General features: G+C 39.9%; 1 protein-coding gene across 1 annotated transcript; it reads left to right on the forward strand.

Annotated features, from left to right (window-relative positions):
• Positions 1-349: 349 nt before the first annotated feature.
• On the forward strand, positions 350-231,423 carry MOCOS (molybdenum cofactor sulfurase). The gene is made up of 15 exons (XM_037379578.1): positions 350-584; positions 25,856-25,945; positions 28,634-28,700; positions 85,316-85,954; positions 126,109-126,185; positions 175,781-175,980; positions 191,655-191,771; positions 194,561-195,007; positions 202,219-202,381; positions 208,398-208,479; positions 212,679-212,803; positions 213,409-213,514; positions 217,448-217,574; positions 220,509-220,613; positions 227,882-231,423. Exons 1-15 carry the CDS (start codon positions 455-457, stop codon positions 228,026-228,028), a joined length of 2,622 nt encoding a protein of 873 aa, XP_037235475.1. The 5' UTR covers positions 350-454; the 3' UTR covers positions 228,029-231,423.
• Positions 231,424-288,358: the final 56,935 nt, after the last annotated feature.

Here is a 288,358-nt window from a genome sequence, read left to right on the forward strand (position 1 = left end):
GTCCTTCGGGAGGATTCACATGGGACCGGCCCTGCCCGGCTCGGCGGCCCGGGGGACCCGCCTGCGTTGCTGCCTGCGGCGGGAGCAGGCCGGGGCCGGCGCGGCGCCGCTTTCGGACGACCGGCCCGGTGGCGTCCAGCACCCGCCGCCCGGCCCGCTCCGTAGCGCGCCCCGCGCCGCCGCCTCCCTGTGCTCCGGCCCCAGCCACCGGCGGGCCCTGCCTGGCTCGAGCCCCGGCCCCGCCGCCGCTCCCGGGGCTGGGCGGGCAGGCGGGGCGCGGGCACCCCGGGCGGCTGGCGGGGGCGGGAGCGGGAGGAGCGAGGCGGGCCGGGCCGGGCCGTGCTGGCCGCAGTGCCCGCCTGCCGTGCTGCCGGCGGGGAGGTTCGGCGGCCTGCGGAGAGCCGCGCTGCCGTTTCTGTCACTTTCGCTCCCGCGTTCCCGCCTGCAGCCGGGCATGGCCGGCGCGCCGCGGGGGGAGCTGCTCTCCTTCCGCGCCTTCCAGGCCGCCTGCCCCGCCGGGTGCCAGTACGGGTACGGCGGCGACCTGCGCCGCCTCCGGGAGCGCGAGTTCCCCCGGCTCAGAGGTACCGCGGGCCCGGCGCAGCCCAGGGGCGCGGGCAGGGGCGGGCGGGGCCGCGGGGGGCGGCCCGTGGGCGGGGGCGGCTGCGCCGGGCCCGGCTCGCCCGGCCCGTGGGCGGGAAACTGCCGGTGCGGGGCGCGGCGGGGGAGCGGGCGGGGCGGGCGGAAGGCGGCGGCCGCGGCGCAGCCCCGCAGCGTCACGGCGGGGGTGCAGCCGCCCCCTCCTCCCCGCCTCCGGCGCAGCGCCGCGGGGGTGCCGGGGGCTCAGCAGCGGCGTTGACGAACCGCAACAAGTCGTGAAATGAGCTGTGAGGAAGGGGGAGGGAGGGAAGTTAAAATGGTACAACAGGCCTTGTCTAGTGAAGGTTTGTGGCGAGGCAAGTATGTGTAAACTACTTTTGCGGGTTTATATAGGTTTCCCCTCCCCCAGCATCAAACGTTGCGTGAATATATTGCTTCAAATCTAATGGTGATGGATACACTACAATAAGCCATTTTACCTGAAGAAGTTGTTAATGTCCATGATATTAGCACTTCAGAGTACTTGGGAAATGAACAAGACTGGAGAGCAGAGTAAATAGTGTGGATCTGGATGTCCTGAAACCGCTCTTTAAACCACACGGGTTCTGTTGAGTTTCGTGCTGCTGTTCTTCTTTGCCATTTGTTTGAATTCCGGTGATCAAATGCAAGAGCAGGCTTTCTCGCACACAGGTGTTTAGTAAAGAATGGAGTTACACTTATTCTCTTAGAAAGATGTGGAAAGCAACTTAATTTCAAGCAGCAGTTTGAGGAACTTCAACAAAGGTTCAGTGACTTAATTTCACAGTCTGGTGTTAGTCCTATTACTTGCATCAGTGGAAGTTTGATAACAAGAGATTGCTTGTTCAGAATTCAGGCCAGATGACGAAAAGTGGGTGTTTTGTAACTGGAACATTGTTTAGACATTTAGGCAGATGACTTTTCAACACTCCGAGAGCCAGGCTTATTTCTCATGAGGCTCCTCAGTTTTGAAATAAAGCGTATCTGCTAATAAACGATTTCTGGTCAGTCAGTCTGGGTTCCCAAATGGAGATCACTACAAAGGCAGAGCGTTAGGAGTTTGCCTCCATTTAAAAACGTTTTGGCTAATGTAGGCTACTGAGTTATACTTTGGTCACGCAACCTATTAAAATAAGTTGTGGTTGATAGATAATTCAGAATATTTCCAGAAAAAGATAAATAAAACCAAATACAGGCTATAAAATAGAATCTGTTATAATATTAGCTAGTTGAATTCACATAATAGTCTATGGTAAGGTGACCTCGGTTGCAAATTCCTTTTGCCCTTTGTTTTCCCCTTCAGAATTTTAATGTGCCCATTCATCTTGAAAGCCTGTGACCTCCATGAAGAAGATCAGTGTCCTTAACTGATCACTGTACATACACGTGGTGTCCTGTATGGGATTCTTATCTTAAGAACAGGGCCATATCTCCTCTAGTCAAGAGCTTGTGCGTGCAAGGGATGCCAGTAGTGCCAAATAAAGGGTGTTCAGGGACAGATTCCCAGACAAAATGTGTAAGGCTGTGTCCCCTGCCTTACACATCTGTGTCTCTTGTATCTGACTAGTTGGACTTGTCCAGGACAGAGGAACTGGCTGATGGTGGAGCAGTATGGATGATAAGCATGTTGCTTGTACTTATTCCTTGGCCTCCCTTTATTTAGCCATGTAGTTGTATCCCCAGTTGCTGAAGGTCTCAGCACACTGCTGTTGTTACATAAATGTCTTTTAAAGCTCTAGGTCTTTGTTGCCTTGCTGAAATAATGCAAAGAAAAGGTGGTTGTACCAGTTGGCAGCAGCAATAGTAAATAAAGGGGCCTTCTCTAAGTGACTTACAAAAAATTAGTGGGTCTTTCAGGCATTTAGCTACTTAAGCATTTTCAGTGAACTGCTAGAACATGCAGGTTAGGGGATGAGGGAGAAGTTTTACATCTCTGGAGGCCTTGGGTCAGCATTATGGGTAAGTCCTGGTTGTATGAATGCTGATTCCCTAAGGAACCTGGTAGCTGGTCATAGGGTTGACCTCTGCTGTGTGTCCCCCTACTGCACAAAGGTGCTGCAATTTAATCCCTTCTAGGAAAGAAGTCTTAACTAGTTCCGCTAGGCAGAAGAGCATGAGCTCTATTTTTAGGTAGGTAACAGTAATGTCTTGCTCTGTCTGTTTATTTGGGGCATGCCTCAAAGATCTTCCCGTCATTAAAATTGGATAAAAATCCAGATTTTGCTGCTCACTTTTTATGTGAACACAATTTTTTGGAGTCCTCTCTAGATATCCATGAATTAAGCCTAATGCTCAATTTTGGAAGTGTCATCTTTGTGTAAGCAGCATGTAATAATAATGGTAATTATTGCATATCAGTGTATTCGCTTCTTCCTGATTGCTGTTATTTGGTGGCATCCACTAAAGACATCTTGTGCAAATGGTGTTCTCTGGGGGAGGCAGAAACCTTTTCTGTGTTATAAACCTTTGCTGGCATGGTACTTGCGCTTCTCTTGCAGTTCTAGTATGAATAGTTGCACAAGTGCCTGTTCAGGAGAAGGTACAACAGATGTATATAGGGGAACACTGGCTACTGGCATACTATAAAAACAGGATTTTTCAAAGGTGGTCTACCTGTTGCCCTGTCAAAATCTGGGATTTCACCCTTGGCTCCATCTGAAGGAAAGTTAGGCTCATAGTGACTGTGTTGGGGAATTACCCTTCAGGTTTTTGGAGGGATAAAAGGAAGTACTTTACTTCCTTGAATCAGCAGGGGTCTGTCTGTTTTGGCACAGAAGCCTTAAATTTTACCTTTTAAGCCAAAGTTTATCTTCACTTTTGTAATTCAAGGGCTGTTAGCTGATGGCTAGAGCAGGCCCTTCTAAAAATATATGTGGAGCCTGTGAAACAGATCCCTGTTTCACAGGCAGCAGAGTATGTGCAATATGTGACCTTGACTTTAATCTTGTGAGCAGCGTACCCTTATCTGCAGTGTAGGATTGTAAATTGTGCTTTAGAAAATGATAAAGAAATCAGCGGGAGTTTATAGGTTCTGTTGTTAAGTAATGGGGATGAATATGCTTCTGTGATGTTTATCATAGCAAAGAAAATATCAGCTTCAGTTTGCATTGTGGTTTGAAAAAAGAAAAAGCTGACATGATTTGTGATGCAGCATTTAATCCCAAGATAACTTTCCAGTTTCAGTTGTGTGCCAGTATTCTCCTCTAAGATAGCTGTGTCCATTTCAGTGGGAGCTTTCCAAGAGCGATAAGCAGTGGATACTCATCCCCCAAATAAAAAACAGTGCGTGTTAGCAATCATGTATGTTTTAAGGGCAGCTGACTATTTTAAGGTAGTCTTTTAACTGAGGTAAGATGCGCTGTCATATTTAATGTCTAATCAATCACCGTTCTGTACTTCAACAGTCATGTGACAAATCATGTGTTAACATAGTAGTATGCATATTTGTGATGTCTGTGTTTACATACAACAGTAACAATGTAGCTTGCCTGTTAAACAGAGAGGAAAGGCAAACTAAGCTTTGAGTAGGAGAATTGGCCTTTGTTTCTTTGGAAGTCAAATGATGTCCCACGAACAGGTCACCTGTACGAGAGCTTATTCTGTTATTCAGTTAAGGAATGATGCTCGGTCTGACCTTAAACAAAATTAAAACTTTTTACTTATATTGCTGGTTTAATTGTTTGCACTGACTTTTCCAGTAAGTGGGAGAATGGGAAAAGCAGATCTCCTCCGTGCACTTTGAGTTAGTCCTTAGTGGCTTGGTTAGCAAAGGTCAACTCTGTCCTCTGAGCGCAGAAAAGCCTATCTGTTTTGTCATGTTTGGGGTAGTTTGGTGTTTTGGCTGAATTTCAGAAGTAGGAAATGCATTTTGGTGTGTCAGCTCAGAGTAATTTTGTTGATAGGTAGCTGATGCTCACATTTTGTGAAACTTGAGAAGAAGAGTGTACCGTGAGCCTGAAGAGTTGTATTCGCTTGTTAATTGCAAATGTAGGCGTAACCTCAGTTTCTCTACTGCTGTGCCAGTTTGCTTGCCTTGTCAATTGAGAAATTCTATCAGCCTTGTATCTGAGATTGGTTTCTTCCTTTAAAAAAATAAAGATTTGGAATAATTTCTGTGGGGTTTTTGTGGTTTTTTTTACATCCACAGAGGTTTTGTTTTGATTGTTTGTTCTGTTTGATCTGGTAGCTGTCTTCTGTTTGTGTTTGTTATGTTTTGCTCATTTCCTAATTATTAATAATTTTTATTTGTGGATGAATATTTTCTTTTAAATCTCTTATTCTTGAAGACTGAGTGTGTGTGTTCAGCAAAACCTTTTATAGTTAGGTTCTTTGAGCAATATTGTTCTTTGAGCAAGTTAGCAATATGCACGTCTCATCATGCTATTTAAAGAAGTTTGATAAAGAGGGATAAATTTAGTTTGATTGATTGTTCTCTAAGGTCTATGCTGAACCAGAAGCAAGATATGTGCCATTTTGTGGTGAGGTGCAATAATTAATTGTGAGCTGAGAGCTCCTCTTCTTACCACTGCAAGTCTTGGTCACTCTCCTCAGCGACTGTGAGATCTCTGGCTGGTAACCTGCTTCTGTCCTCTGTAGCCCCGCTGTCACAACGTGATTTGATTTTGTGAAACACTTTTATTATTTTTTTTTTCCAATTTGGGAGGGAAAAGAAAGCAAAATAAATTATATTTATTGAAGGAGGTTGCTGGTGGACAGTTTGAAATGCTAGAAGACATTTTGGAAGGTGCATTTAGTGGATGGAAAAGGTGTCGTAAAAAGAAGCTGTGGTATGGGAAGTGTAATTGCACAAGTACTGCCAATTGTTTTGTAAAAAACAATATGTATGCTTATGTAAAGCATTAATGTTCTCTGTTGATTTCAAGTCAGCAGTAGTTGTCTAAGCTATTACCTAACAATTGATATCAAAGAGGAAGCGTGTATGGAACACAAAGTGGATTTAATGCCTAATGCAGTAATAGCAACTGTGTGTTAGTTTCAGATGTTTTCCTCTGCCTACATGGAAGTAACAGGTACTGTTCAGGAATTTCTTCTCTTGCATTTCAGGGTTTAGAAGGCTGTTGGTGGTCTGCTCTGTGCAGGACTGATCGTTTAATTGATCACCCAGAGCTGGGTGTTCTTTTGCTCTTAGTGATGGACCTAGCTCTTAGTGAAGAGTAGTCAATGATGTTGGCATGGTAATATTTCAGCACTGAATAAAGTTTTAATTACTTAGTTACTAAAGTTTAGTTAGAGGAAAGAAAAAAATCCCTGAAAGACACAGGAAATGTCTTCTCTTTCTTGAATTGTCTTATTCAAAGTAGTATCTGTATAATCCATTTTTAACTTTGAATTTGGTGTTGAAATACCCACATAAAGATGTCCACTGCACCATTACACTGGCTCTGTAATCACTTATGTGACGTAGTACAAGATGTTTAAAACTGGCTGAAATACAGGAACATTGAACGAAAAAGCAAAATACCAAACCCCATAAACCTGATACAGTTGACACGAACTCGGAATTTTCAGGTGTATTTTAGAAATGAAGTCGATCAGCTGGGACTAGATTCTTCACAAGAGGAAATAATCATATGTAGACATTAGGATTTTTAAATCAACATGTGGAGATAAAAAAAAATAGATTTGGAAAGATACTTTATGAAACTCCATAGATGCTGCAGGGTATCAGCCACCCATTTAAAAAAATTGCACTTCTAATTAAAAGATACATTATCTCTAAAATTAATGTCTGCACAAGATGTATATTAGTGCATGAAAGTATTGAAACAGGCAGATGTTTTATTTAGAAAAGCACCAGATGCTTTCTTACCTCTTACTCAAAAATTGGAAATGCACCAAAAACTTGTTCCTACAAAATCCCACATCAGTGGTGCTTTCTTCCCTCTGTTGCCTTTGCTTCCTTTTAGATTCTCCTGTTTGTCCTCCGTTGTTATGATGCTGCTGTATGTGAGATGGGTATCGATTTCTTCCTCGCCTTTTTCTGCATATTTCCATATGATGTATATCTGATTTGGTTTGGGGTTTGTTTTAAATATGAAATGTAAGTTTATGAATTAAAGAGCATATGTAAGTTTTCAGACCAATGGGATCTGCTTATGGTGTCCCTGCACTTATACTGGAATTTCCGCTGCAAAATCAGAACCTGGCATGCTCTTGAAATTTTTGTAGCAATTCCCATATCTGAGCTGCTCACCAGAATTCAAGGGTACTTCCAGTCTGAGGACAAAAAGACAAACGCAGAGGTGAGAGGTCAGTTTTTGTTGATCAGTTTGATTCATTGCATACGTGGTATCAGAGAGATGCTGCAGAGGCATTGCCTGGATGTGAAACGACTGTCATTGAATTCAGGAAGACCATGCTGCAGAGTGCTGCATAATAAAAAGCACTGATATGAGAGGTTGATAAATGGGTAGACAGCACAGTATGTTTGCAGAGCAGGAGGCTAGTGGGATGCTTAACTTGGAGGTGATATTTAGGAAGTAGGATGCTGAGTTCTCAAATGTCTCAGACTTCTTATAAAGGTCTTGGCCCAAGCCACCAGTGGAGATGTTTTCCTTTATGTGATTCTAAAATACTAGTAAGGTGTTTTGTTTTCTGTTTTTTGTTTTTTGTTTTTGTTTTTTTTTTTTAAATATATTTCTGAACTTAAAAAATGAACTTAAAAAAAAAAGATTATTTTTAGGAATATGCCAGCTTGGCGTTGGTAAAGGTTTTTTTCTCTTCCTAAGTTAATAATGCTGATAGTGTTGCCTTGTCTGCTTATTATAACCACAGACTGCTTCCTGTCACATTAGTTAGGAGGAAGATGTGTTTTGTGGAGGTATTGTGAAAAAAGGTGGTGTCAAGAACTGAAGGTTTGGGAAAGGAATGTTACAATTATGGTGAAACAGGGGTATATTAGGGCAGGGAGGCATAAAGACAGGCCACAAAGCAGTAAAAAGTCAGACTTAATTAGTTTCATTGCTAATGAGGCAAGTTGTTATGCTCCTGCCAGTATTTGTGGCAGCCCAGTTACATTCTGTGCTGTTGTACTCTTTGCCCCTTCACTGTCTTCCTGCTGTAGAGAAGTGCTGGTCTGTGAGGTGTCTGCAATGGGGATGAGACCCCAGGCAGGCAGCTGTTGTGAGTATCATGCAGGAAAGTGAAAAAAGCAGAAGCTGCTGTTTTGTCCAGTATGTGAAATACACGTATAAGATTGGAAGGCAGTTCTTTGGGAGGTAAATCTTTCCCTCCCTGCTATTTTATTTCCACTTTCTTGCTTTCAGGATTGTACTCAGTCCTCCTTTCTTGTAGCAGCCAGGGGAATATGGCTTTTACAAGAGAAGTAAAGAAGGTGTGATTTCTGTGCTCATTCCGGTTAGTTCCTGGAGCAACAGGATCTAAAATGCTTTTAAAAGAAAGCTAAGAACATGACTGGACAAGATTTTTGTCACTTAGTGCCTTCTTGAAAGAGAGGTATCTAGGTATGTGAACTTCTGGTGACATGGTTGGCTGAGGAAGGATGATTACACCACTAAGCTTACATCTGCTGGCAGTATGCAAAATAATGTCCTAAATAAAAATTTGGAAAGATGGCAGGAAGTTCATTTGAACAAATATTCATTAATTAAATAATGTGTGAATTAATTTCATTAATGCACAATTAAACACCAAATATTGCTGTTTGTGTCCCTTTGCAAACTTATGAACAGGTCAGGTGAAGTTACACAGGTATCAGAAAGTTTGTCCTGTAATTTCTTCCTGAGGAAGAAACAGAAGCCCAGGATTTTCCACATTTTTATGTTCATGCCACACAGTGCATTAAAGTTGTCATAATTCAGTAATTTGGAACTGATAGTATCAGTCATGGGCACAAATGTATGTTGCCTTGCTTTCAAAAAAAAAAAGGCTTTGTACTGCTGTTGAGTAAAGTACACCGTTCATCTGCTGTGCTGCTCATTTCCTAAGTAACTTATTAAGGAGTGTAACCTGTTAAGTGACTTACTAAACACGTGACTAGGAGTCACATTTTTATTATTTGTTTATCTGCTTATAGTTTCTTTTAATATAAACAATTGGAATTCTCACAAAACAAAATGTTACTCAGCAGCTCTGGCAGTACGCAACTTTTAAAATTCTCTTTGATGCATCACATGCTAGGAAGATAATTTGTTAGAGATTTAATCAACTTAGGAGTGCATAAGCCCAGTGAGCAGAATGGGAGACACTTTTTAGTGCCCTGGCTGATCTCAGTTGTGATGGACAATTTGCTTTGATAATGCCTGTTGCCTCCTTATGAGACTGGATAAAAGCATATAAATAAAAGTGGTTAGCTTAGCAAGAACTCTGCCTGATGGACTGAATGGAGTAAAATTAAAGACTGCCCAAAAAAGGAGCCTTTGCCAGCCGCGGACGTGCTTCTTCCCCGCCCCCCCCCCACCCCCCCCCCCCCCCCCCGCGCACATAAACTAGCTGGTATTGCAGAGCTGAGAAGCTGACCAAATTGATGTTCAGACAAAACCGTACATAGATTACTGTACTCTGTGGTTATTTGACCATAGTTTGTGTTCAAAACCAAACAAAACATTTGATTAATGAATAACAGCTTTTAAATGTATTCCCTTAAGAATGTGAATGCCCGAGAAGTACCCTGTTGTGGAAGGCGGTCAGGAAGTATAGCAATAGGATAATAATCCTCTTCTTATCACCTTAGCATAGATGTTTAGTGACAGGTACTGTGCTGCTGCGACAGCCTAACAATACAAATACAGTTTTGTTGCCCTTCTAAAAAGGAGATAATTTAATACTAATATATATGAAGAAAAACATACACCATTTAAATTCATTAGAACTGGAAGACTTGTGGTACATAAGAAATAAACTAAAACCTGCTTGGGTAACATGAAATTACATGCCAGAGACATTAAAATGCAAAAATAACTTTTAAGGAATATCTGCAAAGGTGTATTTTGAAGATGGAATAAGGAAGTAAGGAGAGTGACACATCTGAATGGCACTGCAGCTGACTTTCCTTTTTCTTGGAACTGAGCACCCCTGTGAGTGGAACTCACAAACTCCTTTCTGTTCTGCTGCTTACAACTATTTTTGATTTGTTGGAGGTGCAGGCAGGTTTTTTTTTTCTGGTAATGAAATTAAGCTCTCTGTTTCAAGGATTATTAACTGTCTAGTTAATATTCTGTCACCGAACTTAGTATCTCTCCAAACTCACCAAAATCAGAAATTTAGAAGGAAGAGAGAAAAACTATGGTATTTTTAATGGGAAAATCACTTGCTGTGTACATTAAATGCCCCCCAAAAGCCATATTAATTTGCAAAGCTGGAATGTTTGTGAGAATCAATTTACCTTCCCATCTTACTTTCCATTTTCCTTTCTGTCTTTCTTTCTGTCTTCCATTTTTTTGGTGGAAGTTGTCTTTGATGTAGAACTTCCTGAAACCACAGCTATAAATCTGTCATTTATTGGGGAAATTAATGGTGGATTTCAGTGAATCTATTCCAAATTCATGCTAAGGTGAAACTCACTGAAGTGGAATTTGAGTAAAAAGTCATGGCACTAGCAGTTGTATCTGCTCTTTGTCTTTCAGGATCAGTTACAGAGTGACAGAGTAACTTCTCTAACCAACAGAAAATCATTATTTTTTCTTTCTTGCAAAGTAAACCTAGAGTAAAGGCTCTGGTTTTGGATTTAGGTGAGAATTTAACTTTTCATTAATTAGAATAGCAGCTTTTGATGTACTCACGCCTATCTAACATCTCTACAGCATTGAAGGGATTACCATGCATTGAAGAGGTTCTCCTATGAAAAAAACACTACAATTATAACTCCAACATAAGGGGTATCTATTCTTTGGGAAGCACTCATTTTTTTTGTAACATAACAACAATTTAGGATTTGATACTGTGAAATACATTCCTTGAGAAGAGTTGATCATGAGTGGTGATTCCTACTGCAGTTGCATTCTTTAAAGCCTCTAGTGTCTAAAACACTGAGCTGAAGGAGGAGGTGGGATGTGAGGACAGGGAAAGGAGGCAGATGTCTGGGACAGAAAGTAAGTTTCTTCAATATTCCTTTTTCATGTCACAAAAAGCTATTTCAATAGTAACTTTCATAGCTCATTGTCAAGTTTTAGTTTTAAACTTTCCGTCTTCTATTTCTGTAGCAGCCTAGGGGTTTTTGGTTGGAAAATAGAATTTAAAGTGATCTTTGGGTATAAACTACTACTTGGAAAAAACCCAGACTTCTGGGAGTGAAGAAGCAATGATGATTTTCTTAGGAGCTGCCTTATGTTCAGGCTTGGTGAATCTTATCTGCAGAGCACAGAAGGCATCACTGCACTGCAGGGCCATGGAACCAGGACTGTCTTCTGGCAAGCACTACCATGGCCCCAGCTTCACCTGACCCACTAGGAGAGGTGTGGGGACCGAAGTCAAAGCCTTCCTCTGGCACTATAGGAACCCTCCTTGAGATTTAGGCTCTATAAAAACAAATCCTCCCTCCACCCCCTGTTTTTCAATATCAACTTGCCCAAAGGGTGGGTCTAGTCCAGTGAAACGCTCTTTAAGGGGTGAAGCCATCTACTCCTCCCTCTTGTAATTCACCCTCTTGGTTATCCTTAGGAGCCTGTGATAGTATGAGGTTGAGTACTTCACGAATGATGAAAAGTAAAAATTCTAGTGAGTTACATCAATACTTTCTTTACTGAGTTTCCTTTCCATCCGGTATTTTTCAAGGTTTGGAAGAAATCTTCCCCTGCCTGCCCCCCAGATGTCAAATTTAAAAACAGCTGCTTTTGTTGAAATATTTATATTCTGATTAGCTCTAATGAAAGGCGAAGCCAGCTTTTTAGCTCATGGGAGCTGAAGCTACCCATAAAAAATAAATTATGAAAGCTTCTGTTCCTTTGAATGTGTGGACTGTTGCAGTGTTCATAGTGTGTAACACTTGTTTGGAGGCATTTGGTCAATTCTTTGAGCTTTGCATCACTAAGCATGACAGGTCCTAAGAGATTAAGTATCTGTTACTGTCAGAACTTTAATCAGTTTTTCTTCCATTTCTGCAAGTAAGAGAAGGATAGGTGTACTCGTAAAGTATCATGAGGATTACACTGCAGCACTTCCTGGATAAACTTCAGCGCTGCTGGAGTGGGGGAAACAGTACCAAGTAATCTCATGACAGCTGTCATGTTTCCAAAAGTGTGTGATCAGTTCTTGAAATGGGAATGTTACATACCTTGTGGGTACACCCAACCTATGGTATCAGCCACTTCTGCTTCTGTTTCCTTCCATTTGAGTGGCAGAAATATGATTACATACTAAACTAATCAAGTAGCAGTTAGTTTACAATGTTCTTCTTCAGTTTTTGTATTTCAGTATTACATGTAAAACTATTTATGAGTGGGTATTAGAAAGTAAAGAGGAAAACCTGCCTTTGGCTACTTCCCACTTCTTCAAGTGCCTCCTGAACTTTATGTTTGTAGAATTTACTGTGTCTAAAAATTACATGGGTTCTTACATGGGTTGTATTGAAACAGCGTAAGAATTTGTCAAATAAGTACAATTGATAGTTATAAAAGTCTTCCAGATATGAGGGGTGGGGTGTGGAAGGGAACTCGCTTGGTTTTTTTTTCTTCTTTAGATCAAGAGATTAGTTGTTATACTTTTTTTTTCTTTTAATAGTCCATCTTCATGACTTGTGGTCTCTGTAGTCACCATGCATCTCTTTTTTTTTTTTTTTTTTTTGGCTGTGGTTTGAATTCCCCATAGTTGGAGAATAGAAATAGCTGAATCCAGAGGAGAAAACTGAAAATTTACTGTTTAGTCTGCTAACGTCAATGAGTTATGGACAGTGTTGCATGCATTGAATCTACTTCACTGCACTATGTATTCCTTGTGGAATGACTCAGAAGAAAACAGCAGTCTAGTCTAATGTATGTAGTCTCTGGATATATGTTGGTTGGATTTCCCAGCTTGTAGACAGGAATATGATATGAGGAAAAATGAAACTCTAGAGAAAAAAGTCATATAAGGAAGAACCTATTCCTATCAAAACTGATTGTTATTGTCTTTCCACTGACAGTCATTACAATGGGTATATATAAAAATATAAACAAAGATATAATAAATATGTGTGTGTACATATATATATATATATATATATGAATCCAGGAATTTTAGTTTCACTGTGGTGAGAACACAAAGTGCTTAACAGTCATCTTTCTTAGCAGAAGGAAATAAAAGTGTTTTAAGTTGGAAGGGGACTAGGGCAAAGAAGAACGTGGAGTGGGCATGGGGAAAAATTCACACTTAATGCCTTTCTTGTATCCCTTTGTCAGCAGAAGTTGGAGAAGGGAAGCCCATGGTTTGCTCCTGTAGAAAAAAAAAAATATCTGTGTACTTTGCAATAATTGATCTCATGAGGTTCACTTTATTACTTTATCCTGACTTTCTGTGAAGGCAAAGTACCAGGTATCTCGTGTTTGTACAAAATATTGAGGAACACTTGCTGTCCATTCGGAAACAAACTTCTTCAAAGCAATTATCTCACATGAAACCCATGTGATGTTCTGTGCAGCTGATTGCCTGGGTTTGTTCTAGGCTGACTGTTGAGGGGCCATTAATCGCATTGTGATGGTGACTACATGACATAATAGGGATCATTCCCATGCTGGTATTTATGGCACAAATTTAGAGAGCATTTTTTAGAAGTAAATGAATCTGGAATGAAACATGTAGAGCCAATTGTTGTGTACACTGGGTTAGATGCATTCTTTGAGTTACCATTGTGTCAGAATATTTTGACCGAGATCTTTTCCCCCTTAATTGTTTGAATTTTGGATACTCTCCTTTGAAGCGTGGTGGGGCAAATTGAGACATCTGACTGAATCAGATTTACAATGTATGTGATCTTACAGTTCTTTGAAAATCAGGTCCTTCTTGAGGTAACTGTAACTAAGGACACAAATGAGGGCACCCTAACATACTAATTTGGGAATTTTAAGTTTTTATTTAATTTGATTTTGTGTTTCTTTTACTTAGAGTTATAATCTTTTCTCTTGTATTTCCATACCTTAGCCTTTCTGTGCTCCACTGCGAAACTTTACTATTTTAGAAGGTTGTTTTGATATGTTTAGATTTTTCATTTTTACATCTCCTGGGTGATCCTTTTGGTGAAAAATGTTCGTGCAATTTTGCTAAAAATTAACAGGAATTACAAATTAATTTAATCGTAATGACAAGTAAGTAGTTATAAAATGCAGGTGGTAAGGACCAAACATACTATTGTTGCCTTTAACATACTTGCTTTGGGGGAATCTGGTAATATTGTGCCTGCAAGCACAAATTTAACAAAAAGAAATTCTCAGGATATAGTAAGAGCTCATTACAGAAACTCAGTAGTATTCTGTCGTGTTACTTCTAGTTATGGTTTTAGACTAGCAAGTCTGAGGAAGTATTTGAAAATTAACAGCACAGGAATGAGCTCTGAAATATTAGCAAATTGCTATTACTTTTCCATTTATGATAATACTGTTTGTTATTAATTTGATCATTCATTGTCATAATGCTCACCTTGCTTAAAATTCCTCTCCATCCTTGCTTCATGTTACAGAATCAATGCCTGAATTTCGTAGCTTGCACAACTTTCTACTTGCCACCTGACATCCTTTGCCCTTGTCAGGCATAGGTGCATTCAGCAATCTGTTCCATACAGCATCAGTAGAAGTGGTCTATAACGAAGGGACAGGCTTTAGCGTGGGTCCAGCAACTCCAGCACTCCAGTGTGGTTATGGTAGTTATGGAAGCTCCAGATATGAAATTGCTAGTCAAACTCAGGATCCAGTCCTGGAGGCAGAGTATGCTATGTGTGGTTTTATCTAGGTACTATTTTTACTATCTTGTGTTGTAAACTGAGTAAGGTATGTTGTATGAATGTTGTCTGATCCTTTAATTTATTCAAATGTGTCAAGAATATCCATTTTGTGGGGGAAGAGCTTGATTTTTAAGTGCATAATATTTTCTCAGCTGCCTTAAGGCAAAATGCAATAGCTGGTATTGTGGCAGAGTTGTGATTTTAAGCTCAGAGTTCAGAGATTAGGGAAACTGGAATATTTGTTTTTCCATGTGTAATCTTTTATTCATTCTCAAAGCTAGTCTAGTGTTAATGAGGCCATTTGTATTTAGTGCTTTGAATAATTTATGGTGAAATTGTAATTCTCTTTCATTCCTAATGGTGTTAGTATTGAAAGAAGGCCTTTAATTGAGAGGAATTATACCATGATTTAGTGAAGCACAGCAAAATATTCTTTAGGTGTATGGTTATAAAACTTGGATAAAGTTGTAATTGCTTTATTGCTGGGTCCATTAAAAAAAAAAAAAAGGAGCAACTGCAAAACTCATTTTTGTAGGCAAAGGTATCTACTGGAAGGTTGTTACCAAACATGAAATTCTGTATATTTTTTGTCCGTGGCATCAGTCTATTACTGGGTTTATGATGCTCAGATATTTTTGTTCTCTTAGTACTAGCATAGCTTCACAGGTGCCCCAAATCCTACTTTTATTTAAACATAGAGCATCCTGATAAACAAAGCAAAGTTGCAAAGGAGAGGAGTAGTTGACTGAATGGACTTGCATTGAGCTGAACAGCATTAGAACTTAGTCCCCTGTACTGGAATTCTCTAGAAAATGCAAATTTATTCAAGTTAGAAGCATGCCTAAGTGTCTTCAAGCTATCTACCAACAACTATGGTTAACGTAGATATTTTAGATACTTTTGTTTTGATCTGTCTTATTTGAGGGGGAGGGAAGGGGCACTCTAAAGGTGAAGTATCTTTTCTTTTTTCAACAAAAGAATCTCTGACAAAAAAAATCAACCTTATTATTTTACCAAAGGTTGGTATTATTTTTGTTGAGTGTTGGTGCTCTTTTGTAGATGTTAATTTTAATTGAGACTGAAAGCAGTTGTGATGACTTCTGGGTTATCACTTTTCCAGAAATATCAAAATGTACAGTTAGAGAAGCGGTGGAGAAGAGAAGGTGGATAAGAGCTGTAAGGGAAGGGAGTCTTCAGATTCACATCTGCTTTTCCTTATGTTCTGCTACGGGAAGCAACATGAAAACACTAATTATCCTCTTGAGGGGATACTTATGTACATATATTCATATACCCATGTCAGTACTGCATACACAGGCATATTTGTGCATATTTGTAAATAAAGGTGTATAATATGTGCTTGGAGAAAACATTCAATCACCTGGATGCCTTGAACACACTTCTAGAGCAGTTCTTTATTTGATATGACTGACTCTAGTAAGCTAATTAATGTCATTTTGAGATTCTGTTGCTGTTGCCCCTGTTATTGTAGCCCTCCTACTCCTTTTTTTGATGGATTATTAAAAATGTTGTGCTTTCTGAATTGATACCTGAACTTATAGAGAGTACGTGCCTATCCCAGAGACTGAAGATGCCCTGTAGACGCTGTGAGACAGCAGTATTAGCAGCCCAGTGTATTATTCAAGAAAGGAAAAATTCACTTGTTTCAAAGGTCATTTAAGCTTCTGCGCAGATCATAACCTAGCTCTTTAACTTGGCCTGGAACCAAAAAGATAATCAGTGCGGTGTGTTTAGGAAGTGCTGATTATAGCATATTTGTTAATGGTTTAACTCATAGAGAGTTCAGCAGAGCCTCATAATTACTTCAAAGGCTCTGAATCAGACCTTGACGCATGTTCTCCTGTCTGAGTGAAGCTTGCTGCACTTCTACAGAGGTGAGGTCTCTGTGACCTGAAGGCAAAGTTCTGCTCTGGTTATACATTGTAGTACAGCAGGAAACTCAAATCAGATTGGGTTCCTTTTGACTCACTGGACTTTGGAAAAGATTTGATTTGTCCTGTTGGAGTCCTTCAGAGGCCAGAGAATGATAACGTCTGTACCCAATGGAAGCTGATGTCTCTGGAAGACCCACAAACTGCTCCTTCTGAACAGCTCTATGGCAGTATCCAGCAGTGGAGTTTTGCTGTCTGGAGTTCGTTTCAAAGTAATAGCCAAACCTCCAAAAGCTGTGTCACATATTAACAGTCCTTCAGAAAGAGGGCCATAAACTATGTGCTTGTGTCAACAGCTCGAGTGATTTTTAGTTTTCTTTTAGTAAGCTGTAACATACCAGACATCATTGAAGCTAAAAAAAGAGTGTCTGGAAGCTGCATGCTGTTATTCCTATTAAAGGCAGGCCTGTGTTAGGTAAGATTTCTCTCGCATACTGCTGTGTTCAGGCCTAGTCATTAGGAAGCTGGTATTTTGTTACTTTTGTCAGAAGTAGTTGACAAATCTCTGCAGTTATCATACTGTTTCAGAATTAAAAACTGTGGTTTACTATAACATTATTTTTTGATAAATGTACTTTTTCATTCCTAGCACATTCCTGGAAATGGTTGTTGAAGACTTTGAAGACTTGGGAAAACCCCTAATAAATGAAAAGTAGGCTGTAGAAACTAATTTATGCCAGATACAATTAGGTATTGAGGGAAAAATTATGTCAATGTATAATTACATTCCTATTAAATTAGTGATAGAAACTTGTTTGTCCCTGTTAGATGTTTATTTTTTGAGTGGGAAAAATCTTGTTTTCTAATTAGGCGATGCTTTTTGTACTGAAATATTACATTTTTTGTGACGTTATTAGGAAATTACGGACAGTCCTGACAAATTTACAAAATAATTCTCATATCAAATATATCTCCAAATAAGAACTAATTTTATTTAATGAGTTGTATTATTGACATCTGTATATCTAATGCAGTCTATGAACTTCAGTAAAGGTAAAGCAATTGAGCATAATCTTATCGTTTAGATTGGTCTGTTTATAGTTGAATAGTTTCACTTGAGGTAGCAGCTTGGATCAAATTGCTATAAAAGGTAAACTGGCTTGCTGTGTGGGGAATTGGTGCCAAAAGATTTTATGATGGAAAAATGTTTAGATTAACCCAATACATATACACTAGGAAAGCTTATACCTAGTTTTTCATACATACTTTCAATCTCCCTAATAAAATCTCAGTATTTCTGTTTCTTATTAAAATGACGTTCCCACCATACATTATATTAAATCTTAAATAGTTACTCAGAAGCGACACTGAAACTCCTGTACTTCACATTTTTTTGCACTAGAGGAAGCACACTGAAAAATCATTGCTGTCTCCTGTTTGTGATTTCAGTTATGTTGATGACTGCTTACTGGTGAAAAGGAGATGCAGGAGATCTTGCTCAAACATTACACATAGACTTTTCAAGCATTAAACCTCTTCCTGGTTTAATAATGCTGTTTTTTCTGACTGCTAGAACAATTAGGAGTGTAAACCAGGTAAGGCGTAACAGGAGTGTAAGCTAAGAGGTATGGATTTATTGGTCTAAGGAGGTATTTTTCCAGTAAAGTTAGGCAAAATTACTCTAGCTTTCCAAAATTCTGAGATCTTCTTCTAGAATGTGTGTTCTGCACCCCCACCTCATGCTCTCCACCCCCCCTGTCTCTCCCAGAGGCTTCCAGCTGGACGAGGTCCCACTGGAACTGGAATGGGTTGTCAGATTTTTTATGCATTAGAAATAAAGGAAGATGACATTTTTAGCCAGGGCAAGTGGATCGGTACTACTGGCTCATCAAGGGAGAAACACTTGTTGAAGTTGAGTGGGTGGAGATAGGTATTAAAGCAAAACGATGCTGACGTGGGAGATAGGAGAATACACTGATTGTGGAAAAATACAGAGGTTTAAGATACAGTTTCTTAATAGGAGGATGCAATTCTGTACCAGTATTGTGGTTTGAGCAAGGCAGACTAATAGCCTACCTATTTTTCATATGGAAGCAGCTTGGTTGATGAGTGTAGTTACCTTTTGTAGCAAAGGACTGACCACTATAGGCCAGGAGAATCTTCTTAGACCTCTCATCTTACGAGTGTGGGGTTCTGGTCGACAGTCCTCACACTTGTAATTTCTTCGAATTTACGTACAGTTCCTCTTGGTAACGTGGTTATTTGGTTTTACATGTTTGTCTCTGAAAGGTAGTCCAAAAGGATACTGAAGGGAAACTTGGTTTCTCTTATTCTTGTGTCCCTGAAATTGATCTCCACAATCTGTTCCTGGCAATGGACTGTTTGCTGGGTGGTATAAATAAATCAAGGGCTATAATTGTCTGTGGGGAACCTCTTGTGAAGAACTTCCAGTGGAGAATAACTTTACTACTGGTTTGCAGTAGCAACCACTTCTCCTTGCCAGAAAACGCCAGCAGAGGGAGGTACTGTTGCATTTGGCAAACGACGTTGCACGTGCCCTTGTCACTGGGCAGAAACGATGGCTGGGAAGTACCCCTGCAGGGCCCTCAACCGTTGGGATAACTGATTTCTGCTGTCTGTCATTCAGGGTTCATTGCATCTACCAGTTCTTATGAAAGTGTTTAATTGTTGCTGTGGTTGTATGTTTAAGCCAAGGCTCTAGCTCCCAGATGCTCATAGTGATTTGAGTGTTTCTATGTAATGAAAAGAGTTTTAAAGGAAAAGGGAGAAAAGGTTGCTCTTTGTTTTTCTGTTATTTTCAACTTAGTTTGTCTTCTTATAAGTGTTTTTGGAAATCCATAAAACAATTTCAAAGGCTTTATATATAGCACTGCACATTTCATTTTGATACATTTTGCAGGGAAAATTTAGAGTCACTAATTTGTCCTAGATTTTGTATGAATCTGATTAATTCAGGTCACAAAGCAAGAAATAGAACTAACTAGAAAAGTCAGTTTCAAATGCCTTGGCATTTTGTTGTAAGCCTGTGGCTTCCCCTGTTTTAGGGGAAGATTCAGAAGAAAAGTAAAGCAGGAAAATGCTACTAGAATGTTTAGCTAATGGCAGCTGTTATAAATAATTATTAGTAAGATTCCTTAAACATTGCTTTTTACCATTGTGTTTTCATCTCCAGTGGAAATTCTGTATGCCTTTCCTACACAAAAGTGAATGTTTCTGTGAAAATTTCAGCAAAACCAGCAAAAGCATTTTCCAGTAACAGAAGAACGGGGAATATGTTCTCTTTCAACTCTTCTTTTATTCAATCAATTGCATCAGAGAGAAAGGGAAAAAAAAGAAGAGTTAAAGATAGTAGTATCTTCATAGAGAGGTGTGAAAGCTAGTTTCAGTTTGGGTAAGTTACAGTTTGAAGACTTGCATTAGGTATGAATCACTTGTGATTTATATTTCATCCAAAGGTGACGAGATGGTAGGCTGCAGTATGTTATTCGCATGTAGCTGAGGTACCTCTGATTCACGCCCACAAGTAAGACTTCAGCTGGTCTCACACAACCCATTAAAGGTGTCTGTGGAAATAATATCACTGACTGCAGTCGATATTTAATCATGTCCCAGTGGGCAAAAAGTGAGCACTGAATAAAGCTGTGTCTTACAGACAGGCCAAAGGGACGAAGGTGAGTGCTGATTGATCCCTTTACCGTGGTCTCATTTAGCATGGGAGCTGCCAAATGATGAAATTTGATGGCATGTATTTTTTTCTTCTGTAGCTGTGAAAGATATATTTCATAGGGTTGGATGTGGCTTCTTAATAAATGTGAAAACTGCTTTCTTTTGCGCTCACACAGACCGCAATACCAGCAAGCTGTGAAGTATAAGCTGCAAGTAGGGGCTCATGTACAGAATAGTGCCAGTGCTTACTTGAATAACCCTAGCTGCCTAAACAGCTTTTGTGGAGTTGGTATGGTCCCTGCTGAGGAGTACAGTAAGAAAAGAAGGTGTATGGTATTGACTGTAAACTGTTTTAATGTTCTGTCTGCTTTGCTGTAGGTAATAATGCAGTGAGAGCAATAATACAAGCCAATAGCACATGGAAAAAATAATGGGAACTTATTACAGATAAATTTAATAGCACATTTCATGCTTTGCGTTCTGTAATCAGTCCAACACTAAAATACATTAATTAAACACCAGTTTCCCACAAAACTCAGGAACTTGTTAGCAGCCTTTAAAATATTGATACCATTATTCAGGTTGCTCGTAGTCCAGCGTGGATCAGCATTTGGCAGCCATGTCAAGCTGTGGTTACTCAAATTGATGAACTTGGTGGACTGGCAGTGGGAAGGGGAACATGCCCCATGGCTGTGGGCTGACTGCTACATTCCTTCACTGAGCTTGTAGCAATTAAAGCATGCTGAAGAACAGTGTCTCCTTCGACTGCATGGTAACTATTCAGTCTTTGGGCATCTGTGGCTTTGTCCATCAAATGCTATGCTTTTGTGGTCTTTTGAAGAGCTCCTTGGCCCCAAGCAAGGGAAACAAAACATTACCTGGTCTAGCAGAGCAGGAGTGTTTAGGTGAGAGGCATGCTGTTATTCAGAAAACATAATCTGGTTTTGATAGCCTTTGTCTAGATCGATACCAAACGGGAACTGAACGTACAGATAACAATATTCACTAAATGTTTAATCAAGAAAATATCCAGCAAAAACAAATCTCAAGCCATAATAGTAGGATGTTTTTCTTGGGTTTGTTTGCTTCAGTTTTTTCCTTCTTTTTTTTTTCTTTTAATGTAATTCATTAACGGTTTTGAAGAACCAGGATCATTACCTGTCTATACAGTGTGTGGGCATATCATGTCCTGTGTCATTGTGAGATTTCAGGCACTTTTTGTAAAGGTTATATGTATTACATAGTTAAAGGTACTTTTGACATTTAATGTAGGAGCATCCCAGAGGGATGACTAAGTTCTCATGCAGTCAGTGGAAAGGGGGAGCTGCCTCTAAAGGGCATCTGACTTAGATGACTAAAATAACCTGATGTAATGCTACCTGTTAAAATCTCACTGACTCTAAATGATATCATGCTTGTCTACAACTTCTGTAGGGTCCTCTCCTTCCTATTTTGTCATTAGCTTTTGTTCGGGTTTATGAAAATCTCTCATATTTATCTTTGGACAGAAAATGCTTTCTTTTGCCTTCAGCTTGTTTTCATATAATCTATTTCATACTGGTTTTGTTAATATTGCTGTACTTAAGATACACTCTTTCCTGGGGGCATTGGCTGTATCTACTTCGAAGTAGTATTTTGCATATAATCGTACTGAATTGCATTTGTATCTGCCAAACAAAATTCATGATTCTGTGTAGTTGTTGTCTTGTAACTACTCATTTCATTCTTCATTATGAAACTTTTGGTAATGTAACTGGCAGCCTGTAATCAGCTGGAGTGCTGGGATTTTGAAGTGCTGGGGGTGTGAGAAACAATCTGTGAAGCCATAGCGCAGGCTGGCATGTTTTGCTGATTGTGATAGGATCACAGGATGGCAAAAGGTTAAGGAGGTGGACATGGAGCAGCCATATGGAATGTAGGTAAACTGGTTATTTTTGGAAGTGATACTCAGTCAAAATTCATAAATGTGTAGCACCAGGAACAACCTCAGGAATTAAAACAGCAGATTACGTAATACCAAAGTAGCAATAATTTAGTCAGATAGGAGCTGGGTAACCAGGCATGAGTTTACAGATGAGATATGAAGAAGGAGAAAGCTTACCCTCCATGTGCCACCAGGCCATTGTAGGGAGTGCCTCCATGGTCTCTGTGCTGCCTCTCTTCTCTAGCCCATCCTGTGGGTGGCAGGCATTTATATAGCTTAATACATACCAAGAGATTGAGTAAAGACATAACCGCGTTGTTTTACTTTCAGTTCATCAAATGATGCCTTTAAATTTCTTCAAGGTCAGGTGGAGTCACCTTTTAGGAAGGTGTGCTTTTCTCAGAAGCTGGTGTTTTGACTCCAAAAGATTAATCTGGGTAGTTTCTTTTTGCCTTGTGTGTTTTGCAGGCCGTCAGATTATGTACAGCTGAGTGTTCTCACCTAGTCTTAAACTCTAATTTTAAAATGATCAAATTAAATTATCTTTATCATTTTTTTTTCATTTAAGAGATAGAAATGTTTGGTTAAATTGAATGGTCCCGTGGCATTTCTGAGGCTGTATGTGCTCATGCACTCATGAAGTTTTACAAAGAGCCAAGGCAGGCATACAGAGATGGCGGATGCTTTATTAAGAGGTGAATTGTAGCACAGAAGAACAGAGAGCTGGGCCAGGGCCTTCTTCAGCAGGACAGACTGGCCCCCATTGGTTCCCAAAGAGTACCCCATGTAAAATTAATCTGCAAGTATATTAGCATATGAATATTACAGCTTATGAACCAATACACTGGCTGAATAATTTTCCATAACTAATGCCGACACGTTGAATGGTTTTTGATACTCCTGTAAAAAAACCTACTTCTGAAATGTGATTTTATCAAATAGTTGGTATATTATTAGATCAATGAAGTCAGTTACACATTCCAAACATAATGGTATGTAAATTAAACTAAAAGTTAATTTTACATTTTCCCTGAGCAATGAAACCATGTCCTGATGGGTATTAAATTTTAATTTTCTTTTGGTTGATCATATTATATTTCCTTTCTTCTGTTACTTCCCGTAAACAGTATAATTTCGTAGTGCTGACAGCCTATATAGTAAATACCACAGCGAAACGAGGGGATCTGTATTATTCTGTATATACTGAGAAATCTCTTTGGTTAATGTGCGTTCAATAAAGTTAAAGAAGCAAATGTTATTAAACCAGAGGAAAAGCACAATGAAAGTTATTCATGTTCTTTCCTTTGCTAGTGTTATGCAAATACCACATTTTTTTCTTTCCTTTAAAAATACAGGTTTTTTTGCAGTAAGACAGGAGGGGAAAAACTACAGCATAAAAGTGCAATAGCAATAAAGATATTTGCTTCAGCGCAGACTCAAATGATGAGAGAACGGATTTCTTTTTTGGGGCAGTGGAGAGAGAGTATTCAATGCTGTTCTCTGTTTTCAATTAAACAACAGCATTAAAGATAAAATAAAAGTTTAAGAATTAATAATTTTTTCCTTCCTCAGCCAAATGTCCTCGCACATTTTCAAAGTGATGTATCTGGAGGAGGAATTTTAAAAATGACCGGCTGGTGGTTTTGCCTCTGTTTCACAGAACTGCAAGCTTGGCCTTCTTAATGAGCTACGTAATGAATCAAATTCGAAAAACCACTTATGGGGCCTTTACCTAGAGATCTTTCAGTCCACTTTGCCTCACAGGAGCGTTGGTCTGGATGGAAAGTTCCTGTGCCCTTGTCAGCGGGTGGTTGGTGTCTGGGGAGCCTTAGCTAGTTGCCTGGTTTGTGCCTGTGCTGTATGGCTACATTATCACCCCAGTGCTGTCAACCGCCTTCTGGCCGGAAGGTCCAAACCCAGCGGCTGTCTGCCTCCAGAGGAGCATCACTAGGTTGTGCTTGTGGTGCCCATAAGATCTAACGAGCCAAATAGTGTCTGTGTGTGAGCTTTGTTGAGAAAGATTATTGGCCTGGTTGGTTGCCTCCAGGACAGCAGTCCTTCCCCCCTGTTTCTTGCACAGGGCTGCCTCTTCCCTTCCTCCACTCTAGCTGTTTTCGCAGAGCTGTAGCCCGTGACAGTGCGTTGTTACAGCCCTGGCCGCTGCCATCGTGCTGGGCCCCGGTGGCGGTGGCTGTGGCTGTCCCTCCCTGCTTCAGCTCCACCTCAGGGCAGAGGTGTCTGGCGCCAAGCCGTGGGCCGCGCAGCAGGCCTTGGTCTCGGGGTGGCCATGGTGCACGTATGGCCTGCCAGAGGTGAAGCTGCTGTCCCCTTGCTGGTGGCATCCCCTTGCTGGTGTCCCCTTGCTGGCAGGGGTCGGCTGTCTCCCGCCCTGTTGCAGCATGCCTCGCTCCCTCCAAACCCCCTGCATTTCAGGCACCAGCCGAGGAGCTGTCACCTCCCCTGTCAGAAACTGGGCTGGGCACAACGCTCCCCCCCCCCCCCCGTGTGCATCATGTCCCCCGTGTACTTGTAGGTGCCACTACTTACTGTTTGGGAGAATCTTTCTAGGATTAAAAAAAAATAAAAAATCTAAGAACTCTGTACGTCTAATAAATCAATCCAGATTTTATCCATGCTCCACCCCACAGAGCACCTCAAAATACTTTATTAACTTCAAGCCATCATTACAAATTCTGTTTGTGTTAGCCACTGTAATTGGGGAAATCTTAAGGTACAGGAGGGCTTTTCTCTTTTGAAAATAAGAGAAGGGATGGGTGTCCAGACTGATTTTATCATTAGCACTGCCTCACATCTTTACCCGCTGAATCACTGCGACAGCAACCTAATAGATAGTAATATGTATTTCCAAGTGTCAAGGCTTCTCATTTAAAGCTTAACTTAGTTTTAAATCCCTCTGGAAAGGGAAGGCCTTTAAAATACTTAATAAATTCTAATCTTAATCATATTCATCATTATTAAAATTTGAAATAGGTTGAAATACTTAAGGTAAGTGAAATGAAAAAAACTAATAAAGGGCATGAAACACACTGGAGAAATAGAAGAATAATTACTAAAGATTAAGAAATCTAAAATAACCAAACATGAAAAAGCCTTCATCTCCAATAAGCATTTATTTAAAAGTTTTGCAATAGCTTAATAATATAAAAGGAGATTTTAAAAATGAATTGAATGTTAAGTGCAGCAGAGTGGCAAGAAATATTTAAATACATTAAAACTTAAACTAGTCCTGTCTTTGAGCTTCAAGCATGATTTAGGCCTTGTCAGTTCTTGAGAGCATTGCTTCATCTGTCAGCAAGGATGCAACACTACTATTGTTGTTGCTATTAATAATAATTATCATTGTGGTAGTAGTACTTTTCATAATAAGTAGTGCCTAGGAGTAACAGGGTATTGTGGCTGAAGAGATCAGCTTGCTCAGTCTTGTACGGGCAGAACAAAAAGATTTTTTTCTTCCAAAGAATGTGTAATCTAAACATGAAAGGAAGGACCTCTTAAAATACTTGGTTTTAATTAAAAATTATAAAGATGCAATCACAATGTTGGGCTTTTATTGTAACCTTTTTTTGCCCACTAGTGAGTGAGAGATGCCTTGCTGTGAGTATTGCCTGACTATTGGAACATATTTGAGAAATGTTTTTCAAGAGCTGTAGAGACCTCTAAGTCGGGCAGAGAAATATCATACCCCAGGAATTTAGGGAACTTGATTTTTTGTGTGGTGCAGTGCATTAGGGGTTTTTGAATGGTGTACTTCACAATGTAATCTGTGGGAGAAAATGGAATTAAATATTTTTAAAAATAAATCTAGTAATTTTATCTTTATTTTAGGGATTACTTACCTTGACCATGCCGGTTCAGCACTTTTCCCAGAGAGTCTACTTAAAGCTTTTACTGATGACCTCAGAAACAACATTTATGGTAAGCACAAAACAGAGTTCCTGTTAGTCATCTCAAGTTTCCATCTAAATAGATCAAAACTGTGTCTCTCAAGTTGCTGGAAGAGTACTTCTGTGAGTTTTTTAACACTGCTATTAAGTAGTTGGAAGACCAGTGATTTTGCAAAGGAGTCATAGCCCATTTGTGCCACCCCTGGCTTTGTTCTTTGGTGGCCATGGACGTGTCTGTGTTGGTGAAGAAGAAAAATCAAAGGGAGCATGACTGTTGTCCAGGGGTTACGGCATCATGCTGGGGATAAACAAATACAATGGAATGCTGAGCACTGTTTGTTCAGTGGTTTTTGGTGGTTTTTTTCCCCCTCCACACATATATAATTTCATATGCAAGGACCAGAATTCAGAACCGCTCTCCTCAGTGAGAGTCATTACAGGAAGCTTATACTGTGGCTTGGTATATTAATTTTATTTAGAAGAAAGCTTAGCTCCAAAATCTCAAGTTAATTTAGGCAGGGAATAGGTACTGTACCTCTCCCAGATGATTAGACATAGATGCCCACTCAGAAAAAAGGATGTGTATTACCAAAGCAATCTTGTGCATAAGAATGTGAGTAAAAGTAGCTACAGAATTATGCAATATTTGGGTGGAGATGTAGCTATTGCAGCTGTTGATGTGGGCACTTCAGCACCACCTCTAAGTATTTTGTCCCAAGATCCTCTACTTAAACCTTTCATCTCTTTCCAACATTATTATCTAGCTGAGAACCACACACTGAATGCAATTTTATACAAAGGCAGCAACATCCATTTTTTATGAAATATTGGTTTTGTGTGAGACAAGTTATATTACTGACTCATGCTCAACCAGAAAAAAAATATACTGTAGTGTGATCTATATATGCTGTGAGTAGTCCCACTGAAGTAATCAAAATTTCTTATTGTGTGTTACTATTTGTGGGCTTTGTGTCCTTTTTGCTAGTTTGTGCCTTTCTTGTGCTCCCTGATCATGGAGCAAAGTGATTCCTCGCTTGGGAACTTGGTACCACTGCTTTGAAAGAAAACTGTTCACTCAAGCCCTGGCACACTTGTGCTTATCACTTGGGTGAGCCACTTGAGAGTCCTGGGTAGTTTTCATTTTTAATGTGCCATTGTACATGTCATTTCCCCTTCTCTTTTTTCCTGAATGCTGGTGAAGCCAGGATCCAGAATGTGAATTTGAGTTCCTCTACAAAATAGATGTTATTTGTGATAGGTATAGGTTTCTTTGCTGTTATAACAAGATACATTGATTTGATTACATTCAAAATCTCCTATTCAAGTGCATGTCAGGGATATTAAAATTAATGTTCTGTCACTGTAGCCATTGTAGAGTGAAATATATGCACTCTGATCTTAGTTATTTCAAACAACATTGGGCTCAACCCTTATTATAAGTACCATCTGTGGCAGAAAAAAATTTAGTTTTTTAATCAGTTGAGCGCTTGCGAATAGAAATAGTAGTGCTGCCAGTCTGGAGCAGATTTGCATAGTGCCTATAATGGTGTGGGAGAACAAATTGTATCTTTTTTACTACTGCTTTTGTCTAAAATGATAACCCGAGCTCTAGTATGGTCAAATCTCCTTTTTTTCATTTACATCTCTGATACTCTGAGGGCAGTAACTGTTATATAAAAAGAGTTCATTTAACAGATACAGATGTGAGTGAAGAGGGAGTTTGACTTACAACTTTTTTTATTTTCTTGGTGATAATACACAGGCCGAAAGAACTGCAGTTTAGCTGTTGCATGTGTAAATGAGGGAAATCAGTGTAAGTAAGAGTAATTCTCACTTCTAAATTGAGAGTATTTGAATTGGAAATTACAGAAATGCAACATCAGGGATGAAAAATCCAAGTATTAGTCTTGGGTTTGAACTCTAAATTCAATATTCTTTTCAACACCTCACTCAGTAACTTTCAGCAGGGTGATTTTGAAATTTTAAGAAGAGAGTAGCTAATGTTGCAGCCTAGTGAAAAAAAGATGTATTAATTAGCAATTTTTTTCTTGTTCTCTTTCCAAACTCTGTAGGCATGTTCTTTAAGCATTTACTAATAGGAAAGTGTGTTGTGCCTGTGTGGATACTGCTGTAGTCATTTTTGCTCAAGAAGATAAATTCATGCCCTTCTTTATGTGCTGTCTTAATTGTTAATGCATGCTTGTGCTGAGCTGTGCTAAGGTGGCTACTTATTTTGTAATAAAATTTATATTTTCATGAGCTATTTGAATTTCAGACACTAAAAAACCAGAGTTAGTCCTGGTTTCCAATCATGAATGTCTATCATCTCCAGATTCTTTCTCTTCTAAATCGCTTCTCAGCTAGTGCGCGAATATTTTTGTGAATGTGCATTCTGTCTGTAGTTCTTCCTAATATGTTTGTGCATATGCAGTTGCTTTTTCTTTTTAAGGGAACTGCCTAAGTATTAGTAAGAGTAAATGATCCAGCTGACGTTTCAGGGTCTGCCATAATTGCTTTCTTCTGCTGCATGTCCCTTCTCTCGACTAACTTTTCTAAGGAACTTCAGAGCATAGCTCTGTGAAGCATATTCTGTGAAGTATACGTTAAATCTTTCTTTGTCATCTTTTCAAGCTGGCTTGGTGTAATACTTTCCTAAAAGAAAAAATTAATAGGAAAATTATGAATAATTATTAACTTCAGTATCTCTGTTGTCTCCTAGGCAACCCTCATAGTCAGAATATCAGCAGCAAGTTGACATATGACACAATCGAGCATGTCCGATACAGGTAGAATAATCTTTCTTTCAGATGTTGTATGATGCACTTAATAGTTTTCATTTTTATTAGGCCTGTGCTGTTTTGATGACTTTGATGTGATGTCATTTTCTGAAGTCATCTGTCATTAGATCTAAAGAAAATGACATCACTTTTAAAACACAAGGTACTTGGGACAGTCAAGTATTCGGCAAAGTCAGTTCTTTTTTCTCCAAGATGCACCAATTCTCAAAGTCCTGTAGTTAAATTAGTGTTGTAATATTAGTCCACAGTTTTAATTAAATTACAGAACTTGGAATCTCAAAAGCGATTATTAGTAAGATGGTGTGGTAAGATACTAAGGTGGAACTAAGTGTAAGGACATGGTTAAAATTCAAATGAAATTAAATGGGGCATAATGGCTTGTGAGAATGTATAAAAAGCTTATGGGAATATGTACCTTGTTTTACAGCAGGTACTTACTTCTGTTGGAGTAATAAAATACCTTTTAAAGTAGTTTTAGTGTAATTTTTAAGAGCAAAAAAGAAAAAGAAGAGGTAAAATAGAGTGTTGGGGCTTCTGGGTACAGGCAAGAAAGTGAACTGAATCTCTAAATAAGGAATCCCCCTGAAAGTTGAGGATACAGTGTGCTGAAAGCACACTTCTTGCCATTAGTTTACACCATGAAGAAATATACAACTTAGGTACTTCATTATTAGTTTTAGGGGGTTGTTTTAGGTAACTCTTAATATTTTATAAAATATGTCTTTATTGAAATATATGTATGCTATGAGTTTATTTACCTGCCTAAAGGCACTCTTTGTGCAAGAAAAGAATTGTCATGGATTCCTCTTTGTTTTATCATCTTCCTTAAAAGCAAAGATTTCTCCGAAACATGCCACAGAATTCAGGTCAATAGTAATGGAAGTATAGTATTGTAATGTTCATAGCTGTAATGAAGAAAATCTACCTTACATCTTTCTGCTGCTTTTATAAGGGTGTGAAAAACCAAGATTTCTAGCTGGAAGATGCTACTGGCTATAACCTGTTGCCACCCCACTCCACCTTGCCACCAGCTTTCTGGAGAAAGTATTTAATTTTGCTTCTTCCACAACTGTCTCTTATGCTGTGCAGGTTGACAACCTGTTAATGCAGGACCAAATGAAATGAAAGAGACAATCTATGAGGAATAGCTGTTTCCAAAAGCAGACACTTATAGCCAGGTACAGCAATACCACAGCCCTGCAGAGTCTCCTGAGCATACCTGTGTGCTCACATTCAGTGTTAGCATTCTGGTTTCCATTTACTCTTGGTGATATTTCAATGTTGCCATTTCGCCATTCTTCTTATGAAGGCACAGTAGAAAGTGTAGCTGTTTCTAGAATAACTACTATTGTACTCTGTGTTCTTCATTGTTAGGGAGTAAGGAAATAGACTTTCACTGTGTACCATATAGATTACTTTAAAAGAGCTGATATCTTCAGTCTGTTTTATTTTGGATCGTGCTTTAAAAAAGTGTGAGAGTTTTATAAGAGCAGGATACGAAATGCCAAGGATCATACCAGTTTTTGTATTGGGTTTTGGGTTGAGGATTAGGTGTTTTTTTTCTTTTTGGAAAAAAAACGCAAACCTCTGCATCCAAGTGAACATTTTCAGTATTTTACCTAAAAGAATTTGTCATCTATCCCTACAGAAATTCAGCCATTATTCTCCAATAAAATTTTAAAAAGCATAATCATTAAAGAGGCATAGTCATAAAAATTCAGGAAGAAAGTGCCCCAAAACCAGTCAGTAAGTCAGCTACCTGAAAGGCAATAAAAGTATGTTAAAATCTATACTACCATGCCATTGCAGCTAATCAGAATAAGCAATATGACAAGAAAGGGAGACAGGCAGCTCTGTCGTGCGTCACAGGTCATAGACTGGATTTCCTCAGTGAAAGGATATAATTCTGCTTGTGGCACATGGCTGCAGCTAGAAGTATGGCTTTTTTTCAGTGTTTGGCTCCAAGACAATATGATTAAAAAAACCCCAAACAAACAACATTTGATTTTCTGATGAGATGACACAAACAAGTAATTAAAAACAAACAAAAAGCTTAATTTATATTTGTCAATATTGGTGATAGCAGCACCAGAATAGACCTTTCTAAAATGGCAATGTACACTGTTCCACAGTACAAAGCTGTATGACTTGGTTTTGCCTTCATATTTGTTTGTCAGACAGAAACCATTCTTAGAACATAGATTTGCAAGAAAGTAACAAATGATTAAATATTTAAGTCAATGGAGGTTTTCTATGATTTACAAAATTACAATAATCAAAACGGCTTACCTTGACCGACTCAAACACAGTAAGAGTAAAAATAACTATTTGAATCTTAAAAACGTTGCTTCTCTTTACTTGAAATGAATTGCTGAGGTATTTTTAACATTGTGTGTATCCCCACATTAACCATGAGTAATGCTGAGAAGAGAAAGCAAGAACTGTAATAAACCTTACCAAAATGTATTAAATGTATGCATCAAGAAATCATAGATCTTTTTTTGTGATTTTGCTTACAGATGTATGGAAATGTCATTGCTCCACTTCCATACAGCTAAAGAACATGAGTGCAGTATCTCCTTTTGATGCTGCAGATAATGCAACTCAGAAATTCATTACATTGAGTATTAAATAACGCTTTTCCCATATACAAGCATTTTAAAATACTAGCTTTCTGAATATTTTAAAACATTGTCCTTGTAGCTCTTACACTTCCAATATCAAATAGAGCAGCAGTGTTTTCTAACCAGACCCAGACTGAAGTTTTGGTGTTGTTTCCGTTTTTGGTGTGTTTAAGATATACAGAAGGATACATTTTCATTTAAACACAGTGTTGTTGAATTTAATAGAGTTTTGATGTTCATCCTTGAACTTTCAGGTTCTATAAAATGTTAAACTTAAGCATATTTGGGAATTCAAATATACAGTAAAAAAGCAAGAAATTTCAGCTAAGATTTCAGCACCAGGCATCTCCTAGACTGGGGCAACATATATATTACAGAATTTTCTCACTGAAGCTAAAAGGATTTGGCGCTGAGCTAAATGGGATCATGTTTAAATATAGAACCAAAATGTGTATTTCCATAAAGGCCTCTCTCAAAATATGCCATCTAAGTGAACTATAAGAGGAGAATAATCTCTGTGGCCTGAGCAAACGAATGAAAAAAAGTGTAGCAGGCGTGCACAAAATGAATGTAAATAGCTTAGTATTTTTTTAAAAATGTTTGCTTCTGTGGTGAAACACATAGGTGGTACTGTATTTTGCTAAGGAAGCATTCTTATAAATGCTGTTTATAATTTAATTTACGTTGTATTTGTAGAGAACATTTCTTGATAGCAAGATAGAGCTTTGCGTTCCTTCTATAAGCATCGTACCTTGCTTATGAAATAAGTTTCCATTCCAAGTCTTCTTTTATAATTACCATGTTCTGAAATAGTGCTATGTACAAGATAAGAATTTTTTCTTTATTCTCAGGTTTTAAGCAGTTCTGTGTCTGAAAAAGTAATGTTAGAGCTGATACATACATGAAAATTGGTTGACCTTTCCTACACAGTAAGAAATAGTAGATACAGTATCTGCTTAGTATTGATTTGTCCTTTGCAAAGGTCATCGATGGGAGATTGTAGCGATGAGTGACATCTGAACACTGCATCCTCTTCTCCTTAATGGTACCTATCAACTTGAAAATCTTGTTTCGAAACTAGGATGGTTCAGCTCTTTTGCATGCTTGTTTTATAGCACCATTTGCAAATGCTGCTTTTCCTGATCCTGCTGCTCAGAAGGGCAAGTCTGAAATACCAGTCAGTGAAGTCTAGCAAAAGGAGACAGTGCTCACTGGGGTGACTCTGTATATGGCAAATGGGAGAAACATTAGAAGATAATTATGATAGATAATTATGTTGGGGTTTTTTTTTTTTAAGAGCTTGATAATAGGCAAGAGGGGTGATCTTTTTCCTCATGGTTCATGAAATTATTTTACGTAGACTTGCAATGAAACAATTCTAGTGTGCCCACAGTGAGCTGGCTGATATCCTGACCGTGCTCTATTATATGCTGAGTAACAACAGAGCAACGGCTTTGGTGCAGATGCTTCTTGTTTTCTCCTTGGCCATACCTAGCCTTTTATGCAGCTGTGGAAACCTATTTTTTTTTCTTCTTAGCACTAAAAAAAAAAGCTAGCGGGATGGACAGTAAACTTAAAATGCAGACAAAGGACTCAATTTTACAAACAGTTGTTTCTGTGAGTCACTCAATTAATTTTGGTGGCTTTACTCTTTGCAGTCCTCTGCAGGGTAGTGAAAAGCTTCTGGACAGCGTAACAGTACTGTTATTTTTGAATGAGTTAGGAGACTGTTTTAAGAACCAATGAAATTAGTCTGGTTTACTTTGGAACTTTGCTCCTGGACTTTCTTCTCAGTTTTAATACATTCATTAACCATTAACTTGATAAACTGAAGCTTTAGAAAGGATTTTGCTAATACTGTCTGTTACTTTTCTGATAGTCAGCTTTATATTTTATGGTTTGTATGAAGAGATTGCAGTAAATAAAACTTGTATGTTCATGGTCATGCTCTTTAAGTAATCTTTGTTGCAAAGACAGCCAAATCTGGAATGCTTCGTTTATTGAAATAAATAAATATTTCAGTAAAATAAATCAAAATCTGGAGGTGAAGATTGCTAGTTTATGAACACAAAGGATGAACTGCTCCTGGGCAATTCTGAGTTTAATTTGTATGAGTAGTTACAGGGTGTTTTGCAAAGAACTCTGAAAAAGGGTGGGTATGACTTTTGATTTTTTTCCTTCCCAATTCAGAAAAAAACCCCTCAGGAATCTGGTTTTATAATGTGGCTGTGACAAAGAAGCAAGGGAGAATAAGTTTAAAAGTGATCTTGCTGTGCCATTGCTCTCTAAATAATGTTCACAGTAGGGAGAGTGGTACAGGTTTATTTGGATTCAGGCCACCATGTTAGTTCATGATTTTGAATGCCCACAGCCTTGCTGCCTCCTCAGCTGCTTTTTTGGCAGGGGCCTGGTGGCCTCTATGTCCACAGGGATGCCTGTGAGAGGACACTTGATCTGATGAATGAGATATTCCCATTGGAACAAAATACATTGATAAAAATAGTGAAATTTCCCCAATGCAAATTCCATTTCTCCCTTCTTTTCGTCTTATAGTTTATATTTCTTTCCCTTACTAGGCTGTACAATACTTGTAGAAGCAATGCAGTGTTCCACCCTCTTCTGGATTTGCAGTTGCTTCCTAAGAAACAGAGTATTCTGTGACACCAGTCTGTGACTTTTCTGCTAACACTTGTTGCCCTAGCTGTTTAGTGAGTAGTAACAGACCTGTCTAGCTGTTGGGACACTAGCAGTTCCTTTGGTAGCTCCAGGGGAATTTGACAACTTCATTACTGGCCTAGATGATTATTTGTATTTTAAATAAGGCTTTTGGAAGGCTGGATGTTTAGCAAAAAAATAATTTCTTCCATCCCCTGTGTGCACCTGTTGTGCTTGACAACTTTATTTTGACTTTCTGTTTCTCAGCGTAAGTTATGTAGAGTTGAAAAGGTGCTCCATTTCCTTCAACTCAAGAAAATTTGAATGCCATCCTGAGTTATGTTGTCCAAAATTCAGCTGATAATTTTTTCTCATGTCTATTTCTTTTGAAGACTGCAGACATTTTAATCTGAAACTTACTCAGTGATCCTCTACAGGGAAGTACATGACTGATGAAATTTTAACCTATGCTGTTTATATCTTATGGTATATTTAATATCATAGCCCTGTTAAATATGAATTTGTCTATGTTTTAGAAGCACAGAGGTAATTTATTACTGCACCTTTTTAAGTAGTCTCTAATAATCTTTCTGTGAAGTTAGAAAACCCAGTATTGAGCTCCATTTTGAATCATATTCATTTCATTTGTAAAGCGATCTGAATACTTCATTTGTTGCTATAATTAAGCTGTTGAAGAGACACTACAGCATTCCCAAGGACTTCCCTGGTGCCATCTCTGTCTCAATGAATCTGAAATTCCTGGTTTGACTTCTGCTGAAAAGCAGAGCTTTTTGCAGTCATCCCTATATTTGCTAATCACCTTACTGCAGTTCTAACGAGCAGACTTGAGTCCTTAAACAATAATAATTTACATTATGAGTCTTTTTCCCCTGTCCACAAGCATGTTAATTCTGACTCTACTTACTGCTCTGTTTCCTCAGCTCTTTGGTACTGTTTTTGTTGCACACACTTCATGATCCTGTCTTGATTTTTAGCACTTCAAACATGGGTATCTGCTGAAATGGTTTTACAATAAAGTCCACCCATGTGAATAGCTATTAGTGTTTGTAATTTTTTGTCATTATGAACAGGGGCTAGCTAGTTCATGGCATATTATTTACATTCTGAATATATATATTTTTTTCTAAACTACTGGTAAACTTCTAATCTCCTGAATATAGTGATGTATTCAGGAACTTCCATCATTTATTCTCCAGAAACAGGTACGATCTGCAAGCAGTGGTACCTTTGGGGGGCAGGTGACTGAAGTGTTTGAGTGATTTCATTACTTTTTTTTTCTCTGAGTTGTGATGTAGCCTGAGAATTATCTTCTATCCCTGTTCCATCAAGTGTAACTGCGGCTGCCTTCTCATTTCTTGTAATGCCATTGGCTTTTATGCGTTGTTCCAGACTTATCTGTAGCTCATCCAGTCTTACAGACAGAGCAAACACATCTGCTTTGCCAAACAATGGCACATGCCTTCAGCTTTCTCTCTGTCTAATGAGCAGGGTAATTACAGCACCCACGCTAGATGCTGTAGTCCTAATGTTGGGGGTTTTTTTTCTGTTTTGCTGCCCTCTGTAACCAGCTGTCTTGCTGAAATTCTCAGTTAATATCCCATGTCTGTTAGTGGTTGTTGCCTTGTTTTCTGCCTTCAGCACTGAGAACCCACTTGGCTACAGGCAGAGGCCAGATCACTGTGTTCCTTAAATATATAATGGCTCGTTACTGGGGTCATTGCTGCTCTGCTGAAAATTTGAATTTCTCTGTGGCAGAAAGCAGGGCAGCTGCACAGCTTCCAGGCTGCCCGGATGACGTGTTAAACACTAGAGGAAGCAGAGCCCGAAGCAGTGTTGAGCAGAAGAAACTGAGAACAGGGAGTATGGAAGGATCAGTGGTGACTGGCAATGGGTAATGACGTGGTGCAAACTGGCCACCTTAGCCCAAGCAAGGGTGAAGTGAGACTGTGAGGTCCCAGTAAGTGTTTTAGGCTGCCAGGTTTCAGGAGAACCAGGTCATAAACATCCCTGGTATGGTTCAAGGGAATGCACGTGACCTTCAGGGTTTTTGTGTCTCATCTCCTGCTATTTACAGGGCACTTTTCATCTACTATTGATGATCGTTCCCCACTGGGAGGGCTAGAAAACACTCTTCTGCTGGCTTATGAGAAGCCAGTGTCCTTTTTGTTTCTGCACCAAATTTTTCAGTTGCCTATAGGCTTTTTTTGTCTTTTCTAGCAATAACCCCTTCTGATGCATTTATGTGGAGGTGACCTGTACCATTGTCCTGTTTACATAAGTTGAACAAGACCAGATTCTAATTCCAAGATCTACTTTTCATCCCCCACCCCAATCTCATTGCTTCTGCCTCTGGGTTTCTTCTGGATTGCCTTAATCTTTCTGAAATGTGTAGCCAAAACAGAATAAGTCCTGCAGTATGGCAATCAAGAGTATGGTAGTTGAGATAGAATAAACAATTCTTTAGATGGCATGTGACCTGGTCAAATATTCTGAGTGCTAGGAGAAGGCAAAAAGTATTGTAAAACTAATGAAATGTCATGGCTGTTTCAGATGAACAGAGGAAACCTACAGACAATGGATTTCCAGGATGAAAGAAAGCACATCTTTGTGGAGATTCTTCTAGAATGTAATAAATTTGTTAGAAGATGATTAGAAGATGAGTTTTCTTCTTTGTTTTTGTTCTGAAATTTCATGCTAGGCTAAAAATGATAATGTGGTCCATAAACTGGTTGGTACTGAAAACGAGTGGAGGAAAAATGAAAGAAGACTGAGATTTTGTACAGAAATGTATTGTGTAGGAAACCACATTAACTTGAAGGAGAGAAAATTAAAACTTGATCATTTTGAGCATCTATATTTTTGAAGGTAAATGCACTAGCTTTCATTGGTAGTTTGAAAATCTGCAGCAAATAAGTGCCTAAAACTAAGACAGACCTTTGTAGTACCTGCTGGCAATACTAGTGAGTTCCATTCTAACTTGCTCTATTTTCCTTTTGTTTCTCTGCTTATTTTTTTTATTCAAATTTCTCACCTGTTTTAAACTTTATTTCTAATACAAAGGTTTTAAGCAAAGATGGTGTCCTTGAAATTAAACATGAAATTAAACATGAAATTAAACAACCATGATACAGGTCAGGTAACCAAATTTGCCTAAGCCAAAATAGGTAGGAGCAGTGCGTCTCCTCCCTCCCACTTGGCTGACATAGCTGCTCAGAGGAAAGACGGAGGCCTCCAATTTTCCAGTGGCACTTCTCAGCTGTCATGAGTGGCTATCTCAGTAAATGGGATGCTGTTGCTTCTTTTCAAGTCTCCCTCTTTCTCCTTTGGGTGGGAGAAAGTTTGACCATGTGCCAGCCTTACAGAGCACAGTCTGGGGCATATGTATTGTCTGAAGGCAGAGCACAAGGGTAAATTTACGTCAGTCAGTGACAAATCCTTGCTGTGTGGGATATAGTCCAGTAATGAGTATAATATTCTACTTGGTTTGTGAGAGGAAAATAAAATAACATGTTTATGGGCATAGATACAGGCAAGAAAGTTCTGTAGTTTTCCAACATGTTCAGCCATACTTGTGGAAATATAAAATCAAGCATACATAATATATCTACAGTAGCAGGTCCAATACAAAAGGCTTCATCTGAAAAAGCGTAGAACATTCACAAGTCACTCCAAGTTTATCTGACCTTGTTTGCCTATTTAAACATACAAATGGGATAGGATCGCTATAGCAAATAGTACTGGCATTTAGCATTTGTAATGAACTTCAGAATGAGTTTGATGAAGTATGCTTTTAGTATAAATTGGAGTTAAGCTGCACTGCCAAAATGTGATATTATAGGTGGTATTCTTAACAATGAAGTGCAAATGAAAATCTGCCTGCTTTTAATTAAATAAGCACACACTCCACTGAGTTTTGGAAATTTAATTCTCTTAATCTGGTCTCAGGCCCTGAACAGCTATTGTAATTTGAAAGATAGTGCTGATGTGTTTCAAGACTGTTTGTTCTTAACAAAATACTTATGTTTTTTTCTTTTGTAAATTTGGGGCCCTTTTGATTTCTTCAGGTGTTTTTTCTATTGTGTGAAAAGGATCTAAGATAACCTTCTTCCTGGTTGTGGCCCATGAACGTCAGAGCTGTAAGCACGAGTATCAATGAAAGGGCTAAAGCATCTGGATTTTGGCGTTTCTGCTAAGGGATTGTTGGTTGTGGTTGTCCCCTGTGGACAGTGCAGTGAGGCATGCTGCTGTACCCGACACAGGCATGCCTGGCACATCAGAGCCATCACAGGCCTTTCAACTGGGAAGGGATTGACCACAAATTCTTGCTGGGAAGGTGCCCTGCCATTTTTAAACTGCACGGCCTTGATAAGACACGAGAAGGCCAGGTAGCTGAAGATGTTCCTATGGACAGGTCAAGGTTTGGAGGAGAGAGATTCTTCTGACAGAGAGTTACCTACTAGCCATAATAAATTTCCAAATACCAATGTTAATTACTTCATTCTCAGTGTTGTGACAAGATTTGCACAACTTATTGAATAGAGTGGAAATAAGGAAAAATAACTGTCAATATACATGTAATACTGTATTTTGAGTTATGTGCCTTTTAAGAGAAATTAATATATGCTTCATCCTTTTCCACTCTAATTTCATTATCATATAATTCAAGTTTCTACAAACTAAACCAAAGGTGGGTATGAAGTCATTTAAGAATGAGAAGTACAATTTTATTTGGAAAGGGTACATGATACGAAGTAAGGTCTAGTTAATTAGCTAGTATGTAAAAAACGATGTTTATTGAGTTTGGTATAGTCAAATGTTTTGATGACGGGTTTTGCATACAAACTGCATTCAAGTAATTTTAGAACCATATGTAAGAGGTGGCAATCTTTTTGAAAATGCTTGTATGTGGCTTATATGTTTTTGAGTCGTCTCAGTTTTATTTTCACATCCTAAAGTATTTTTGACCTCCATTATGAGTAATCTAAAAACAACGGCATATAACATTTTCGATGTCACTTGCTGAGCTTTCATTTTCAAGTCTAATTGAGGTTTACATGCAATGAATTTGAGCTCTCAAATCACTTAAGCCATTACCATAGCAGAAGCATTCTGCCTTTAGGGTGTACTTGTATTTCTACATTAGCAGAATTGTGTTTTGTACCTGTACAGTGAAATTCCCTGTATCAAACTCAGACAAGAGAAATGGAAACGAAATCTTCTCTTTTTGCTCCCTCTTTCTACATGGGAGAGTTTTGCTGGTGTGGCTGTATTGATTTGTTATCATATACCTGACCAGTGTAGCAGCTATGGCAGTAGAATTAAGTAAATATGGAATTAGGCATTTGGGGAAACTACATTCAACATAACTTTTCAAGAAAACAGAGTTATAGTGTGCAGTTAACAGCTTAATGGACCTTTGCCTCTTCTAGCAGCTCATTCTAAATGAGACAGATTGCTTGGCAATGTTTAATAAAAAGTTTGATTACATACAGTGTAAAATGAAGACTTTAAAATTAAGCATGTTCAGAAGTAATTTCTCTCAAGCGCATGGGTTGCTAGAAAAAGAGCGTGCGTGAACTTGATAACTTAGAATATAATTACCGAGGTGCAAAACATATTGTAAGTCATTTAAAAATTGTGAATGGCAGCTCTGTGGGAAGGTTCAATCACAGCAAAATATAAATGTTGCTAAACTTGTTTTTACAACCACAGTGAAAGAAATCACCCTAGTGATTTATTCCGTGTAGCATGCATATCAGTGCCACTTCCTAAAAGAAAAGAAAACCCAGGAAAATATTATTTGGTGAAAAGAGGCCAGCAGACATATCTTTCATTAAACCTGATGTGGCAAAGCTTTGAAGACAGCTTTTAAGGAAGCCATGAGAGGAGTTGTGACATAAATCATGTTCTACTGGCTTTGGTCATGTGCTGCTACTCTCTCTCATGGCCTCCTTCCACACCCCTTCTGCAGGTTCATGCTTGGTGCTGGAGCCAGCAGCCTGGAGCTGCTGACAGTCATTTCAAGTTCAGGCACTGGATGTGGTGCTGAAGCAGCTGGAAACACACAGATGCACTCATTGCCAGCTGTGGCAGAGATGGGTAGTTTTTGGCACGCAGAAGAGCAGGCAAACGGAGGTGGTCAAAACCACTGCTGCCAGACTCACAGCAGCTCATAATAATGGCTGTAGCATGTGGCGTGGCTAAGGTCCTTGCTAGGCTGGTGTTGTGTCTCTGAAAGTGGGTATGTAAAGTGCCACGTACTCTCCTGGAATGTGTCTTTCTGTCAGGGCTCTGAGCAGATGCTCAAATTGCTTGAGACTTGTGCTGACTTGTGGAGCTGGGGCTAAGAAGTCCAGTATCGCTCGCTAGAGAACAGCTTTCAGAAGGTTTTGTATCTGACACATAGTTCTTAACCTGTCTTGTGCATTATTCCTGCTGTTAATGGTGTGGAGGGAGTTGTGGTAGATGGCTGTCCGCTGTATGCAACTTTTATGCTTTTGGGTCTAGCACAAGCGTGTTGCCCAGGAAAAGCTACTGATACAGTGTAAAGAAGAAAATGAGAATCTTAAATTCTTCCTAGCAAATCATGAGAAGATTATTACTGTGTTATGCAACATTTTAGGTTCTGTTAGACCTATTAGAAAATGAATACACATTCCTCTGGTGCATTGGTAGGCACGCTGGTGCTGAACTTTCTGAACCTACAGTGTTTATAGTTTGATAAGCACAATCTGTTACATGCTAATGGTATTATATTTGCTTATTTATGTAGGTAATTTTAAATGGAGCCTCTCACCATTGTACTAGGTGCTTTGCAGAAAAATTAAAAACATAAATTACATAAACTACCTGTAGTGGGTACAGTAAACTAGTGCTGCTGATAAAAATGACCACCAAAGCACATAGCTGAGTTACGTGAAATAAAACTGAAAACAAAGAAAGGGATGCAAGTCAGGAGAGGAGAACTAGAGGTCTGTGGGTCTGTGTACTCTCTTCTAGGTCCCAGCAGCAGTTTGTGTCTGGCCAAAATGGTTAATGACCTGGAAATAGGTTTCTAGTAAATTTAATCATGTATTTTCTACACTTCTTGCATAGATGTTTCTTCTCTTTTCCTTAGCCACTCTGCTCTAGATGTTTGCTCACAGGTTTATCTGCTGATTTAATAACAATGCAAAGGGATTATTATGTTTTCCTTCTGCTACTGTGGGTAGGTGATATGGCTACAGTTTTGCAAGGCAGAGCAGCATTGCATACAGAACACTACTTTTGTGCTCTTTTGTACCTGTGTAGTGCCCATGATTTGGCTAGAAGGCTGGTAATGTGAAGGGAAAATAACCCTCCAAATTCAAATCTGTGGGTAATAGGCTACTGAGAAGGAAAACATTTAGTCTTTACATATGTAATTAGTATTTCTGTGGAGCAGACTCAGATGAAAGGCCCTAAAATCATCTGGAAAGCTCAGAGGGCTCTTACACTGTTATGTGGCTGCCATGATTTTGTTTTTACTGGTTATATTTTTCTCCACTCCCCTAACTGACCCTTTAAACCCAAATTTTGGAAGAAATTCTGGTTGAGAAGTTTCTTAGCATTTTTCACAGCTTTTTGCTGCTGAGCCTCAGATTTTAGGACTTCAGACATTCTTTTCTCTCCTCTAGCTTCATTACACAAGACAAGACTGATTTCATATTATTACTATCCAGGGAGGAATTATACTTTAAGGAGAAAAGACTGCCATTCATCACTGTTTTCTGTGATCTTAAATTTTTTCCTGCTTGTTTTCTATCTAAAGGGCTATGTTCTCACTTCATAGGCTGTATTGCTTTTACCGACGTGTTCTAACTCCTCAGCCCCTCTTTCATGATGTCAGTCAGCTGCTTTACATCGAGACATATTTCCCAATTAAAAATAACCATATAAACTTGGTTTTGTCCTGATATTGTCTGTGTAAAATAGATCTTCAAATCAGCCCTGCTGCTTCTGAAGAGCTGCTAGAAGAGCAATAGCCCCTAGCTTGTAGCCAGTTGCCTGCCTTGAAAAGATTTGAAAAGATGCTGTGGGCATCAGAATTGTATAATGGCAGCAGTCTTCTAAAAAATACTCTGTACTGAATAAACTGCTAACTAAGTAATAACAACACAAACCCAAACCCCAAAACAGAATTTAAGAGTTGTGCATTTCTGCCTCTGTGGGACTCTCGTCCTACACCTGGGCTTGTATCTTATGCCTGTGCAGGCTTGGTGCTCTCTTGTGTACCAGAGGAACCAGTTTGCACTGACTGTGAAATTCAGATTGTGAGATTGTGAGTGTTAAAGCCCACAGCTGTGACTTCTGCTCCCAAACGGAAACTTGGCATGGTAGCTGTAAATATTGGGAAATCTGCGGTATCTCCCTTCTCATTTTTGGAAGCTTCTGCATTGACGGCACTAGTGAAAAGTACAGTAGGCTTGTTAGTAGGCTCGAATGGGCATTTTGCTTGACTGCCTGGTCCTTATGTGTGGCTTGACACCTAACAGATGGCATGCTTCATAGCTGCAGCCTGCCTGCTTTCCTCCCCACTGGTGGTACTTACTTGAGTCTATTTCAACTTCAGCTGAGAAACCCAGCATCTGTTTTTCCCTGTACCAGGGGTCTCTGAGACCTCTTCCTGTCAGTCACACTGATTTGAAATTTGACCGCATCCTCAAGAGGAGCCTGAGGTAGAGATGCTACCAGAGGTTGTGTCATGGCATAAAGTTACTCGCCATCCCCTGCAAGAGGCTAAAATTTTTACTGGGGTTTGGCTTTCTCATCCTTTGTGAGTTTCTACTGTGACAGTTTGCTTGTAACAACAGGACAGAGAAGCTGCACCAGCAACAGAGAGTTGAAGATGGATCATCAGAGGGAAGAGAATGCATGAAGTAGAAAAACAAAATGTTGATCTTATATGTCTGTGTCTAGCAGAGGTCCCAAAAATATTTTCTTAAGCAGTCTTTTCTGCCTGATTTGGGCCAACAGTTTGAAACTTCATGTTTTCCCTGAGGATGCTGCTAACCATTGGTCTAGAGCAGGGGTCCTCAGACTTTTTAACCAGGGGGCCGACACGCGGATGCAGTGGCAGGCAGCCATCTGCGGCTGCTTGGTTTCCCCCCCCCCAACCCCCGGCGGGGGGGTTCTGTAAATACCGGGGGGGCGGATTGAGGACCCTGGGGGGCCGTATCTGGCCCACGGGCCGTAGTTTTAGGGCCCCTGGTGTAGAGATTTGGTCCCTAAAATACAGCTTATATCCAATTACTATTAGTTATATGGGAAACAAATACAAAGTGGAGGAAGAAGATAGACGTGCTTTCTCTCTCTTGCTCTCACTTAGGTGGTGTGATACTAAAATTTAAGCTTCCTGGTCTCGGTCTTGCAGACAAGAGAGTTAGAGCGCAGTCACTTGCATAAGAAACACTGGTTCATTTTGTAATGGGGTTTTAGCTATTCTGGGATTTTCTTTTACGTCTCCTAGCATGTTTGGGTTTCTCCTGTGTGAAACAAGGAGAACAAAATCACAAACACTTGTGGATTTGAGAAACCCTGTTCTCTCCAGACCCCTTCCTGTTCAGTATTTGGTTTTGTAGAAAACTTGGAACAATTACCAGTGAAGTTTCCTTACTTTGGTAACTGCAAAGACTCATAATACTGCCAGGAGGATGTACCCCTTGGCAGCTGTTGCAGTATCAGAGTTAGTCTGTTTCCACCTAAGCCACTGGAATTGGTTTGCTGCCAAGCACAGGAAGATGTGCACTGTTGTTCTGGTAAAATATTTTAGTCCCCAGATGTACATAGTATATAAAGCTGTTTTCAATAGCAGATACATAAATTGATACAGTGTCTGCGGTTTTATCCAATGAGAATTGATCCAAAATTGTCTTCCTTTTGTCACAGATTTTGAATTTAATGATCTATATGTAAGCATCTCAGATTAACTGCACAATATAAACGCCATGCAGCTTTGAGCAGAGATGATTGGATGGTAGCAATTGGACTGCTTACATTATTTGATGAAGCTGCAAGTCTGTGTATGTAAATTATGAAGGATCCACATTCTTGAAATGTTCACTTCAGTTTTTATAATCTATTCTATATGAACAAAACTAGAGAGACTGTACTGCTGTAAGTGGCCTCTTAATTTCTTTTAATAACCCATGTGAGACAGTACATTTTTTTTTATATATACCCACTGTAGTTTGGGCATGCTATAAGAATTGGGGTGGGCTATTTAATTTAACTTTTGCACTGAAATCTATGCAGATATTATGCAATAATGGATTGTCTCCCCAACTGCATGGGGATGTGTTGCCAGTACCAAATATATACTAATATCCTTTTCCTCTGGTCTCCTTACCTTTCATATGCTCCATCAACCAAGAAGGGGTTTCTTTATGCAGTAGAGCTGGACCATAAGAGATATTATAAATTATAATAATTAATAATCCTGTTGAAATGGAAATGGCAAAATGACATGACAAATGAATGTGCAACTGTATGCATTATCTGAAAATACTTTCAATTCCTTGTTCCTGTACAATATTTCACTTGATTTGAGCACAGAAGTAGACAGGGAGTATTTAGCTTTGTGGAGCAGTGCTAGAGTGTCTGGTTAATAATACCTGGAAACTTGCTACCATCTGAAGCATGCCAAAGTCAGTTCTTCTAAGAAGATTATCTGGAAGCCACAAAGAGTTGTGTAGATAGTGCTTGGAGAATCCCGAGTTTTCAAAGAGCATTTTGCAGGGTAACAGGAAGACAGTTCCACCAAAAGCAAGGATATGTTTCTTTCTTCTGCTTACAGAATTCAAAGATAGGGGACTGGAGGAATCCTGTAGGTTTTCAAAAAGCTATTGCTAATTCGTTACTTAATCTCATACAGCTTTGGCATTGTTAGGGTTTGTGTTTCAGTGACTGAAGATTATTTTAGAATCACTATTGCCAAAATTTCTGCTTTTCTTAAATTCACTTATGGTAGAGGATGGGAAGTCCTTGATTCAAATAGCTTAGCATTCCCTTAAAACTCAGTATTTTAAGGTAAGCAGTGACAGAAGAGGGGAGAACCTGGTTTTTCCCGTAGTTTGCTGACAGGCAACTGTGGTACAGGGAAACAGAAAGACTTGCTCAAGAAATTAATATATGAAGTAGATCTGCAGATCTACAAGTTTCACTCAGTAGCTGAGTCTCTAGATGGTGTTTTGTGTTGTATAGGATGTGCATATGCACAAAATTCTCTTTAAGCAAAGACACGTTTGATATACATACCTGCATTACTTCCTTCTCCTCACCTTTCTTGAATTTTTGTTATCCAATTATCACTGGAGAAGCCTTCCAGTGAACAAGGGAGAGACAGGGTCTTCTTCATCCTCTCTTCACTGTAGTTCCTGGACACGTACCATCCTTATTCCCATCCTGTAGCCTGTCAGTATGTCCTCAGAGTTTGTGATTATCCCATTCACACCATCACTTGGGTGGGAGCATCAGCAGAAATCCCATGGGTTTGATACTGCCTTCTGCCTTCCTAAAGACATCTGGGTTGTGTCTTCCTCTGCTGTTCCCTGTTTTTTATATATATATATATAAGGGGTGGGGTGTGAGTGGTGTATGTGTCTGTATATAGATATGTAGATAGGCATAGAAATTGCCAGAGAGCTTGTACAGTGTTGTGTGTTGTTACATATTCGATGCTTCTAATTAATAATAAATTCAGGTGATTTTATTACCAAATTGTTGTGCTAAGTAACTGAAATGCTTAATTCACACTGTATTCGCATAATTTTAAAATATAAAATGCTACAATGAAGACTTCTATCTTCAGACCGTGTCGTCCTGAGGGGGAAAGAATCACTAGGGAAGTAAAGTCTCGATTCCCCTTTCTTTGGGATTTGGAGAGACCAAACCTCCTGGCCAAGATTTCACTTCTCCCCCTAAATCTTGTAAGATTTAAAAACTGAAAGGAAACTCTGTTTGGATCATTTGAAATTATTTGACTTTGACCATTTTTTGTTGTCTTAAAAGTGAACCAGAAGGCTGCAATTTTTCATTCGTGAAAGTCAAAGCATTCCTTACCATCTGCCCAGACAGAAGTTGACCTTGCAGAGTGCTGTGTCTAGATGGAAATAAACGTTCTGTGAACTTCCATAATTCTTCTAGCAGGGAACCAGCCCATTATTTTTTGATTTTTGTATGTACCTTTGTGAGTTTCCAGTGTACAAGTGTGTGCTCATCTCCCATCACCTACCTGAAATGTGAAAGAAATGAATATAAAAGCTTTTGCTTTTTTCCCATTGGAACATTACAAAATCAGGTTAATTTGAAGCAATTAGATGCCGGGGATGTGTGTGGAAATGGAAAGCTTTTTTTGTCAATTGCTACTGTTGGGAAATTAATTTTTTTGCATGCAACAATCTGATACAATTTGACATAAACTGCTAAAAAAATTATTGATTAAACTGGTCCCATCATTTTGGCACTGTTCATGTACAAGCTGGTCAGTTTAGTTAGCTGATTTTAACTATCACAAGTCGAGATTGGTATCTAAGGTAAGTAGAATGAATCACTTTTTAGGGATGACTAGTGTAGGTTTAGAAGTTAAACTTACGTGAAATTAATCCAGTCCCAGAATCTAAAAAAGATGATATACTGTATTTCTGATGATGCAATTGTATTTATTGAAGAAAATACACATTTTATTAAGTGCCTGGTCCAGAATGTGGTAACTCTTTAATTATGCAGAGCTTCAGTGCAAAAGCAGGATGGTGGGAGAAAGATGATAAGAAAGGAAATTTTTTTTTTTTCAATGATAGACAGAAATGGTTGAATCAGGATCAATATTGGCAGCTGTTATTACTGCTGTTATTGTAAAAGTGGCAGAAATAGTCATATTACTATATTGCAGTAACTTGAGTGGAGCAGTGATTTGTGTAAAATAAACTACATCTGAGAAAAGCAGGAAAATGTAACGTCTTCAGTGTGAAGCCCACTTGTGTTTGTGGGAAGTACTCATCCCAAGCACCATTACTGGATCAAATACAGCCAATTCATTGCAGTCAATGAAAACTGTAAGAAGTTGATAAGGCTTACGGTATTTTTTCATGGGGTAGGAGAGGGATAAAACACTGCTGTGTTCTTTGTCACTGTATTTCTTTTTCTTCCAACTGTGGGTCAGTAAGTTTCCTGTGATAGGTATAAACAACTATGATATAGTCAATATCAACAACTATGGTAGGTGTAACTGGAGACAATATGTAGTGTGTATTCTGTTGTTAAAAAAATACAAGATTGGCACATTTTTTAATTTCGAGTCCAACCTTAAAATGGAATAGATTTTGCTCACAAAAAAGCAGGCATGTCAAGGAAGGTGTAAAACTAGAGTTTTGTTCCACTTCACAAACCTACTTAAAGCTTGCTTTTGCAGAGGCTGTGAAATAACAGATTAGTAAGAGACAATATAATTCTCAGTGCAGAGCTGATTTTTTATGTAGCTAGGAAGGAATATATGGCATTGCCATCCATGTCTCTGCTGAGTAAGTGAAAATGAAAAGAGCTGCTATTTGCAGAAGCCTGTGCATTGTTTTTGTCTGTGCTGTAGCCCCTGTAGAGAGAACAAGTGGTGATAGCAGTGTTTCTGTGTGTTTCACAGCCTGTTCTTTAGCTTCTTTTGAACTTACAAATTTTGGGAAAAACTAAAAGTCACTGGAGAAACAAAACTATTTATTGAGAGCGTATTATTAAAAACTTGTATGACTATCAGATACATAGTTATTTTTATACACAGTTCAATATATCTGTGACGCTTTCCCACATGCTAGTTTAGAGAGAGTTTATGACACATTAGAATATTCTTCTCTTGAGAGAATATGCTAGACATTTTTTTTAATAGTGGTGTAAGGTGACACTAAGGAATGTTGTTTTGCAGTCACCTGTGGCTGTACAAGCCATGAAATGGTAAAACTTTTGCCCTGCCTTTCAACAGTGTAAACTGGACTTTAGTGTTAAAATTAAACCAAGAAGTCTGTCTGCTCACTTCTTATTTTCACAAATGCCTTCCTCACTGCAAATCAAGCAAGTAGGTATGAGAAAGAGGAAAGAAAACTTGACCTGGACTGGGGCTCCCAACATGGTTGGTGTTGAGCTACAGCTCAGCCAGTGTTAATAAAAATTGGGAAGGCTTCAGCTGAGGCTTTTGTTTGCACAGGACAGTTCTTATCTGAAGCAAAGAAATGGATATATGTAACGAATATTTTTTCTCTCTGTGCTTGAGTCAATTTAAAAAGGAGAAAGTGAGTTTTATTTTCTGAGAAGTCTGGGAAAGAAATTTATAGAGGAAATATATTTTTCACCTAAGAAAACTTATTAAAGGAAAATACTGAGGTGAGTGTGTGTGAAGGAGCCCCAGCTGCAGTGATAAAATGGAGTATAGGGAATGTTGCAAGGAATTACACCCTCGTCCAGTATTCTGCCTAATTAGCATTAGGCATGTTTGTGCATGTAAATAAAAGCTTCCATTGTGTATATTTTGCTGTTCACACTCAGGGACAGCTACTAATGTGCCAGCTGCATCATTAGTACATTTAATAGCTCTTAAAACATTGTAAGGCAGGAATGTACATCAGTGAATAATAAGTATTGGAGAGGGACGGGAATATGTTGGTTGTAGTCGTATTAGCATAGTTCTGTCTGAGGTGTTCTCCTGATGGTAAAATGTGGTAGTAGCAGAGTGTAGTTCAGCAGTGTTTGCTGGTGATCCACAAGCTAGGCTATTTAAAATGCAGGTTTAGGATATGTCTGAGGTTAGGACACAAACCAGAATTGTGATACTTTAGACAATATACTCAACACAGCAGTGCGAATGAAATACAACATATTTTAATTCAGCCAGTTTACACTTCACTGAGTTGCTAAAATTTAATTCTGTTAGGTTAAATTCTCAAACCCTGAATAACTGTTTTCCTGCATTATTAAAATACTGTCCTGTTGTATTCTTAAGTGAGGTTTCCATATTGAAGCAGCTTTGCTTTTTCTAGCTTGCTAGGTCAAACTTATGTACTCTTTCTTCAGAGCTTTTTGAGATTTTTATGTTCCATTGTCCCCTAAATGTAGCACAAGATACTCAGTTGATTATTATTGTTATTGATAATGTATCTCAAAAGTTTGCAGTTTGTAGATCTCCATGTATGTAACCTTGTAATATTTCAGGTATTACAAATCTTCTGTGAGATGTTGATTAGCAAGGTTAAAACATTAGTTACATTAGAAATTAGAAAGCTAGTCATAGATTTGGAGTTTGCCAGAATTAGAATTCTTCCTAATACACCAAAGTACGTGATGCTAGGTGCCTGTTTCAGCTTCTTGGAACCTGTTTCTCTCCATGTAAAACGTGAAGATAATACCTTGCTGAGTTACAGAGTTTTTCTGAGGTTTGATAAGAGGATATGTTTTATCATTTTAAGATATTTGAATGGAAAATAACATGTTGGAACAAATTATTTTAGAACACCTCCACCCTCACACCCCCACCCCCCAAGATTTAATTTTGGAAGTATGTGCAGCCAGACTTTTATCATCATCAATGTTATAGAAATGTGTCATCTTTGGACAGTTCAAGACCAGGCTTACAGATAGACATTTTTTTACAACAAGTATCTCATGTTTATACAAGCAGCACATATTCCTTTTGATGGTTTGCTGTGAAATAAACAGTGGTAAAATTCTGTAAGGTCTGTACATGAGTGCAGTTAACAAGACCTAGGGCCTTGTCAGTACTCAAAATTGCACTCGTAAGTCATTTGACTGTGTGCTACATCATTGCAAAGCAACACACATACAATTGAAGTTTAAGCTCTGTTTTTATTGATATTTCTATTGTTTGTTCTTCTGAAATCTGGGGGAAAGAGGTGTTTATAACCAGTAATGCTTTTGCCTTCATGGTAGCTCTTCTGAAATATTTGCTTGAAGCGAGTAAAACAGAGTAGTGATGAATGAGTCATCCATGAGGCTCATGGAAATGAATCACCGTTTTCTCAGTTCCCAACCAGTGTTCTAACTCTTGGACCTTGCTCCCCAAACTTTGTTCTTTAATCTAGAAGCTAGCAAACACTAGCAAAGTGTGTACAGGTTTTACTTTATTTTAATTTGAACTTCTAAATAGCTGTATTTAAAGCTGTGTGCCTTTAAGTATGAACAAGTATGCAAAGTATGTTGGTGTTGGTTTTTCTTTCCACACCTGTGAAATTTTGTGCTCTTTCCACACCTCAACAACAACAAAAAAACCCAAAACCAAAAACACCCCCCCAAAAAAAAAAACAAAACAACCTGTCACCACACTCTCCAAACTAGCTGGCTGCAGCAAGGTCTTTTACCATCACATACCACCACACTCTTCATGCCAGTCCCTCTGCTGCCTCTCACTCTCTCTTGCTCTCACTCTCTCTCTCACCAACCCAAAACAAAAACCAACAATGTGGGCTTGTGCCTACTCCACTGTGTATGTGTAAGTTCTTTGGCTTTAAGGAGTTTGCTAGTTCATGGTGATGCTGACTGGGAGAATAAATCTTGTTACTGTGTGCTGAAATGCATTACATCTTCTGTTATAGCTGTTAAGAGAGAAAAACCAGTCTAGAATAGCCCTTTTTTTGTACTCTTTGTTTTTTTCCCCGTTATGTCAGAGGGAGGAGTACACAGTTGGGAACTATCTATGAAAACCTAGGGTTATGACTAGCAGTACAAGTCTAATTGACAGCCATGCTGAAAGTAACAATGGCTTCTTTGTGAGTTGCATTGTGTATGTGACCTGGGCATTTTGGTCTTGGCAATGAGGTGAGGTCAGAGTTTTGTCACCATGACCTGTTCTACCTTGATTTCAGTTACTTAGTCCACTGTCTGGATATACTTTCTTCTCCTTCCATGTTCTTTCCCTTCAAAGGGTTAAGTAAGGCAGCTTGCATTGATAATTTCTAAATAATTCAAGTCTGATTGCACACATTGTGAAAAATGTGGATTTTAAATTGCACACATTTGGAACTAATTTCTCCAACACACAGATGGCTTGGATAGACAATAAGTGAACCTAATAACTTATTGAAGAGAAAAATATGTACAGTACTATTCTGACATTTATGTAGCTTGTTGGGGGACTCCAAATGTGTCATTTACAATGCCCAGGCTTTGTATAGTTCAAAAGTATTCATTCTCCTGTGAAGCTCAAGTAACTTTATACCAGTTAGCTTGACATCTGTACTGAGATATGTAAGAAAGATTCAATCAGTAAAGTATTAAATGATAGCAACTTTATTAGTGCAAATCAACATGATTTCATGGAAAACAGATCTTGTTTGCTTGAGACCATTTTCTGAATTTAAATGGTAGAAAGAGCTCTTGACATAGTAGATTTTTCATAGGCATTTGACTTAGCACTGCACAGTGTTTTCATGTCTTTATGTTTTAAAGGTTCTGTACCCAGAGATGAAGAGCAGATTTTCCTTGTAGAGAATAAAGATCTGTAATTTGGAATGAGTGACTCAAAAAGGTTTGAGATGCATGAAAATAACTGACATATGCTTCATTTCTGCTGCTAGCATATATAAACAGGGGGGATTTTCATCAAAAGAGATTGTTCAGCCAGTTGAGGAAAACTGGCATGTGCATATGCCAGAAAGAAAGGATGCGCGTTAAAAAGTATAGTGTACATTTTTGTTTGTTTGTTTTCAATGTAGGCAGTTAAATAGCTGCAAAGAAAGTTGAGTTTACAGGATAGGAGATGGTATCTGAGATGCAAAGGAACTGGGACATGGACTGAAATATGCTAAAAATTTTATAAACAGTAGTGAAGATACTCCCATGGAGCACACACATTTATAAAAACATGTTTTCTAAGATGGGGAGGCACCTTAGAGACCCTGACACATGTTTTGTACCATTTTTTTCCACTAATAGTTCCCACTGAAATCAATAAAAACTCATATGGAGCAAGATAATACTCGGTTTAAGTTTAAGATAATACTCAGTTTCAGTTAGGTTGCCTTAACCCACACCAGTACAAATATGTGCCAGATGAAGCAGTGGAATGTGCAAAGCTTGTTTGTAAGTTTACTGAAAAGGTCAGAGTCTCAGATCAAATACTTAAGCCACGTATTTTTGGTTTTCTTCCCCTTGGCGAAAGAGGCTGTATTTTATAATTTTTTTTTCCTGAGTTTTTTCTTTGAATTACAGTAAGGACTGTACATAGAAATATACCACAATGCTGAAAGTCAATCATCTGAAATGGATTAATGTTGTTTTCATATGGCCATCCACAAAGAGGATAACAGGAAAGATGCTCTGTGTCTGTTGCTGAAGGATTAACATATTTTGAAAGCGGGGGAAAGCTTCTGTTTTTAGTAAGGCTATCTGCAAATAGCTGTTGACAGGAAAAAAAAAACCAAAAAAGAAAGAAAATTGATGACCACTGAAAGCCCTGTGGCAACTGACAAGTTGGGTTTTTTAACGCCTTGGAGATCATCACAACTTTCTCTTCATTAACAGAATGTGCCTCTGTGAGACTTGAGGCTTGACCTGACTTGCTTTGTAATATAGAAGTAGTAAATAACTAGGAAAATACCATCTTCAGCTGACACCCTGAAACCATTATTTAAGACCCCAAGAACACCATAGCTCTTTCCTTCGCATGGAAGATGACAGAGTGCATTCTTAGGAAATATTTTCTCTTTTCACCAGCTATAAGCAGTAAGATTTTTCTCTTGTTTTATTTCTAACTGCTGGAAGTCTCTCTCTGGGTAGTGTAATGGAATCATTCAAGACAGAAGGAAGATATCAGCTGGGAAAGGAGGATAAGTCACATTTGAATTTCAGTCCGATTTGAATTTTAGTGGCTTTGTGCAGAAAGGTAAGAATTCAAAAGCTGTCATCTTCACACATTAAAATGACCCATTTTTCATTAAAATATTTCTGTTTTCTGATCAAGTCTAATTGCATGAGGTAGGTTTTATAGTTTTCACCTTATGTTCTGTCCAAATTACATGTTGTGAAAATCACATTCACATTTTTTCCTGTTGCATCAGGAGCTGTAAGTAGTGTCCTTTGACACCTGAGGAGGTTTCTGGTTATTTTAACTGGAATTAAAAACATACTTCAAACACTGCGTGGACATGGCCACTCAGAATGACACAGGACTTCCATGACCTCTAGAGAATTTTTAGTTCTGCTGCGTTTGGGAATAGTGATTTTGAAGTTCATGTTCAGTCACAACCAGTATAACTGTAATTCATTGCCTAAGTAACAAAGAGAAGATAAAACTGAAATGTGTAGAGCTAACTTTAAGACTTACCCATGTCATGAGATTACATTTTATTTGTACATACAGTTATTTATTTATTTACAACAATGCAGTGATCTGTTACTCCAAGGAGCAGCTATATCTCCATGTTCATGGCACAGTGAAGTCTAAGTGCTGGTGATGGGAGTATGAGATGTTGAAAGGTTGTTTTTTTGTTTTGTTGTTGGTTTTTTTTTTTACTGAGCTGGAAATAAGAGTTTGGAGTTACAGGTGGTATTTTCAGGTAGAAGCATTTTTTTTTCCACACCTGCAGTGAATGTCAAGGCGCTTTGCTCTCTTTTCACGATGATCCAAATAGGGATTTAGAGCTTTTCTTAATTTGGGGGTTAATAAAAGCCACCTTTTGTCAGTGCCATGAACTTCAGTGTTTCTTGAATCTGGCACCTGAATCTATCAGTGCCACCATGCTTACTGATTTAGTAGTTAGATGTTGCCTTGGAACTATTTATAGGAGTACAGTCCTTTTCCAAAGATGGAAGGATTTCTGCACGTATGCGCCTTGACCTCATCTTAACGTTTACCTAATTTTCAAGCTGCAAGACATTGGTGGTGTTCTGAGAAGGTTTTACATATTGAACAATCACAGAGAACACGTCTGAGTTTTTATCCAATTGAAATCAACACATCTTGTCTAATTTTCAACACTCACTAGTATTTCATTATCTACAAGTGAGTCAAATTGATTATGCAATATAAGAACCTTACAACTTTGAAGCAAAATGACTGAGCCTTTAGATTTAGCTAGGATAGCTATCAATGCTGGTGGCAAAATGTAATTAATATAATTTATTAATATTTTTGATTGGGAAGAACAACTTTTAATAACTTTGAAGGACTTTATACAGCTGTAGCTTAGAATTAAAATCCATCATAAGAGTGAAAATCATTGTTGGGGTTTTCTTTTAGATCCTCTGTCCCAAATTCTTGGTTATCAAAGGTGCTTGTTCATACATGTATCTTCCTTATACTTCTGATTTAAAGAAAACAGTCTTACAGTTTGGTTCCTTATTTCAACTTCTGTGATTGTTGATGGAGGAGGTTTTAAGCTTGGGTCAAAACTAGAACAGGGTATCTGTAAATGTGTGCCTAGGTAAAGAGTTGAATGAGCTCTTCTTGCAAACAAGAAATTTACAACTTGCATACAGTGTATGAACATGCATACCTTGTATGAAATCTCTAGATGCTGATAGAAAACATTTAGCTGACTAGAAAAAAAAGTAGATCTTGTTCCTAAGAAGACATTTCACTGCTCTTTATTTCATATTTCTTTAGAATGAAAGTGAAAAAGAAGCCTGTGTAGGGTAAAACCTAAACATATTGAAAGGAGAGAGAGAATAAAGGGCATCTAAAATGCTAGCACAGCAAAATGAATGATACTCCAGAGGGAAAGAGGATCTAAGGAAGGAAGGAGAACTCTTGGTCAGGTAACAGATGTTTTCCCTCAAGGATAGTGATGGAACAGACACAGGAGGGGCAGAAGAAAATCTAATGAACAGCAAAATTTCTCATTTCTTTTCTTTTTCCTTCTACTCCCAATGTCAGAACAGTATGTGTGACAAGAACTGTCACCTACTTTGATATTGAAACGAGATCTAAGAAAATATATAGTTAATTTCAAATTTGCATGTACAAAGAGAGGAAGTGGTCCCATTAATCACATTGCTAGATATATCAAGGGTTGCTCCACCACAGCCTAGTATTATGCATTTAGTTGAACCACCTTCAAAGGGAGTGTTGCATGGGCCAATATTGATAGTTTCCTCCTTTCCATTGCTGCAAACAAGAAAAGCAGCAGCAAAGTGCTTTACTCCCTAGAATACTCACTAAAGTAGGATATTAGTAGAATATTCATTAGAGATTTAGCTATGTGTTTGTGTTCTGCAGGATAGTTATGAATTTAAAGTACCTTTGGTACTTGACTAGTTATGTGCTTGTTCTCAGGCTCCCTTGCACAGGCCTCCTTATTACAGTTCCTACCTAAGGTCAGGTTGTGCACTGACTTGCAAGAGAATTGAATAAATCCATTTAACATGAAATAACAGACTTTGACATTTGGCTGGCACAGAGGTTTTTTAAAAGGATGTTGCCAACACATCAGTCAGTTTCCATGTGATAAATACATTGTTTCCAACATTTGAAAAATCAGCAATTTATCAGAATAAAAGGTCATCACTGAGTCAGACATATCCATGACTGCATATGTAATCTTCCTCTTTTTTTTTTTTATTTTTCCTTTTTATAACAGAAACTAGGTAATGCAACAGTAAGCTGGGAGCCAAATTTGCCCTTTGACACACTGCTGCTGTTGGTTAGAAACCACTGGGAGCCATATGCTTCTGAAGTTAAAATGTGTTTCATTATGTTTATGCTGTTTTAATGTGGGCTATGATCCTGCAGTCATTTATGCAGTAAAAATTGCCATCAAATTCAACAGCAGCATGAGGATCAACAGTGGCAATTTTCTCTTAGTAGGGCTTCCAGAAGGAGGCTGCCTGCTGCTTCCAGCTATTGCAGAATGCAGCCTCATGCTGCTCATGGGACTGAACAGCTGTGATCACATTACATCCACCCAGCGGTCTTCTCACTCACTGCCTATAAAATGACAATGGATCAATTTTAAACTGACCCTGTTGACTTTTAAAGCTCTTAGTGTAGAAGGAACTGGTTTTCTGAAAGCCTCCCCCATTCATTCGGCTTTTGAGTCCTCTTAGTGGTCTTCTAGTCAGAGGTTGTTGGTTGGCAGGAATTCTGTTGTTGTAGCCCCAATGGTTTTGTAACTTGTTTCCTCTCAAACATCTCTTTGCTTTTTTTTCTTTCCATCTTTGTTAATGTTGTGGGAATATCACTTTCTGATACAGCCTTCTTATCCCTCTCCTCTGCCTTCTAGAAGTGTGTTCAGTTTCAGTTGCTTTTCTACAAAGCAGCAGAAATGTCCTGCCTCCATACAGCATTTCATAAGGATTTTGTATAGTTTCATTTTTAAAATACAGTCATACAATAAGTCACATTGGAAGGGACCTCTGGAGTCTGCCAGGTTTCAGAGCAGGGCTATCTTCAAATCTAGGTCAGGTTGCTCAGCGCTGTGTCCAGTTGAGTTTTCAGTTATCTCGAAACATGGAGATTACACAGCCTCTCCCGGAAACTTGTTGTGGTGATTGACTGTGCTCATGGGGAACACTTTCACCTTTATGTTTGGTCAGAATGTTCCTTGCTGCAGCTGTGGTTGTTGCCTCTTATCTTTTGACCATGTATGTCTGAGAAGAGTCACGCTCTGTCTGAGAAGAGTCTAGCTCTGTCTTATGTGTAACTTCCCTCTCTCTGATAACCGAAGACAGTAATGAGGTCCCCTGAAGCCTCCTCTTCTCCAGGCTGAGCAAACACCATCCTTCAGTTTCTCTTTATCGGGCATGTGCTTCAGTCTTCTGACCATTTTAGTGGGCCACTCACTGCTGAACTTGCCCCAGTTTGTGAAGACTGAAGATGCTAATCTTCCAGACATGCAGTTTTCCAGACACCTTTCAAGTGCTGGGCAACAGGAATAATCACTGGACCCACTATCCATGCTGTTAATAGTACTGCCCAGTATGTGGTTGGCATTCATTGCTGCACGAGTGCACTATTGCTCATATTGAACTTTTCTGTCAAGACCATGTCATTTTCTGCAGAGCTGCTGCCTGGTCTTGGCAGTTGCATCTCCGAAGTTCTTGGTAAATGGCAGTGGGTTTTGAAACGAGCTTCTTTCATTGGAACAGCTTACCTGGTAGATATGGCTACAAGGTCTCTGTAATAATGTTAGGTACCTGACAATTCCATCCCACTGAACTATCATGTCTCGTGTCAAATAAAAATTACTTTGGACAGATATTGACCTCTCTGTCTGTGCTGAATATCCTGGGTCTACTTAATCCAGCATGTGGTGATGTGTCATTTAATCACAATCACAGCAAGCAATGAACATTGTTGTTTGTCTCTCTTTTTCCCCATACAATCTCTTTTTTATTATTATTTTTGCTGTCTTTCTAGTGGTTTTTTATGAGTTCAGTTTACTGGTTTTTGTTTGCCCAGAAGAAAATTTCTTCCTGGAAGAAACATGAAAACCATGGGACAATGTTAAGGAGGATTACTTTCTAAAAGTCTGGAAATTCATGTTGGCCGGAGAGAAAGGTAGCAACACAGAAAGGGTGTTGATGACCATTCTATAGTGTTTCTAACTTTATTTTGCCTCTTTGTTCTTGCCCTTGATTCTTTCTTCACAGGTAGTAGAAATGCTGCCTGTCATGATTATGACACTGGGTGACTAGCTGAGTTCTCCAAAAGCAGAATGTTTTGGAATTGTATGTGCAGGAATGTTAATTAGGCACTTGAAAAACATGAAAACTTGTGCTTTTTGTTTGAGCATCTTGAAAGTGAATTTCAACTCGGGACACCCAGTTCTGAGGCTCTCACCTCACCATGGTTTCTAGGCCCTTAGATTGTCTGGCAGTAATCAAAGAAACCTTGAGATTTCTTTCAGGAGAGCTCCTGCCCATGCCCCATCAGAAATGAACCTACCTACTTTTATTTCTACCAAGTATTTAATGGCTAGGCATTTGCCAACAGGGGAAATGTTCTTGGTTCTTCTTTTTGTACAAATGGTGGTCACCCCATGTAAACAGAATAATATGTCCACAGACAAGATCATAGACCCTGATTATTTTTCGCTTAGCTAGCTGATTCTTTTATTTTTCAGAAGTTTAGAGCCACTGTGCTGTCTCAGGTGACTGAACCTAATACCATGAGTAAAGAACATTCAAAGGGTTTATAAAGTGGTAAAGATAATTTTTGCCATTGACAGAAATGTATTCACATAAATTATGCAGCAATTACTTGCAAAAGCTTCTGGTGAGCAAAATCAGGAATAGTTGGCAAACAGACTTTGAGGACAAAATGTGTCCTGGTCAAGTTCTTGATTGGTAATGACAGATTCACTCTAGTTTTCTTAAGACATTGTCTTAGGAAGGCCTTTTCTAATCTTTTTAACTCCTGATCACTGTATTGATGCTTCTAGGGCTAGAGTTCCAGATAGTACCAAAGAAATAGAAGTGGCACTGTGATGTGAAAGGTGCATTAGTGCTCAGTAGAAATATTTCCTCCCATGGCTGCATTGCCTTGGGAGCCTGGACAGGCTGAAAATGTGATTTGCATTTTCTTTCTTGCTTGGGAGTATGGGTGCTATTTTGTGTTATATTCTTCCACTGTGAATAGCAGAGGAATGGTGTATACCTCTGGATAGGGAATGGGTGATGGGTAGATGCCGACAGTTCTGAGCAACTTGGAGGAATGGAGATGTTTTGCCATAAGTTTAGGTAGTCCTAATGTTCTGGACAAGCAGGCAGTACAGTGGGTTTCAGTGCTGGTCAGTGCCATAGGGAGGCAAGTCTCTTGGAGCAGATTGCCGGTACATGATAAAGTGGTCATCTTTAGGACTCCTAATGGTTTAGCCTGTTTGGTTGCTGTGGAAGTTTTGCAGGACCCTTTTGGCTACATATACATGTGCTAAAATTGGTTCTACAGGCGTAACAGCAAAGCTCTGCATCTTTACGAACCTTTTTATTGCTTGAGGAAAATGAATGGCTGTCTGTATTATGCATGAGCATGCTGTGGTACTGCATTACTCTGTCTTCCATCAGTATGTCCTGTTTTACTTTATCAGCTAATGCTCATGATAATTCCAGGGATACATCTTAAAGCTCAACTAAATGAATATCATAACCCAAACAGATGGAAGAACATGATATTAGGCTGTTGAATACTCTAATACATGAAACAGCCAGCCATACAGTTATGTTTTAACAACATAATCAAAACAGAGATATATCTGTGTAATAAAATTGACTGTTGTTACAACCAATGCACTTAGAATGATTACATGATTATAATGAAAATGTGGTGGTTATTTGCTACATTAATTAGCTGTTGATTTAATGTTAAAAAAAATGTGCTTCCATTCAAGTAATCATATTTTTTGCTGACATTTCTGAATAGCACTACCAATTAGTTAAACATGGGTAGGTAGAGGTGTTGTTTATAGGTAAGCTACAACAGAAGGCAGTGGAATAGGGCTTCATAATGTCAAACTTTTAACATGTTACTATCCAAAGCATGTTATTGTTAACACAAATTTTTGGTTGCATTAACAATGCCTTTTTAAATAAGCAGTCATCTTTGATATCCACTACATAGCCAAAGTGCCTAAAGAAAGAGATGTTGCTTCTCTGTGCTGAACTTTTCTGTGAGATCCTATATTCCTGCATCTCCCAGCAAGTCCAGCTCCCAAAGCCCTTAAAGAAATATTTAGTGGTTTGCCCCACTCCATCTCAAGGTCAAATTGAGGGAGATTTTTAGTATTTTGGACTTTATTGCAATGTCAAGATATCTCTGTAAGCGTAGAAAACTGACTTAATAAAGAGATAAATAATATAATCAAAATGTAAAAAAGTGTACATCTAAACTGTCTTCTTAAGTCAAACTTGCAGCTCAGAAAACACAGCTTACCCTGTGCTAATGGGATCATTTAATAAATCATCCTTGTAACAAGGATGCTCGCAGAATCCCTCTTCCTCTGTCTTACCTGTGCAAACCAAAGCCACACCCTCAACTGATGTTAGCGCCTGCTTTCAGTGGGGATTATTTCCAACAACTTCTACTTGACTTGCTGTATCTGACGACTGGACCCACATGTTTATGGAGTGCACCCTCAACAAGTTTGCTGATGACACCAAGCCGTGTGGTGTGGTCGACACACTGGAGGGAAGGGTACCATCCAGAAAGACCCTGGCAGACTTAGGAGGTGGACCTGTGTGAACCTCCTGAAGTTCAACAATACCAAGGGCAAGGTCCTGCATGTGGGTCAGGGCAGTCCCAAGCACAAACACAGGCTGGGCAGAGAATGGATGGAGAGTAACCCTGAGGAGAAAGACTTGGAGGTGTTGGCTGATGAGAAGCTCAACATGATGCAGCAATGTGCACTTGCAGCCCAGAAAGCCAGCCATAAGCCAGAGGAGGGCCACGAAGATGATCAGAGAACTGGAGCATCTCTCCTATGAAAGCAGGCTGAGAGAGTTTGGGTCATTCAGCTTGTAGAAGAGAGGGCTCTGGGGAGATCTTATAGCCATCTTCCAGTACCTAAAGGCGGCCTACCAGACAGGTGGAGAGGGACTTCTTACAAGGGTGTGTAGCAATAAGACAGGGGGCAATGGTTTTAAACTGAAAAAAGACAGATTTAGATTAGATATTAGGAATAAATTATTTACTGTGAAGGTGGCGAGACACTGAAACATGTTGCCCAGAGAAGCTGTGGATGCCCCATCCCTGGCAGTGTTCAAGGCCAGGCTGGATGGGGCTTTGAGCAACCTGGTCTAGTGGAAGGTGTCCCTGCCCATGGCAGGGGGGTTGGAACTAGATGATTTTTTAAGGTTCCTTCCAACCCAAACCATTCTATGATTCTGTGATTTCCATCTATGGTGATCCCGCACTTAGATACAATTCATGAGTCTGAAAACTGACATGTTTGAACACAAGTAAGTACTTAATTGGTGGAATCCCTTAAATAAAAAGTAGATTCCTTGAGGAAAGTGCTTTTTCCTAGAGATTATACAACAGCCTGAGATATAAGCTGGAGATGATGTGGAGATTAATATGTGGTGTTGGTTCTAGAGATTTTTAAAACAAAATTTTTTCATGTGCCATCTTTTACGATTTTATTTTTAATATAGCTTGCTATTTTCTTGACTGCTTCTCTCTTAGTTATATTTAAAAACCATGCAGTATTTCTTTTAGGACTCTTTCCTACATGCAGATAGAGTTTTTTTGCTAGTTTTGTATGTGTAAAACATTTCCATAATAAGTAAGCCATCAGTGCAATAAGACTGCAACATAATGTCTTCACAGCTCTGCATGTAGATTTTCTACATCTGCAAAAGTATAATTAACCAGGAAATTTTTGAGTGGTATTAGGAGTTAAAATCAGCCAAGTGCATTCTCAGTTTGTTTGAGCAGCAACCAGCCAATTCAGTCAATCATCCCTACTGATAAGCTGTTTCACAAAAAAACTATGCAAAGTGCAGTAAAAACATCCATTTTTTCCCCTTGGAGAAAGGTTAAAACCCATAAAAGTTATATAACAGAGACTGATTGTGATGGGAACTTTTAATCTGTCCATAGACTACACAACGTGACAAGCCCTTCTGGCTTCTGCAAATCTTTAATTGTCTGTATTTAAAAAATCGTTTGCTACCAGAACTCCTCATCTTGCACATGCAAAATTACCATTATTTTTATATCTGGACTCAGATTTTTACGAGCATAAATCTAATGCTCATACACAAAGGCGATACAAGGAAATCATGGAAGCTGAGAAAAAAATACATTTAAAAGCCATTATACAAAATACAGATTGGTACCAGATTTTCTTCATTGCTTTATTAGTTCAAAGCAATGATTTTTGCTGAAGGACCGGCTTATATAGAAAGATATACTCACACATGAATGAACCTTAGGCCATAGAAAACTTCATTCCAAATGCTTTTCCTTGGATTTTGTACTGACAGACAGAGCAGAAGCCATCAGAAAGGAAAGAGGTGGACAGAAAGTGAATTATGATTTTAAATGCTTTGTTTTGGAAGGCACCAGTGGAAGATTAGATCCACTGGCCTTTTTGCTGCCTTCTCTTTTCTCTACAGGACTTGCAGGTAGCTCTAGTGATAGATGCCTGAAACCCCCACACAGATATGGACAGATTTTAATGAGGTGCTGCTAGCCTGCTTAAACTTCCCTTCTGGTAAATGGTGTCAGGCCTCCACTCCAGAAAATAATTCCTTTAATCTCCTGCTGTCTGGGATAACACATAAGCATCAGTTAAAATCTCAAGCCTCTGCTTCAGTGGGACAGAAGCTCACATTTAAAACCAGGCACGTTTAACTGCTCTTTAGATTAGGGGGTTTTGGTTTTGTTTTTTTTTAAGCAGGTGTTTTAATTACACAAGCAGAAAGAAGAACAGCATGAGAGTGTTTGGGTTTGGGTTTTTTCCTGACTTGTTTTATGTTCTAGTAGCATAAATATTTTTAGACAAGTGGTTTGGCCATACACATGGTGCCAGGGAATTCAAGTTCTTCTAAGTCACTCTAGCTCTTTGTCCACAAGTACTTCCCCCGGTACATGAACACAATTTTTTATTCCCTTTGCTAGTATGAATTGTAAGTAAAATTACTTTTCTACTCTGCATTATTCTGCTTTCTTCATATCATCTAACAGGCATAAGTGTGAACGGATGTCAAGAGTCTGACCAGGTTTTTTTTCTAAATATTGAAATTGTCTTGCATGCTTGCACTATCAGTCAATCTCCAAAAAAAACCTGTGGTGCAACCAGCTGGAGTTAGTAGCTAGACATCAGGTACTTGATTACCTAAGACTTAACCATTTTTATTTTTCTTGTTGTATGGTGGGTATCAAACCAGTTTTCACACTTGCAAAGAGGAAAGCAGTGTCTGCTTTGGGAGGCATTTTTGCTTCTTGCTTCTGTGAAGTTCAAAGCAAAAAACCCAAAGATATCAGTGATCTCTTGTGCTTTAAATGTAGAGAACCTTAACTGAAGAATGGAAGGAGAAGGTGTTTGATACATGATGCAAAAAATGGGATCTGTACTGAGGAGGAAGAGATACGGAGGAACTGAAGAAACCTTATGCTGACTTTTTACTAGAATCATAAGAAGACAGGTTAGTTCAGGTTGGAAGGGTTCTCAGGAGGCATCTAGTCCAACCTGCTACTTGAAGCAGGTTCAGCTATAAATCCATGTTGCTCAGGGCTTTATCCAGTTCTTGAAAGCCATACCCATGTGAAAACCTTCAAAAACTCCAGAGTGCACAATGCATCTCAACAGGCCATTTCATTGCTTTACTGTCCTTGTGATGAAAAAGCTTTTTATTCTATCCAGTTGGATCCTCTCTCATTTCATTTCATATCTTTTGCCTCATATCCTCCCGCTGGACCACTGTGAATAGCCTGGCTCTGTCTTGATGACCTCCTCACAGGTAGCGGAAGGCTGCTGTTATCCCCCAAAGCCTTCATCGCAGGCTAAAAACCTTCCCCTGCAGGGGCATGCGCTCCACCTTGATGTTCCTTCACCAAACTAGCTGCATTTGATCATTGTCTTTCCTGTGCTGGAGCCCAAACCTGCAGTACTCCTGATGGGGTCTAATAATTGCTTAGTAGAGGAGAATGATGGGCTGTGCTTCTGGTAATCCAGCCCAGGACGCTGCTTGCTGTTTTAGCTGCAGGGGCATCCTGCTAGCTCGTATTCCCTTTTGTAGATTTATATCTTAATCTGAAAGGGAATGTTACTTGGTTACTAAAACTTTATAGAGCTAACCAAGGCCTGATGGTAGGAGCTGATTAACTGCTTGCACTTGGCAGAATTACTATGGCCTCAATCAGCAGCAAAGTGCTCAGTTATTCTTCTATGAGACTTGCCTGACCCTGGAATGTGTAAAGGCTGTGGAGTTTGGTCTGTTGCATATTTGGGGAACTGTAAGTGTTCTGTGCTCACTTTTTCCCACATGTTATACCTGCTAATCCCTGGTGACAGTGATCTGCTATTTTGAGCACAGAGTTGATGCATTATTGATTAATCCAGCTTAGACTGCACTTAAAGTGGTTGTACTTTAATTACATTTGGTATCAAGAAATAATAGCTTAGTATTTCAGAGGTTTCTTGGAAAAGATGAGTTTTTGTGTACTGCAGAATGTTTCTTCTGATGGCATTTTTGCCTTATCAGAAAAAAAAAAGTCTATCTTTTAATGGGGTATGCTTTTAATCTGGTTGCTTTTATATTAAAATAATTTATCATTAGTAAGCTTCTTTTTCCCTGTAGATGTCTTATTTTAGCAGTACGATTTGTTGCTTCCAAAGAAAATAATACATTACTTGAAACACTGTGCTGTAATCTCAAAATGAAGCTTCTTTATGGAACCTTTTCTATTTGTGTGTGCATGTGTGTTTTTTGGTCAGTTCCTCCTGTTTTATTAATGTTGAATTCCTTTATAATCATTTATCTTAATAGTTTCTGGCTGTGCCCATTAGTATACTCTCTTGCTTTCTGTTTTTGAGAGAAAAGAGTACATGATGTAGCTATGTTTCATGGTTTAAAAAATATTCTAGGTCTCCGGATAGCTTCCACATAAAAAGATTTTATTTTCTTTTGTGGGTACTAATAAGTACCTCTTTAGCATCATGCTGGTTGTGAAACATTTCAGATTCTACTGCTGAGAGAAGCAGGCTTTATCTAGTAATTTAAAAAGAGGAGATCTACATTTTCACACATCCTTTATGTGATTTCTTGGATGAATCACTCAATTATCAGTAAAAGTAAAACCAGTTTAAAAGATAATCAGTTATTGATTAAAAAACAGTTAAATGTGTTAAGCTGCTATCAGCATTAGTAGGTGCTAGAGGCGTGTTGATGAAGCCTGAATTTCAGAGGTTCTACCAAATCAGGCATCCAAAATCTTCATGTTTTATATGCATTTTGGTTTGCATTCAAACATTTAGGGTACAAAAGTTTACTGTATATCTCTTCTAGTTATGCTCTGATAGTGCATGAAATACCTGAGGCATACTGTGGTACTTGGTATTAGGTAGTGTCTGGGGAAGGTAGTCTCTTTCCTGAAAAATTTATTGTCTAGGTTTAAGAGCAGAGACCACAGGTGGGCACAGATGCTTAAGGGAGCATAGTAGACCCAGCAGACAAGAGACATCAACATGAGAAGCAACAGTGCCAGTGTCCCAGTTGCTGAAAGAATGTTTATTCCGGGGAGTGGCAGGGGTAGAACACAATAAGGGGGACTTGTAATCAAGTATTCATAAGTGGATATTCTGCTAATGGATGTTTGCTACAAGCTTTTTCTAGAGCAGAAATGGGACTGTTTGAAAATGCGTAAGAAAGCAGTGAGGTTTGTGGCACAGAGTTAAAAGTCAAAACCTTGGCAGTGGATGAGACGTATTAACTAACAAGACCACAGTCAGCCTGGAAAACAATACTTTTTTTTTTTATTCAGTTGAGATGGGGGAGAGCTACTCAGTGGCAATGAGTTGGTCAAAGTGTCAAAGAAGGAAACTGTTTCTTGCAGTAGAATTTGGAATAGTGGGGAGTAGAGAAAGGAGTCATGACAGAGGCAGAGGAGAGCATGCTAGGGAAGATACGTTTTATTAGAAACTTTGCCCTTGTGGACAGGTAGAAACAGGCATGCCTTGGAACAGTGTAGTAAGTTGTGTAAATGTACTGTAGTTCAAGCTCACAGGGATTCAAGGCAGTGAGTATCTACCTATTTATTTATTTATTTTTCTTCAAAAGATACAGTGGAAAGAAATGTTTGAAATTAAATAATACTGGTAAATTGTTTGGGACAAATCTGAGAGAAATAAATGCTCGCACTTGCCAATTTTTTCTTATCTTAGCAGTCTTTACTTGGCACAAATTTAGTCGAATTGCTAGCAAGAGTGTCAATTTGGAGGATATAGCATATTACACTTAGTAGCATAAATACCTAAATTTTACCACCCGTGCAGAGAAAAGGCAAAGAGTTTAACCTCTATAAGGACTTTGTAGCTTTCTAAGAATAGCAAAGGATCAAAGTGCAGACTACCATGATAGCTGTAGATAACAGTGGATGTACAAGAGCAACAGAATGTATGTGAGTACATTGTAATGCTTGTTTTTTTCTGGCCTGGGTTTCTGAGCATCAGTTACCAAATATTCTGCAAAAGCAGAAAGGGAAAAGAGAGATCAAAGGGAGAAAAAAACCCCAAAGTTGTAAATTCCCTGCTTGTTCAGTCATTACTCAATATATTAGGTAAAACTGCTTTTTGAGTTATTGTACAAAATAAATAAACATTTTTGGTACCTACGTATCAGGACTTAAAAGCAAACCTCTGTTTGGTTTTTCATTTAGAGTGAAATAACAGTACCTCTGTTGATCATAAAGGAATGCAAGTTTGTGGCATGCATATTTTTTTTCTTCCTTTGTAATGTTGCTGAGCAATATCTAAGAATAACAGGAAGGTTAATTCTCATGAGAACAGTAAGGACAATAAAGCCACAAATGATCTGCATGTGTCCGTATGAAATCTTGTGCGCTGAATAAAGCAGATACCACAAGCGTGTAAGTTTTTTCTTTCTCTTAAACTGACAGTCAGTTAGCTTTGTCTGGGGGAGTGCATGGAAGCTCTGTTCCTTTGCATAGCTTTTCAGATCTCTTAAAGCTTTACAAATATTCTGGAGTAATTTTCTTTTTATTTACATGTGTTTCTCCCTAGCTTAAAGTATTATTTTTTCTCTGTGCATGCACACAGGCATGTATCTAAGCAAAACAAGATTTCTGTTTGATTTTGCTTCATGCAGTCTGCCTAGTTGTAAAGTGTTTTTCAAGGCTGTCCTGTAAACCTTGCCAATTCTTCAGCACACACAGGCTTTCCTGGGAATCAGGTGGTGATCAGAGCCATCCCAAAGTCCTTTGGGGAATTCAGTTTGTACTGTGTGCGTACAGGATCTCTCACAGTGGGATTCTGTGTGTGAGCAGAGTTTCTTGTGTATCAAAAGAATGCAAATAATTAAACCACAACAATGACCAAGCCTGTGTTTGTACTACTGGTTTGTGGTAAGAGGAAGTGAGAATTTGGGAGATTGTTTTGGTGATGTTCTTTTTAAGGTCAGTCCTTTTCTGTTAATCTTACAGTCACATGTTAGGTGAAGTAGGAAGGCAATGGAAGCAGTTACAGTTTTCAATAAACCTGCACTAAAAAGTGCAATAATATAGAAATTATATTAATGATAATATAATAGTATATTATATAGTATAATTTTATAATTATATTATAATATATAGTATAATATTATGTAGTATATAATATACTAATATTATATATACTAATTATACAGTATATTATATAAAAATATGGTTATTAGAAGTTGGTAAGTAGCATTATTTTGATAAAAATAAACCTTGAAAGTTACATTTAAAGAAATGTGTTGGCACAGAGAACTTACAAGACATCTATGCTGCAAACTGAAGGAAGTAACTTTTCTTATCTAGAATCTCTCTGCCTGTGTTTTTTAGAGACCTCCACAACAGGACATTCATGCTAAGAAAGAAAGAAACTAAAATGGCTATGCCAAAACCCATTACAAGTCTGCTCAACATCTCCCCCTTTACTGCCAGCCTGCTGGCGGTAAGAGGAGTGACAGTCTACTTTCATTTTGCTGCTTGGCCTGTGTTTAAAGAAAAATAATCAGTATGGCTCCATATTGAATAAAGAAATATTGGATCGCTTATAAATTTGTTGTGACATTTAAGGCCTTTGAATAGTTTGTGGGGGATGAGGAAGAATGAGGATGAATCTCAGAAGCTCATTGTGTAATGTCTCAGTTCAAGAAGTTTTTTACATATGTATGTAATTGTAAACAAATTGAAAACAACGGGTAAGCATCAAGAGTTAAAAGACACGCTTAAATACTCTCCTGAACCAAGGCTTAAGCATCCAATAAATCTGCAGTGATCTTGTGGTACAGATATGTCATGTCAACCTCCCTTACTAACTTTAGTGAAGTGTTTGTTATATGTACATCTGCTGCTTCCAGTGAAAAATAGACGGGATTTGAAGTGATAGCTGTTGCTGCAGTTTTCTGTAATAGCTGCCAAGTGGGAGGGAGGAGGGGAAGACAGCAGCAGAGGAAGCGGTAACCTTCCTGTTTCACGAAAAGAAACAAATCAATCAGAAGCTTTATGCAGAGAATTGGAGAACTGGCCCAACATCTGTCAGATGAAAACTGACATGGTGCAGTACAATCCGCTTTATAACCAACTATTGTGGGTGTTCTGCCTTCAGAGAGATATTCAGAGAGCTTTCTTTACATGGTACGAAGGTGGGATTTCAGTGGTAGTGCATCAAATTTGAAGCAGTACCTCAGCAATAAGTATAAACAGAGCTTTATATCTTTCATATTCTTTTGTTAAGCTCTTGTGTCTGAATTATTACAAGCAATGGGACACTTAGAGGTCCCCTAACCACAACGTACACTGAATACACTAAAAATGGTGGTGGTCATTTCAGTGGGAGTAAATGGTTTAGACGGAGGTCTCAGTAATGTACAGAAATTGCCCAGCCCGTGGTAATGTGCAGAAACACCTCTTTAACCTGAGGAGCTCCCTGGGGAGTGCAGCACTGTGGAACACAGTGAATCCCACTGCTTCTGGTATCTGCTGAAAGGGAGCTGTTTTGTTTTAAAAATAAGTCTTTTGATTTTAGCTAGTGGGAATGAAAACATGAACCAAAATACTTCTAGATTCTTTTAGCGCAGAATAATTTAGGGGCACAAGGTAGGGACTCTTAAGATTCCTGCCTCTAACTGTAGGAACCTAACCAGAATGTACTGAAGTCTCAGCAATCTTTTCATAGGGGTAGTGGTCTAAACAATATTGTAAAGGCAGGTGAGTGAATCAGAGTGCTGATTCCCAGTTTCAACTCTTTGCTGCTGAGCCTGATAGCGGCTCTCTAATGAGTAGCAAGAGTTGAGCACCCAGAAGTGGCCAAGACTGCTCTGAGCCACACAGACTTGTAGCAATACATGCAGTGTCAAACATACTGTGATGAACATTGCCTCAGTGGACAATATCTACACATCTTGAATGAAAGCCTGATTGATGGCCACCCAATCTCAACAGAGCAAGGTTTTGCCAAGTAATTTGGGCTAAGTAAAGCTATTTGCTTTCTTGAAGGTTTTGTGCAACAGGCTGTCACAATACCTTAATTTTTATGTTGCTGTGAAAATATTGTTATGCAAGGGAATGGCAGAGTTTCAACAGGCAGGGCAATATAAGAATTAAAAGTTAAATTTGACAATTTTTACACAATTCTTGTCTTTTTCAAAACTTGTTCGAAAATCATGCATAATGAAAAAGAGCCTAGTAGATCTATAATGCGAATAAGCAGCAACATTATAAAATATCTTGTACCCATCACATTTAATTGTCTTTGAATCACAAGCAAAGTACATTTGGAAAGAGCCCTTCTGCTTTTTATAGTGGACCACTTGCTGTTTCTGTTTCCTTCTTCTAATACCCATAGGTAACTTTGATAGCATCTCTTGACAATTCATGCATTTACCTTTGTTTTAGGGGCATGTTGAGTTGCAGCCAGATGGTCTAGACAGATGATAAAAAAGTATGAAATTATACACCAGAGCACTTATCTCCTGCTGCACTGTCATATTGTACAAACACTTAATGAAATCTGAAATTGTAATAGCTAAAAATATGTACTGCAGTACTGTGGACTTTCACACATCCCTCTGGGATGTAATTGTCTTTTAAATACGGCTTCTGCAAAAAAGTTGCCTTTTTGTGTCCATTTCTGGACAGATTCCTAGTGAGGTGGGCAAAGAACACTAATATTTATTCTGTGTCAGGAATTTAATCTCTCGTATTCTGGAAATTGCCCATAAAAATTCGACTGTTCTTCAGTGCGGTTTGTTATCCACCAAATAATTTCTGCTGACATCCCTGTTGGATGGAATGCTTGCCAGCAATTCATTTTGAGACCTTGCAATTCAAAATTTGAATCCTTTGATGAGACACAGGGTGTGCGTTAAGCTTCTGCGTTTGGCTTTTAGAACATGGCCCCTAGAATCAGATTTCTAGTGTACAATTAAAAGTTCAGTATTTACTTTCCTAGAACATTCTGTAATCCTTTGTACTTGCTGTACATTTGCTGGGATGTTTGCGGAAAGCAATGTACAAAGGGCACAGACATAGGTATCATGAGTGTCTTTAAAACTCTGAATAAATATTCATCAAATATACTCTGCACTTTTCGTTCTGCTCCTCGTGATATTAGATGTTACCAAAGCTAATATCAAAGCATCGGAGGTGTGACACATCTTGAGAAATAGTGTTGAAATCATGATAGGTAGAGTTAAAAAGTACACGGAACAGGAAAGGTAGTAGATTTTATCTGAAAAAACTTTGCAAAGTAAAGGTCTTGGAATACTGTTCTCCTGCTTCGTGGGTATGAAACCTGACTCAATCCTGCTGGAACGTGAGCTTGGTAGACCTCTAATCTCTGATGAGATCTTACTGCTCATATCCCATCTGGTTTGTATTTGAGGAGAGATCACTTTCACAACAGCTAGCCTACTGTAATGTGATACTGCAGAGTAAATCAGAGGCTGTAGCAATTTCTAGTTTTTTGTGGAATGTATTTTTTTCAGGCATTAATAAAGCTTTCCAATTTTGATGAAGTTGTAGAATGCTTAGATTCACTAATGCAAGAGGGTTATAGGTTAAATCCATGTCTAGTATAAGATTTATTCACCCAACTACATTTTTCCCAAAAGGGTTTCATCGCTGTACAAGGTAATACATGAATGTACCTAGTCTTTTGTTTTAGCTTGAATACACTTTCAGGACTTTTGTATCCCAGCAGCAATAAATTCTAGGCCGTATTTTTCCTTGAAAGTTAATCAAGGGTAGAGGGCTTCCTTTTAAGCAGCCGTGAGTATGTAACAACACTTGTGCTCCTATAAGAGCATACACTGATAGGAATTGCATCAGTGTTGTTACAACCATTAGTTCTGCTGCAATGACCGCAAATTTACCAGTAAAACAAAGAATAATAATTAACGCCTCCCCTCAGCAATAATAAAATTTAAGAAATCTTGTAATGAGGAACAAAATTTCTGTTGATGCATAAGCATGGACAGTATTGTGAAGTTAGCCAAGTCTGAATTTGGCAATTTCTGTACATCTATGTGTAATCAAGAATAATGTTTTCCTGCTTTCCTAGCTCAATACATGTAAGTGTCAGTGCTGAAAGGCTACAGTGCAGATTTCAGTTGTCAGCTGCAGCATGTTACTTTGGTTTTTTTAAGGTACTTGATACCTGGAATCAGAAGGAGGAATTTTGCAAATATTCTTAACTGTTTATCATCTCATTTAAAAAAACCCTTCAAAGAAATGAAACATGATGAGTTTTTTCCATCCTGGTTTTTTTCTGGGTTTGGTCTGTAAAAAAATGCTGAACTTAAAAAATCAACTTTATCACTGTTTTGAAGGTGTGATCTGTGGATTTCTTCCCACAAGATGATGAGTATTTTATTTCAGTTGAGCAGGATATGTCACCCTGTGCATAGCAGTATCCTACGCGTGTGAGTAGTCCTCTGCTCATTTTGAGAAACTTTCCCTGACCTGATTTGTTTTATCACTTTGCTATGCAGGGTGACGTACTTGGGAAGTCAGAAACAGGTTCATAATTATTGCTCCTTTCCTGTTGTAATTGGCTCTAGTGAGGTTGCAGTGGTTCACAGCAATGATGAATTTGCTATTCAGAATTTTTCCCAGAATACATGGAACATGGGTCTCTGTTCCTACATATGGACTGACCATCTCACTTCTGGATTTCCTACCTTCCTGGGTCAGGTTTCTATCTCCTAGGAGATAGATAGTGAGAAAGAAGAGGAATCCAGGACAGCCACTACATTTTCTGGCTCAGGTTTTCCGCCTAGAAGCTCCACAAGATAAGGGGATGCAGCGTAGAAAGATTATGGGGAAATTATGGTTGTTACTATGATTTCTAGTTACTTTTGATTTTGTAAGGTTTTCTGCTGCCACGCAGCACAAATTGCAAAAAGGAAAGGTTACTTAACATACGCCCTCTGGGGTGAACTTTTTAATTCAATAGCAATTTTAATTTATATCAGATTGAACTAATGGGACACTTCAAACAGCATTATTTACTTTCAGTTTATCATTTCCATGTCCATTTTGTTTTGAACAGAATGATCCTCTGACAGTATGGGAGGGATTGCGGCAAGTTTCAGAATACTTCCCTTAGCTCCTTCACAGATACACAGTGGCTGGTTCCTGAGTTTGATTAATATTTTCTGTTCAGTTAGTAAAGCAATGGCATTTATATGGAAGTTTTGTGATGCTATGGGCTTTAAGTTGTTTTAAGTTCCCTCTAAGCTGCTTTCATTTTATGATTCTAAAAATGCCACTTGTGAGCTCCTTGAAATGCTTTTATTGTTCCTTGTTCCCAAATGTGTTTGTTGTAGATTGCAGCCAGGTTCTAAGGCAAGTCAAGAGTATCCCTCAACAGTCATTTATGCCTTGTTGCATCCATCATGTATAGAACAGTTTCTCCATCAACTGCCAGGTGCACTGGAAGCACAGTTGTCAGGATTTAAAGTGAATGAGGAGTGACTTGACAAGCAGAAATGATGTTTCCCATAGGAGCAAACATCCATTCATAGTTTCTGGGAAATCTTGAGGCTGTTTGATCCAAAACATGAATGTAGCTCAGTGCAGCAAGTGCACACTGACACCAAGAATTCTTTGGTCAGCTCAACAAACAAGCAGAAAATCCTTTCACTCTTGAGTATTTCTGTAATTATGCTCACCAGGATCGTTTCACTAAAATTCATGGTATTGTGTTATTTCTAACTCACAAGTAATCGGACAGTCCACTGTTTTACCAAAGTATGAGGGTCCTGCAGGTTTCAGGAACTTGTGTGCCAAGGATTGCTGGCTCTGCTCTTCATATTACTGTCACTGCCCTTCATACCAACAGAAGTTTTTTATGCTTTTTTGTAAATTGCATCAGTGTTCTTCCTAGAAAGCAAAGTCAAAGCTGCTGAGGTGGGCCATCACACTGCATGAAAAACAAATGACAAATGAACAGTGGTCAGCACTCTTCCAGACTTCAGTCTTGTGGCTTTTCCCCAGAGCAAAGGGAAGTACAAACTGCTGTTGAGGGTTTAGCTAATTTGCCTGTGATACCTATACCATGTAAAGTAAAATGTTATTGAAATGCATTAATAGATTTACATAAACCCTCTGTATTTTGAAAGCAGACTGAGGTGATTTCAGATTAACATCGTCATCAAAAGCCATTTCCAGACAAAAGCACAGTACTTGAAAAGCAACCCTTGATGAAATAAGGCCTATTTATGTATAAGTGTTTGCCATAGTCCCTGTCACCATAGTAACTGAGGCCCAGATTATTTTGTGAATTTCTGTTTAAGCACTTGAGGACCTCTGAAGTTTTAGGTTTAAGTGTTTCCCAAGTAAATGTGAACTCACTGTACAGGCCTTTTTATGAATTGCAAGAAATTTTATCTTTGTCATCTTTTTTTTTTTTTCCCCTTGAGCAAGAAAGCTCTGGCTACGGGTGTAATGATTTTTTGTAGTCAGGCCATCAGTCATATGTGGAAATATGTTGAAGAGGTGGATCTAAAAGGTTATGCTGGAAACAGTCATTTTCTGAGCTTCTGGACATGTGGGATCAGAGTACTTCACTGCCATGAGTCAATTTTATGTAGCTGACTCCTTTTGCCATAAAACCATTTTGTCTTTATCCATCTCCTTTCCCTTGTATTTTGCAAGTTTTCCAGTGGAACAGGTTAATATTAAAGAGTTTGCAATACATATGTGATTGCTGGTGGAACAGCTCACCAAGCCACTCTACATCATTTATCAACAGCTCTGGCAAACTGGAGAGGTCCCAGAAGACTGGGGGTCAGCCAATGTGACATCTATCTACAAGAAAGGCAGGAAGGAGGATCCGGGGAACTACAGGCCTGTCAGACTGACCTCGGTGCCAGGGAAGGTTACGGAAATGGTCATCCTGAGCACCACCACACAGTACGTGCAGGACAGCCAGGGGATCAGGCCCAGCCAGCATGGGGTTATGAAAGGCAGGTCCTGCTTGACGAACCTGATCTCCTTCTATGACAAGGTGACCCACCTAGTAGATGAGGGAAAGGCTGTGGATGTTGCCTACCTGGACCTTAGTAAAGCCTTTGATACCATCTTCCACAGCATTCTCCTGGAGAAACTGGCTGCTCATGGCTTGGAGGGGTGTACCCTACACTGGGTTAAAAACTGGCTGGAAAGCCAAGCCCAAAGTGTGGTGGTGAATGGAGCTACATTCAGCTGGCAGGAGGCCACCAGTGGTGTTCCCCAGGGCTCAGTACTGGGGCCAGTCCTGATTAATATCTTTATCGATGATCTGGACGAGGGGATCGAGTGAACCCTCAGTAAGTTTGCAGACGACACCAAGTTCAGGGGGAGTGTTGATCTGCTGGAGGGCAGGAAGGCTCTGCAGAGGGATCTGGACAGGCTGGACTGATGGGCCAAGGCCAATTGTATGAGGTTCCACCAGGAGAAGTGCCGGGTCCTGCACCTGGGGCACAACCACCCCACGCAGCGCTACAGGCCTGGGGAAGAGCGGCTGCAAAGCTGCCTGGTGGGAAAGGACCTGGGGGTGCTGGTTGATGGCTGGCTGAACATGGGCCAGCAGTGTGCCCAGGGGGCCAAGGCAGCCAACAGCACCCTGGCTTGTATCTGAAACAGTGTGGCCAGCAGGACAGGGGAAGGGATTGTGCCCCTGTACCTGGCACTGGTGAGGCCACACCTGGAATACTGTGTTCAGTTTTGGGCCTCTCACTGCAAGAGGGACGTAGAAGTGCTGGAGTGCGTCCAGAGATGGACAGTGGAGCTGGTGAAGGGTCTGGAGCAGAAGTCTTACGAGGATCATCTGAGGGAAATGGGGTTGTTTAGTCTGGAGTAGAGGAGGCTTAGGGGAGGACTTTACTGTTCTCTACAACTACCTGAAAGGAGGTTGTTGAAGTGGGTGTCAGTCTCTTTTCCCACATAACAAGGGACAGGAAGAGAGGAAACAGCCTCAAGTTGCACCAGAGGAGGTTTAGATTGGATATTAGGAAAAAATTCTTCACCGACAGCGTGGTTAAGCATAGGAACAGGCTGCCCAGGGAAGTGGTTGAGTCACCATCCCTGGAGTATTTAAAATACTAGATGTGGCACTTAAGAACATGGTTTAGGGGTGGTCTTGGCAGTATCGGGTTGATGGTTGGACTCAGTGATCTTAAAGGTCTTTTCCAATGCAAATGGTTCTGTGATTCTATGAATCACTGATACAGCTATCTTCATTTGTTGTTTATGTCTTTCAAGATTAGGATCAAAGCTTTGTTTCAGAGCAGGAATTGGAATAGTAATCAACAGGTGGATCTCAGCATTGGGAGGATGTCTGCCCAGTGGCACAGGCAGGCATCTATACTCTTCACAGTCTATAAACTTTGGTGTATCCATTGTCTGGTAACCGTAAATAACAGCAACTGAGTCTAGATGTGTCAGACATGTGACTCATCCTTAAACTTCAGAAAGAAGATGGTGGAAGAAGTTTGCTAGCCATGTGGGAGTGTTTGGGACCAGCACACTTTGTCACAACTGCTGTGCTTTGCTCCCCAGCACAGCTCAGGAACTGACTTGCTTCGAGCTGGTGTAGAGAAGTCCTCAGACACAGGAGCTGCACAGGCTCATCTACACAACTGCTCTTCTACTGCCTCTCAGACCTACCTTAGACCCAGGCAATGCCACTCCAAAGTAAAATTGTAAAGACTAAATAAGTATTGGGAGACTCAGTAATGAGCATATGTCTGTGCTTGACTCCAGCACCACAGAATAAGCCCAGCTGTTGCTGGATAGTATGAGAAATGCTGGGTTATGCTTTTGAAGCTGTGCTTAGTTACTTGCACTTTACAACCCAAAATACCAGACAACATGCAAATTAGTCAATCTTACTTGGTTATGATGGCAAATCCATATTGTAAATGGGTCATAGACAGTTACTGGTTGTCACACACCCATTCTGTGGCACGAAAAAGGAAAAGAGATTGACAAGGGTCACAGTGTTTGGAGTAGGTGAAATACTGTTTCAGAAAAAAAATTGCTGTAGTTTTTTAACTGGCTGCAAAACCATTACAAAAAAACCCAAAACCAAACAAAAACTAAAACCACTGTAGCTGGAGAGATCACAGAATTAAACAGTTTAAAGGGCAAAGCTGATCTAGAAACAAATTCCATTAAAGAAAAGTTAAACAAAGAATAATGTTTAAAAAAGTCTGGAAGAAATAATGTTATTTTTACAAAAAGAAGAAAAAATCTAGCTTATGAAGTTTTTTTTTTTAACTTAAAGAATATTTAATTTCTTATCTGAGGTTACTTAAAAGGTTAAACACTGTAAAAACTTGAGAGTGTGGAACTGTCAGAACACCTACGTGTGCGCTTTTTATGTGGTTTTTTTTCTGAAACAGTCTTTACAAGTTTATACTTGTTATACTGCTGGAAAATAGCCAGCTGTCACACTCCACTTTCCAAGAATTAGAAACAAAGTGAAGTAACTTCTGACCTGTTACCAGCAAATATACCTAGGGTAGGTAGGCAGGCAGGCCTCATGCCAGTGATGCTTGCTGGCATTAGCAGAATGAATTAGAAACTGCAACACTGAGGAATGAATCTCTCCAGCAGGAGCTGAGAACATGTGGAAAGGTTAGAGATGAGGACTTACTGAGTAAGATTGGAAAGAAGGATGGTTGTTTTCCAGAGATACTGAAGCTGAGGTTAAGTTGCAGAAGAGTAGCTGTATACAATGCACCAGGCGTTTGGATGCCTTTGGCAGGCAATGGAAGGAATTGGACATGTCCAGGTGGAGACACATCAGCTTGAAGTAGACTTCTAGCTTAGGTTAGATGAGCTACTTGGCTTTTGGGTGACTCTAAAGGGTGATGTGCTCTAGTGTCCATGGTGTAGATGTCTTAAGATGATACAAATTGCCATATGCACATCCTTTATTTTGTTCATGTAGCCTGGGAATAGGATATGACACCTATTACTGGTAGAAGTCATACCTCTGGTTGGTGCTTCACTGTCTTGAGTGTTCACCATTGACGTGAATTTTGATGCATTCTCTGTTTCTGCTCAGGGGATGCCTACATAAAAAACTTGTGGTCTGTGCTAGGTAAGAGGAGTTTTGAAAGGGAAAATACAGTAATCTTAATTGTTTGGTGTATGTTACAAAGAAGATACTGTGATGAAGACATGTCATGCTGAAGTTGCCTACTGAGGCAATATGCTAGTCTTTGTACAAAACCTTCCTATGTTTGGTTTTAATTTTGCTTCCTCGTGGTGACTCCTAAGATTTGCTGCAAAAATACTTTGAATTCTAATATATGAATGATTTACAAACTGATCCAGATTAATTTTCAGTTTTCAATTTAGCAATTAGTTTGTGAAAATACAGTTTGAAATGGTTTGTTTACGAGCCGTTTGCTGTTCATGGCTAGTCCTCTTCAAATGGCTGCCTAAAATATGGGTTATTTTTTCAATTTCCTTCCTGGTTATCTTGAATAGCAGGTGGTGAATTTTCATTTGAAGAACCTGTGATATAAATTTGCAGAGTCATTTGAATCCTAATTAATGAAAATACCATGATTCACGAGTGTTTTTACAAATCTTTGGCAGTTGTTCAGGCACTGTAGTAAACGGATCTGGCTGATCTTACTCACAAAAAATACCTGCAGAGTGGTTTGAAAATCATGTAGCTATTGATCTTCTCTCTCTACACAGAAAAAGAACTATTTAATTTCAAAGGAAACAGTTACCCAGGGGTTTCTGCCACATCTAGAAAGTTACAGGAGTTATGAGCTTCTGTCAGAGGAGTTAACATTTGTGTGTTAGAACAAACTGTACCAAAAGGTGCCCTGCAGTATCGGATTTTGTGGTTTTCATGATCCTTCTCGATGTTTTGCTCTTTTGGTTATATGCGAAGCCATAACACCACCCTAAATTTTAGCTTGACCTGTCAGTATGCCTGATACGACACTGAGCACCTTCTGGATGTGCACTTTATAATGAGGGTCAACACCTTTCAACCAGGGTGTGTGCTTCTCATAGGCTTTGTCCATCAAAGCATCTTTTCTTTTAAGACATTTTGTAGCCATTAAAGAGCTCCTGCTGTTCTAAAGATGTGTGAGAGAAAGTCCAGGCATCCTGCTGTCTGCCAGCTTTGCAGAATTGGAGAGGGGATTTATTTGGTGAAGACCAACTATGACCCTTTGTAAGCAAACAGGTATTTCCACAGTGTCTCCAGTGAACTGTGCAGTGCCTAGGAGAATAAATGCATTGGATCATAATGCTTCAATTCAGATGGCTGAGTGTGAATGCCTAAACAAATGGATGTTTTCAAATAGGAAGTGAGTGATTTTTCCATCATCTGCCTATGCCAACTAGAGCTTATGAGGTGCGTTCCAGATAATCATTCATTTCTTAAGTTCAGGGAGCTAATTGCAGTGTTGCCATAAGCAGTAGTTGTGTAGATGGGTGAGATCCTAATTACTCTTGAACAAGCAGGAATGGGAAGAAGTCGGGTTCAGAATGAGTGTGTTTTGAGTAAAATGAACAGAAAAGAAGTTTATGTGGATGTAATCAGTGAGGATAAATAAAGTAGTGTGTGCCTATTTCACAGCATGTACTCTAAAAGGTGTAAATTTTTGCGTTGTCATTATGAGAAAGGAAAATGAAACAGAAAAGGGGACTGAGCAGAATCTGAGAAAGAACTATAAGGGATTATTTACCCCAGTGCGCTTCCTTATGCAGGTATTAATCCATGGGCAAATCCTTCAATTTGATGGACCTATGCTGGGTTAGCTGCACAGGTCACAGAGATGATATGGCTTAGATTTCTGTTAAAAACATTGCTTTAAGAGAAAAACCCAAAACATTTACAAGGGCTTTTTTTAATTAAATTAATGTTTTGCTGGAGAAAGACAGACTTGGCAGATTTTTTTTCCTGCTTAAATATATTTGATTCTTAAAAATATTCATAGATTTCAGTTTGCTTTTTTTTTGTATTGGGAATTGACAACAGGGACATAACTCCATGCGGTGACATACTGGATTGGACAGACCTTGTCTTTACAAAGTAAGATATAAGACATTTCCTACCCAGGCGGCTTCTCTTTTTAGTTTGTTAAACCAGAGCATTTCCCTTATGGATATAACAGTTAAGCTAAGCTGTCACTTCTGTCAGTGAAAGAAGTTAAGGAAAATTTGGGTTTTATGTTAAGCAGTGCATGCTTCTTTATGGTATCCTTCTGCATGGGCTGGAATGAGCATACCCACATCTTCGGTTGCTTTTCCTTCATACACATAAGGAGAAAACGAAGTACAGAAGAACTACTGCTGCATGTTAAGTTAAGCCTAAAAGCAGGGTGTTGGTCCCGGTGTCTGTAACAAACACAGCAGTTTACAAGACCTTAAGATTCCTCCCTAAAGGTGATGGGAGTTTTTCAATTGATTGCTTTGATAGCTGGAGCTGAGTCTTAATTAATAAATGAAGGTTAAAATGCTCTTACCCAGAAATGTAGATGCAGCCACTGTCTACACTCATTTGCACTTCTGTGCAGAAAGGATTAAAACATCAGTTATGAAAAGTGTTACCCTCTAACTTTAAAAAAAAACACCAACAAAACCACAAAAATCCCTAAATCAAAATAGTTTGTTTGACCCAGAAATCACTTTCTAATTTTTTTAATTGTCATTCATACAAAACCCATTCCTTAAACAACACCATGTTACATCTTTTCAGAGTTCCTGTAGAGCAGACAATGTGATGAAATTTCTAAGGCTCAAGCTAAGCATCTCTTAATTCATGTCCAAACTGGATTTGTGCTTCTGGGTAGCATGGCAATGGAAAAAATTTCTAATAAGAAATAATTGTTATATGTAAATGTGCAGCTGAAAAGTAGCCTTTATAAAGTGCTACCTGAACTTGTACTGGTGAACAGATAACTATGCTTCTGTCTTCAAATCTGAATCTCTTGTTACAACGGCAATACTTAAACTTTCAAAAGGGGTCTTTTTTTATCTAGATCAGCTACCGGCTAGAAAATCATCGTACTGACTATTTATTAATATACAATCTAATTGAAAATGTGACTGCAAATATGAAACATGAAAATCACAGACTCCTTGGCCATGTTTTGATCTTGCCAACTAGAAATTGAAATGTTTGCACCAATTGGAAGTGTGGAGGGACCCAAACCTAGCAATATAAGTTGCTTTTCAGCGTTTTACAATTGTTTGCAGAATGGTAAATTTTAAGAGAGTGGAGAAACTGATATGAAGCATATTTTATAACTATTTAAAGCCCAGAAGCATGGAAGAAAAGGCATGTAAATCAACTGAATTTTGGGAGTCTGTAATGGAAATAAATAGTATGGGCATCTGTACCTTTGTGGGAGCACTGCTATTGATCTGCTGCTGAAAGCCACAAACAAATTGCTGGTGGCAAGGAGGAACATGGGGTTTTTTGCATGAGGTAACAGCAGCCAGGCAACAGCTTTGGGGAGCATCCTTTTCGTCTAACTTTCAGTGACATTGTGTACTTAAGGTAGCTGAAAAGATCAGTAGCCTTTACCTTCCACAGAGCTGCCAGTGGCAATGTGGAGTGTCTAGTTCTAATTAAACTATTAATTGAGGCTGTTGGATTAGATAAGTTAGATAATATGACTACTCCCTCAAAATTTATGACTTGATGACAGATATCTTTAAATGTAAAGTCCATTATTAATTATGTGTGTATTAAAGGTATAAAGTAAGACTGCAAGCTTAGTTGAAAATGTGTTGTCTTTCCTTACTAGTGGTTTGGAGTGGTAAGGCATTTTGGCTCAACTGCAGTCATGAAGATACAGAACTCTCATGGCAACTTTTTAAAAGCTTTAAACACCAGTTAACAGAGAGATCTCAGAATACGTGTACACAGGGAAGTGTGGTCAAGTGAGGGCATTTTCAGTGGCTACTCCCTGGACAGGCTTCTTGGCCATGCATTATTGACCTCCTTGTGTTGTGATCTGTGTGCTCTTGTTGGAGAGGTGAGAGGAGGGGGGGAAGGGGTAGCCAGTCATGATGGGTCTTCAACGTGCTGCAAAGATGGAGTGTGCAGCTTCCTCCCCCACCCTGACAGCCTGAAAGCAAGGTACTGGGCCAAGTTTCTCAGCCTTTCTGCTATCTTCCTGGTGATGGCACAGCTGTACCAGTATGTTTAATGAAATAATTATCCTCTTAGTTGTTTCTTCCAAAGAGTCCTTTGAAAAGTAGAAATTTGTAATACTATAAAATACCACTGCTGTTTGCAGCTGTGATCTATAGTAGATAAAGCTATCAGTTTTAAACTGCAAGTCTTCAGTCCTGCTGCCAACAATGACCTTATATATGGCTATAAATCTTCCAGGAGTGTAATAAAGGGGACCTGCATTTCACTGTAATTGGTATGTCTTACATGCAGGCAGAGAACATTAGGAATTCTGTGTGTAATAGCCAGTGCTTCCCAATATTCATGTCAAAACAGAGGATGTAGTACTGTGAGCTGCAGGAGTCATTCAGACACATTGCAGTTTTCTATCCCTAAGTACTCTGATTTTATCATAGCAGTGCTGCCCTAGTTCAGGAGTTTGTGGCATTCATTTTATAAACTTTATTCTGAGGTACTCACAGCTCTTCTGCTCTGTGCATCAGAAGTCATTCTGGAAAAGGAAATTCCCTTAACTCATTGCTATGGCTTTATTTATATATTTTCCTATTTTAATGTTTGAAATACTTCAGTCAAAATGTAAGTCTGACTTTGAAAATGCTAGCTCTTTTTCAAGCACTGCGGTCAGAGCAATTTTATGAGGAATTCAGAGACCCAAAATGCAGATAGGTACCCAATGAGATTCACAAAATAACGTATTTCCCATTGAAGTCAATTAGAAATGTAACTTGGTTGTTTCTTAAGCTTTAGGAACTTAAATGCCTTTAAAAAAAATAGCTGTAATTCATTTGGGCACTTTTGAAAATTTTATGCTAAAGCTTGTTTTTTTTCATGTGAAAGTCAGTTTCTGGTACTGAACTAAATAGATTAATGTCTCAGTGTTACCGCTTGAATTTTATTTAGAACTGTTCAGCTGTTCTTGAATTTGAATGATTTAAAACTAAATATCGTTAAAATACTACTGATGTGCATGAGATTTAAAATAAAATAAGAAAGTACTCACTGGCTCTGATACTCATGGTTGAGCAACAGCATCCCATTATTAAATCCTGATCCACCATTCCTGCATCCCAGCTATTGTCATTCTACAGTGTCTTTTGGTAAAATTAAGTGCTGCAGTAAGCAAGTCCCGTTCCTATGGAGAACTGCAGGTTGTTATTTCTGAGAAAAATCTGTCATTTTGCCTAGCTGTGTCTGACCTCCCACTCAGCCTGTGTGGCACAAAGAGGCTGACTGGGGAGGAGAGCAGGAGAAGCATAGCGACTAGAAGAGAAGCAGGCTTGATAAGGCTTCAGCATGCTTTGTGTTGCTGCTCTCGTCAGCTTGCTCCTGCGAAAAGATGTTAGGCATTAAGAATTTGCTCCTGTCACCTAGCTTTTTAACTCGAAAGGTATTCTTTTTGTGCACATACATGTGGATACATAACTTGGCCTAGTGCTTACAGAGGTAACAACGCAAAATATTGGATACTTAACTGTTGTTGATTTTTCTTGGAATTGGACAACCTTTTTGTGATTTGTGTTTATGTCAGTGTAATGATTCCAAGACCTATCCAATGTGACTGTAGTGCATGCAAAAATAACCCACATCAGATAATACAGACAAAATTATGTCCATAACCACAAAGGCCCAGACTCCTTACTAAAGCATTTTCTACAATTCTCTTTCCCTAGAAACAAGAGTCTAATGCTCTCCTGCTCTCTCCCTGAAGAAGTTAGGACTCTTCTTGTTCTGCTTTCCACATTTTCTCTATCTAGGTGAATGCAGGGAAAGGAAAATAAAGGCAGAATGATACCAAGACTGAAACTGAGGACATGGCTCTGTGTCGTAGCCCTTACAGCTAGCTCAGCTTCAACAGAGGCTGCTGTCTGGGTTGAGAGGGTTTCAGATTCCTTCAGCCAGGTGTCCTGTGTGACACACACGTGCTTCAAGCTGTAGTGCAGGTGGTGGTGGCAAAGGCTGTACAGCTCACTCCAGGGGAAGGGGGCCGGTGGGTGAGTCAGTGACCAGAGAGAGCACGTCACAGTGATGAATCAGGCAGGCTGTTGAATTCAATACCCAATACAAAAACTTCTGTGATTGTCCCTATCTTCATCCCTACATGGCTTCTAAAGTCTAATGGAGAAGTTTGGTTTCTCTGAACACGGTCTTTAGAAACTATGTCCCAAGCTGTGAATACTTGCAGCAGCTATCCCCTGGAAGATCTATTTCAGAAACATCCTTATGAATTCTTTCAAATGGTTTCTCAGAATGTTTAAAGCTTAAATCCATGACCTGCTGGTGTCCTTCGTAAAAGCTGAAATTCTTTCTTCATTTCCAGAAAACATACCTACCAATTGCATCAGGTTTCAAAAATTTGTTCTGAAGAAACTCAAGTCTTATTTGGGCCTCTGAATCCAACTGTTGCATCCTGTACTTCCCAGTACAGTAAGACTTCCCTTCAACTGAGAAAAATATTAATAGTATCATTTTGGTGGGCCTTTGCAGGGTATTTTTTAGTCCTAATCACCAGTCACTGCAATTGTTTCTCTTCCAGCGTTTAACCTTTTGACTGCTGCATGCCACACCGCCAGCTATACCACCCTTTGACTGTAGTATTTGTGTTTCAGACTGGACACATAAAACTTTAGGGCATTTCTCTCTGCTGGCCTATGGTTCAGGAATTTTTAGCTTGAATGTGTCACGTAATCTTTTGCACAACTTACATTTAGATGAAACTGTGTCTTCAGTTTCTGCCTGTTCTGGTAAGGGAATTTTCTGTCATATAAAACATGCAAACTTTTAGCGATACACATTGGGAACCAGAGTTCATAGACTCTCCAAGTGCTGGTCTGTACCTTGAAATTACACAGATCAGAGTGCCAGCTGCTTGGAGAGCACTGATACATTATGTTGTTCACAGAAATGCTCTGCAGCAGAAGAGATGCACTGAGAAACCCTGTTGATCTTACCTTCCTTGAAAACCAGACAGCATTGCTAAGCAGCAATATTTATGCTTTGGTTCAATTTTGTTTGCTATGCTCCGTGCACTGAAGCTGATATCTCTCAGACGGTTGTTACGTTTCTTGTTAATATTAGTAGGAGTTTTATAAAAGTTAATTCAAAGAAAGTTCATCAGGTGATAAAGGTAAGAAAGGTGACTGAATTGAAGCTGTTCCTCAGCCTCTGAAAAGACCCATCTTGCACACTGCAAAACTATGAGACACACAAGCTAGCATGGGGGCCAAAAAGTGCATTAGATGGTGTTAACAAAAACGTAGTTTAGAGCCAGCAAGGTGCTTGCTGTCCAGGCATCAACGAGTGTGTAGCGGCATAGATCTATCTCAAGAGATTGGCTTGCTTAAATTTTCATAGTCTGGCTCATTGCAAGTCATAAATTGCTTTTGGTTTAGATTTTCTTTGTGGACTACAGAGATTACTGCCTTATGTGCCTAAGGAAACATAGTTTGTTTTTTGCAGTCTTCTGTTTCTATTGTTGATAATATAAGCAAGGAGCAGAGCTGTGAGCTAAGGTTTCACTGCTGAATCCTGTGACGCTTAACTAGGATGCCCAGTATGTAAACAGATTATTTTATTTTAACGGAAAGATATTCTGGCTTCTCCAAATACTTTGTCAACTAAAAACCCTAATAGCTTTCAAATAAAACTGGACTCTCTCAAGGACAGTGTAATTTTAATCATATGCAGGCTTGATTCTGATCCCAGTGAGGGGCCAGACTGGCCACTCTATTCAGAGCCAAGCAGAATTGGCTTCTATCCTTAAAACCACAGCCATGTTCACTGCCACATTGGAAGGGATCTCTTATGGGCAAAATTATTTGGGTTACACTTCTTGAAGTTTATTGTGCTATTTGGCAAAACCTTACCACTTCTATTCATATCAGGTGTCAGAGCAGAAGAATTTATGCTGAGGAAAACCAACATATATCACACAGCAATAAAATAAAAAAATCAGAAAATAACTGGATCTTTCCCCCCCTTTTTTCAGAATATTGCAACACTTTCACACTACTGCTGAAGATTACACCATCATTTTCACATCTGGATGCACAGCTGCACTTAAACTGGTAGCAGAAGCATTTCCTTGGATACCTGAAGGCACAAAGCAACCCAGCAGTCGATTTTGTTACCTAACTGACAGCCACACATCTGTGGTGGGTATGAGGGGGATAACTGCCTCAATGAATGTCTTGTCTGTTCCAGTAAAACCAAAGGAAATCTTAACAGAAGAAAGCAGGTTACTGGCTGAAGAACAAAACTGTACGACACCTCATCTTTTCTGTTATCCAGCTCAGAGCAATTTTTCTGGTACCAAATATCCCCTTTCATGGATACAGGATATCAAGTCTAGAAAACTGTACCCCATCAAAGTACCAGGGAAGTGGTTTGTTCTACTGGATGCAGCTTCATATGTGAGCAGTTCTCCATTAGACTTGGGAGCGCACCAAGCTGACTTTATCCCTATCTCATTCTATAAAATCTTTGGATTCCCGACTGGTTTAGGAGCATTATTGGTAAACAACCGGATTGCCCCCCTCTTAAGGAAAACCTATTTTGGAGGTGGAACTGCAGCTGCCTACCTCGCAGGAGAGGATTTTTATTTCCCAAGGAAATCTATAGCAGAAAGGTAAGGTTTTGTTTAACAAAACAGGGGGTTTGCTGATACGCAGGTGTCTTAGTGCCTGCACTGGGCTGTGACACCTGTGCTTTTTTATGCAGTTTGATAGTTATTTCATATCTAACTCTTTTCTTAGTATTCTTTTTTGTATCTGAAGAACATAATCTGAAATACCTACCTTCCTTCTCTGATCTAGTTTGTCACAACTGATAAAAATATAAGGCTTGATTCAGTAATATAAAGGTCAGTCCACGCATTTTTAAAATTTATATTTAAGGTACCTCAGTGGTACCCTGGTTTGTTCTTGAAGCTATGCATCTGGAGCAGTTAGGCCAAGGTTGATCACATGGTGTAATGACCCTCGGTGAAACTGGAAAGTAAAGTCCATGTATTTCACTGGAAAGGTGGCATGCTTTACTCTCAAGAGAAGATTTATCAGAATAACATGTGCAGTAAGATAAATTACCTAGGACAAATATTTGTAACACTCTTATTCCCTGACTGAGGTTCTAGAGAAACTGTGAAGCTCTCCTGCAGAAAATAAAGGACACCTGAAGGAGGTCAAACATATACACATAAGGAAATGCAGGGCAACAAGTAAGCTTCCCCGGTTCTTCAACACCTTGAAACACCACTCTTAGTGATGCGTGGTCTTTCTGCCTCTCTCCCTCATGCCAGCAACAGCTTACATAAATGCAGTAAAGGGTCTTCTTTCGTGTCTCACATCCAGTAGATCTGCACAAAGGAAATGCTTGAGATCAGCATTTAATATTAAATTACCATCCTTGGAGAGGATAGAAGTGAAAAGAGGAAGTGGTTAAAAAAGCCATTCATGCCTTGCATCTGTTCATGGATGTGTATTTAGCAGCACAATGTCCTGCATCTCCCATGATGTAAATGTCTGACCTTTCACTGTACATGTAGTAGTGCATAATGATGCTTCATGTGTGTGCCTCTCTTCTAGGTGTGTGCTCCGAGTGCTGCTGTGGGGTTTTGGTTCTGGTCTGGTAGATGCAGAGGCCAGCTGCATTAGCCTTTCTGTCTTGCCGTATGAGGTTATGCATTATTTCTGAAATAGAAATTGGTATGCTACATGTCCAGTTAATCCTTTAATTTAGAAATAAAAACAACAAGGAAACATTGGCATTCCTGCCTCTGTTTCTGGATTTTCAAACCAAAGAAGGCTTTGAAGTGCAGCACTCACTGAAAGTCAGGATGAAAGGGCATAAGAATCATAGGATCCTAGGATGCTCGTACGTCACCTGCAAGCCAAAGAGAAAACCTGCTTTAATTTGACCTAGGCAGGCTCTAATTTCTGATTGGCTTTTCTAGAGGTAATTGACACACAACTCCTGGGATTGCATAGTGGATAAATGTATCTGAAATACATTTTATATTTCAATTCTACTTTCATATGTTTTTTTTTAATTAAGAGGGGAAAGGTATGAGGGAACCTAGTATCTGGTATCTTTTTCAGCACTTTTCAGAGGTTGCCTTAACTATAAGCCTTTCATGTATCTGAGGCTGCCACTGCTTTCAAGGGGTTTTTTACTAGATCAGAAAAAGGGGCTACTTCAACCTTTTTCTACTACAGAGTTATAAACAAAGGAATTTGTCCAGTTTGATTCCTCAGTCAGGCTGGGTACAGTGTCTAATTGTGGTATGAGGAAACCTAACTAAAATAATCAAATCTGATAGCTGAATACCCAGGCATGTGATGCTAGTTCCTGTTAGACACCAAAGTGTCATACAGACAGTCTGAGTCATTGTACATAGGTAAATATTTACATTTGTCCTCATTTCATTTTTTAGTTATTATTTGAAAAACTAATATTTAAAAGTTCATGTTTAGAGCATCGTTGATGCTGCCTGTAATCCCTAGTGAACTGTGGAGACTTAAAGTCCTACCTGGAGAGGCCTGAAGTCTTCAAAGACAGGTCAGGAATGAGGATAACCACTTTCTTGAAAAAATAAAAACAGTATTGAAATTCTCAATTAGTTTCCTCCAAGCTGTATCATCCAAATGTGGTTGATTTTTTTTTTCTTTCAGATGTTATGGGGTTTTGTTTTCTTATGTTATTAAAGTGTTTTCCTGATAATAAAATGCAGAGTTAAAGCAGTTAGGAACAGAACTACTAGGCTTCAATTGAAATGCCAGGCCACTATGGCCAAAGCTAATATGATTACCTTATCTGCGGCCCATGTTTCCATTTCTTTGCTAGTGACTGAAACACCTGGGTAGTTATTTCTCATACACACAGCAACTGTAGCCAGGTTTCATCCCTGCCAAATTGCAGTTAAGAGCCTCCATCCTTGGAGGTATCCAAACCCAACTGGATAAGGCCTTGAGCAACCTGCTCCAGCTGGGTATAGTTTGGGCAGGAGATTGGACTTGAGATCCTCGGGGGTCCTTTCCAGCCTGTGTGTTTCTTTGATTGATTGTGCATACCTCTGCCAAGCCTCATCTGCATTCTGTCTTTAGGCATGTCTTTGTGATTTCAAAAGGTTGGTTTCTTAAAACATCTTTTTTTAAAAAAAAAATCTTATTTACAGTGCTGAGTTAACAATGGGATTGAATACACTGAAACATGTCATTTCATGTGATAATTTATAAGGAAACTTAACTCTAGCAAATACCACTGGAAAAGTGGATTAGAAATGTGTAACTGAATACTGTTAGCAGAAGGTATTCCCTGTCCATGCATAATCAAAGTGCAGTGTACTACGGAAATAGTTTTTTCTAAGTCAAGGTGAAACTTGAGTGGAGATGTGTAATGAGAGGGTGTTTATTCATCTATCCTTCCCAGGACTGTCGAAGTGGTTGTTCTTTTGTCTTAATGGATACTGTTTTTGCTGCTGTTTCTTGTACTTTATTTTGTTGTTCTTGCTATATAAATTATTGTATCACAGTCTCTCTTGCATTCCTTTAATACCCTTAAATCACTTCCACATTTTCCCATTTCATGGCAGTAGCCAGTCTTCCTATCTCAACTTTTAAAATCATGTTTATTGTATTTTCATCCTTATATCAAACAGCTTGACAAATTATTATTATAATTCAAAAATCTAGCCTCATTTCCCATGTTTTTTTCTGCACAGCATGAGATAATAAAATAATATGATTATGTATAGCAAGAAGTCAGCGATAAAATATTCATCATCTGCCCTATTTTTCTTTTGTGTCTGGGACTGCTATTCAGAATCTGATCATCCTGGAATTTATGACTAAGGGAAAAGAAGCTGTTGTGTTATCTGTAAATTGGATATCTGCATCTTAGTCTACCAGTGTGAAATATCTAGTGCATTAGCTGTTGTGTGTTTTTCGTTTCCAAATGCATTTTCAAAAGCTTTGTAATCCAGATGGCATGACTTTGTCCCTGACGAGTTTTAGTGGCTCTTGCCTCTGCTGCTTGAACGATTTGACAGCCCCAAAGTGGCACCCACACTTTTGTTGTCTGTGATGCATTGTACTTAACCAAAGCAGATTTCTTTATTCTTGATGCTGTAGACTTTTTGAGGTGATTCAGTGGTTGATATATATGACCTACAGATAAAAGGTTAGATCCCTTAAGTTCTGCAGGAAATGCCCTTAGGGAGGGCCCACCTGTATTTGCTGAACATAATTTACCACTTTGGTGAATTATACTAGAGATAACCTGGACAACTCTTGCACGTGCCTATGCAGGTGTGCATATGATGACAGGGTTTGGATTCTCACTTGCGTGCTCAGTTTGTACAGGCTGAGGGGAAGAAAAGGAAGGAGTGGGAAATGGAGGCAGAAAGGCAGGGATGGGAGCTATCACCAGGACCCAAGAGCTGGAGCTAGAGACAAAAACCTGAGGTTGGGTGGTGGATATGGAGCAGCTAGAGAATCCCTTGGCAAAACACTGGTCTTCTGCTTGAAGTCATGTCTTTAACATTATTGCATGTTTCTGTCAGCACAGGAAGAAGGAATATAGTGATAGGTGCCGATTTATTCCATAGAAATACATGGAATAAATTTTCATATTTATATAGTGCTCTATAGCACTCTTCATAGTGCTGAGAAATCACCTAAGGACTGGGTCGTGTTTGGAAGAGCACGATACTTAGGCACATGTTCACCTTGTAGTCTGGCGTATGCCCACTGACTTCATGCTCAAGGGCTCTGTCCATGGGCCCATGATTACTTTTGTGTGGTAAGTGGGCTTAAATATCACCCTGTTAACTATTACATTTTTTTCAAGTATTTTGTTATGCTGCTTCCACATTTTTGTGACGTTTAGATATCTCCAAACAGAACCACTTATGGGGGAATTTCCAAGTCCATAAAATTCCTGAACAAACATCCTTTCAAACAGCAGTGATGACTTTCAGATGAGCTACTTGGGAGATGGCGGGGTCTTCATCTAATTTCTGATGTGTGCGCACCATGAGGCTGCCTTCTGCACGGGACAGACCTATTGCAGCCACTGAACAGGCAACAAGGCGGTGAGCAAACCTCTTCCTTCCCCTCATCCCAGTGCAACTCCGTCCTACAGAGATGAGAGGCCAGAGGCCACTGAGCAGAACTCTGTAGGGCACTCACACAGCTGTTCTCCCTGCCTGAAAAGTAGACAAAGTCCTTTCATTTAGCTGATAGAACTTAATTCTGACAACTTTTACGTCTGTTTTTCAAAACAGCTGTGTAAAAATAAAAGTTCCTTTCTGAGTAACTAAAAGAAAGTTCAATTAACCTGTTACTCTTCCTTCTCTGCAGAAGTGTTAAATATCTGCTGGAAAGCTTCAGGCAGTTTGTCTTGTTACCTTTCAGGACATCCAAGGCGTCCACTGACGTTTGCTGTGTTTTTCTGCCAGCCATCACTGCAGCCAGCCAGCTTCTTCAGTATTTGATGCAAAGGAAAATTTTGCTTAATTCTTTTTCTAGCTCCCACCATTAAGGATGCATTTGAATGTCGCTTTGCACTCTAATCCTCCAGGTGATATTTTTTTTCCAATAGTGAAGTTGTTTCATTGCCTGAAAACTCAGCAAAATCAGAATAAACTGGAAGTTGTAGATCAGTGAGCCAAATGGAATCCTGTGGGGATCACTTTTGATTTTGATTCAGCATGGGATTCACCTTAAATTGCTGAATCTGGGATAAAATGAAAGCAGTGCCTCTGATAAATACTTGTAGAGTGCAACCAAACACTTACAACGTATTTGTGAACTTGGATTAGTGCGCAGTCCCCCAAAAAGAAGCAACAATGCAGATAAAACGTTGTGGAGGCAACACATCTGGCAGTGATGGCTTGCTTCAGTCAGTCAGCCCCACCCTTGATCATTTGTACAACTCTGAGATGTCTTGTCTTATATTCACAACCTCTTGCCTTGAAAACCCCTATTAGTTTTGAAGACAGCCTTTATTCTTGAACTTTTGTTTGAGCAGCTGGTGTTCCTTTTTAGCTACACAGCTGGAGAAGATTGGTGGTTAGGATATTCCAGGTTATACAAAACCCTAGTTCAGTGTTTCCAGCCAAGGTTCAGGCAGATACCTCCCAGTATACAAAGCCAGCTCTAACTACCAGGCTCTTCCAGCAGAGATTTGGGGTAAAAAAAGAATCACCTTCCTTTCTACTCCTGAAATGCCTGCTCCCATGTTTTACAGAGTCCAGAGCCACAGAAGGTGCTCTTCTGAGTAAGCTCTTCACAGAGTCCCAGAGATAAATACGATTTTAGTTGTGTTTTCGTCCTCAGGGTTTCCTATTGCACAATTGGGAAATCCCCATCTGAAGTGGGTCACATTTAGGGCTTAGAACTATAAATGCAAGGAATGAGCAAAAAAGATAGGCATCATGTTGGTTAATGTCTAAATATTTGGGTCTATTACAGCATGCAGTTACAGTATACAGATTCCCAAAGTACTTTTAATCAAACCAGTTCAGGTCCTCAAAGCAATGTAGCCACCATGTCATAGACAGCCATGCCAGGTAATTTACATTGCCTTGGAGGAAGATCCTACATTTCGGCACACTGGAGTGTCTTTTGCTGGGGGAGGTGTTTTTTTTAAGAAGGGGAGGTGGAGGATCTTGCTTGCTTTTCAGCAATGTTCAGCGAAATGAAATTAATAAAAAACAGAAATGCCAAGAATTTTGAACTGTTGTGGATTCTCTGTACTTGGAAGTAGGCTGAACTTAAACTAAGCATGTTTCTTCTCTCATTGCCAAAGCCCCATTGAAAGCCAGTAGCAATCATGCACCTAATGTAGTCACATGCCTAGTGCACAGAGGCTGATGTAAATCACATCAAGCATCAATCTGTATTCTTAACTACCTCCATCCCAGTATACAACTGGCACCAAATTATTGACTTGAAATAAACCTTATAAATTGCTAGGAAGCTACAATGCATGCATTTTTAAATAAGAGAGATTTGGAGCTCACTATAAAATGCATTTTTCTTAAAATATGAAGTGTTTTGAGTGATAGAAAAAAGGAATTCTGTTACATACCAGGACTTGCTTTTGCCTTTGATCAAATACAGGAAAAATTCTGCCTGAACCAGGATGTATCTTTGTAGTCATTGTGGCTAGCAAGTTGTCATGACATAGTTTTACCCTAGGGAGTTCTTATACTCAAATTTAGAAACAAACCTTGTCCCTGAGTCTTCTTCAAAAGGCTTTGTGAATTTCTAGCACCAGCTATTGGGATTTCATAGTATTTGTTTTCTGATGATAAATTTATTGTACACTTTTTGTTGTGCTTTGTAGATTTTACATTTGTAACTGATTAACTTGTTTGATATATGAGGAAAAACAATGGTAGCTTGTTTGGCATCAACATTACTTTTTTTTTTTTCTCTTCACCATTTGTATGGTGTACTTAGAATATCTTGATATTAGCATGTAAAAGGGGTGAGACTGGCTTTTTGACCCAGACAGTATTTACAACATACAAGTCCTGTTCAGATAATGTTAAGGGATTGATTTACTTCAAAGTGCAGGAATTAAAGCTTTTGCTCTCTCTTTTTACCTCAGGCAGTTCTTAGGAACAGGACTTGCTATAAATACTCCATGGTATAGTATATAATTAGTATAATGCTCTTCGTTTGACTGCTGAAGTCAGAGACAAAAGTGTGAGCTCAGGCAGACATACGGAAGAGCTGTAACTAGTATCAGGGGGTCAATTTAGATATTTAACATTATTTTAACCTAGTTTTTATGTGCTACAAATCCTCCGGCATGTGTGCGTGTGTGTTTTAAATACTTCCACAGTGATGCTGAAATTTTTCTGAGCTGGCTACTGAAACTTTATTGTCTCCTTTGGACTGAGTTTAATCCTTGTTTACAGAGTGTAGCCTGAGATGTGCAGAGAGCACAGAGTCCAGGCAGTAGCACGTGCTGCCCGTGGGCTTGGCCCTGCATGGGGCACATCCCTACACCTCTCCAGAACCACCCAAGAAGGGATGAATCCTTCTCACATCTTCCCTCCTTCCTCAGGAAAGCAATTGCTGCTTTTTTCTAACCTTCAGTGGGGGACTTCCCTGCTCCTTCCTTGTACTATAGTACCTCTGCTGCCCAAGCAGGGGAAGGGTGGTAAGGACATCATCAGGGCAGGCAGTGACCATGACAAGGGGTTTATTTTTTGCGTTTTGAAATTTTTTTAAAGCATGAGTTTATGTGAGCGGGAGAAAAGCATGAGCTAATAGAAATGAGGAAAAAGTAGAATGGAAGTGACAAAAACAGAGGAAAAGCTGAAACAACATGTCTTTAAGGGTGGCAGCCCCAGATGTGGTGATGCAAGGTTGCTGCTGTGCAGGTGGCAGCTCTGAGCCCCAGATGCGGTGATGTGAGGTTGCTGCTGTGCGGGTGGCAGCTCTGCGTGGGGACAGACGGTTCTGCTCCATGAGGAGGGCTTCTTCAGGTGGGGGTGGGGTGGGGAAGAGGCTGCCTTGGGAAGGGATTTTCTCCATGAACCATTAGCAGCAGGCAAGGAAATTCTAGAAATATGGTTCAACATCTACATCTCTTCACCTCTCTCCGCTCTGCAAATGGGTAGCAATAGCTTGTTGGAAGCCGTCACGAGTTTTGGGTCAGGGCCAATCCCATCAGCATGTACCAAAGCTTCTGGCATGTCTTCTGAATGGATGCTGCTGCAGCAGGCTCCAAAGCAGCTGTAGCATGTCTGTCGTTTCTTCAGGTCTTTCTGTTTTGGGGAGTAAATGAGTCCAAACTGCAGGATACTACAGTGCATGGCTGCTGTACCGCCCAGGCTCTCTGCCAGCTGGATGGACGTCGCATCACAGACTGAGACACTCAAGTCCTCATGTGGAGCTGGGGCTCACTGGTTTGCCTGCTTACAGCTCTGAAGATTAAGTTTAATTTCCCGTGTTCATGAGAGCTGAATCCCTTATGGCCTGCTCTGTTGCCAGGTAGAGCAAAGCAGCTGGGACCATGAAGCCCACGACAGTCCATTTGCTGGGGCTAATGGTGAGCTGCTGCCTTGGCAAGTGCAGCTCCGTGGCAGGCCGTGGGCACCTCTCCAGAGACACGCACCCTGGGAGCAAGGTTGTCTGGTTGCACAAACTCAGCATTTTGAACCATTTTGGTTTCAACAGTTTTGTCATTTTCCCATTGAAACCTGTTGCAGTGTAAAATCCCATTCACCTCTGCTGGGTGGTTCCCTGCCCGGGGCTGATTTTTGCACAGAACTGAGGTAGTTGTGCTGGGTAAATCAAGGACCATTTTGGATGCATAGTGGAGAAGGTGTGGGGGGAGGAGAGCAGGCATCACCCACCCAGGCATCTCTGCAGAAGTGGTGATGGGGAACAACTTTAGACTTAGGAAAGAGTATTGAGTTGGGTTTTAAAAGAGAGTAATGGCAGAGCAATGAAAGCAGTGGGGAGGGGAATACTGGTATCTGTTCTCCAATTCAGAAAAGGACTGAAGCATATGTATTTAAGTCAATCTTTAGCTCAGAAACTTCTCTCAGCATTAATGGAGATTTCAGCTTGTATTTTAAGTAGAATAACTTTATGCTAATTGAATTATTGTATTTCTACGTGGATCTTTTTGGAAGCAAAACTCTCAGGAAATAATTATTTTCTCCCTTTATAGCAGATCCTGTCCCCTTACTACTTGTGTGGGCTTGGGTTATCCTTTTCAGTGGGCATGGTGCAGAGGGAGGCATGGTGGAGTGTGCCTGGCAATTAAAATTACTGGCTGAATGCAATCCACATTTAGTTCTTCTGAAATGGGATGGGGCTAGGTTGTTTCCTTTAATGTTTTGTCCTTGGTGCAAATAGTCATTATACAATGAAAAAGTACACTCCTGTAATAGAAACTGATACTAAGGTTATGTCAGGAAATGCCCGACCACAAATGATAAAGCATCTCCTCTACTATAACATACTAATGCACCATAGTGTCATAAGTTGATGTTACTTTTATTTGCCTTTTTCAGGGAGAACATGGTAAAAATCGATAGGCTTCATTCTGTTGTGCATGGATCCCTTGACATCCATGAACTTACCATAAAAGCTCCACAAAAAGAGAATGAGACACCTTCATATATGACGTGGCAACCATATATGTGATGTTTCGAAAGAGATCTTCACCTTCACTGGATTTTTTCCTAGTCCAGTGACTTCCTTCCACTCAGAATCATGCTTCTAAAATCTTTTTTGAAAGGTATTCTTGATCAGACTTATGCTTATCAGTATCATCAGAGATAAGTCTGGTCATTTAAGAGAAGGATATATTTTTGCAGTCTAAATAAAGTCAGAATACAAGAGGGCAAGATGAAATGCCCATAAAGGTTTGTCTGTTAATAGCAGAAGATTCACAAAACTGTCTTAAATTTAATGACTCAGATTATGTGACTTTTTATGTGATACCCATATTATTTTATACTTTATATATAGATAAGCTACAAAGAACTACTTTCTCAAAAAGTTTAGTGGTCACTGGCTTCCAAGTGGGGCAAAAGAGATACATACAAACAGAGTAGTTTAAATGTTTAGATGATACCGCTCAGCCTACTGTTTGAAGATTACTAGTACAAGCACAGGTTGGGTTTGTTTTTTTTTAATCTTCTTACTAGACAAATATATGCAAGAGTGCATCTGGCAGTTGTGCTCTTGGGAACCCATGAAAGAAACATCTACAGGCTTCTCAAACAGATTTAATTCAGAAGAAAAAGAAAAATATTGATGCTCTTGAGAAAAAAAGGTTTTACAATCTTTCTTGACTTTCACATATAAGCAATGGTTTCCAGAACAGGAAATACTCAGATATGATTAAACATTTGGCTGTCACATTTCAGTCTGTTCATGTTCAATTAAAAAATTCAGACGGATTCTCTAGCATTATTATAATCTACTTTTTCCATATCTAGGCATTTATATTATCAGATAACATCTGCTATGGCTTAATAACTGTGTCAAATGATTGTAATAGCTTTATTTTCAGTGAATTTTATGATAAAAAGTTTTAGAGTTACAGCAGGGAAATTACTTATTCTAAAAGGATTGCATCTCCTATTTCATACTTTATGGCAGACATTTTGCAGTTATGTTTTTGGGTAGTACTCTGAAGTGGCCCTTTTTTTTGTTTGGTTTTTTTGATTGCTGCTGATGCCAACAGTTTGTAAGTTCTGCTATATAGATTGCATGGATATTCTTCATAACATCCACTGGTAAAAAGTGGTTAGTATGAATCTAACTCTTACCACTCCATTTGGCCTAAATTTGAGGTGGTTTTAGTGGATCTTGTTAGCTACACTAACATATGACCAGTTTAAGTGACAAAAATGTCATGCTGCTTTTATCAGTAACAGATTTAGCATGGTCTGTCCTCTTGGGCAAAACAATAGATTAATGCTAAGTAACAGTAACCTGGTTAACCCTTCCTACAAAAGCAAATTATATTTTTAAAAGAAGTTTTTCTTCTGTCAGTATACAAATGAAGGCAGCTGCTTTGAAGTCCTTATCAGTATTGGACAAGGATGTTGGTCATGTCAGATTATGTTTAGGTCTTTTTTGTGTGCGTATACATTTTTCCTGTATTTTGTCATGAGGGGTTAGTTTAGAAGGACAATATCAATGTAAACAGCCAGAGTCATTGTTAGCCTTAGATTTCCTGACTTTGTCTTGAGAAAGATGAAAGATAAGATAAACCTTGCGTGAGCTTTTATCAAATCAAACAAAGTATATGTATGCATATAAGAAATATAATCTTTCACCGTGGAATATGAATATGTGGACACCAAGGTATCTCTTATAATCTTTTACTGATTTTTTAATTTGTAACATTTTTCTAGTGCCATCTTGACTACTCCGTTGTAGTATCATTCAAATCACATCTCTGTGTGACAGAAATCTTTCAAAATAAGATTTTACACATCAGATGTTTACATATGAGACTGTTCTTTCTTTTTAGAGAAACAGGTTTCATGCTGATTTGACTGCCAGCATAATTTAGAAAGCACCAGTAATGTTGTGAAACATTAGCATTTTGGGTCCAGTGGTCTGAATATTAGAACTTGGTTTGTTTAAGAAAATAAGGATGCTGTATGTTACTTTGTTGAGTATCATAACCTTAGCTGTAGCTCTGTCTGTTTTAGATATTACACATCTGAGTAGGAAACAGTCCCCTTATATTTAGCCATTCACAAAGAACCACCTTTTTTAGAAGCACAGAAGTGGGCAATTCGACTGTGTGCTGTCAAGCAAGTGTGGCAGATGACCAGCTTGGCTGAACAGAGAATTCATGGAGCTCAAGAGGAAAAAGAAATTGTATGATCTCTGGAAGCGAGGTCAGACTTCACAGGAAGATTACAGAGCTCTGGTTGATATCTCCAGGGAGAAGACATAAAAGGCCAAAGCTCAATTACAGTTGAAATTGGCTTGTGTGGTTTCAGATAACAAGAAGGGCTTTCTTGAGTATGTTAATAGCAAGAGGAGGTCTAGAGAAAACAGTGGACTGATATTTGTTGAAGCTGGTCATCTGACTAATAGGGATGAAGAAAATGTGGAGGCATTCAATGCGGTCTTCAGTAATACTGATAGACCTTGGACTGCCCAGTCTCCTGGGTTGGAGGGCTATGAGTTTTGAAACAGTGACTTTCCATTTGTGGACACTGAAATTGTAATGGACCAGCTGTGTCAGCTGAGTGTTTACAAGTCCATGGGGCCTTATGGGGTTCTCCTAGAGTACTGAAGGAGCTAGCAGATGTTATGGCAGGACCCCTCTTGATCATCTACAAAAGGTCTTGGGAGTCTCAGGGGGTCCCTGCTCACTGGAATCTAGCCAGTGTTACTCCAGTTTACAAGAAGGGCATGAGGGAAGGCTCAGGAAACCACAGACCTGTTAGTCTAACCTCAGTTTCTGGGAAAAATTATGGAGAAGTTCATACTGGGCACTATGGAAAGGTATTTAAATAATAATGCAGTCATCAGGCACAGTCAACATGGGTTCATAAAAGGAAAGTCCTGTTTAACTAATTTGATATCCTTCCATGATAGGGTGACCCACCTAGTGGATGAAGGGAAGGCGGTGGATGTAGTTTTTCTGGGGTTTAATAAGGCTTTTGATACTGTCCCTTCACAGCATCCTTCTGGACAACTGTGGGATGAGCAAGTTCACAATGTGCTGGGTGAAGAACTGGCTGAAGGGCAGGGCTCAAAGGGTAGTAGTGAACGGGCTGGTGACCAGTCACCAGTGCTGTTCCTCAGGGTTCAACTCTAGGGCCAGTTCTGTTCAATACTTATCAATGATCTGGATGCAGGAGTTGAATGCACCATTAGCAAGTTTGCTCATTATACCAGACTGAGAGGTGCTGTTGACTCTCTTGAGGGACAAGGTGCCTCACAGAGGGATCTAGATGAATTGGAGCATTAGGCAGTGATTAATGGGATGAAATTTAACAGCTCAAAATGCTGGACTGCACCTATGATGGAGTAATGCTGGGCAGCAGTATAAACTTAGGGAGGAGTGGCTGGAAAGCAACCCTGTAGAAAGGGATCTGGGGGTGCTGTTTGACAGTAGGAGTCAGCAGTGTGCCCTGGAAGCCAAGAGGGTGAACCACATCCTGGGGTGCATCAAACACAGTATAACCAGCTGGGCAAAAGAGGTCATTGTCCCACTATATTCAACCTTGGTGCAGGTGAGGACCTTGAGCACTGGGTGCAGTTCTGAGTCCCACAATTCAAGAAGGATGTGAAGTTCTGTGAAAGCACCCAGAGAAAGGCAACAAAGCTGGTGAAAGGGCTGGAAGGCATGTCCTGTGAGGAATGGTTGAGGACTTTGGGCTTGTCTAGTTTGGAGAAAAAGAGGCTGAAGGGTGACCTCATTGCTCTCTACAGCTCCCTGAGGAGGGGATGGGGAGAGGGAGGTGCTGGTATCTTCTCCCTGGGATCCAATGATAGGACAAGTAGAAATGGTTCAAAGCTGTGCCAGGGAAGGTTTAAACTGGACATTAGGAAGCATTTCTTTACCAAAAGGGTGGTCAAACACTGGAACTGTCAACAATCAGAGATGATTGCTGTAGGTCCCTTCCAACTGAATCAGTCCTGTTCTGTTCTGTTCTGTTCTGTTCCATTCCATTCCGTTCCTTTCTATTCTATGCCATGCTGTGATGGGCCGTGCCATCTCCAGCTTTACATTAATATAGCTGGATCAGGTGGATAGACGAAAAATCACCTTGCTTTCTATGAAGTATAAATGCTCTTCTGAATTACCTGGATGTTTCTGGAAGTTTGTAGATGTCATATACAAAATCTTTCTTTTGGAAATTTGGTTTTTTATACAACATTAGATATTTACTCACAGTTATTTTAGTACAAATTCATCTTAAACCATTCTTCCTATATGGAAAATCTTGTTCTGCAGATTCACATTGAATAATAGTATAGGAATGTTGCTTGACAGAAGTAACTACCCTTAATCTAATTCATTAGGCACCAGATTTTTTGGATGCAGTTGTTAGTTTCTGCATTATACACTGAAAACACATGGACGTCTTTCTCAATGTATTAAATATTCCAGAAATAGAATCATGTTTCACTTCCTTTTTAAAAATTATTTTCTGAAGTTGCCAGAATCTCTAAGTGTGACAACATGCTCTTTCTGAGAAGTATTATTAAAGTCATTTGTTTAAATTTTGACTGCTGTTTATCTGAAATGAAAATATTTCACAGGAAAGCATTACTTCTGGTGACTTCTTTATGTAAAAGGCAGACAATGTTCAGTCAAAATGGAATATTTGGTGGAAACTTCATAATTCTCCTTTAACTTATGTGTAACTTCTATTTTGCCTAAGTTATAATGTAAGTCATATTTTCATTGTTAACATTAAAAAGTTCAATATTTTCGGATAATTTCATACTGAAGCTGCTGTAGTGTTTGCAAGGTCAAAGTATCTTTTTTATTATTTTTCATTTTCCTGTCACCGTAACTTCCAAGACTGCAAATATATATATTTTCTGCTTATTTTAGTATGACCCTTTGCTAGCACAACACATGTAGCTCTAGAGAGGTTGTACTCTATTATGCTAAAATCCTAGGAAGAATTCACAGGCTTTCAAAAAGGTGATGCAGTAAAGGAGAATAAGCGTAAGCTCTTTGGGAGGAGAGTAATAGAACTGCTGTGTTGTTGGGGTGGGACTGCTGGCCCAATTCATCTCCTGTTGAACTCAACAGGAGACCTTTGATTATGTTCTATATGCCAAATTTAATACCTTTTAGTAATTTAATTACATTTTTTAATACATGAATTTTCATTGATTCTCTATTTAGACATTTCTAGTTGATTTTCCTAGGCAGATTGCTAAAGATTCATGGGTGAGCAAGAAAGCAACCTCTTTTAATTGTTCATAAGAATTACGCTCTTGGCATTTAATGAATGTGCTGATTAAATCAATAAAAAGAAGCAGGACCGTGCACTTTACCTGACATTTTCTAAATAATTTGGGATTTTATATATGTGAATATATATGATCACACATGTAAGCAAGAAACCACAGTTGACTTACTGGTAGACAGGCAGGTATGGAAAAATGCCCCCCCTGCAAAATTTGACTGTGTGTAAGTGTACATTGTAGATATAACAACTTCATGCAGCTGTAACTCTTCTGTTCTCTGTTACCAAGTGTTGGATTTACAAGGCGTCTCGCATATAGAGGTGCAAGGCACAATTTTAAATTTTAGTGAGGACATGCTCACTAATGCCGTAGTGTGACTAACGAGAACTTGATAAAGGACTTGGCATGCAAAATGTTTCAAATAATAGGATATAATGAAGCCAATTTTTTCTTAATAACAAGATTGCATTTCCAAGGTTGAGCACCTTCATAATTTTCTTGTTTGTATTCTTTAAACTGTGTTGCTTATGTAAGTTCACAACAGAGCACAGGTAAACATTATTAATGGAATTGGTGTTAACCTGACCCCAGCCAATAAGACATCTCAGTGTATCAATGTGAATCAAATTGTGCTATGCTTCTCTTGTTAAAAGAGAAGGGTATCCAAAGTTGTTCGTTTGTAGCAGACATCCTAAAAATTTTCTATAAATCCTTCTATTATGGCATAAAGTATATGAAGATTAATGTCCACAGTATGAACATTCCTGTAGTCTTTATTGATATGTAATATGTATAGGAATCTAGATATATTCATTTTGTGTTCCCCAAAAATTTCTCTGATACCTAAATGCTGTTAACAGTGTCATCAAATCCTTAATGTAATAGTATGCATACCTTAGTGGGTGTGCTACCTTTTAAAATCAACTATATGAAATTTTCAGAAATTCTGATTATTTCATGAATCAAACCAACAGTATAACTACAACTGAAGTATAGCAAATATAGGTTTTATTTCAGTTCTCCATCTACAAGAAACTGTGAATTAACACATGCATCTTCCATGATGGGAGTACTAAGTAAATTCCCATTTAATCTCCCTTCCTGTCTGATGAACACAAATGCTTGGCAGCCAGAACTGTGAGTCAAAGATAAAGGAAAAATTCTTATCCTGTCCTGGTTTATTTAAATTATGAGCTAAAGGGAGGAATGTGAATCTTGAACAGATCATTTTGTAGTTAATGAAGCAGTTATAACAGCCAACGAGATCTACCTTCAGCTATGACCGTAGGAATGTTAAAAATTTATATGATCATAAGAATTCTCAGCAGAACATCTTATTTAAGTAAACTTTTCTTATCTCTGCTGCTTTCCCAAGTTAAAGATTAATAATCCATTATTTTAACATTTCTGAAACATTTTTTTTTCCTCAGGTACACAAAGAATTTAACAAAGAAAACCCAACCATCATTAACTATCATGTGGTGTTCACTCACATACTTTTTAATTTATAGTGGCATATTGAAAAGGTGTGAAAATACCTGACAAGTCTGTCAGATTTTCTGTTGTGTGGATGTCCTGAAGAGGGTGGTAGAAGGGTAGTATTTGCTCACTATATGTCCGCAAATTGGCACTATCAACACATTTTCAAGGTGCAAATGACATGTATGAAAAGGAAACCTGTAGACACACAAACAAGGAGAGTATACCACTAGTGAGTTTTTTCATGGAATCACTGACCAAACAATATCTAAGCCATAGGGATGGATGCAGCATATTGCATGGTGGATATTTTTTCCTCCAGCTTAAACTGAGAACTATTTCTTATTCCGAGCCTGCTGGAGATGGAAGCCTGTAGCTAATATCCAGATTAACAGAGGCATGGGACCCCCTGTCTCGTGACAGGTTAATTTTTTGACTCTGCATGGTCCTGTGTGTAAGCCCTGTCTTACATCCTGTGCCTTTTAATTCTGGCTGGCCGAACAGCAACTCAGGCAGTGACCTGGCAAACAGACTGATCAGTGCACCATCAGAGGGTGAGCAATAGCTACAGTACTGTATTCCTAACTGTTTCTAAGTTTTCTGGCTGATTTGTCCTGCCTTGCTGGCAGCATGTCTGTAGATTTAACTGTACAGAAAGTAAGAACAGAAGGCATGTCTCCTCACCTTTTCTCTGGGCTGTGCTGAGGTGTGTATTGATTGCAGCTACAGATTACAGTTTAGAAAACATTGGAAGAACTTGATGTTACAGAAAACAGCAGCATATCAAGCCAGCAAACTAATAATGGTTTGGCTCTTTTAGGGCTTCTCATGACTCAAAAAGTTTTTGAGCGATGCTGTCCTCAGAATACATAATGTGAATCTGAACTCCTTCTGTAATAATAGCTAATTAATCACGTAATTTTCAACTGGTAACTTTCCAGGCATACGCTGCTTTTTTGAAGTGTTAATACGAGATTATTTACACTGTCCTTGTGCCCATTCAGTTTCCACTGAAAACCTAAATACATGACAAATTCTTTAAATCCAAAGTTTTTCTTTAGGGAAGAGGCCAAAACCCTGATGTTGAACCCAGCTGTTTTCATTTCACAGGGAGGGCAGTAGCAGTTTTAAGTCTGCTTCAGGGGTCCAGGCTGTGCATGGTGCTGTAACCACAAGTGCTCCAAGGACAGGGGAGTTGTAGTCTCAGTAGTCTAAAATGCAAGTGAGGCAAGGCTTATAAGATGCAGTAACCTAATTTATTGGACCAACTGCTACAGCTGGGACATCTGTTTACCTCTCTTTATAAAACTTGCCTTACAAGGTTTAGACACCATTAAATCAGGCAGCATTTGCTGGTGCTCCGCTGAAAATAGACATCCAGACACTCTCTTCTGCTTCTTGCCCCTTTCTCCTTCAGCCAAAACCAGAATTCTAATAAAGTTTAATTTCTAGGGAGCAGCCTTATCGTACGGATGAAATTTAGTTCTTAAGTTTAAAACAAAACACAGTATAACTTTTGTACTGGAACATATAGTTATCAATTGCAACAGAAACTTTCTGCCTTCATATACCGCAGTGATTTGACATCCCATGGTGGTGTAATTACTATATGCATTACAGATCTGCAGGAAAAAAAGAAAGCGATGACAGTACCATTTGTCAGATTTCCATAGGGGAAAATATCTTTGGCATCTGTTTCAGTTTGCCAAAAAAAAAAAGGGGGTGGGGGGTGGGGAAGGCTTTTTTGACAATCTGTGTATGACATTTAAGCTAAACTGCACAGGACAAGTAAGATAATCCCCTTTATAATATACCTTTGAATAAACCCTAATCTTAAAAGGAAGAAAAAAAGTTAGCAGACAGAACTGGGCGGTGGGGGTAGGGTATTTCAATATACCGAATGTAAGTGAACACTGGTGAAGTTAGCGATTGAATTTTAGACAGCGTTTTACACTCAAAGATGAACTTGATTCTGCAGACTCAGGCAACCAGAATTCAGTGAGGCATGGTGGCTGTCATGTTTTCTCTGTTTGTTTAATAATGTACATATCTAGACAGCCCTAATTAGGTTTGGAAGTTCAGAGCCCTTCTGGGTCTTGCAGTCTCTGGGCAGATCTGAGAAGACTGTTACCTTGTACTATTTCCAACATTCTATCTTAGTGTTTTTATTTCAATCATTTCCTGACATCTGGGCAAATACAGTCACCAGAGTGATAAAACCTTGAATCCTTTCATCCTGGCAATTTGTTTACCATATAAGATGAGAATTTCTTTATGACTGAAAAGTTCAAAGCTTGTCTTTTCCCTTTTAGTATTGACTTATAGCAGCATCCTAAGAGAATGAGACCTTCTTGGCCTGTATGAGATATATCAGTAATAATCCTGTTTGCAAAACCCCTGCACTGGTAGAAAATGCTGACATTGAGACTAAATGTGACAGTTTTGCAGGCTTTTTTTATAAATTACATTTTTATGATCTTCCTTGTAAGATTATCCCAATGAAATGTTGACTCATTATTCTGTTTTCACTCCATTGTTTTTCTGGTTTTGTTTTGCAATCCCCGGATTATACTTGACTCTTAAGAAAAGCTTCAGAGAATGCCCTGTATTTGCAGTGTGAATTACGATTGTGCCAGTGTGCATAACAATTACATTATAAATATTTCCTCAGCCATTTGATAAAGACTCAAATTAAGAAAAATAATTACCAGTACAATTACAATTATATATAATTACACTATATTCAATTTAGTTTATCTCTAACCTCCTCTTGCCATAATGTGTTCATTGTTGAAGAATGAGATTTTAGCTGACTGTGTTGGAAGTAAACATGGATGCTTCTGTCTTTTACAACATATTTTGCTTAAATGCAGAGTTTTATCAGCATGTTTTCTCACTGGAAAATAATGCAGTTTAGCTGGTTCAACTTCAGAGCAGCCTCCTAGATTATTTTTTTTTCTTATGTGGAGTTTATCTTCCATTAGGTTATAGAGACTGTTTGCTCCTAACAATGCTACTTTCTTCAATATACGTTATTTATACCTGGGCAAGCATAGTTAATTTGTACTTCTACAGTAAGAGAGGTGCGTGGCTGCCGGATTGACTTAACACAGCAGATGCTTTTCCAGAGAAACAAAGTCTTCCAGAACACTGAGTGAGGACCCAGTGTCTCCAAGAGAGAGCGGTGCAAAGACCTGACCCTTATTTAGCATAAATATTAGCTGTGGGCTAACCAGTATGTATCAAAACACCTCAGGAGGTAGAACAGCTGAGATGTGCTAGCTTGCTTTGTTAAACCAAGTATGTACGTACCTGCTGTTCCCAACAGCTGCACTTACACTGTCTTGCTTTGGAGCAATTCATCAGTCCTTTATAAAAAGTAAAAGAGAACACGCAAAGTAGAAAAGAAAGGACTGCTTATTTGGCATCTTACAAATCAAGAAATGCTCTGTGGTGCTCCATTGCTGCTGCTTCTGACTTGAAGTATTCAGCTGGTATTTAACAAGACCATCTTGTCTGGTCACATGGCTCTTAAAAGGTACACAGTTTTGCTGACAAGAGAGGCTACGTACAGCATAGTCTGTACTGTGTATTGCTGTTTATAATGGATTTTATTTGTTATCTTCTTTATATTGCCTTCAAATAGTCCCTTGATACTTTAAAGCAATCCTTGCATGTTAAATAGTGATGTTAATTGTGCTTTTCAGAGACTGTGAGACTAAATATTTTCTCTTTATTTACTTGCTTTAGGGAATTCTTCTGTTCTGGATGAAGTCCTGTTTTTAGACAGTCTCTGTGCAGCTTTGCGTCGTAGATGTACATAATACTGACTACTTGCTGTTTGTTACTCACTATGCAACCTGCCAGTGTACTTTGACTCCACAAAGGAGTAATAGCTTGTGATTAAAGGAAATTCTTAAGTTCTGAGAGATCTGGATCATCTTTCTTACTCAAGTTCCATAAAATTTTTATTTGTTTGAATTTAGGATAAGTATCTTTGCTGTTTAAGACAGTTTTAAAAGTGGCTGCAAATTTTATTTCCCCAGCCTGTGTTAAACTCTGAAATCCAACATTGACATTAGTTGGCAGAGCAGTAGCTATTCCCAGCATCTGAAAACGGAATCTGTAATCTTATAATGGGAACTGCAGCTTTTTTCAAGCTCCAATTCACCTTCATAAAGCAGGAGAGCAGTATTTATCTTCTGTGTGTGGGCACTGCAAAAAGGTCAGTCAGAGCTGCACTAAGATTTGGTTTTAAATGGTGACTGAGGAAAACATGCAAACAAAAATAATAAACTTACCATTGCATTTAGGTTAATGTATATTGCTTGCATTTCCTTATTATCTCTTTATGGCAACGTCTGTGGTAGGACACAAGGTATTATTTTATAACCTGTTAACTAGTTAGCAGCACCGAGCTGACCTACTGTGCAGAGTGGTGCAAGGTAGCTGGCTGAATTGAATGGTTGAACGTGTTCCTGAGCAGGTGCTTGTGAGCAATTGTTTGAAAAGTGTCCAATTTACTGTAATCAGGAAAAATATCTCAGAGGTATATAGAAAAGAAATCTGAAACAAATCAAGTCACATTCTTCCACATGGATTATGGTTTGCAGGGATTTAGCTTGTCATAAACTGAACCAAATGCCACAGATCTGCCGAAAAGCAGGGAACGAAGTCAAGATGACTCCCTTAATATTAATGAAAACCTTATTTATTTATTTTTATAAACTAGAAAAAGTAGCTTCTATATTTTTGAGGAAGAAGTGCAAGCAGATGCAACATAGCAGGTAGCACCTATTGAGACCAAGGGAATGCAAGATCTGAAGGACAGAAAATTTGCGTATAGGCACCAGTACTCCATAAGGATGTCACCTGGTGGGAGCCAGCAGTGTGTGTCCCTGCCAGTCTCTCCCCTCTGGCACCATCTCCCTCTGTGGACCCAGGCGCTCTAAGCAGAAGCAAGCAGCACAGTGCTCTTTCTCAGCCTACATACACAAACGCTCTACTTGGTGACATTTGCCTGCTAGTGCAGGGAGGAGGCAAGGGAGAGGGTTACAAATTCTGATTACAGTCCTTGATAAATTTGCCCATAGAGCTTGCTACTACTAGTAGAGGTGTCATTAGAACAATTCAAAGCTCTGGGGTCACCTTTAAATGAGTAGCCAGACTCTCCAGGCCTGGGGCCAAGTGGTTCTTGAGAGTCAAATTTTACCATGATCTCTCTGGCTAATCAATGTCCATCCCTATGGATAATCAATATTACCTTCAGTCCATTCCATCATTTGCATTTGTTATTATGGTGACAGAAGGTGGTAAAAAAATGCCGATTCTTTTTGCATAGCTTAAAATTTTCCAAGCTTTTGTGATGACGGATGTGCCAATATCAGATCTTGTACCTCTTGAAAATCTTGCGCTTACCTTGCTAATGTATTCTGGTTTTCTCAAAGGAGCCTTTGAAATGGCTCCAGTGAGTTTGAACACCAGAATTTTAATAGACGGTACGATAGCTAATTGAACAAAAACATTAGTCAAGTTCTATTAAACATGGTATCTGCAGGACTGAATTCCAATAACAAATGTAGCTTTAAAAACTTTAGTACATGCAAAATTGCATTAGGCAAAATGTTCTTGACAGTGTGTTATCAGGCATTTCCCTTCTCCAAAAAATATTCATTATTAGACACAAAATACCCTAAAAAGAGCTAGTTTGCTCAAGACACCCTAGAATCTAGAGAATATGCTTCTTGTGAAAACACAGATGAGTACAACTGAAAAGGAATTGCAGATAGGGTTTTTTTTTGCAGTTCAGACATAGCAACAAGATGTTAGTAATATTTATTTGTAGTTTTATACTAAAGTAATGATGGTTTAGAATTGTTTCTACAAGAATGGCAGAACTCGATGAAAGATTATGTGTATCTAATGTCTCACTTGAGCTGTAAGCACATTTAGTATTAGGTTTGTTTTCAGAAGTATTTGTGAAGAACTGTGCTTGTTAATCAGAGGCTAGAATCGTGTCCCTGAAGTATATCGGAGTTGAGGAGGATGGAATTACAGCACGTTAGTAAATTGTACATGCCATGTCATATGTGCACAGAATGCTATGGCACAGTGAGAAATTGCAGCAAAATAAATTCTATTGTGAAGTTTGAACTTTAAATATGAGTATTCAGCATGTCAGAACTTGAAAATGATATCCCCAAATGAACTAATTTTCTATATGCTTGTACAGCTCTTCTTAAACTAGACCTTGCATTTAGATTTAGACTGAGCATTAAAACTTTCCCATTTTAACCACAGTAACTATTAAAATCATGAACATGTCCTTTGTTGTTTCCCTCCATGCCTGATGTTTTCCTGGTAAAGACATGTAGCAACGAGTTATCTTCGTTTAGTCATCACGGGCAACACATGTAAAACTCTGCTTTCCTTTCATATCTGAGGTCACTGAGAGCAGCTCTGTGTGTGCTGTGACACAGCTCCTCAGGGCAAACTTGCACATTCATTGCAGAACAAGGCCTAAGGCCAGTGACAGGATTCACAAGCATAGAAGTGAATAGGCAACGGGGACCCCCTGAGAGTAGAAAATTCTTTAGAGCTATGGATGAGGTAAAAACAAAATTAATCTAGGGGCTATAAAGAGAAGAGGAAAAAAAAACCCCACCAACAAACTGGGACAACCAAGACTTACCTTAAAATACCCTGAGCTGTCTGTCTATGGCATCCAAAGTTATTACTTCTTTTTTTTTCTCCCAGGATCTTAGGTTTCAATCTTTTGTGTGTATGTACACATTGAAAAGAAAGATATCTCTTCAGAAATTGTATCAGAAAGAACAAAGACTGTTTTTTCCTCATATGGTTAAGCTGCCCTATTAATGTCAATTTTTAATTTTATCCTTTGGATTTCTCATTAGCTTTACAACATGTCTAGATTATTTAATTATTATATTTCAGCCTGTAGATGACATAAGATTTGAGAGCTTTTGCTGGGCTCTAGCAAGTTGTTGCTACATTGTGCCTGAAGCCGCTTTTGTATAAAATAATCTTCCCATAGCTAACATTCAGGATACTCTGAAGAGCATCTTAAGAAGACTTAAATGCTAAATAACTGTCACATAGCAAGTCTAAGTATTATTGCACTAAATTACATTGCAAGTAGTGTGATAAACAGCATCATAATACTTTGACACATTCATCATTAATTATAACTGAAATCTAATCTCAACTGGATATTTTTCAGTAATTATATCCAGTAGAGCAAACATTAACATATATGGGGAAAGGAGGGTAGAGGAAAGAAGTCTTCCAAAAACATAGCTGATATATCAAAATACTGAATGGCCTGACAAGACTTAATAGGTTTTATATGGGTTTTTCTACATATAGTAAGAGATTAAAGGATCTGAAATAAATTTAGAATTCATTATGTGAGTAATTGTTTTGAAGGCAAATCTTTGCACTGACCTACTGGTTGTGTCATTTTAAAGCGCCATGTGAAACTGCCATATAAAACACCAGATTTTTGCTCTCTGACGGAAGACTAGTATTGAAGTAAAATTAAAATCATGGATTCCTCTGACCATGGAAATACTGGATGGGTGGTATTTTAGGCTTAATACTACTATGTTTCCTCTATGTCCCTTAAAACTGTATATAATATTTGTGAATGGCAACTCCATGTACCTTTTCTCTCCAAATTCATACTTGTTTTCCAATGAGTAATTTTCTACTGTTGGGGAGCTCCCATTCTGCTAATGCAAATTATTTTTCTTTGAACGGGGAAATGCATGAGTCTGACAGCAAAGCTGTGGACAGCAAAGCTATGCGCTACTTACCTTTGCGTTGTGATACAAACACCGCAGCATCCTTTTGACCAAAGTCAGAACCTGTGTCAACTCCATGAATGTGAATTTCCTTTATGCTTTGTTTGCTATCTTCCTAAGACTTGTTTTGCAAAGCACTTCATTACTTCTATAGTACTAAGCGTACTTTCAACTGCGATCACACTTTCTTTTGTATATTATTATGCATTCCCTGCATCCAGAGATACGTGCTTTCTGCCGTATTTAGTTCTCACCAATGGTTAGCAAGTCTAAAGAGACAATACTATATTTGGTGCAAACTCAGCTGGTTCTTTTATTGGCAATTTCTGTTCACACTAGACCTATTCACCGCCTGCCATTTTACAAACATCATTTACCTGGCTGCATGTCCCTGAAATATCTATGTACAGTACCTGAAACATGAAAGTAGTGGAAAGGCAAGTAGTTTCATTTCAGCCCTGGTTAGTCTTTGGCTGGTGAAAGAACTATGAGAAACCCTTCTCCAGTGAGGTTTTTGTAGAAAACATACCTATTTTTGGGGGGCGGGGGGGAATGCAATTCTGTGAAACTTGGCATGCAACCATTTTGTCTTGTACTTACTGGTATATTACTCTGCATAGCATATACAAAAACTCAATGTATTTCCAGCCAGGAGGATTAAACAGTCATAGAGAGTTGAATTTCGAAAGTACTTTATTGATAGATCTAGAGAGAATGGATGACTTATTTTATTGGTGCATGTTGAGTTTTTCAAATTAGTATTTTGTATTGTCATGTCACTGTACAGTTATCCTTTCTTGATGATTCTTTTGTGTCTGATATGATTGAGGCAGAGCGATTTGCTGTACTTTTATGTAAAAAAAAAACATTCATGGAATGTTCTAAACATTCATGGGTAGTTCTATTTTTACTGTGTTATTTTTATAAAATCATTCAGCTGTTGACAGCACCTTTTACTTCCATGACAATTAATCTAAGTAAAATCATCTTTTTATTCCTCACCACCATCACCAGAGACCCTCCTTACTGGAAGCATCTGGAACTAGTCAATACACCATATTGTCAGGCTGATGGAACACGCGTGCACATTTATAAGAAAAAAAAGCTGTTAGGAAGTGCATTTCTTTTGCTCTTGTCTCAGTAGTCTCTTCACGCAACTGATGTTGCACAAGCAGTACTGCCTTGATTGGGCGTCAGATGGAACTTACTTGGTCAGAGGAAAATCATCAGGAGGGATGACTGCAGGGTTTTCAGAGGTTCCCAAAGTTACAAACTTCTTTATTTTTGTTCTTTTTGTATGCAGTTTCATAAAGTGAGAGGAGTTGCTATTTTAGCAGTTTCATTTATTTGATTCTTAGGAGGGGCAAAAACCTTCTGGGTCATGTAATCAACCTATTTGCTGTCACAGACACCCACACTATATAATCCCTTCTTTATACTGAGCCTCTGTGCAGAATGCGGGGGAGATGTTTGGCACAGGGGGGGGAGTACATGTTAGGTTTTAGTTTGTTCATGCTATTCCTGTTGGAAAATTGTTCCATAATCTTATATCTTGGATGGACACAAGAGTTCTGTTTTGCAGTCTGCATTATCTTGTGCTCAGCTCATTTGTCTGCATTTTGTTCTGTCGCTATTTTTCCTCCCTCGTCATTACCCACCTTTTCCATCTAGACCAAAAGCAGAGACCATCTCCTACCAAAAGCAATTCTACTTAGCTTTGAATTTCCATACTAAGTGAACTGAACACTTTTATAAGATGGGCTTTCTCTGATAATCATACTCAGCATGCCACAGAAAATCTTATCAAACCTTTATTAATGGTGTTAATATTTTTCTAGCTGTAAGTCCTAGCATATTTTCTTGTCTGTCACACCGCTTGCTGGCTGATAACTGATCTGATCAACTAATGAATCTGAAGTTTCAGATGATGCTCTTCCAGTTCATGGCAGAAGTTAATGTTGGTAATCCTAACTGCATAATAGGGTTTGTACATGACGATGTACTTATCATACATTATAACGTATTATACGTTTAATCTTGCTTCTGTTTTTAGGGGTTTCAACATTATCTGTTTCTTACTGTGTACAATATACAGCCCTATCTTCTGCAATGACAGTCTCCAAATTTCAATTCAGCAGCCTGTTTTATCTTCACATTCCTGCCTTTTATGCCAGGGTCATTGCTGAGGCTACTAAAAAAGATACTTGTCCCAAATCCAGTCCTAGAGAAACTAAACAGGTAACTTTTTCCTAGCTTAATAGTCCCCTTTTAGCACAATTTCTTATCCTACTGTAGCACTCTTCTGATTCTCCTTACTCTGTAATAGCGTCTCATATGCTACTAGAGGTAATGTTTTACTGAAATCCAGATAAATTAGGTCTGCATTTCCTTTGCCTAGAAAAATAATGTGCTTTTAAAATGGCAGCTTCTCTGGGTGTGATTTTCCATTGGCAGAATCCATGGTGCATTTGAACATGCTTTTATTTACTCATTTAATTGTCCTTTCATTCAGAACTTGTTTTCAGGAGGTACATAACACAGGTCAAGCTAACAGATGTGTTGTTGCCTGGATTGCTGTGTTTCCCTTTCTTCACTAGAATTATTGTGTTTTCTGTTTTCCGTTCCTGATTTGACAAATTTGTTTACTAGCCTGTGTTATTGGACTTGGGAGTTTTTCATGCCAAATTCTTACTATACTGGGACATAGTTTGTCTGCCTCTGTTCAGGTATGTTAAAACCTTTGAAGTGAGTTTCCACACCTATTGCAATAACTTCAGTTTTCACACTTTCCACATACTTTCAGCCATGAGTCACCCTGTCCTGACCTATGTTTTTCATCAGAGTCCTTGTTAAAATCTGGAGCCAAGTACTCTTTAGTTTTCAGACCCTTTATCCCCTTCCAGCTCTTTGCTTTTTGAATAGCAATCATCATCCTTTCTTTTTATTTATATTCCTTATCTCATTAAATATTATGTGTGTTATTATATATTATTTACATTTTCCTTTGATTTTATATAAAGAATAGCTTGCCATTCAGTTCAATTTGCTTTGTCAGGGCTTGGCTTTTGGGAATTCTTACTTTATCCCTGTGCTTTCTGTCTTTCCAGCAGTAGCTTCCTTCACTTAGCAGCTCTTTTTCTGATTTCATGTCAGCTATTATAAGCAGTGCTAAAACCTCTTTTCAGAGGTGTTTTTATTTTAGTGCAGGTTATCGCTGGAGGCTTTTTCTGAAAGTTCTTTTTCTTTCTTTTTTCATTCTTTTGGGATGAACATCCCATGCATTTTTGAACCTCAACTTCAAGTTATTTGAGGTCTTCTCTGTATCTAAGTATCTGATAACTTCAGTTCAGTTTTACTGACCAAGTAATTTCATTAATGTCTCATTTTGCCCTGATCACATTCCAAACGTTATTTGAGGTTGCTTATCTGTGCTAAAAGTGTAAACTTTTAATCCTTCTGACCAGGATTTCTATCAGTCAGTCTTCTATCCATTGTATAACTGTAACAGACATTTTTCAGATAATTATTTTATTATCAAATAAAATTTCGATACAAAAAGTAGCAGGTTTTGTTTGGTTTTGGCTCAGATGTTAAGGAATGATTGAACTCAACCATTTTTGTTATCTTAGTTTTTCTTGTAGGAAAATTAAGGTAGTATTTATTTCTGTGAAAGTGATAGAGAAGTATCTGTTGTTAACCTAAAAAACATTTTTTTTCTGCATAGCTACATGGCCTATAGCAAATCTCAGCAACTAGTCCTGCTTGTTTTGAACATCTCACCAAAGAGATTTCAATTCAAAACATTTTTGTTTTCTTCACCATCATCTCTGTTATATTTGTGTTTTCTTGAGCACATTTTCTATTTGTGATTATTTTTCTACCACATGCTAACATCAGGTGTCCTACAGAGGCTCTAATCCCTCCATTTTGTAGCCCACGTACTTTGTCTTAGCTTATAAACATCTCTGCTTTTGTCACCCACTCGTTATCCTGTTTTCTATTTGGATGATAGCGGGGGTGATATTACTTACATAACAACTGCTTCTATGAATATTAAACTTTTTATTTCTCTACTGATGCACATACTCATAACTCTCTGCTGTTTCTTTATCTGGCTGTTTCCTCGTCTACCTGACTCATGCTCTTTTCTGTCAAAGCCAGAGACAGCAGTCATCTCTCTGTGCTCCCTACTTCAAGCATCTGCAACACCAGGTAACATGCCAGAATTTTCCTGAGTCCTTGAAGTAATTGTTAGTTGAAGTGATCCTTTCTTCTGGACTCAGGTGACTGGAAGACTTCCAGAACTTCCTCCAGTTACTGACCTTATCAATGCAGGTCCAAGACACCTGTGAAAGCTAAAGCAGCTACCTTTGTTTATAACATGAGCACATGATATTCCTGGGCCCTCCATCGCTGCGCACCTGTTGAATAGAAGAGGCAATTGCATGGAAAGGGTTCTTGGCTTTCTGCAATATAAGCAGCAGGCTACTTAAAACAGTGAGAAATGAGGAGTATTTGCTAATTCAGTATCACTGTTGTGAGTTCAACTTTCTGAAAATTTGGTAACTTCCAATATCCAAACCCAGCCCGGCAAAATGTTTAGAGTAGGTCCTTTGAAGGAAAAGTCATTTACTACTTCAACTTCCCTGTCCTCATCGTATGAGTGAGATGCTACCAGCTGACCTCCACCAGGGTAGCGTGAATACTAGCAAGCCTCATAACAATGCTGAAAAAAACACTGGAAGATGTCTACGTATTATAGTAGTTCTGACGTCCCAAAGTAGAAAGATAGCTTGGGAAGTGTTGCAGTAAAACGGTTGCCAGGATGCTCCTGGTTTGGTGTAGCATATCTTACTATGTAATATGTTTTTTTTCAAACATGAAAGTGGGGCAGAATGAATATGTTTTTTACCTCATGAATATCTCAGTTGGCTGCACCCCCTAGCTCTGAAAAGGTTGCATGTACACCTTGGAATGCCTTATTAGCCAAATTCATCCTTTTATTTGTCTCTCCTCATTCTGCTTTGATGATTTTACTGTTATCACGAAAGTCTCAACATGCAAACTAGCCAATCAGACCTTTTTTAAACCTAAGCTGTTTTATAGCAGTAATTTAATAATGCCAGTTCTATCAGGCTGCCAGATTTTCTGGTTACACAGGGTGTTGTTGGTACATATATCATGCATTGAACAGAAATTAGCTGCTTAGTACTACGTTACGAGTTACTACTCGGAGTTGGCATATGCCACCAACTATGGGCAGTTGCACATATGTGGACAAGACAACAAACACTGATAATATTTTTCTCTGTTATCTATGGATGAGTTGCTGCTAACATTTTCCAAGGTCATTGATCTGGGTCTGCCTCACTGGCACACATGAGTAGACACTGGTATTTTTACATGTTGATTTTTCAGAGTAAATTCATGTTCGAGTGGAGCCTTTTTTGTCTGCAAAATTTTAAATTGATTTGTCTTTAGCAGTTCATTACAAACTTATTCTTCATCACCAGATACACCTGTTTAAGGATGAAAGATTGCATCTCAGTCTTCGTGAGGAAATAAACAAATCTGTTAATACTGAACATGGACAGATGATTACAGCTGGTCAGATTATTGCCCATGAAAAATTTATCTCCAGAATGTCTTTCATCCTAAGGAGAAAATCAAAGAAAGGGCTTTGAATTTTTATTAATGATTCATTACTCATAACTGATCAGTGAACAGTTTATGCAAATACATTTTGCAAATTGCTCACTTTAACTATTACTTGGGGTTATATCTGGATATTACCTTCCCTTGGGAAGCAGAGGTGTGAACATTTGGATTATTGGTATTTAATCATGGGAGAATAATGCATATCAAATGCTAAATTTTCAGACAGATACAGAAATCATTTGCAATATACTTGCTCACACTGAATTGCACCTTAATGGAGTTCCTGTTGACATTAATAAGTTACAAGTTAAGATGATGAGTATAAATTGCAAGCTAACAAGCTGATAGTTGAACTTATTATTCTTTGAGGCCAGTTAACCAGCAGGTCTCATGTTCCTGGAGACTTAAATTTAATATACCTCAAGGAAATATCCCTTTGCATGGTGGAATTTTAAAGAGAAAGATTATTTTGTTTCTCCCTCTCCGCCCTGTCAATGCAATGAAAGCACATTGGCCTGTTTTGTGAATTTTTGTGAATTTTGAAGGGAACTTTTGGCCAGTGACAAATGTGGTGCAGGTGTTTTTGTGACCAATGACTCTTCTGGCTGGGAAAAATAAGTAGGTTTATTTTTCTTTGACTTTAAACTATCTGTGTAGGAGTTGCTAGGGAAGTACGTTATCCCTGAGATGTAACTTATACATTGTTGCATAATCAATGTGTATGGGCAAAGCTCTTATATAAATATATTTTTAAATATATTGTAAACTCTTAGTTGTAAAAATTATATTAGGAGGAGACATCTAATTTTATTAAAATTTGCATACAGCTGAAAGTAATTGTGATGCATAGTTGTCAGAAGTGTGATTTTTACTGAAAAGCAGAGCTCTGAGGAGCTGATAATCTGCAAAATCAGGATGAGCCATTTAGACTGATTTGAGTAACAGACTCAAGGATTACTAATCTTTCAGTGCAAAAAGGGAAAGATTTTTCTAGGTATAGGTAGAGAGCAAAGTTACCAGTTAGAAGTTCACCAAATTGCACATAAGGAAGAGATGCACAGTGACATTTGAGAAATAAAAATGGATTGATTTATTCATTCAATTTTCTCCTCCACAAGTGGCAGTTGTTCGGGAACTGGTTAAGTGTTCCCATTTCATTCTGTGAGAAACAGTCATCACTCCTAACGTGTAAAGTGCCACTAGAGGTAAAAAGGAGTTGCTGAAGTGGTAAGAGTAGGTGTCTTATTCAGATGTCTGTAATTTCTTACTGCCCTCCTAGTGTTTAAATTCTTGGCCTACTGTAGCATGCTGCTGTGCAGGCAGTTATGCAAAATTTGATTATTAGGAAAGTAAAGCTTAATGACAGCATATATGCCTGTTACAACAGGCTATCTCCTAATTTTATTTACTTGCTTCAGTTGCATCCACCATGTGAAACAAAGGTATTTAGTCCAAAGGGAGTGTGTACTTAGGGTTTTACTTAGTGTGTTCCATAGGTTTTACTAGCAGAGGATCAAAAAGCCGACAGATAAATGCTTGGTCTTGTGTGATGCTGCCTTAAAATTCAGCTGTTTGTGTTCACATGACCAGGGTTTCACCCAGTTAAGAAAGTTAAATACAGACAGCTGGAAAATTGCTAAAAATGAACAGCATCATCTGTGGGAGACAATGCCAGACCAAGGGGAGCATGTCCTCTAAAGAGCCACAAACACCCTAGAAAGGAACCTGAGAACTTTATCTCAGGATGTGTTAATAGATGTGCTAAAGAGCAGAACAGGGCCCTAAAGGTTTCATAGACCTGTAATGATGTATTTTAAGTTAAAGAAAAGCAAAACAAATACACTTCCTTTTGCAAATGTTATTTTTTGATGTTGGAAAGCAGTGAGACCAATTAAGATTCATTCCCCTGCTAATATCAGAGATGGCAATTACTAACCTAAGAGCACAAATATGACTGAAAACAGTCTGTTCCTAAACCCATAAGCTTGACACTGTATACCCTTGGTGCTATTGTAATTTTAGCAAATGTCAATTTAGAATAAACAAGCAAATGTATAAAATGTAAAAATTAAATTTGCCAAGACTATTGTTTCATATGAAGATGATACAGAATATCTCTAAGAGGTGAAAAATAGGATCTGAATGAACTACTTTTAAATGCATACCAAGAATCTCCCTGCATTGTTGTACTTTTTAATTAGATGAAAATAAATGCATTGAAAAGATGAAAGGAACTCATGTAACATCTCACTTCAAAGGGCAGCTCCACTCTTGAGGAGTGTTTTAAAAAAAAGAAAAAAGAAAAGAAAAGCAGCTTATTCAAGAAATATGCTTTCTCTGTGGATTTGGTTTCCCTTTTACCTGCTTTAGAAACTCGGCAATGACTTCTGCTCATTTGACCTAAATGGAGTCATTACTCCAGTGTAAAGGAGAATGGAAGCTGGCTGACATTGATGTTCCTCCCTGTGCTCCTTCATTGCACTTTGCATTGACTCAGCAATGCTCTCAAACGAGCAGGATTATTTTTGACCTTGTGATGGGATTTTTAGGAAGGTTTCAAAGCTCTGGGCTGTGTACTGGACAGAAATTGTACATGTACAAATGTTCCTTAGCAGCCTCCCAAAATAAGAACCAGAAGACCAAGCACCTCAAGTGTACGTATGCCAGTGCATGCAGCCTGGGGAACAAACAGGAGGAACTGGAGCTCCGTGCCCAGTTGGAAAGTTATGAATATCTGAAACATTGTGGGACAACTCACATGACAGCTGTTGACAGCACCCCCAGGTCCTTTTCTGCCAGGCAGCTTTGCAGCCACTCTTCCCCAGGCCTGTAGCTCTGCATGGGGTGGTTGTGACCCGGCACTTCTCCTTGTGGACCATCATACAATCGGCCTTGGCCCATCAGTCCAGCCTGTCCAGATCCCTCTGCAGAGCCTTCCTGCCCTCCAGCAGATCAACACTCCCCCTGAACTTGGTGTCGTCTGCAAACTTACTGAGGGTTCACTCGATCCCCTCGTCCAGATCATCGATAAAGATATTAATCAGGACTGGCCCCAGTACTGAGCCCTGGGGAACACCACTGGTGGCCTCCTGCCAGCTGAATGTAGCTCCATTCACCACCACACTTTGGGCTTGGCTTTCCAGCCAGTTTTTAACCCAGTGTAGGGTACACCCCTCCAAGCCATGAGCAGCCAGTTTCTCCAGGAGAATGCTGTGGAAGATGGTATCAAAGGCTTTACTAAGGTCCAGGTAGGCAACATCCACAGCCTTTCCCTCATCTACTAGGTGGGTCACCTTGTCATAGAAGGAGATCAGGTTCGTCAAGCAGGACCTGCCTTTCATAACCCCATGCTGGCTGGGCCTGATGCCCCAGTTGTCCTCCATGTGCTGCGTGATGGCACTCAGGATGATCCACTACATAACCTTCCCTGGCACCAAGGTCATTCTGACAGGCCTGTAGTTCCCCGGATCCTCCTTCCTGCCTTTCTTGTAGATAGATGTCACATTGGCTGACCTCCAGTCAACTGGACCTCTCCAGTGTGCCAGAGCTGTTGATAAATGATGTAGAGTGGCTTGGTGAGCTGTTCCACCAGCTCCCTCAGTACCCTCAGGTGGATCCCATCTGGCCCCATAGACTCGTGCATGTCTGAGTGGAGCAGCAGGTCACTGACTGTTTCCTCCTGGACTGTGGGGACTTCATTCTGCTCCTCATCCCTGTCTTCCAGCTCAGCGGGCTCAGTACCCTGAAGGTAACTGGTCTTACTATTAAAGACTGAAGCGAGGAAGCCGTTAAGTACCTCAGTCTTTTCCTCATCCTCTGTGGCAATGTCCCCTCCCCCTCCCCCCCCCCCCCCCATCCAATCAAGGATGCAGATTCTCCTTGGCCCTCCTTCTGTTTCTAATGTATTTATAAAAACATTTTTTCTTATCTTTCATGGCAGTGACCACCCTGAGTTCTAGCTGGGCTTTTGCTTTTCTGATCTTCTCCCAGCAAAACCTCGCAACATCCTTATAGTCCTCCAGACTTGGCTGCCCCTTCTTCTCAAGGTGTTGAACTCTCCTTTTTTCCCTGAGTTCCAGCCAAAGCTCTCTGTTCAGCCAGGCCAGACTTCTTCCCTACTGGGTCATCTTTTGGCACATGGGGACCTGAAGCTTGCTTAAGTGACCCAAATAGTACTTTGCTGGTCTTATTGCCCTGGTTTGGAGGTCAGTAGCAGATGTCTACTGTAAGGTCCCACTTGGAGTTGACCTCTCTGATCTTGACCTAGAGGCATTTGATAGGGCTTCCACAATCACTGTAGTTTACTTCTATACATTCAAGGTTCTCCTCTTCTTCCTTGCATGTCTTTAAAAAACAGCCTATAGCCATCCATCGCGATCCTCCAAGAAGTTATAGGCCCATCAGTCTTACTTCAGTCCCTGGGAAAGTTATGGAATGAATCCTCCCAAGGGCTATCACAAGTCAAATGAAGGATGTGATAGGGAAAAGACATCACGGATTCACAAGGGCAAATTGTGCTTAACAAACCTGATCACCCTCTATGACAAAGTAACCTGCTCAGTTGATGTGGGATGAGCGGTGGGTGTTGTTTCCCCGGATTTCTCCAGGGCTTTTGATATGATTTCCCACAGCCTTCTCATAGAGAAACTGAGGCATTACAATCTAGACAAGTAGTCTGTGGGTGGGTGGGGAACTGGCTGACAGACCGCACCCACAGCGTGGTGGTAAATAGCTCTTTTTCAAACCGGCAACCTGTCACAAGTGAGGTCCCCTAGGGATCAATACTGGTCCAACATTGTTTAGTATCTTAACAAGAAGTGATCTGGGTGATGGGCTCAAGTGTACCCTGATGAAGTTTGCTGATGATACCAAACTGAATGGGGAAGTGGACACTTTGGAAAGGAGAGCCAGCCTGGAGGAGGACTGGGATAGGCTGGAAGAGTGGGTTAACAAGAACCATATGAAGTTCAAGAAGGACAAGTGTAAGATCTTTCACCTGGGAAAACATAATCCAGGATTGCAGCACAGGCTGGGATCTACCTGTCTAGGGAGCAGCTCTGTGGAAAGGGACCTGGCGGTCCTGGTGGACAAAAAGCTCAACACAGGAAGTTCCATCTGAATATGAGGAAAAACTTCCTTTACTCTGAGGGTGACAGAGCACTGAAGCAGGCTGCCCAGGGAGACTGTGGCATCTCCCTTTCCAGAGACATTCAAAGCCTGCCTGGACATGATCCTGTGAACCTGCTCTGGGTGAACCTGCTTTAGCAGAGGGTTGGACTAGATGATCTCCAGAGGTCCCTTCCAACCCTGACCATTCTGTGATTCTGTGAGTGAACAGTGTGCTACTGTGGCAAAGCAAGCCAATAGGATGCTGGGTTGCATCCACAAGGCATCCACCAGCAAAGATAAAGAAGTCATTATCCCACTCAGCTCTTTTTAGGCCATACCTGGAATACTGTATTCAGTTTTCGTCCCTGCTATGCAAAAAGGAGGTGAACAGGCTGGAGAGGGTCCAGAGGTGGTCCAAAAAGATGATCAAAGGTCTGGGAAGCCTGCCAGATGAGGAAAAGCTGAGAGAACTGGATTTGTTCAGCCTTGACAAAATAAGGCTTAGGGGAGACCTTATCACCATGTTCCAGTATTTAAAGGGTGGCTACAAAGAAGATGGAGACTCCATTTTTACAAGGAGTCACATGGAAAAAATGAAGGGTAATAGGTACGAGTTACTCCTGGTGAGATTCCGATTGGACACAAGAATAATTTTTTTTTTATAATAAGGACAATAGTATTGAAATAATCTCCCCATGGAAGTGGTGGATTCCCCAGCATTGGACACTTTTAAGATTTGGCTAGACAGGGTGCTGGGCCCTCTTGTCGAGACGGTGCTTTGGCCAAGAAAGGTTGGACCAGATGATCCTTGAAGTCCCTTCCAACCTGGTGTCCTATGATTCTATGACTCCGTGTGCAGTGGCTCTGTGTCTGGATTTACTTTGTCCAGGCAAATCAATTAAAAATCCATCTGAATTACTCATTGCCTGCTAAGCAAATCAGCCTTCCCAGAATCCAGAGGCAGGTGCTCCTATGCAAAATACCTAAAGGTCATGCCTTGTATACTTCCCATATACAGAATAGCTTAGATTATGCAAGATATTTTACCACCTCAGCATTGGCTGGTTGATCTTGAGAGCCTTTTTTTTTGGACTCCTGACTTAAATTAGTGCTGTCCAGCCTTCCACCAAATTTTACTCCTAAGTCCTCTCTTTAAACACGAGTTGTTTGTTTAGCTCTTGAGCACTTCATTTTCAATCTGTCTAGGTCATGACTCTTGTCATTATATTTCCATGTAAAGATGACCCGGCTAAGGAAAGGATGAATTCAAACTGCCCAAAATGTCAGTTTCCTTTCTTGTTTCAGTTGCCCTGAAGTGTGGGATGGTGGCTTTAGAAAGTAACATTTGTATGCAGAAGCCTAACAGAGGAGTGTCACAACACCCAATTGAACGAGGATTCAAAGAAAGACTAACCTATCTCTGTCCCTAGGAAGACCCTAAAGCTGGGACCTGTCTCTGTAAGCAGTAGTTTTTTCTTGTTACTCAAAGGAAAAAGTTCTGCTTCAAGAAGCAAAAGTGTTGTGTGACTTGGAAAAGAAGAGCAGCTCATCAGCTTCATAACTCCTTGATAGACTTGGGCAGGCTGCTCTGTTTTTTCTTACGCCGTGAGCTGTTTAACCAGTTTGTCAGGTAGCAGGTTGATGTGAAATGCTATCAGCCTTTCACAAGCACAGTCAGCTAAGTAATTGAGTTCATCCCAGATGTGATTAAGTGGGATCAATTATAATAAGAACTAGATAAAAGAGGTAAGACTGTTGTTTCTTGGGTTGGTATTCTGTAGTATTAGCCTTTTAAGTATCCTTTTTACATCAGCAGCTGCAAAACCTTTATTACTTCAAGAAATGGATTCTAGACCAGCATGCAAATGAACTTCATCCTAAACTGATCATTATAACACTGGAACTGCTACTGAATGAGGAGACAATTTGTTTGAAGCATCAATTGCATCAAACAGAAAAGTAGCCATTGAAGTCAATGTTTTGCAATGCAAGGAGCATGTTTGCTCTCAATCTTAAATACCGTTGAATGATCTTGGAGAGAGCTCTTTGTGTCCCAGAAGGGGAATAGGTACCTTTTGTAGCATCATGTTTTGCCGTGGTACTAAGTGAAATTGTTATAGTACTTAAGACTTAATTTGCTAAATATCAGAATTTATAGGTGATTCCTGTAAATTTTTACATGGAATTGTGTATCAGGTGTTCAGTAAATCTGAAGAATATATGTGAGTCAAGTACATTGGAAGTAGTGTAAATATAAATATTACAGGGATGACAAAATATTACTGTTTTCTTTATCAGAAATGGAAAGCCTGCAATGTAGAAATAGAGGGGGCCATATGAACATGCAAAATACAAGAGATGAACGTTGCAAAATAGTCGATATCTAAACTGTAAAAGGATAGACTTGCCCATACTCTTTCATGGCTTCTGGTTCTTACAATGGAGCTCCCAGCCGGCAATTTTTTTGTGGTACAGAAAGAATAAACACAGGTCTGACAAAACAATGTAGGATACATATATTGCCACAGTGATTGTGCTGTTCTGGAGCATAAAGTTTGACCAATAACTGTGTTAGCTTTTTTTTTTTTTTCTGAATGGGAAGAGATTCCTAAGCTCTGGACTATTTCCATAAAAAATCTTTAAGATCTTTAGAACAGTAACTTGGGTCACATGTCTCTTCTATTGCTTATGGATGTACTGCGGTTGTCTGCTTAGTTAATAATCACATCTAATGAACAGAAATCTGACTTTCTCTTTCCCTTTTACTACAGGTAAGATTTGGAGGCCTTTGAAGATCTAGGCTGGCACCCTTATTGCCCTTTCAAGTTCTTTTCTATTCTGATAATTATAAGGTTGCTGAGGGTTGTGCGACTTCTTGATGGGCTAAGTGCCAGTGTCTCTGCTCTAGTCTTTAGTTCCCAGTGTTTTGTTTGCTTTGCTGGCCATTACTAGTAACTGAGCAGGGCAGGGCTGTTCCCCCTCACAGATCACAGATTTCTGTAATCTCTCCTTGGCAGCCGTGGGGGACCACTGTGACATGTCCTGCAGCCAGTGCAAATTTGTAATGTTTTTCTGCATTGAATTCCAAACCCACTGTTAGCCTCTACTTTATCTCTTCCTCCTCCTCCTCCCTCGGTTTTTCTGGCTTTTTGGATAGAATATTGCTTCCCTCAGATACTGGTCCACAGGTCTCTGTGAAAATATTCCTGGTCTTAGATGTCTTTCAAATCACAAGTGGCCATTTTAAATTTCATCACTGACAACCAGCAAGATTTATTCCCTGAAGTTCAGGCACAATAGACTTTGCTATTAATTATTACCAGGCAAGAATCAGAAATTCCTAAGAAGGATTCTTTGGCCTATGTTGTGTTGAGATATGTGAGCATGAGTGGTCTCTTTTGGACCATTCATCCTGGTAGTAGTCTACCACTTTTCTCTATCACTTGGTTTATAATTACTTGCTGCCTCTGTCTGTCTTCTTTCATCCCAGCTGAACATATTAACATATATACACAATACTCTTGCATTATTTTTTTGTGTGGAACTTTACTAAATATCCTTGGAAGCTTTAGATGTCCTTTACCTGACAGTGTCACTTGCAGTGTTTAAAGTATTTGATAACTATAGAAAAATTAAATAGAAGATAAGAGAAATCACTGTAGAAATGAGAGCTATTATGCTATTCTGTTGAGGTTTATTTTATTAAACAAAAAGCATTTGAAGTCTGACATTTTTAACCATTGAGCCTTTTCACAATACATATTTAATTGTGGCACCAAAAGCTTTTTATATGTATTATAAGAAATGATACATCCAGAAAAAAAAGAAGTAATCGCCTATTTTCTTGTCTATTATGTGAGCATGTAAAGTATTTTTGCCCAAGAGTGCCTCTGTTGTGCTCTTGTTGTCCAGTCATTTTTCAATGTGGACATCATCAGACCTTTCTGAGAAAGATTCAAGGAACACCAGGTCCCTGGGAAAGTCTCATCCTCATGATCAGAGTTGAATTTTAAACTTGAACCATGAGATTTGGGGTTGTTGCTCATGGGTTCATTTCCAGCATTAACTGTTATAGTTTTGTAGATTGCTCCCTCCTTGGAGACTTGCAGTGACCCCAGATTTAGCCTTACATGGTAGTGAGCTCTGTATGGTTTTGACTTCTTCAGTTGTCAGCATTATTTTGCATTCCCCTTTGTGGTTAAGCAAGCTGGAATGATCACTCCTTAAAACATCTTGTAGACTGCAGTGAACACAAAGCCTAAATAAAACATATTTTGATGCTTGATATAGTGTCCCTTCTGCTCCCTTGAAATTCTCTTGGACACTGCTTCCTGAATACATCCCACCCTGGAGCTGCACCTTCTCCTTTTGAGCTGTGACAAGGGCTACAGTCGTTCATCAAATCTGGCATTTTTCTTTCTGCTTGGTGTTTCCTTTAAAAGACGTTGGTAGGGGTTGCACCTTTTCCCCTACACTTGAATAGTGCTCTTGTTATAGGCCAGTTGTAGGGGAATGAAGGCCGTGGGTTGATCAGCATTGATAACATGCAGCTGTGGCCTTGCCTCAGCGGCAGTGGGTTGATTGACATGGATGATGTGCAGCTGTAGCTCGTTCCCACTAAGTAGTTAAATAGCCCCGAGGAGCGTAGGAGAGGGGTTGGATGGAGGAGTAGTGTGGTCTGTTTTCTGGAGGAAGGAGATACAGCACAGACAGTAGAATCTGACCAACAGTAAAGCCTTGCTGCAGCCTGATAGTTTGTGCTGCAATAGTCAGTTATTTTTAATTTCCAGGAAGAACAAGTAGAGGGAGATTTGTTAGTGATGTTCCTTTTTGCTCCAGGAAAGGAAGGTCTCTTCTTGCCTTATAGTTCAACTGCATTAGCTGTAATCACTTTAGAGTAGGGGGGTAAACATAGTTTCCACCTGTTTCCTCACCTCTTCCCAACATTGTCAGAAGGTAACTTAGGATGTTGTGACATTAGCTCATAAGATGTAACATTACCCATTCCTTTAAAAATCAAAAACCCTCAAGTAGCCCACACAGAGGAAAATACAACTTTCTGTGTTCAAGCAACTGTTCATATATATAACCTGTACAGCTTTGAAGAATATATTTCTGCTTCACAGGACACTACAAGACTGGAAGATGAATCCCTAAAGGAGGAGTTCCCACTCTGTGAATTCACTGAATATAAAATAATAACTCTCAAAATAGATTTTAAGTCTCTACTGTAGCTGCATGATTTGTTTACTGTGCTCATTTATTCCATTCTTTAGGTTTGAAGATGGCACAGTCTCTTTTCTTGATATTATTGCTCTGAAACATGGATTTGATGTTCTGGAAAAACTCACAGGTCAGTTGACATAATTCTAATTCTTAAGTGTGACGTTACAGATTTATACTTGGGGCACAAGTCTGATCATAATTCCTATGGCTGTAGCTTAATTTTCCTTTTAGATTTACTATCCATGTTGATCAGTGTGAAGATCAGACTTCAGTGTAACTGCTTTATTCTGGTCTTACATATTGGATTTTTCCATTCTGGTTTGGAAAAAAAAATCCAGACTATTCTACACACACAGGACATGAGTACATTGAGCACATCTAGTCTGCCTCACAGTCATGAAGATGAAGTAGGAAAGTAACAGTAGAAAGTAGCTGAGTGGCTCTCCCTCTTTGAGTATCTTTGGAGCCCTTAACATGGAGCTAACGCTAAAGTCCCAAGTAAAACTTTGAGCTGACCTTCAAGCCAGAAGCTCTGTGTGAAGGGTGATGCTCATGTGCCTTGTTGACTGCAGGGCAGCCTGCTGCTTGTCTGACTCAGCCCCCCAAATGCACAACCTCTCTGTGGTTGCTGCTACAGGTCAGTGATTCTTCTGAAAGGTGGGGGAGATGACACTGGGCCAGGGAAACTTGCACCACTGGCTGTGCAGGAGGTTTGCACCATGGCATGCTTCTACATGTGGAAAGTGCCAGGTTAAGAAAGTATGTTCCTGAAATGTATGTTTCATACGCAGGTATGTGCACAGTCAATGTGTAATGTCTGAACCTCTGTTCTCCAGTGCACTCTGATTTCCTATATAAAAGCATAAAATGCATCATAATGTAAAAGAGGCCTGAGTCCAGAGAGACGCCGACTACGTATTTTTCAGGCTGGTATAATTTCTGCTAGTGTCTGTGGAGGTTTATTGTCAGGATTTAACTGAAGGATTCTAGTTTCTTCTTCCTCACAGAGCAAGACTCTTGTGAAGAGTATTCTTTTAGATGCTTGAGGTCTTGCTTGTGTGGAAATCAATAGTAGAGTTTTCATCCACTTCAATAGAAGCCTGATTGAGCCCCAACAAGTAAGGATGTTTTGCTTTATGATGCTCTGCATGGAGACTAGGGATCAGAAACCAGCTTTTAGTATATGTTCTTGTGTAAAATGCTTCTGAAAAATGCACAATCTTAAGCACGTTCCCTTGTAAAGAGAGCTAACTGCTTTGGTTTAATGTGTAGGAGCATTGCCTGCCACAATGGGGAAGTTGATAGCATCTCCTCCATCGCGTTTCTCATCCGTCTAAGCCTCCTATTGGTGCTTATTTTAGTTAAACAATTGAAAAATCTTTTAACACTAGACTGAGGAGAATACTTAGCCCTCAACCTGAATAAAGTGGATAACAGTGGATGAAAGGGTACAATAGAGGCATGAATAAATAGTATGTTGAGAACCTTCAGGTGCTAAAAATGCCCAAAATGTGAGTGGCTTCAAATTTTCACACTTATAATCCTTTCATAAAAAAATGAAAAATAAAAATTCATTAATATTTCTATTTTCAATTTAAAAACTTATTTTTTCTACAGTGCTAAAATATAGAAAGATAAAGAAGCATGAGAAATGTATAGGCTGAAAGAGTAAACAAGAAAAAACCTATATGGAGGAAAAACTTGAAAAATTAAGTAAAAAACTATTTTAACAAATATTTGAGTTTTAAAACTTCTGACATGCTGGTGTAGCCTAGGTACTTTGATGGTCTCTAGTCTGGAGTACCACACTGAGAAGCAGAAGTGCCAGCACTGCTTCTTTACATCTACAAGAGACCGGAGTAACTTAGAAGAATCCACAGTAGAAGAAGAAATTGAGTTCTGTAAAGGAATTTAGTCACCACATAATCCAAAAATTTTCCTCAAAGGCATTTGAACATTGAATAGTCCTACACCATTATCCGTGACCCAGGATGAATTAAGCTTGTGTTCCAGATTAGCAGGAACTTCCAACATCTCCCTTCACACCATGTGCTGTGCTTTTTAATTAGAATTTAATTATACAGAAGAGAAATCAAACAAGCACCATGCAAAGGTGGTAGTAGAATGTGGTATAGCTGTGGTCACATTCGGGTTTTCCCATTGTAAAATGCATTTTGTGTGCCCACTTTTCAAAGCTTGTGTGAAGGGTGACTGCGGTGTTCCAGCTTCCTCAGCCCCATCACACCTCTGTTGCCTCTTCCATGTTGGCTGTCAGAGCAAGGCTGGCTGAGAGCCTGTGGTGTAGCACCACTGCCTACAAAGCGGTTCATGCTGCCCAGAGCAGTTTGCCTAACTCCAGATATTTAGCTCTTCAACTTATATAAGCATTGAATATATCTGTGCCTGGCACAACCGATGCAACAGGAGATTCAGTGCTTTGCAACTGCCATTTTCCTCTCACCATCCTTTTCTTCCTTGCACATCATTGATGGAATTTTGCAGGTTATTTAATTTCTGTCAAAGGTCCGCTGTTCCTTTTGGATAGAGATTGTTGGTCTTTGTGTGTATGCAACAAAGCTGTTACATGTTGCAGAAACACTTCATAATCCAGAAGGAGTGCAGATGCGTTTTAAGTCACTTATATGCGTATATCTTCCATTTCAACTGTCAGAGTTTTCAGTAGCAAAGTGCACTGTCAGATGTGAACCACATCTGAACCTCATTTTGCTGTAGCTCCTGGAGTATTTGCTTTGCACTCACCCAACAGAAACAGTGATTCTTATTCTGTGTTGGAAATAGTCTGGAGTAGAAACAAGCAAAATAAAGTATTGTTGTTACTAATTGTGTCCTTCTGTACAATTAAAGCACTGCTGAAGTTCTTTTGGGATGTACTGTAGCTAGATTGTACCGATGTATTTATTGAAGATGGGTAGGGAGAGCATTGATGGAAGGTAAATTAGTTTCAGCATTAGGCAGTGTTTTGAAGAACAGAGATCTGTTTCTGAGTCTGTCATCTGACTAAACCCCTGACCTGTCTCAACTTCTATTTAACAACAAGACATAGTTCATACCAGAGTTACATCCAGATACGTGTGTGTATTTAAGCCATTTTCAGAGGTCTTGGCTCTATATGATTCTTAAACTTAACCTTAGCTGGTATGTATTTTTATTGGTAAATTTGCCTCAGTTTTACAAATGAAACTAAGATACATCATTTGCAGTTATCTTACAAGTTATCTTACAAGACTTTATTATAATGTCTGTTCAGGAAACATTAATTCTATTCACAAGAAAATATAATATGTATTGGAATGAATTTTAAAATTAAGACTAAGTCTTCTAGGGATGCTGAATTGAAAGTCATTTTTAAGTTCACTGGATGTTTGACTGGTTGTCGGAGAGCAATAGTTGTGTTGGCTTTCATGAAGGCAATTATACCACACAACACCAAAGCAAAATACAATGCAGGATGCTAAATGGTGAGGCTAACTGATTTTTAACTTGGTCTTTGGGACTTTTGAGTTGTGTTTACCCTGTGATAACTTTTACCATCCTCTGGTAAATCAAGGACTGGTTGCATCTAGCTGATGGAATGAATGTTGGGCAGCCTGCGTTTAGTGGTACTGCACAGATTCTCATGTGTGTTGTTTAAACACTTAGGGTTATGCAAGTCATCCACTTGAGGGCCAAAAAAGGTAATTTTTTCCTCATTCAGATTGGCAGGGATTACTGGGATTTCTTCTCCTGTGTGGAGTTTGTGACTTCATCCTGCTGTTATCTGGGCATGTCACCTAAACTTGGACCATGGGTGTGATGCTTATGAATTGTACTGCTTTCATCCTTGGTGCTGCTTTCGTTCATAATTTTAATGGTTTGGGTTCTTTTCTTTTAAACATTTTAAGATTAAAAATGACATTAATACATGTGTTCTGGCTTGTGATTAGTAGGTGTGTTGGAAATGGATACTTCATTTTGGTTGACTTCTATGAAATTCTTCATTTTGGGGGGAAATTCTTCCTTTGGTTTGAGAGAGAATGAATTGTTGATTAAATTTTTATTTTCTCTATGCCAACCATTTGCCACAACATGAACTTTAACATAAAGGAAACCTGAGTAATTTGTACTAATATCCTCACCTTACTGCTTATAATTAACACCTTCTCTAATTGTACTTGAGAGAGAGTTATGTGTTGTTGGGGTGCTTTTTTCTAAGAAAAAATGTTGAAGTTGACAGTAGGGAGATGATGCTCCATTCACACTCTAAATAGGAAAACAGGGATACACTAAAGAGAAAGTATTTAAAATTCTGTCTTTAGAAAGCAGAGTTTGACTTCTAAATATGAAGGGAGTGCATAAGAAAAAATCCAAAGATATTCTGATTATCAGATAATGACACTACTGGTATGCCAAAAGAGAAGTATTTCTCCTCTCCTTTCATGGAGAGTGAGTTGCTGTTTTTAAATTTCTATCCCAAGATGAACTGTGTTTAGAGACAAGCTAGAAAGCAAGCTATTTGTTAACTGCTAGCAGCTCTTGCTGCTAGCATGTTACACCAGTCCAGGTTTTCCTAGCTTTGTGACTTGACTAATGCAGACTAGACATTATTTGTACCCTTGAAAGCAGAGCAGAACAGCTAGAGCATGATTTGAGGAGCGCTGAAAAAGTGAGTTGCCAGAAGAAATCCTGCCGACGCTGCTTTTGCAGAGTTTAATCTGTATATGAGGTTTCTTCCTGGAAAGAAACCAGCTTTTGTTTTGGATTTTTAAAATATGTGTTTGCTAATATTGATGTGGATTTCATTCACAAACTGCCTAATCTGTGAAGAAGCCTAGAAAAGGACTAAAAGTGTCAGAGTCATTCCTCAGGCCTGTAGAGATAACATAGGAAGAGGTAGTACTGGACATAAATGTGTTAGGTGTTTTTGCATATACATCTAGAAAGAAAAATACGCTTCTTAGGAACTAAAAGGGGGGAAATGTCTTTATTATAAGCTGAGCTGATGAAGAAAAAGTGCAGCACAGCTGACAGAACATATACTCTTGGCAAGAGATAATTGTTCTGTGTTCAGACAAAAAAGTAAGCAAGGTTTCTGTGGTGAAGGACTTTGATGGCATCCAGTGTTATTACAGGGGAGAGATTTGCAGCAGAGTCTTTTCATGCTGGATCTCTGGAAAGAGGAATCTGGGGCAACTAATAACTGGGGGATCCCCACAGGTGCTCTTTCATTGGCTGTGGCTTGCCAAGGCAAGAAATGGCAGGGAGCATCAGTTTTGAATACCGATGGGCTTCTCACTCATCCGGTGATAACTGAGCTCTTGAGGTCTGCAGCTACTGAGAACTTCTCCTTTGGCAGGGCTGTGTACACTGGAGGTCCAAAATATTAAAGGCTACAAGGAGAAACTTGAGACAATTTTGTTTGGGGGGCCTTATGTTTTTTCCACGTGAAAGGATGCTGGAGTCACTAATCTCATTTTTCTCACCAAGGAAGCCTTAACCCCACCCTACTGGCAGTAGAAGAGTCCCTGGTATGCCAGTTAGTGTGGCCTGTGCCTGCCTTTCCTTTTCTATCCTTTTTTTATTTGTGTAGTTTAATCCCTAGATGAAGAAGACATTAGTCACAAATATGGGATATCCTACTAGTTACACTTTGATATTGTGTATCAGGTATTACTTCTGAAGTTAGTGGAACCTGCAGTAATTATGATCACAGTATGCGCTTTGCTTTTTGCTATGATTTATACACCTTCATCTAACTGCTGGTTGAATCATTACAGAAAAAAACACCAAACCAAAACCAACCAGACATATGGAAGAAATAGGAAGAGCAACATTTGCGTGGGGAATGTGACAGCTGCTGAACATGTTGGTATCCTCAGTTATATTATGTTGCAGGTCACGGTGTTGACTTTACTAAAGCCAGCAGAAATGCCAAAAAGCCAGTGAATTTAAAAGAACAGTTGTTCTGGATCCTGAGGAGCATCCGACTGCACTCCTACAGTGGTCCGTTTGTTCCCAAATACAGGCTTTAAGAGTGTAGTCTCTGATAATCCTTTTTTTTCCCAGCCCTGATTGGTAATATTAGAATGTGGATGTCCCCATTGAGCTGGGGTAGCTATAAATCAGAGTTGCTGATGTGCTGATAAGAGCGGAGTTTGTCCATGAGTTACTTGTTCAATTTCTTCAAGATAGTGGATGGCGATCTAACAAGAATGATAAAATCCTAGACCTGCACTCTCCCTATCGCTGAAATCAGTAGAGGTATACAGTAGCATAAGATCAGGAAAGCAAGATGGGAGACCATCAAATAAACTGCTGTGATTAAATAAATTGAGTAGATATAGAAATAGATTAGTTCAAAATAAACTAAGAAACATTGACTTTTTTACAATAGTACAGCAAATGATCAAGCAATTAGTATATGCTTTTTATTACATTGTATATTAATCCCCTTTTATCCGTGACTTACCCCGTGGAGTCTCACTCCTATTCAGATCATCCATTGAACAAGGTTTTGCTAATGTAAACACCAACTGTATGGTCTAAATTTCTTGCAGTTCTGCATACCTTGGTGCACATGGGATAGTATAAGAAATGTGGGTGTTCTGCCGTACATCACACGGTTGCTGTGAAACTAAGCCCTGACCTACTGATGAATCAGAACCTCTGTAGAGCAATTACCGGCATTTGTTCGCTTTCAGATTTGCAACAAGAGATTGTGTTTCACTGTGAGGACCTCATCTGTGTGGACATTCTTATGAATGCTTCCATTCAAGTCAATGGGGCCATGAAAAGGCTAATGTAATTTGGTGTCTACTTTGACCTCAGCAAGCCTTTTGACACTGTCTCCTATAACGTCCTTATATCTAAACAGTGGAAGTGTGGATGAGGTGAGCGAGCAGTGAGGTGAATTGAGACCTGGCTGAATGGCAGATCTCAGACGGTTGTGATCGGTGGCTCAGAGTATATGGAGGCCTGTGGCTGGTGGTGTTCCCCAGGGGTCAATACTGGGTCCAGTCTTGTTCACCTTATTCATTGATGACCTGGATGAAGGGACAAGCGTACCCTCGGCAAGTTTGCTGATGATGCAGAACTGGGAGGAGCGGCTGACGCACCAGCAGGCTGCACTGCCATTCAGCCAGATCTGGGCAGGCTGGAGAGCTGGGCAGAGAAGAACCTCATGAAGTTCAACAAAGGCAAGTGCAGGGTCCTGCACCTGGGGAGGAACAACCCCACGCACCAGCACAGGCCCGGGCTGACCGGCTGGAAGGCAGCTCTGCGGAGAAGGACCTGGGAGTGCTGGAGGACAGCAAGGTGCCCATGAGCCAGCAGGGTGCTCCTGGGGCCAAGGCGGCCAATGGGATCCTGGGGGGCATTAGGAGGAGGGTGGCCTGCAGGTCAAGGGAGGTTATCTTCCTCCTTTCCTCTGCCCTGGTGAGGCCACATCTGGGGTGCTGTGTCCAGTTCTGGGCTCCCCAGTTCCAGCGGGACAGGGAACTGCTGGAGAGGATCCAGTGGAGGGCCATGCAGGTGATGAGGGGGCTGGAACATCTCCCTGATGAGGAAAGGCTGAGAGAGCTGGGCCTGTTTAGCCTGGAGAAGAGAAGACTGAGAGGGGATCTTATCAATGCCTACAAATATCACAAGGGCAAGTGCCAAGAGGATGGGGCCAGGCCCTCTTCAGTGGTGCCCAGTGACATGACAAGGGGCAACAGGCACAAACTGCAGCACAGGCAGCGCCACCTGAACATGAGGGAAAACTTCTCTACTCTGAGGGTGACAGAGTGCTGGAACAGGCTGCCCAGGGAGGTCGCAGAGTCTCCTTCTCTGGAGACATTCTAAACCCACCTGGATGTGACTGTGCAACCTGCTCTGGGTGAACCTGCTTTAGCAGGGGGTTGGACTAGGTGACCTTCACAGGTCCCTTCCAACCCCAACCATTCTGTGATTCTTAACAGCCAGGGGGCAAGATGAGGACTTGGGAGACTTGAGTTCCTTTCCTCTGCCATGAAATTTACTTGTCTTTTATTAAATCATTTAGATAGTAATCTTCAGGGGAGCAGGGAGTTGTGTAACAAAATGTGTTTCCAGATCTGCATTTAATCTTGGGTGGGATTTACCTTACTTTGCTATCAGCACTTACATCTGAGGTAACCATTTAGATTCCCATTGCAGTCAGTGAAACAGACAGTACTTCACCAGCTTGATCCCTCTGAACTTTTTTTGAAATTTAGGATGAGAAGAGTTACAGCCAGCAGTACCAGTTCTTCTCATTGTCTGTTAAGGGAGCTTAGATGATTAGCGTACTGTGGTATAGGGCATTTCTTCACTTTTACCTAACTTTTCTGCTAATGATCCCTTTGGGACTAGAAAGCTGAACTGTCACATTAGTTGAAGTGTAAATAGTATTTTGGCTTGTTCATCTTCCCTTGTATCTGTGGCTTGCGTTGGGCAGGGCAGGTTCTACACTTGTGGTTGAAATAAACCAGTAAAGCAGAACAGGGAATGTGCTAGAAGAACCCTGAGGAGTGTGAAGGCTCAGCATGAGGTTTTCTATTTGTGAAACTGTCATGTCTATGACTCTGTGAGTGATTTCTGATTTGCAACATATGTTTCCTGCTTCAAATTCAAGCTTATTAAGGTAGATGTTGCTTTCTCTGGGAGGGAAAGGCTCATAGTCTGACAGCAGACAAACTATCTAGCAAAGGCAAAAAAATTTCTGTCTCCTAGGTGAGAATGTCCCTGTTGCGGTAAACCAATCAAAAATATGCCTTATATAAAGAATGTGTATGTACAGCTGACTTCAGAAGTTTGTGATCATTTCATTTTCAAATGACTGGTTAAAGCAGATTAGGAGGAAAGAAAGCTCAGTTGGTTCTTTTGCATCAAAAGAAGCCATTGTTGGAACTGTGGTTAATTTATTAGGAAAGACATGCTCAACGGAACACACATTTGCTAATGGCTGTAGATGAAATTAAAACATTTAAAGAATCAGTATTACAAGAGGAGCAAGTAGGCGAGGCAGTCTTGTGCAACTGTCTGGAAGTCCAGCCAAGCACATACAATGTATTTGGAAGGCCTGCCTCTCTACTGTAGGTACAGAATCTGTTCCCAGTTCTGTCTGAGGTAGCATTGTGAAATCTGTCACTTCTAGTAAATAAAGTGGGAGAAATTGTTGTAGCCTATGTCAAGAGAGAATGGGTGGAAGACCAAGTCTTCAATAAATGCCGTGGGAATATTAACAGCAGTCAAGAGTAATGGAATTCTGATCCTGTAGTTCCTACACCGATCCAGCATTGCCTACACGTGGCCAAAGGATATCTTGGAGAAGAAGTACTTTCTGTCTGTAATACCTTTTCCCCCTTATCATTTTCTGTGTCAGATATAGTTAGGATCTGAAAGAATCATTATTTTCACTACACAGTTGTCATTATCATTGCTAAGAGATAGATATTAAGTCCTATGGGACTGTATTTTTGAAAGGAGAGCAGAAGTGAGGGTTTTCAGACTTGGATGGAAATGTTCCAAAAACTTTTTGATGCCTAGATTGATTAATTAGATTACGGTCCTTAGTATTCTTAGAATACCCTTTTTAAGTGGGAAAAAAAGAAAAATTCTTGTTCAGTTGTATTCTTAAAACCTGTATAAGAAATGCTCAAGAGTTCTGTCTGTATATTGCCAGCTAAAATACAGAACTGAAAGGGAAACAGAAAATAAAATAACATGTAAACCAAGTCCATTACATTTTAAACAGTGTAATATATTGCTAATTAATTTTTGCTACAACTTGATATACTAACAAGGAAATAAAATGTTACATTGTGGATACTAATTTCATTGATTGATATGTGAACAGTTTTCTTACCAACATGCACCTGGAAAATGGACTTTGACAGGGCAGTAAAATAAATCGTTACATGACAAACTGGAGCACGTTGTGATTCGAGAAGGGATCAGCATTTTGGCATTTGCCAAGAAAGGTCTGGCTGGCGTTAGAGGTGTGCACAGCAGCCATCCCTCAGCACATCTCAGGGTCCTGTTCTAGTGCATGCTGGCTACCATGGCAAGGATTGCCTTATTTCATTTATTACATTTTTAATTTCCTAGCTAACTGGATCCAGCTGTTTCAGCCCTTCATGCAACACAGAGATTTTATGCTAAATCCGAAGGGGCTAAATTAAAGTGAAAGGAAATTTGCATATTGTGTAAAACTCTACTTGTTCAGCGGATCCAGATTATATGGTGCTAATCACAAACACTAGATAGAGTAAATCCTCTTGAAGTCACCCTGGGGTTAAGTCAAATGCTTTACACTCTTTGACACATACCCATGAAATATGTAATCAAGTCTGTTTGACGTCCTCTCCTAATTATGTGTGTGTATTTTAAGCAGATGCTTTTCCAGCTGATCTGTGCCTTTTGAGATCTTTTTTCATTATTAATCAGAAAATCACGCTGTATGTTAACAGCAAGTACCAATTATGAGAAACTAATATTAGTTGCTTTACTTAGAAGCTGTGCTTTTGCAAATAAGACCATTGCCAAATAACATATAGATGTAAAGAAAATGTTAAATCTCGCAATGCTATCCATCAGGGTCATAATTATTCTACCATGTACTGTGCTATTTCAGCCTAAAACTTTATTTTCCATGTACTGATTTTTTAGTTTGAGGATAAAAAGTAAAGAAAGTTCTGTGTAGGAAGTAGGAATGGACTGCTTGTTTTCATAAAACCTAGAATTTAAATTATCGAAATGTTTCCCCCAAGACTCTACATTCGTAACTTTTGCCAAGTATATGAATACATAAGCTTAGCTCTTCATGAATTCTACTTACTCAGTGAGATACTATCAGGAGACAAAATTAATATTTAATTAACTTAGGAGTCACAGAGTTTTAAGTAAACCCCATTTCTATTGTGACTATGCAAGAACAGTCTTCAGAAATTGCTAGTGACCTAGTTGGTTTTACCCCTACTACTCAGCTGAAGGATGCAAACTGCCACTTGCATTTTGCTGAAGTTTCAAACCGAGTTTGTTCCCTTCAGCATGTTTAGCAGAGACATCTACTGGCAAAATTTTAACCAACATTCTCTTCCTCGGGTCCTACGACACCATTTCTTACACCTCTGAAGATGTGCTAATATAGAAATGAGTACTTTGAAGGTTTTAAATGTACTGGAGTATTAAATCTATTATTTGGGAAGAAGCATTAAGTAGTATATAAACAGATGCAAAATTAATAAAGGCAAAATAAAATTTTCCTATTGTCTCACAAAGGTTACTTCCTGTTGAAATATTTAGTGGAGGTATGCATATCGGAGAGGAATATAATAAAGGAGTTTATGATCTATTGTAGATGAACAGGACTAATTGCTAGTCACGTAATAATCATAGTTAGTCTCCACTGATTTTGATTCAGTCAATATAGAACGGAAAGAAAGAAATGATAGGATATTATCAGAAGAGCTGTTCTGCCTGCAGTCACTGGTTTCATAGCTAATGCTTGCTCCACAGTCGCAGTTTATTTTTTTGACAAGCATCTGCCCCAGCTGTCACCTTTGCCTAGATTTTAATGGCTCTGGATAGACCCGTTCTAGATATGGTTTCAACGCTTACGCACTACCCGCTCTAGTTGCGGTTTAAACACTGAAGAGGCAGTTAGTGGTGGAATGAGCAAATGCCGGGTGCTTGCACAGACCGAGGTACCAGCAAGTCCCCCTGTGGCTCAGGCTCTGGAGGAGCCCCCAGGAGTCTGACTGGCAGCCCTGCCTCGCTGCTCCCCTGGGAGACACCCACGTACCTGGGGGTGGGTGTACCCTTGCTGAGGTGGAAAAGCAGAACTGAAAGAACACAGATGATTACATCCCCCAAACAAATGGTCATTAGGTATTTAAAAATCAGTCTTCACGTTTTCAGGTAACCTGTGGGTTCAAGACACTAAGGAGCATCTCATCCACCTAGTTGGAGTGGGCATATTTTCTCACAATTGCTACTGATGAAATATATTTTTAAAAGCACCTGTCTTCCAATGTTTGTTTTTCCAGGCTAAGTTGAAGCATTTTAAAAGAGATGAGCTCCTTTTATAAGAGGCCTGCTATAGTGGAATTTTTCAGATTGGCTTTATTCAAGTAAAATGCCACTATTCTCTGAAGTAAATGTTCACTGAACCTGTTTTGATCAGTTTGTGTGCTACATTCCTGAAAGTATTAATTTTATTTTACTCTAGGTTTATATGCATTTGGAATGGCCATTTCAGGTCTATTAAGCTTTCAGGTCTATATGTGCACCTCAGCCAAACTCCAGATTTAAGACCCACGCATCTGCTTACCCATATCACATCCCCTATTCCCCCATTTTCATCCACATCCTAATTCCATGAAAAGAAGACTTCACTAGGCAAAGTATCTCTACTTGTGAGCTGCTTTACTTGCAAATGTGGCAGTTCTATGACAGCTAGAAAAACATTTCTGTAAGTTTTTCCTCTGTTCCTCCTTTATCCTCTCTTCCTTTCTCCTTTATTTTTTCATCTTTTTATTTTCAAGAGCTTGCATGTATTGTGTTAAAGTATCTTACAAATTGTGCTCTACAATACTGAATTTAATACAAAGGTTTGAAATTGGTTGGTTTAACTTGGTTGTTGCTTATGGTCTTTTAGCATGAGTGTGTTGTCTCCAGTTAATGCTAAAATTTCCATTTTATTACCGTTTTGACCAAGAATTGCTACTTTTTGTATTTTATTCACATTATTAATTGAAGCCCCAGGACACTAAAATTTCTGCCTAGTTTCTCCTTTAAAGTATAAACTTCCAAATCAGCTTGAACTTTGGCTACCTTCCTACTGAATGCTTCATAACATTTTAAGGCAGTCATAAAAATCACTTTATTTTTTAAGTATTAGGCTAATGTCAATGATATTCTCACAAGAATCAACAAAAAATGGTGCTAAGCAGGAAAAAATCTGCCATAAGATAATGTTTGAATAAAAAATACATTTAGCTTTATAAATTGAGGGTACAGAGATGTAATAAATATTTCTTGGGTTATCCAGTCCATGAAAAAAAAAAAATGATACTGTCTTAAAGAATAAGGACTGAATGAGCAGTTTTCTAATGTCAATGAATTTTATCATCAATAGTACAAATCACGGGTTGTGGAACTAGATGATCTTTAAGGTTCCTTTCGACCCAAACTATCCTATGATTCTATGATTTAGGGAGATAAAATAGCTGACACAAATTTTCTCAGCTTAAGTACGTTAGAGGACTTTCATTTTTTACAGTAGAGTGATGTTGGCAGAAGGTCTGCTCAGTTGTATGTAGTTATTTCACTAAGCAAATTAGGTTGAGCTATTATTACAAGAGCTGGTGTAAACCCTCTTTGTGTTAGAAGGATTTTGAAACCATAACCGCACTGGCAAAACCTTTAGGGAATAAAAATCTATCTGCTCCTGAGTGCCTAGCAGCACTATTCTATATTTCAGGCATGACGTTCCACTTTAGTGTAGAATAAGGAGAAAATGTCGCACTTTGGACATGACAGCATACTACACACCTTTTCTAATGACCTAAATAATTGCAGCGCTGTGCAAGGCAACCAATATTCATTATCCTTTGGGGAGTCCTTTCCTGGTGTAAACTGTCGTAATTTATTGATGTTAGCGGAGGCATTAGATAGCTGACACCACCTGCCTCTAAATCTTTGGCCAAGATGACAGAGATGCTGTTTGCAAATGTGCCATTCCACTGACAATTGAGCTAGTTTCACTCCTTGGACATGGCTAGGAGTTCACACCATGAAAGAACTTCATCCCAGAAATTAAAGGGCAAGGCTGGGGATCATAATTATTGAGCCAGTTTTATTTATATAAATAAATTTTCATAAATTTTGGCAAAACTGTGGAGTGGTATGATTTTCTTTACATACTGTATAAAGAAAAATGTGAGCAAATTGACTATAGATGAGTGAGCAGATAACAGGGTAGGTTGGATGCTCACAGTTCTGTTGTGTTTGAGCCTGTTTTGAGACAGAGAAGGATGTCTGTTTTGAAAGGTTTCTTTTTCAATATAGATCACATAATCAGAACAAGAGTTTATTTTCCTTCTTGTGACTATTTGTTAAGCAGTGAAAGTCAGCTTCTAACTAGTAGAGAGCCTGGGCCCAACTGTAAGTTATTTTCTTAAAGTATACCAAAAATTATATTTTGTGGGTAACTGAAAGCAACAAGTCAGTCAGTGCCTTTTCAGAGTGCTTCCAGGCACCTGTTTTTAATGTCATACATTTATTTTTTTCCCTTTTTCTTCTTCATGTTCATTAGTGGCAGTTTTTTTGTTGCTAGTTTGTTTTTTTTTGGGAAACTAGGGTCATGTCTGTTCATGGAGATGTTTTCAACTATTTTTTCAACCCAATATGATATAGTACAAGTTTCATTAGATTTATGTTGTAATTTCTTTCTTCACTGTATTGGTTTAGTATGAGATTAGCTACTTCTTATTTTGAGATAAATAAGATGATCTTCTAGAGGGACATGAATCTCAGATTTCAGTTAGGCTCTGGTTCACAAGATCTACTAATTCACCATTGTCACTGTTTAAATGATTAAGATATTTCCGTTTGCAGACATTCACCCCAAATCTTGGCCAGAGTTGATGCCTAGAGGCAGAGTAGTCAGCATACCTACTTCTGAGCTCTGGCACCCGGCAGTCCAACCTACTAACCTTAGTTTCATCTGCCTCTGTCTCCATAAATAAAAAGACATGAAATGCTGTGGCTGAATGCTCAAATTCACAATCTGTGTCAGGGCTTTGGGTGACAGTTACAGAGTTTGCTACTTCTGGCTTATAGCCTTTTCTATAGCCACTGTGTTGTCTAGTCTGACAGAAGATGCTGAACAGAAGCTTGAATTTCATATCAATATAATCTAAAAAACATGAGTCAGGTCTAAGGTATGTGGGACATAAAATCTCCCATCATTTTTTATGAAGATGATATGGGTGGAGAACGGAAGCTGCATGGACTGTCTTGGAGAATAATGTGGAAAATACTCAAGTGCCACCCTGTAAATCAGTCATTTCTTATAATCCAAAATATGTAATGCAGTCCTGATTGCCTCATCACACAAGTGCATCCACAGAATTGGAGGGTGCTTAGCAATGAGCAGCAGCACAAAAAGAGTGCTTACATGAACAGGAACTAGGATAATCAATGGCATCTTTTAGAGACATGTCTCTGCTTATAAAAAAAAAAAAAAATGTTTATGTGTATTTCACATCCTGCTTAGCAGAATACAAAATGTGTGTTTTTCCACACGTTTGGTTTTTCAGTGTTTGCTGTGTTTAAAGCATTCCCATGGTACCTCCTTTTCCTGCTGTTCCACAGGGGCTTTTCTATTCTTGGAAGCAAGTCACCAGGGGAATTAAACCAGTGTTCAAGAAAGGGGGGAAGAAACAGAAGAAGAAACTGTGAGGACAATCCAATTGTTCCTATGTCACTTGATTCAATAAGAACAAAAACATTAAAAGGATTTGGGGGCTGCAAGCTGCTGTTGTGCTGACTAATTTACCATGCGTGCAAATGCTCAATGAGGGGGCCTTGAGCTAGCCAACATACACTGTTGGTCTGGGCAGTTGAGCTGCTGGGTATATCCAATTATTAAGAAAAACAATAAAGTTCAAACTCCAGCATATCTTGTTCTTGATGTGTGTAATTCATGTGGATGTTTGGATTGTGCTAGTTTAATTGTGAGAAATGTAATGCAAAGATAATAATTACTCAGTTAAATGGGCTGACATGTTTCTATTAATCACTCTCATTAAATTATTAAGCCACTTATCTATCTTTAGCATTAATATGCACTACATGACTAGTGGACATTACATCAATAACAAATCTAGAAGGAATTTTTAGCCTTTTGAAGAAGCATCAGCTAAGCAAACTAGATAGCTCTGTGCATCCATCACACACTGATAATGCAAAAGGTTGAACCAGCCTCGCTGTTAACTTGAGCAACTATTTTCATTAAGGTGTGCAGGATTTGACCCAACTTTGTGAGTTTTCTAGAACAAACTGTAACTTTTTCATTACATTCTGAGATTTTTGCTCCTGTAAAGTAACATTTCTATATAGGTAACAGTGTTATGTTCAATTTGCAACTGTGCTTTGTCCTTTACACTGCAACAAGCTAAAATATAATGGCTGATTTTCAAAGACCTAGTTTTGACAGGCCTCCAAATTATTTCACTCTCAACATGAAAGATCTTGAGTCATGCTGAAAGCGTATGTATAGCATAAAGGGTTGTGAGAAGGGTATGTGGCTGGCTGTGGTTGGAGAGAGCTGGGGAGCAGCATCTGTCACCAGAGGATGAAAGGATTGTGCCAATGGCTGTGTCCAGCACAGAAAGTTATAGAATGGGGAAAAAGAAGGTGAAAGATGGCATTACGTGGGAGTTATTTGTGTAGATCTCACAATGAGTTTTGATATTTAGTGAGTTGGATTTGCCAGGTCTGTGCTGCACTCATGGACAAAATAGTCATTTGCATTATGTTCCTCCCCCACGAGTTATGTATTAGTATAAATTAAAAAAAATATCAAATCTTCCCACTTGCTTATGTCCCGGTATGTGAGACACTACTGGGAGGTGATGTCCTGTGGGCGCCTATGCCTGCCGCATGCTGTCCTGTGATGGAGCTGAGCCTGAGGTACTGGGCTACAGCTGGGAAAGGTGCCCGTGGTGTTGTGCAGCTCAACAGCCTCCTCTTCACACTCTGAGCACAGGCACAACTGCTTCAGCAGAGCAGCTTGCTGGGGGTGTGAGGCTGTGTGTTCTCCTGGGTTTCCATTTCCACCATGACTTTGTGTTCGTATTTTTTCCAAGTATAGAGAACAAGGGTTTCCTGCTAGTTAGTTGGTGGAGATGTGATCAATGGGAGTTTCAGCCAATATAACAAAACAACGGAGCTTCTCAAGTGCTGCCAAATGGTCAGGGGGCAGGAAGTACATCATATATTTAGATTAGAAAACTGATGTTAAAAAGGGTAAGAGTAGAGAAAGCATTTTTTATTTAGTTATAGTTTTTGCCTTGCTGTGATTTGATGCTCATAAAATCTAAAAGCAGTGGGGGACACAATTAACAGATCACTGCGATTTGCAAGGTAAAACAAGAGATGAATTTGACTCATGGGTTTCAGTAGCCCAAAGATATTTTTATGTCATCCTTTCTCGTGCTTGTGATGTTTGGTAATAGCTACACAGAATGAGATTAAGTGCGGTAAATTTTCTGCCAGTGCGGGAACTGCTAGATGAAGTCTCTGAGAAAGAGTATAACAACACAGAAACAAAGGGCAAATAATGCCAAGGGCAAATAACTCCAGTAGACAACTCAGGCATGTGGTGTTTAGTATAAAGCATTGTAGGTAGAGCAGCTGCTGGATAGAATGAGGAATTTGAACACAGACCTGAATAAAGCCCAGAAATGCAATCTGTTACTATTTCTCTGTGGTGTTATTTACAACGTAACATCAGATCATCAAATGATATAAAGTGGTTTATGGCCTAACAATATTAATACAATTAGGACAGCTGAGCACTGTTAAGAATCTGTCCACTAAAGTCTACACCCATCCCATAAAAACAAGACTGAATGCCCATAGTTGCATTAGGCTTGCCTAAGCACCATGCATCACCCAAATGGCAAGCAGTGACTAAGCAGTGTCGTGTTTTAATGAATATTCAAACATAGATACATCATTTTACTTCTGTTAGCTTTTTAATTTTCTAATGCTTTTTCAAGGTCTGTGCTTTTGGGAGGGGGAGGGAGATGTTTGCTCTTAGAGGAAAAAAAGGCACATTGCCATTTCATTTCTTAGTAGAGGTTCATAATGCGATTACCAAAATGTGAATAACAATCAAATAATGTAGAGGCTTATTCCCTATGGATAGCAAAAATAAATTTCAGTCAAATGTTTCCGGCAGAAATCTCAAATTTGTCATGCAAAGTACTTCTCTGCATTCAAACATAATGTATTTATGTGAGTCAGAAACATCAAACATTAGGATAAATAGCCAGATTATAAATACAGTCTGCTTATGAAATGATTGGAATAGAAGTGCAATTAATGGAACTGGCAGAATGGCTGTGAAGAAGTGTTAATGCCTTGAGATTTAAAGGAAGCGTCCATATCTGCTTTACAACATGGGATAGAGGAGACACTTGAGACTGCTTCCCTTCTCCCTTGTTAACAATCTTTGACTACCTTTTTGTTCTTTGTGACTTATATTCATGTCAGGAGAGAATTAGCAGCAATTTTTACAAACTTCTCCTGGGCTCATATTTAAAAGGGAAATGAGGCCTGGGAGGCCAAGGGGAAGAAAATGAAAAGATGGGCAACATCATTGATATTTTCCTTCTACCTCGAAGGCAGTGTAACACTACGTACTTCTACAAAACAAACAAACAAACCAAACAAAAAGAGGAGTAGGGAAGAATGGTATGTGCATACATCTGACAAAAGTGCTGCTGTGAACTCCCTATCCCAACTTTTCCAACTCTACCAACCAGTCAGAAGTGTTCTCAGGTTGCTGCAGGTCTTACTTGCCCTAAGAAGAGCTAGTTGGACAGTGGTAGCTTCTGTCTCCTGACTTGCTTTCTCTGCATCCTTAGAAGGGAATGGATATAATCTGGAATACCTGGGTTGGATCTCCAGATGTTTGTGAGAGGTTAGATAGAAGTGGCTTAAAGGATATGAACTGGCTTTAGTAATTGTGTGAGTCCTGTGTATTTCTGCGGCTGAAGGGTGCATGTTTGGGAAAGAGAACAGAAGTAAACATCAACCATGAGGTATATGAGCCCTCTGTATTGGTTTGTGTGTGTGTTGTTCTTTACTGGGAAGATTTTGTGGAGCTGTGCATCAGCAGTCTCTTGTCAGTGGATTTTTTCAGTTTTCTGTGTCCATCAGCTAGTGGTGATGGAATAAAACATTTAATTTTTTAAGGAACTTGGAGGGCATGCCCAAGCAGAGGCTGATGAGTGGAACACCAGGCTCGGCTGACACTGTCTGGTGGCAGCAGCTGGCATTGCTTTTAAGCAGTGAGAAGCTGAGATTCAGTTCCCCCTTGCCAGGACCCCAGAGACTACCTTTATGGAGAATGTGAGGTAGCTGTACTTACTGCTTCTTTTTTTTCAGTCATTTTAATTTTTAGTATCACGGTGTGACTTGACTAGTAGCAGAAATCTTTGGATTTACCATACTGTACTATTATGTTGCAGGTAAATTGTAACACCCTGCTCCAAATAGATGTGGCAGTTTAATCCATCTTTTCTAAGTTCACATCTTAATTGAGCCTGCTGAGTGCCATGGTATCACAATACTTGGAATTACTTATTTCAGTAATTGGATATGTAATTAAAAAACCTCAGGTTGTTTTTGATGATCTGGTGCAGGGGAAACCGAGGTCTGCATAACCTGTGCTTAGTACTGAGCTTAGGGCATATGAAAGTAAAAAGAAGAAAGGTAAAAATAGTATTAGGACTTCTATATGATAATTTTGAAGCTGTACAGGATTTATTACAACTTATATAGCCTTGGGCCTAGCATAGTTTATGTCCAGTTATCCATGGCCTACAGATCTTTATGAGAAGGGTTTTACTAGGAAATAGGTATGTTACTCTGTCCACAATAGGAGAGGATTCCTCTAGAAAGGAATAAAATTTATCAGTCTCAGATTTTTGTTTTCTTGGCTTTAACTGAATTCCAAGTGTTTTCCTCCAGAAAAGCCTTTTTTCCCTTTTAACTCAGCAATAATGATCCACGGTGTCCAGGCAACCTCTGTGCACTGAAGCTATTCTTCCAGGAAATGTAGAAAATCCATAAGGACCATGTGATTTGTTACGAGGTGGTAGCTTACACGGATGATTTCCTTCTTCCACTAAGTCTCTGAGAAGTCCTTATGCGCCCGCATAGGAACCTCTTTCCTATTTGATGAGCCTGGTAGAATACAGCTAGAAAAAAATGTTGGCAACTATCTTTCTTGTCCCTCAAGCAGTGCCCGTGGTGTTTTGTGATAAGGCACGTTCCCAAGGAATTGCAAAGACCTTCACTCATCTTTTCTTAAATCCAGAAACTGATTTTCCTTCTGTTTGTGTGTCATGGCCAGCTGAGTATCTACCAAATCTCAGAAAGGTAACTCTAGAAAGAGCTAAGTCTTCTGCAAAGCTTCTTGATGATATTGATATAGCCTTTGCTTGCAGATGTTATTGGTCATATATATATTCACTAAACAAATTCTTCTCTGATATTTAATTTTCATTAGATTTAAACATTTTTTGGAAATGTGCAATTTCTGAGTTGGGTTTTTTTTTGTAAGAAACGTCACTGTGTTTTGGATCTGAAAGGTGGACATATTTTGATTTATTTGAGTTTCTTGTAGATTACAAGTTACTAGTTTTCATACACCTTGTTAAATGCTGTCAAAATATAATTCGTGAGACGTGGGAGTTTTACTAACTTTAGAAGTTTACAGGAATCAGAACAGACCAATGTGGTGAATTTTTAGTTATGTCACTCATCATGTAGTTAGGGATGGAAAGACACTTGATTAGGCCAGTGAGTGCAATCGCTTCAGCAACCCTGACAACTGCTTCCTTAAAGCCTGTTTATAAATTATTGAGAAGGTGCTTTTTAATGGGCATAAATTGTGTGGTCTGTTTTTTTAAATTTTTACTTCACAGGAATTTCATCACTTCATATTTGCAATTCAAATCAGAATACTTTTTAATATATGGGAATTTTATATGTAATAGGAATTCTGGTTCCTGATCAGCTATGTAGAAATCCTGCTTTCTCTTTAAAGAGACTGACTTTTATAATACAATGAAGGGAGTTGTAATCAAGTCTGGCTGCTCACAGGTTATTAAAGCTGTTAGTCACTGTGTCCGTATGAAAGAACGATGGATATATCATTAGAAAACTAAACTAGCAGCAGAAATAGGCCTTTTGCCTTTTGCTTTATCAATGTCTGTAATGTCTTTTCTAGACGCATGTAGGGACTAAATGTGTTGCTCAATGGAATGAAGGCAAAGAACCCTCCCAGCTCAAGGCTAAAGGCTTTCTGGCAAGTTGTGGTTTTTTTATGTTTAGGTGGAATTTCCTGTGTTACAGTTTGTGCCCCTTGCTTCTTGTCCTGTCAATGGGCACCACTGAGAAGAGCTTGGCTTCATCTTCTTTGGGTATTTATACACATTGAGAAGATCCCCACTGACACATCTCTTCTGCAGGCCAAACAGTTCCAGCTCTCTCAGCCTCTCCTCATATCAGAGATACTCCAGTCCCTTATTCATCTTTGTAGCCCCCCACTAGACTCACTCCAGTATGTCCATATTTCTTGTACAGGGGAGCTGGGAAATGCACACAGCACTCCAGATGTGGCCTCATGAGGAAGGATCACTTCTTTCAGTGTAATACAGCCCAGGATACCATTTACCTTCATAGCCACAGGAGCACGTTTCTGGCTTGTGGTCAGCTTGTTGTTCACTGGAACACCCAGATCCTTTTCTACAAAGCTGCTGTAGAGGTCAGAGCCGGACCTCTACTGGTGCCCTGGTTTAGTCCCACCCAAATGCATTTCTCTTGGTTGATCTTCGTGAGGTTCCTCTTTCCACTTTTCCAGCCTTTCACTGTCCCTCTGGATGACAGCACAATCATATGTTGTATCAACTGAAAATTTGTCGCGTGTGCATGCTGCCCCATTGTCCGCGTCATTAATGAAGTTGTTAGACAGCTAAGGACTCAGTATCAACACCTGAGCTACACCACTAGTGACTAGCTTCCAGCTGGACTTTGTACCATTAATCATAACCCTCTAAGCCTGGAAGTTAAGCCATTTTTCAGTCTACCTTTATTGTCCACTTAACCGGCCCATAGTTCATCAGATTGTTTGTGGGGACGTTATGGGACACAGTGTCAAAAACCTTGCTGAAGTCCAGATAAACAACATCCACTGCTCTCTCCTCATTCACCTCATTCAAACCAGTCATCTCATTGAAGAAGGCTATGAGGCTGATTAAGCAAGATCTTCTCTTTGTAAATCTGTGCTGACTATCCTGATCACCTTCTTGTCCTTCATGTGTGAGGAAAGGGTTTCCAGACTCATTTGCTCCATCACCTTCCCAGGGACTGAGGTGAAGCTGACCAGCCTGTAATTCCCCGAGTCTTCCTTCTTGCCCTTCTTGAAGACAGGAGTGACATTTTTTTTTCCTCCGGTCCTTGGGCATTTCTGCCAGTCACCATGATATTTCAAAGATTATCAGAATTAGCCTTGCAAGTGACGTCAGCCCAGCTCCCTCAGCACTCGTGGGTGCATCCCATCAGGGCCCATGGACTTGTTTATGCCCAGTTTATTTTAAGGGTTCTGTAACTTGATCCTGCTCCACTGATGGTAAGTATTCCTGGGACTAGGCTTTCCCTGTGGTCTCAGGGCCGGGAATAGCTGAAGGCAAAGCTCACCAGTAAAGACAGAGGCAAAGAAGGTGTTGAGAACTTTAGCCTTTTCTGTGTCCTTCCTCACCAGGGCTTCTGCTTGTAGAATTCCTTCTTGTTACCCATTACGTACCTCACCAAATTCCTAATTCATCCCTGCATGATCAGACCATGACTTTTTATTCCTCCTGGGTCACCTGGCCCTGTTTTCACCTCTCTACTTTTATATGTTTTAGTTTAGTGAGGAGTTCCTTGTTCATCCATGAGAGTCTCCTGCTGCCTTTGCTTGGTTTCCTGCTTACTGGGATATACCATTCTTGAGCTTGAAGAAGGCGATCTTTGAAATATCTTGTTTGACCTGAAACTGAATTTTTCTTGTCGGCTTAAAACCAAATTTTTGTAGTGACTAATCCTAATTGTGATTTGGAGCATTTCTGAAAAGCTGGACAAAGCCATCAGCACCTGGGTAAAAATGGGCATTCAGGTGTGTAGGCTATGTATTTGATTCAGGATTAATTTAAATCACTACAAAAATTCTCATTGATTTCCATGAGCACAGAATCAGGAAGTGCATTATTGTGGCTCGTGAGGTCAGTGTATCAGTTGGGGAAGAATCAGTCTGTGCTACATGTATGGGAATGGTAGCAAGGGAAGAAAATGGAGCCTGTAAGCTTTTTACGGGCATAGTAAAAAAGGGTTATTGAAACTAATCTTAAATATTTACGGTTTAGCCCTTCCTGAAAAAGCTATCAAGGATTAAATAGAAAATAAAAGCTTTTCTATTACATTTTTAACCATGTGCTAGCAATTAGAAGAAAATTATGAGCTGGATATAGAACCCCATATGAAAGCAAGAAAAGCCCCCAACTTCTAAAAAGGAAAAATCTCTTCTAAACTATCTGGATTTACACAGTAATTGCTAGGAAGCCCAATGAATTTGACTCTATTGAGTTTTTCTATAAAGAGTCTCTTACTAGAATGTAACTATTAATGACATATAATAAATTATTTCCAGGACTGAGGTCTTAATTAAGTTTCTAATTCCAAGCAATTTAAGGGGGTCATGTTCATGCAGTAAGTTTCTAAGCAAAGTATCTTCATCTTAGAGCACATTTATTAAGCCTTTTTCTGGAAAATACACCTGTTTATGCATCAAACTAAAATGTTGTTATTTATGTCATAATGAAGGGGGGAAAGGAGCAATCTGTGAATAATGGGCTATGCTCAGACTAAGTGGAACGCATATACATGATAAAATGGACATAATTGCAAAGTGTGAAGGTATCTACATAAATATGCATATGCCCCTGTACAAATATATTTTTTTAAAGTGTCTTGCTAAAAGCAGCCCAACATATCTTTAAAAAACAAGTGCTTTAATCTTTGTTATTTTTTTTAATGTTTTCCTCAGCAAACAATACTTATGGAGATATGATTTATGTATTGATCTTTACCCGAAGAAGAGGTTTAAATCAATGCTAATTTTGGATTGTCAAGCTACTGAAAAGAAGCATACTATAAGGTGTTATTAGTCATTGGGTTTTGTGTGTTCTACTAACATCACAGAGTGGGCTTTTCTTTATGGGATTTTTTTGGTGGAACAGCAGTTTCTAGCAGACAAACAACCTCAGCAGTGCATACTTTGTTCTCTCTATATATAATGTGTGTGGCATTCCAAGTGTATTTGTCAATTTGGCATATTCAGTGAGCCACACATTAACTAAAAAAGCGTTATGTAATTTTAAAATAGTATTAAATCATACATCTCTAGAATTTTTGAGTAGTAAAATCTAAATATTTTTCAAATGAACTAATGAAGGCATCTGCACCTCAAGAAGTTTTTTATAAAGGGATAAAATCCCTTGAAAGGAGGGAATGTCATAATTGTTACTGAAATTGTTACTTTTTCAGGGCTTTGCAGCTTATGAAACACTTGTTTTCTTCTCCTGTTTGTGTTTGAACACACTAATTGCTACGCATTTTGACTGATGGCGTGAGTTAAAATGATAGTCAATGTAATGTTATGAGTCTTTTAAACAGAATCCTTTCTCATCTCAAAATTTTCAGGTTTCAAAGTTCTTTAAAGTTTTTAGCTGAAAACTCAAATAGCTGGTTTCATGTTCATAAAATCAGTTGTCATTTCAATAGTGTCAAGTTTGGTCAGTTTCAATTACAACTACAAATTTCAAAGAGGAATGATAAAGAAAATGGGGGAAAAATGTTTTTGTTGTTTGCAGAGTGGAGGGATTTTTTGCAAGGCTGTAGATCCAGGAAATCCTGTAGCTTGTGTAGTTTGGCCTCACCATAACAGCAGAAGCTGAGTAGCTGAGTCATTCACCCATATCCTGAAGATGGGATCAATGCGATCCAAGAGGAAAGTCTCTGAGGGCTGCAACAGCATCTAGGAGACAGCCCTTCAGCCATTTCACATGTGGGAGAAGGTGAGGTACTTTTCTTCAGAGGTGAGGTACATTCCTTCAGAATGGCCAGCACACAGCTTGGCATTCATGTCGTGCCTTGGATAGGAAGATTTAAGCCTAATTAAACAGTAGTTGTTGACTTGCATATTCTGTAATAGGCATGACACCATTTGGTACTTAGTTGTGGTCTAGCATCAAACAGCTCCCTTCAACTGCAGATCTGAGGCACAGCTCAAAAGAATAATTACGTTTGCCTGCGACAAGCCAAGGACTGGCTGACAGAACAAGTAGCATTAGCGAGGGTGGAGACTGCCAGCATCAATAATGATTATATGTGCCACTTCTGCCTGTGATGGGCTGCCAGCTTGTAAGTGCTGAACAATTGAGTGACCTTGGACAAACCCTTCCCAATAATGATACAGCGTTTGTTTTAATATGAAAGTGACAAGAAGGAAAAGATCACAGTGTATCTTTCTTTCATGCAATCCCTCATCTCCAAAATGGGTGCATCTCATGTGAGTTTAATAATTCGTTTCATGTGCAAAGCCTCTTTCTCTGGTATTAGGAACATCTTCATTTCAAAGCTTAGAAAAGTTAAAGAAGACTGAAGGCTGGAGTCAAGGAAGAAAGATAGTTCTTATACCTGGCAGTAGCTGTCACCTGCTTAGAGATAATAAAAATATCCTCTGAAATTTAAAACTGTGTTTTATCTCAGCTTAGGTACCTACAAAATTTTTTTCTTTGAATCCATTTTTTGAATTGAGTTAATTGGGCTAAATTGCCTGGTTTATTAAAGAAAAAGTATAAAATATTTGCAGTTTTGCAGCAAAACTTCTGGTAAAAATATGAACCAGAGCAAATCTTTTTTGCAAAGTTTTGGGAGGTTTCTTTTACTTTTAAGTGTGGACCACCTGCGACAGTGTTTGAAAAAAAACTTCCTAAGCAGAAAAACAAAGTCCATGACTGACAAAACTGTCTGAAGAAAGCTAGCTGCAAAATATAAGATGCCCCACAAATCAGGGGGAAACCTATATAACAAGCTACTCAAATCCCCTAAGCTTTCATTCTCAGGATTCCTTCAAAACCCTGACAAATGGCACAGCTCTAGTATAATTTCTTAAAAGCTCATTCATCTTTTCCTCATAAATGTTTAATTTCTCTTTTGAGCAATGCTTCTCTGTTTGCTAGTCAACATAAAAAAGCATTTCTTCAGATACAGTCTATGGGATACTGGATACATCTTCAGCCCTTTTCTGTCTTTTTATAATATTATTTCTTTTGAACACCTTCTTCTTTTTTTTTTTTTTTTTTTTAACTAGAAAAATATGGTAGTTTCCAGGCCATGATCCAGCAAAAACACTGATGTTTGGTATTTTTCACTGTCACAGTATGAGAGATAATGACATCTTGAATAGGAAATCATGCTGCCAACTACTTTTAGAAGTGCAAAGTACCATATGACCTGATATGGACCTAATGGCTTTCAAAAAGAAGTGGACCTTTTTTCTGTTCCACTTTTTTCAACATTTTCTTCTGGTGAGATGTTCCTGAGGACTGAAACTGAGCAACAGGAGCTTTTGCAGTGGAGTACAGCAGCTCTGCGACTGAACTGCTGAGAAATGCAGCTGCTGCTGCCTAACTGTTTTTATGAACGGCTTTCACCACCCTTGTTTTGAGCACCTTATAAAAACGTGGGTTTTTTTGTAGGGACAACCTGCATTCTTGTATTTATTAATAATGAAGAATATTTGTTTTAGGCACTGAATGCCTTTGGTTTCAGGAACAGATGTGTAGCCACACAAATGAGCAGACAACAACTGGGAGGATACAGAGCTTGCACTCTGAAGAAGCATAGAGAAGCTGATTAGCCCACGAGTCATGGAAATCAGAGCCCATGCAAAAGTAACCTTACTCTCTTTGAGATTTTCATGCTTGTCCAATGTAAGATACACAGTGTAGCTGTGGTCATAGTCAAGCTGAAGAAGTTGAGTATGGCCTGCTTCTGCATGTCCAATTCCTACGGCATTCAGTTGGAGCTATGTGTCTGGGTAGAAGACATAAACTTAGACTTCATTGATTTACTGCAGTTGTTTTAGTGAGATAGTGAGGTTAAGAGGCGATTCGACTCAAATATTCTTAATTTGAAAGCAGTATTGTTTGGAGGTGGAAATTGGAAGCTGTCTTGTAAAGCTTAATGCTTTATGTGTTAAGAGAAATACGACTTTTTATTACTTCAGCACCACATTTTATAAGTTTTATTGGTGTTATGTATTGTGTAATATTCATGGAAGAATTTACAGGGGTTTAATACGTGTATTTGGGCACTTGGTTATTGTCACACATCTTCCCTCTTTAATACAGAAAAGACTCAAAAGTCTCCCTCTTCTTTCCAGTCTTGTTTTCACATTTATATAGGAAGCTGCTTGCAACATCTAAGTATTCTGGTTTGAGAGACCTTATGCTGTCACGCAGGGAACAAAATAGAATTGCAGCCTTCAGCCTGTGAACTGTTCCATCAGGACAGGGAGAATAAAGTAAGGGCAACAGAAGCACCAGGTCAGACTGGCCATTGCTAGGAACCTCCTTGCAGGCGAGTGGGACAGTGGTGCCAAGGTAGCTGGGGGAGTGCACCACGTCAGAGCTGCTGAGCCATCCTACCCCAGGAGGCTCTGCATGGCTCTTGCTGGCATGTGGGGCTTTCTATGTGAGAAAAGCTTATAGCCAGTGAGGGCACGGCCAGTGAACTCTGTTGCAGGCTGGCAGCCACCGTGAGTGTATGGTTTGTTCTTGGGTTGGGTTTTATAGTTGGTTGGGGTTTTTTTGTATATATATATATTTTGCAGAATAGTCATGAATATACAGATTCACAGTTGTGTTATCGGGAACCTAAGAACAACTGTTTTGCAGCTAAAAAAAACCCTTGTATTTGATGTGCAGCTTATCTGAATGCTTTGTGTTTGCGGGCAGTGCCTGTTTAACAGTGTGCTTGTAGAGCATCTCGGTTAAGCCTAAATAACTGCCACACCTTGTGAGGCTGTCCCTTCACTCCTTCCTTTCTTGTCACCACATTTTGATCTATCAAATCCCCAGGTGTTTGACAAGGCACATCTGGTTCCTCAGCTGGTGCAAAAGAAGGTATTCTGAAATACTGTGTTTATTGGGAGTACTTTTGTGCTGCTCTGTTTCAGCTTAGTTTATGGGATTAATAGAGCACAAGATATGAAATTCCATTGTATGTATTTATACATTTGAAGTAATGGACCAACGGTTTAAGAATGCTTTCAAAATGAGTGCAGGTTCAGTGATCTCAGCAGTTAAGAATTTTTTACAAGTCTGAGATGATTAATATTTTCCTTAAAGCTTCATTTTATAGTCATGAAACTAAGAACATCCTTTAAAAAAAAAAAAAAAAAAAGTTTCATTTTCTAGCTCATTTTTTTTTCAGAGAAAAGCTTGAAAACATAAGCTATCGATATTCAGAAAGCAGAAGGCAAGAAGTAACAGCAAGCCCTGAGGACTAAAATTTATGAGTTCTGCAATGCATTGGTATTTGTTTCATCTCTTGTACAACTACACTGGAACTTATATTTTATGACAAACCCTTTTGGGGTTGGGTATTTTTTAGAGGAATTGTCCCCTGTTACTTTCCATCCACTCCCAGCAGCAGTGTGATCACATATTGGTAAACAAAAAGATAACTGGAAGATTCTGAAAATATTCCAGATTTGGAATATCATTTCTCATTCCTCTTTATTCATCCCCAAGTTATAACCTAAAAAGGTACATTCCAAGTAGTCTGTGAATCAACTTGCCACTTGAAACTTTATGCATTATGAAAATGCACAGCTTTAGCAATGTAAAAGAGTAAATAAAGCCCATGCAATAAATAGGAAATAAAGTTAAGGGAAAACTAGTAAAGAAATACAACCAAATCTTTACATTTGTTTATATATAAACTGATTTAGAAAATTAATAGCCTGCATTTTTAATAGATTTAGAGTAGTAGTATGTATGTTAAGAATTTTTTAGGAATGCAGCACAAAATAAAGATAAGGTTAAATTTGATGGATGAATTTCTCCTAGATTGATACCACTTCAAATAAGATCTCAATATTGCCTTGGTTTGCTTTCAAGAAGTCTGTGATCTCTGGAGGAACTGCCATTTTAAAAAGTATGGAGCGAGCCACTTACGGTACACTACAGACTGATGCCTAGCTTTTCCAGTTCTTCTGCTGTTCTCATAGTAGTATGCTGTGTGGTATCTTTCCTAAATAGTAAACTCCTGGAGTCTTGCAAATATAAAATGGTACTTAATTTTAGTAGTTTAACAAGTATACATTTCTTGTCCTCGTGCTTATGGAAAAGAACAACAAAATGTGATTTTTTTAAACCCTGATGTTTGTTGTTTGTGTTGTTTGCTTGAAAGCCAGTCTTGATTTATTTTTTTATAGAACTGTACTTGGAATACATGAGGTAAATAATACTGCACAGCCCTTCCTTCAAGCAAGTTTTCAAACATTTACCAGGGAAAAATGTGAATGTGCATACATTTTGCTGGCATGCCTAAGTTTCAGGTGCTGACCAAGGGACTTAGGAGGGACCTCTTCAGAGTTTCTGACCCCACTACATGAATAAATATATTGGAAGTTACATGAGTGGATTTGAACTTAATTTGTGAGATCTCCAACTCTTGTTTTGATTGTGTTTGTGCAAAAAATATCTGCTTGTGAGATTCAGGGAAAGGGTGATTCTGTGGATATTGTTCATATAGTGTGAATTAGTAACGGAAGCAAGTAACCTCACCACTGCTGGTACAGGGAAGGTCTGGAGAAGAATAATAGTACAAGAACAGAACCAATAGAGAAAAACGTGAAAATACTTGAGAGGAAGGGAGGGAAGGAGCCTGGCAGAAGGACAAACTTGACACAAGAAGCTGTACTGCTGAAAAGCTTAAGGATAAAATATAAAACCTCTCCGGACTGTGGCAGCTCCCCTCTTAATACACAAACCAGAAAGTGATTTTAAAATTAGTCTTTCTTCACTAAAACCCACTAAGAAAACTTTTTTTACATTTTTTACTCATTAGGCCTTCCTTAGGAGTTACATTACATGTTTTGAGTGATGGTATTTTATTGATCATGATTAGTGTTTCTGGTGGGAGTGTATGTATTCAGACCAGCCATCAGGCTACTTTTTGATTCTGGTTTTCTTTTGGGGCTGCTACTTTTCTTTCCAGCAATTGGTTGAATTTATCATAAACATAAAGTCAACAGTAGATCTCTTGATAAACACAAGACTTATTAAAAAAAAAAACAACAACAAAAAACAAACCAAAACCTGACAACAACAAAAGCAAAACAAGACAAAGAGAAAAATACAAAACCAAGCCAAACTAATTGTTTTTTTCTGGAAAAGAAGTAATTTTATGTGACCTGGATAACTCCTTGAAATGGAAAATCAAACAAAAAGGGTGGAAATGGTGTTGCAGATGTCTAAGAATTGATTGAGTCTCCCATTCTAATCCTCTTTTTCCTAAAATAATGGTTTCTAAATATAATAGTAACAATAATAATAAATCAGCTTTCCCCCTTTTGAATTGTTCAGTCTTTTGAATAAGCAAATGGACTGAGAGGAAGAAAAGACTAGAACTGGTTATAGTTTTCACTAGAGAGCTGTCTGAGGGGACATCTGTCTTAAGAAATCTGTTTATTTTGATACAACATTTTACAAGAAAAAGTCTAAAATTATTCTATCAGGCCATGTAGATATAGTACTTAGTATTTATTTTATTGTATTTTAAATTTATTACTTAAAACATCCTGCATTTCAGTATTCTGAAAAGGTTTCACTGCATGGAAATGAAATACTTGAATGCCTTTGAAACAAAATTCTTTGAGGTTTTATAAGCTAAGAGATCTGCTTACTTCAGCTTTCTTCCTGATGTGATATTTAGAAAATATCACTATCATAGTTTCTTGATAAGCACAATGCCATTTTCCAACTGTCATTAGCCAAAAGAGTTCTGTGTAGCAATAATGGATAAATTTATGTCTGAAACTAATTAATGACATATTTTATAATTTTAGCATATTCTATTTCATTTCTTTTATAAAAATGGACATGCCCTTAGATTGTTCAAAGTTCTGAATAGCTGACTCTCAGCTTTAAGGGAAAAAGTGAGTACATTATTTAAAATACAATTTAGTGTAACTGCCAAAGAACATTCCTGATTTTCTTTAATAATCTATAAAAGCTGGAGGTTAATAAAAGGGAGAGCTTGAGAACAAGAAGGGGGTAAACTAAGGGTAGAAAAAAGAGGCGAACAGTTTTATAAATTGGAATTTATAAATTGAGAGTAGCAATACCAATCCATTAATTGAATAACATCATAGGTGTTTAAAAGCAATATATTTTTATGGCTGTGTTAAGAGGTTTTAAATATATATTTTACTCTCCATTTCATAATTTAGTCTTCAAAATGTCTTCCCGTTCATGAAAGCAGAAATTCTCAAAATCTGTCTCTGGGCATCATGCCATTTTGTGGTACTAATAGATCATTCTGTTCTGACAGGAAGAGTTTAAAATAAATGTCCGCTCAAGCAGCTGTGTGAAACAGGCTGATCCAGCCCCTGTCTTTGGGTCAAATACTCACTGTCTCTGCTGCAAAACACATCCAAAAAAATAAGGAACTTAAGCCTGATGGGGTGCATTCAGTTAGCATGAAGGAATTTAAAAACTTCTTGAAAAGGTGGATCTGCATCTCAGCAGCATGTAGAGCATGGGAAGGTGTTCTTCCTGATTGCTGCAGGAGAGCTTCACAGCTGTGGAGGATCCTGTCAGCTTTAATAGGCTCGGAATACATTGCTGACTAACCTGACTTACAAACAACTGACGTTAAACTTCCTGATGCCCCTGACACATGCTTTTGTCTCCTCCCTGCGTATAGATCAAGAGTCAAAATCTGTGGAGGAAACTAATACCAGTGTAGTCAAAAAGGAAAAATAGCAGAGCAGTATAGTGATGTGTTTAACTGCTGTCTTACAGAATATCTTCAGATAAAATTACAAACGTACCCAAGTTAGGTGAATATTATCCATAAAGAATTTTGGAAATGAGGGAAGAAAAAGAGCAGGATAAGATGTGGGAAACAAATTAATCCTTCATGACAGAGCTCATCATACATTACAAGAAAGTGTGGTATAGGTTGAGTTAAAGTTTGGTAGGTTGCCGAAGAAAATAGTCTGTGGTTGCTGTCTGGCTGTTGAACAAAGTGAGCCTTCAAGGTTCAACTTTTAGTCAGAAATAACACACTGTCTTGTTACCAACACATCTTGTTATCTGCCCTGATAGAGAAGGATCTAAGCTTTTGTAGTATATTTCATACTGAACTTGACAGCATCATTCTGATAAAGAAAGAAGAAAGGGAAGAGCTGTAATGAGTACATTTTGCAAGACTTGCATTGTCAAGGCCTCAAAAAGGAAGCTTGCCTTATTTTTTTTATTGATTGATTGGCTTGACCTTACAGGTGATCCAAGCCTGGGTAGGGCCATTAAAATTATAATGTTTCTGACCCTTGAATTTATAATACCTTCCTTTTCCCTTTACTGTTCTGTGTTCAAGACAGGTGAAATGCTCCAAATTCACCACTTCTGTTGATCATAGAAAAACCGTGTCATTCATCATAACTTGAAGATATTAATCTATTTCTTGCATGTTCAGAGACACAAGGAAAGAAGTTCTGAGCCAGCATTTATTTACTTATGTATTTATTTATCTGTTTGTTCTCCAGCTTTACAAGGCGTGTTTTAATACTGTGAAAACCTGTCTTGAGTTGGCATGTGAAAGAGTAGAACTCTCTGGGACACTAGAGAGTCTCTCCTAAGAGCAAAACGTAGGTTTTCTATCACTTCTTATACTATTTGGAGGTTGTGATAGTAGAATAGCCAGGAAGAATTAAAAACAATAAAAGGATAGAAGACAATATTATCAGAAAGAATAGAGAGCAAGAGGTATGTCACATGCTAAGCCTCCTCATACTCTGGAGAGCATGGTCTCAAAAGTAAGTGAGAAGACAAGAAAAAGCAAAATTGCTGATCAGTATAAGAAAACCTCCTAGACCAGTTCCAGACCACTGAAGTTTCAGCAGCTTGCTGAAAAAGGACTTGCTATATCACTGTCGGTACTGCTCTGTCTGTCCCAGAGACTGCCTTCCATGGCCACAAAAGACCAGCTTCTCCTGCTCACAGTTGTATTGGTGCCTTCTCATTTGAGAAAGTTCTCCATTGAGAGTCATAATGGGAATTATAATGAAAGGGAAAAGGGTACAGAAAGCATATCACCATCCAAGCTAACATTATCTGATAAATGCTTCATCTGATCATGGTGTCACTTTAGCACACCCTAAAACAGGATGACACACCAAGGTTTGATGTGCTAGTAGTTGCCTTTTGGTCTCACTGATTTAGTAAAACTTCTGTGTTTAAACTGCTCAGTAAGTTTAAACCATTATAATAAACATTGAAGATGTTCTTAAACTCCTAAAAATTATTGAGGAGGTCCTTGGAAAAATACCACTGAGTACGAGTAAAAGATTTTGTGGGTGGGAACCCACAAAATATTGTGGGACTGTTATTGTTCTCATAAAATGAAACAGGACTGGTTGTTTACATATTGCTTACACTCATATCCTGCCATATACAAGAGGGAAGAAGAGTTTTAGGGAGGTAAGTGAATATACTAGTTCTGCATGAAATGCACCCAGATGAATGTTTGATACATTCAGCCTTTAAATGCATCGCCATGCATTTAAATTCACTCTTCTTAATTATCAAAGTTTCCCTCTTGGGTTTGCAGTCAAATGTTTGAACAGTTTGATTAATCACTGCAGTCCTGATGAGTCTGAAGTTAGCTGCTGTTTTGAATTAGGTGTCTTGTATCTCTTGCAAAGTACCAGGGTAGGGTGATGTATTTCCTGTAGGATTGTCTCCTAGAGATCCAAGACCACCAGAGGCCTGGCCACACCAGAAAGGTTGATTCTATAGATATTAGAAGCTTGGGCAGCCTGAAATAGTCTTTCCGGTTAGTTCAGTTCAGAAAAGGATGTCTATTGGATACTCACTTGGTAAACAAAGTAGACTAAATAATAATCTTTAGAAGGATTCAGTCATTTCAACAGCAAAACAGGGCTCCTGACTGCTCAACTGGAGAGACTAAGCCAAGTCAAGGTTATCTGAGAAGAGGTCTTGTTGTGTGTCACTGAAGCTATTTGAATTGTCTCATATATTGAGTTAAGCATCTTTCAAGATGGAAAAAAAGAAAGAGTATTAGATTAACATATTTCATCAACAAGGTTTTGTAATTCAAGGCTAAGGTAATAAAACAAATTTGCTTCATGTTATGGAATTTGCATATCTCATGTTATGCAGCATCTCTGTGTAACCAAAAGTCATGCAGCTAAGCTTGTGCCAGCTTTCTTTGCCAACAGTAGTAATACTCAGTAACTGTTAGGTACAATAGCCGAATATACTGTGATTCATTTCTAAAGATTTTTATTTCATGATGCTTTAAATATGAAGCTCTTTTCATGGTCATACTTTTCATTTATAGTAGCAAAAATGCACTTTTCATTGGTAGGGCAAGAATCAAAAAGAAAGTTACAAGGATTATCTGTGTATTTATTTCCTTATATGTCTTTGTTCCTTCATAAAGCTCCCAATATATTCTGAATTTTTCCATTTATCAAATAATAAGAAGGCCTGTCTCTGCATTCTAGATGTCTTTGACAAATCCTCTGCATCAAAGAAAGGAAGAAGTGTGTGGCAGATAATACTAAATAACCAGAAAACACAAAAAGAGCTGTATTTCTGATTTTTCCCTTCATTTGCCACGATAGTGTTCTTTAACATCTTAAAATATGGATTTTGTAGAACCGTCTGAATAGCGGTAGCCAATATTATCATTTTATTAATATTGTGTCAGCATGTAAGAAAAAGCTTTCAAAAAAATGAGAGCTCCAAAGAAACCATGGGAGTAAAATGGAATGGGGGGTGGGGGCGGGGGTGGGGGCGTGTAATTTGAGCCTGTTTAACCTTTGTGTTTACACTTAACTCACAAATCCCTCATTTGACACAAATGCAGCAGCCCCTACTCTTTTCCCCTCGCTTCTGCAGAACTCAGGTGTAACGACGTTCTTGTGGGAAAACCCCAGGGCTCCTATACTGCGTGCTGCCTTTCTTCTCTTCCCTGACAGTGGCTCCCTCTGAGTTGGTAGCATTCGTCTTTCACTGATGCCTTGCTCAGATGAGTGTTTTCTTTTAACCTTGTCTAAGTCTGTCTTCAGAGGCAGTTCTCTAGTTTACTGTAGATCTTGATTTGCAGCATGAGACAGCAAGTGGTACACGTAAGAATTGCTCATGTCTTGAAATACTTCAGCTCTTCTGAACGGAATCTGAAGTACAGATTCTGACTGATTTATGGTGTTATAGCTTATAGCAGCTGATGTAATACCAAGATTAGTTAATTCTTTCTGAGGCACATTGCCTACAGTCTTTAGAAGGAAGCAAATCTAGAAAAAATTACTTCATAATATTCATATTTTCTACCTTAAATTTCCAGTTTTCTGTTTACTAGATCTGCACACTGGACTTAAAATTGATTAAAATACCTGTCCTGTGCTTACAAAATTACATATATTCAGCCTTGATCCACCACGCTATCTTATTACTCCTCATCCCCATGACTTGGAGAGCACATGATACATTAAGTACAGTGGATTTCAGAAATTCATAGGAATGAGCAATGTAATGACAACCTGCCAAAAGTTAATTTGCACCAGCCAACACTGCAGGACATTCTGCTTATAAAAACTGTTTACAGAGATTATTCCTGAGTGTCCTTCAGCAATGACTGTACTTTAAGAGGTACTGGTATCTCACTTTTATTGAATATACTCTTGAGAACTGAGTCTAGGACTGTAACATCATTGCTCAAACCTGTGTGTTGAGAGTGTGCACCGTTGTGGCAAAGTTGTCATTTTTTGTTCTCAGTTTTTCCTTTTTCTGTGAAATGTTATGTGTGTTCACACATCTCACTGTCTCACAAACATTGCCAATGAACTTCAAGAGGTCTGAGCCAGCCACATCTAGGCAGAAAAGACAGCCACATGAAGGAATGCATGTCATTGGGCCACTGTTTGGTCCTCATGAGAAGAGTGAGTGATATAAAGCCATTAATGCTGTGACTGGGGGAGGGCTGATAAAAGTGGTTGTAAAAATTAAAGAATTTAGTGGTTCCTGAAATGTTTAGCTAAAGGTCTCTCTTGTGGTGTTAATGTACATATTTATCAAAACAACATTTGCCTGTTGAAAAAGCTTGGGACAAGTTCTGGTATAATTCAGTTTAGGATGAGGTCCAAGAATCCTAGGTGCTTTTCAATATTGACTGTATGCTTCCTTATGACTAAGGCATCAAATCAAGGAAATTTCAAAGCAGTTTTTAGAATTTGTTTTAGCTGCTTTATTACCTCTGTTTCATGAATGACACTGTTTGTTCCTTCCATGGTAGCTATTGTTATAATAACATTACCCAGCAGAGACCTAGTCTAAGAATGCAAAACAAACCACAAAGCATCCTTTCAGGCTCAGAAAATTATGGATATCAATAAATTCAAAATTTCACTAAGTAAAATATTGTTCTGTTAATAATAATGGCTAGAGCTTATTTTGCAAACTTTCAACATCACCGAATGTTACAGATACAGAGTGAAAAAATTGAGTGTATTTTTATCTTGTTCCATTACTACTCAACATCATGCCTTACAATTTGTTCTTCTTTTTGTGTATCATATTTCTTGGTTTAATTAAATGAACTTGTGGTATTTCCTGTATTGCTGTGATGGGCAAGTTCTGTGGAGCCTTAGAAAGAGTGGGCTACAAAAGGCTGCCCAAGAGCAAACACAGAGCATCCCCACTACTTCATACACTGACAGCCACAGCTCTGGTTCAGATTGTCAGAGAAAAAGAGGAAAGGTGTCCAACCAGTATTACCAGACAGGGAAGACCTGGACTGCAAATCAATATGCTGCCTTGGGCACCAAAGTGTTTCACTGACAGATTGATTCCAAAGATGTTATGTTAAAAGGATTGCTAATGTAAAACCTGTAGGAAGGAAGAGTCAAACCAGTGAGTACTGAAGTGCAAACTTTGAGCACACAATCCTTCTTCACCTAGATGCAGGCATGGTGAGCTTTGAAACAGAACTGATTTATATCCTAGCAAGGCTTTAGATTGGGATCTGTCAGGGAAAAAAAGAAAGAAGCTGGATGGGTTTCCAGAATATTTTAAAGGGTTTGCTTGATGCTGAGGGAGAGATTTTCTCCTATGAAAAACACATTTGGATTTATCTTTAAATTCAGCTTATTTTTGGTGCAAGCTGTTTGTCTCCATTGGTCTGCAACTCCCCTCAGGGGAAAACAAAACCAAACAACCCACAAAACTGCAGAGCCATTAGAAAGTCATGAGACCGTCAAGTAGTATTGGTGAGTGGGTCTTACAGAAAGGTTATTTGAGGGAAGAATTGTACTTAACTGCAGACCTGATGATAGTATCATAGTCTCTGGCTGAGCAGAAGATGAGAAAAGTTTTCCTCATACTATGTTAAAATGACTAGAAAGTTGTTGCTGACTCGAATAAGTAAGTCGGTAAATAAATAAGTGCTCATGCAAAGTCAGGGCTGAATTAGTCTTATTGACTTGAAAACCTAAGACTGACTGCCCCGTCATACATTTTCTAAATCCCCATGGTTGTAGCTTTGAGACAAAGAAAGAGTTTTATGCTCTGCCTCATATTAGCAGTCTAGTTGTTGAGAGTTAAGAATACCAGGAAACAAGCAGTAGTAAAGCTTTCACATGCTGACTTAAAGGAATTGTGCATAGCAGGCTCCATTAAACAAAGGACAGAGCCACTTCTATAATAAAGCAGAAAACAGGCCTGTATGTTACATTCAGGTTTTAACAGCTACCAGGAGAATTCACGTGCTTTTATAGTACAAGCTTCTCTTGCATTAGGTCCTTAAGATGACAGAATCATAAGCAGAAGTTGTTCTGCTGGACTGAGAAAAACCTTGGGAGATAAAGCCTTTAGAGGTAAAATGCAAGTATCACATAAATACGTACTTTCAGGGATGATTCTTTTGTTCTTGCAGAAGCCTCTGTGGGCCCGTGTCATCCAGCACTCTGGAGATGCAGCCTGAATGCTGTTTCCATGAGGTGTGCAAAACACTCTGCCTTTTTAAGAAAGCCTCCCCACTCATCTTTTATGTTGCTGTTTTTATGGTTTCAGAAGTCATCCTGAAATTATTTCCTCTGCTGAGACTATGGCTTGGCCTCATGGAAGAGAAAAGCCAAAAGATGGACAGGCACTCCCACCCTCCCCTGGCTCAAAAAACAAATCTCGTAATAACAGCGAACAGTAAATTAAATTTATTTTACCTGGGGCTTATTTGAATTCTTAGATAGTTTTCAGACTAACAAGCAGTTAACTGAAATCAAATTGTACCTGTAATTAAAATGGTTAGCTAAAAGTGAGTCAGCCAGCTGGCATGTACAGCTTCCCCTCTTTTATACTACTCCCAATAATTTTTTTTTTAAAAGGCAGAGTATTCTGCATTATGATGTTTGAAAATTAGGAGCTGCTTCTTTCAGAATGTGCTGCTCATTTTGTTCAGAACAAAGACTTCTAGCTTCCCTCACTGTGTGAAAACAGAGCTTGAATTAGCTGTTCTAAGGAAGTGAGAGATGGGGCATCAAAGAGCCTTCTGTTCATTAAGATAAACACCGAATATGTGTTTAATGTTTGGTTTCGGTATAGCATTCTGAATAGGGGATTAAGCAGTTTCTTCCCACAGTCTTAAACTATTGAGATGGTGTAGGAGAAGGAGGAGAATAAAAGGATTTAAGCTATTATGCAAAGTATTAGTGCTGAGAGAGTAAAAGGTCTCCCTGTTACCCATTGAATTCTGCATGGGTTTAGTAGTATTGAGAGTGTAACATGGCTCTCCATTTTGGACACACAGAAAATACGTAATTAATTTGAAGAGTCCATCTAAAGTTTCAATCTGGACACTGATCTTGTGAGATGGACTCTTGCAACTTGCTTATGCATTTTCAAACAAAACTATGTACTTCTCAACAACAACAACAACAACCAAACACACCACACACACCCCAAAACCCACAAAACTTAGTTTCCTAACTGCAATTTCCATTTTATGTAATTCTTTTTGTTACATCTTAACTTCAAAAAGAAGCCTCTTCTAATCTATGCATGGCAAGGTATTAGGCTTTTTGGAAGTACAAATGACATCTGGGGACACAGATTTTTCCCTTCATGCTCACAGATGCAGTCACCTCAGTTGCAGAAGGGGTCATTGTCCATTGTCCACACTGCTTTGTGTTTCCCAAATCAATTTTTATGACATGTGTTTTATAGGCCAAGTTGATTGGACTGTTCATGCAAGTCAGTATGAATGAGGGGGTTGTGATCTGTCCGTGCCTCATGCATTTTCTGTGACTGTGGATAATGGATGGTTTTATGAATTTGCTGGTAAGCCATCTGCAGTGTTTTATTCTGAGTTTTAATGAACTGGATTTGCTAACGGTTAGGACAAATATCGGAGTGCTATTGCATTAGAAAAGCTCCTCTCTGTCACTTGCCGAGGCAATCGGCTCCTGTGCAGGCGCGTAGCACAGCGGGGCAGAGAATTGCAGCATCCAGGGGGCTTTCCTAAGCCAGGGTAACCCCAGGGGAGTGCCAAGACCCGCCAGAAGCTGGCAGTTCCCACAAGAGCAGCTGCTGAGGAGTGGACAGGGTCAGAGTTAACTGTGGCCATCCACTGCTCCACAAAGAGCAGCTCTGGGGGGCACTTCCACCACATCCTGGGGCAGCAGTTGGTGCAGGAGGGTGTCATTTCAAAGGAGGGACCTTCCACTGGCCGAATGGAGAGACTTGAAGGCCACGTAGCCCAGCATCCAGGCACTGTTCTGTGACCATCTGCACCGGTTAAGGGTGCTCGTCCTACCTGACCCTAATGGCAGAGTGGTGGGCACTTGTCTGAGAGCAAAGGCTGCAGCTCTGGCAGGGGGGTCTGCACCATCTACCCCGGCAGCGACCAACGCCTCCACCCAGGCGGAGCTGCCGAAGGCAGAGGCTGCACTGCAGGCCTTGGACTGCAAAAAGTGCCTTGACCTTTCTCCTGGGGCAGGGACAGGCAGCAGACTGGCCTGCAGATGTGCCCAGGTGGAGGAGCTCCTGCAGCAGGCGGCTGAGTTGCAGGAGGCGGTGAGAAGGCTGTGTCACATCAGGGAGGCTGAGAAGGAGTTAGACAGCTCTTTCCAAGCGCAGTCTGCAGTGGACCCACAGCCCACGACCAAATAGCTAAAACCTCCCCGGCTGGTGCACACAGAAGAGAGTGGCGCCAGTAACGCAGAAGAATGGAAGCTTGCAATGGCAAGGACCTGCAGGAGGAAGGCACTTTCCCCAAAGCCTGAGGTGCCCTTGCAGAACCACTTCACCGCTCTGCGGACTGAAGAGGAGAGAACCATCATATCAGGGAAGATGCTGGAGCTAAGGCAGCCCAACCTGCTCCCTGTGTAACAACCAGCACAACTAAGCAAAAGGTGATGGGTGATAGGAGTAGGTGACCCCCTTCTGAGAGGTATGGAGCACGCAGCTGCCAACCTGATGCACTCTCTAGAGAGGTGTGCTGCTTGCCAGGGGCTCATATCAGGAATGTCACTGAGAGACTGCCAAGTCTCATACAGTCCACTATTATCTGTTGCTGCTGTTTCACATGGACACCAGTGATACATCCAGAAGCAGTCTGAAGAGTATCAAGAAGGATTACAGAGCCCTGGGAGCTGCGGTAAGGGACTCTGAAGCGCTGGTAGTTTCTTTATGAATGCTTCCAGTCAAAGGGGAGGCGTTTGAAAAGGTCCGCTGAATCTGGTGAATCAACAAATGGTTACAGGACTGGTGCCACAGCCAGGTGTTTGCCTGCTTAGACCATGGGACTTGGTTTGAGAAACCTGGTCTACTGGAGGCTGGTGGGGTCGATCTGTAAGATGGGGAAGAGCATCTTAGATCATAGGTTTGCCAGGGTGCTGAAGAGGGATTTAAACTAACGTTGTCGGAGTAAGGGAACCTCAATCTATCCCACTCCTACCAGCTTGGTGCCAGTGCCAGCAACAGATGCCCAGAGCCTAGAGAGAAATTGCAGGTCAGCAGGAGAGCTCCTGAAGAGCAGCACAAAGGAGTTCCAGCCACTACAGCCAGTAAGTCATCTTCATCAGGGGCCCAGATTAAATACCTCTATGCAAATGCACCTAGCTTGGGGAATAAACAAATAATTAGAGATGTGCGCGTGCCTGCAGGGCTATGATATTATTCGCATCGTGGAGGCATGGTGGTCATGTATAGTCATGTTGGAGCATATAGTCATATGACTATAGGGTTGGAATGGAAGGATACAATCTCTTTAGGAAGGACAGGCAGGGAAAGTGAGGAGGGGGTGTCACACTCTATGACAATGTCCAGCTGGAGTGCATGGAAATCTGCCTGGGGGTGGATGAGGAACCGACCAAGAGCTTATGAGTCAGGATTAAAGGAAGGGCAAGGACAAGTGACATTATAGTGGGGGTCTGCTACAGGCCACCTGACCAGGAAGACCAGTAGATGAGGCCCTCTATAGACAGACAGCAGCAGGCTCATGTTCACAAGCCCTGGTCCTCATGGGGGACTTCAACCACCCCAGTACCTGTTAGAGGGACAACACAGCAGGGCATAAGCATTCCAGGAGGTTCCTGGAATGTGTTGATGATAACTTCCTTGTCCAAGTGTTACAGGAACCAAGAAGGAGAGGTGCTATGCTGGACCTTGTTCTCATGAACAAGGAGGGGCTGGTGGGGAATGTGAAACTCAAGGCAGCCTTGGCTGCAGTGACCATGAAAAGGTGGAGTTCAAGATCCTTAGGGCAGCAAGAAGGGTGCATATCAAACTCGCTACCCTGGACTTGAGGAGAGGAGACACTGGCTTTTTCAGGCATCTGCTTGGTAAAGTACGATGGGATAAAGTCCAGGAAGGAAGAGGGGCCCAAGAAAGCCGGTCAGTATTCCAGAATCACCTCCTCCAAGCTCAGGAGCAGCATGTCCCAGCAAAAAGGAAGTCAGACAGACATGCCAGGAGGCCTGCATGGATGAACAAGGAACTCCTAGACAAACTCAAACACAAAAAGGAATCCTACAGAGGGTGGTAGCAAGAAAACGTAGCCTGGGAGGAATACGGATAAATTCTCTGAGCAGCCAGAGGTCAGGTTAGGAAAGCTAAAGCCCTGATAGAATTAAATCCAGCCAGGGATATCAAGAGCAACAAGAAATGCTTCTATAGGTACATTGGTGATAAACGGAAGACTAGGAAAAATATGGGCCCTTTCCGGAAGGAAATGGGAGTCCTGGTTCCCCAGGAGAAGGCTGAAATTCTCAGTGACTTTGTCGCCTTGGTCTTTATTGGCAAGTGCTCGAGTCACACGGCCCAAGTTGCAGAAGGCAAAGGCAGGGACTGGCAGAATGAAGAACTGTCAGCTGTAGGACACGATCAGGTTCAAGAACATCTAAGGAACCTGGAGGTGCACAAGTCCGTGGGACCTGATGAGATGCATCTGTAGGTCCTGAGGGAACTGGCGGATGAAGTGGCTAAGCCACTGTCCGTGATATTTGAGAAGTCATGGCAGTCTGGTGAAGTTCCCACTGACTGAAAAAGGGGAAATATAACCCCTTTTTAAAAAGTGAAATAAGGAAGACCCAGGAAACTACAGGCCAGTCCGTCTCACCTCTGTGCCTGGCAAGATCTTGAAAAAGATCCTCCTGGAAACTATGCTAAGGCACATGGAAGATAATGAGGTGGTTGATAACAGCCAACATGACTTCACTAAAAGCAAATTGTGCCTGAAAAATGTGGCAGCCTTCTACAATGGGGTTACAGCGTTGGTGGATAAGGGATGAGCAACTGATGTCATCTACCTGGACTTGTGCAAAGCCTGTGACACTGTCCCACATGACATCCTTGTCTCTTAACTGGAGAGACATGGATGTGGTGGATAGGCCACTCAGTGGATAAGGATTCGGCTAGATGGTTGCACTCCAGGGGTCACAGTCAACAGCTCAATGTCCAAGTGGAGACCAGTAACAAGTGGCATTCCTCAGGTGTTAATATTGGGACTGGCACTATTTAACGTCTTGGTGGATGAAATGGACAGTGGGACTGAGTGCACCTTCAGCTAGTTTGTTGACGACATCAAGCTGTGTTGTGCAGTCAGCACACTGGAGGGAAGGGATGCCATCCAAAGGGACTCTGACAGGCTTGAGAGGTGGGCTCTTGTGAACCTCATTTAGTTCATCAAGGCCAAGCGCAAGGTTCTGCATGTGGGTACGGACAATCCCAAGCAGAAATACAGGCTGGGTGGAGAATGGATTGAGAGCAGACCTGAGGAGAAGGAGTTGGGGGTGTTGGCTGACGAGAAGTTCAATGTGAGCTGGCAATTTACGCTTGCAGCCCAGAAAGCCAACCAAATCCTGGGCTGCATCAAAAGCAGTGTGACCGGCAGGTCGAGGGAGGTGATTCTCCCCCTCTGCTCTTGTGAGACCCCACCTGGAGTACCCCATTCAGCTTTGGGGCCCCCAACATAAGCACAACATGGACCTGTTGGAGCAAACCCAGAGGAGGGCCATGAAGATGACCAGAGGGCTGGAGCACCTCTCCTATGGAGACAGGCTGAGAGAGCTGGGATTGTTCAGCCTGAAGAGAAGGATCCAGGGAGACCTTACAGCCACCTTGCAGTACCTAAAGGGGCCTACCAGACAGCTGGAGAGGGACTTCTTACAAGGGCATGTAGTGACAGGACAAGGGGGAATGGCTTTAAACTGAAAAAGGACAGATTTAGATTAGATGTTAGGAAGAAATTCTTTACTGTGAGGGTGGTGAGGCACTGGAACAGGTTTCCAGAGAAGTTGTGGCTGCCCCATCCCTGGCAGTGTTCAAGGCCAGGCTGGATGGGGCTTTGAGCAACCTGGTCTAGTGGAAGGTGCCTCTGCCCATAGCAGGGAGGTTGGAACTAGATGATCTGTAAGGTCCCTTCCAACCCAAACCATTCTATGATTCTATGACTCCAATGAAATGTTAATGTATTAATTTTGATGGTTATTTTCCATGAGGGGCTCTTATACCCTTACTTCTGTTTTTAGAAGTAGTGTTTAGTTGCAGTTAGCTAACCAGTAAGATCATTTTCATGTCTTTTTGATTTATATTCTGTTTATTTAATCTTTAAATTGTCACTGCTTAGAAGTTACATACTCTTTTTCATATTTTTTTTTCCACTAGGCATCTGCTAATCCTCACTCTGGGAGACAGGTAGTAGCGAGATTTGGTCTCACTTGGGACAGATGTTCTCATATTTTACAGGGAAAAAACCAACACAAGGAACATCTATATTTAATATTTTTATTCATGAATGTAAAAGCCCTACCAGAGGATCAGTGATCGAGGTTTCTTATTAATTGATTGTATTTTCTTCTCACTGTTTGCTTTCTAGTATTATATTTATAACATTCATGGTTGCACTTTGAGGGCAGGGAGTTGAATCATCTTGTCAACGGGTCATTTCCATGTTTGCAGAGTTTTGTTTGAGGCAGGACTGCTGAAAAATAGCAGTGGTTAGAATGCATTGTTTAAGGTAGTTTTAATCCAAAGCACTCAAGTTTGCAAAGGAGATATATGAGGCTACCATTACCAAGTTCATCCTCAAGAGATGTTCCTTGGAAGAATAACACTAAGTAGATGACAGACTTCATTCAGAGACATTCAGTTCTGTGCATAAAAGAACACCGAAAAAGCCCTCAGAAATTAATCTTAATGTCCGCTTCTTGGAGGAAGTGAAGGAAGGGCTCCAAATGTTTGACAGGATTTACAGGTCCCGTGGCTTCATTAGCATGTTGACTCAGAGGTCTCACATGGTGTTCTGTCTTGTTTGGGATTTATTGGGAGGTGGCTACATCTTCGTTTCACTCCCTGCTGTGTTCACTCTGCCTCATTGCTGTCTGTTAGGTATGCTGAAAAATAATGAATCACATTGATCTTTTTCTTATCCAAAGATACATGTGAGCTTGGATTTACTGGAATAACAGAATTTGCTTAAACTTCAGTTTCTGTGTTTTTTTCACAGCAAGTTAGAACAATAACTCTGTATTTGATATATGGCTCTCTTCTTCCTTATCTCCAGTATTTAATTTCTCATAATAAGAGATATAAGGAATGTATTTGAATGCAGATTGCAGAGGTTTCTGAGTACAACCTGAAAACCTTAAGCACCAGAGCTTTCATTCTAGAGGCTCTATTTCACTCTGCTTTATCTTAATTTCTCTATTCAGAATCTTTTACAGGTATTGACATATGCCTGTGTGTCTACAGTTCTTTCAGGCAGAACTAACATTTGTACATTTGAGCTTCTGAAATCCTGGTTGTTTCAGAGAGGAGATTGTGTGCCATTATATTTGCCATTTAGGTAATGCAAAACTAGGTCTGTACTAACTCAAAAGCATTCTATACTGAATACTTATTGGAAATCTGTGTATCTCATATTTCTTCTGATTAGATAAAATTCCACTGGAAAAATTAAATCTTACTGTAATTTGCGTATAACAACCAGATAATAGGACAGAGGTAATGCAAATACAAGACGTTATCACCAGACAAGCCAAGCAATAGATTTACTGTACCATGGTGAGAAATGTGCATAGTTTGAACCCTCTTGTAAATGTGAGCTAACTTACCCTTCTCTTCCAGATGACTGAAGTGTCCCCCAGTCTCTGTGGATAGCTGTATGCACACATGCAATTCCTATGGAAGAGCTGACATTGTAAATTTATCTATGGGTTACCCAGTGTGCTGGCACTCTGAATTTTCCATACTGGATAGTATCAGTTTCCATAGAGTTAAAAGATGGGTTGGTAGGTCTGAGATGATGCTAACCTGTCAGGATGCTGTAGCGCACAAACATACATCAGCAAGATGAGGTTTAACAGCATCTTTACAGGTTTAACTACAGTGATTTGACAAAGAGGTTTGTACACAAAAGTACAAGCTTTCTTTGTCAATCTCTTCTGCTCAGTAACTTTACAACGGCAAAAATATACAGCATCCATTATGGCAACAAATAGTGTGAAAAATGAGGTGCTATTGGTAAGAAGAGTTAATTAAATGATAAGTCTGGCTTAATGTAAATGCAAAACATACACATGGGGACCAAGTAATAAGGGGCATATTAATCCATGGAAATGCCAGAGTTTGCCTTTTAACAGGGAAATCCTTACATTTCTACCATAGGAAGAAGTCATTAATGAGTGCAAATTGGAGACTGTGAGCATCCTTTGTGCTGAATGTGTTCCTACACACATAAATACAGTAAATGGTATTAGACAGGCTTCATCTATGTAATTTAGATTAGATCAGGTTCATTCTGATCCAAATTACAGAACGCATAAATTGTTCTTCATTTAAAAATCATTTTTAGGAGCAACTAGATGCAATTCACCTTAATGAAACAATGTGGTCATAAGGGATAAAATCCATAAAGTGAGAGGGAATCAGGGCACTTGAGTCCTTCTTAGCACCTTTTTGAGATGAGGTGATTATTTTTGATGATTTTTCCAAGCTCTAAGTCTTCCAAAAGGCTTAAGGACTGCTACTTCCTTTATCCCCAAACAGGCAGCTAGGAAAGAGTCTTGAAGTAATCAGCATTAAGAAACTGGGCATAAAATCAGAGTTCTGTATATAAAAAAGATAAAATGCAAGTATGTAATAAGCTAATAAATACCAAGTCAATCATAATACAGAAAATTACCTTCTCATTTAACTTAAGGCAGGTTCAATCAAGCAATGAGTTTTATTTTTGTCACGCCAAATAGTAGATTAGATGCAATAATACAGGTCCTTGTATCACGTTAGAGACCAAAGATTTGTTCTGGGCTTTATTTTCTCTTCCTCACATTCTTTTCCCTAGTGGGGAGAGGGAGATGAATTAAGCACTGGATTTATGCAGGACACAGTATAGATCATTTTGTTTAACAAAATAAAAATAAATCACAAGCATTTTCTGAATATGCCCCTTTTTCTGTCAAAGTGAACTTCAGATTGCAAGCAGTTGTTTCACAAGGTTTTCTGTGACATCAGACCTAATCGCAACCTATTCCACTACTTAAAAATACAGGACCCTGGCAATACAATTTCATCTTTCTAATCATGGGGCAGCAAAGCAACTGCAGGCTATTGCATTTGGATTTGTCAGAATAAATAATTAGGAGGCTCATCAGCTTTTCACTAATGAACAAGGAAATGTGATTAAGCAACTTTAAAAGAGAATGGCTGAAGACAATATAGAAATGATAGCAGGATGATTGCTGTGAATGACATACTGAAATTTCTGAATGAGAGATTTCTTCAGCAAGACACAAGGACAGTAGTTTAATCTTCCATTAAAAGATTCCTGCCAATTTGGAAAAGCTCTGAATCAGGAGATTACAGACATCTTAGAAACATGACAAGGAAGTCACTTCTCTTGATACAACTACTTTCTGGCAAATGCTGAGACATAACTTCTTTTTACTATGTCAACTCTTAACTTCTACCAAACAATGACTAGGACATCTCCAATTAGGCAATCTTTTATTCTAAAAGACTCTGAAAATACAAATGATATTTCAGACCAAAATGTTCTAGACATGCTTGCCAAGTTTACTGTGGCTAACATCTAGAAATCGTACTGATTAGCTTCTGGCAATGTTTCTTGAAAGTGCTTTGTGTGTTAGTATTCCATTAAATATCTTACTCCTCTTTATTATTCTTTAGCACCAAAAATGTACTTCTATCTCATATCTTTTCTGTTTCTATGCTTTTACTGTCTGCTTTCCTAGCTTATCTAAAGGAGACAGCACATAATATTAAAACTTTAAGAAAAGTGAAATAACAGAAGTTGCTGTAATTCTTCTGTATGTCAGGACAAAGATATGCACACACCCCCTTATATTTATTCATAATTGACACAGTCTTTTTAAAAGTAAAGGCACAAAAGTCAGCAAGCAGATCATAAGATTTCTGTCCAAGGAGAGTTATATCAGGCTATAGAAGTTTCCACATACTCAGATATAAAAATGGTTTGCACAGAAGTATGAGATTCATAGTTACACAGTTTAAAAAAAAAAAAAAAAGTGAAAGAAAGTGTCAAACATCTTTTTAGTTACAAAAATGCTCATGTAGCTCAAATAAGATACTCAATGTTACAGGGAATGCTCTGGGTCTAAAACCCAGGTGAAAAATACTGTTCAAGAGGGTTTTGAGGAAATTATTCTTTCAATTTTTTTTCCACGTGATGTAGGTCCGCCATAGTGCAACACATAGTATGCGTAACAGAAACCACTTTGGCTTTTCAGCTAAAACTCCATCTGTCTTCGGTGGAGATTTGATTGGGTTTAGACATTGTTAACTTTCAGGTATTTCCTGGTGTTTCTTACAATACTTTGATATCATATTGTTACCTTCTAATTGTCTTCCATAAAGATGCAAATCATAGGTTTTCAGTTTCTGCTTTGAAGATCACTGGTGCTTTTGTTGTTCCACATCATAAATCCCTGTTTTGTTAGCATTAGGGTTATACCTTTTCTCATTCTGTATTTATTGTAATACCCAGTTACTTGTCTCCCTTTGGCAGTTTATCCCACTGAATATCACAACCTACCTCATGGTCTCAGATTATTATTTTTTTTTTCTCCTTTGACTAAAATGGCTGGGTTTGTATCTGAAGCTTATGGTTTAGCTCCCTGCAGAGAATGGAAATATCCCCAAAGCCATAGATGGCCATGGTATATCATTCTATGGCATATCCTCTGAGCACAGGAATGAGAAGCTGTTTCAATAGCGACATCTAACAAAGACACAACCTCCTCTCAGAAAGCGGAGGTGTAGAAGAAGTCTCCATCTGTCAGGAAATCTCTGCAGTTGTCTTTTCCAAACTCGTCAGTGCAGGGCGGGGGACGGGGATGACCAAAAGACCAAACAGCAAAGACAGAAAAGAGAGACAACATTATTTCCTCTTTATGCTTTTTCCAGGCCAAGTTCTGTGAAAACTTCTTTGCAAAGCTTCTCTGGAGCAAATGCATTGCATGGGTGTAGTCAATAAAGCCTTCAAACATCCTCTTTATTTTTCTTCTACAAAAAGAAGAGCAGGCTTGAACGAATATTTCTCCAATATTCAAGTAACTTCCTTGCAGAATGACATTTGTAATTTTTTAATTACATTTAGAGTTTTATCATTTTTATTTTATCTTAGATGCAGCAATTTGCTTCCTGTGCTGTCTTAGGACTGATGCTTCATTCCCATGATATCCAGACCCAGATCTGGAGCAAAACTTACTTTTCAAATTAACTGTGACAGAACATCTTAGTGATATGTACAGAATGGAATTATCAATGTTGTAATGTGCGTGAATCCATTTCCGTGTAACTTTAGATTTCTGCAATAGATTAATTGTAGATAAATCCTTGGTGCAACAGTATTTCTGAAGCTTTTGTATGAGGAAATAAACATCTGCATATTGTATATTCATTTAAAGGATCCCAAAAGTATCAATTTTGTGCTAGTTACCTTGCAGCTACACCATTCTGAAAAATAATCTTTTTTTACATTTCTATGAAAATAAGGTATCTGACACATACATGCACTTTTCTTTTGTAGGTGGAATGGAGAAAATAAAACAGCATACCTTTGCATTAACTCACTACACCTACAATGTGCTGTCTACGTTAAGATATGCCAATGGGGCTCCTGTAGTACATATTTACAGTGATACAGATTTCAGCAATCCTGATGTCCAGGGTCCAATCATTAATTTTAACTTGCTCAATGAAAATGGAGAAGTGATCGGATTTTCAGAGGTATGTTTTTCTCTTGCCTTCACTGAGTGTTATGTTTCTATTTTAAGCATATTCAGAATGAATTCTTTATCCTAAAGGAAATATTTTGTCCATAGTATTCCCTTCTTAGCTATTGGTTTTGTTTCTTTGTATCTCTGCACAATATATACACAGCGTTTTTAAAGTAGTAGAAATAGAACCCAATAAATAGTGCTAGCACAAGGCAAAGTACACAATAGCCAATCCAGTATCTTACAGATTTAATAATCTGCACTTAGGAAGTTTGGAATTGGTCTCTCTTTAACAGGATACATTGACTAGGCAATTTGGTTTCTTGTTGACTTCCTTCACTAGAGTACTCATAACTGGGAATTGAAGAGCAAGTCTAGAAAAGCTGGCAGAAGAGGCTGGCTTGGAGCTTTGACATGCAAGTGCAAATCAGATCTCAAAATATTGCAGTCACCCATCAAAGAAGAGTTCTTATTTCCCTTCAGTTCTAATAATTACATTCTTGTAATATTCCTGAGAAAGCATTGAATAAAGTTGAATGATCAGGGTAAGGAGTGAGATTCAAGGTCAAAAGATTCTTAAATGCTGTCTTTCTCAACAGCTTTCTCTAGCTTTTATCCACCACTGAGTATCTGTAAAATGAAACTTTGTGAAACTTTTCTACTTTTGTATGACCATAATTATGTGTGACTGCACACCGTGTAGGCAGTGGGTAACACAGGGTAACATAGCTCACTTGCACATCAACAGAAGTCAGAAAACCCACAGTGCTCTAGTTTTGGTTCATTCTGTTTTTCATTGGCCGATGATTGAATAAGCCTGTAAGCCAAGTTTAAGTGTATGACCTTGATTTTTTTTAAAAGCTGTCAATAACTGGCACCATCTGCCTCAGCAGCCACCTCCCTCTGCCAGCAGCAGTGGCAGAGCTGCATTGCTTTTGGAAACTGGTAATCGTGGACCATTAGGGAGAGGGGTGGGAGTGCTGCAAAAGGTGTTCCTCAGCACCCCTTTGCCAGAGAGGAGAAGAACTGGATAACGAGGGGAACACAGAGACATGTCTACAAGAATACAAGAGGAGATCCATGTATACACAAGGGAGAGCAGAAGTGAAGCAGTTACTTTGTAACCTGTTGGTATGGCGTTTACAAATTTTTTTTCAGGCACTTACCACGCTGATGAACATAGAAGGGCAAATGAATAGTGCTGGAGAAGCTCTTCTTCCCATATGTCTTTTTTTGGACTATGCTACCAAATAGTGTCAAATATTCACCATATTTCATGTCAAAGAATTCCACATTTTAGGAGTGAATTAGCCATTTATATAGTCTTGAACATGGGCAGCAATTTTCAGAAAAGACTGGAAATATTAACCCAGCTGGGTTGGTAAAATACTCTGCAAACACTCTGCTGTTGATCCTGTCTGTTGGTTAAAGCCAAAACTTTTTTTTGCACTTCTCATTTTCACAATTCCTTAGTAAAAATGGCTTTTTCCTGTTTCACTTTTTTAATCTCAAGTGTACCCTCAAAGAAAAAATTATTTTATAGTCTTATGGCTCCATTGTGCCTGTTTGCTGCAGTGGCTGCTCATAAAAAGCTTCTTTATTGATCTGTATCATCTGGATTGTGCTATTCACCAGATTCTCATCATTTCTGGTGTGAGTATGCAGAATGAAGAACTATAAAGTTTTCAAATGCATACCAGTCACATCTGCAGTGCCTGTTAGATTATTTTGTTTAATTTAAATAATGTGTAGTTTAATGACTTTTAGAAATTAACAAGCAACAGCAGTATTCTTTCCAAAGCTATAATATATGTGATATATATATATATAATTGGCTTCTTTATGGGATAAAATTCTTTCATAGACATGTTATAGCAGTTATAGGGGAGAAAAATGTTTGCTGCTTCTTTATGATTACAAAGAAAATACGTACAGCAGAGAGTTCATCTCTGCTGAGTTTATCAGTCTGACAGTATAATCTCATCTCCATACCTGTATGCATGTCTAAAATTAGATAGATTTATTCAAATCAAAGGTAAATCCAATACCTCTGTTCATGGTTTAGAAATGAAATTGCATCCTCTACTTTGGTCACATCTGTGATCTGCACATTCATGTTGACTCACTGGTCAGTTTCCAAAGGCAGTCTAGTGGAGTTAGGAGAACACAGTTTCTGAAGGCTCCCAGAAAACATTTTGGTGATTTTTTTAGTGAAGGTAAAATTGGATGACATTTTTATCTGACATACCTACTACTACTGGACACCAATTAATGACTCAGGTTGCATTTCAGCTAGTATATTAAAAGAGAAATGACAGAATGTCCTATTCCTTTATGGATGATATTCCATCTATAATTAGTTACTTATAACCAGGCATCTAACCCATTATATTTGTCTTTCTGACAGGAAATTGTTATGTTCCCATTGCCTATTAGGGGGGACAGTGTGGCTGGACATTAGCGTTTGGTAGCCTGAAAAGGACAATCTGACTAACTGATTCCAGAGAAAATATTATGATGAGGTTTGGAGCAGTTTATTGGGAACGTTTATGATTGGCAAGAAAGACCTCATAAGTAGACAGTGTCTTCAGAGGATACCAGGCTTACATTTAAGCCTCAAGATTTCCATAATTTACATGATATTCAAAAGTCTGAACTAAGTCCAAGATATTTAGGATGTGAAAGGCATGCAGTGAAATACATGACATTTTACACTGCCACTGAAAAATGGAGACGAAGGGAAAATAATGTCTTTCATCTGTGCAGCATTTGGGATGAAAGCTCTTCTTACCTGCTTCTGTTATTGAAATCCATTTCTCACTGTTATCAGAGTTTAATTACCAGAGCTAACAAGATTGTGCCACGAAACACAAACATGCTTGAATTACATACTTGGGGTCAATTGCATCAATAGGAAATAGCCACAGTCTCAGGTTCATCCTTGAGTAAAACCTTCATTGCAGCACTCATGATCAAATGAAGGCATTTTATTAAGCAAGACACACAAATGAAACCTTACCAGGATTGCACTCTCAGGATGGCAGCAGTTTTTACAGCCTCCTGTCCCAATATATGTGATATACAACACTTGGATGTTAAGTGATAAGGTGGGAGTGAAATAATTATGGAAGTTGAATTGCTATGGCTTTTTCATTTAAATGTTTCTTTGTGATTATTGAAGGGTATCACTGTTATGGAGTATTCTATTTGGAATAAACTTGCTTTGTATACTAGATGTGTCATTGGTTTAATTGACAGTTTAGTTACTGGTTTACTTATTTTGCTCTAAATGGTAATTAAAACAAAGAAGAGGGACTTGCAGGCTCCAGACACCAACAGTCACTCAAAAGCTTTGGTTTTTCTTCAGGTTTTTCATGAAACATTTCTTTATCTAGGGATAAAACTACTACAGTTTTGAAATCTCCATAAACCTCTTCTCTTCGGGTACTAAAACCACATTAAATTTCCTTCTTTGAGCTACATCAAATACTTCCCATGAAAATTATTTCCTTCAGTAAAGCTGTCTTTTAGACTGCTGTTGATAAGGATTTGTTCTTGAAATTACTTGGGAGGATACCTGTATTCTTTCCACACAAGCTGCCTGTCCTATGCAGTAGCACGCCTGTCATTTTATGTTATGTGTTTATTTGCATGGCAGCACCAAAAAGCCCCCGTTATGAACAGGGGTTAAACTATGATGAGTACTTGACAGGCCCAGGACATAAAGATGGCCTTTATGCCAAACAGCTTTTTCATATATACTTGTGGAGTTAAGAATGGATAATTCTCTGGCATCATAGTTTTTGCTGTTAATGAAGTGTGGAGAGATGACAAGCTGGTGATTTTGAAAGGTGAGAAAGTGCAGGGGTAGAGACAAAGAACCTGTGCTAAGTCAGTGGTGCAGGATGGAAGCAGCAGAGCTGACATTAATGCAGCAAGCTGCCAATCTTCTGCTTCTTTACGAGGCTCCAGAGAAAGAAGCAATTAGCCCTAGATATTAAAGGGGGTTGTGATGTTACAAAACTGTTGTTACATACATGCTGCAGGTGCTTCACACAGAGAATCAGCATTAGCTCATTTATTAATTTTGTTAGTAACAGTGAATATCTGCAGTCTTCAGCATATATGAATCTTGTGTGTTTATACTTCCACAAGTCCTTCCAATCTCTGAAACACTGTTTGGCAGCAATGACTCAGCTTCAGTCTGCATCCTTGCCATCTTTTTTTATCAAAACCTTACATACAACTCTATGAGGTCCAGCCTGGTTTGAATGCCAAAGAGGAGATGGCACAGCTGTAAGGGAGCAACATTGATTTGAAACTACAACCGTGCACACACAAAAAGTGGATTACTTACAAATCAGGTTAAAGTGCAAAATTGTATGTTCTCTTTCATTTGCAGAATTGAAAAAAATCACAATCTCTGCTTTGCAAGACCTTTTGCGCTAATATTATTTCAAGTTTTGCTCTTTGTTTTGATAGGAAGAAAAGACCTGTGAAATGTTTTTTGTACATTCAGTAGATAATTGCAGAGTACTTTTATAATCCTTTCACAATTCATTCTGTAAAGTCAGTTTGGGAGCTGGAAGAGTGGAAAGGGGTCAGAGGCAGAGATGGGCAGATGCAATTTCACCTGAAACATTTATTGAATTGTGTGCCCTGGAGAGTTCTTACCCAGTCACACCTTCTAGTTCAGTGTTTTCTGCCCCAGTGAAAAATAGCACCTCCGTTATCAAGGCTTTTCTTTTTTTCACTCTGGTCTTCTGAAACAAATACTTTTTTTCCTCCTGTGTGTCATGGACTTAAAATGAGCAAACTATCATAGCTATCCTTTAAAAAATAGCCATCATTTCAGTTGTGGATTACCAGCTCCCTTCCCCACTCTGCTTTTTCACGCTGCCTCCTTTACCTGGACCCTGAAGCTAAACAGAAGTAGCTTGCTGTGATTGTCTCACCTGAAAAAGTTCCCTTGGTATCCATATATGCATGCCATGCCTCCTAAAAATCCTGTCAGGAAGAGAAGGAGCATCAGTCCATTGGGAGTCTCAGCCTTCTTGCCTGCCACTTCACACTTCTGTGTGATAGACAAACTGCTATAACAGGAATCAGCTGCCAAAGATAGAAAATGTAAACAGTTTGGTTTGCCTAAGGAAGGCTCTTCTGCAGTGTTGCATATGGATGAGGTTTGCCTTTCAAGATTGAGAAACCTGCTGAAATAGATTGTGATCAATTCTGTCTAGGAGCCTACGGTAGGACATCCTGGCTCACTCTCATCAATCCAGATAGAGTTAAGGGAGGTCTAGACTTTGGACTTATCTTTCTTCATCCATTTCTTAATAAAAAAACTATCAACACTTCTCAGCAGATAACTTCCAGTGGGTGTCCCTTCAGCATGAATCTATAATGCAATTTGATGACTGCTTTTACTATGGCATCTGCTTACTGTCTCACTCACCTTCCTTCTATATCAACCTCCCTTGAGCTAATGCAAGGACATATTCAATGACTCACTGCTGGTTTTTCCTTTCCTGCCTTTCTTTTCTATCATTCTGAAGTGAAGACCAGGGTCTTCCGTTGGAGGTTGTGGCCCCAAATCACTTAGATGTAAGAAGAGCCACACAGGATCTCACCATGGCACCTTCTCTACCATGGTAGCCTCTTTCTGCCAGTATTCACATCCCCATTTATCCTTCTGCATCCAAACCATCCTGTAGCACTTAATTATTCTGGAAGCAGCTTAGCAGCCAAGCCAAATTCATCCCTGTGGTTTGAGAAGATGGGGGAAGGGGTGGGGTGGGGTATGGGCAGAGTGGGAAATAGATCTTAAGATTGCAGGGACTACGGGAGGTTACCCAGCATCATTGTGTACCAAAATGGAATCATCTTTATCTGAACCTTTCCACAGACTCTGAAGGCAGTTTGTTCTGGAAATGAGCTATATTCGTTACTACAAAATACATCCTAATGATTAACCTAAATTTCCCACAGTGCAGATGAAGTCCATTACTACATGGACTGGACAATGAAAGAGACACCAGTTGTGACAGGAAAGCAGAAAAAAAGCAGACTCTAGCCATCAGAGACAGAGGAGAATTGGACAAGCAGTCTAAAACAGTGTTGTATGGGAGAATTGTGACCAGGGTAGAGGCAGAGCAACATAAGCAGGTAGAAGATATTTTGTCTGCTGGAGTTTGGACAGGTCTGCAAACATAAGTAACACGAGACAAAGTGTCGTGAGGCAGGATGGGAAATGCACATAAAAGTAGTTGATCAAGGTTGAGCATGGCAAGGAGAGTGGAACTAGATGATCTTTACAGTTCCTTTCAACCCAAACCATTCTGTGAATCTATGATAAGGTAAATAGCAGCAGCAGGAATATTTGTAGCAGGAAGACTATAACATAGACACCATCACTGAAATATGGTGGGATAAGTCATGTGACTGGAGTGCTGCAAAGGATGAGTACAAACTCTTCAGAAGGGATAGAGCAGGAAGGAGAAGCAGTGGGGTAGCTCTGGATGTTAGGGAGCGTTTTGACTACCTAGAGCTTAATGATGGTGACAAGAGGGCAGGAAAGTTCTGCAGAGGGATCTGGACCGGCTGGATCAATGGGCCAAGGCCAATTGTATGAGGTTCCACAAGGAGAAGTGCTGGGTCCTGTACCTGGGGCACAACCACCCCACACAACGCTACAAGCTTGAGGAAAAGTGGCTGAAAAGCTGCCTGGTGGGAAAAGACTTGGGTGTGTTGGTCAGCAGCCAGCTGAACATGGGCCAGCAGTGTGCCCAGGGGGCCAAGAAGGCCAACAGCACCCTGGCTTGTATCAGAAACAGTGTGGCCAGCAGGACCAGGGAGGTGATTGTCCCCCTGCACTTGGCACTGGTGAGACTGCACCTCGAATCCTGTGTTCAGCTTTGAGCCCCTCACTTCAGGAGGGATGTTGAGGTGCTGGAGCATGTCCAGAGAAGGGCAACAAGGCTGGTGAAGGGTCTAGAAAACAAGTCTTACAAGGAGCGCTGAGGGAGCTGGAGTTGTTTAGTCTGGAGACTCAGGGGGACACCTTATCGCTCTTTACAGCTGCCTGGAAGGTGACTGTAGACTGGTGGGGTTAGGTCTATTCTCCAAAGTAACAAGTGACAGGACAAGAGGAAACAGCTTAAGTTGTGCCAGAGGAGGTTTAGAATGGATATTAGGAAAAATTTCTTCATTGAAATGGTGTTCCAGCATTGGAACAGGCTGCCTGGGGAGGTGGTGGAATTACCATCCCTGGAGGCATTTTAAAAATTGGTAGATGTGGTGCTTAGGGACATGGTTTAGTGATGGACTTGGCAGTCGTTGGTTAATGGTTGGACTTTATGATCTCAGAGTTTTTTTCCAACCTAAATGATTCTGTGATTCTAAATAAATTGGTGATGGCCAGTTATGGAAGCACCTTAATACTGCAAGTACACTTTCTTTGCTTTAGTTTCACAGTGTTCTCTTTTAAGAGTCTCATTTTCCTTTGATGATGTCTTAATGAATTTCTTAGCTGGACCTAAGGACCAGGCAGTGGCCAGGTGAAATCCCCTTTTTCTGCTGTAGTCTTTCAGTGTCACCCTGAGGGATTCAGTGTCTGTCTTCCCCACTTACTCTGTCCTCACAGGAGTGGAGAGAAAATACCTTAAATACTGGCAGATCTTCAGATATCAAATGGTGGATACATTTTTATATGCTCACAGCTGGTTGAATATATATATCCATATCACTACTTATTGTTAGATGATAAAAGGGACCATGCAATACCTGAAGTGGATAGACTCCTTGAAATAATGGTTGTTTGTGTCTTAGATGATACCCTCAGTTTCACTGGTAGATTAGTTCTAGTGCACTGTACATCTGGTATATAGGTACAGAATTAGAGCAATGACAACATGTGAATTAGAGGAGTGGGGGGAAAAGAGGAGCTATAGCATTTCACATGTACAGGAAGCTGTTACCACATCAGTTTCATCAGACCACTGACTGGAGCCTGGTAGTAGCTACTAGTACTTGCCGCAAAATTCATACCAAATCCCTATAGGAGAAATTAGGTTGCTGGCAAGCAACAAGGAGGGATACTTTCTACTAATCAATGTGAAATAAACCTTCACAGAAAGTTATTAAGCAAGAGATCCTTGTTGTTCTTCAAACTGTAATCCTTTTATGCTTTTCCATCTGTTAATTTTTACTTTTGTGTAAAACAGTTGTTCGGTTTTGCAGGTGGAGAAGTGCAGCATTTTTTCATCTGGGCCATAGAAAATGGAAATCCAGCATTTGTTAATTCCAGCTAAGAACATCTTTGCAGAGATGGTCAAACGACTCTGAGCTAGTTACACTAATGCTTTTGGAAGCATAACCACTCATTATATTAATGTTGATGACTCAGGGAAAGAAAAGTGTTCTTCACTTGCCTAATGGGATTTTTGGCTGTCTTCCCAATAGCTACCTAAAAATCACTGCCGTGATTGCTTACTATTGATTTTAGCTATGGATTTAGCCATTGATTTCAGGAAGCCAGGGATGGCAGATGGACCAGCACAATACAATGCAAACAGGATTACAAGGAGAAAAAGATTGTTGTGAAGATTCCTGTTGAATATCCACTAATTTCCTTGGTTCCAATTAGTTTCCAATTGTGCTGTGGATGTCTCGTAAGAAGAGAGACAGCACCAATGCAGCAAACCACACTGGCTTGTCAATAAATGGTACCTTGTTGCTTCAAACTGGCAAGAAATGTCCTTACAGTCTGGATCTTTACTTAAATTTGGTTACATGGCATGGGGCACCGAGAGACAGCCCTTACATCAAGGGGCTCACAATACAGGAGGCAATTTCATTGATCTAGGTAGGGTATCGCTGACTGAGCATAAGGAGATGCTGTACTTGAGAGACTCAGTGTGATAAATGCAAGTTTGTAGGTAATGAAGGTCTGTTCTTGCTGAGAAGGTAGTGACAGAGTACAGGCTGGGTTGTTTTCTGTACTATCTCATGGGGGGGGACAAAGACGCATGTGAGAGAGTATGCTTGAAATTGCCTACTGTTAAACTGCTCATCAGAGCTGGTCAAGGTCAGAAAGCTTCACGAATGCCTAGACTGAAGGTGCTTCCTGATACTGCTTCTCTGGAGTGTCCTTTGATGTTGCTAAGGAAACTGGAAAGGAGAAAAAAGAAAGATGCTCATAGTTATTCACATGAAAGATTCTCAGATGAATGAGGGAGGCAAACTATTTTCTGTTTAGTAACAGGGCCAAACTGTGGCTCTAAACTACAGACCTCATTACACAGGGGAGAAATGTGGAATGAAACCACATGGTAGCAGCAAAAGGCCTGCACTTTTGACAGCCTCTGCTGGATTCCTTTTTTCTTGATCTTGGTAAAGCAGATCAGCTGCCTTTGAATGCAGGCAGTGTCCAGTTTCAGTCCACCATCTGAATCCTCCAGTGACAGACACCCTTGCCCCACCTTCTGTACCACCTGACTTGCATCTTCCTGACCACACACAAATCCTGTATAGGACCCTGTATGGCTGTAATTAAAGTAATATTTCAACACAACCCATCATGGGATTTTAACCCCACAACCTCCCTGTGATCTATTATCCCCATTTTCAGGGGATAAATACAGACAAAAGAGGATTTAAGTGATTTTAGAGAAAGAGGAAAAGGTGGAGAGGGTTTTGGCTGGGACATGAATTAAATCTATATTGCCAGACTTCCAGTATCATGCACTGCATCTAGGCATTGTTTCCACTTGTATTAGTCTGCTACATTCCCCTTTATCCCATCATGATAGGAGTTACACACTTCTGTGTTCTTTGCCTCTGGCTTCCATTTCTCTGACTCGTAGTAGTCTGACCCAAAGCCTTTAGCCTACAAAATAGCTAGGGATGCTCAATGGGATGTAGAGATACAGACCTTTTCCTGTAACTCACAGGGGAATGCTCTGTTGAAGTCAGAGTTAGGAAGCCACAGAGGGCTTGGGTTCCTTTGCTTTGCTTTTCTTCCTGGAATCCATCCATTCTCTGATGTCATTTTATCAAACCAGATTTTCATAGTCAATGGATGCAGTTAAAAAAACAACAACAAAAAACCACAAGAAAAACCCACAACCTAAGGGAAAATGCCATAGACTGGGGAGACCTGAGGCCATTGAGATGACAAATCAAAGAAAACCAAGGTGTTCAGCCTACTCATCAACCTGTTCAGTTTCAAATAGCTGGATCCCGGACTCATGAAATTTATGTATGTTCCAAGTAAGTCCATGCCCTAATTCACCACACATGCTACAGGGAAATAAAAAGCAGTTGAAAAAATGTGAGGTCATCCTCAAGACTGCGTTTCATTTCTTCCTTATAGTCACCCCATCCCCAAAGTACATCCTAGGTTCTGGATCTTCGAAATGTAAAATTATTGTTAGTCCTTTAAGCGTGGAGGATGTGCAGTTTGCTATGTGTATGGCATCTTCTAAGTGAGAATTCCTGCAGAATGGCAACCCGCATATTCTGAATTATGCAGATTTTTCCAGCCTGCTTCTCTCCCATGCAATCTTGCCTGCTATTTGACTGTCTTTGAAACTAGCAGAGAACATTATCACATCAACTGCAAAGTTCCTGATAAGCTAGCATTTCCACTATCAGGACACTGAGTTTGACAATTTCAGTAAATTTCAGTATCTCTGCCTAATACTTCACTGCCTTCTACCAAAGGGATTTTGTTCAGAGAGAGTGATGAATGGGTGTAGACTGAAGAGAGATTTACATCCACTCCTCAGTTAGTTTAAACCGTTGTCAACAACTAGAGATGCAACAAAGGAGGAGAGGATCAGATTCATCAATATTGTGGAAACCTGCCTATATAGAAACTCTTTCTCTGGTATAGGAAAAAATAGTTCTGTTGCAGGAAATCATGCAGTTAAACCAGTTTAATGATACTGTAACTCAGCTAAAATGTTTTTTTTCCCCTACTAAATGATTTGGAAACAAGTGCTGATACTTTTTTTTTTTTTTCTTCTGACCTATTTTTTATTAAATTGTATTAAACAAGATTAAGTATGCGTTTGCATCAGCAACAACATTTCACAGTCAAATGCTGGATGACAGAAAGATCTAGCTTACTTTCTCTCCAATTCCATGCCATGAATCAGTGAATTAATTTACCAGTGGATGTGGAGAACAGTGTCATGAAGCCTGTTTTATAACCAGCCATCAGTAGTGTGCAGTGAAATTCTTGTAATGAGCAAATCCATCAGACAGACAAACTGCTTTGAAATGTGGGCATCGTAGAAAGTAGAATAAGTCCCAGTCCCAGTTCCTAAGGTCAGTACCTGCCAGTATTGACTTATATGATTTTGGGGGTTTTGGGACACTTCATGATCTATTATAAAAAGTTCCTTTATTCATGTGAATAATTCTTGTGATAGTAAAATAACTTGCACAAATAGGAAGTACTTGCTTGAATAAGATCTACAGAACTGGAACCTATGGGGATGACTTCAGTTCCTAACGAATCCATCATTCTTAGTGAAAATCTTAGATTTAGTTGATGAGGAATAATGCAAAATTATGTGCTATTTGTAAATCTTTGCTATAAGTTAGTATAGATCTACCTACACTAAGCATCATTCTCAGACTTATTTCAATAGAGCCTGAAGCCAGAGAAGAGCTTACACCTTTCAGCTGAGTGCCACAGAGGCCTGACGTGCCTGGATGGCAGAAGTCAGGCATTTAGCAACAGCAGAGAAGTCACCAGTGCAGCTGTGTGACAGAGAATGGGAAATCAGCACAGCAGAATCTCATTTCTTTACAGACCTGTCCAGCTTCTGAGTGTGAACTAAAATACTGGATAGCCAAGAAGGGACTATTTTATGGTAATGTGTTAAAACCAGGGGAAAAAGTCCTCTCTACCTCAATATTTTTTTATATTTAAAAACATTAAAAATTTCAATAGTATTTGTCAGATAGAACACTATGAAAAAAAGCCCTAAGTGTAAGCATTTGGACAATCTGGCAACACTGAACTGAGAAAAGCAGCTGTGCTCAAAATAAAAATGATCTCTGAAAAAGAACTATTTTAAAAATTGATATAGATGAACTTCATTCATGTATGTTTACTAAACTTGGAGATAACAGCATGGAAGTGGGAGAAGCACCTTTTGCTTGTCAAAAATTGAGACAATGTGACACCAGAAGTGTTGGGGTGTGAAGCAACAACCTGCAGGGCCTGGCCCACAGTAAAAAGCTTCAGAAAAAATAATGAATGCCAAGGGGTTCTGAGGGACAGAAGGGACTCTGGGACTCTAGGATGTCTTGATGGCTTAATTGCCATGTCCTCACTGACTGAAATCAGTAAAAATGCTGCAAGATTTCTGCATGTGTTTTGCAGTTCAATTGTAGTCTTTTAAGCTCTGAAAGACCAAGGCACAATATTTCCAAATATCAGGGAATCACCAAAACTGACAATCTGAGTACATTAAGCTGCATGCACACCATTAGTACCATTCATGCTTCTGTGCCTTCATTGATGATCAAATTCCTGGCATCCAAAAGTCAGCTGCTGCTGTTACAGACAGAACTGCAAGCAGCGTTCTGTATTTCATAACCCTGAGCTCAATATCCATTATTGCTCCTTATGGCAATTTTAAAGATATGCTTTATTTAAGTAAGCTTTTCTTCATTGAAATAACTGTAACAGATGTTTTATGTTCTGTTTGTTTTGCTATGTGGTAGCACTGCAGAGAGATTTAATTAACTTCCCAAGTAGCATATTTCTAGAGTGAAAGTAAACAAGAAGAAATCAAAGCATTTTTCCAAGGGGAAGTCAAGTTATGCGTTCAAGGGACAGGTAGATTTGCAGTGCTGCCCTTACTAATTCTTTACGTGGTGTCATTGTTTGCAATGGGAAGTGTGCATCACATTCCCAAGACCTGTGTGTGTTATCACATTGGTGGTAACGGAGTTTGATTAATACTAAAGCTATGGATAACTTATCTTTGTTCTCTTGAACCACAATTGCCTATATTCCTCTCATATTCATATGTTTTTATGTATCAATAATCCTTGTCTACTGTAAAGATTAATGGATACCACAATTAAAGATATTATTGAAGAAGGGTATTGGGTCACATGGCTAGAATGAAATTACTGTTCCTTGAAGAACAGTAGTGATTTATTTTAACAAAATTAGAAAGATTTTAAAAAAATCTTGCTAGCAATTCCTTGAAGTTGTGTCGTGGAAACTTCTTACGCTACATACCTCTTGATAAGCAAGGCTGCCCCAGCAATGTTTCTTCAAAGAGTTATAATAATAAAAAGATTATATATTTTAAAGCTTTTTGTATACTGAGTAAATAAGCCCAAACACTGTATGAATTCAGTAGTTAAGTATCTGTCATGATTTTTGCCTTGCTTGTCATCGTTAACAGAACGATAGATCCACCCACGAGTCACTAGCACCATGACAAACCATGTTATGCCAGGATGACAACTTTTCTCATCTAAATGAAAAAATAAGTCAAGAAAATGTCACTGTTCCCAGGCTGAAGTCTTCTGACAAAACAAAGCTAATGACACCACAACAGTCTTTCTCAACAGATGCCTTTTACTATAACTTTGATTTGAGAAACATGCTTTGAACACAGGATATTCTCCAAGGCATTAATCATGAATAGAGATCGCAGGACTGATTCTGTTCTCTGCTTTCCAAGTCTGGGTATATGGAGTTAATTTGATGGTATCTCCATTTGAGAATCAAACCATTTTGAACTGAACTAGTGGCACAGAATATGTTTGCTAACTTAAGAATTTGTGCACTATAATGATGTAGGATTTCTTCTGCGTATACAGCACATTTTTGTCAGAGTATCTTGTGCCCCACGCATGAGAAAAAAAAAAAACAAACAACAAACCACCACCACTGAATGCTGTTTGAACTGCTTTTAGCAAAGCTAAACTCTACTTAGGTTGAATTATTTCAGCCTGGAGTAAGTTCTAACAGAAGGCTTGGGGTTTTAAGCTGCTGAGATGGTGAAATGAAAGGTGCTTGGTATGTCACACAGTTAAATTCAGAGGTGTCAGTAGACAGGCTGACAGAAGACTGATGATGTCAGAGGACAAGAGACAGAAGACAAGCTGAACTATACCAGAAAATATTTGCTACATATATTGGGCTATTATCATATACAAGGAGAATTTATGTTAAAAGTAATAAAACCAGAGATTAAGCCGGCTAGAAAAGCTAGGTTGAATGTTTACGTTGATGCCTCAGGCAGATAAAGCATGAGCTCACAGTTAGGAAAGTGATTAGTTTGGTTTGAGATGGTCAACACTTCTATTCCTGCCCGTTTAAGCTGAGCTGTTGCTGTGCGCATAGCTGAGCCTGAGCTCCCTGCGAGGAGTGTCCTGTCATGTATGGTGGGGCGCTCTCAGTCTCCGACACGGTTATTTTGCAGAAAAGGAGCAAGAGCATGGAGAGATTAATGCAGCCTGTGCAAGGTTGTTCTGGAAAACCGTGGTGGAAATAAGATGTGCCAGGTTTCATGCTATCTTTCTGACCATTTGACTGTCCTTTCTCTCAGTCCTGACCCAGAATGTTCATTTGTTGTCCTAGAAATAACTGGCAGTAGCTATACCTGCTCAGCTAACCTTACCGGCTGTTGTTGTTGCTTTTTCAAATCAACATAAAGCATTTTCAGATCCCTGCAGTGTGCTTCCATGGTTTCTTATCTGTGTTAAGAGGATCTCCGTGATGTTCTTCCATTGTTTCTTAGTTGCACTATGAAACCTTGACAATCCGTATCTCTTCTTTGCAGTGCCATCCTGCCAGTGTATGCATATGTCTCCTTCCAGGGCACATATAGACATGTGGTTCTGTTCTCTTTGCACATCTTTTTTATTCCTTCACATAATCTTTTCATGCCAGTTTGTCATCAAGTGTTGTATTTCTGCCCACTCATTATTTAGTGGACAGTAAATAAATGGCATAACACAGAACAGCACAGCACGTGGAAAAAGTACACCAGGGACTTGGTAGACTGGGTGGTTGTACGTGGAAGACTCAAAGAAGTATTCCAGCTTAATCCCTGCCCTATCAGATGTTATTTCTTACTGGGAGGCTGATTCTTCAAGCACTTCTGTGCCAAAATCCCACATACAGTCAGTTCTGTAATGAGGACTTGCAGTTTCAAATCCTTGGACGACAAGGGTTTCTTTAGCTAACTGAAGAGGTGCCCCAGGCCTCTCTTCAGTCTCTGCAGAGGCTCTTGTAAATGATGGTTCTGTCAAGACACTGAATGACACTTGGCTGCAGGCCTGTGATTAGCACTGCTGATGCGGATGAACCTGTTCACAGGTTTAAAATTAAGCACGTGCACTGGCATTAACAGGATCAGGAGCTGAACTGACACTCTGTGCTTGTGTTGTGTGCGCTGTCTCTCAATACCAAGGGAAGCCTGTTTCTGCTTCTACCGGTTTTCTTTCAGCTGAAATCACAAGGCTGAAAAATCCTAAATGTGCATGGGAATGCCAGAAGCTACAGTAAGTTGTTAATAATTTAGAGAAGTAATTTACCTCCAACTGATTAGTACTTTGAAACATTGTATTTTGTTGACCACAACTTTAAAATGTTTGGGTTTTGTTCTTCTCCTATGTCTTCTCTCCTGCTGAATTGGTAAGGTGGACAAGATGGCCAGTCTCTACAACATACATGTCCGCACAGGTTGCTTCTGTAACACAGGAGCCTGCCAGATGCATCTGGGTATAAGCGATGAAGACATCCAAAGGAACCTGCAGGTTAGTTTCCGAATGAGATTACATGATGTACTGCCCATGGAAAATACCTAGATTCAGTGACCCAGGAGACATCTTCTGACTATCAGGTTTGAAGGGGTGAAGAAAATCTGGCTCTGCATCAAAAAATCCCCAAGTAGTTAAAAGCTCAAGTGTATCATGTCCTGTAGTTTTCGGGCTCTGCAACTTTAAGAATGAAGGTAAATTTGATTTGTTTTTTCTGACTTTTCAACTCAATTGCCATGTTAAAGAACTAAATTAACTGAAATTCAGTTCATTGAAATGGGGTGTTGAAACAAAATCATTTGATGGACCCAAAGCAGAATGTGTTGCTTGTTTTTATTTCATTGGAAAATATGAAATTGTGGCTTCTTGTTGTGATTTGGAATTACATGAAATCCAGGCTTCCTGCAGAACAGAAGTTCCTGGACAATTCATCTCATGTTGTTCCTTAAGTATCCTTAATTGTGCTTAATAATGTTCAAGTATTATAGACCTATTGCTGTTGGATGTTACAGTTTAAAAGGCATACACAAATTGGACAAGAAACAATAAATGAGAACACACAGTGAATCTCAGAGAGTAAAGTAAATTTAGGTGACACCTGCCTAAATTACTGCTCTGTTAGACTGTTAGAACACGAGTGTAAAGACTGTTTTCTAGATGACTAATGTTTTCCATAAATTGTTGTTAGAAGATGTATAGCAGGATGTATTACAGTGAAGCAGGGGGAGGCTTCACGTCTGCATATTTGTCAGAGTTTGAAACTACAGTAAATTAATACAGAGCAATCCAAAATTTTGTTAAAGGTATTCTTCAAAAGATAAAAAATTGTCTGTATGATATTGTAGCTCCCTTATAATTTCAAAGAGACATTTAGATAACTTTTGCAAACACATTTACATGCAAGACTGATAGCATAAGTTCTTAAATGGGGAGAGATCTTTAATACCTTCCTTGGCAAAACGGTGCTTTGATTTACCAAGGAAGCTGTGTCCTCTGAGAAAGGAAAAAAAGATCTACCCTTCTGCTGGAGTGCAAAAAGCCAAATGGCCAGCTGTAATGCTCTTGGATCTCCTTAAAGAAGGAGGATTTTCCTAAGGAGTGGGTGGCCCCTTACATATCTGTGTCATTTAAATGGCAGTAGGTCAAACCCAAACTTACAGAGAGACACTTAATCTGCCAAAAATTGTATTGTAAGGTGGTGCAGTCAAGCAGTCGTTATTTTGGGACATCTCATTCCCATCAGTCCTTTGAGAAGGATCTGGATGAGTCATTGACAACATTAGTGTATAAGGGAAGACATCTTTTACCACATTATTTGCACATACACTTCGGTTTCACCTTTTCTCAGGGCAATGACTGTGTTCTTCCTTCCCTGGAGAGGATTTCCATCTATAAAATGCCTGTGAGGGATGACTTTCTGTCCTCAAGGGTCCCTGGAGAAATGTGGTTAGCTTTTCTAGGATGTTACATAGGAACTTACTTATTTGCACAGTAGAAACCTCTTAGTCAATCAGTTAATACTTTACAGAAAGGTTACAAGTATATTAACAGATACAACCTAATTTTGCAAATTTTGCATCTGCTTTATTGTCAAGGATAAAAGCTGCATCATACTACATTAAAATATTTACTACTGTATGTAGTAAATATGCTTTGATGTATAGGTTTGGGGTTTTTTTATTTATCCTTGTATAAATGGCATCTGTGTTCATTGAACTGTGACATTTCTTGCTTAAAAAAGCCCTCATGTAAATAAACTATTCACACTTCCATTTTTACGTAAAAGAAATGTGTAAATAAATGAAATTCTGAGGGGAAAATAAAATAGCTGCTGCACTTCCAGGAATAAGGATGCTGATTTAGGACTAAATCTTGTGTCCATTGGTGAGCTAGTGTTAGATGGATGAACAAAAGAGGTCCCTACCTTACCTCTCCAGAGGTGAGTGGCAGCATTCGCTGGCCCAGTTACTGGAGGAGAAACTTCTTTAAGGGAGATTTTTCCAGAGGCTGCTGTATGAAAGACGTGTCAAATAGAGGGGTGTCACCATGGAAGTCACTATTAAGGTATTTGAGGGATTTTTCAACAAAAATGTTCTAAGTGGAAAACTGTTCTTCAAAGGAGGAAGTGCTAGGGGGAAGGCCGTTCCCTCCACCCTGAAAGCAATGTGTTGACTGGCTCAGCCAGACAGATTTGCTGCATTGCCCAATGATGAGGGAAGTGACTTTGGATGCTGGAGCTCTAGATTAAAGTCTTTGCTTTGGTAATATCCCAGACCAGTTCTGAGCTCCGTGGCTGTCCATTGACCTGTTTAACACACACCATGAATAAGCCACTAATGATATAAAATGGAACTGTTCTGACAGAGAATATAAAGAAAACTTCCCCAGAGAAGTCACAGTTTGTTCACTTATTTGAATGTAATATCCTAGTTTAAATCCTGGTGAACTATGCAGATGAGACTGGAATATACCTGGAGGCTACCCTAGCTAATAGACCATCCTGGGACCTACAACCTTTTTGTGATTCGTAATATGGTTTTGAGAAGTCTCTTGCCTTAGGGTAGACGAGGACATCTCAAACAATCTTCATCCCCACTTGACCAAGTAATAAGACAGTTGGGGTTTTTTTTCTCCATTTTCTCTTTCTATTCATGAGTTAACCTTGTATTTTTGAAAACAGTTTTTCAGGTTAGAATTAAAAGACTCAAGAGACTATGTAAGATTAGAAGGAGATAAAGCGAAGTCTGTCATAATAGCTCTTCGGTTTTCTTCCTATTTGAAACTAGGCTGGCCATGTCTGTGGAGATGATATAGACATAGTTGATGGACGTCCCACGGGTTCTGTGAGAATATCCTTTGGCTACATGTCTTCTTTTGAAGATGCACAGAGTTTTTTGAAATTCATCATAGCCACCAGACTTTCAAAATCAGACACTGAGATTCCTTTCCAGTCCTCTGTTACAAAGCTGAAAACAGAGTCTGTCCCAGCTGAGCACCCTTCCATTAACAATGCAGGTAAATTGTCGGCAGTACCACACACCTTGGTCAGAGAACTTGGGAATAATTTGTCTGCGACAAAGACGGCTGTCAGTGGGCACCCACCGGAGGCTGAGGCAGAAAGCATAAGGGCAGCTGTTTCTGAGACTGCAGTACCAACATGTAGAAGAGGTGGCAAGCCCATCAGTGTCACCAGGATTTACCTCTATCCAATCAAGTCCTGCTCTGCATTTGAGGTATGTGCTTTGAATCATTCTTATATATAGTGTTTTTATATATATATATATAGTGTTTCTCCTTACCCCTGTTGGACATGTCATCCGGGAACAGCGTGTGTTAGAGATATTAGAAAGCAGTACCCGTTCTTCCTTTTCTCCAGTTTCTGGGATCAAGTCCTGCATGCTAAGGTACTTTGAAGGATCTTCAATTAGGCTGAAGTCACAGGATGCAAATGTATCTTCTGCTCTCCCCTCCCCCCCAACAGACAAATCTGCACATAATGTGCAGTCTGTAAGAAAATAGTTGGATTTGCAAAACTTGAGTAAAATATAATCAAGTAATTAGTATGCTTTTACAGAATGACATGTGATGGACTTGTAGGCATTGATGGGTAGGCAGCAATTGAGAAATAACTTGATTAACATGTTATAATTGAGAGAAGGCTGATTTACATTACAAAGAAATGTTATCATTAAAAATACATTTGCAACAGAAATATGACATTTAAGTGTTACAGCACTATTTGAAAGTTCACTCTTTGAAGATTTTAATTGCTTTTTTACCAAGTTAATAATATCATCACCTTAGCTGTGACTTTTTTTTAAATAATGCATGATGAAGTAGGTGTATGGTCCACACATGACCTAGAATGTGACTCTGCTTAATACCATACTGGGAAGTGATTTAATGAATGTCAATAACTGTGTAACTTTCCCTATGAAAACTTACTGATGTAGGTCACTGTCTCACATCTAAGTGAAAATTGGGGTCAAACCCAGTGGCAAATCACCTGCATTTAAAATATGGCTTCTCAGCTGATTTGACCATGATTTATTATTTTTTCCTTAATGCAAAAAGAGGCTGGGGAATTAAGGCAAACACTATTAAATGATCAACAAAACATTTGTATTTTTAAATTTGGCTCGGATTATGAAGTCTTTAATACAGAGGCACAATCTTGAGCACTAAATGAGACCTAAAGAAATGATTTCCACCTGTTATTAACCTCCCACTAAATCAAACTGTTTAGAAAATTAAAGTAACCCACATTTCATGTAAAAATCTTTTAACCTTTGTTTAAGTGTTGCAGTTATTATAGCTGTATTACAGAAGCCCATGACAGAAGCTGCTGAAGTACGCTGTAGCGGTATTCAAGCCCCTTTGGGGTTGATTTCTATTTTTAACATGCAGGCTGGTGTTGTGAGATACATACCACAACATTCAGCGCTAGGAAGGCTTTGAAGTGATTGTGCTCAGGAGCAGGTAAGACGTAGCTCAGCATGAAAGAAATCTGATGTTTTCCCACAGTCTGGGCCAGGTTTCTTCTCTTCAAGCTCTGTGAGGGGAAACGTGTGATAAATTCATACAAACCTGGTACTCCTCGGCAAACAGAAGTGCAATTTTTATGGAGGGGGAAAAGCCCCATGCCTCATGCATGCTTCTCATGCCAGGCATGTGTTAATCAGCCCAATGTGAAAGCAGGGTTCATCTTACCTCAACTTGCCCCTGTAAAGTTAGATACTATTCCGTAAGCAGTGGGAGATGGATACCTGCTAATTCATTTTATCATAAAATAGGCATCTGCAGTAGGAAAAATTAATGGTTCCTGGATATTTCTGTCTCCATTGACTACAAGAGGATTCCAAGGCAACCTGGATTACACAGCTAACACTAGCTGATTTGAAAAGTTTAAAAATAGATACTAAACCAGCAATTACATTATGAGGTTTAGTTTTGCATGCCTAAAGTAATTTCTGAAGTCTGTTATGATATTTTTTGATAACAGAGCATCAGCTGCATTAGGACCCAGTATGCTACGCACTGTCAGAGCCTGTATTGCCAACAAGTAATATACAATTAAATATATACTGTATTTAGTATATGGTGTTGGAAGGGACTGGAAGTTCACTATAAATGGCATTTAGTTCTCCTCCTCTTCTCAAAGAGCATTTTTTGTGCATTTCCACTTGGTTTATAGAAGATACATGAGTACATGTGAAAGAACAGTAGAAGCTGACCTAACAGATACACTGACAAAGGGCTTTCAATGCATAAGGAAAGTGGGCCAGGAGACAAAGTCAAAAGAGTATTTTTATTTTTATTAATTTCTATATTGAAGTAAATCCCCAAAGAAAATGTGTTTGCTTTTGTGATATTCTTCCTGTTCACCAGGCATTCTTCACATATTTCTTCCCAAAAGTTTGAGAGGCACTTTTACATGTCTGCATGTCTACATGTACTGTTGTATGTTTATAACCAGCCTGTGAAAGATCAGTCAGTCTCACTGTTTGCCTATAGAAGGGGTAAAAATGGCAACTTACAGCCCACCATTTGTAGTGAGCTTTAAAATTCAGTTAATCCCATTCTGAATCAGACAGTGGCTTGGTCTCTTCCCAATGGGTAAGAGTAGAATAGCAAGCTATCGTTGCCAGAACCCACACCATCGCTAACTGCAGAGTGCACCAACCTCCACAGATCTATGTGTGTCATTACTGCAACATCAGCCTGTATCACCTTGAAACAGGGAAATAACCCATCCCACCTGCACTGGAGTTTGAAGTGAGACAGGCTAGAGGAGCTTTGCCATGATTGAGTGGAATCAAATCCTGAAAATAATTTTGCCTCATAAATTAATGATTATACCAGCATCTCTAGGTTTTTATCATGAAAAGACTGAATCCTATAGAAAATTATTCCTTTGACATTCTGTTAGTGGTTCTTATCTTACCAACTTCACATTAAACATTGTATTACCTCCTTACTTCAGTAAACTCATAAACTTCTAATGTCATAATCATGTAGCTTGTAGTTTTCTTGGTCTTCAGTTAGAATCCAAGAATTGAAATTCAGTTTTATGTTTTAAATCTAAAATACTTTTAGATACTTTGTAGTTGTTGGAAATTTAGAAAACTGTTTTCCCAATTAAGAATTTGATTTCCACTTTTGTCAATTGTAGGGTAGCTCTAAGCTAGCTTATGTGAAAAGGTGAAAGTGGTTTAGATACTGGACAGCAATAAATTCACTTCACTTGTGAAACTTGGATACTTGAGATCAGAATCTCATAGATTTTAAGTTCAAGTGCAGGCCTCCAGCTGGTATGGGAGGTCAGACCTTTAGCATGTGTAGTAAATAGGCTTTATTTTAAGTAGACGATCACTTATGTTTGCCTAAAATAATATGTGCTGTGGAAAATTCCAGCGAACTGTGTGTGCAGGACTCGGCCAGTCTGCCAGTGAAATCTGCCTGCTGACTTACTGGTTGCAGGATAGATGACTTGATTAGGGGCAGGAGGACAAACTCTATGAGGATGTGAGTACAGACAGACTCACAGCTCTTTGATCTCTTTAGAGTCACATCACCTCCTCCTCTCCTAAACTCTGATTTCTCTGTTCTTACTCTAAGTGTTTCAGTATGGGGGGTGCTTGACCTCCAGAGAAAATGGGAGTGCAGGGTGCTTTGGCAGCTAGGAAGATGAAGCTTGGCATGAAGGTCATCAGCTCGCTGCAGGTCGGTTAGTTCCTACAGCATTTTGCAAAGTGTTCCCGGTCATGGGACAGTCTCATCTCAGTGTTCCATGGGTTTTGTAGTGCAGGAAGTGGAGGGCAGAATATTCTAACTCAGCTTCTTAAATGCACTTTCTTTTCCCTAGGATTAGTTTATTAAAAGGGGAGAAGCAAAGAAGAGAAGTAACCTCTATCCCAGACCACTTTTTTTCTTCTTTTCCAACATAAAAATGTGTTTTAAGCATGCATTTTTAAGCATGAACATCTTTCATGTTGATGAATTTTGCATAATTACATAATGCAATGTGCCCAGTGAAAAAGGTTAGGTCTTTAAACATTAATAACTTTATTATTCTTGCAGTAGATTTCGGGGTATAAAAATTGCATCTCAACACAGAAGACAAATTATCTTTTAATTTAAAATACAATGCAAATTCCTGGTGATCAGTGGATAAATTATACGTAAGACCGCTAACATTTTTAAACTTACATAATTTAAAACCCGTTCAGTGATTCCTTTAGTGTGTTTGAAAATTGTATTAGCCTTCATGATGACCTTACTGTGAACTATGGAGAAATGCAGCCCAAAATGTTTTAAAGAAATTTCTGGGAAAAAAAAAAAAAAAAGAAAACCAGAACAATGTTTTTGCAATGCATATTTTTACATTACAAGAAGAAAAATGGACTAAAGCAGATAGGACAATACCATGTACTGGCTGTACTATGCAATGAGCCTTGCATATGACAGGTAGAGAAGACCTTATGCTGGATGATCAGCTCACCTGCCATGCTGGGAATGAAGGTGTATGCTAGCATCTGTCAGTAAAATATTGGTCTCCCTGCTTTCTTTCTGTCTTCTCCATTGTAATTTGTCTCAGTGGTCAGAGATGGTCAGACAACTTTAGGGAATCAAGTTAGAAGCTGTGTAATGCAGCATTCCTTACTGTGATATATGCTAACCTGATTTACTTTGCAGTAAGCTTCATCGGTTGCTTTACTTCGTGGTACTGGTTGCCTGAATATAGGTAATTTAGTGACATTTGAGTGCCCTGCCTGAGCTCCTGCTGCTGATCTACCAGGATACACATCATCTTTGCAGCCCGTGTCCTGTCTCCTAGCCTTGGGCAGACATCGCAGACATAATCCAGGGGGAGCAAACTGAACCACTCGTGTCTCGGATAAAAGCAGAGCAGGCAGACTTTGCTTGAACTGCTCTATTCAGTTGCTTGTAATCATTTAACAGTCCCTTCAGCCTCTTTGAAATAACGGCAGGAAACAGTCTGCACAGGTCACAAGCCTAAGTGCTAAGAATAGAAATGTATATGTTCTTCCATGCTCATCTCCAGTATCAGCATTGGCAACAAACCAGCTCTGACTGTTTCATGATCATCTGTGACTCTCTGTCCAAGGCAGGGTGCACAGTTATTTTGTTGTTGCAGCTTTACTTATTTGGGCTTTAGCAACACGTGCAAGACAGTAAGTTGAAAATTTAAGAGAAAGTAGAGCACTTGACAGTGGACAGGGGACATCCGTGAGAGGACAGGAACTCACAGCAGGGCACATGTATGTACGAGTCTCTTACTACAGTGGCAAATGCCTGGAGGAAGGGGAGGAAAGGGCTGAGGACATATAGTCATATGATGCATTTTGGAGTGGAGTGTGGAGTTAGCTGCCATAATTTTAGACCTACTGGAGGTGTTCTGAATGGAAGATGTTGATTATTTCCAAATACCTGCTACCTAGCTAGCTGGGCTTTCCCCACAATGACTATTAGCATGTGAGAATCAGCTGAAGTTCTGATTAAAGGGAGAATGTTTTGTTTTGCTGATAAAACCTCTTGCCTTCAGTGAAGGGTAAGCAAGCACTTAAGCTATCTCCTCAATAAGACTCCTGTCCTGAAGTGGAAGCAAAACAACTGAATGTTACAATAGGGAGCTAGGAGCCTTTGTGCTTTTTTTCTGGTTTTCTTCTCTTTTAGTTTATTCTGCTCTTTATATCTTGCAAATCCTGTAAAGATCTGTTGGATCCATGGGAGCATGTATTACCAATTAGTGATCTTCTGTTTTGGAAGGGAGATTTGTTAGCAGGAAATTCTTGCAGTTCTCAGATGATTACCAGCTGTTCAAATGCATTTTGTAATCTAATTATACAGGATAACCAAAAAATACTGGCCTCTCCAAAGAATAATTTCCAGCAAGAACAAAAGTCTGTTCCTGAGCTGATATTGCAGTCTTTGGGCTATGATTCCTCTCCTAAAAAATACAAAGCTTCATATCATTTAGGTGCTGACAGTTTGAGGCATTTGGAGAACATGGTTTCAGCTGACACTGTCAGGCATAAAGTTTTCATTTTTGACTGATTTTTTCATCCATTCTCACTTAAAAATCTGCCAAGTAATATTATACTCAAGCAGGTTGATAAAATATATTTCTTCTCTTTAAAATCTTTCCATGTATTTTCTGTATTCAATACAGTTGATATCACGATGGCCAAATTATTTCTAGTTCATCTTTAATGCTTGAAGTCTTCAGTTCCAGAGTGCCTACCCTCAGCTTTCTCTAGTCAGGCCATCAGTGTCAAGTTATTGCTGCAGGCTCCTATAAAACCTGCAAAAGTTTATAAAAACAGGATATCATGGGTTCTACGAGGTTTTGGATAGAGCACATGCTAAACAAAAATGTGAGTTTTAATTAATCTAACCAGTGCTTCCAGCCATGCTAGACATATCCTTTTCCCAATACCTTTTGCTAAAGTCTTTTACCAGTTAATTCGTGTGAGCTGTGCTAAGATTTTATACAAGAATTCAACAAAGTTCCACTGTAGTTAACTTTTCTTCGTATTCAACTGTGACTAGAAAGCATACGTGAGCTGAAGCAGTAAGTTTAAATGTCCAGCTTTATTTTAAAAGAGTGGTATTAATATTTTAACATTCTGAAGGAGAAAGCAGTTATTAATATCACCCAAAGGCATTACTAAAATTGCTCTGTCTTTTGATTTCAAGATTACCATCTGTGTAGCATCAGTAACAGATGTTCTTTTCACCAGAAAAATGTACATGAAAGCAAGGGCAATATGCTTGTATGGCTATTGGATGTAAAGACTGTTACAGAAGTAATGGAAGAACATACGGCAAAGAAGACAATGTGTTTTGTTGTAAGGAGATCTGGAGAAACTATTATGCTCCTAGCTAAACCAGAAGCCTAAGCGGTGGAGGTTTTCTCAAATGAATTCATTGGTAAAGCGATTCCAGTTTTATGAAAAATAAGGTTTTTCAGAATTTTTAATTTCACATTGTTCTTGCTTTTTTTGTGTTTGGTTTTGCCTTAATTCATGCAGCTCCCATTAAATGTCCGTGCTTTGTAAATCAAAAGAAAATTGTTGGGGGGAGATGTTCTAAAAGTGGATGAGTATAAAACTGAAAACAGTTTTCAGAGTGTTTCAGAGATTGTTTATTCTTATAGCTCTGTTAAATTAAAGTGTATGATAATATGTAACAAATTGCAGTAACTCAGTTTTGTTTTGTCAGCTTTCAACAGTGATATCTTTATCTTTGATTTGCAATTAAGGTTTCCCTTATTAAAGGCTGACACTGGCTTGCACATGTTTTCGTGATTTCAAAGAATTTCATTAACAGTTTCTTTTCCCTTTCTTTTCTTTTCAGCATAAATCTATTAATGCAGCTAACATTTTCTAAACTTTTGTATCCCTTCCTGATGCTCTCCCAGGTTACAGAATGGCCAGTAGGAAACCAGGGTTTGCTGTATGACCGAAACTGGATGGTTGTAAACCAGAATGGAGTCTGCATGACTCAGAAGCAGGAGCCAAGGTTGTGTCTTGTAAATCCCTCAATTGATCTGAAGCAAAAACATATGGTCATTCAGGCAGAAGGTTAGTGAACAATTCCTCCCTTCATTATTGGTATCAAACTTCTGGGCAGAGACACCTGCATGCACCCACTAAACTACTGAATGCTCTGTGTGCTTACTGGCTTCAGGGAGAAATTCTGCTACCAGCTGTGGGCAAAGAAAGCCCAGGCTGTAATATAAAGCCCTGGGTAGTTTGCTAGTTTGTTTTGGGGACAGACAGAGAGCAGACAGCAACTCCCTACGTGCATACATAAAGTGGATGCTCCAGGAAGGAGGAGCGAACTGACAGATGTGGAAACTTACTGACTAGTGTACCTCTCCACATCAGGAAGTCCAGCAGCCTGAAGGATCTGTTATTGCCACAGAGGTAAAGGAATAGGAGCCTAACATCAAACACCCTGGCCAAAGACCTTCCCGTTTTATAGCTCTCCTTCTTCCAGCTCTGTGATTAGAGGGGTAGAGTCTTCAGTGGAAATTAGTATGAATTAAAATAAGGAATAGACTTTATTTAGCTCAGTTAAATACCTGCACTATCAGGCAAATATTTCATGATGTTTGGATTCATCAAAATCCTTTTTATTCACTGCTGAGGGGGAAAACCCCAAACAAACAACTTATGGAAAGTATTACGGAAAGCCCTTTGCTGCTTGGACATACAAATTACTATTTTGCTAACAGTGCTGTTAGCACTGAATGCTGGAACAGGTTTGTATTCCACAAAAGTCGTTATTAATGTCAAGTTTGCATGTGTCTGAATTGTGTTCATCATTTCCCTGGGGTCTAACATTTACTCAACCTGGATGTCTTAACCATTAATAATGTATGTGCCCACATTTTCAGTAGCTAGAGCAAAACAAGGCATCTTATATTCAGATTTTTCACCCTTTATTAGAAATCCGTGTGAGTAAACCTGTAACTACAGTCTGCTTTCTGTTTGTATATTACAGTTGTCCTTTCCAGCTGTCTGAGCATTCTCCATAAAATTAAGTCTGACCAGTTGATTTATTTTGTCTGGAATAGGTTTGTCAAACTTTCACTAGTTTTGTGTGATTTTGTGTGTGTGTTTCAGATTCCAAACACGATCTAGTCTCTTCTTAGGGATTCTAGACTGGCTCATTGGCACAAACGCTTCTATTTTCCACTCTTCCCTCTATAATCTTCCTTTGAAGAGGTATTGTTAATTCGTTTCAGTTCTATGTGGAACACCTTGCACCTCAAATTTTTGGTGTTCAGTTATATAGAAAGCCTTCTCTCACAACTTTTAAATTACCAAATGCTTCAGAACGTCAGTTATTTCTAGAAATTGAGTTCCTTAGCATTTCTCTTCCTTTCTGTGTGTACCTCTTGCTTGGAGACACCGTGTGAAGTCTTGTCCAAACTTTCTCCATTTATCCTTTACATTTTCAGAGGTTCAGCTCTGTTGAGCCTTTTGCTTGCTTCATTCTGCTCTTCTGAGTATGTTCTTTTTTCCCCTTGCTAGTACCACATTGTTCAGGGAAGTGTATATCCATTAGTATGTTTGCCTGTCAATAATACCTGCACTGACATACTTCAGAGTCAGGAAGAAGTTTTCTCAGGCAGTCAAGGCATCCATTTCTCACTGAGATTTACAATGCCTTGCCATATTTAGGGCCAAGGTGAAATTCACCTTTAAATCCTATATTTTACTTTGTGTCATTCTTGGAGTTTTACTGTCATGCACCTTCCATCCAATGAAAGTGAGAACCATTTCCACCCAGAAGTGATTGATCCAATCTATGGATCACTTTTCCTCCGAAAAGTAATCGATCAGATCTCCAGTGTGCTCTAACAGAAATATGGTGGGCATTTATTTATAGCCTGCTTTGGTACAGCCAGTGTGTAAGAATGGAGTCATTTTATTCTTTCTATAATGACTGTAGATACCAATAATCCTAGCCCATAAGGTGGTGTGGAGCTTCTTTTTATAATATTCCTGCTATTTTTCACTCTCATGGTGTTCTTGCAACCTGTGGCACTCTAATGCTTGACAGTGCAATACTGGCTTTCATTTGCTTGGGGAGAATATTCCAGAGGTTACTGCTCGTAAGATAGCGCAGCAATGGGAACACATACAAACAGGCAGGGTAAGACTGAGCAGATAAATCTGTGGGAAGTTGTTCCAATATTTATTCTGTTTTCTTTCCTCTTACCTCCAGCCCAAATGCATGATTTCTTTGTTAGCGTTATTTTTTTTCTTTTATCCCTTCACATACATGGGTCATCATTATATCTCCCACTTAAATCATTTCATGTCAGACAAATTTAATGTAATAAGTTGACTCTTTACTTGAAAATCCCATGTTAATCAGTGTTGCTTTTGTCACCACTCTCACCAGCCTGTCACTAGTCTGTTGCTAATTTGGGACCTGAAGCTGAACGCCGCCTGTGTAGCTGGAGCAGCGATCAGTGTGGTGAGGAGCAGTGGACCTCTGAGGAGCCAGGCTGGCTGTTCTACAGCTCAGGGCCTTCGCTGGCCTGTGCCGGTGGCTAATGCTATTTCAGATTTGTAGCACTTAGCCTGCTGACTACAGCCACCTCCAGGTCTCTTCCAGCTTTGTTGCTTTGTGAGTTATTTCTCCCACTGTATGCCTCCCACCCAAACCGCCTTTCCCCAGCCACAGTAGCATGCATTTTTCCAAGATTAGTTGTGTTTTCTCCAACTCCCCCTCTCCTCCCTCTGCCCTCACAGTTCTTGTGGAGAGTTCCTTTGCTCCTCTCAGTGTGATGGGGACATACCTGGTGGTGAGGAGTGGGTGAGGGAGGCGACAGCAGTGAAAAAAAGAGAGAGAAAACCTTTGAGCTGCAGGTTTACTGAATCCCCCGCCCCAGTGAACGTGAAAACCCAGCAGCTCCGAGCTGACTGGGTGACAGCTGCAGCCCGCCTAGCTGCCTTCCTCCTGCTCCTCTGCAAGGAGGCTGTAACCACTCTGCTTTCTCTACCAGTTTCTCTGCTATCATCTGCGCCTTTCTCGTTGTGAGAGCAGGCTGTGGCAATGATCTCCATCTAGAGCGTGCTTTGCTGTCTGGCGGTGCCTCTCCCATAGAGAGAGCCTGAGGCAACGTGCTGCTGGATTAGGTGCCTCTGGTAAGTGCCTAAAGCCGAGTGGGGCAAATCCCACGTGGCCGAAGTATGTGGCATTTTTAAAGAACGCTTTGCTGTTATACTATTAGATTATGGTGAAGACTGTCTGTGACACTTTTAAAACATAATGAGTCTGTTCTCTCTCCCCCTCCAGGCATGTGCTTTTCTCTCCCTCTAGAACTTTTCATTAGTGGAAAATTTGTTTATGGCTATTTTATTTCAATATGGTTTAATATTCTCCGTCTTCCCTGTCCAACAACATAAAATTGTCGGCATGATTTAGTGTGACAGTAACGGCTTTAATACATTTTGCTGAATCCTCCGTATGCTGAGGCACCACGTCAGGTTCTTTCTTTAACTCCTGCATGTTGGGTGTCTCTGTAGCCCACCTAACAAGCAGCCCTGGGTGGGAAGACCCACGGTGTGACTGACCCAGCTGTGTGATCCTGCCACTGCTGTGCGTAGCAAAGACATCAGACTGGGACTCTAGACAAGGCCAAAACTGCCTGAAGGCTTAGGATCTTTCCCTGCAAAATTAGTTGGCTTGCATGGTGTTCCCCTGATCCCCGAGGAACGGGGTGAGAGCAGAGGGAGAGGAAAGCTTGTGCTTAGTCTCTCACTGGCTGTACTTTACTTCAGTACAAGGAGTGAGATTTTAATTTTGAGAAACTGTGCTTGTCAATTTTGTCAGAATTATTTTCTTAGGCTATGTGGTTGTTAACAGGCATTTCCTATTCTTTTTGGCATAAAGAGTGTAACGAACCCTTGCTATCACTGAGAAAATCAGTGTAACTCTAAATAAACCCCCATGGAGGCAAACAACTTCTTATATCTTGTCTGAAGCAGTTGATGGGTAGGATACCAGTAACTTAAAGGTGGGCAAGAGCAGGTGCCTTTATTTCTAGAAGCCATATTACATTAAGTGGGAATCCAGGGAAATCTTGTTGTCCTGTTCCATCAAATACATGAACGGGGGCACAGATTACACTGGGTTTGTTCCTGACCTGCACAAAAGTCAGCCAAACAGAATTTGGCTGAGAATACATTTCTGTAGAAGGCTAATTTCTGTCTTTCCGTTTTAGCTGACAATCAGCACTACTCTGGCAAGTCGGGCATCAGTTTGCTGCTGCACAGAGGGAGAAATTTTGGGTGATGTTAAGGCTTTAAAATATTGGAGTAGAAAGTAGTTCCTAGTAAAACTGAGCAACTAATTACACTTTATGGAGTTTATTGTGCCTTCAAATAGTCCTGTGTTACTGCCAATAAAAATAATGGGAACTAAGTGCATACACTGATGAAAGAATATACATGAATAGTTTATATTTCAGTCTATTGAAATAACAGACTTCTATTTTTTCTCACTGACTGAAAATAGGAGCTATAAAAACAAGAATATTTTTTTTTATATTAATACTGTGAGCACATCTGTGAATTTTATTATCAAGCAAATGACCATGCAGAATGACAGCTTTTACATTTTAGTAACTGGCAATATTCTTTTTTATTTTTTTTGCCTTAAGATAGAATAAAATTGTAATTAACAATGTGTAACTGACCTAAACATCACTGTAAAATGTGTACTGTTCAATTAAAATGTGATACACTTGCTGGTGTATAAAAGCAGGGCTTTTTAAAGCCCTGAGACTCTATTTTAAGAATTTTTGTGAGTACGCCTTGCTTAGAAAGTATTTTTAAAAGATACCACAGCTAAGGATGCATACAGGACAAAACCTTTCGAGCCCTTCTTTTCCAGAAGGAATGTTGCTAATGTTTAATTGTTTCAAAGTACAAGAGCATTAGTTCTAGTCTATAAGATGGTAACAATGACTTCTTTTTCAGGTTCTTGCAAGCAAGTTCAATACTTTTATTACATGTTTTATTTTCCTGAATGAAGCTAGCTTTTCCCCCTCAGTCTTAACTTCTGAAGTATACTAACGTCATTAAAAAAAGGAGCTGATAGTTGGGATATAGTGAATCTGAACTACATTTTATTACTCTTCAGAAAAGATTTCACCCTATCACAGAGCTGGTAGGGCTTGATTCTTATGTGTACTAAATACTACAAACAGGAAGTGCTAAGTGAAATCAAAATGTGCTGTTATAAAGCTGGGAAATGGGAGATAGGAGTCTTTGCTGGTATCTTGCAGTATAATGGAAAAGAGCTGGACTCATTGCATCTACACAGTAAAACTCTCTGTCATTTAAGATTATGGCTTTCAATTAACAGAAAGCAAAACAGTACAGCTTTTCTTTTTGCTTCTAGTAAACCACAGTAGCCTTTTCATTTCTTTGGCTCATTCTTTTCAAGATAACAAACTACTGAAGAAGTTGTTAACATAGATCATTACCAGGGATTCCTCATCTGTTTTAAACGTAGAAATAGATGGGAATAATTTTTTCATTAGTGGTTTCCATACATTTTATCTTTAAATTATTGTAGGTTTATGACACATTATATTTCTTTCCTTGAAGAGCCTGTGCTTATTTTTTCACTTCTTTGTTTCCGTCTTTCATCTTCCATCTTTCAGATCATTCCATTTCACCATTCAGAAAAAAAATGCCAACCCAACAGTGATTAACCTCATCTCCTGATTTGCTAGAGGGGCCACAACAGTGATAAACTCATCCTTTCAACAGAAACCATGGCTGAAGCAGTAATTCTGTGCCAGTTTTGTTGCCTGATATACACAGATATTGAAGTTACTCAACTGGAAATTGTGTATTCCTTAACGTGGACTTTGCTCTTTGCATTATCATTTGGAGCCACCTGCAGGCAGAGGATGTAATTCTAGCAAAAAAAGAAAAAAAGATTTGTCACATACTATTTGGGAGGCTGCTGTGATTGTGAACAGATGTAAAACTAAGAAATTTTTATTGACCCTATGGTTCTGCATAAATGTTTTATTTAAATATGGTTTGCTCTTTGCCCGTCTAGGAATGGACCCAATATCTGTATCACTGGAAGAAAATACTGGAGAAGGGGCAGTGATCAGTGAGAGTAAAGTCTGTTCACACAGGTGAGTGACAACGGAGAGGAGTCACAGCTGAAAATCACTGTAGTGACACACAGGACACGACTGGATGGACGTGCAGGGGCAGATGTCCTTACAAAAAGAGAGGGAGCGTAGAAAGCTATTAATGACTTAGTGGACCAGGAGAAGACAGGTCTAGATAGGTAATTTGGCATGCCCAGCATGTCTGGTACAAACCATTAAAGAACAATAAAAATGAAAAAGGGGAGGAAGGATGGTACAAGAGACTGTGATGACTTGGCACTCACTTGAATAAGGGAGATCTTTTATTTTACTTGCTGCAAGGGTGAGAAAAGGGAAAGGTGTCCCCAGTTATTCCCAAATGCCAGCTGGGAGCCTCAGCAGGGTTTGAATGCAGTTCCTTCATTTGACAATAATGATGCTGGCAACTTTTTCCATTTCCTGCTGCGCAGATTCAAAATTGCTAGAACCTACTGAAGTTATAAACCCATATTTACAACCCTTTTTAATTTTTTTTTGACCACCCATGTTGATCAATGTCCCCTTAACAATCTTGGGAAGATTGCAGGCAAGTATGTGAAATTACATGATCTCTAATCAAGAGACATACCACTTCACTGAAATATAACATTATGAATAAATTAATTTCCTATCAGTTAACTTAAATTTTTATCCATCATACTTTCTAAGTACTTCCCAGTCTCATTAAGTTTTCTGAGTGGCAGTGTAACAAGTGCCTTCCTAAAGTACATTTGCATTATCTACTTTTCTTTTTGCCAGGTCTCTTGATAAGTCCAACTAAAAGCCATTTACAGATTTATGTCTTCTTTTAACCAAGGTATACTAATTCTTTGTAACCTTCTACATTTGCTTCTCTGAGGGTAACACATAAACAAACCAGCAGAAGACCTGGCCATTTTCCCCATGGAGCCATGCAGGAAATTATCTTCTCCTTCTTTTCTACTAGCTATTCAGATGATAAAGAGGATTTTTTCCTCAGACGTGTATTTTCTTCCGGTAGTGGAATTCACCCAAGAGTCATTTGTTTTAACCATCTGTCCCACTTCCTTTAGTGTTGACTCATCCTCAGCCTCCCCATGGTTAGCCCATCTATTACAGGCTGTAAAATAGGCTAGGTTATCTTTCTCTCTGCGTGCATATAATTTGCTGCCATGCTATTTATTGTAGCTTGTCTTTCATGTCACTGACTGTGTCATTTTTAATGTATAAAATAGGAAATTTTCATGGGGAACTGCTTAGAGTTCTGAGGAGGAAGAAAAGGACAGAATAACAAAGAAAGGGGAGGTGTAAGACAAACTGCACAGTGGACTGTGATTAGCAAATAAGGCAGAAAGTAAGGCAGAATGAGTGGACAACATTGATGAGGCTCTGAAACTGCTCAGAGATCCAATAGCACTTGATGCCACGTTCCCATGTTTCAGCAGGGGAGCCTCTGTGGCCAAAAAAGGAGAAATAGGAGCAAAACAGTCCTTTGCACTAGAGCTGGAGGTGATTTGTGGTCCGAGGTCTTTTCTGCAAAGTGTCTGAGGTGAGCAATGGGACCAAGTCTTTGTTAAAGGCTTTTATTCAAAATAAGCTCCTACTGAAGGCATTTTCCACTTATTAATTCTGCTCTCTGATGCTGTGATTTCATCCAGCTCTGTTGGCTTAGGTGGTTACTCTGAATTTACGCTGACATAGCTGAGAAGAGCACATGATGTAGAATCTGCAAGCAGTCACATGAGGAGGTTTAATTTCACAGCAACCACGAAAGGTTGATGAGCCCAAGTGTCCCTCATTAAGCAATTCGTCAGTGTTAGCCTTCATCTCAGTGAGGGTTGTCCATCAGCATGGGCTGTTCACATCGGGGGGACATGGCTCTCTAGTATGATATCTAACAGTGGACAGATGCAAGTAGAAGCTAGTGATGTGAAGTTTACTGATGTTGTAGAAGACCCTAAATGCTCAAGGTTAGTGCTCTGTAGCAATGGTCAAGGACACAGCCTCCTCTTAGACAGGCCGTGATATCAAAGAGATCAAGGGAAGGTTAATATCAGTGGGAGAAGGCAACAAAGGTGTAGTTAAAAACAATGTGAACTGAGCCTGTTTGTGTAAATCTATCTATTATATCCCTTGGGATTAATATTCAGGCTTCAGCTGTCCTTGTTTCTTGTTCTATAAATTACCTGGCTAGAGGGACCAGCTGTAACACACCGAAGCTAAATGACATAACAGGAAGATGAGTGGGAAACTCAAGGCAAACAGTAAGCAAAATCTGAGAGCTAGGCCCACCTTTATAAATTGCCTGACATGTGGTAAATGAAATTTAATGCTGACAGACGTAAAGGAGTACTCCAAAAAAATAAACATAAGCAGAAAATTAGAACTGAGCTACAACAGGACTTTGAATAAGACCTTGAAGAGATGATGGTACTTGCTCAGAAAATGATCTGATGATAAGTGAAAGCAATTTGAAGACACAGGAGTCTTGGAATACAAAAACTGCACAGTGATGTTTGATGAAATACTAAGAATGCTGTGTGTGTCTAACTCAGCCACTGTGACTCAATAAGTAAATTAAAAAGAAGGCAAACTTTTGTTCCTGATTTATATGCTATTAAGCCCCAGCAAGCTGCTAGAAGCAGTTGGCTCAGGAGAGAATTTATATACCTCTAGCACCTTTGTTTGGGTGGGAGTGAATACCTGGGGAATTTGTTTCACCTGAACTGTTACGGTGGTATATTCATGCTTTCTCATTAGCAGCTTAGCATGGTGGCCAGCAAGGACACAAGAACCACTCAGCTCAGGCTATGAAATCTCATGCGGAGACTCAAACTTTGGCCTCTCTTTTGCCACAGTGCCTATATGTCATCGTACCAGAGTTTCATTTCAGTTCTAGGACATCACTGGCTAGATGCAGCAGTGGTTGGCACCTGTCCAGTCTCAGAGTTGGGAGAGGGACACAGAGCTGCACCACAATGAAAATTTGGAATAAGCGCTGAAGGAATGCCTGATCCCTGCGGGCTTATAAAATTTCTTTGATTTCACTTGTCCTGCTTTCTACCTGTGTAACTCAGTTGAACCTACAAAGCATTCCATAAAGCCAGGCTACTCCCTCTCTCAACCCTAGCGTTTACCATCTTTTGCTGTGCAGAGCCATTTGCTTGTTTCACAGGGCAGGTAGTCTCCGTGCCAATTAGCTGCCTTGGCTGGTTAGGGCAAGGCGAGCATAGGAGCACTGCTACTTCACTTCCCTCGCTACAAGAATCCTGCCTGGATCAGCATGGGGGTTTGCATTCCTCTTAGCCGTTAATGCCATTTTAAAGTTAGGTGTCAGTCAAGTCTCCTTTTGTCGTCAATAGAGTTAAACACTCCCAGAATGAGAGTCATCCCATCCTGAGGTCTAACATGGATGGGAACTACTTAATTCTTTCCGTTATCTGTGAGGGGAATCCAGGCAACTAATCTGAACTAGATGCCTAGTTTTTAAAAGATTGACATTAAGACTACTCAGGGCTGAGGAATCTAGTGGCAAATGGGATCGCTCCCCAGCGGTCTGTTCTGTGCTCTTCCTGAACTGAGAGAGGTGATCTCAGAATCATTCTAGGAGAGATTACATCCAGGTAAAGATGACAAGTCTATTACCAGCCTCTCACTAGACAATTCACTAGTAATGGAAATCATCTTTAGATAGAGAGATACTTAGGTTCTGCTAGCACTGCCATGTTTTAATGTGGAATGTCTGTGCTAAAATGAATTACATTAGAGAATTAACATCGTTGTACCTGATGGGATCATTAAAAATTACATACAGTGTGGCACAGTGGAGCAATCTTAAATTCAACTCAGATTAATCCTATTTGAAAGCACAGACCAGAGACTAACTTTTTCATAATACTGTATTGTAATATGGGCTACCAGTTACTGTACTTCAGAGTCAGTGTCTTGAGTGTTGTGATTATTTAATCCTTTATTCCACAGTAATTTTCTGTATAAAATTAAATTAGATCTCGTGAATGTTATCTTCAAGAGTAACTGAGTAAATTTGAGAAAATGGGGAGATAAAATTATGCAGAGCTTGACATTAGACACTCATCAGACAACACAGATTTTGTATTTTGTATTGAAAGAAGCAGAATAAACATCTTCATAATTTTTCTTCAGTTTTACAAATTAAATATTGGGCAATCAAATTCTGTTAAGTCCCTTTTTTCTCATAACAGGGTAAAAACATATGACTGTGGAGAAAGAATTGCTGGCTGGTTCTCTGTGTTTCTTGGTCGTCCATGTCGCTTGATAAGACAAAGTTCAGACATGAAAAGCAGGTCGCACCAGAAAAATACAAAAGGTATGTTGTCATTCTTTATTTGGGATTCCTCACTTAGTAAACAGGCTCATGGAATTCATACTGAGTGTGTAACTACCCTGATAAGGGTGAGAGAGTGATCCAGTATTGATCTAGTAGGTTTCAAAGGGTACATTTGTACCTAAACTGTCTATGCTGCCCTTCTGCTTCTCTACATTTGGTGAAAAAGTACAGATACACCATCCTGAGGGGTTTTTTATCATCATGACCATAATTCGGTCTGGAAACTCAATGATCATTTTGAAAAATTACCATGAAAAATGTATAAATAAAGAATTCATTCTTAGACTAAGTTTCATTATAGAAAGGATCAAATTGAAAGGGCATTGAAAACCATAGATATTGCTTTTGTAAATTGTTTTACAAATTCGGTAAAATCTCAGCTCTATATGAGTTTCTAAATGCGTGACATTATTATCATTTACAGGTTTGAGGGGATTCTTGGAATCTTTCCTTGGTGTTTGGAGCTGAATGAATAATTTTTTAATGAGAATGAATAAGATATCAAAGGAAAGATGAGGTGAAATTACTAGTTTAACCTTCCTGATTTTTAATGATCATGTTAGAATGTTGGATTGATTTTTTAGGTCTGGCATCTGCTACAAACATCTCTCTCTCTCTTGTGAATGAAGCACAATACCTCCTGATAAATGCAGCAAGCATTCTACAGCTGAAAGAACATATTTCTGCAAGGTAAGATCCTTCTGTCTCCAAATGTCTCTCAGCAGTCTTGGATTCCAGAATCTTGCTGTAAGATGCCAATATAACTGTTTTATCTGGAAATTTATAGTTACTTTTCAATGTTCAACAGATCTATAGGTACTAAACTGCTATAATGACTCATTCTTGTGTGACTTCTGAAAATGTGGATTATATGCTTGAACATAATCTGTCTGCCAGTCATCTTTAGGAAAACTTAAACAAAATTCTTGTCAAAAGATTTGGTGGCAGGAGATTATTGGGGAACAGCCAACTTCTATTTGTGAGAAAAACAAGGATAATTAGGTTTTCTTAACATAAATAATTTGGCAGTTGAAAATATTAAATTTTGCTACTTGCTGAACTATTTCTTTCCTATGAGAAGCATTAAGATTTAGAGCAAACACTCACAACAGAAATATCTTAAAACTACTTGTAGGACTAGATTCATCTCATTTCTTAATTGATTTGGCTTTATTTGTACGAAATTGGGAGATAGGAGCAGCAAATGAAACATGGAGCCAACCCACAGTTCCAAGATAAGGGACCTATTACCAACTAAATTTTCATACACTGACAACAGAAAGTTATTGTTTCTTGGGTGTAACTGGGACAGGCTCAGATTCAATAGAACATCTGCCCTCAAGGCCTCCATCACAGCTGTGCATCCTACAGCCCCGGTATTTGCCTCTGAGCCCCCTTTTCCTGTCTCGCTGAACTTTCCTGCCTCTGCTTGGTGTCATCTTCTTTCTTCTTAGTTCTTAGTCACCCACCAAACATGCCCCCTGCGTTGAAATTCCTGGTTTGAGCAGAGGAGGAATATGGGGGGGGGGGGGGTTGTTGTTGTTGGGGGTTTTGTTTTTTATTTATTTATTTTTATTTTGGGTTTTTTGGTAGCTGTAGGAAGACTCATATAGAGCTTCAGGATTTAAAACCACTGACTGGTTTTCCTTCTGTAGAAGTCACTTGGGCAATTTTAGGATATCATGGCAGTGCTCTGTGAAAATAGTTTGGAAAAGGTTTGAATCAGCCCATCTCTCAAGCCATTTTGACTACCCTTTCTCAGTGATAATTAATGCCTTCTTTTGAGGCTTGACTGGCTGAGTTACATCTCCTTGGGATAGCAACACTTCCAGTCATCCCTTACTCAGACTGGACTTTTTCCAAGGTAAGACTCAGTAAGGAACCTTCCAGACATGGGATTTGAGTGCAATGAAGAGTGAGGCACTAGAGGGAGCCACAAGTGAGCGTGAAGAGGACAGAGAACTTGGTAACAAGTGATGTCAGACGATCCACTGATTTCACATCTAGTATCTTCCTAGTACAACTAGGCTTGTAATCACCTTTTCCTCAAAGGAAACTCCAGATGTGATGAAGCTGCCATGGTGCCTGAGAAGCATCTTGCTTCCCACTCTGCAGCACAAGTTGGAAAATTCCTCCCTATTTTACAATGCAGTGCTTTCTCAGGGTGCTGGGGAGATAAGTTCAGCATAGATATACAGCATCCTCATTCTGCATGGTTAATAAATCATGGTGTATGAACTTTCAAAATGCTGAATTGTGCAAAGTGCTTTCCAGCATCTGCACATACAAGTCTTTATTAAACTTATTTCTTTATTAGAAATTATTATTTAGCTTCTTGGCATTCAGGTTTGGCTTTGTTTAATGGAAACCTGCTAAGTTTTATAAAACAATTTCAATCTTCAGTTGAGTTTTAATAATTTCTCGTTGTATCTTCCATAAGTAAAAATTAATCTTCAAGTTTGCACTTGCCCTTTGAGACATGATCTAAAACAGAAACAGCAATTTAATTGAAAATTAAAATGTAACACAGTGTTGGAGAGCTACATGTACATGGAGATCTCGTCTCTCTGGTGTTGCCATTTCAGGTCACCTCCATGGAAATCCTCATGACCAGGCCTTATGCTCAAATGTTCTTGTTAGAAACATGCCCTTGAAGATGCAAATATTCATTTTCAAGTTTGCCTGTTAAATGTATGTAATGTGTTCTGCCTTGCAGGGCCCACTACTGCAAAGTCCAAAGTACCTAGGCTGGTTTTGCCAAATTGCACTGATCTCCACAACAGATCCTTGTTGACATTTGCAGGGTGAAGGTACCTGTGACTCCATCCAACTAATGCATGTTTTGAATGAGGGGAAATAATAGGAATTTACTCAGATACATGCTGCAGAGTAATTAGAAGCAGTTCCAAGGGCTGGGGATAGGCGCAAGAGAGGTGAGGTATTTTGGTGGTGAGCCTGAGCAGGTGGAAGGCACAGAGACTAGGAGCAGGGACATTGCAGTCTTTGAGGATCTGCAGCAAAGGATAAAATAGCAGAAACTCAAAGTAGTTTTCAGCAGCTGGCTCAGGACACTGCAGCTTTGAAGCTACTGGGGCTTTCGATCCCCCCGCTGGTACCAGCTGGGGTGGCAGGCACTTATGTGTCACAAAATGCATTCAAAACTAGAGGCTACCCAGCACCCGAGCTCTAAGAGCCCACAGCAAAGCTAGGAAGCACAACAGCGTAACTGAACTTGTCAATGATGCACTGCTATTTTCCTCCTTGTCTGTTTGAGCATCGGCATAGTCTACAACTTCTGTTGGCTCCTGTCTCCTGCAATCACTACGAATTGTGTCTCAGCCTTGGGATTGCTTGTGGCATCTCAAGGGAAAACCTGTAGCACTTCAGCTTCCCATCCCACTTTCTACCCCCAGGCTGCTGGAGCCCTTGTGAGGCTGGGCTTGTGTGGTTTGACTGAAAGTCTGCACAGGCAGTTTATCCTTATGCACATTTGTCTGCTAAAGATCATGCAGACTGTTTTAAATAAAATCAAGCTCTTTTTTTTTTTTTTTTTCATCCAACAGGCCTGTTCTGCCAAGACTGCTTCATGTGAACAGTTTTCCCTGAACTTTCATTTTTGCATGTTTTTCTTCATTTTAATTTAAACACATTTTAAACTGTATGTCCTTACTTTTTTAAAATATTTTTTTCCAGGATAGAAACTTCTCTTTTCACCACCTCTGCTATAGAGTGTCATATCCCAAAGTTGTCAGACCAGAGCTGCTGGAGTATCAAAAATTGTTCACATCTATAACAGCTAATGCAAAAACAAAATGTTCTTTCCCACGAACACTGGTGCTGAGAGAACTCTCTTGCAAATTTTAGGGCTGTCTTTTTTTCTGATACTGGTTGGGTTCTCCTTAGAAGAGTGAAGAATGACAATCCAAAGATGCAGCCAGATTTCTGATATTTGTATGCAGTCTGCTGCTCTGTCTGCCTCATATATGTTCTCCACACTGACACAAATCTACACTCTGGCAATTCAAATGTTTGTAAAGAGGTGAAGATACCACCACACCGAGATTATATTTTCTTCAAAACACCTATAATTTTGTGTAATCTGCTGCATCCCAAAGGCAAATAATAATAATAATAATATGAGGAATACATTCTCTCATAAAATACCTTTGCTGGTCTTTTTCACCTTCAGCATCTGCTGGTTTTGTCCCTTTTGCCATTGCAACATGTGCAGAATAAGTTTCTGTCTGCCTTCTTTTTAGAAGCATCTAACAAGTCAAATGATTACTAACTCAAAAGATCTTTTCATTTGTTGCCATTGGCCTTACGTAAGATAACTATGAAGAAATTTTCTCATATGTGTTGTTCACAATCATCTGCCCACATGCTTTCATACCTACAGTTCCAGGTCTCATCTCTGAAGAAGCCATCTGGAGGATTACAAATTATGGTTAAATACCCTGTACCATTTTCATAGCTTTTGTAATAAAACTTGGTCTGAGTTATTCTGGAGAAACATTTACTGAATCATGTTACCCACTAGATTCCTACAAAACAAACATCTACTGCAGAAGTAGTTAATAAAACTTTTTTCTTTTCTTTTTGTCTGTCACCTCTGTGAGACAGATTGGAAGAGCCACTGGAAATAGAGGAATTAATCCGACGTTTCCGTGCCAACATTGTCATCAGTGCACCAGAGTCCTTTGAAGAAGAAGAGTGGGCTGAAATTTCAATAGGTGCTCTGAGATTCCAGGTGTGACCTCCTCTCTTGTCCTAGTCCCAGTCTATCACAAAGTATTTTGACCCCTCAAGACAAAGCAATTTTTGCAAGGCTTTGACTGGAACATGGGTGGCACACCTTGTGCACATACAATTTAGGGAGTGTGTAAAAAGACCAAACATGCTGTGACCTGTGGCAGACATGCATCAATATAATTGAGAGGTTTTGACATATTTCTCCACACCTTTTTTTTAATTTCATAATTCATAAAATTTCCTACCTCTATCCAACTGAGCAGAATAATATTCACTGTTTTGAGGCAGAGTTTGCAGCAAATACTTACCCAGCATATCACGAGAGAATACTGGTTGTTGTTAAGCATAATAGTCCAAATATAACCTCAGATTACTGCACATCAAGCAACTGATGCTAAAAGATTGGACATGAATACAAGTGAACAATCACTGTCTGTTGCCCTCTGTTGTATACATTTTGTCCTAATCTCCATTCAAGACATGTTTTTAAGTCTAGCCTGGTAGGGACTTTTTGTATGTTACGCTTTGTGTCATATCTAACAACATAATGTGTTTTGTACTGTAAGGAAAATGCTGAAGAGTCAGACTGTTGGCAAATACATTCTTTTTGAGAAAAACTTCAACAAAGGATCCATGAAGACGCTACACATGAAATCTAAGGGAATGATGCCAAGGCCAGGCTGGATGGGGCTTTGAGCAACCTGGTCTAGTAGAAGGTGCCCCTGCCCATGGCAAGGGGGTTGGACTAAATCCAGCTGGTTGGATCTTTAAAGGTCCCTTCCAACCCAAACCATGCAATGATTCTATGATGCACACATTTATTACATGTTCTATTGGATCTGACTGGTCCTTAGATGTGAAATATGTATCTGAGAATGCATTGCCTAGGATGTGAAGGTGGCTTATTCATTGTTTTCTCAAGGATGATAATTAAGGTGTGAATAACAGAAGGGCTAAGGTCAAATCTAGAAGCTGTGATAGACATCACTCCTATTTCTTTCTGGTCAGCATACTGTAAGAAATTGAGAGGTCATTTTTTCAGTAAGGGTGGAAAATATGACTTATCTGTTCTTTTTTATGTGTACTTTGATCAGTAAGCTGTATTATGAGTTACAGAAAATTGAGGGAAAAAATTCTTTAGGTAGGAGATCAGAAACACAAAGGACAAAATCCTTCGTGTGTAGCTTATTGGAAGCTGGAGTTACACTAGGGAGCTCAGCTCAGGATCCTGTTGTGGAAGATACTGTAAAATTACAAAATAAAAAGGCATTCCTGTTTCTGGCATTTAAATATTTTAGGAATGAAAGCCAAAAATAGAAAGGCTTATGCAACTCGCATTGTATTTTCCAGTTTCTTCTAGGTCCATATTCAGATACTGATGTAGTAATAGTAGAAATGACGCTTGATGCCAGAAAAATGGTAGAAGAAACTGTTGACCAAAGCAGACCAGGGGGAAATATTTCTTTCACTGTCTTGTTTTCTTGTTCCTTTAATAAAATATTAAAGCTGTGGAAAATCATCTTCTGAAAAAACTGAGCCAAATGTATAGCTTTGATGATTACACTGAGGAGTTGTACAAGCAGTTCTAGATGCATCTCAAAAAAATGAATCATAGAATTATAGAATCATTTAGGTTGGAAAAGACCTTGAAGACCATCAAGTCCAACCATCAACTTAACACTGCCGAGTCCACCACTAAACCATGTCCCTAAGTGCCTTACCTACATGTCTTTTAAGTACCTTCAGGGATGGTGAGTTAACCACTTCCCTGGGCAGCCTGTTCCAATGCTGGACCACCCTTTTGGTGAAGAAATTTTTCCTAATATCCAATCTAAACCTCTCCTGGTACAACTTGAGGCTCTTTCCTCTCATCCTATCACTTGTTTCTTGGGAAAAGAGACAGACACCCACCTTGCTACAACCTTTTTTCAGGTAGTTGTAAAGAGCGATAAGGTCTCCCCGGAGCCTCCTTCCTCCAGATTAAACAACCCCACTTCTCTTAGCCGCTCCTCATAAGACTTGTGCTCCAGACCCTTCACCAGCTTCATTGCCCATCTGTAGACACGCTTCAGCACCTCAATGTCTTTATAGCACTTCAGATCAGCATATAAAAATGTTTGCAATGTAAGGTTTAATTATTGGCCCTATTTGAAATTTATGACACATTTTACAAAAGTAGAATGTTTATATTGGGATACTGTAAGAACAGTTATTTTCTATAATGTACAGCTTTGCTAAATTTAGGGATGCAATCTTAAGGGAAACTGCAGTATGGTTTCCTTCATGTTAATGCTTTAAGAAATTTGTTGCAGTGGTTTTTTTCCCCTAAAAACACACCCTATGTCAAAAAAGAATTAACTATGAGATCCATGCTCTGTATTATAGATGTTAGACTATAGGATCTCATTATTCCTTCTAATTATGTAAACTTGTGAAAACAGACATTTTGCATTCTGATTATCTACAAGTGCCATGCATATAAAAAAGATATTGTGCATTTCAGCTGTAAAACAAACACAAGAAAATCCTCCTTGGATTAAATCCTGAGTTGCTGGCTTAATTTTGTATTCAGTTCTCCTTTGGGCAAGTAGCCTTGCCAGCCTGTAGATGAAATGAAGCCATCAGGAAATACAAATTTATAAATGTTTGGTATTTCTCAGATTCTGACTTTGGGAAAGTTTTGCGTAAAAAAAGGAAAGAAAAAAAGTGAATTAAAAATTCAGTGAGATCTTTGCAAGTAGACCCTTTGAAAATGTACTTAACTACATTAGGTGAACAAGCCTGACCTCTCGCATATTTAAAGCATAGAAGAACACACAAAAGCTATGTGAGAGATACATGTTTAAGGTAGTATGATGGTCAGAAGATTGTGCTGCTGTGTGTTGGACTGCTTTGGCATACAGCTATGAACTTTCTTTAACTAAAATTTCAGGTTGTGGGTCCATGTAGCAGATGTCAAATAATCTGCATTGATCAACAGTCTGGGGAACGAAACAAAGAATTTCTGCAGTCTCTTTCTGCTGCCAGAGGTAGAAAGGTCAGTACAGTTGAAAAAGTCCAAAAAAGGTGTATAGAAAGATGTAGTGGCTTTATTGCATGCACAGTGAAATACCTGCTGAGAGAATATTCACGATTAAGTTGTTATGCTAACCATTACCATTTTTTTTTTCAGTGAAAAGAGGGTGCACTTATAATGCAGATATGACATGGTTTATTTCCATAAAATGCTCAACACTTTTTATTCAGAAATTGACTATTAATATGCATTATTTTTTACTGTGGTTGCTTTTATTCAGTATGTACTGCTTTACAATGCGCTTATTTCGGTCTTGAAAAACACAAACTGATGCACTGATGTCATTTAAGAAGAGAAATCTGAAGAAAAATCAGAAAGTGTTTGAAATTATACACTTAGCTCGTAAGACTAAATTTTGTTCTTACTGTGAGAAACCACTTAGCATGGAAAACAGCAGATATGAATATAGTCAAAGCAGAGAGTAATTGATTAAGTAAGTGACTGGAGAGTAAGTGTGAAAAAACAGGCATTCATTTGGAGTCCTGCTTCCTAAGTTTGTATTGCTGCTTGGAATGGAGAGTGCTCAGATGATAGCTAAACAGTTCAGCGACCTAAAAGCTTCACAAATCTCCTCATACCTATTTATTTAGCTGAAAATCCTTACTCTAAATTCATTGCTTCCCATTTGTTAAGCTTCTATTGTAAAAGTTGGTTAGCCAGTCAGAGCTCAGAAGCCTCACTAATACCAGCCAAACACCAGAGACTGGGCACAGCGCAGGAGCAGAGCAATAACGAATAGGCTGAAAATCATTCACCCAAAGAATGCCCAAACAAGTTACAAATACTTTATTTGTTTAGAAAAAAAACCAATAAATTGATTTGTCTCAGTGATTCATTAAGCCAACAAAGGGCTACGCTTTCAATGAATGTTATCCTTGGTGAATAGGAGCCGCCTGATGCAGTGAGATGGGGGAGAGGTGAGCAGGCAGGGGCCAGCTGCCTAGGCACAGCTTCCAGCTGACCTGAGATGACTTAGGGTTGCACAGCAGGCTCTGGCATCCAGATCACCACAGACATGTCCCTTTTGTGAGATGAGCACCTGTCCATGGTAGGTAGCTTGAGGACAAGAATCCTCTCCAGGTGATGGTACGCCACAGCTGGAACATCTGGGACACGTCAGAGTACATTCTGGCACTTTGGGCGAAGATGCTGCCCAGGTGCTACATGGTGTGTGGTATGCGGGGACTTTACCTACCCACACTGTGACTTGAATCCTCTGTAGAGGGAAAGCACTCTGTCAGGGACCTTCCCAAATGGCAACAAAACCTTACGTAGGATATAGATTCCTCAGGAGAGGCAGAGCATCTTCTGCATGTTTCCTGCAGCAAAGATGAGCTCCTCTTCCATTCTGATTATCTCAGCAATGCAAAGATTTTCTTGATACAAGCACTCCCAGAACCGAGTAACTCGTTCAAACAGAACTAAGGCAAAGAGAGCAATCCAGCCTCTTGAGAACAACCTGGCACCAGATAAAAGATGCATGGCAAGGTGAGGCACTGCAGAGCACAGTGCTGCTATTCACAGCGGGGGAGTGCCCTGCTTCCCTCCGCTGCGCAAGGGTATACGTGCTGCAAAGAACTGAGCCTTCAGCTTTTTTTTTTTATTTTCCCAGCCTTCAGCGCTGCTGGCAGATGGGAACTTGTCAGCATGCCAAGCTCTGCATAAGGCCAAGTCTTCTCCGTTAGCTTGACAGCTGAAAGAGGTAGTTTGAACTGGTAGTTTTGCCTGAACTTGTCTGAGAAGACCTCAGAGCCCATCCCTCCTTCAAGTCGTCCGTGGGGTGATGGTCACCAACTGGTTATCAGTGAGTGGCACCTGAGGACTACCATATCTTCAGTGTGCTAAGCAGACCTAGCAGAGGAGATTGATCCAAACCTTTCACAGTGGAGAGAAAGAAGATCAAGTTCATGTGACCGCTAAACTGCAGAGCTAATCCTTTGGTGACTCATATCTCTAGCATGCCCTTTTGTTAAGGAATCATCTAATAGACTTAATTTTCATTTTTTATTAGATTATAAGATTTTTGTCAGATTATATCAAATACAGATTCAGTGAAGGAATTTAGCAGTGTTTGTTCCCAGATGTCAATAATATGATTTGAACTACAGAAAACAGATGCAGCAAAATAAGATTTGAGCTAATTTCCCAGTACAAGGGGAACTGATATTTTTGAAAGGTTGTTGTAGTTGCTCAGTTTCCAAACGAATGGATAGCAAATCCTGAATACTTAATGAAAGAGTCAGATATCAATATTTACTATTTTGTTTTGTTTTTCCAAGAACACCAGCCTGGAAAATATATTGAACTTTATCAGACTGGTAGCCCAAATAACAGCACTGCCAATTAACTTCACTAATAAGCTAGATAGCATAAGGCTTTTAAGAGGTGCTTCAATATTTATTTCTGCAACAGTGTTTTTCTCCTGAGAACCTGGTGCTCCAAGGTGAAAGACTGAGGCTTTGCATAGAGGGATTGCAGCTGAAAGTCAGCTATTGTAATTAGCCACACAAGTAATTTGCATGTTTCCTGATAAATGTCAAGCAAGGTGCTGACGCCTAGCCAGCTACTTCTTATGAAACTTTTTATCACATTGTTTGAAATAAAACACAAACACTGCTACAAAGTGAGCTTGAGCTCTGCTGCCATCAGTTCTGAAGAAACGCTCATTAAGGATTCCTTCTGTAATTTTTGACTGAAAAGGAAAAATGAGCTCTCCTGTGACACGGCTCTCTCTGTTACTGCAGGAGACTACAAAAGACTAGGTAACTACATTAAGGAAATAGCACAAAAGATAGCCACACACTGTTTCCCATGCATCAACACCTGATGTAAAACACACATAGACAGAAAGGAGAGAACATTGAATTCTTGCCCATCTTCTGTGATTTGCCCATGCAGTTTAACGCTGACAAAAGCAGAAGCCCTGTGGGTAGATCTGCAGTAGTGCTAGAAGCTGGGACTTGCTGTCAAGGTAGCAAAGGGAATTGCATTAGCAGCCTGCCCCAGTATAAATGTATGGATAGTGGTACATCAAGGGAAATCCATTATGTTTGCACATGCCCTCATACACTAAAAAGCTTGTGGTTTTTTTTCCTGCGGGCTGTTGATCCTCCTTTATGTGCCTTGATCCTCCTTCATTGTGCCTTGGGAGAGCTTCTTTCCCTGCAAAATTAGATGGTGCCTCTGGATTGCTTACTGCAACATTAGCAAGAATAGCAAATGGCTTCTCTTATCTGATGCATCATTATCATCATTTTCATAGTAATGCAGGGCTTTACACTGTGCAATGCTTTTCATCCAACGATCTGGAACATTAGCAAACAGTGATTGAAGTAATTAATAGACTTCTGAAATAATACGGTTCTCTTTTCTCATTGGTGGCTGAACTGGAAAATGCATTTATTTAAGGAGGAGCAAAGGAAAATCAGTTCTTAGGAAAACATTCTGCTGTCCAGATATTTTCAACAGAACAAGATGGAGGGGGGGGAGGGTTGACAGCAAATTAAAAGTTCCTCTTCTTTCCAGTATGAAAAATCAGCATGTTGAAAGTGAGTACTTTCACTTCCCTATTTTGTAAAGCTTTATTATTACGTTTTGGTGAATCCAGAGCTAATAAAACATCCTTATGGGTTTTTTTAAAAAAATGGCTTTATTAATTGCATCCCACTAACCTTTGCATGGGAGGCAGGACATGTTATTGTATGAATAAAATGAGCAGGCATGAATAAGTAAATTTATCTACTGGGAGAAAGCAGCTGAGAGCTATATCCAAGGGCAAAATCCAGAATTCATCTATCCAAAGCTACATTTTAGCATGCACTATCACTTACATGCTTGTTACACATCCTAGCAGAGCATTTTCCCTACCAAGTACTAGTCTGAATTAACTGATTGTTTAGGAGCTGTAGCTTGAAGGCATCTCATCTCAGCCTTTGTCAGATGTAGTGCCTCAGGTTTATATCTTAACAAAAGGAGATACTGCACCCAGGATATTTCTCTGTCAGTGAATATCTAAGCAGTGTGTATTACTGTTGATCCAGTAAATGTGCTTGAAACAACATGCAAGAATGAAAGCATTTTATAGCTCCTCCTTTAAGCGAGTGTGATGATTATCATATGATTCACTGCTGGCAAGAATAAGTACGTTCTATCTATTTCTCCCAGCAGTGAAGCATTGTGCTTTTTCCTGATCAAGAAGCTTTACATTTTTTTTGTCTCTGTGAAGTTTAAGAGTATTGGGGAGAGCCCCTACTGCCATCAGAACACCAAGAACATAAAGCCACAGAACTCACAGTCCATCACTCCCTTCCCAGTTCTTGGTGTTTTCTGGGGAGGTTATATGCAGAATGAAACGCCCTTGAAGTCAGGAAAAGGTAGCGACAGCACAGACAGATTATGCGTCTCACTGTAATAACTCTGCAGGCTGTAATCTGTGCATCTGAAAGCCTCGTTTTTCAACAGTGAAATGTGAGAAGGGCCAATTTCTACATTTTTATCTTTCTCTTGAAACAGAGCTGAAATGACAGGGTGCACAGCTTTTGTGGTTGCTTGGTGGGGGGCAGGTTGCTGTTATCACTACTTGCTGAGTCAATATATGTAATTATTGAAAAAACAAAGAACTTTACTTAAAAAAAAATATTAAATCCACTTCTGGTAATTACAAGTTAAAGAACATTCACAAAAGAGGTCAGCAATTCCAAGCAGGTATGAGTACTAAAATATGTATATCATCAGTATACCATCACCTTGAAAACTCCTGAGGTATCACCCAGTCTCAGCACTGAAAAAATACTATGAGACTTTAAATGCCAAATCAGAGTAGGGAAATACTAAGGATCAGTATTAAAATAATATTTGAGATCTCCTGAAGATAAGATGTATTTGCATATGCCTTTTCTTAAGTAATTCTGAATAAAGTGCTTTAAGAAAAAAATAATATCTTGCTACAGGTTTCATAACAATAGAAAAATTGGTAAATTAAATTCTCCACAGTGAACAAGCTGCCCAGATTTATTTTGGTCTCAGTTTAAGACAAATCAAGATGTCAGTACAGTAGATATAAATAAAAACTTCTCATGTATCAAATAAGTTAATTTACAGAGATGGGTTTTAACATTCCTTCCTGTGTGAAAAGTGGTATAGCATAGACTAATATTCATTTTACAGTATTTGGGTTTTTAAAACAACAAAATTATGTCAACTGTCATTTTTGCACTAGGGTGTAAGATGTAAATCCAAGTTATTAACCATAAGGCTGAAAAACACATCATTTGTGCCAACAGAGAAACCACAGCTTGTTAACAAATAAGAGAAAAGCGAGAACAGAAAAATAATACTATATACTTTAATATTTCAAATGAAAGAGTTACTAACTTACCATTTTAGCATCACAGCTGATTCAACACTGTCACTGTGCTGGAGGATTGGGATCTTTCTGTGCTGTAGTTGTTCCTCAGCATTAAATACTAGAACACTGACCGTAAGGATTTACGTGTGTCCACCAGTGTTAACACCATTATGGTCACAGGTGTCCAAAAGGTGTCGTTAACAGGATAGGCCTGATCAGGCCCAGCTTATACCCCATATATATGAAATGCCATTGAGATGAAGGAATAGCAGAAGTAGCCAAAAAAACTCTACTTGGAGGCTGGTTTTGGGGTTTTTTTGTTGTTTGTTTTTTTTTTTTAATGTTTAGGATTACAAACGGAAGAGAAAGACCCACATTCAGAATCTGAGGCCCTGTTTGTACAGATCTGTGCTTTACAGCAGCTCTCTCACTTGGGAGTAGGTCTCAGCCTTACCTCTCACTAATTCTTCAAAGACCAGAAGCTGTTTGGTGTTACCTCATTACTGTATCTTTCTTTAATTATACAGTGCAAGAACAGGAGAAAACATACTGCCTTCATATTTAGTCTGTCAAATATACTCCCTTAAATTCAGCTAACACTTTTTTTTAATGCACTGCAATTCCTTTTACCTAGTGTATTCTTCTAAATCTACTGTAAATGTAATGCTCTCAGTTTCAGGGTCATCCATCTCAACAATGGCAGTTAATGTAATCAGGAAATGGAGAAGGAGAATTCAGGTTTTTTTGTAATGCATATCATTTGCTTATTTACTTTACACGTTTGAGTGACTGGTACATTTTGGCAGCAGCCTACCAAACCAAAATACTTTTTATTGAAATCTGTAAAAGAAAAAAGACAGGAAAAGAGGCATTGGGTTTCCAAGGTCCTCAGTTCTGATGAACAAAGACATTCTGAAGTCTACATATCAATTATCAATTTAACATGGTCTTCAGCATTCCTTTTTTTCTAACTTTACGTAATTATTTAATTAACTATTATCTAATAGTCTGGAAAAGATTATCATGAGATTGCAAATCTGTTTCTTGTGCATTTCTAAATTCTCCACTGTTGAACAACAAAACCACAGAAACACACCAGTCTCTTACTGTGACGTTTCCAGATCACACTCATCTGTTCACAGCTACAACTGTGATGTTCAATGTGTTTAAGATCAAGACCGGACATAAAAGTGCAGCTGCTCAGATCAGGTTTTCAGTGCCTGCAAGGGTGTATGGTCAATGGGTGAAGTGGTTATTCTGTTCCTCTGTTCTTTATTACTCAGTATCACAAGGACATTTATCTAAGTATTTCTAATATTTATGTACGATGGCTTCACAGGTAGTGACAGGTAACAAGTGGTAGTCCTAATAAAACAAACTTTCTGAATATTTTCTGTAAAATATGCTAAAATATTCATAAAAACAAATGAAGGGAAATTCACAAAGGCTAGACAGAAGATGCAAGACTTTCCCTCACTTTGAACATACATGCATTCTCATGCTGCCTAGTCTTTTTTTTTTTTTTTTTTTTTTTGTGATAATGGATTAACTGTATTTGCCAAGAAGCCAGAACAGTCATTAAATGACAAGACTGTGAGGGAGTGTGAATTGCATATATGATACTATGGAACTCATGATGAAATACTATGTTATTTATCCACTTACTTTAGGTATTCTTCTTGAATAGCATGGGGTTAGCTTTTGTTTACTAGTCTATTATAGTTAATTAGTTAAAAATGTTCTTAATTACATGGAGATAGCACATACCTCCTTATTCTTAAAGCAATGTTGTTTTTCTAAACGTATCTGGGTTATGAGTTCCTGTATAGATCTGGTTACTTTAACATGAGTTGCGTATCAATAAATGTTTTGCTTTTTTCAGACAAACTTTGGCATATACCTGATGAACCAGCCCTTGTGCTCATCCTTTCCAGATATTTTATCAGTTGGATCTCAAGTACTTCCAGTGCTGAAGGAGAATACAGAAATTCAGCCCCCGACATCCAGTGAAGAAAAATGTTCAGGATAGATTCAGTGGTGGAGATGAGATTTGTATGCAACTCCCGGGAAAAGTCAGTAGTCATTTATTCAAAAAAGAGTGAAAGCTTCCACTCATTTGCTTCTGGTTTAAGTCTTAATTTTCTGTTTGCTGTAAACGTTATCAGATGGCAGAACTCTTGGTAATTACAGCTCACCTACATGTTTTTGCTTGTGATTAACTTACAGCAGCCATAACTATTTTGCTCAATTGCTTCAGGATGCAACAGGTTCAATCAAGTTTTACTGGTGGATGACTCCCAAAACAAGCCCGACATTGTTGTCAGAAACCCACATCTCAATGAAGGAAAGTAAACACAACAATATACTACTTCCTTATGTTGCTTTGTTAAAACCACAATTAGGAGAGAGGATGCAGGACATGTTTTAGAAACAGTTTGGGTGGGAAGGGAACAGTGAGAGAGTGCCGTGAGAGTAGCAATCCATTCAGCTTTTTAAAAATGAAACTGAATGTGATGTGTAGACAGTGTGAAAGCACTGGAGAAGATGGAACTGTTATTGGGAAATCTGTGTCTCCTTCTTCGGAAGTGGTGTGTGAGAATGACAAAAAGGCACAAAGATCAATGAAGATTCAGTATGCTGTTTGCAAAACACATTCCCCATGACGCAATTCCATCCATTTGTTCTTGACGTCTTTCTCTCATTCCCATTTGCTACTTTTCTGTTTGCTTTATTTTATGTGATGATTTCTCACACAGTTGTTTCCTTATGTATTTGTGGATGTTGACACCTTTTTTTCTAAGTAGAGATTTTTCAGATAATACAGTCATGTTTTCTATCCAAACTTTGTTTACCCTCAGTGGTCTCTAATGGCCACTTAAGGGAAGCCTTGAAAGTCTGGATGCTTCTCCATCCCAAAGAGGTCAAGGTATTCTTTTTTCATTCTCTGTGCATTTGATAATGTTCTTCTTAGAAGGCTTTTGTGTTCTTTACGCTCCTAAATATGACTCATGCTATCTGATTTCTGAGAGAAAATGTGTGAAACCTAGGACCTTGTCTGAAATATGTTATTGCGAAAATTAAAAAAATAAATAAAGCAAGGCACGCAGCAAAAAAAAAAAAAAAAAACAACACATGGGAAGTCAATGTAATAGACTGAACACATTGCGGCCAGGTGTTTTATGAACCCCAGCATGTATCCAGCCAGCCATAGGGCAATTTCATGATTCCAGGAAGTCCTTCTGGAAAAAGAAATTCTCCTAGACTGGCTGCTGTAATGGCATTTGGGAAGTGAAATTTTGACCCTCTTAAAAGCACCCTCAGAACTCTCATCCAACATGATTTAGGTCTTCCTTGGGGCAATTTTGGCTCAAACTGTGTGAAAGTGCTTCTGGCTGAAGTAATCCTTGAGTTGTTTGAGTATATCCCTGGAGGGGAGTAGGTGGTTTTGTGAAAGAATTTGTCAAACAGTCATTCTGAAAGGGAAGCGACTACCACAGAGTGGCATACAACTGGAAAAGAAAAGGGAAGCATATTGCCCAGTGTGTGAATCAGAACTCAAAAATGGTCTTTTTCCTTTCTCTTTTTTTTTTTCCTTCTTTTTCTTCTTTCTTTTTTTTTCTTTTTCTTTTGAAGAACTGGTTTTACTCACTTCAGCTGGAACAGACTCTTATTAGTCTCTCAGCAAAGCTTTGTAATGGAAATGAGAAGATACATTATCTATTTCTTACAACCTGCCATAAAATACATGGAAAGAGAGGCCTTTCATATGTATGTAAACTGAGGATGAGTTTTGAGAGTTGTACCTTCCACTTCAGAGCCTGAGCACTGCTCCTTCATGTCTGCTTTGAAAAGCGGGGGCTTTATCTGTTTAAAAGTTAATTATCTGATGTTGTAATGAGCAGGCTTTTTCAAACCTTGAAAAGCAGCTTCATGGTATCTAAATCTCTTAACTGTTTCACTCTTTGCCTTTCTGTTATACAGAACATTGTTTTGTGGATAGAAAGCCAGCAAAGCTCTGGCAAAAGACCTGCTGTATGCTGACCTTCAGGTGATCTCTGGTGCTTTGCTCTGTCCTCTTCACCTCACCAATATGTCATTTGTTTCAAATGGCACAGAAGTTAGAAAAGGAAATTGAAAGCAAACCTCAGCAAGCTCTGTTTCACTTGTTATTGGATTAACTACAAAATAAGTCACTTTGGTACACAGTGGCTTGACAAGTACCATTTGTGAATTGCTTTAATGCAACGTATGATAACTAAGGATGAGAGGATTTGAACTTTAAAAATGTCATGCTTAGTCATTTTGACCTATTATTTACAGGCAATTATACTCTCTCTCTGCTGTGTCTTAGTAATATTAGATCAAGAATAATTTTGTCATTTTACAGGAGGAAAAAAATATTTTCTCTGATGTACGAACATGCTCATTAGTATATTCCGTGCATTTCCCAGAAGGAACATCCTTGAGCTACAGTGATAGGAAATGTCACAATGCTCTAGGCTGATGGAAGAGACACAAGGAATCTTTCACCTCAACAAAGAATAGTGTTTCCCTTCTAGTAAATGGAGTGTTCTTGCCAAGGCAAATTCTTCTCAGTGCCAATACTCTGTGGAAAATCTTGAAGTAAGAAGAGTCACTTTTTAATGATGTGTGCTGTACGTTTGTAGAAAGAACATCCCTTCCATAATGTGAAAAAAATTCAAAGAAACTTGGCATAGTGCAAACCTAGGTACTGCAGGAACAAGGAGGAAACAAACACTTTGAAACACTGTATATATTACATAGAAAGATTATATGTTCTATAAGGGGTGACTTTTCAATCTTCAGAATATATAGAAAAAAGCCTGTTTCATATGAATGCAGGCTCTTTTGTCTAAGCACTCCCATTGCTGCAAAATTAAATCTTTGGACTAATTGCAGGTGTATGTTTTCCTTATATGGATAAGGAATGTACTTAATAACAGCATTTTCCATGTAGAAAGTCCTCTATATATTTGAAAACTAAGTTGATATTTCCTTACAATGAATTATTCAGATACATTCCATTTTCTGTGAGACTTAACTCCTTCCCAATTCTCAGGGCAAAAAAATGGTGATCATTATAAGCTCTAATAATAGCCAGGAAACCACAGGACAGAAATCAGCATTTTTAAGAGAAGCCTCTGAACTCTGTGTTCTCTGATATGACTAAGATATCTCAGATACACTTCATGATTTATATCCTTTGTTATGGCATCCTTCAAAATATGTTCAAAATTTTAGGTCACCCTTCTGTTAAAATCGTACATAAAGCAGAAGGAAGGACACCGTAGAAATGTGATTATTGTTCATAAATCATAGAGATTATGCTATGCGTTTCTTCTTCAGTCGTTTTTTTTTTAACTTTCTTGGAAATGAAACCAATAAAATATATATTGTGCTTGATGTGTTTACTGGTGGTGATTGCATTCTTCACCTTTGAGCTCATGAGATGCCAAGTTCTGCTTGGAGGCATTGCCAGTCTCATGGGGTGAGTGTGTGGCTCAGGACTGAAGGGATGTCTCGTTGCTGCTGGGATTCACAGGTGAGGTGTTCCTCCAGCTATTTTTGCTCATGGCCTCCATCTGTCCAGTCAGCATGCCAGTCAGTTGCACACTCAACTCAGGCCCTGCACAAAATGCGCTAATCACTGGTTTCCCTTAAAATACGTCTGGAGGCAGTCCTGTTGGAGCCATCTCTGTTACCCAAAGGTTGGAGCTCTCACAAAGGGTGTTGGAGAAAAGAAGGTTCATTTCCCTCCCCTTTTCCTGGAGGGATCCAACACCATCTTTTTCTGCTGCCTAACCATCAGTCAGTGGGCAAGACTGGGGACTTAACAGGGCTGAGGGTGTGTGGGAATCACAGGGAAGGCTTGTCCCTCCCTTCTCATGAGGTTTGCACAGAAATGGTCTGTGATTCACTGGGCCAGAGAGAGAGGGACACTGGCACAGCGAGGCAGGATCCACACGTGACTCCGAGCTACTCATCCATGCTCTTCTGGATTTATCAAGGGTGGGAGGAGAAGAAGAGCATGACTCTGTAAGCTAACTGGTAGGTCACTGCTGTGGAGGTGAAAGATGTGGGTACATCCCTGTCTCTCTGATTATACAGCTGTCATGAGGCAACTACTTAGACACAGCCCTGGAGAAGGGAAGAGAAGGCAGAGCGCTCCTCCACTCTGCTGGGCACGTGAGACTGGGCTACAGAGACTTGTCTCCTTTCCTCTGGCCACCAGCATTTAAGTACAAGGTGGAACTTCAGCAAAAATAGAGAACACCTCAAGCACGTTTCAGAACATGCCAACAGAGGAAACACAAAGTTTGAGTCCTCAAAAGCAAAAATGGAAATTAACCCATGTTTCTAACTTCTTCCTAGGTACACCAGCCACAAGGCCAAAGTGAAAAGGCAAAAATGTGGGAGGGAAAGAAAATTGGCATCTCCTACAGTCAAGGTTTAAAAGAAAGTAGTGATACACATACCTTCACTACCCAGTTTGTAATTTTTTTAGGAAAGAAAGGACATACGTATCCTCAAGGAGGCCCATAAATTGGATTCAGAGAACTCAGAGTAAGCCATCAACAGGTGCCTCTTAAGCAAGGTGCTATTTAAGAGGTGCGTCTTCCCTCCCTTTTGTGTCAACTAGCTTACTTTGCTGCTCTCTCTATGTGATGGCAGTTGCAGGTCCCTTCCAGTGGAAAAGGAAATAGGCAGGGTGCCCTGCATAAGGAGTGAAGTGACTCACTTGGGACTGTGAACAGGGAGAGATGTTAGAGGCATTTTACTTGGACCATCCTTGAGCATGACTACCATGTGCAGAGGTACATCAGAAACCTCTGTGCAATAATCCCAGAACTATGTGTCACAGAACAAGTTAGTAATATTTTTGCAGGCACTGGGAAGTCATCCTGGAAGGGTGATATTCAAGAATTGTGCTGTTGGGGAACAGACCATGGCAAAGGTAGGATGGGGAAAGGGGACAAACAAAAAGAATGCATGTTGTAGCATTTGCCAGTGAAAACTGCTGAGGGGCTTCTCAAATACCCACAAAGTAAGATGAAATGGAATAAATCAGGGAATTTATTTTAGCATACAGCAGTTTCATCGCAAATTTGGAATTACATTGATCTTAAATGAAGACCCTTTTGCCATGCATGGCTCACGCATAGCCTATAATCAGGTGCATTTCTGTGTTAAACCCAGTTTCTTCTGTTAACCCATCTATTTCAGACTTGCAACCAAAACTTGTCAACACACTGCAAATCTGGACGTCAACATCAGTTTCTCCTAGATGACAAGTATATTCCATCTTTGAGCCCGCTAATGTTTATTGCTGCTTTTTCAGAGGTCCCGTCCAGATTAAAGTACTCTGGCCAGGTTTGTTAATGCAGACATGATTTTTTAGTCCAGAAGTGAAATCAGCTTTTGGTTTCTGAAAGGGCTATTTTTCATGAGGCTGTGTTTGAAAAGCCAACCATGATCTAATCTCAAGTCTGTTGTTTTCTGGTACTTGCAACAGATTAATCAGATAAAGCTGTTGAAAAGTTTGTGAGTTATTTCCTGAAGCAAAACAAAACTAGAAGACTACTGAAGGTCCTGCAATGCTGAACCCATTTTTTCACTTCTACAAATGGAGAAAAACCTCTGAGGTATCCATCATTCATGGATGTAATTCCTAGTGAGTCATGTATTCAATATTTGTAATTTCACTGGCCTAGCCAAATGCTTTGGACTGTTGATTACCCTCAGAGCCTTTGTATTTACCGTCATATTCAAAAAGTTTCTTCCAGCAAACCCTTCAATGCAGAAATGACATCGAATTTCTCTTATGTTAAATCACAGAATCACAGAGTGGTGGGCGTTAGAAGGGATGATCTCTGGAGATCACCTAGTCCAACCCCCTGCTAAAGCAGGTTCACCCAGAGCAGGTTGCACAGTCACATCCAGGTGGGTTTAGAATGTCTCCAGAGAAGGAGACTCTGCGACCTCCCTGGGCAGCCTGTTCCAGTGCTCTGTCACCCTCAGAGTAGAGAAGTTTTCCCTCATGTTCAGGTGGCGCTGCCTGTGCTGCAGTTTGTGCCCGTTGCCCCTTGTCCTGTCACTGGGCACCACTGAAGAGGGCCTGGCCCCATCCTCTTGGCACTTGCCCTTGTGAAATTTGTAAGCATTGATAAGATCCCCTCTCAGTCTTCTCTTCTCCAGGCTAAACAGGCCCAGCTCTCTCAGCCTTTCCTCATCAGGGAGATGTTCCAGCCCCCTCATCACCTGCATGGCCCTCCACTGGATCCTCTCCAGCAGTTCCCTGTCCCTCTGGAACTGGGGAGCCCAGAACTGGACACAGCACCCCAGATGTGGCCTCACCAGGGCAGAGGAAAGGGGGAAGATAACCTCCCTTGACCTGCAGGCCACCCTCCTCCTAATGCCCCCCAGGATCCCATTGGCCGCCTTGGCGCCAGGAGCACCCTGCTGGCTCATGGGCACCTTGCTGTCCTCCAGCACTCCCAGGTCCTTCTCCGCAGAGCTGCCTTCCAGCCGGTCAGCCCCGGCCTGTGCTGGTGCGTGGGGTTGTTCCTCCCCAGGTACAGGACCCTGCACTTGCCTTTGTTGAACTTCATCAGGTTCCTCTCTGCCCAGCTCTCCAGCCTGCCCAGGTCTGGCTGAATGGCAGCGCAGCCTGCTGGTGCGTCAGCCGCTCCTCCCAGTTCTGCATCATCAGCAAACTTGCCGAGGGTACGCTTGTCCCTTCATCCAGGTCATTGATGAAGAGGTTGAACAGGACTGGACAGTGCTGACCCCCGGGGAACACCACCAGCCAAGCTCTGTGGGGCTGATCAGAGCCCTCTGAGCTCTGCCATCAGCCAGGTCTTGATCCACCTCACTGCCCGCTCACCTGACCCACACTGCCTGAGCTGGCCATGGGGATGTTGTGGGGGACAGTGTCAAAAGCCTTGCTGAGGTCAAGGTAGACAACAAATGTATCTTTATTCTGTTTTAAGGCAAAAGAATGCAAGATTTCTGTGTTTGATTTGCTATCCAAAGTCAACGTAATGATTTAATATAATGAAAAGAGAAGGTCCTTGTCTGAGTTACTTTATCTGTCAGTTAGTGCTTATAAAAAGCTGCAGTGTTCCTCGGTAATGTCTAGTCAATTAGAACAAAAACCCAAGCTACAGGAGCTGGGCACAGCTTGCAAACACTTGTCTAGGAATGTTTGCATCTACTTATGTATATATTCAAGCACAAAAAGTCTGAATAGTCTAAACTATCTTAATTTTAGTCTTGGAAAATACTCAGAAAAAAGCATGCACAGTTTTTGTGAGGGAGCACGGGTTGTGGCACCTCGTCTTCTGTATCAGACCCACCACAGTACCCCTAACCCCCAAACAGCTGCTGCCCCTGCAAACAAAATGAGTCCTCAGACATGTGAAAGTGCAGGGTAAAGTTTTGTAAATGCAGTTTCGTACCCTGTCTTTTACCAGCTTACAGCTGAACTCTGAGCAGCTCCCCAGGGCCAGAGGCCCATGTCCCTCTCCAGACACTGTGTCACTTGGCTCCACTCTGTCCCACTCCAAATTTGTCCCAGGGACACTGTTGGAAAACTGCTGGCCTGTGCTGTAGTGTGCAAGTTCTATGTTGAGGCCAGAACAATTAAAAGCCGACAGACTTTGCTGATTTCGCTTGCTAAGCTCTGAGGACTTTTCATTAACTAGTTGTGCACAGCTTTATCCGGGGGAAGTGCTTTGTCACGTTCTCATGCAATTTTATGTCATCTTGTGCTGGCATCATGGACTCATTTGGTATTCATTCAAGCTGCATGCCTGTCCCGCTGGCACACCATGGTAATTTGGAGCTATTTACGTGCCAAGGGAAGAATATGTCAAGGAAGAGAGAACCTAACGTTTCATTGAGTGGGTAACCTGAAAAAATTTGTTAAAAATAATTCAAGCAAGATTGAGAGCTGTGTGTATCAGAGGCATACATGAAACATTATGAAAAATGCAAGTGAATTCCTACCAGACCTTTTTTCTCAGTGCAAAACCAATATAAGACAGCAATCATGTATTTAAGAAGCTAAGGCATAATGTATTTAAGAAGCTATATATGATCTAAATGACATTTTCAGGTATTGAAATTAGCATATTTATCTGCATTTACGTTAAATATTCTGCCTCAAATAAGAACATTTGTGTTGGAAGGGTCATTCTACCCCCTGTTGTACTTCTAATTTTGTCCATCAGCCCCAAAATACTGATGGGCAAAATATTTTTAAAAGTCATAATTCCCATTTTGTGAAAGGAATTTAGCTTTGAAAAAGCCTAAACAAGACACAGCTTTCTGAGTTGAAAGACTGCAAGTTAGCTGTACAGTGATATTACAGCCACTTGGAATACGGGCTGGGATGTGATGTTTGTCAAAGAGAAGAAAATCCAGAGTTAGAGGGGAGGGATACAGTCAGGCATCACGTTATGTGTGGAGAGGAATGCTTGCTAGAAGACAACTCCCTTAAGGTATGCACACATATCTCTCATAAACTGCCCACATTAGGAAATTTTCTTAAGTATGTGGTGTTATTTTTCTGAAGTGATTAAGTTTTTATTTTATCTGGTGATAAGCTTTATGCTACAAGGTACAGGTAGAGATTGAAAGGCAAAGTAGTATCAGATGGCAAGTGCCGGAACACAGTGAAATAATGAATTATTTTTTTTTTAATGAAATAATGGAATACTTTTGCTGTCTGCAGTATTCTCTATAGCCAAAAAAACATCCAAATTCAGTTTAGAAAGAACATGAAAATAAAAATAAAAGTGAATAATGAAACTAAATAAAATTATCTAAGCCTTCTAGAATGCATTAATATAAATAAAAGCAATTTCTAGGTTTGTGGAGCTCCACACCATAGTTCTTCCTATCAGTTCTTATTATTGCAGCCCACTAACTGCCAGCTCCTGGATAGAAGCCACTGAAATCATGTTGTTGTCAGCTTATCCTTGAAAAAGAGACTCATGATGGATATGGACATGGTGATAAAACTACTAACCAAAGTAGTTACATGATAAAGTAAACCTTGAAATCATGGACCTTAAAATCATATCTGGATGCAGAATTCAGAGAGGGAGGGCTAACAGGGGACACAATTTTGCTCAGAAAGAGGAAACTTCTGACCTCAGTCTTGCAATGAAAAGCTGAAAAGCTTTCCAGCTATAGCAAGACTTACTGAATCAGAAATATCATGATTTTTGACCTCTTGATGCTGTCATTATTTTGATACACACTCAGCTCTTCTTAACCTGCATTTTCTGTGGAGGTAATAACTGCAGCTGTCAGAAAGAGGTTGGATGATCATGAATGGCAGAGGAGATGAAACCTCTTAAGAAGCTGTCAGTAGAACACGAGACACTGACTCCCTGGTGCCCTTAGGGTAATAGGAGCCATGAGCCCAGGAATCCAGCTGGAAATGCAGCTACAAATTCATGAATGGACTTGGGAAATGCTACCTTAAAAATGAGCTCTCCCCTCTAACTTTCAGTTATTTCTCATTTCTATTTAAAAATAAAGCTGCATGAACACCAGCGTCATCAGACTACAACTATGTGGACTTCACTGTGATTCCTTTTTCATTATAAATGAGTTGTTTTCCCAGTTAATCAGCCAAAAAGTACATCGCAATGTAATAGCAACCTCGTAAGATTAAATAAAATAGTATGATAGACACATGAATTCATTCATATGAAATTTTGTTTTCAGTGCTAATAATGTTCACTAATTTCAAGTTATCCCCTTGATTATTGGTATGTCAGTATCAGGGTAACTGTCTTTGAAAGAACTTCTGAAGGTCCCCTAGTTCATCATGCTGCTCCAAGCTTTAGGACTAGATCAGGTTTCTCAGGGCTGTATCCAGTCAGCTTTTGAGTATCTCCAACTTCATTGCTGGACAACCTCTTCCTGTGCTTTTCCACCACCCTGGTGAAGAAATGTTTCTTTAGATCCTCTCAGAAATTCAGCTGCTGACTGTTGCCTCTTATCCTTTCACTGCGCACCTTTGAGAAGACTCTGGTCTTCTCTCTACACCCCACCAGCAGGTAGTTGTACACCCTGCCCTTAGCTTTCTCTTCTCTAGGCTGAAGAAACCTGCTCCCTCAGTCTCTCCTCATACAACTTGTGCTGCAGTCCTCAAACCTCCCTCTCCAGTGAGAAGCACAATGAGTGACTTCAAATATCCTTTGCTGAATGCTGGAAGACTGAAACCAGAGAACCCAGCAAATGTCCCCCTGATCTACAGGGCTGAACAACATCTCCAGCTGCTGTTGTGGTGAATGAGTGAGAGGGGTCATGCAGTTCACGCAGGTACCATCTCTCTGGCAAGCTGGGTCAAAATGATGCATTATTATAACAATGGATCCATCAGTTCAGAGACTTGGCTGTGACACATCCACTTTTGCTCCTCAAAGACTGGCTCTGAATTTAGTTTTAAATGAAACCTTACACTGTGATCAGGGTATAAGTCTATTACTATTGACTTACTGACTGATTCCCTTTTTGACTCCATCAAGGAAAAGTTTGGTTTTCTAGTTTCAGGAATGAGGGGCGTGTTTAATACATTCTTTGCAAAGCTGGAATGTGGTTGAAATCTTAGTAGAGTGAGTCAGCAGCAGCATTAAACTCCTCTCTGCTGGGTAAACTCCTGTCTCCTCTAGAAGGCTGGAGGTAATAGTATTTGTTTCCCTCAGTAGGGTCTAAATGGATCTTCACAATAATCAGACAGCTGCTGTGTGACTGAAGCATTTCCATTTCTGTATGCCCAGTTTTGGACACTTAACAAATTTGATTTTCTAGAAGTATGAGCTGAACACTCAGCAAAAATCGGGTTGCTTGAACAGTTTAACAATCAAGTATCCGTGCAGCCCAGGTAATTCTGAAAGTTTAGGCAAAGATGTACCATTTCCTAATTTACTAAATTAACTGCATCTGACAGTAGTTAATCAGCTTTTTCATTGCCAGCAGGCAAAAGGAAGTTGACAGCTATTGACAACTGTATCTTTGTGTTTCTCCCTTTAGCATATAGAATGCAAAAAGTGGGAATCGTACAGTATAGGTCAATGAGATTTTCAGGAAATCACAGGAACGAAGTAAGGGCTGAGCCACTGAGCAGCCTCATTTTTCTTTCTGTTAAATACTGGCATGGGACCTGGCATGCTTATTTGTCCCCATGCAACTCATGTATAAAAACCATAATCACATGGGAGCAGAGAATCCTCCCTCAGTATCATTCTGAAATCCCTGTGCTCGGGTGATGAAAAACCTACATGAATGCCAAGGTGATGAAGAACCACAATTGGTAGGATGGTTTTATTGGGAAGAGGTTGTACAGCCAAAAATCTTTGTCTGCCGAGACCACAAAGCTTAAAATAATTTCTAACTTTTGTTGTTGTTGTTGTTGTTGTTGTTGTTGTTGTTGTTGTTGTTGTTGTTGTTGCTGTGAAGTATTACAAGGGATAGGCTAATGTCACTAGCATAGCAGCTGACTGAATTTGAAAATACAGTAGGGTATCTGTGCAGCCAAGTCTTTTATGACCGGACAGAGGTTGTTAGTAAGTCAGTCAACATTTCTTGCTTTTGTGGGCTGTTCTTCCCTTTGACGTGATATCCTCATATACATATTATCTAGCTGAACTACAGAGCTGCACAAAGCTCAGCTCTTCCAGCAGATGACTTGGAAGTTTCCCAAGAATTCAATATTTGCAGTGAAATGCAATTGATCTTAAGGATAACATGAGCCCAGTATATTAGAGGATAGCAAAATGGAGGGAGGAGAGTCCTTGAGAGGTTATCACATCAGTTCCTCAGCCCTAGGCCAGTGAACAACTCCTGATAGGTGATGAAGGGATCAAAAAGGACCCCTAATTCTAGTATTATTCAGTCTCAGCCTGTTGCAGTGTAGGGGAGGGCTGGACAGGGTGCCCAGACAGAGCTGATCCAGATCCCTGGGGCCAGGCAGGGATAGTGGGGTTCCCTGGGAGGCTGCTTAGGGCAGTTGAGGCATATCAGTGCCACCAAGGCCTGAACCTAGGGAGAACTGCTCTTTAAAACACATAGCTCGCTCTGTGTGACAGTCAGAATAATTTTCCGTCTGGGCAGGAAAGCAGCTACTACTTTGGTTCAGGACCAAAGCACTTGGTCTGCTTCTGCAGGGTGCCACGGTCAGTCAGTTCCACTGCTTTTCTCCCTGTGTTCTTCTGTCTGCCAAGTAACTGATGTGAGCCAAGGGGCAAGGCAATTCCTCCTTCCTTGCTCTTTCAATGAACAGCTGAACTTGGAAACTTTTTTTATCCATGGGCTGGCACAGGCTGACACAGCCGTGCACACAGAATGTTGTGTATGTTGTGTTTAGAGGGTTATACACATGTGGGTTAATGTGCAAGGGGCAGCTCTTGATGAAAAGGTTCTGCCGGTCTGGTCAACTACATCTTATAATCACCATCAAGCCACCAGAGATCTGAGAGATTTTTATTACCATGTTCCCTGTACTTGTAATTTCTCAGATGAAGGCTGTGTATGGCTCACCCTTTATCAACAGAGCTTTAGCTATTCTTAAATTTTGAAAGTGGAATATAAAACTGAAAGTTCTTGTCAAACAGATGTTTACCACCACTGACTGACACTCCTGCAAGAGATACTGCCACTTGAAGGGGATCAATTAGTGCGTTTCTCTTTCTTTCATCATAAATCTCAGTAGAGCAGGAAATAGTGTGAAACTTGAAAGAAAGATAAATGAGTCTCATTAAGAGGAGTGAGGTATGATTAAACAATAGGGTACAGCAGGGTGGGTAACCCATCAGGCCACCACTGAACTGGGGATGCCTCATCTAATTGTTGCCAGCTTCCCAGCCCAAAGGAGTGGTAATTCAGAAGTTAAACATCGGTCCTGAGGTACTCTACCACAGTGCTAAAAATTACGGTTCAGAGGATTAACCACACTGATCTCTAAATATTAACTCAGAAGAATCCCTGAACTGATGAGCTTGTAATTAGCCTGAGGCATGACAGCTCACCATCGGTCGCATGCGCCCCTGGTGTAAGCTGGTAGCACCTCACTGACTTCTACCCAGACATGACTTTACTGATACCAGTGTGCCCATGAAAAGGCAAAACCACAGCGAACATTTTCCTGCTTTTAATTTCTGTAAATGGCAAAATACTTTTGATTTCAAAAGAAGCAGGACAGAGCTATTTGCCTAATTATACTAAGTCCTTCCTACCAAATGTAATGGAAATTAATGTGAAGTTCTGTTTACTGTTTTACCCTGCTGTGCCTGAAGCTGGAAGGAGATACTACTTTCCATCCAATGAAATGAAAGTGGTACTCACTCTTGTCATAATCTCTTCGAAGCATCTGCGCTTGAGGCAGAAGCTAAGGTCTGAAATTGAGGCATTTGAACAGTGTCAATGACCTTGTGCCTAGCGCTGTGCCTAGACAAATAATTGCACCACCGCACTGTATGCTGGTGCTTACTTAAAGTGCTCTTACACAAGAAAAAATAGCTGGGACCCGCTTTGCATGTTTGACGAGAGTGAGTGGCACAGCAACCTCAACTGGATTGCACCCAGGCAGGGCAGCTTGCTTTTACCTGAAGAGCAGCAGAGCTGATTTTCCTTGGCCCTGCTGCCTGGATGCATTCATACCTGCTGACCATGGTCACCTTCCTCCCACTCCCCGCCGCACACACTGCTGCGCGGTTGGAAATGCCATCAGCTTTACCAAGCAAGTGGGCCATGTGCAGCTGCTCTGACTCCTGCTGCAGAGGCATGTCCTACCCAGGGGCTGCAACGTGCCTGTGAGATTTTACCGGACCACAGCTGTACCATCTTTACCCTTGCTTTATCAGCTGCATTTTCATTTTCCAGGCAGTATAGCCTGGATCCCTTTCTATTCCTATGCTCGTGGTTGAAGCAATTGCCCCATAACCTGCTGTTTCATCTACAGTTCTGATTTGCTAACCTCTGCCCTTTCCACCCACATATGGAGTCTTGTCAAAGTCTCCAGGGCTGATACCTGCAGCTCAGTCAGCTTGCAGCTCCTCTTGGAGGTGAGTAGGATGCTAGGGCTGGCAAGAGACGGCAGCAAGCCCCACGGGGAGTGTGCTGGGCTGTGCAGGTGGGCACTTCACAGCCCTGTTCTCCACAGATAACATGTTTTAGAGGATAGGTTACTCAGAGCTGAAGTCTTAGTAGTTAAAGATCTTGGCTAAGATCACATAAAGTCCATGTGCCTTAGGACCCATCCTGTTACAGATCTGGCTCTGAGGGCTGCTTATGTAGGTTTTTTTTTCTCTGCTGTTTGAGATAAAAAACCACACACAGGTGATGGGACTTAAAGATTTCTGTGTATCTACTGGTTAATGAGGCAGGGTGTTATTGTCCTTTGACCTTCTCCATGGTGTAAAGACTCTGTCTTTCTGAGGAGAGCAGAGGATGAAGTCCTGGAAAAGGGAGAGGCTGATATTTCAGTCCCTTGAAGCAGATAAGGGAACTGAGCCCCCGGCTTTCATATTGTGTGTCAGTATTGGGAGTGGCAAGCTCTGCAAAAGAGGAGCTGCTCATGTCTCTGGTCTGGGAAACATCCATAGGGCTCCACTGGACCATGTGATAACTCAGGTTTGCCAGGGCTTCAGGGGGAGAATCTTGTCCATCCTCCAGACTCCACCTCACCCAAAGGTCGGGGCAGAGATTCACCCCTTGGCTGTCCCTTCTCATTATTGCACAGAAAAGGGTAGGAAGGGGACATCACCATTGAGTATTGCGGGGAGGGGGGCACGGCAAGATGGGGCAGGGGTCCTTTTACAGGATGCAAAGATGGAGAAGCTGGATGGCAAAAATTCAAACTGAAGGCAGGTCTCCCTACCATTTTGTTTAAATCTCTGCAGTAGCTGGGTAGTTACAGTCAATACCAAAATGCATCGCTTGCTTTTGTTGGCTTGCTCATGCTTACACGAGTAACTGCAAGAACAGATTGAGTAGAAAGAAAAATGGATTTCTGTACAGTTCCTCTAGATGGCAAACTTTATCTGTTCTATTTATCTTATCTATTCAACAGCAAGTATGTTCAGGCTCAGTCATACTGGGGAAAACATCCTACACTACTGAGACCATTCAGTCAGTTCTGGAATACCGATTCCTGAAGTCCTAAGCAAGCTGCTGTAGGGCAAGAAAACTGTGGATGATGCATCAGGTCTTTGAGAAATGCATTTATCGGTGGAATATGATTTGGAAAGTACGATAATGAAATTTTGTTTGAAAGATGACGTATTTTGCAAGCCTCCTTACTGCACCTAATGATGAAGGTGGTGTCCACTTTACTCCCAGAGGCATTTTGCTGGGCTGAATGTGAGGGAAGTCTCTCTCTCTGCCCCAACTGTTTTTTAACTGTTGGACTCAATAATCTTAAGGGTCTTTTCCAGCTTAATGATTCTAGGTATTAACACTGATCATTACTTTCATTGTTGCTAAGCCAGTGAGGAACAAGTGTAAGGAATCTGAAACAGAATGAGGAAATCAATAAAATTGCCCTGAGAGCTGATCCTGGTCTAACTCCTGTGTAATTAGTAATGGCCAGTGGACTTCCTGGCATAAAATTGCCATAAGATGTCTGGTCTTGCATGCATCCAATATTTAAATCTTAGAGAATAATGATAGTAAAGATCAGCTATTTTGCATCCTAGATAGTCTTTTGAACACCTATAAAGTAAGCGTGATGGTAGCATTTGGCACAGAATTGTATTGCAGACTTTATGGTATTAAGTGATTTACAGGGAAGCAAGATGGCAAAGAATCAAGCCCATATCTCTCTCTGGAAATCATAATACAGTCCCAGCCCTTACACTTCATGCAACAGAAACTGAGCTTCCAAAACCACTCTTGGTATTTATGAAAACCCCATTCTAGCAATGTATCACTGGTGTAACGGGGCTTTGTGTGACAGTAGTTGTCATTCTGTGTATTCTGCGGACAAAGGAAGCAATGTGTGCAAAGGCTGATGCTTGTGTCCAGCGCTCTGTTGTTTGCAGTGTTTCTGTGTGCAGCTTGCTGAGCCCCCATCTGTGTTCCTTTGCCTGCATGAAACAGTTGGTGAACTCCTTCAGTGAGATATCACTTAATTCATTTCCCAGGTGACACTGTATATGGCATTTTGCTCAGGTGTGACAAATGGAATGTTTCATCAATTTTCTTGGGAGATTTTGCTATGGCCTTAATGATCTATTTGAATTTTAATGTTCAGTTTAAGGTTGTCCTGTCTTAGTTTCAACGCATTAGTTATTACTACATCCCTCAACTTCCATTTTATTTCCCTTCACTCTTCAAGTTGTGCACCCTGTCATGCCTCTGACCAGACTGTAAGGGTTGCAGACTATGAATTTTTATTTGTTCTCTAGAATTTCTGAGCAATCTTTAAGTGCTATACAAATACATAACAATCCTAGTCGTACTGCTTGCACTGCCTTAAGTGATTTCACTCTCTATTCACCTTTTCACCTTCCAAATAGTCTTGTCCCAGAAATTGCCTGTAGCTTACCCAAGCTCTCTTAATTTTCCTCAAATTGGTCTTCCCAGCCTGGAAATCACTGCTGCTATCACTTGACCTCCCTCTGACTCAGGATTCGCTTTCTAGCAGAGGGATGCCCAGGCCTCTGTGCAGTTTTGCTGATCACAGCTCAGCCGAGTCACCTCGAGAGAGCTTCTCATCTCACCTCTCTGATGAGATGCCTCTTCAGCTGGTTTCCTTCCGCTGCCACATTGCATCGCACACTCATCATCCTGGCAGCGCCTCTTCTTGCCTTGAGCTCCCTGCCTTTCACTTCCCTGGTGACTATGCCTGCCCTAGATAATGAAGTAGTTTGTGCCTGGTTCTTGCATAACTATTCCAGTCAGGGCACCAAGAGACCTGTTTTTTTGATCTCCTCTGCTTAGGGTCACCATGCACCTCTGAGCACTTTGTAACCAGACATCAACCTGCCCCCAAATTAGCAGAGGAAGTGCATTAACCTTGTTCCTCCTGCTTTTACTGAATCAGAGGGTCAACTGATAATGAACAGGAGAATATGCCATGACTTTACATGCTAATACATAAAATGCATGACAATATAATTTTGGCCATCACTATCAATAAACATGACTCAATTCTTGTGTTGTTCAGAACAACTTTTCCCCTTATTTTGACAAGTAAGATATAATAACTTAACCTGGCTTGTTCCGAGCCAACAGACTTCCTTTCCTCTTAATTTTCCCCCAGTCTTACTGCTGAAGGAGAAAAAAAAAAAAAATAAATAAAAAAGACTAACTGGCTCTGCTTATAAGCAAGGACACGCAAGCATGACCCAGTGCACGTGGTGCCCTGAGAAGCATTCTCCTTCCTCCCTGAGGCAATGGCACAGAACAGCCTTCTAGAAGGTCCATAGATCATCAGCCTTCCCTTTCCCTATTGCATCTGATTTCATATCCTTTCATATATTTAGTATATCCCTTTAAGCTGACACGGGGTGGTGGGAATCCCTGCCCTCTAGCTCTCAGCTCCTCAGTGTGACTGACAAATGACATGCTGACCCCTCAGGTGTTAGGTGGAGATGTGCTATGTGACCAAATCTTCCACAAGTCCCTGCAATATGCTCTTAAGCAAGGTGGCCTTGGTCTTACCTCGCGGCAGAGAGGAATAATCAACACCTGAACTGCCCATTTTCACACAGCAGGTGTTTCTTTCACCCTAATTAAAAGATGCCCCTGGCTGATAGATAGATACACACAGACCTTCTCTTTCAGGGTCAGAGTGTCCCAAAGCATCCAGATAAATGCCAGAAAATCTTTTGGAAATATGTATGTGTCACTGCTGAGAAAAATGGTGGTGTTATTGACTCTTATGCTGAATAAGCAGTGAAGGAAACAGTGGCCTCTGACAATGTGTCAGCTAGGGGATTTGAGAAGAGGATGTATTTCCTCACAGATTTGTATGTGAAATATGCTGTGGTTGCTGTGTGTTGCAGCCAAGCGTTACTCAAGTTTAGGCTCTCCTTTTCTTTTATTTTTTAATACTGGTACTTTGGATATATGTGCAATCATCCATGCCCCCAGTTTTTAGGGACTTTTATTTCCGCTCTTCTTCACACTATTCAGAAGTGGTGATGCTTGAATATTTATATTCCTTGTATTTTTACAGCACCTTCAAGTAAGGATCAATGGAAAGACCCCAAAGAAATTATTTTTGGTCTGTTTTTCTAGTCCCAAAGGAGCAGGTCATGCAAACTACACACACCTCTAAATTCTTTGCCTCAGGCTATTCCCCTGGGCTGGAGTAGACCTAGAGGGCAGGATCTCTCATGAGGAGCTGAGTGCACAGAGGCTATATTATCCTTTTGTGGGGTGCATGAGCACTTGCATAGGTAAGTTTTTCTGCCCAATATGAAGAGGGAGGAATGAAATGGGAGGGCAAGTTACAACCTCCCTTCATATATTGGGCAATGAGTCTGTGACAAATTTGGCTCTTGTTTTAATCTCCCTTGCATTGCTCTAACAGAGGAGCAGTTGAATGAGTAAAATCCAAGCTCATGTTCTGCTGTCGGCTTCATTAAATGTGCAGTAGTGTGGAGGTTTACAGTTCTTCATGAGTTGAGTTCATCAGCACCTTTTTTAATGAGATATATTTTAACAGCATTATAAAAATGCATGTGTGTAGATATATTCTGAGGCTTCTCACAAATCAGAAATGTCTCATAACACTGATGAAATGGAACTTTGGAATAAAGAATTTCTTTACCTACCTCAATAACAAACGTGATGGATGTCTTACCTTATCCTACACTGCAGTATATATCGATGGCTGTGTATCATACTTCTAAATGTGCAAAGGAGACAAACTACCAAATTCTGTGCTTCTGGAAAAGCCATGCTTTGCAGGTCCAGCCTATACGTAATCTTAAACTGTGTTCATGCTGGTAGCAAATACTAAGTTTATTTTATTACAAAGAGGGAGAGAATGGCTGCCAGCTGGATGACATATGCAAACGATCCATCCCTAAACTGCTCTTCCAGAACACAACCTACGTCTTGTTGCTATCATTCCCCTTTTCTCTGAATGATTAACTCTCAGTTCATGAGATTTCTCCAAGCAGGACCTATCCTTTGGGGTGCCTGATAATTACCAAATGTTTTGGCCATTTGTGTTCAGCTTCTTGTTTCCCAGAGCAGAGCCATCCCAGATCTCCCTAAAACCAGCATCATAAACTTTAACCCAAAGTCCCAGGGACCTGGTATAATACTTTATTGGAAAACCATCAGTCATTGCCCTATCAAGTTGCATATTTTCCTGTACACACAGGTAAGCAAGCATCATGAACAGGAGCTGGCATCTAAAGGCCAGTCCAATATTCAGAACAAAGCCAAAATTGCCAGGTATCGCTGAAGCTGTGAAGGGAGGGAGAAATCCCCACCTAATGGCTAGCCAGTAGTCATAATGCAGCCTGGGCTTCATTTGTAAGGAGCTTTTCTAATGTAAACAGTGCTTTTTAGGTTTCAAGGAAGCCCTGGGGAAAATGACGCTGTACAAAGGACTTTTGTTTTTGCTTGACCAGTTGGCTCACGCAGCATCTTACATCTCCCCACTGCCCTTTGGTCAGAGTCATGTTATTATGAGTATATAATTGTGTATTTAGCTACTAGCTCCTCTGTTAGGGCTACAATTTAAAATAATGAAGGAATCTAATTTATATCGGTGATGCTCCCCATATGAGATCAACACAAGACTATAATAAGCTAATTTATAAATGACAAATATTTGCCCCAAACCAAGGCAAAATGAAAAATATAAAAATGAGATGGACTGATTGGTTATGTGCTCATGAGAGCTCATTCCAAAAATAGGGCTGAGTGGTTAAAAATGCATTTGCTGAGGCGTATGAGCAGTTTGAAAGTTTCCTTATAGTTTTCACAGGAAAATTAGACCAATTCACAAATAACTGAGTCACGGGGCACTTTGATTGGCTGTTTTTTAGCAAGACTTAGGAGTAATGTTTTCTTCATGCAGAGTGTTAGCAAACTGATTTTAATCATTCACGACTTGATTTTTGAGAACTAGTCAAGCCAAGAGTTAAGAGAATGCTCTCAGACATGGGCAAATTTCCAAAGCAACCTGAGACTCCATTCACTAATTGAAGTTGGTGTCAGGAAGCATGTTATAACATGACCTTCAGGAAATTCTTTAATTTGTTGTTAATACATCAGCCTTCTCTTTTCCCTCCAGTATAAGCAGCAGCTTTATACAGATTTTTTGGGATTTTTTTTTTGTTGTTGTTGTTGTTTTTTCTCCATGCCTCAGTAAAGGCAGGAAAAGGAGCTGCTGACACTGAACCAGGAGAAAAGGAAGGTGGTCATTCCGGGAGAAGATGCCTCTCTCACCTTAACAGCCTGACACGGCACTGTGGCTGCCCACAGATTAGGAAACTCTGAAAGCCTCAGCATTACCCAGGTGAGGTTATTGCCTTTGGGTAACCCAAACGGCTGCAGCAGGTCAGCCCTGACACTTCCACTCCGGCTGACCCGGAGGCTGGGTCAGGCCAGCCAATCATGCCATTGAGTCTCATGTATTGTGACATCAAGCCTCAGCTGCTGTCACTTCATAGTAAAAAACATGCCCTAATTTGTCTTGGGTTGCCTTTGCCAGGACCATTCAGCTGATCATCATTGCCCTAATCCTGAGCATCTTTTCCCCCTCTGGTCCTCGCTTCCTTGGGGAGATCCCTCTAACTATCTCTTCCTCAGTGTCCAAGCTGAAATGATAGAAAGGTTTTGTTTCTCAAAATGTTAACCTGTCTGCTGGGTGGCAAGACGGAGAAGTTGCACAGAAACGTGAGCTAAGACAGTGCCAAATAAAACCAGAATGCCCACAAACTGATGGCCGTAACTGTGGTCAAATGCAAAGCCCATTCCCCACCCAAGCTGCCTCACAAACTGCCCAAAACCTCGCACAGAGATTTTGTACCAAGATGACTATTCAGCTGGTTGCGTAAGTTGATTTGAAAAAAAAAACCCAAAAACCAAAAAAAAACTGGTTGCAAATTTGATTATGCACACTGTTACCTGACTATCTGAAAGAATTCATTGTAGCATCTAATTAGTTCTGTATGGGAACAGCAATAGCAGAATTAAAAAAAAAAAAAAAAAAAAAGAAATGGTGCAACCCAAATAAATTAGAAACTATAAATCTTTCCACTGAACTGGCAGAGCATGTAAGCTCCATGCTCTCCAAGATTAACACACCTCTATGTTAATATTTTTAATGCCATGTCTTTCAGGCTGAGCAGACAAACAATTGTCATTTTTGACCTTGGGAGGAGCCCAAATGCTATGGATGGTTGTAAGGCATCAGGTGAGGAAAGGAAGGGAGTATTTGCTCTTCTGCATGCTCAGCAACATGATTGCTTGGAAGGGGCAGAGCCTGGCTCCGCTAGAAAGAAATTTGTTTTCCTTTGACTCTTTGCAAATGCAAAAAACTTCATGAATACAGAGTGCTGTATCATTTGCTGTAGGAGAACAAGCTAATGGGAGCAAAGGTGAGGCTCCTCAGGCATTTACAGCAAATTCAAATGTACAGGTTAATTTTCTGCTGCCTTTTCCTGAAAAATAAAAACTCAAAACACACTGAAGGTTTCCTTGGTAGCAGCGCCTAACAAAATTATTTGGAATACATATTTTTGTCATGAAACCTGTGTTCAGCTGTATCTGTGCACTACAGTCAGTTCAGCAGCAGTTCAAGAAGAAAGCTTTCTGGAAAATTAAATCTAGTTCCATAAAAAATTCTTATATTTCAAAAGTGTGGGAATCCTATCACAGATTTAGATGAAAACTTGATTTTTTTTACTTAGAGACAAATTATTCTCATTTTTAAACAGAAAAATAAATTTGAAATATATTTTTGATAATATTAAAATACTCAAATTCTTAAAAAGCTAAAATCCCATAAGAATTGGAACCAAGTCAATTGAAAAAGCTTCAGACCTCCACACCCCAGTCAATTCTACAGTATTGAATTGTTTCAATCATTCTCCTACCCCTTACTTCCAAAAATATGGCCTGTACCCCCAAAGCATTTTATTTTTATGGAATATATTCTCTTGGAGGCAATGTGTTTTGATCACCAGAAAGACCCCCAATATTTCAGTGAGCACTCTGAGGCCATGTCCATTAGCAATCAGTGCAGAGCAATAGGAGTGGCTCTGCAGAGCATCCCCACTATCCCTATCTCAGGGGTTTTTTTATTCTATGGACTAAATGCCTGGTTTTGGCCTGAGTTTGGTGCAATTCATGCTTTCTTAGGCCAAACCAAAGCACAAGAACATCAGGCCCTCCTGATCTGGACTAAAATACTAATGAAGATGCATCATGAATATGAAGCTGACTCACGCTAGCAAAAAGTTGCATCTGCTTACATCATTAGTTGTTTAATGACATTATATGCTGAGGTACCACTGACTGATTAAATAAGTTACCCAAAGCATTCTGTAAAACGGGTGGCTTTTTTGGTTAGTGGATCTTTGCTCTGAAGACAGGGTATCTTCTGGATTCCCTATTATTTTTATGTCTTGTTTCCTATCACTTTGTAAAGATTGTTAACAGAGCAAGCATTACATTGATGTAAAACACTCAACTGAGTATCTGGACTTAAAAGCAGAAATGCACAACACAGTAGTAGTTCGCACTTCCTTCTAAAGCCTTTGCTACGCAGCACTGGGCTTACACTGCAGTAATCACTGGTGTTTACATCCAGCAGCAAACACAGAAAAAGATCACACAAGAAAAAGGCATAGAATATATACTACATAAGAATAGGATCAATTTCCTGTTAATTATCTCATTTACTTACTCAATTACCAGTGGACCATCATTCCACTTTTGTTTTTCAGACTTACTCGATTGCAAACCATACCTGCTCCTTAAAAGCACAGCAAAAAAGGTCAGACTGCAAAGCACAAACAATTTAAATAATAAAATAATAAAAATAATAATAATAAACTTTCAAAAAATAAAAAATACCAACCCAAAATAATGGAACATCAGCACTGTCACTGCAAAAACAAATCACTGAAAGTGATCGAAGAAAGAGTAATGAAACATTTCTATCAGCTCACAGATTAACCTGTGTTATCAGCTATTTTAGTTAGAAGTCATGGCAACGATTTTCTGGCTTGGGTATCATAAAATCTTTTTCTTTAGAGTAATTATACCAGCAAGATTACACTTTAAAACATGAAAACAACCTCTCTCTGTTTTTACAGGTAGGCAAGTGTTCTGAGTTTCCTCACCCTAACAGTCTATTTCAGTTACAAAAAGACTAAAACATCTGCCTTTTCAAGTCAAGTTTTATCTGCCTGTCTCAAAAGTAAAGTCTGTTTTTTAATTCCTGGTAGCTCTTACGAAACTAATATAACAAACTGAGCAAAAGACAGTTCTTTTCATTTGCATATCATCAGCAGCATTGCTAATGAACATTAAAGCACTTCTACAAAGTCACAAAAAATCATACTGTTCAAAAGGAGTAACTGAAGGCATCACTTTGAGCATTCCATAGACCTACTCAAAATAACGTGAAATTTTCCTATGTTTCAAATGTTGAAGAAAGTTTGCAGTACTAAGTAGTTTTAAAATGATGAATATATTGCGAGAAAGCACCTTAAGATAGATTTCAAACTCTTCAATGTTATATGTGCTTTCTTTTAAAGGCACTCTCTTCAAAGGCAGAAAGGTATGCTTGTGAAGATAATAAGCAAGTTAGAATTCTTTTCCAGGAAATGTTAACATCTTCTGCGGTAATGGCATTCTGTTAGCTCCTAAAATTTGGTGTTCACACAGGTTTTTATATAACAGCTGTTAAGACCCACTAGCTAATGCCTTCACTCTCCATGCTGGTGTGTGTGACTTCATCAAGAACAATAAAACTTTAAATCATAGCACGGGAGTAGATTTATAAGATCAGGGTAATTAACAGCAGAAACACTGAGGGTTGTATCTTATCATTATGTCACAGACCTCCTTGGACAAGCCATGATGGGATGACATTTTTTTGGTAATTTGAAGTATAATATTGGAAATATATATATATTTGGCATGAACTAGTGTGAAACCTAGAACTGTAGCTTTTCTTGTTTTCTCCAGTCAAAAGACACTACCATAAAACCAGTATGATAATTGTAAGAAACTGAACTGGAATTATTTTGTTAGTGAAGTTAAATTGAATAGCTATGTGAATAAGTATTTCACCTTTTGAAAGTTAATGTCAGATCTAACATTAAAAAATTCTCTTTTAAAGTCACATTTATCACTTAATGGTATTGGACACCTTATAGAAGAACCTCTTCTATTGTACAATATACTGAACTTTTACATTGAAGTTACCTGAATGAATGCAAAAAATGTTGAGCCTAGACTGTATTTTGTATTTACATCTTTGATCAAATCTCCTGATCCCCAGCAAGCAAAGCACAGATGCCAAATAAATCAGCAGCAGAGTGAATAATAAGCTAGATGTCAGCCCCTGGTGCAGGGAGTATTTGGAAATAGAAAAGAATTCTTAAAATCGCAGGTCTATGGCTAGCAGCAAAGACATCAATAGATACAGTACTTCAGAGTTCTGAGTTATGAGGCATATCGCATTTAAATGTGAGAAAGCTGGAGTCTTGTGCATAAGATGAAGCAGCATATATGTGTAATGAACATAAGTGAAGACTGATTAAATTCAGCAAACGTATCTCCGAAAATCATATTCTTGAAATTCTGATCTTTAAGTGTTAAAAATGGGTTCTTGCTATCCTTGTCTAAGCCAATTTGTACCCAACATGTCACTTCTTTCATCTAAGTATAACAAATACTGAACACACCTGATTTTTGACGCCGCACCAACAGTTTGTGCAGTTGTTAGTGAGACAGTGACATAGAGGCGCCTGGCTGCCTTGCTGCCTGAGTGGGGGACGTTTCCTTTGCTGGTCTGTGTGGACACATCTGGCTCCCTACTCCAGAATGGAGTCGCTCGGGGGCGTTTCTAGCTCCTTCCTTAAGCATAAAGCTTAATGCTTTTGGAGCTTTGAATTAGCTTCAGCTGTTGGACACGGCACAAATACTCTAGTAGGGTTGAAAGCTTTAATCAGAGATTGCCTAAATTTTGGTTGCCTCTGCAGGGCCTTTTTGCTGTTCAGGCTCCTTTGGTGCCTGGCTCCTTCTGCATTAGGTCTTCCTAAAATTTGAGGACATACTTGATAGGGGCTGCCTGCTTGCAGTGGGTGTGCAAGAGTCGTGCTTGTGAAAATGTGTATCAAGACAAAAGAAATTATGGGATTTAAAAGTAAGCAAGGAAGGACTCACTCCATGTCATTAAGGTGTCACACTCACTTGCCAGTAACGTAGCCACTTCTTTGTTGACAATTTGTGTGATGATAAATTGATCGTGATGACAAGTCACCATCTTGCTGCATGAAACCATGTGGTTGTCACTTGGAATTCATCTACCCTAAGGTATTTACTAAATACAGTGAAGCTCACACTTGTCCTCTGGTCAGCACATTGAAAAGAAGTCAAGAAGCTTACTCACCCAAAAAATGCAGCATAATTAAACCCTCCAACTATGAGCAACCTCCTACACCCTAAATGATCAGTTTTATGATTTTTTTTAAATGAATGTTTGTGGTTGGGTCCCTGTCCCATGTTGTCCTGTCCCGTGTGTCCCCGTCCTGTCCCCCCCTCCTTAGAGTAATTCTCTTTTCTCACTTCACAGATATACAATCATACTAGGGATCTCCTATACATGTAATACCCTCAATGTGCCCTCTAGTTTTAACCTATTATTTCTAGCAAAGATTAGAATTATCTTATCTATTTATGCTTAATTATTGTTTTCTAAAAGAACTTGGCTACATGCACTGACTAATACAAAAGACTATCCTCTTCCTCTCGTTATTATACCTTTCTGGTTTTTTTGTTCCCGACAAAAATAGTTTTCAGCACTAAGGGTGAGGAAATGCCTGTTTATATGCTAATTGTAGTTGAAAACCAGAAGAAAATACAGGCAATCACATAAAATGACAAACAGTGAGAGGAGGACAGGTATACTGTAGTTTTAAGCCAGCTTTGCTTTCCTGTAACCCAGCACTGCTGGAAAAGGCTGCTGGCCCCCGACATGTGGTGGGAGCAGCTGCAAATGGGCTCTGAAGTGGACACCTAACTGAAGGTTTCCATGACCAAGGGAACTATCCATTCCCTCTTTTCTCCAGCTACCCTCCCTTCTTGAATTAAATTAATTTGGCTTCCCGACTCCTTTGTTTTAGGGTGATCCGCAGGGTTTAAATATGGAAAATGGTACAAGCACGATCAGTGGTGGTGGCTTTGCTCTCTATCAATACATTTTGAGTGGAAGCAACTAATACAGTCTGTCCTTTCTGCTTAATGTAGGAGCCTTAAAAAAGCTTATGCATTGCCTTTATTTGTCCTTATAAAGAGTTCCAGGGCTGACACTTGGATATCTACCTCTCCCTACTTTTTTCAGCAAGCAAAATCTTGACCTGCAGAGTATGATTTTCTGACTTTAACATGTGACTTTCACAGTTTACATCTGACTTTCTTTTATCCATATTGGACTAGTATGATTCATTACTGGCAAAGCAAACAGCTACAGACCTGAGCAATGTTGGCCCACCAAGCACCTCAGTGCACCTTCATCTGTAATGGCCGGAGGAACCCCTGGAAATCCTGAATGGGGATTCAAAGCCGCAAGTAATGAAGCTGGCAAGCAGAGCCCTGAGGGGACCTGCTGCAAGTGTGAGTGTATAGCAGAAGCAGACTTGCAGTGCATCAGCCCTCTTGGTTCACCAGCTCATTGACCAGAAACTTACACCACAACATAACCAAATGCACAGAGAAACAAGTTGGAAAGAGAACTTAATATTTTAAAAACAAACTTCCAGATTGTGCTCCCCTCAACGGGCAGGATCAGGCAGTGGATCAGCACACAGAGTTAACTGGAAATCTGGCAGCTGGCAGAAACGTGGCAGAAATTTGGCAGAAGTGCTGGCAGCAGTTTATTACTGGATTCATTATTCTTCATGGGTTTGCCCTTGCAATTACTGCATCTGCCTCCTTTTTGCCTTATGCAGTCTTTATGTTTGCCTGGTTTTAAGTCTGAGGTTTGGATCTGTTCACATTTCCTTTGTTTAAACACATCCCTCATGCCTTCAGGTGTGATTGTTGATCCCTTGAGCTGAAGCTAGGAAAAAAAACATAGTGCTGGATTAACAGCACATTGCATCACCCTCAAAGAGAGTGAGAAAGCACATCACTTCCTCATAGCCTTTTGTCCCTGGATCCTTTCAGGTTTCTGCAGGAGCTCGGCAGGCTGATTTCACTCCCATGGTCATTTCAGCCTGATGAGTTTTATGCTCATTAGTCTAAAGGAACTGGAAATTTAGGAGGAAAAACTTTGACAGTCGGCTTGAATGGGCAAGTATTGGATGCTGCATTCCTTGAAATGACTCCAGATGAAGTAGCTGGTGTGCCAAGTTATCTTACTGCTGTTTGCTCTGCAGAAATCTGCACTGTGTCTGACAGTGGATACATGTCACACAGAAATTACCCTGCCAGTGGATGCTTGAATTAGATTTTGCCTAAAAATATATGATGGCTTTTGATTTGTGATCTTGAGAAATCGAAATGCTGAGTCACTATTTAATTTAAACTAAAATCCCCCACAAGCATTACAACAGTTTTATATCTCTACAGCTACCTGAAAGCAGGGTGTGGGCAGCTGGGGGTAGGTCTCTTCTCCCAGATAAACAAGTGACAGGATGAGAGGAAACTGCCTCAAGTTGTACCAGGGGAGGTTTAGATTGAATATTAGGAAAAATTTCTTCACTCAGAGGTTGGTCAAGCATCGGAACAGGCTGCCTAGGGAATTGGTGGAATCACCATCCCTGGAAGTGTTTAAAAAATGCATAGATGCTGTTTAGTGACATGGTTTAGTGGTAGACTTGGCAGTCCTGGGTTAATGGTTGGACTTGATGGTCTTAAAGGTCTTTTCCAACCTAAATGATTCTATCTTCAGTAATTCTTGATCTAGCATGTTTCAAGTGTTCCACACAGGTTCCCCACTTTTGCTTCTATGCAGTGACATGTTCAGCAGTGGTATTGTTGTGTATTGCCTTGTGGCTCCTCTTGCTTTTTAGGGTCCAAGTAGGAGGTCTCAGGAGGATGAATTATGTCCCAGTGCCATCCTAGAGTCCACAGGGCACAACTTAGTAGAAACTGTTCATCCCCTGTCTGAGAAAAGGAATGGAAAAGTGCAGCTAGAAGAATAAATGCAACCTATTTGTTTTTGTGCTGTGTCTGAAAAGCAGAATTCATCTTAGTAAATGTAGAGAGGTTCACCTCAGAGCTAGTCACAGCAGGTCCCCTTTACAGACAACAGAGAGTGAGCCAGTGCAACAAAGGGGTCTAGGGTCTGGTTCATCTCCTCCTGAAAGAGATGTCTGGAACAGCTCAGCTGACCCATATCCTCAGCATGCCCAGTTCTCTCACTGACCATGGAGGCAGCCTGGGCTGACCACTTGATGTACAGGGATCTACACTGCAGGTGTCTGAAACTTGGTGTGAGGAAGCAGCTTCTTACTCTAGACACATGGATGCAACAAGATAAGGCTTCCTAAAGCCTTTTGCACACAGCAGCTCTGGGTTCAGCGTGTGCTGTGCTTTCCACCTGCATGCAGTTGCTGTGGATGCATACACCGCCAATGCCACTCTTTACATATTCATATTTTATAACCTCACAGCTCACTGCTTCCACGTTGAAGCAGCACTTTCAGCACTGTTTCTCCCAAGTGAGCTTCATCTTTTCCAAAGAGAGCACTGGCACCCTTTCCTATCCTTTCCCCAGTCCTGTAGCACTTGCTGTGCAAGAAGCAGGTGCTTTGCATAATACCTTAAAGCCTTTCAAACAACTGCTCTGCTGAATGAAGCATTTTAGGGTCCTTCACCTAGAACAGAAAAGCAAAGATTATCCATATGGTCTGGATGACACCGTCACATGCCTCTGTGGACCAATATATTCAGGATGCCATCTTCACATTGCACTGGATAAGAGTTATCACCTGAAGTGGGAAATGTGTGCTGTTTAAAGAAAAAAATGCTTAAACCTGCTCCATTTTATGTCAGTTAAGGTCCACCCTCAAGCTTTTGGCATATTCCCAAATCAGCCTTGAATTGGACAACCTTTGATTAGTTCCACGGAAAGCTAATGACACATAATTGTAGGTTATGGCCAGATATTGGGGTGAGGACAAATGTAGCATTATAAGGAAGCAGATGTGAGCGAGTTATGGCTTGGTTATTTTGTCACTTCAGTGACAGAAGTGGAGACAAGCATCAATTGCATAGTTACTGTAAACCTGCACGGTGTTTTCAGACAATGATTATAATTACAGATATGAGCTTCTTGAAAGATCAAGCACCACAATTACGGGATATTTGTCATTTGAACGCTCCTTGCCATAACTCACATACAAATGTATGCATCAGTTTGAATGCTTGGAGTCTGTCCAAAGACATCAATGGCTGATACCACTTCATACTTTAATTTCAGGATTACAACAGAATGCTCTTGTATGTAAACTTGACTCTTCCTAGTGTTTTTCTGCAGTTGACGGTACTGGTTCACTTAGCTTATTAGATGGTTTTCAAATTTTTAGGATTTTATGTTTAACCAAATGCATTCACTCATCCAAATATTATCTCAAGCATCAAAAAGCCTAGTTTCAATTGCTATTTTTCACATCTCTGCTGTAAAAAGTTGGAATCAACTCACACCATGCCTTCCATTTCCAAAGGTTGGTTAATAGCTTTAATTCCTGACCTGTTTCATCCACAGGCAGAATTACAGCTCACATGGAAAGGGGAAAAAAGATTTTTAAAGGATTTGTTGTGCGATTTTTGTATTACCTCTATAAAAAGCCTTTTTTTTTTTCATAACAGCCCTTTCTGCTGAAATTCAAGTCAGACCATGCCAATCTGATACCCAGTATGAGTTTGCTAATGTCATAAGAATGTGATTATTGAGAAGTTACCTACTGCAACATTATGTATCCAGTCAATACAAATAAATGCACTCCCTTCTGCAAGTGCACTTCCAAGGGTTTCTGAGCTTGCAGCTCTGAGTGATTCACTTCTTACTATAAATCATCACTGCAGTAACCCTAGGACATCTTAGAACATGGCTCTGAAGTTAATGGATTATGGAGTAAGAAGCAAGCAGGTTATACATTTACCATTCTCCTGGTCTATAATAAACCTGGCTGGCCATGTTAAGTCATGTAGAGAATTATGTTTCAAGACTCAGGTAAGCTTTCAGAGTGTGCTAGTATTAACATGCAATCAAGGGACATTTCACAAAAAGTTATTTCCCCACAGCCATTTATCCTCAATTCAGCATTGCCCAGCTTAATCTCTGGGCTATTTCTCAAATTTCTGTTGAGAACTGTCTTACAGAAAAAGGATGCAGAGGGGGAAAAAAAGCAATAACTTAGATTCTTCCTCGACAACACAGACAACATGATTCCTGCAAGCTTTCACAAGTTTTTCTTAGATTTTAACCTCATATGAGTTCTTAGTATATCCTCTCAAGAGTGCCATCATCAAGATTGCCATCACTTGTGAAGTCTTCAGGCTGAGAGTGAAATTGCATGGAATATGGCAGCAGAAGCAGAGGCAGGAAAGCCAAGGCAGCTCCATTGTGCACTTCTCACAGCCCAGTAGCTGCTGTCTTTCAGAGTAGAGCAGGTGAAAAACTATTTGCTCTAAAGTCCAGGGGAAAACTAATTCACTGTCATGCCTTTTACAGTCCTCCTGATTGGCCCCTCAGTGAGCAATGCTCCAAATATAATGCTCCAAATGGGGTAAATATACACACAGAACCACAGAATGGTTTTGGTTGGAAGGGACCTTGAAAGATCATCTATTCCACCCCCTGCCATGGGCAGGGACAACTTTTACCAGGTCAGGTTACTTAAAGTGCTGACCAATCTGACCTTGAACACTTCCAGTGATGGGACATCATCCACAGCATCTCTGAGCACCCCTTTCATTTTGTTCACTGAAGTATTAAAACAAGTACCAGGCTCCCGTGTGAGTAAATTCAACCTCTGGAAAACATAACTTTGCATCAATCTGTTCAAACTTACCTGCACACGAAAAAACCCACAATCTTTGTAAGCATTGTTGTGTTTTAGTTTTTAAAGAGAGAGAAAGAAGATGAGTATGTAGACCTATTGAGTATACATAAGTATTTACAGGCTGCAAAATGAGAGATTTTATTTACCCAGGTGAAAGAAAAGCAGGAAATTGCCATATTATGTCATTTTCCACCTAGGAACTGCTGGTGGACTTGCTGTTTCCAGGAGAGAGTAATGTTCCTAGAAGTGAGAATTGATTTAGTTTTTTCTCTCAGCATTCCACTGCAAAAACAGAAACTGAACTTTTGCCAAATTCTGTAGGAGTATCTTTTCTTAAAAATCATTATAACAATAAGGTCATGTTACTCTTAAAACACAACACTTTACATGCATGAAATCTCCAATACTCACTGCTTATTGTCTGCCTCATCCCATTATTTTACAAGTGTGCAATAATGATAGCTTCCTCTTTCATGCTGCATTTTGTGCATAGATTTCAAAGCATTTTCCAGAGAAAGGGGACTATAATTATGCATGTGTTAGAGATGGGGAAACAGAAACACCAAGAGGTACAGCAATTTGCCCACGGTCACAGGGCAAATTAGAGGCAGAGTCAGGCACAAATCCCGCGTCTCCTGCTTTTTGGTTCCTTGCTAACCACAGCCTTGTTTGCACTCGACAATGTTATCACCACCCTGAAAGAGCAACAGCAGCAGGAAACTGCTATAGGGGTACTAAAAGATGCATCCCGATGTGAAATTGATACAGGTCTTAATGAGGGCCCACCTGCAATTCCTCTTGGTCACAGGGGTAATGGATAAATTGGAACTGAGCTGTGAGAGGCTTGCAGGGCAGTGGTGGGAGCTCCTCACTGAGTCCTGGCTGGGTAGACAGGGGCTGCTGGAAGGCAGAGCAACCTCCATGCTTGCTGCATGGAGGAATCCTCTATGCAAACACTGAGGCAAGCACTAAGGCATTCAGGAAGTCAGGTTCACACAATTGGTTCACATCAGTGTTATTCAGAGTTGCTGTTCATGGAGGCAGAAGCCTCTGTAGCAGAGATGCGGAGTTGTTTTGTCCCACAAGAAATTGTGCACTGGGGAGATGCAGTGGCAGCTCTTGTCATCTTGGTACACAGCAGAAGGCTTCCTGCTTTCCCACAGTGTGGGAGCATCTGAACTGTACCGCTAGCTGTGGTTTATTTGGCATGTAAGGTTGATTTAAAATTATTTCCTGTATATTTGCAAACCCAGCAAGTAGTTTCCCTTTAAAGTGCACCAGCTGTAACATTTGGTAGGTTCTGTAATTTCAAATGAGGCGCTAAGAGACTACTCCTTTCAACAACTTTTTTTTTTTTAATGAGGGTGGGTACCTGTTGCAATGAATCAATTAAAACTCTTCTGACACGCAAGATGTGTGTTGCCAGACCTGTTTCACGGGTTTCTCAGGAGGGAGGATAACATGTGACAACACACAAAAGCCAAGAGTGCTGTAGAAGATCAGAAGCCTGCATGAGTGAGCTTAGCTTTCCAAAATATTTTCTTAAAGCACTATTCAAAAGACCACTGACCTCTGCAACAAAGAGCACCATGGTGGAGCAAGAGATGCTGCTGTCGTGTGCTTATCCTCAAGAAAAGTGTAAGTGACCAAATATGATTTTGTATAAGAAACGAAAGCAGGACACTGGAGAAAGGAAATGAAAGAAATGACCTAGCTAGTATAATTGAAAAGACAGAGGGAGTAGAGGGGAAATGCTAAAATAAGGAAGCTGTTAACTTTATATTGTAGGCATGCAATTGAAATATGATTAGTGTACTTGCAAGCAAAAGAAAGGATGCTTGTATGAAGACCTCTGATACAAAAGCATCTTGAAGAAACTTGCTTTAATCTTTGACTTTCCACTTGAATTTGCAAAGCGCTGTGGCATAGGGCTGCTTGTGTGGCAGAGAATGCGAACAATGAGCTTTGATATAGTAACTTGAGTGGCAGACTGGAGTGCTGTGAAAGCATTTTCTAGAAAGACAGTATGATTAAAAACAATGTCTTTTTTTAGTGTTGTGTTTGTTTTTTGTTTTTTGGTGGGTTTTTTTTGACAGTGCAAAGCCTCTTTTTCCTAAGGCAACAACAAACTTTCTAATACTTTACCCAAATGTCAGCTGAGAGTTACAGTACAGTGCAAATATTTCCAAATCCATCCCCCTTCCCCAAAGGAAGCTGTCACAGACCTTCTTTGCTAACTAGAAATTTTATTTTTATTAGTAGAAAATGTAACACAGACAAAAAAGAAAACCACCACCAACAGCAACAAAATCTGTACGTGTTGGCTTTTAAAATTATTAGGAATGTTTTAAGAAACTTCTGAACAAGAGCAAGTGAGATTTCCAGCGTGCCAAAGATGAGTATGACAGAAAGGTAGGATTGTAGCTGACTACAGTGAAGTTGGGTAACTAAGTCTGGACTGGACTTGTCTGAACAAAATACTGAGCGAAGGTAGAAATGGAGCTAGTATGTCCTGAAGCCACTTCAATACGCTGCCAGAACAAAGTTCAGTGCAAAAAACCTTCTCTCTTTGAACTCAAGAAACTTTGCCTTTTGAATGGCCTGGCTTGTTTTGGCAGCTTCATAAGGACGTTATTTAAAAATTACTCCAGATAGGAGGATCATCTTTGTTCTGGATGTAAAAATGTCACTTTGTACGGGGCTTTATGTTGACTGTCAAGAGCAGAATAGGACTGGGATGTCAGCAAAGATGCAGTTTACCCATGGAGAGATGTTTTCTATTTTGTCTTGTTTCTACTCCCTGCAAAGTCCCCTGTGCAAAAGGTGACAGACAGTTAAAAATCTTCCTTACAAACAGTGTCTTGCTGAGCCGACTTAGGAGCCAGCCTGCTTGTAACCAGCTGACTGTAACAGAATTTAAATGAAACCTGAGTTATAATATCTGTGCTATAAAAAAAGTGGTGCCTTTCTGCTGCCTAGTGTCCTATTAAAGGTTGTTAGAAAGCAGGATGACAATAATTTATTTTTAGCTTTGCTTTAACCTAAGCAATGTAAGTGAGCATTTTTCTCTTTCATGGACTGATTTTTTTTTTCTTTTCTGTTGTTCACTTGAATGTTAAAAAGAAAACAAAAGTCATACTTGGTTGAGATAATCTAATTGCCTTTTATGGAAGACATAAAAGGTAACTGGAGCTCTCACATTGCTTGGTTTTGTATATGAAATGTAACTTTATGCTGCGTGTCCTTGTTTTTGCATGTGTGTATGAAAGAAAGGTAGATTTCTCAATGTCAGTTTGAACCTCAGTTTCAAACGAATGTGCCATGCTGCACTGTAGAGGCTGAAAAATTTGCATGGTAAAATCAAATCAAACCCAAAGTTAATAAACCAATAGGAGGAAGGAAGGCATCTAACACCCCAGGATGGATGAGCTGGGTCCTCTAATTACACCTTCTGGTGGCATGAATCAGCAGTGACCCCCTGCTGAAGCAAATCATGTTACCCCATGGGCTGACAGAAGGACTATGTGAAGGACCAGCCTCATTGCATTTACAGTATTAAGCTCTTACCAGGAACAGATAGTGCGTGTATCTGGCATGTTAAAAAGACAAATCAAGCACCGAATGGGCCCATTCTAGCTGTAAAGAATCATATTGTGCCTCAGTGGGTGATGTGTTTCAGCTTAAAACTAAGTGCTTTCTTGAACTGGTCCAAAAGGTCAACCCACTCCAAATTTTACCCTCTAAATAAAAAAAGTGAGTCTGTTAAGAGATCCTTTCTGCTAAGAAAAACTGACATGGTACATCTTTGGGATCCTGCAGCTACTTGAAAGCCATTGGCTTTGTATCTGTCACTATGTGAAGTCAACAAGAAACTCAAAACATTGTACCTGAACCTATGGTGTAGCTGTTCATGACACATTTCCGTATGTCTTCTGCTTAATGTCATTTCTCTCCCTAAATGTCTTCCAAAGAAAACCCAAGACATTTATGGGGATTTTTTTTTTATCTTCCACGGTTACAACATTGAAAAATTAGCCCATAGTTAGTCATGGGACATGTTTTTCATAGGTCCATGAAAGTCCAATGCTGTAGTACCAGGGTCTTCACAGGTGAATACTGCTCTTTCTTTGTGAATATTAGCTGGGGGTTTCTGTGGTCTGTCACTCTGTTTCACCAGGCAGTTGGGGCAAAGTACTGATTAGAAACATCTGGTGTCAGATATCTTTCCAGGAGGCTTGTCTCATGACAGATATTACAAGATCCAGAAGATAAAATGTCCCGAAACAGCAGCATAGACATTAAACCCCCACCATCTCTTGGTACTGTTGTGGGTTTTTTTTCTGTCTCAAAACCTATTAATTATTAAAACAACGTTGTTGGAGGTGTGCGTATAGGCATGGCTACCTAACTAGGCTCAGCACACCACCTTCCTCATCAACGTTTTCAAAGCCATTTGAAAAGCCTCTCTTGGCAGCGATGGTTTTCAAAGGAAAATAGATGACATTAGCCATTACAACAGATTTTATTCCTCTTAGAAAGCGAAATCATACAATGGTTTGGGTTGGAAGGGACCTTAAAGTTCATCTAGTTCCAATCTCCCTGCTATGGGCAGAGGCACCTTCCACTAGACCAGGTTGCTCAAAGCCCCATCCAGCCTGGCCTTGAACACTGCCAGGGATGGGGCAGCCACAGCTTCTCTGGAAACCTGTTCCAGTGCCTCACCAACCTCACAGTAAAGAATTTCTTCCTAACATCTAATCTAAATCTGTCCTTTTTCAGTTTAAAGCCATTCCCCCTTGTCCTGTCACTACATGCCCTTGTAAGAAGTCCCTCTCCAGCTGTCTGGTAGGCCCCTTTAGGTACTGCAAGGTGGCTGTAAGGTCTCCCTGGATCCTTCTCTTCTTCAGGCTGAACAATCCCAGCTCTCTCAGCCTGTCTCCATAGGAGAGGTGCTCCAGCCCTCTGGTCATCTTCATGGCCCTCCTCTGGGTTTGCTCCAACAGGTCCATGTTGTGCTTATGTTGGGGGCCCCAAAGCTGAAGGCAGCATTCCAGGTGGGGTCTCACAAGAGCAGAGGGGTAGAATCACCTCATTCAACTGGATGGTTCCAAGAAATGTATGTAATAAATGCAGTTTCTTCTGGAAAGAACTATGTGACATAGTCTTAGATATTCCTAAATAGCTACTTGCAAGTGTAAATTTCAAAGGAAAATAATACAAGCTACCTTTTTGCACTTTTCCCTCAGTGTTACTGTTTATTTTAATAATGGTCTCATAATTTTTCATGTATTTTTATTATCTTCAGTTAGTCTGCTCCTTTTGGTCATATTTATATATTCCCAGAGCCCGTATATATATATTTTGTTTCATAATTCTAGAAGGGCATATGACAAAAGCACACTAGTCTGACTGAGTCTTTATGTGCACAAACGCACCAAAAAAATAACTAAAAAAAAAAAGGCACAGGGGAAAGAAAGTAACTTTGGACAGAAAAAAATTAGTCTGAACAACTTTTTTTTTTTTTTTTCAAATGCAAAGCACTTTTGTGCTTGTAATTTAATTGTGTCACACAATAACTACTGAGTTTATTTTTTTTCAGTCTTTCCAAAAGCCAATCATCTTTAAGTTGAAACCAAACAAGGAAATTTCAACCCAAAAGGATTTGTGTTATGGGTAAGGGGTTTTTGTTTGGTTTTGTTTCTTTGCTTGGTTTTGGTGATTATGTTTTCCCAGCCATGATGTATCAAACATACACTTTCAGGATGGCTTACTTAGATCTCAGATTTGGTAAAGCATTCTAAAATTAATATATTTCATTCTTGCTGCTTCACAGCAACACTGTGATTTTATGTGTGTGATAATGGGGAAATGTGGGAGGTCTCTCTTATCTATACGTCTTGAGGAGACAAAAATGTGGTGATTGTCTAGGAAGAGTCTTCAAAAAGTCCTTGTCTGGAAGAGTTTTCCCAGGCAGTTGCTCAGCCTCAGCCTCATTTCTTTATTGTCAAACCTAAATTCTTTTGTGTAATCACATCAGAATGCATTTCTTCAGACTTGACCATTTAAATGAATGATCACTCTCAAAGCAGGAGTGATTCCCTATTAATGACCTCAGTGATTATTTTTTTAATCACTTACCAAATTTGCCAGTAAAGACTTCAGATTTTATTTTTTTTTTTTTGAGGGGTCATGAATTGAAATATCAAACCATTTCAGACTAAGAACTGCTCCCAGATGGGCCACAAGAAACAGTTCCAGTTATCTCCTTATGGACAGCTACCTTTCAAAAATCTACCAGGGAATCAACTTCTAATCCATCTAACACATCCCCCTGTAAGTTCCAGTTAATGCACATTTTAAATCAAAATGTCATGTCATGTTAAATTGAGTGTCTTGGAGAAATCAAAATACACTGTCCCAATACAGTTACTGTTCTTGAAAAGAGCTGTCATATTGTCAAAACAAAAGATTTATTTAAGGAAATCTTTTTTCCAGGGAGCTGTGCTGCCTGACTGTGAGGTTTTTGGCTCTGATTTTTTGATAACTTGCCAAATTAACACATCAGTGTGTGTCAATCCAATCTATAGCTGTAGTCAGCTAATAGGAAATGAAGTCTATGCCACTCCTTACTTTTTGAAGATCAGATATGTCCAAAGGAAGAAAAAAATAAGCTGAAAACAAGCCAAAAGTAATACACATGCTTTTCATATGCTCCTCACCTCAATGCCACATCAGAAGATATTTCTATATGAATTCCTCTGTGTTGACTTATCTCTAGAAGAAGGGTTCATGCAATGCAAGGGTGGAGCCCGGGTAGAAATACAAGGACAATTGTGCCAGTCAAAGGTTACCAAGAAGTGTATTTGTTTAAGTTATGCCCACTCTGAATAGATGGGCCACTAAAACACTCCTCTGAAAAACACATAAACTGGGCATAACCAGTGCTGGCTACTCGTTTTGCACATGAGTTGTCTTAGTTGTCCCAGAAATGTGCCAGGCTCAGCTGGAAAAGGAGTCGGAGTGAACACCCAAGCTCTGCAGGCTCCTCCGGGGGCCTGGCAGCTGCATAAAGGCTGCTCACGAACCCGGAGGATGCAGGGACTTTGCCCACACAGCGTCCTTGTGTTTAATGTTTTGCTGTTTCTGCTGCTGTGGTAACGTGGGTGGGAATGCTACCAGCAGCTGGAGGCGTTCAGCTCCCTGTGCAGGAAGATGGGCTCTGAGGGACAGTGAGTGGCTGGCCTAGGCTAACTTTGCAAGGAAGGGAAACAACACTGAGGAAGAAAACGGCAGAAAGAAGTTTAAAATAGGTTTGGAATATGTTTGCCTTACCACTCTGCATACACTTTGCATCTCAAAGGTGCATACATCTATGGTCCACTGAGCTTCTGGGTCTGAAAAGGTTTCTGACTCTTTGCAGAGTTTTTCTTCATCACATCTGTGAGCTTTCTGCTGTGCTGGATTTCCAAGGGGTAAAGGCTCTACTGCATTGGCCACATGGAGCTGCTGGTAGCAATGGGTCTACTTACTCCTCACCATCCTATAGCATGGCACTGCCTCTAAAGAAAACTCCAATTCTGCTATCTTTTGGCCCAGTTATGCTGTCAGTTGCATCACCACTGAGTGAAAGTTTTAGTGGGGTAACTGACAGCAAAACTTTGCATGGTGTTTCCTTCCAGAGGGATGGTCTAGCTTGGAGCACTGCAGCCTGCAGGAAGCTCTATCCCTTGGTGCTTACATAAAAAGGAGCTAGAAGTCAAATCCGTACAAGATTTTCTGATCTGGGACTTGACCCAGCTAAGGCATTTAAGACTAAAATCCCAATAAAGCTGCTGGCATTTAAGTTCAAGGATTTATTTAAGTTCCAGGAACTTGGAGCCATACTTCTGTGCCTGTCCTGAGTTTTCCCAGTCTTGGTGGAGTTGAGTAAGCAACTGAAGGCTTGCTTTGTACATATCCTTAAGTAAGCCTACTATGGAGACAGTTGGTCCCACAAGTGGGTCCTTAGAGCATGGTCAGGTTTCGGGGACCTATTTCTCACCTTACCACATGCAGTGGGTGTTGCTGTTTGCTACTGAAATGCAGAATTTCTCTCCTTTGCCCAAGCACATCATAGTAGCCTGATTACTTACTTACGGGACTTGGAAATCTTCATTGCCTACTTGAACAGGGAATATTCAAATATATTTGGACCCAAATCTTTACAGCCTCTTCAGAGAAAGCCTGGCCAGCAGGAGAGAGGCTACTCTGGCAGCAGGCAGCCCCGTTCCAGCCATGTCACCAGCCTGGTGTTGGTTACGACACTCACTCCAAGCAGAGCTGGACAGGCCTGAGTTTTAGTTCCCCTGTTGGGACCTCTTTTTCCTGCAGTTCACATGCAACCACCACTGGTTAAAACACCGAAAGTCAAGCGTAGACAAGGGCCAGAAACCTGGTTGCCCTCATGCCAGGTGAGTGTCCTGAGCATGAGAAAACATGACTTGGTTGCTTAATATGCTCTTTCTCTTTATGGACTAATGAATCTTGAATTGTTTTCTGCACAGTTGCAGCTGGAGAATGAGGAGCATATCCCTCCAGCCCACTCACAGTGACCTACTTTAGAGCTGCTAATTGCACAATCTCTGGGGACGGGCGGGGGGGGGGTGGGGTGGTGGAAGCCCCCCTCCCACACACACTGTGCAGCCAAAGCAGGGAACCAAACTTAGGACATCCACTTCCCAGCTTCCCAAGTTACAGCTTTAGCAACAGGGTGTTCTATGAACGTGTGGCAAAGGAGGAACATTAAAAAGCATAAGGCCTGCTTAATTCTCTGAAGGAAGAGAAGAAAAAAAAAGAAAAAAGAAAAAAAAAAAAAAAGGAAAAAAAAGTCCACAAAGCTATACTTTGGAAGGGATCTGGTTTGTGGATCCTGACTGAATGCAAATATCTCCTTGCAAGTCTGCCAGGTGGGTTTTAAGGTTCCTCTCCCCACCCAGCCAGCCTTATTGGCTAGGTCTAAACAGGTGCACACTAAGCTGTTTGGGGTTGTTATTGCAGGCACCTAACACTCTTTGTGTGCTTTATAGATCTATTGCTCAGGATTCAGACTCTGCTCAAAGGCCTGAGATCTTAAATACGGGGTATTACACCAACTTACGCTGAGTCACCTAAGCCTTTTATTGAATCTGGCCCCAGCGCATTTTTCAGGCTTATTTGCAGAGCAGCAGGTATCATTACCAGCAGTAACTGGGTTAATAACAGGGCCTCCAAGACAGAAAGCAATTTGTAACACCTGAGATGCTTTGACTGGAACATGTTCATTATCTGTGTTCCCAGTTATGTAATAAGCAGAACAATAAAAAAAAAATACTTCTCTTTGCAGAAATCTCTATGGTGCTTGCTGCCCGTATTATATGGTCACTGTATCCTGTTTGCTCAGTACTTGCACAGCTACAGTTGCTTGGAATGTCCTCAGGAGAATGCCCCTTGAGTTTTAGTAACTAGGCATGGATTTAAAAAATAAACACAACAAATGCCAAAAAAAAAAAAAAAAAAAAAAAGAAAAGCTAGACATTTGTCTTCACCATGGACAGACAGCTGTTGCACACTTTGAAGCCTGACAGATGTGGTTTCCTGGCAAGTGGGTGAGAAAAAAGCAGTATTCTAATTTATGTTGGGGGAAGGGGTGAGGCTTTTCTTCTTCAGTTTGAGAGAAGGTCTGAAAACTTTCAAAGTTGGTCTTAGCAGCTCCATACACAACATATGGTCCTTCCTGAGCTTTTGACCATTCTCAGTGTGAGAGTCTGCCAAATGAAAGTTAAACAAAAGTTACCCTTACAAAAATATTTAGGAAGCCCTGTTTTAGAAGTGAGTGCACATGTTGGCTGTGACTCAGAACACACCCACACACTGGGTAGACAGATTAGCATCTAAACCACTAGGCAAGTTCCAATTCTTCCTCAGAAGGTCAAAAAAGCCTGGGAAATGGCCATCGCTCCCTTTCTCCTCATCACAATTATTTTTTTCCAGATTACAAAGTCATTTTGGATGGCATGGCAGCAATGAAGTCAACTGATTTATTGTCATAAACAATCATGTTCCAAGTTGGGAACCAGTTTTGTCATTTCTGGACAAAAGCATAAAAAGGGTATAAAAAAAAATAAAATTAAAGAAAATCCACCCAACATACCAAACCCCAAACCTTTTCCTTTGGATTTGTTTCCTTTAACATTTGTTTCTACTCCACAGAAACCACTGGGATCTGTAAAACATTTACTAGGAAGGCACGTATTAAATAGAAGAGAGATGAAAGCCAAAAACCTCCTTGGTAATATTTTTGTTTTGTCCAGAACTGGAGAAGGTCGAATTTGATGTCCTTTTTTTTGACCTGGTGTCACATTAGCAGAACACAACAGCTCAAAAGAGCAGGACTGTCATGTGCATATCACTTGGCTTCCACATGCTGTTTCCAAGCCACCTGTGAATAAAGTCCCTACAGCCCTCTGGTGTTGCTGGAAAGGATGCCCACCCCACCCCCCCATGCACAGGGATGGAAATGGAATTTAGGGTAGAGCTAATAGCACTAGGAGCCTTTGTCAGGCCAGGGGAAAAAAAAGCAAAGCCAAAAAAACCAATCAGCCCAAAATTCCATACTGGTGCATATTTTATGCATTATTATTAAAAAGGGTTTCATGTAGCACTAGAAGATCGTGGGTTGTCCTGAAACCCTAAGTTTAGTCTTTTCTAGAAACCTCAGACATTCATGCAACCTAAACCATGAATATTTGTGGAATCAAAACAAAGGAAATAAAGCTCAAAGCTTCCAGAGGTGACAAAAGTACATAAATAAGAAAGAAGCAGAAGTAAGGTCAGAATCAAAAACAATTTCAAGATCTTCAGCCATGGTATCAAATCAAAATCTGATTGCAAAAGGAAGCTAGCTAGTTAGGCAATATGCAACATCAAGTATTCTGAGTTAGCTCTGGGGTTTTTATCTGTGCTTCATTCAGTACTTTTACTGTTGTGGTCCAGATAATGAAGAAGCAGATAATATAATGTGGGCGTGGAGAGTGACAGCAGAGTCTGAGTAGAAGAAATACTTTCATTTTTCTTTTTAATGATAATGGAGGAAGAGGGACAGAAAATCACAATCGTGTATTTCAGTAATATAGAAACAGCCTAGAGCTATGTTCACTGCTGCAGACTTGCCGTGGAGGAAATACAACAGATCTACAAGATGCATGGCTATCATTGATATTGCAGCTCTACAGGCAAAGCTGACCTCAGTTAGATCTTTATTAATAGCTAATCCCTTGCAAAACCATGGGTGGAATTACTAACTCACCTTGCTGGCTTGCGGTTTGGATTTCTCTTCCCCCAGTATGGCTCTTCACTGAGCTGCCTGTTGATCTCTGCTTCAGAGACAAATGGCCTTATGATCTCCCCAGAGAATCCTCTGCCAGTGTTAAACCCAGCAGGAACAAGAGAAAAAATAAATGGCAAGGACGAGATGGCTTTTCTACCTCCATTCCTCCCGCTAGTGCTGTGTCAGACAGTAGTCCAAGACCTTGGACTGCAGCTTCCACTTTATTTGCATCTGTAAGACAAACATCTACAGAAGTGTCTAGAACCGGTGCTCAGTAAAACCTGCTGTTCTTCTGCATTTGCAGCGCCATTTCAACAAGCTAGCTCTTGTTCCCTCTTCCAGGGTAACCATCATGTATTCAACAGTGAGGGTGCTCTTGCCAAAACATTTTCCTTATCAAGATTGTGCCTTTGCAAGATGAATCAAAGAATCTGTATGATTAATCTTTTGAACTTTTCCTGTTAATAAATACAGATTTCTCTCTGGCTTCAGAAATGTTTTCCGTTAACCTTTTTCCTTCAACACTGAGTGGAACTTTTGAAGTTTATCAGGATTACTTGGGAGACTATTCCCATTGGATTTTGCTTTTTTATTTAAAAAAAAACCCAAACACACAAAAAAACCCCAAACACCTTTCAATAGGAATATTTTTCATTTTCATTCAATTTTATTTTATTTATTAAATAAATGAGGGCAGGTCCTTTCCTTCCATCATAGCCCTGCGGGAAGGAGCTACTCAACCTTCCTGCAAGCAGCAGTTCACACTCAGAGAAAGCAATACTGGGCAATTTTGTTATGCTTTGTTAATGAGAAATTACCCAGAAAAAACCACAAGCGCATTTCTGTAGGGAGTGCTGTGCTGTCCATGGGGATCACCCTTGGGAGCAGTGAGGGACCATTACTGCTCTGGAGGTGCGGCGTTCCCCAGGCGGGCAGGGTCACATCTGCCATGGTCATGACACAGGATGGGCTGGCAGCGCCTGCGTCCCTGTTGTTTTGTAACCACCTGAGATGACAGGAAGCTCTCAGCCATTAAGTTGGGTTTAACAGCTAGTAGTCACAGCTTTTATGACTGAAAAGCCTATGGAAACTGTGGTTCTGCTCTGCCATTTCAGATTTTGCCTGTGGCATTTGTTTATATGTTGTAGGAGGGCTTGAGCAAGTTGTCTTCCTTTCTTCCCCACCTCAGTATCATAGTTTGTTTCCTGATTTATTCCCCACTTCCTTGTTGGCTTTTTCTTCCTTTGCAATACAAGTCCTTATAGTCAATCAGAGAGGGCCTTGCTCTTGGCCAGAAGGAGAAGACCTGGGATGAGAGCTGGCAGACAACTGTCTAGAGATCTCTCCTTTCCACCAGGGAGGCCAGAAGGATAGGATGCTGTATTGGGTTTGCGTGGCAAGGTTTTGGTAGCCAGTGGTGTGCAGGGGTGGCTTTGTGAGAAGCCACTGGAAGCTTCCCTTATGTCTGATGGAGCCAACGCCAGGCGGCTCTGAGATGGACCCGCTGCTGTCCAAGGCCAAGCCCATCAGTGATGGTGGTAGCACCTCTGGGATAACATATTTAAGAAGGAAGGAAAAAAACACATGCACACGTGCAGCAGAAGAGAGGAGTGAGAATATGTGAGAGTAACAACTCTGCAGACACCAAGATCAGTGAAGGAGGAGGAGGAGGTGCTCCAGGTACCAGAGCAAAGGTTCCCCTGCAGCCCGTGGTGAAGACCATAGTGAGGCAGGCTGTGCCCATGGAGGTCCATGGTGGAGCAGATATCCACTTGCAGCCCATAGAGGATCCCACACCGGAGCAAATGGCTGTGCACAGGCTCCTGGAAGAACCTGTGGACCCATGGAGTGGGAAGCCCACATCAGAGCAGGTTTGCTTGCTGGGCCTGTGATCCCATGGGGGACCCACACTGGAGCAGGCTGCTCCTGAAGGACTGCATGCCATGGAAGGGACCTAGGCTGGAGCAGTTCATGAAGAACTGCAGACCATGGGAAGGATTCAGATTGGAGAAGTTCATGGAGGACTGTTTCCCGTAGGAGGGACCCCAGGCTGGAGCAGGGCAGAGTGAGGAGCCTCCCCCTGAGGGGGAAAGAGCCTCAGAGGCAGCATGTGAGGGACTGACCGCAGCCCCATTACCTGTCCCTGTGCTGCTGGCGGGCAAGATATAGAGAAAAATCATGAGTGAAGTTGAGCCTGGGAAGAAGGGTGGGAAAGGGGGAAGCGTTTTAAAATTTAGCTTTTATTTTATCATTACCCTATTCTGATTTGATTGGTAATAAAACTAATTTCCCCAAGCCAATTCTGTTTTGCCTCTGAGGGTAACTGGGGAGTGATCTCCCTGTCCTTCTCTTGACCCAGGAGCCTTTCATTATATGTTCTCTCCCCTGTCCAGCTGAGGAGGGGAGCAATCAAGCGGCTTTGGTGGGCACCCAGCCCACCACAGGCACCTGTTACCTCCAAAGGGCTCCCAGTGGGGAAGCGTGCCTGGCCTTCCCGCTGCCTGCAGGCTCAGCTGGAGGAACCAGCCCCACTGCGAGCACTTGGTCCAAAGCTGTGTGGAAGCATGGTCTTGTTACCTGTTGAACCTCAGGCAACACCTTCCGTCATTTTGTAAGGAAAAGGGCCAGGCTGGAGTCCCGAGGCTTTACCCAAACTGCCTCGCTGGTGTGATTCACCCTGACTCTCGGTTAGAAACCTTGCTGGCATTTATCAGTCAGCTTGCAGTATTTGTAGCTAAAGTGCCCTGGCCAATGCAGAAGAAAGATAAGCAAGTTTCTCCCTAAGCATCTTCTCAAATCATGTTTTGCAGCTGGAGCTTGCCTGCCCCGTGGGTCATGGAAAAGCCTTCATTGGGAGCAAAGTGAGGTCACCAAATCTGTCCCCCTGGCCAGACCAGACCTGACCTGAGTGAAAACTTGTGGAGGTCTGTCAAGTTGCTATGCCACAGGCATGTCAGGAAAGAGTGGGAGAAAGTACAGGGTCCTGGCGGGAAAATAGAGTGGACAATTGTTTCCAGGTTCCAAAACGACTATTGTTTGAATATCACTGTTTTTTGATTTGCTGCCTTTTTTTTTTTTGTTGTTTTTTATCTGCTGTAAAGGGGCAGAAGTAGCAACTACCAGACAACAATCCTCTCTCCCAGCTTTTGCTGGGTATATAATATACATGTGTGAAGTGAAACCTTATTTTTCAGCTCTATAAAAAGCAAGAAATAGGTGTAGTATCCAAAATAAAAAAGCATTTTAGCAATCTGAAGCACTCTTATTAACACTGGATGATACCATTTTCTTAAGTGTGTTTGATTCCATTAAGCTGGAACTGATGACACATTTAATGCAGTGGTTTTTTTGAACAATAACTTCCATTGCTATTCTGGTACTATTGCTTGAATTTTTAATGAGGCCAATGAAACTATATTAATCAGAATAATTTCTCTGAAGCATTTTGTCAATTCTAGAAAATTAACAAAAATTTATTATATAAAAGAAATACACTATGTATCTGAGACTTGAAGCAGAGCACATTAGCAGTAATCTAGTTCATGCTTATTATCTTTACAGTCCCATAGGCATGAGTGGTGCTTTGTAGGCAAATATAATGACAAGCCTGTGCTTTTTTTCACTAGGCAATAATCTATCAGGTGACTCATTCAGTCAGTTTGATTTTATGTGCTCAGATAATCTGATATTGAAAACCTGAAAAGATGCACCAGACTAGTTACTGTGATGAGTAAGCAAACAGCACGCACCACACGCCATCAGTGAAAAGGCAGGGCTGTATTTTAATCTCAGGCAGACAATTTGGTATTTTCATACCATATTTTTTTTTTTAAAGTGGCCACCATGCATTTTATTAGATTAAATCTTGCTTAACCAAGGGAGGAAAATGGATCTGCAAGGCATTGTTTTAATCAAGTATGTCCCCATATCCACTGTGAACATGTCAGCACCATAACAAAACTCTTGCAGATTCTTCCCGGTGACTCCATAGATATAATGCTTTCCTAAACTGGGGTGCAGGTATTTACAAGACATGAGCGTTAATTCCTAACAGAGTGATAAGGAAGAGAAAGCAATCTTAAAACTGACAGCAGAGTGCATCACCTTGTCAAGTTCTATGAGCTTGAAGGGAAGACAGCTATCAAATTGGACTTGATATACTAGCTGCTTCCTTCCAGAAAGATGCTTGCATTGTTTCCCACTGTTACTGCTCTACATGGAACATATCTGCTGTGTTTTGTGTCAGATAAAATGAGTTAACTAGAAATCTGATTCATGAAACTGGAATCTTGAGAGGATAAGCTTCCTGGCAAAAGGGCTCCTCTCCTCTATGGTCTGATTAGCACTGATGATTCTGCTGGAAAGGAATACTTAACAAATTACATACTATGGGCTATAGGGATATATAGGTGTAGTGGATGCTACCATGGCTCCCTGGGCACAGTGGCAGTACCACCTGCATGTGTTAAGTAAAAAAGGGCAGTTCCTAGCCTGGCAATTTGTGAGACAGCAATGTGACAAAAAATCTGCCTTTATAAGGACATGGCAAATTCTTCCCTCAATTTTTGTGCCACTGGAAGATGTTTCTACCGTGTTCAAGAGGGGTGTAGTGATTTTCCTGGGTCTGAGCCACAAGACATCTGCTAGAGAACTAAAGGGAGGAGCATTTCTGTGAGTAATTGGTGGTGATGGATGATAACAGCTTCTCCAGGGCTGTGGGCTCTCTGCCGTGGGAGGGGACCAGGCTAGGCGGGCAGCTGGTCCCAACCCAGCTCAGCAATACCACCTTCAAAACAGTCTGTGCTGGCTGCCTTCCTCATATCTCCAAGGTTTCACCCCCATGCCACTGCAGACCTGCTGCCAGCTGTGTGCTCTACCATCCCACCGTGGCAGAGCTCACAGCTGGAGAACCCTCGCATAGTGCTCCCAACACAGGCTGACCAACTCATGGCTTGGGCTTCATTTCTGAGCCTCTGCAAAGACAGGGTCAGGGTGCTGGCTCCGTGCTGGCTTTAGGGAAGCTCTGATAATATCTGGCACCTCCTGAAAAGGTCCCTGTGAATTTCCTTGTTGTCTTCAACAAAACACTTGTAGGTCATGTGTCATGGGTGACTATATGACATAAGAAGGAATCACAGGTCTTTTCTATAATTCAGTAAGCCAGTGAGTGTAAAATGCACCCAGTTGTATAGTTTTTTTTGAAGTTATAAGCTCAGCAAAAAAGGCTCATTTTAAAAATAAACAACAGGGAGGTGGCTGTACAGTGGTTACAAATTGGAAATGGATTAGCAGCTTTTAAAGGAAAATCCGCCATGTCTGCAAAATACATAGAAAAAAAAAAAAAGGAAAGAATAGATGAAGCAAACTGAAAGGCCAGGTGAAAGATACTACCATCATTTTCTGGTAGGGTGCCAACTTGCAATTGCTAGATATTAGCAAGGTGAAAGGCGTGGATTACAATGACAAGAGAGTCATTGAGCCAAATTTCAGCAAATATCTTTAAACTTTGCCTTCTTTCTGTTGTAATACAATCTTATTTTAGATCTATGTTTATGTTTAGAGGAATGAATTAACCCACTTGGTAATTGCAGACTAGTTTATCTTGCTTTTGCTTACTATGGGGGAATAGTGTCACGGGGCAGTTGCTACAGAGGGCTCAGTACACCCTAGTTGTTTATGTTGCCTTACACAAGCAATCATACCGTCACCCGGCTCTCTACTGCCCCTAAAATGTATCACACTGATTAGTAAACCCAGGCAGCAAACCTGCATAGGAAAAATTTATGGGGGAGAATGTTGTTTTGAAGAGAAAATGGTGGGATGGGAGAAAAGGCTGGGAAAAAAAATAAAATAAAAAGACTTGCTGTCTCTTTCAATGATTTTAAGAACCAATTTATCAATTTATTTTATTTTTTCCTTCTAAAATATCTTTTGGCTTAACACTGTGTTTCCCACAAGCTTATGGTGCAACCTGTGCTTTTTTTAATCTCTCAACCCTTCTCAGGTGCGATCTTTACTCTTCCTCTGCTTTCGGGCGTATGATCACCTAGTGAAACCACTCCCAGTGGGCTCCCAGCACTGCCATATCCTCTCTGTCCGGTTCACACAAAAGCCCAGCTGCATTTGGATGCTTAGGGCCACTCCTGTGGAAGGCAGTATCAGTGAATTACTAATAACCTGTGAACAGTTTTGTCAAAACATTACTGATTCTTGTACTCACATTCCCAATATGTGAACATGCAATGGATGAAACAGATCAACTTCCCTATCTCTGAATATTTCCTGGAAAACATGCAGATGTTCCCTCTGACCGAGATCTCCACCCCTGGCTGGACACAACCTGTCGTATGATGGTTTTGACTCTTCCAGAGCCTGCCTTTTTGTCCTTGAAACTTCTCCATAATACTCACAGATCATTCAGCCCCCATAGATTTCTAGATCCAAGATGTAGCAATAGTCTGGGGTCTGGGATCATCCTTTTATCTTCCTCCCCCCGCCTGCTCCCCACCCGCAGCGCAGTGGTGAATTGTGGGAAGACAGCAGCCTTTTATACTGTTCCCAGCTGAAAGCAATTTCTCAATTTTTGGCTTACTTATTGTTTCTTCAGAGCCTTATCCTTGTCTCTATTTTGCTGCTTCTTGTTGTTTCTTTAAAAAAATTGGTTTAACTCTATGCATTCAGCCAGGAGACCATCATGCAGACAGCCAGAACTCCCCAACACTGGTAACAAGCTGTTCTGTAGGTGGTGGGACCATAATGAGAAACTCTGATGCAGGTTCTCCCATGTTTAATAAGATGCGTATTTGGCTTACTACCCTTAATGGTGAATTAATAGTGTTTCTTTTCCAACTTTACTCTCCAGTCTGCTTTCCTGAGATTGTAAGAATTGCAGAACTTTCTGACAGATTTGATCAAAACTACATTCAAAACATTTTGGGGGTGTGGGAAGAGAGGAGGAGGACAGGCAAGCAGAGAAGCACACTGAGAACATGATAATGTAATCCTTATTTCCTTAGGACACCAGACCAAAGTGTATCACAGATGACTTTCTCCTCCTCCACAATATTCCAAAATAAAATTTAGTGAATCTGACTAAAACGTCAAAATTTGAGTTTGTTGAAGGGAAACATTTCAATGAATCCAAACCAAATGTGATTTGGAACTGACTTTTGGAGAACTTGAGAACATTGCAGCCTTCTATTCTTAAGCAAAACAAAATTTAAAAAACAACCCTCTCCAAAACCCTGCAGCACTGTATGGAAAAAACAACCCTTAATACTTTTTTCTTTTTTCCTCTTCTAAACTCTACAAAGTACGTAAAGGAATCAGATTCATGCATCAAGTATCTCAACACAGAAGATCAGCATTGTCAATTGTTCTATCAAAGCACTAACTATCCCTACAAGTTCCAGACATCTGAGCAAAGGCAGGTCTAGCAGGTGGCCTATTTCTTTTCACATCATCTCAAACCTCTTGACTAAAGTCTCATCCACTGGCCAAGATTCAGAGAAAGCATTTACATGAGAAGCAAGGAATTACAAAAGCTTTAGCTTATATAAGTAAAGATATCGAGTCTTTTTCTTTTCTGGTTATAATGACAGACCATAGCTGTACCTATTCATCTGTGTTTCCAATGCAAAACTGTTCTGGGTGTTTCTTTTTCTAAATAACAATGCAATTGTGCTGTTAGGAATGGAAGGCTCCACAGATTTTCCAAGTAGGGGATGCTACTGGGGTCTGGGTTTTTTTTAATTCTTTCTTTCCACTTTTGGACTTCAGTTGAAGCTGATTAAAATGAGAATTTCCATGTTTATTAGGAATCAAAAGATTCTGAAAAAGGACAATTATTTCACGCTAGAGGGAAAAAAAAAGTTTCACAGTGGCAGAAAAAAATGTTTTGGAAACAATCAAAATGTTTGTTTATGAATTAAATTGAGCTTGAAAGTCCACTTCCAACTGCTTCCATGTGGCTTTTGAGATCCAGTGAGAGGAGGGATCAGCTGTGAGAAAAAAGTTTGGAAACTGCTGGTTGAGTCAACTGGGATTTAAGGCTTTCAGGCTCTGTATTGCAGAGCCTAAATAAAGCTAGGTTTTGGTGAAGCTAAAACCCTAGGGTTGCCAGACCCTTGCTTCTGTGGCAGGAATCTGAGAGGTTTTTCATTCTATGTGGCAAGGTCATGCAGGCATCTGACTGAAAAAACCCACAAGTTCTAAGAGCAATCAGGTGTCTTCTCAGGATATCTTGTTTCATTGGCAGCTTTGGGTGATTTATTTTATTAACAGTGACACTTTGGAGAAACATTTTCGTTCTTAGAAATGGAATTTTCCAGTAAAAAAAAATTTGTTGGAAGATCCCCAATCGCCCTGTTTTTTGCTGCTTTTATCAGACATGTTCATTCTTTTAAGGTTGAGACAGGATTTTTAGGAACAAATAGGGTGTAAATGGGGTGGACTTGGAGGAAGTGAAGGGTTTATTACTTACACATCTGGAGGTTGCACTATAATGGGTGCTGTCCTGCAGGGTGCTATGACTACATCTTGTGTTTTATACAGGTTTAGCCACATTTTTGTGAGCTATTATTAATGCTGACTTGCAGCATACGCCTTTGGAAACAGTACAGTCAATGCATACCTGCTTACAGTGGGAAACTAAAAACCCTCAAATTTCCTTTTGGCTGGCTCCTCCCTCCTACACCCAACTCAGTTCATGCCATTCGAAAACAGAAGTTGACATCAAGTCATTTTCTATTGTTGGGAAAACATTCATAAGAAAACCCACATCCCCTGTTGTAAACACATTGGAAGGTCGTGGAACAGGTAAATTTGGAGATTGCTTCTTTTAGATTGTTTGCAAATGTGTCATCTCCATTTTTTGCTCTCATCTACAATTCTTTTAGCAATGCTAGCAGGAATGGCACCTTAGCCACTTTCTGATCAAATTAACCAGCCCCTCTCCCTCTCAGGTGGAAGTCTGGTTGGATTTCCCAGCTTGGATGTATACCCTATGGACATGAGTTCAGAGGCGCTTAATCCTTTCTCATGGCTTTAGTTACCTTGCTGCCCCAGTTTAAGTACTGCAGTAGTTATCAGTGTTACTTTTGCATGGCTGCTCAAAGATGGATTAGCTACTGTGTGAAAAAACTAAGCTATTTAACTCAGCTGAGATGATCAGACCTGTTATTAAATGCAAAGATCAGACTTAAAATCAGGAGCAGAGAACAGGACAGCAGACCGGCAGGTTAACAAGGAAAGTGCTTGATGGATTCAGACTGGGCTCGGTTTAGTATCAGGAGGAGCCACGTGAAGTTTGAAATATCCATAGGACAAGCAGGTATCAAACTGCAGTTCTCTTCTGCACAGAAACTTGATGGCTCAGGCACCCTGCTGGGATTTATCAGTACAGCTCCAGTTATTCCAGTGATGCTTTGATACTTACAACAGTTCAGGTACTTTTGTCTAAAGTATATTTCATCTCACAATCTTTAATTGTGCAGATAGAATAGATTATTTTTAAGGAAGTGCTTATAGCCTGAAGTCTAATTTCTGCTTTACTGGATTAAGCAAGAGGCAAAAAATACCAGACTTTCTATTTTAGATGCTTGTGTTCTAACAGCTAATTTGTATCTATTTTTGAACTAAAGTTATGCTAACTTCCAGCTTCATTAATTAATCGGTGCCATGAGTGTTGCATCTGTAAAAGATTAATTTTCTAATGATCCCTTTGGAAATGTTTCTTCTTAAACCACCAGGTATTTAAAGCCACCTTCCTGTCTGAGATGGATTCACTTCGGGAACAATCCCTGCGTAATTAAAAATTATTTTTGGATTTTTTATTTGTTCACAATTTTCTAGTATGGCTGAAACTCATTAGGATGTGAGATTTCATATATTAGAATATCCATGAGCAGGAGCAGGAAGATTCACTTCATTAAGGACAAATGTAATCCTTACAGTAATTGACCTACTGTTCACAGCAAAGAACTTCATTAGCCAACATTAATTTGAGGCAGAAAGCTGTAAAAGTAAAATAAAAACAACCTCAAAGCGAAGGTTACTAACTTTCTTTTGTCCTTTCTTCCTTAGTGGCTTTGCCATTCTGAGGTTGTCTTTCCACATCTCACACAAGATGAAGCCATATAAATTAGCATGGGCTTCAACAGAACTGTCATGGATTATGTTAGCTGTACATCTAATCCCAGCTGTGGTTTTATCTTTGGGAAGACTGGCAATATTGCGGTTGTCACTAAACCAGTGTTGGATTCCTTGTGTAAATAAATATATTTCTTTTAAAAAGTAGCCACTCTTTTAAGGCTACCGTACTATTTTTCACATCAGTTCATCCTGAGGATCAAGTCATACAGACAAGGTGAAAGGTGAGGTGTGTTCTGCACCCTCTCTTCCCTGCTTTCTCGGAGAAATGCTGGAGGCTTCAGTGCTGGAATTCCCTGCTCTCTCCAGCACTGTGGCCTGAGCTGGTGCAGGGCAGGAGGAGGAAACTACAGGCATCCTTGCTACCTAGCCTTGCAAAAGTTTGTACCTCTAGGAATGTCCTTTCATTTCCAGAAGGACAGCATCTGGTACAAGGCTAAATCCCATTTTCCTGCTGCTTGCACCGTCACTTTGCATTTTCCTGTTGTCTTAGGGATGAAGGTTACATGGGGTTATGCTATCGCTTTGCAGCAGCTAAATCATCATTGTCCTCCTGAACCTCCTCCCCAAATTCAGATATTGTTTACTGATTAGCAATGGGTGTAAATCCTGAGGAGACCCACCCAAGCCTGGAGAGAACGCGTCCCTAATACAGAGGACTGGCAAGTCCATGCCAAGCCAGCTTCCAGTCACCACCATGGGTGCCCACAAGCCTGTACACCAAGCAGCAGCCCAGCATTCAGGGATGCTTTACCTTACCGAGCGTCAGTATTTCCAGTGGACAAGCCACAGATTAGCCAGACTGCTAAGCATTTCTACAGTGACCATCCTTTCCCAGGATTTTATTTTAGATACTTACAGATACTAATTGCTTCCAGAAAGGTGTTCTTGTTTATTTTGTTTATTTTTCTTAACCTTATGTAGAAATCCAGCTGAGTGACTGCACACTGTGAATATTTCTTTACCAATGCTTTTATACTGTTACAAATATCAGCAGATTACTGAAAGTTGTGCATGGAAAGTAAAATTATAAATTACATCGTGCCTTGTTTAACTTTGGAACTCCAGTTTCTACGGCAGTAGGTTTGAGATTTGTTATCTTAAGGTACTGGGCACTCTGTATATTGCTGTGATTGAAAGCTGAAGACATTTAGCACCATAAAGATCTGGAAAAAAGTAAAGGCCTTGAAACAAAGCTGCACCTTGCTCTCATCAGGCCATATATTGTGGTGAGGAGAAACCAGACCCTGTCCTTTGATCCCCAGAACAAAAGCAGACAGCACTACAGCGTTATAAATTTGGAGAACGCAGGTGCATGATGCTCTTGTGGTTTTCCCTTTCAGCTGAGCACAAAATCATTGAGGTTTAGGAAATCTGTAAGGAAAAAGAAGAGGTAAAGGACAGCATGTTGTGATGGCATCTGCCTTCAAGCATGCAGTCCCTAAAAGGCCATGGCATTTCCACCTCTGTTCCTTTCTGAACTTCAACTGCCTCTGCTATTGGAGCTCCCTGTGACTCACACAATTTATTTATCCCAAGAGGCATTATACATTTGATACTTACTTCAGTTCTGTTTTGGATAGTGTTACTATTAGTCTTTCGGTTTTATAAACACTATGCAGATGATGCGATATCTAGGCGTATCGTTATTATACATCTGTGTAGGGCAGTTCACTGCCCAGTCACTAGTCACAAGCCCAGTGAGGAGACAGGGATCATAGAGGCACAGCCGTCACAGCAGCGTTTAATGTCAGATTTCAACACGGCTGTTGCCAACAAAGGTCCCAGTCAGCTACTGGTTGATAGGGATGACTGGGAGCAGAGGAAGGTTGCTGGGTTTTATGTTGGGAGATCATCGCTGCTCAGATGCTGGGACCCCATCACTGCACTAGGTTATCTGCAGCACAACTTTCTAGATGATGCCGTGGATAAAAACCTCACAGCTCTGGGAAGCCACAGCTGGCTGCGCCCATGCAGGTCACTCAGAGCTCATCTACAGCAGCGCACAGTACATCCAAGGAAAGCAAGGGTATACCCAGACCCAGAATTTCTTTCTACAAAAACATTTCAAATGTTACTGTAAAACAGCCTGTAATGGTATGAGCTGACCAAAACTCAAGTTAGTTATACTTCGCTTTCCCTCTCCTTCTCCAGGATCAGAACTGGAATAATACACTTTCTGCCTGTGATAATGTTTCCTGTTATTTTTTTCCACATCATAATGCACTTTCATTCATTAATTTTCTTAAAGAATTGAATGTTTACTTCCTTCCTGCATTTGGCATTAGTTAATGAAGTGCAGGCAAATGTTAACTGAATTCTCAAAGATGCATATCTGTTCTTTCCTTTTTCTAATTAAGGTTCAACACAGCCAAATGCATGTGGGGAAAATCTTACTTCTATGCTGGAAAGAAATGCAAGATTCAGCACCAAATAAATGTTAATTTCAAAGCTGTTCATGGCTAAAAATAGGAGAAATTACTGTTATCTCAGAATCAACAACTGGAAGGGCTTAAAATTAAACTTGGGTCTAAAATCCAGAAGTCAGCAGGGTAGCAACCTTGAAACTGCTTATGTCTTGGCAATTAGTCTCATCCCATATAAACAGACTTTGTATGCCTTGATATTTGGACATGGATGAAAACAAGTGCGTAGGTGAAGGATTGAGAAGAAATGGGAGGGAGCCTTCAGGCTCAGGGGATCTTGAATGACTTCTGCTGAAAGAAAACAGAATTATCTTTGATATGCGGCCACATAAAGCACCCATGCACTATCCCAGTTGCTCATGTTTTTTTATTTCAATGGTTAAGAATCAAAATTATAGCTTCACTGAAGTCATGGACAAAATTCAACAGGAATGTTTGAAGCTGACTTTGTGAAATCAGAATTGAAAGATCATTTCATCAAAGACGATAGAAGCTAGAAATCTTTCTCTTGGTTGGAAGAATTACAGCCATGGACACTGTCCTGGATATAAGCATGTAAGTCAAGTCAAGTCTTTACCAAAAGTAAGGCCTAAGCAATTATAACTTGCAGGTTTTAGTATTTCTGCTTTCAGCTTATACAGAAGACAGATGTTTGGAGCTTTTTCTCCAATATGCCTTATTTGGAGCTAGGATTTTAATGTCCCCAGAGTTGCAAGGCAGGCAAATCCTCGGTGCTATCAGCAAGGTAGGTAGAGCAATAGCTAGTCTCACTATCTCAGTGCATGTGGCAGAAGCCCAACTGTGTGGCATTGCCCAAACACAGGTGATCTATGTATGACTGATGAGCTGCTCTTCTTCCTTAGACTCTGCACATGTATAAAAGTAGGGAGTCAGAGACAGGGCTATCATGCATATAGCCTCCAATTATGTGTGTATGTGTCCAAATATACTGCTGTCATTGCTGGTTCCTGAGAGTGGAGAGGGTCTCCATCACGTGACATGACCCAGAACTTGTATCTGGGCTGCAGCACTGAATAATTTAGACCAGTTTACCACAGCAGCTTGAAAACCAAAATTTAAGTTTTACAGCTTTCCAGAGAATTCCACCCAACTGCACCTGCACAAAGGTACCGCCTGTAACAGACGTTATAGCAGAATTACTCATGTCCAAAAGGAGGTGAAATCCTCTTTGGGATAAGCTTGTGTGTGCAGTTCTGGGTGTATCTGTAATTACAGGCGATGTGAAAAAGTACAGCTTGCTCAATAACATACCTCCTCCCATCATGCCAGAGAGAGGCAGGAACATGCGACATGATACAGTGGTCACATTCTTATTCCTCCTCTTTCTCGTTCTGCTATTAATTCCTCCCCTCTGTTCAGCCTCAGTTTTGAGCTCTGCTTGCTTCTGTGCTGCCAACTACCTCCAGCAGTTCAGTACACGACATGTATCACACGCCTGTTCTTCTGTTTGCTCTCATCTTAATTTACATTACTTCCTCTCTGTGGGAAATCTAATTTGATCTACATTGTAAAGCTCAAACACACTTATAAAAGTGCATCACCATAACAAAGATAAGTGGCAAAAGAGATGCAGAGCATTTGGAAGCATCCTTGGGAAACAGTAAGCTGCCTTCTGTGGGAAAAGGCAAAAACTCTTGAAAATCACCTTGAAAGAAAGAACTGTGCAATGGAAGGGCTACAATACACATCAGAAAGGGATTTAGGGAGAGAGGAAAAATGGACCCATGGAATGAGATCCATAGATACAGGATTTGTATTTTGTGTTTAACTATTTTGGCTATTACTGTATGTGATTTCAGTGTCAACACACCAGAAACCACAGGCACATAAGCAACAACAAACTCTCAGCTCATTTTACCAGGGTAATACAGCTGGGAGTTCCAATGTTTTCTTTACAGTTAATGTCACAGTTGTTGTTTTTGTGTTTTTTTTAAAACCAAACCAAAACAAAACCAAACCCAAAAAACCCCTCACACTAAACCACCACCACCCCAAAAAAAAACCAAAAACAAACAAAAACCCACCCAAATCAACACCCCTTCATTTCCAGAAGTTGTAAACTGTTATTACCATGCTGTAACCTAGTGTAAACAGGTTCCCAGCCCATGACTAAGGCTGGTAGGCTGTCCTGCCATGCAAGGAGCAGCGGGGATGTCTTCCAAAGGCGTCAGCTGCGGGAAAGGCTCTGCTGGGCTTGGAGTCCAGGGCGTCCAGTTTCTGGCTTCTTGTTTGAGTGAGAGCTTCAAGGCTGGGGCATTTCTACAGAAAACGGGCTGCAAATTTGGAGCTTTATGGGAACTACTTTGTCCAGAAAAGAGGAAGCTGAAGGACTACCAGGGACACCCAGGTCCGTTTGCACCTCAAGGGCGCGCCTACAGCAATCGAAAGAATGCGTTTCCCGGGAGGTACAAGTCTTTGTAAGTACCACCCAACGGGGACGGAGCAGCACGGGCAGGGTCGGCAGTTTCTGTAGCGATGGTCTTTTTTTGTTTTGTCCCTTTCCCTCCGGTCCGCAGCGAAGGGACAGCGACGGGCTGCGGTCACCAGGGGGCGGCAGAGGCCGCGTGGAAAAGCCGAGCGGCCCCGCGCCCTCGGCCCGAGGGGGAGCGGCCTTGAAACCTGGGGAAGTAACACAGGGAACAAGCGGTCTGTTCTATCAAAGCCAGGGTGCAACTGAAATAGGTGGGTTTTTTTCAGGTTACAAGCTAGTTTTATTTTTATTACATGCTTTCATACCCTTTTTACGGGAAAAAAACCAAACGGGGGGGGGGGGGGGCGGGGCGGGAGGGGTAGAGAAACAAAAGCTGCAGCAGCATTTCCAAACCCTTATGGGCTCTCAGAAGTGCTAGGGCTCTGAAAGTTGCTTTTTTTCCTCCAGCTCTTTTGCGAATTACAGTTCTTGCAGGTTTGTCACCGGAGTTACTCCTGACTCACCTATGAGTTAGTTACACACCTGCAACAAAGCACTCCCCTCACAGCCCGTAGTCACACACAGTTACTCAGAAACCTCTCTCTGCTGTGTTCACACCCTCTCTTCAGTGCAAGTGTTGACTTTACTCAACAGGTATTTCCTTTTGCGTCCAAAATGAGATTGTACTGTTCTGTATTTCTGCTAGTGCTAGAAAGTGAGCAGGGCTGAGCAGGAGCTTTACCCTGTTCTTGTTATACGTCAAGCGCTGTAAGCTACAACCCTCACAATGCAGGCAGAAATGGAAGCAGTATCTTTTCTGTTTTTATAAAGACGCTGCAGACCTTGCTGGCATATGCTATAGCTGTGAAATTCCATGACCAAGCACAGAATGCTTCAACCTCTGTCAATCTATCTAATAAAATCTTACTTCTCCCTACAAATGCTGCCTTCTTGAATTTTACCCTTCAGAATCCAATAGAAACCTGTGATCTTTGCAGCTGTACCTTGTACAGGGTATCTGCCTAGATGTCACTGGCAAGTGATGACTATGAGCTTCTCTGTCTCCTCAAGTACTCAGATCATTAGTTTTTAGCATAGACACTTACTATAAATACTAGTTGTCCATTAAAATAAAAGTCTATGGTTACATCATGCAAAAGGTATTTCTGGCCTCCAAGGAAGTAGTATATTGACTCACGAGTACGGTCCGCTGGCCAAATATACTTTATTTCTTACCCTTTAGTTAAAGTACTGAAAAGGCAAGTAGCCAACAGAAAGAGGGAAAATATGGACTGACACAAACCTAGAAAGATAACATTGGCAGAAATCCACTGTATTTTTGGCTGTGAATGACTAGTGGCTTTCCTGGCTCAAACTCCGTCAGCAATATTCAGGACACCCTGAAATTTGTTTCATTTGAGTTTTTTTCTAAAATTTTCATGTGCTTTTGGTGACATCATAGGAAATGCTATGCTACAGTTTCAAGCATGCTTCCAAATGTTCATGGTTTTTTTTTTTAATTGCCACACATTTCTGGTAACTTGCACTCCTTACAGGATTTTCCATGTTTTCTAGAGTACTGAGAATATAGGAGGGAGTTTTCTGAAGGAGAGGACTTTCTGAAGGGTTATCACCTCATCAGATTAATTGCTGGCCTTTTTCTTTAGCCATTTGACTGAATATATGTTGAACTAGGAGACCATGCCTAACCTGCCACCAAATGAATTAACGTAACAAGAAAATGAAGTGATGCTTGTAGAATGTGACCCAGTACTATTCTGCTGTTATGCATAGAAACTGCATCTTGAATTTGAAACATTCCCAGCTCCTATTGAGATTATAGCATTCCATTTATATTGGAACTATAAAATAAAATCGCAACAGCCTCTCTGTGGTGAAGGAGAAGAGCTGATGGGAGGAATGCTTCATGTTTGGGAGCAGGGAGTTAGTTCTTTAAAGCACCATTCCTTAGATTAGACTTTCAATATGAATCACTTTAGTAGGCACTAGAAATTAGGACAAATGACTTTTATATAGCTTTACTTCAATTTCTTTGTATTGCTGAGAGGTCTTCAAACTGGGGCAGAGTCAGATAAAATATCTCTCTCCTCTGAGATGGCTAACAATAGCAGTTTCAGGGATTTGTTTCTGAACCTCACTCCCAGCCACCAGAAAAAGCATTCTTTAAATAAAATCTTTTCTCATTCTCAGCTAAATGTTTGATCATATTAAAAGTGCTTTCTGCTCTTCCATATACTCCAAACAAACATAGTGCAGTTTTAGAATGGAAAGTTGTATTTGGTTCATCATACCATTTTATATTAATCATAAGGTCAATTCCTTTCAGCAAAAAACCCTAGAATTACATCTGGAACCCCACTCATCTATGAGCCCAATTGTCATCTTCCTTTCGACGTATTTCTTCTGAAACAGTGTACTTCTGCAAATGACAAAATAAATAAAAAATACAGTTTGTGGGCAGGTATGGTCTTCTGCCTGCATTTTGAAGTGGGCTATTAAATCATGAAATCTCAGTCTTCTGTGTAAAAGAAGGTTTTTGGCATTACCAGAAAACAGCAACACATGCTGTTGGCTTTTTAAAGTAGATCATACCATTATAAAAAAAAGCAAGGTTTGGTTTCCCATGCAGTTGGCATTGTATAAACTTTTGCTCTGATTCAGCTTGACCAAGCCATTTGAATCCATGCTCAATTTATTTTGTTGCATTAATCCTTTTCAAGTTGTCCTCAGAAGT

Source organism: Falco rusticolus, chromosome 3, assembly GCF_015220075.1.
Source record: "Falco rusticolus isolate bFalRus1 chromosome 3, bFalRus1.pri, whole genome shotgun sequence".
Taxonomy (NCBI): domain Eukaryota; kingdom Metazoa; phylum Chordata; class Aves; order Falconiformes; family Falconidae; genus Falco; species Falco rusticolus.

Bases quoted from the DNA above. Each gene is read 5' to 3' on its own strand.
- MOCOS (XM_037379578.1), top strand. From the start codon at position 455: ATGGCCGGCGCGCCGCGGGGGGAGCTGCTCTCCTTCCGCGCCTTCCAG. The intron at 85,955-126,108 runs GTAAGGTTTTGT...TCCATTCTTTAG, and splicing joins AGGAAATCTATAGCAGAAAG to GTTTGAAGATGGCACAGTCT. The intron at 126,186-175,780 runs GTCAGTTGACAT...TTTCTTTTGTAG, and splicing joins TGTTCTGGAAAAACTCACAG to GTGGAATGGAGAAAATAAAA.